Source organism: Podarcis gaigeae, assembly GCF_964106915.1.
Source record: "Podarcis gaigeae genome assembly, chromosome: 14".
Lineage (NCBI taxonomy): Eukaryota > Metazoa > Chordata > Lepidosauria > Squamata > Lacertidae > Podarcis > Podarcis gaigeae.
Window position 1 is genome coordinate 31939511 of NC_139690.1, and position 288358 is coordinate 32227868.

The 288358-nt window shown below is 44.5% G+C and overlaps 7 protein-coding genes and 1 long non-coding RNA gene across 22 annotated transcripts in view; 4 read left to right on the forward strand and 4 right to left on the reverse strand.

The window, feature by feature from the left end:
- The first annotated feature begins 7855 nt into the window (after positions 1-7855).
- SSTR5 (somatostatin receptor 5) lies at positions 7856-19356 on the forward strand. Of its 3 annotated transcripts, none has more exons than XM_083712020.1 (3): positions 7856-7888; positions 9376-10014; positions 16546-19356. In XM_083712020.1, the coding sequence occupies exon 3, from the start codon at positions 16609-16611 to the stop codon at positions 17719-17721; it is 1113 nt and encodes a 370-aa protein (XP_083568146.1). In that variant the 5' UTR covers positions 7856-7888; positions 9376-10014; positions 16546-16608; the 3' UTR covers positions 17722-19356. The 3 variants fall into 3 exon arrangements, with proteins under 3 accessions (XP_083568146.1, XP_083568145.1, XP_083568147.1); XM_083712019.1 differs by lacking the exon at positions 7856-7888 and adding an exon at positions 8163-8237; XM_083712021.1 differs by lacking the exon at positions 7856-7888 and adding an exon at positions 8248-8812.
- Positions 19357-60986: 41630 nt separating this feature from the next.
- Positions 60987-72185, reverse strand: C1QTNF8 (C1q and TNF related 8). 4 transcript variants are annotated; one of them, XM_083711023.1, is made up of 6 exons: positions 71842-72185; positions 67364-67537; positions 67276-67303; positions 65285-65368; positions 63672-63909; positions 60987-61746 (listed from the first exon to the last, which is right to left on the reverse strand). In XM_083711023.1, the coding sequence occupies exons 4-6, from the start codon at positions 65315-65317 to the stop codon at positions 61199-61201; spliced, it is 819 nt and encodes a 272-aa protein (XP_083567149.1). In that variant the 5' UTR covers positions 65318-65368; positions 67276-67303; positions 67364-67537; positions 71842-72185; the 3' UTR covers positions 60987-61198. The 4 variants fall into 4 exon arrangements, with proteins under 4 accessions (XP_083567149.1, XP_083567147.1, XP_083567148.1 ...); XM_083711021.1 differs by having other exon boundaries at positions 65285-65377; positions 71842-72184; XM_083711022.1 differs by having other exon boundaries at positions 65285-65377; positions 67364-67608; positions 71842-72184.
- A 27318-nt stretch (positions 72186-99503) lies between these two features.
- TEKT4 (tektin 4) lies at positions 99504-117331 on the reverse strand. The gene is made up of 7 exons (XM_083710959.1): positions 116762-117331; positions 111357-114110; positions 109871-109941; positions 106490-106633; positions 104939-105161; positions 103227-103381; positions 99504-99859 (listed from the first exon to the last, which is right to left on the reverse strand). Exons 2-7 carry the CDS (start codon positions 111888-111890, stop codon positions 99643-99645), a joined length of 1344 nt encoding a protein of 447 aa, XP_083567085.1. The 5' UTR covers positions 111891-114110; positions 116762-117331; the 3' UTR covers positions 99504-99642.
- LOC310831033 lies at positions 117295-123186 on the forward strand. Its single transcript, XR_014557734.1, has 2 exons — positions 117295-117376; positions 118276-123186. It is a non-coding gene; the product is annotated as an uncharacterized lncRNA (long non-coding RNA).
- On the reverse strand, positions 119750-145043 carry HAPSTR1 (HUWE1 associated protein modifying stress responses). Its single transcript, XM_083711020.1, has 4 exons — positions 144476-145043; positions 142605-142685; positions 133090-133365; positions 119750-123923 (listed from the first exon to the last, which is right to left on the reverse strand). The coding sequence occupies exons 1-4, from the start codon at positions 144735-144737 to the stop codon at positions 123679-123681; spliced, it is 864 nt and encodes a 287-aa protein (XP_083567146.1). The 5' UTR covers positions 144738-145043; the 3' UTR covers positions 119750-123678.
- A 13590-nt stretch (positions 145044-158633) lies between these two features.
- On the forward strand, positions 158634-240458 carry USP7 (ubiquitin specific peptidase 7). 9 transcript variants are annotated; one of them, XM_083710812.1, is made up of 34 exons: positions 158634-158773; positions 161363-161463; positions 196576-196727; positions 202153-202257; positions 207499-207697; positions 209104-209242; positions 209781-209869; positions 210307-210415; positions 215908-216038; positions 217310-217364; positions 218857-218937; positions 219039-219129; positions 219826-219908; positions 220061-220170; positions 222027-222183; positions 223521-223665; positions 223919-224049; positions 225296-225430; positions 225547-225648; positions 226821-226926; positions 227858-227956; positions 228407-228499; positions 228724-228791; positions 229487-229587; positions 230997-231150; positions 231885-231952; positions 233481-233589; positions 233680-233757; positions 234362-234462; positions 235385-235484; positions 236099-236218; positions 236604-236675; positions 238252-238342; positions 238877-240458. In XM_083710812.1, the coding sequence occupies exons 3-34, from the start codon at positions 196694-196696 to the stop codon at positions 238981-238983; spliced, it is 3363 nt and encodes a 1120-aa protein (XP_083566938.1). In that variant the 5' UTR covers positions 158634-158773; positions 161363-161463; positions 196576-196693; the 3' UTR covers positions 238984-240458. The 9 variants fall into 9 exon arrangements, with proteins under 9 accessions (XP_083566938.1, XP_083566935.1, XP_083566942.1 ...); XM_083710809.1 differs by lacking the exon at positions 196576-196727; XM_083710816.1 differs by lacking the exon at positions 227858-227956 and having other exon boundaries at positions 158635-158773.
- A 5266-nt stretch (positions 240459-245724) lies between these two features.
- On the reverse strand, positions 245725-257137 carry LOC310831023 (lipopolysaccharide-induced tumor necrosis factor-alpha factor homolog). Of its 2 annotated transcripts, none has more exons than XM_083711039.1 (5): positions 256951-257137; positions 249447-249638; positions 248924-249019; positions 247839-247998; positions 245725-246912 (listed from the first exon to the last, which is right to left on the reverse strand). In XM_083711039.1, exons 2-5 carry the CDS (start codon positions 249622-249624, stop codon positions 246804-246806), a joined length of 543 nt encoding a protein of 180 aa, XP_083567165.1. In that variant the 5' UTR covers positions 249625-249638; positions 256951-257137; the 3' UTR covers positions 245725-246803. The 2 variants fall into 2 exon arrangements, with proteins under 2 accessions (XP_083567165.1, XP_083567166.1); XM_083711040.1 differs by lacking the exon at positions 256951-257137 and adding an exon at positions 256643-256777.
- A 27667-nt stretch (positions 257138-284804) lies between these two features.
- Positions 284805-288358, forward strand: part of CARHSP1 (calcium regulated heat stable protein 1) — a 20379-nt gene continuing 16825 nt past the window's right edge. Inside the window, exon 1 of the mRNA XM_083711042.1 lies at positions 284805-284948. The gene's annotated coding sequence lies outside the window, so the exon portion shown is untranslated. The remainder of the gene's footprint in view (positions 284949-288358) is intronic.

Sequence of the window (288358 nt, forward strand, 5' to 3'; positions counted from 1 at the left end):
ATGTGAGCAAATGGCTGCAACAGAATACCTGGAAGTGCATGCTAAATGCCTGCTGGAAATCTCAGAAACTCAGAAGCAGATTTGTACTTATGGCTTTGCTAGGTTGGCCCCTGACAAGGGGGTGCAAAAATGGGGGGCTTACGGACTTCTGGGTTAGCGCCATCGATTAATGGCGGATTCCCTCCGAGCTCCTGAGGGAATCGGCTCTGCAGGATCGGGTGTTGCCACTGCGGCGACGCGGGGACCCTTAAAAATCACAGGCGCGGAAGCCTGTGAGCGTGGTGACTCGGCGGGCACCATTTGCGCCCCCCCCCAAACTGTGAAGGAGCCTTTTTTAAAGGCTTTGGAACGGGGACGGGGTGCGGCGCGGTGCTGAGAGTACTGCTTCTTCTGCGGAGTGAAGCCGCAAGCCATTGTTGGAGACTTTTTCCTTTGAACAATTGGACTCTAAAGCAACAACCCGTGAGTAGTACGGAAATTGGAACTTTAAAGGAAAAATTTGCTGAATTAGGAATGAGCGGGGAAGGGTTAAAAAGGAAGTCCGCCCCCCCCCCTTTGTAAATAACTTAAAGCAAAGGACTTGCTAACTAAGGTCGAGAGAATTTTTTCTTTCTTTTTTGTAAAAGACTTTAACTTCACGGTTTGATATTACAAGAATTCTTACTGGAGGATAAAAGATTAATTTTGGGAGCTGAAGTTTCACCACCCCCCCGGACCCGGGAGCGTCCTGTGAGAGAGCCTGTTGATGAAATACTGAAGAGTTTGACAGCTGTCAAGTTAGCTGTCAAGACGGATAAAGAGAACTCTGCTTTTGTTGCTTCTGCTGGTTATATTTGTTACAATTTGTTGAAAATAAGGAAGGGCTGATACAAAATAACTTGATTTTTGGACTTGAGCTGAAAGGAATATTAAGGAACTAAAATCCCCCTAGAGGGGTTTAGTGACATTACAGGAGTGGCTGGAGGAGGGAAAATCCAGGCAGAATTGGACAGAGTATTTGTTCTCTTGGGAAAGTTACAAGGCCAAATCGATGTTTTGGCTACAAATGTCACAACTCTGAACTTAACAGTAAATAACATTGTTGAATCTGATAAGGATTTGAAACAGGAAGCCTATTCAATTGGACAAATAGAGAAACTTGAGAGTTTTGAGAATATGGAGAAGGAGACATATGTTGCCCCTGAAGAAAAGGAAGGAGGAGCTGTAATTTTGCAGATGTTAAAGGAGAGTTGTACTTTGAGGCCTGAAAAATCTGGTGTGGAAAGTCTGGCCTGAATTGGAGAGTGGAGAACTGAGAGATCTCCTTATGTGGAGATCTGAAGACCGAAGGATTATAAATTTGACTAAGATGGAAGTTGGAGCTCTGGGGACATTTGGACTTGAAAGGAGTATGAAAAAGGAGTTGGAGTACCCCATAGGCTCTATTTTTAAATATGGAGGTCTGGCTGGAAGAAACATGGATCCTGTTGGGCCGGAGCATCTCCGAGATTTGGGGTTTAACATTAAGGAAAATCAAAAAGACCGGCAGAGAGGAATTGAGAGAGAATTAAGAGCCTCGGATGTGAGATCTCCAGGCTAAACAGTATATTGAGACTGATGGACATTTGTTGGGGACTGAAACCGGGAAAAGGGTGGGTGGAGCCTGGGAATCCAAAGGGTATATAATTATAATTTGTTCTGTTTTTATTTGATTCTGCTATTTGTACGGAAATTGGGAAAGTCGTGGAAGGGAAATTTTGGTCGACTTTAGGAAAAATATTTAAAAATGAATAATGAGGTATAAGTATTGATGTTGAAGTTTGGATAAGTCAAAACTGGTTTTTAAAAATGGTCTAAATTAAATGAAAATAAGGTTTGCAAAATAAATGGAAGAAATGGAAGAAAGAAGAAAAGTAAAATAACAACATGTTAGAATAAATTATTAAGTTAAAGTGGAGAAATAAGTTAAGGACTTGCTGAGCTGATAATTTAAATTGGAATACAAGAAGGGGAGGTGTGAGGAGGTCTGAGAAAAAAGTTAGAAGAAAATAAGTAATTGAAATCTTATGTGTTTTTAATTGTTTTTAAGTTTTGGATTTTTGGATTTTTGTTAATTTTTGTCTATTTTTGTTTTTGTGTGGTTTTTGAAAATGCTAATAAATATTCATTTAAAAAATGGGGACTTTCCACTCTGGTATGGAGTGGCTAGGAGCCTGCCTGCCTGCCTGCCTGCCTGCCTGCCTGCCTGCCTGCCTGCCTGTCTGCCTGCCTGCCTGCCTGCCTGCCTGCCTGCCTGCCTATCAATCCGCCTGCTCCCTGGGCAACTGCTCCACTGCTCTGAGTGGCCAGGCAAGGCATGTAGGCTCCTCTGAGCACAAATCCGGTCTCTGATGTGGGCTGTGGCAGCAGCCCTGCAGAGCCACCTCCCTGGTTGGCCAGTGGCACTATTTGAACTTTGATTGGAGCACCCAGTGCAGCATGGAGGGCAAGAGACAGAGAGAGTGGGCGAGAGTTGCAGAAGGAGGGGAAAGGAAAGAAGGGAAATGTTAGAAAGGAAAGCAGCAAGTGGAGGGAGGCAGAGCAGAGCAGACCTGACCCTGATGGCTATGGAGGCAGTCACTGGCAGAGCACAGAAGGTGTCAAAAAGCCAACTTTTTGAGTTTCTGGGATGTGGTCTCTCCCAGCTTGGGTGGCAACAATAAATCTCCTTGCCAAGGGCTCACGAGAGCCTAGGTACACCTCTGCTCAAGGGGAGGCCCTGTGCATTTGAAATCATCTATCCATGTGAACTGATTCTGCTGCAGGAGAAGCTGGGTTCTTTGACACAAATCATGCATATTGAGCCCACTGGCATGCTCTTATCTTGCACAATCTGCTCTGAAAGCTTTACCATTTTGCATAATTTATTATAGTTTTGCTAGCCACAAGGAAGCGGAAACATACAATGAAGGAATCTGAACTCTCCTGTACACCCACACACAGGGAATTTTGTGCAGCCACCCCACTGACTACTGAGATTTCAATAAGACCTCCACTGCCTTAAGGTCTAGAAACTTCATTTATTTTATTTTTTTAAAAAGGAAGCACTGATGTTCTTGGGAAGCTGAATTACGCTTGGTGCAACTTTCTGTACCTTCCCAGTGAGGCTGTGGAATGGCAGCTACATGCAGTCCTCTGGCAAGCCTATGTTCAAAGATGGCAATTGGGGAAGAGTGATCACTCAGAGGCATCTATGTTGCATGTTGAAGGTCCCATAAAGAAACTGGGGGACGCCTCTATTTGGAACCCTGGAGGGCCACTGCCAGTCCAAGTAGGCAACATTGAACTAGATGGACCAGCCTTCTGACTTAGTCTAAGACAGCTTCCTATGGTCCTGCATGCAATCACCTGCTGCTTTCTTAGTTTTTCTGGATACTTCTTCCTATGGACCAGACCATGCAAAACCTGAGTTTGAACACACAGTCACAAATTGCACTTGAAGATGACCAGCAGCAAGCAGACTGTTCCACGTGTTTTCCTTGCCATCTCTCACATAAACACACACATGCCCTGACCCTGTGTTAGGCCTCTAATTGCAAACCTGTGGCAGTAAATTAACCTCATCTAAGTCATTATCAAGTACAACACACAGCACGGCTTGGTAAATGAATGAAAGCACAGGGCAGGAAAAACATCGCAAGGTGCAGAACAGCCATTTCCCCCTCCTCTCATCATGCAAAATTCTCAGCTCTCCTTCAAAATAAGGGGGGGGGGGTGAATCAGACAACAGAATTCCTTGCAGCCAGGAAGTGCTGTGCAGATGGGAGCATAGAAAGCTGCCTTATCTAGCTCAATATAATCCAAACCAGGGGTTCCCAAGCTGCAGTCTGTGATCTTCAGTGGTCCACGAGCTTCATTCAGGTGCCTGTAAAAATATAATTAAAAAGCACACAGCTTCTAGAGCATTGCATTAGCCTTGCTATAATAGGCACAAAAATTATTAAGTGGTCCACCAACCCTGCTCCTAAGAGCATGGAATCGTGGAATTGTAGAGCTGGACCACGGGGGTCATCTAGTCCAACCCCCTGCAATACAGGAATCTTTTGCTCAACATAGAGCTCAAACCCATGACCCTGAGTTTTAAGACCCATGAAAAACCTGCTGGTTCAGGCCAAAGGGGCCGTACACCAAATCACCATTGGATCACAGAAGCATCACATGCTGTGGTTGGTATGTGGTGATACATTGAGCATCCTAGATAAGAAACCATTGGGAATTCAAGGAAATTAAGAAAGAATTCTTCAGCACAGCTGGGCAGAGAGAGGGGTGAACTGGGAACAGGGGGTCCAGGTGTGTCACAGAGAAACCAAACAGGACAGTCAAGATGGCAATGGGATTATATGGCTGTGTCTGGACAATTTTTTATTTTATTGTGTGTGTGTGTGTGTGTGTGTGTGTGTGTGTGTGTGTTTCAACATACCATTTTCAACAGTAAATAAACATTTTTTACATCTTATTCAATTTTTTTGACTTCCATCAGTCCTGTCTGAAACTTTTCCAATCTAATCTCTTAGTATACATTTCTTATTTTCCCTGTTACATTTAAAACGCATAACCAATACCTTTATTCTTTATCTACTTTGTAGCACTTCATATATTCCTCCTTACAAAACTTCTTGTAGTCCTACCAGCATAATTTGTTGGTTACAATTGCTTTTCAAATAGTTCATATACTTCTTCCAATCTTCTGTAAATCTCTGGTCCAGCAGGTTTCGAATCCTTCCTGTCATTTTGTCCCCTGGACAATAATAGCCAATTTGGCTTTCATCGGCTTGGCTTGGCTTGTAGCTCCTATTGACTCTTCACTTAGCTGGCTTCAAAAGAGGATTCGACAGATTCATGGAGTACAAGGCTATTAATGGCTGCCAGCCATGATTACTGTACTCTTCCTCCATGGTCAGAGGCCATAATCCTTCTGAATGCCAGTTGCTAGAAACTGCAGGAGGGGAGAGGGCTGTCACGTTCAGATCCTGCTTGCAGGTTTCCCACCTGCATCTGTTTGGCCACTGTGACGAAAGGATGCTGGATTAGACTGGCATCATCCATGAGGCACTTCTTATGCTCTCATATGTACTTAATGCACCTCTTGAAGTTAACTCTCAAGCTACCGGGCGGGGGGGGGGGGGTAGCAGGGCTTTTTGCCCCAGGTAAAAATGTTAGTTTTATTCAGCTCCAACCCTTGAGCTGATATGGCTCATCTTGACTTGAGCCCAGCAGAGTTTAATTCCAGTGTCCGCAAACGAAAGGATGAAGCAGGTATGGTGCTACATTGCTAAGCTTTACTTCTAAGCTGTACCGAGAACAAACAAATGTACATCTTGCCTCTGTGAGAGCAGAAAACAACTCCCAACAAAGAAACAGGAAACCAGTGAACGTCACATCCAGTCTCCCTTTCCCGTGAGAACCCAACAGTAACTGAACTGTGGAATGAAAACATAGTCCCATGAGTTGCAGCTGCTGCTCAGTGAGGGAAACAGAAACTAACAGAAGCCTCTAGAGGCGCACCAGTGAGGCTCCCAGTCTGTGTGTGTGTACACAAATGCATATGGGTCTGTGTGTGCCAAACTGGGTCTTTGAGACCAGGATGAAAGACTAGTTTCACCCCTATGCTGGTAGAAAAGTATACCAAGCAGTTTATATAAAACCACAGTGTAGAGCAGTAGTTAAGAGTGTTGGACTAGGACCTCGGAGACCAGGGTTCAAATCCATATTCAGCTATGAAACTCATTGGGTGACTTCAGGCCAGCTAAACCCACCACACAGGGTTGTTCTGATCATAAACTGGGAAGAGAACCATGTACACCCCCTTAAGCTCCTTGGAGAAAAGCTGGGACTTCAATGCAATAAATGAATCTTGCTATTTTTGTGGGAGATTACCGTAAATTTCGCTCTATAACACGCAGATTTTTTCTCCTAAAAAGGAAGGGGAAATGTCTGTGCGTGTTATAGAGCGAATGTGTGGTCCCTGGAGCCGAAAAATCAAGCAAAAATCAAATCGCGGGGCTGCACGCTGCACAGAGAAGCGAAACTTGAAAAGAGAAAGCGGCTGCTTTCCTGCATTCTGCCTCAGGGTCTTACTGCCCACCCTTCTCTGTTTCCTTGCTGTGTTTGCTGAAACGGAACAAAGAGCAGGGAAAGCCCCTCCCCTCCAGGCAAGCTCCGGTGCTGCTGGGGGAGAGGGAGAGAGAGGGGGGAAGGGAGAGAGAGAGGGGGGGAGGGAGCGAGGGAGGGGGAGAGAGAGAGAGAGAGAGAGAGAGAGAGAGAGAGAGAGATGGCTGGCTGGCTGGCTTGGGTGGGGGAAAACTTTTGCCTTCCTTTCCTCCCTACCCCTCTCCTGCATTCTTAGCCAGCTGCTTCTCTGCACACCCCTCTCCTGCTCCTTGTCCCTTCTGTGTTTTTCCTTCCCTCCCCACTTAAAATGTGGTTACAAAGCATAGATCCTCAGGATCTTTGCATTGGGTCACCCCAAATTCACCATCAGATCACATAGCATGTCCATGGCTACAGCCTGCCCCCCCCAAAATCACGCACCCACTGTTGCCTGGGGCTGCAATGGTGCAAAAATGTGGTTAAAAAGCATGGATCCACATGGATCCTCAGGATCTTTGCATTGGGTCACCCCAAATTCACCATCAGATCACATAGCATGTCCATGGCTACAGCCTGCACCAAAAAAATCACGCACCCACTGTTGCCTGGGGCTGCAATGGTGCAAAAATGTGGTTAAAAAGCATGGATCCACAGGGATTCTCAGGATCCTTGCATTGGGTCACCCCAAATTCACCATCAGATCACATAGCATGTCCATGGCTACAGCCTGCCCCCCCAAAATCACGCACCCACTGTTGCCTGGGGCTGCAATGGTGCAAAAACGTGGTTACAGAGCATGGATCCACAGGGATTCTCAGGATCTTTGCATTGGGTCATCCCAAATTCACCATCAGATCACATGTCTGTGGCCACAGCATGAAGCCCAAAAATGATACATCCACTGTTTCATTCAGAATGTTTTTTCCCTTGTTTTCCTCCTCTAAAAACAATGTGCGTGTTATGGTCAGGTGCGTGTTATAGAGCGAAAAATACGGTACCTATGAAATGAGTGTGCCCATTTTACAAAAACATGGAGTGGGGCTGTGACAGCTCCCTTCCTAAAGGACCACAACTATCCACAACCATAGAAGTCAAATATTAGAGCAGGATCACATCTGATCTGCTTATTTTTATTCTTATTCTGTTTCAGTGGCTTTTTTAATGCAAAAATTCTCCAAAGGACCTGCAGCATATGGAAAACAAACAGCAAACAGCAGCAGACATTATAATGCAAACACATTCGCACGAAGTCACACGCAGTTCATAGAAAACACACAAAGCCACCCCAACCCCTAATAGCAGCAGAAGGCCATCATCCACTGTGAAAGCCAACTTTCTGGTAACTTCAGCAGCTTAAGGACGGGAGAGGGGAAGGGGCTGTCCGACGAAGGGTGCTGTGTAATCATAAAGCTTGCACTTGTTCCCCGCAGGAATCAAAGCTGCCACATTCGAAAATATCGCTCCGACAGTTATATTTTGGCGACGTTCGACAAAAGAGCAAATATGGGGTTCTTCCCCCGACTCCACATGAGGAAATTGCGCGCACCATGATACGGGCGCACGGCTGCAGAGCGCGGCGGGTTCCTTTTGATCTTTCTCTCTCTCGTGCTCTTTTGGGAAGCGTCCGCAACCTTTCCCAACCGAGCACTGCCCGTGCTTTGGATAGAGACGCCCCAGACGTGCCCACCTGCCGCTTCACCAGCCGAGTTCCTCCGGCTCTGGGCTCTTTGCACCTCGGCGCCCAAGATCGCACCGGGAACAGGAGGAGAGGCTCTTGGGGGCAAGTTTCTTTCCCCCGGGGCTTAGAAAAAGGTTTGGCTGTTTACCAAGCAGAAGTGGGGGGGGGAGCGGTGCGGGCAACCTTTTGCAGTTTGCGGGAGGGGTGGATTCCGCGCAAACGCGCCCCTAAATCGGAGTTCTTTTTAGAGAATACGAATTAGTGCGCAAAGGAGACACTTCGGGAAATCCGCTTTACAGGGCGAGGGGGGGCAGCATCCCCCACCCCTCAGGAGACTCCCCCCCCCCCCACCTCACATCGCCAACCCCATTCCTTCAGGCTTGATGCAAAGTAGCCTCGGCAAACGAAGGGCATGGATGAAAGAGACAAGACGCCACTTGAAATTGACGAGGTAAGGCGTCTCGGCTTGGAACTAGCATTCCGGGCTGGCTGGAAAAAGACTCCTCACTCCCAAATGGGAGTGAAGGAAAGAGATTGAATGAGTCAAACGGAAGCCAATCTCTCTCTCTCTCTCTCTCTCTCTCTCTCTCTCTCTCTCTCTCTCTCTGTGTGTGTGTGTGTGTGTGTGTGTGTGTTTTGTGTGCATTCTTACCTGTTGCCATTTCCTCTCCAATTGTTGCGTTCACCACTTTGCGCATCTCCCTTATTATCGAACTGCCCTGGAGACGCTTCTCACTGACGCTTTAATGTTACGGCGGGTTTATTTATATGTATATATAGACGATGGGGGCAGGAGGGAAGCGAGGAAGGGAAGAAATGTGGGTACGACCTCTGGCTGTTCAGCCCTGCTAAAATCCCTCGCTCCCCCCCCCCCCTTAACTTGCTCCTGTGAAGGAGCTCTGCGCAACCCGAAAGCTTGCGTCCTTGACGCACCGCATAGTTTAACCATGGAACTCGCTCCCGCAGGAGGCAGCGATGCCCAACAACTTGGATGGCTCTAAAAGAGGACTGGACCAATTCACGGAGGTGAGGGCTACCAGTGGCGACTAGCCACGATGACTACTCTTCCTTTACAGTCGGAGACTTCTGTACCCCGGTTGCCGGAAACCACAGAAGGGGAGGGTGCTCTTGTGCTTGAGTGCTGCTTGCGGATTTCCTTTGGTTGGCCACTGTGAGAACAGGATGCTGGACTATGATGGGCAATTGGCCTGATCCAGCAGGCTCGTCTTGTGTCCTGCGTTTTGGATCCTAGCCGTCGCAGAGCATTTCGCCTGTAACATTTTCGGGGCAGAGCCCTGCCTTTTGGTTTCTGCATGTTGTTACCTTGCAAAGCTCCCAGCTCCAGACAGAGGGCCTTCTCGGTAGTGGCGCCCACCCTGTGGAACACCCTCCCACCAGATGTGAAGGAAATAAGCAGCTATCCTATCTTTAAAAGACATCCGAAGGCAGCCCTGTTTAGGGAAGTTTTTAATATGTAATGCTGTACTGTTTTTAACATTATTGGGAGGCACCCAGAGTGGCTGGGGAAACTCAGCCAGATGGGCGGGATATAAATAAATTATTATTGTTGTTGTTGTTATTATTATTAGCGCTCATGGTGCAAGCCATAACGTGACATGACTGCAGCTCTTTCGTACTTCGGCGCGCCAGAGGATCCTAAGAAACGGCCGCCTTCCTAAATCCAACCCACGCGCAACTTTTAAGCGTCTGCCTTCTTTCCCCCCTCCTTTCAAAGGAGCTCCCTGGAGCCCTCGGGCGAGATGTTTCCCCGCCCTGCTTGCAAGGCAGGTCTGTTGTCTGCAGGGGGTACTGCAACCCGCTGGCCGCAGCCTATAAAGCGCAACAGGCAAATCCCCTTCCCCCGCGTCCCACCTCCTTCCCCCGCCGTCGACTGTGCTACTTAGAGACCTGGCGCTGGATATTTATTTAGTGAGGCGCTTGAGCAGGGAGAGCGAGGGTTTGGCTTTCCGGAGCCAGGAGCCTGCCGGCTTCAGAGACAGAACTTTGTTGCTGCTGGTGGGGTCAAGGAGAAGACGACGCCTGTCCCAGAAGGACATTGTCCTCCTAGAGAGAAGCAGCTGCGTTTGGCGACCATCAGCAGGACAATCCTACCGGAGGATACAGCAGGAGGGAGGCTGGCTGGACCTGGATTTTGAGGAAAGCTGGAGGGCAAGCTTGGAGCAGGACGGTCCTTGGAAGTGGGGCGGAGAGAGACCAAGCCAAGCCAGGTAAAGCAACAAACATATGGTTGGAAGGAGGGCGGAGAGGTGGGTAGAAGCGAGAGACTTCAAGTCTAGCGGGAAGGCATTGTGGCAAAAACTTTGGGGGATTGGGCTAGAGCCCCACCACCGAGGAGCCACCAGACTCTGGCTTTGGCAAGAGCAGATTAACATGGACACACTCTTCTGGGGTGTGCAGAATGAGTCAATCGTTGGAACAATCTCAAGGTTATTGAACAATTCGTGGCTGCTTAATTCAAGAGGATCAATTTTCTGGCATTGGAGCTCACTTTTTGTGTGTTCGTCACATGTGGGCAACCCACACGTCGTTTTCATCACCAATTAATAAAATACATTTGTATTATTGATAATATTATTAATAGTATTAAATGCCATTAAATATTAATGATATTAAATATTTATTATTTATTATTATTGAGCATTATTATTATTATTATTATTATTATTGGTGTACGCAGAAGGAAGTTGCAAGTAGGGACTTCCCATCATTTGTCACACATTTGTGTGTGAGTTAGCCCAGTGGCATAGCGCGGGTTGTCAGCACCAGGGGCAAGGCAAGTAATTTGTGCCCCCTAACCCGTGGATTTGCACCCCCTAACCCTAACCCCCAGATGTTGCGCCCAGTGCGGCCGGCCCCCCCTGCACCCCCCACGCTACGCCACTGAGTTAGTCCACTTCCTCTTACACTGAAATGACCATTGTGTAGGGAAAAGGGAAGGCTTGGGCTGGTTCACACATGCCTGCCCACCACTTGATTCCTGAACCCCCATTAACTGGCAACTGAATGTGTGAAAAGGTCCACACTTGACTGTCATACAAAGCTAGGTAGCTCAGTTGGTTAGAACATGGAGGTGATAATGCTACGGTTGCAGGATCAACCCCCATACGGTTGCAGGATCAATGCACATTCCTGCATTGAAGGGTGGGCCTGGATGATCCCCAGGGTCCCTTCCATTTTTATGATTCTCTGTTTCTATGATTGGAAGATTGTGATCAGAAGAACCACTGGGTATAGGGCGATATGTAAATCCAATAAATAATAATAAGAAGAAAAGATCTGGCAGGGGTGGGGAGGCTGACCTGCGATGGTGCATTTCACACACGCAGGTCAGTGCATGATCCCAGTCACCTTCAAAGCAGTGGAAGTGCAGGTGTGAAGCAGTCCAAGGAGCACTGGGTGCATCTCAGCTGACTTACACATACACAGATATCACATGTCATTTCATGTACATTTGGGAACTAGCGACTGAGCGTTTGAACTGATTTTGCTGGGCAGCTTTTCGCTCCAGAGATGAAATTTTGTTTGTGACTTGCAAGTGACCCACTCAGGACTGCAAGCCACCCTCTTGGTGTTTCTGTCACTGAGTGATAGGAAAAGGCAGCAGTAGCTCAGTGGTTAAAACAACTGCTTTGCATGTAGAAGGTCCCAAGTTCAATCCCCAGCAACTCCAGGAAGGGCTGAGAATGTCTCCTGCCCAAAACCCTGGAGAGCCACTGCCAGTCAGTGTAGACAATGCTGAGCTAGATAGCCCATAGTTTGGCTTAGCATAAAGCAGTCAGTGCTGAACTAGGTGGAGTATCAGTCAGATTCAGCATGATGTCGACAATGGACCAATGGTCTGACTGTAAGACAGTAAGGCAGCTCCCTATGTTCCTAACATGCAATTTTTAAAAACAAAATGAAATGCTTTCAGACTGCCTTTCCATATACTCAGATGTGTGAATGAGGCCCCTTTCTGTGCAGTGTGGAACAAGCATGCATACATCATGTTAATTAAACCAGAATAAGCATCCAGTATTGAGAATTATTAATGCAATATTCCATTTCCCCGTCTGTGAACTGAGCCTGCATTGAAACAGCGAGAAAGATCCATTCGTTCTCCACCAGAGATTGTGATGGGGCAGATGAAGAGTATTAAGGGCTAAATAAGTTTCATTAAAAGATCTTGCCTGTATACCTTGAGACTACTTTCCTTCTGATGGAGAAATAAGTGGACATAAAGACAAAAATTTAGGGGATGATGAAGGCTGCTTTCTTTTAAAGTGGACCTGCTTTTAGCACATTTTAAAATATGTATCTGTAGTTTGCAAGAGAAATGCATGTGTTCATTCAATAGAATTGATGACTAGAACTTGAATAATCCCCACAGAGGCATTTGAAAGTCAGAAAGAATTGGCTGGATCTGCAGTGAAATTAGGTTGGCGGTGCTGATGACAATATTTTTTTCTGTGGTGGCTCCCATCAGGCAGAACTCCCTCCACCGGGAAACAAATGAGACCCCTTCTTGCTTTTATTCCTCAGAAGATCTGTTAAGACCTTTAAAATGTTTTAAATGATTATAACCCATCCTGGGACCTGACAGTGAAGGACGGGTAATTAATGGAATCATTATCATTATCAATAAACACAAATCCTGAATGTGTTTTGCTTTCCCCTAAGCTGGTGAGTCAGACTGCTTTTCTGCTAGCTTTCATCTCAGTTCTTAAGCTACTAAATATTTTGATTTCCTCTGATGCTTTAAATCACTGGCATTGAACTTCCAGCTTTTCAGATGTTTTTGGTCTCCAAACCTCCAAAGCCAGCTTGTTCAAAGGGCAGTGGATGATGGGAGTTGTAGTTCAGTGACATCTGGAGGGCCGCAGCACCCCCTCGTGCCCTACTTTAAATGAACTTCTAATGTTTTGTTTTATACTGAAGTCTTTGGTATCTTGTTTCTGTCTGTAAGCTGCTTAAGGGTCTGTTTGGAGATGGTGACTCAGTGGAGGCTGGTTCATGGGGCCTCGGTCTGTCCCTGTTTTGAGGTCTTCCTTAAAAAAAGCTCAAGAACCTTTTGAAACCTGGCAACCCATTCCAGAGGTGGCACTGCCTGCCAATTTCCAGCACTGCCTCTGCCTCAATGTTGCCCCTTGAAGAACTCAGCATGGAAGTGGATGGGCACAAAACCATCGTTCGTTGCCTCTGTCATTGGCTCTGGTGCCTCTGTCTTTGGCTCAACTCTTTGGGCTCTCTGCCTACCACCAGTCCCAAGAGGCACAAACCACCACTGCCCTGGCATCAGGGCTAAGGTGAGGTGGCGACAGGAGTGCCAGCTTGGCCCCATGACTGTGGGTGCCATACAGCCCTGGCACCAAACTTTGTGGGTGCCCAGCCCCTTCATAGGGAATTTTGTGGGCGCTCGGGTACCCAGGGCCCTAGGGAGTTGGCACCTATGGCAATTTGATTCGCGGAATTGGTGTGGAGGAAATAATTGCTTTAGTGTAAAACCCAGCAAGCAAACAACCCAAGAGAACCCATTGGAATATCCTTCTTGGGGTGTGTCTTGACCCTGCGCCACTGTGACTCCAGGAGCCCTTCTCTGTGGCCGTGACTGCATCATCTTTAGGTTCTGCATCATAGGTATAATTCGTGCAATGCAGTGGTGAATTAGATGACCCTATGGGTCCCTTCCAATTCTACAATTCTAGATTCTTGTTCTCTGGTACTTAAGAGCCCTGGGAACGCCGGATTACACTTAAAAGCCAGGGCTATATTTTCTAGAGGGAGAGTAAATTTTTTATTTGTTGCTTTGTCCTTGGGATTGGAATTTGAAACCTTATCAGCCCAGCCTGTTTGCAACCAAATTAAGTGGCTGCTTCAACTTCATCCATTTTTCTTATGGCTAAAAAGGCTGAAGACAGGAGATAAGGCAGGTCAAATGGCACACACACACACACACACACACATACTTTTTTTTTTTTTTTGCTTGAGTATTCAACTCCAGGAAGAATTATTTTTAACTCAAAATTATGCATGTAAAGAACTGCAGTTATAAATTGCTCTGAGTCTAAGGAGGATCTGGTGGATTAAAATATCAAAGGGAATAACCTACTAGACCTCAGCAATTCCACCAGAGCCCAGAAAAAGCAAAGAATGTGATGGAAGAGGTAGGATTCAGCACCCTGTGTAGGGAGGAGTGAATCTGTCAGTTTGAGTTGCTCTCAGTTTCTAATTTTTTTCCAGTCTGAAAGTATAGTTCTCCACATTTTTACATTTGTTCATGTTATTTAAATAAATAATAATAATCCTCATGAAAATTCATAAAAATAGCATGAATTTCTTCTAATACACACATTTGTGTATGCAATTTTGCCTAATATGCACATTTTTGTAAAGCATGTTCCTCTTCTATAATACTAATGCTATTTTTTGCTAATATATGCATTTCAATGCACATTTTACACTAGAATGCATGCATCTTTCTGCACATTACTTAACTGAAGAAATGCATTGCAAAAAAAGTCTGGCAAGGCGCAGTTTCCAAAGGATGGCTGTGTATTTCAGTTTGTGTACTGATTCAGGAAGTGCGAATTACATAGGTTTGTTCTAAAATGCAAACATAATTGAATTTATCCTCCATTCCTAATTCTTAGAACCTCATTTTCTGCACTTCTGATAAAGCAAATTTCTAATCCCTCTGGTTGTTCCTGAAAGTATGAGCACAGCAGGGAGCTGATTAAGACATCCATGGGTCAAAAATGTTTTAACTTTTAACAGATAAAGAGTTACAGAAAGGGGAGAGTTTTAAAGAGAGAGCAGCAAACTCATTGGCACAAAGCTCACTGAAGATGAGTACAAACTTCTTGTTACAGGTGTCTTGCAACAATTTGAACTTGCACAAGCTGTTATAAAATGGGTGTTACATTGGCTACTTTAAAGTCCTTAGGTATGTAGGCTGATCTGAAGGACAAGTTACAGATTTTTGTATCAGCAGTTTCACATTTGAGTTCATTGAGAACTCTCGGGAGGATGCCATCTGGGCCGGTGATTTGTCAGTTTTTATTTTTCTATTAAGCCTAGAACTTCATCTCTCATCACCACTGTTTGCCTTATTTCCCCAGACTCACCTTCTGAAAAGGCACTGAGATCTGCCCAATATCTTCCATTGTGAAGGCAGATGCAAATATGGTAGTTCATTCAGTTTCTCCACAATCTCCTTATCCTCCTTTAGCACCCATTTGACTCCCTTGTCATCCAAGAGTCCAATCACCTCCCTAGACAGTTTCCTGCTACTAATATATTTAAAGAACATCTTGTTTATTGTCTTAATGTTTTCAGCAATGTGTTCCTCACATTCTTTTTTAGCACCCCTTATTGTCTGCCTACAATTTCTTTCTTTCTCTTTGCCAAGGTTTTCGCGTTCTTTTTTGTTCTGTTCATTTGGACAAGACTTCAGTTTTGGTGTTGGTGTCCTCTTCACCCTCATAGCACCTTTCCTGATCTGCCATATACACTCCAGTTGATTGTCTAATACTGTGTTTTTAAACAACTCTCAAGCATTTTGGAGTGATTTGAACCTTTTGATTCTGCCTTCCAACTTCCTTTTAAACAATCTTCTCATTCTGAGGAAGTTCCCTTTTTAAAAACCAAATGTGACCATGTGCACTTTCCTTGGCAACTGGCCATTCCCATGTATATTTAATTTAATAGTGCTATGACCACTGTTCCCAATTGGCTTACCCACAATTACATCTTGCACTAGGTCTTGGGTGCCTCTCAAGAATAGGTCTAGGGTGCCACCCCTCTAGTCAGTTCAAGCACTAACTGTTGGCTCACCCTAATAGCCTTGGAAGTTGATGGATCAACACTTGGTCAATATAAATAACTAAAATGTGCATAGATACAGAGGTTCTCCCCATTTACTGCCCCTGAATTCTTTGCAGCGATAACATTCTTCCTTCCATGTCTACATTCTTCCTTCAGTGGTGTAGCATTTTATGTCTCCTGGAAGAAGGACTGTAGATCAGATGCATGCAGAAGGGCCCATATTCAACCCCCAACATCTCTAGATAAGGCTGGGAGGGACCCCTGCCTGAAACCCCAGAGAGATGCTTCCAGTCAGCATAGACAATACAAAGATGGACCATTGCTCTGACTTGGTATAAGGCAGCTTCCTATGTTCCAAACCCTGAGGGTGAAGACTGGGATCAGGTCTGGTGAGTTGCTGGAACAGGAAGCCGCCTGAGTCTGGTACTGAGCTGGATAGACCAAGGTTCTGACTCAGTTTCCTGTGGGGGAAGGGGGCACAGCTCAGGGGTGGAGCACCTTCTTTGCATGCAGAAGGTCCCATGTTCAGTCCCTGGCATCTCCAGGTAAGGCTGGGAGAGACCCTTGTCTGAAATCCTGAAGAGCCACTGCCAACCAGTGTGGACGATACTGAGCTCAATGTCTTGACAAGGCATGAGGCAGCCTTCTCTTTTCCTTTGAGAGAATGATCCAGTAACATCCAAGGCTATTATGGTGAGCTCATTTTGTTCACAGCTCCCATATTCATTTTTATTTGCAGGAGAAGGTTGATGGGAGAAAACAAAACATCTGCTTAATTCCTAAATAATTGCCAGCCAGGGTAGCTAATTATTTTGGTGCATTACAGCAGAATGTGCAAGGCAGCTGTTTCATACATTTTAAACAGGAGAGATTTCTGAACATGCCCACCAATAATCTTTTCTTTTCGTGTTTCTGTTCGTTTTTCTCTCCCCCAGGATGAAAATGCTGAGGGACACTAGGCTTCGTCATTCTTAAGAAACCACACGGAGACAAGGAGCATGGATCCTTTGTTCTTCTCCACTGCTTTCCTCAAAGAAGCCATTCCTCCAGATGATAACTTCTCCTTTTTGGCTAACACAACAAGCAACACAACTGTTGGAGGGTTTTCCATTCCTACCAGCATCCGCTCTGTGCTCATTCCAATCATTTACCTCATGGTTTGTGCCGTTGGGCTGAGCGGGAACACCTTGGTCATTTATGTGGTCCTGCGTTATGCCAAGATGAAGACTGTCACCAACATTTACATTTTAAACTTGGCAATCGCTGACGTACTCTTCATGCTCGGCTTGCCATTCCTGGCTACCCAGAATGCCATCTCCTACTGGCCATTTGGGACTTTCATGTGCAGGCTAGTGACAGCTTTTGATGGCATTAACCAATTCACCAGTATCTTCTGCTTGACAGTCATGAGTCTGGACCGCTACCTTGCCGTGGTTCACCCCATCAAGTCTACCAAGTGGCGTCACCCAAGGTTCGCCAGACTGATCAGCCTGGCAGTCTGGACTTTCTCCTTCCTAGTGGTACTCCCAATGATCATATTCGCTGATGTCCAGGAAACCTTTGACACCTGCAACATGAGCTGGCCTGACCCGGTGCAGATCTGGTCTGCGGTGTTCATCATTTACACCTCCGTCTTGGGGTTCTTTGGACCTCTGCTGGTGATCTGCCTCTGCTACCTGCTGATCATCATCAAAGTCAAGTCCTCGGGAATCCGAGTGGGCTCTACAAGGCGCCGAAGGTCGGAGAGGAAAGTGACCAAGATGGTGGTCATCATTGTGGTTGTTTTTGTTTTCTGTTGGCTTCCCTTCTACATTGTCAACATCATCAACCTGATCTTCATCTTGCCGGAGGAGCCTGTCTTGGTTGGCATCTTCTGTTTTGTGGTGGTTCTCTCCTATGCCAACAGCTGTGCCAACCCCATCCTGTATGGATTTCTTTCCGAAAACTTCAAGCAGAGCTTTCAGAAGGTCCTGTGCCTCCGCAAAGGAAATGGCATTGAAGATGGCGACCCAACCGAACATCGGCAAGAGAAGAGCAGCCGCCTGCAGGAGGCGATGCTACTCCAGAGAAGTGTGGAGTCCAATGGGCACATGCAGACTAGCAAGCTGTAGAAGGGACCTCCATTGCCTTCAAGAGAACTGGAACTTGCTTGGAGCACATTGTGGTGGCAAATGCCATGGGCATGATAAGAATGGACTTTGCCAAATCCTGTTTCCAGGGTGTACAAATATTTGCTTTCTTTCCGCCTTGCACAGAAATTATCTCCTCTTCAACATTACACCACACAAGCAAGACCAGGAAACAGGGGTGGGGCTATGCAGATCAAGGGGGTGGGGCATGCAGATACCAGGAGGCTTGATTCTCAATGGGGAACGCTGTTGCTCCACCTCAACCATTGGCTTCATAAATAGGTGGAAGGGTAAGAAGACCTGGATCTCTCTACCTCACCCCAGCCCATCCAACATGGTAGATATATCTCCATCATGCTTCATGGGCAAGGGAGACATATGCCAGTTCCCAATATTCTACACTGTGGGCTGATGGGAGTTGTAGTCCAAGAAGCTGGAGGACACCAGGTTGACAATGGATACACTAGTGCAATCCATAAACGGAAACCATAACAGGATTGGACAGACTTGATTCTCCGTGGCTAAGTTAAGCTGGTATAAAAGGGATGGAAATTTGTAGTATTGATACATAGAATGCATTGTAAATCCTGCCAACCCTAACACACCATGCGACACTGTCCCCAGATATTTTTCCATCTCTGTTGAGCATGCTACAATTCACCTAGCCATTCCTGGTAAAGCAAAGCATTCTCACATCTTACTTACATGCTTCTAGTGGCCTGCTGTTTTGCAGATTGCTCCCACAGGGGCAGAAGCAACACCACCCACCTCAGCAGCAAACCTGAGCACAGCCAATATGAAGAAAAATGTTCCATTTTGTGCCCTGCTTTCCCAAGGGTTTTTGCCCTGCCATTTTCCCTAAATCTAGCAACAACCATTATCAGCACCACTAGAAAACCATTTGAATTAGGAAGCAGACTTTAAGTGTTGCACACCAATGCTAATTGGGATAATTTGGGTGGTGATTTGGGGAGAGGAGTAAATTAATTAAAGCCAAACCAGAAATATAGAGTTGGAAGGGACCCAAGGGTCATCTAGTCTAACCCCCTGCAATGCAGGAACCTCAGCTAAAACATCTGTGATAGATGGCCACCCAACCTCCGCTTCAAAACCTCTAAGGAAGGAGAGTCCAAAACCTCCCAAAGAAGTCCGTTCCACTGTTAAACAATTCTTACTGTCAGAAAGTTTTTCTGAATGTTTAGTCGGAATCTCCTTTCTTGTAACTTGAAACCATTAGTTCAAGTCCTACCCTCCAGAGCAGGAGAAAACAAGCATTCTCCCTTCTCTATGTGGTAGCCCTTAAGATATTTGAAGATGGCTATCATATCTTCTCTCAGTCTCCTCTTTTCCAGGCTAAACATACCCAGCTCCTTCAAGGCTTAGTTTCCACAACCTTGATCATCTTGGTTGCCTCCTCTGCACACGTTCCAGCTTGTCAACATCCTTCTTAAATTGTGGTGCCCAGAATTGGACACAGTATTCCAGGTGGGGTCTGATCAAGTCTGCAGACCCATGAGTGACAGTGGGGTGCACGGAATCTGAATCAACAAGTATTGCACCAGCTCCTGCAAGTGGCAGTTAAAGCATGGACCAGCAGGGGTGCTGTCCAATAGCGTCAGCAAGCCAGTGTGGTGTAGTGGTTAAGGGCGGTAGATTCATAATCTGGGGAACCGGGTTCGCGTCTCTGCTCCTCCACATGCAGCTGCTGGGTGACCTTGGGCTAGTCACACTTCTCTGAAGTCTCTCGGCTCCACTCACCTCACAGAGTGTTTGTTGTGGGGGAGGAAGGGAAAGGAGAATGTTAGCCACTTTGAGACTCCTTCGGATAGTGATAAAGCAGGATATCAAATCCAAACTGTTCTAATGAAGAGCCATAAACCCTACTTCTGAGCAGGAAGAAGCTGCCCTTCAGGCTGCTGGAACTGGGACCTGGTCCTTGGAGCAGGTTCCCCAGCAGCATCCTGGCCACAACTGCCTCACCTTTCCTAGCGCACGTATCAGGGACCTGATTCAGACCATAGTTGGGGTACCGATACTGAGTAAAGCTCTGACCATCAGACTGGTGCATCAATTCAAGCTTGCTGCTGCCTCTGCTTGTGAGGGCTGAGGGGTTAGTGTGGTGAGTCCATCGCTGGAAAATGTGAGTCCCTTCAATTCTGCAGGGTGGCACAAATTCCTTGCAGTATAGCCTCCAGGGTTCTGTCAGGGTGCCCTGTTTCCCACAATCCTGACTCTGTGACAGAGTTCTCTAATGAGAATGTTTCATCTGAATCTCACTCTGGGAACTGGCAGATTCCCCTTCCCCTCCTCAAAAGCACAAGAACAGGTGTAGGGAGAAGGTCTGGCAGTGGCCACATGTAAGCCATACACTTAAAATGCTATTATGCCACTTTTAACAGTCTCAGCTTCCCCCAAATAATATTGGGAGCTGTCATTCATCAAAAGTGCTGAGAGTTGTTAGGAGACACTTGTATTCCCTTCCCAGAACTACAGTTCCCAGAGTTATCTGGGCAGGGGGGTTGTTAAACCACTCTGGGAATTGTAGTTCTGGGAGGAGGAAAAGGGTCACCTAACAACTCTCTGCACCCTGAACAAACAACAATTCTGGGGGTCCTTTGGGGAAAGGCATGGCTGCTTAAAGTAATATCAAAGCACTTTAAACGTAAGGTGTGGATGTGGTCAGTGTGGCAATTTGCTCTTTTTTTGCAGCTAATTCTGCATCTGCTAAGGTCTGTCCTTAACAACTTGGTACTCCAAAGTGCCAAACTTTTTCTCGCTCATGCACAGCCTGATGTGGTCCAATGCAATCTTGCCTTGTTGATAAGAGGATTTTTAAATGCACACCCCTATAATGTGTTCCTTTGCAGTGTTATCTTTTTTTAAAAAAAGTCATGTCATCTCTCAGCACTTGTTTTCTTGCTTCTGAAAGTGTGTGTTGTCTGCTGCTGTTTTGAAATGCCAGGAACCAGATTTGCTGTAAATAAGGGTCAGGCTGTAGCATCCCAATGTCCTTCAAAATGCTTTAAGAATAAATATACAAGGTGGCTCCAAAGGAGGTGTGATGGGGGCGGGCGGCGGTGTTGTGCCACCAACCTCCATCTCTGTTCTATGTCTCCCTGGTAACATCTAGCAAAAGAAGATGGGAGATGAGATCCTCATTGCATCGAACATTTCGCTGCTTCAACTTCTCTCACTGTCTGCTGCTCTTGGAGGGGGAAGAAATGTCAAGTGTGATGGAAGTGTGTCATGCATTATATTTTTATGGAGAGATGCGGGTAAGAGAAAGGTGACAACCACATCCCCCCCCCCGGCATTTTTTTCTAGGGCTGCAGTTTATATTAGGGTAATCTAATTTTTCTTAAGACTTGATTGTGTTATATATAACCCATTAAAATGAATGCATCTAAATTAGTCGTGCCCATCAATTTCAAAAGGTCTGTGCTTAAGACAAACATTGAACACTACCTATCAAAATGTAAAAGCCTTGGATCTATTCCAAAGGAACTCCACAATTGGGAAGCACTGTGTGTGTGTGTCTATTGTCACCCTGAGGGCCACATTACTTCCCAAGGAACCCCCCAGGGGGCATATACTAACCTAGGCAAATGAACCATCTCCAAATTTCCCATGTCACACCTTATTTGTGAGGATCTGAATTTGCGCAGAAGTAGCCCAGGAAATCCTTTGGGCTCTTGGTTCACTCTGTACATTTCACCTTTCATATGAAGCTGTTTGTTGAATGTGACCTCACTGTTTTTACATCTGAGAATGATTGTGTTGTCCTGGCAAGGTTTTGTGAATTCATGTGCTGGTTTGCTGTCCAAAATATGGCTGAGAATTAAATACTATTTTCAGATATTAAAATGTGAGTCAAATGATGTTCTTGCAAAGTGGTCATGGGTTTATTTATTTTCTTCCTTCCCCCACCTTTGTACACTTCCTTCGGTCACAGAAACCCTGCAATATCAACATGGTATCTCTGGGCTTCTTATCCCAAAGGGAGGCAGGGGAGGACTAACAGGCATTAAGGTTGTAGCAGTGTGCAAGGGGGGAAAGAAAGTCTAGTTACGCCATTCATTTTTGTCACTGAAACTTCCATTCATTTCCAGTGCAATTCCATGCAAACCTACTCAGAAATAAGTCCCCTTAAGTTCAATGGGACCTACACCCAGATAAGTGAGTGTAGGATCACAGCCTTTGTGATTTATTAGTTAGAACTGCATTAATCTCATTGCTGAATCAAAACTAGTTCGTTCCTGAAAGCTAGTTCATTTCATCCCATCCATTTGTGTTTGCCATCAATTTCAATGGGAGTACCTGACAGCCTTCTACTGCCCATAACTTTAGTGTTATCTATCCTATCATACAATTTTCAAGTGTCCTCCTCCTCCTCAAAGGTATCAGACCTGCAAAAAAACATCTATCATCTATCTATCTATCTATCTATCTATCTATCTATCTATGTAATCTCCCTGCTGGACCAGTAACATACTGATGGGAAACAATCCTACATTTTTTATTGCAAAGAAAAGATCACCATAGACTATCCTCACCCATATTTAAACAGTCTGCTTCATTACTTATACAAATATCACACTGACATTTACTTGTTGAATAAGGATTTAACCAATTTCCCCGAAAGGAAATACAGGAAAAACCCAAGGTGGGGGAAGGAGAGTTGCAGAAGTCCTAGGCAACAAATGATCAGAAAGAGAGAGTTATATGAGTTGTCTTCACCAAATGAGTCCGAGGAAGCGGAGGGTTTCTGTATCACATTTTAAGTAGAGGATGTCTTCAAATCCTGCCATACCGGAGGGGCAGGATTCGGAACTGGGGAGAGCAGGAATAAAACCTATATTTTCATATTGCTCAATTGACACTACATAGTTCCTTTCCCAGCATTTTGATCCTACTTATCCTTACTTGGGGAGGAATCCCCCACTGACTTCATGCAGAATCAATTCACAATGAGCCTTGATTTTCAGAATGAAACCAGTTTCTTAAAAAGCACTTTTCAGGCGCCAAAAAATATGTAATAGTAGATCCAGCCTGTGTGTGTGGACTACATAGAAAAAAACAAGCACACGGTCTCTGTTAACGCTAGAATAAAATGTCCTGGGTAGACAGCCTTGATAATAATAATAAAAATAGGACTTTAAAAAACAAAACAAACAAATTCACCTCCTGAACTGTTTGTGGTAAGGAAAGTGATGAGAAATGTACAGAAAGTGTGAGATAATGGTTATTCCCTGGAACCTCTGCAGAAACAATCAGAATGAATGCTCAATAAACATAACAACTGTGGAAAGTCTGTGGAAAGAAATCAGGAGGAATGCTTGGGAAACAGGTTGCCTGGAGGAGCCTGGAGTCATGGTGTGTGCAGGATTTCTGACTCACCCCTTATGGCCTCATCCGTTGATGTTGGGCAGGTTTTTTGGTTTTGCAAAATTGCTCCTCCTAGTTGGTTCTGTTAAAACAGGAGTGCGGAAGCTTTTTCAGCCCAGGGGCCACATTCCCTCCTGGAAAACCTTCTGAAAACCTTATGAAAAGGAGATTAGATACCGTATAAGACTCACTTTTTCCCTCCTAAAAAGTAAGGGGAAATGTGTGTGCGTCTTATGGAGTGAATGCAGGCTGTGCAGCTATCCCAGAAGCCGGAACAGTGAGAAGGATCACTGTGCAGCGATCCCTTTTGTTGTTCTGGCTTCTGAGATTCAGAATATTTTTTTCCTTGTTTTCCTCCTCCAAAAACTAGGTTTGTCTTATAGTGTGGTGCATCTTATAGAGTGAAAAATACAGTAACTGATGAATGAAAATTCCATCCTTAGATCTGGCATGGTTCATGAATTCTTACAAAACAACAACAACAACAACAACCAGTGTGGTTTAGAAATCAGTGGTTAAAATTATAGAAGTTTTGAAGGGTTCAGTCTGCAATCTTGCTTCAAAATGATGTACCATGACATCCAAACATAGACAAAAACCTGATCTCAGGAACCATTATGCAAAATTTGGTGGTGGTAGCTTAAGAGGTGTCAAAATGCAGAGTGAGCAAACAACTTTCTAAAATATATAATGGAGTCTCGAGCTACAAAAACACCACCACTCTAAATAGTAGATACTGGAGACCAATGAAAAGGATTAAAAGCAGGAGTGTAGCACCCTGCTTGTGGTTAACGCTTAGCTGGAATGAAATATTCAACGCAGCAATAGAGAAATTAAAATAATAATTTATTTGTCAGACAAATAAATGAGGGGCACAGTGGTATGGTTACCAAGCTCTGGCCTGGCCTCCTGCCATTCTGGCCAGCACTTATATTTCCTTAATCCAGCCCCCTTGCTCCTCCTGTGGCTGCCTCTGTCCAATCAGCCTGGTTGAAATTCCTATTGGCTGTTTGCTAGAACCAATCACAAAAGATACACCCACTTCCTTCTGTCCTTTTATGGAACACAAAGAGCTATATATTCTTCCATCTATAAATGACAAATAAGTAGTAATATATCTTACATGTGTCTCAACAAGGAATCTTAATTACCAGCTCACCTCTTGCCCTCCTTGCCCTATTGCCTTCCAAAACAGATAGTTAATCTTGAATTTTTATCTTCAACAGATGTCAAGGATCTTGAGTTCACATCAACATTGAAAGATCTCCTTCATTTGAAGGTTTCTAAACAAAAAGCCTGACAACTATATATCAGGAGTGCTCTATGGCGTCTCCTGTCTGGCAGGGGGCTAGGCTGGTGGCTGACTTAATTTCAGGATAGTTAAAACTCTTACAACTATATGAAATAAGAATCTAGCATTTCTTAAATCCTTTGCATAATTACATTTAAGCCAATATATTTAATACATTATCATAGGTAGCCTTTTAAAAGGAATAAGGCCTTTGTAAAGTAAAAAAGGAACTCAGTAAAAAACAGCTTCAAAAGAAGCCTCTTCAGTTTACACCCCTCCTTTCACCCCTCCTTTCCAGCCAGCTGCTTTCCCATTAGCTCTTCCCAACATTTATTGCCCTTTAACTCTCTCAGTTTAAAAAAAAGAAACAGCTTTAAAAGATTTCCTTAAAATGCTCTCTTTTTCTGCCAGCTAGATGCCTCTCCATTGCTCTTGGCCTTTTTAACCTTAGGAAGAAGATATGGCTCATTTTACTGGGAGGCACATGGTATCATTTTATTATTTACTCATTCCTAATTATGTTTATCTCTGCTTTTTTATCTTCTGTAACATGTAGGATCAGTGTCTGCTCTCAGCCTGTAATTTCCCTTTTTACGACTTTGAGAATTGTTTTCTGCTATAAATCAGGGGGGCCCTTGTCTAGGAGGAAAAAACATTGCCAAGGCCTTTTAGGCAGCTGGTCTTTTGCCTGGCATGAAACATTTGAAAATCTTTAAGATACAGGCCCTGATTGAAATATATAAGCTTTGATAAAAAATGCAGGCTTATGATTAGATGCCTCAGGAGGAGATTCATAGCTCCGTGGTAGAACATCTGCATTGCATGCAGAAGGTCCACAGTTCAGTTTCCTGCATCTCTAGGTAGGGCTGGTAGAGACTTCTGTCTGGAGCCCTGAAGAAGCACTGCCAATCAGGGCAGAGAACACTAAGTTGGTTGGGCCAATGTTCTGCATGTTAGATATTCCCTGTAATGAGGAGCCAGAGGTGCGAACAGCTCCTGTAGGACTCAAAACATTTGGCACAAGCTCTCTATGGATTTCCCAAACAGCTTGTTAAATACACCTAGAGCAAATCAGGTTGCAGCTCCAACAGCTGGGAGGTCTAAGACCTTAATACAAACTGAGCCAGAAAGATCCCCAATAGACTATTCATCCTGTTATGATAATTATAAGGCCTAAGATATAATATAAATGTTCATAAATGTACCAGGCAAACACATACATAAATATATAAACCACATGTCTGAAACAATACAGGAAAATAGTCCTAAGGCCATTTTGACTCTTTCAGTCACCTCAAATATTCCTCTGGAGTTTGGATGGAAATAGGAAAAACCTCCCCATTCTCTCTGTGCTCAAAAATGTGCCTTAAGGGCACGTTTGTGTATGAATAGGGTGAGCCTGTGACCTGGACTCAGGAATTAAGTATTTATCATCACAAAAGAATGGCCAGGCTATTCAGCTAAACCCATTAACAGGTCTCCTGCCATACAGGATTCTGCTGTAGACCACCCCTTCTGTGATGTATGTATGATGTATGGAGTGGTGGTCTTGAGCTACATGGCTCTATATAAGGACTTGCACACCATTGTTCTGGGTTCGTCCTCCCTCCTGCATGTGGTTATTTTCTCCTACCGTTGGAGAACCTACATAAGAACTCCATGTGGGCTCTTGGGTACCCCATAAGGGAAAAGGGACAGTTTTTTTTCTTATAACAAGTCTGACAAGTCCCTGCTTCTTCAGCCAAGCTTAGGCCCTGCTCCTTGTCCCTCTCAGCCCTCCCAGGGTTTCAAAACAGGAGCACATCGGACACTGCACATTTAGAGCATCCCACTGCTACCATATGATTAGCAGGCATCCTCCCACCAGCTGTTTAATTAAGAATGAAAATGACACCAACAAATAAGCAGGGAAGGAACTGTGCAAATAATTAATTGCCTAATAAAAGAATGTCCTTTGGGTAAGCAAATGTTTGTGCACTGCACTGCAATTATACACTACCTGACCTTGCAATTCAATGCCATGTCTGCCACTGGGATGAAATACCAAGTTCTCCTAGACCAAAGGTGAGGAACCTTTGGCCCTCCAGATGCTGCTGGACTGTTGGCCACACTGGATGGAGATGATGGGAGTTGGTTGGACACCATTTTGAATCAAGATGGAGGATTGCACCTTTCAAAATTGCCCTGATTTTAACTTCTGATTTTAAAACCACACCAGTTTTGTTTGTTTGTTTCTTAGAATTCCTGAGCAACTCTGCATACAAGGATAGTATTACATTAGTAAACCTATGGAGGTAAATTACAGTTCTTTGGGAAGGGGGATAATGTGCTTTAAAGGTATGGTTGCTACACTGTTTTAATTATTTGCTTGTTTTTATCCTGTATTATATTATGTGAACTGACCTGAGATCTTGTAATGAAGGGCATATTATTATTATTATTATTATTATTATTATTATTATTATTATATTACATGATCCAGCATCCTTGATCATTTTGAAAATGGGCCTTGTATTTCCCCCCTATTGACACTTCATCTTCCCTTTGCCCAATCCAATTTGTTGTCCAGAGGCAACTCTCTGGTGCAACAGCTCTCACAATGCACAAAATCAATACACAAAATGCAGGTTGTGCGGGGTGGAGGCAGCTTATGAAAACAGCATCTGTTGTGTTTATCTTGATGGCTAAGCTTGGAGCCAAGAAGAGTCAAGTAACACAGACTCCATCAATGGCTTTTAGATAGTTGGTTTCTTATCAGATCCCGTGGGCTGATTTTATTGGCTGCAGCCTGGTAATGATTAGCGAATAAATGACACAAAGAGAGAACTTTTAATGCAACAATCTGGTCTGTGAGAAATAAAGATAGCCATTTTATAAAATTATGCAAGAAAAGAAGAATCATCTGAGACAGGCATTTATTCAATGCTGCTTGCAAAGATGTATGTGTGCAAACATATACAAACAGTTCATAGCATTAAAGAACTGGGAGAAATTAGGCAGCGTAGCTACAAAAGATGCATAAATTGGATCTGCTGATAGAGGCACTGACTCATGACTGAAACCATGACCTGGATCCTCATGGTACCTACCCATGTGGTGCTGACACAAAAGCCATGCTAATATATTACGGGGGGGGGGATAAAAAAAATTGTTCCCCACCATGCCTGTTTCCTCCCCTCTGTCTACCCACTTCCCTTCCCCTTGTGATAGGAATTTTATGGTCTTAGATATATGGCAACGTTCATAACCACACGTACATAGATCAGCACAGGAAAGCCAACCTGGAACCATTTTGATTCCTAAACTGAGCAAATGTTTCTCTGCATGGTCAAAATGGAAAAGCTTCCCCATTGTCTCTTCCTTCACAAATCCTGTCTTAATCTGTGTTTGAATAAGGGTGTGAGCCTTATCATTACAAGACTGCCCAGGCTCCCCAAGAAATCCAATCAAGTAACCTGCCAGACAGGAAATAAACAAAGCGACAGGAGATAAACTGTGACAAGAGAAAAACAACATTTAAATTACTGTGATGTTCGTGGGATGTATCTGAGGGGTGGTCTTAGGTTACACCCCTTCTGTGATGTATGCATAATGTTTCTGGGGGTGGTCTTGATCTACAGAAGGGGAATTTCAAAGTCTTTATAAGCCCTTGCACAGCAATTTTGGGGGTCCTCTTCCTCTCCTGAGTGTGAGGGGAGCACCCTGTTGCAACAGATCAATAAAGATCAAGCTTACTAGCTGCTTTGCTTCTCAATATTCTCTGGTTGGCCTCTGTTATTTTCTCCTACCAATAAGGAACCTATGTAAGGACTCTATATGGGCTCTTGTGAGGCACCTAATCATAAGCCTGCATTTTTATCAAAGCTTATATATTGCAATCAAGGCTTGTATTTAAAAATGAGCTTAAAAAAAGGATTTTCAAATGTTTCATGCCAGGCAGAAAGAACCTTGGCAAGAGGTTTTTCTCCTAAGACAAGGGGGGCCCCATTGATTTATAGTAGAAAAACAATTCTCAAAGTCATAAAAAGGGAGAATTACATATGCTGCCCCAAGGCTGAAAAAACACAATTAAGAATGGGTAAATAAGTAAAATAATACCAATGTGCCTCCCAGTAAAATGAGCCAGATCTTCTTTCCAAGGTTGAAAGGCCAAGAGCAGTGAAAAAGGCAACTGGCTTGGCTAGAAGAAAAGAAAGCATTTTTGGGAAATTTTAAAAGCTGTTTCTTTCTTAAACTGAGAGAGTTAAAAAAGGCAATAAATGTTGGGAAGAGCTAATGGGAGAAGCATCTAGCTGGCTGGGAAAGGAGGGGGAAAGGGGGGAGGTGTACACTGAAGAGGCTTCTTTTTAAAAGCTGTGTTTTTTTACTGAGTTCCTTCCTTTTTACTTTGAGAAGCTTTATTCTTTTAAAAGGCTACCTATGATAAATGAATGAAATATATTAGCTTAAATATATTGGCTTAAATGTAATTATGCAAAGGATTTAAGGAATGCTAGATTCTTATTTCATATGGTTGTAAGAGTTGTATTTATCCTGAAATTAAGTCAGCCACCAGCCTAGCCCCCCTGCCAGACAGAAGACGCCATCCAAGCACTCTTGATATATGGTTGTCAGGCATTTGTTTAGAAACTTTCAAATGAAGGAAATCTTTCAATATTGATGTGAAACTCAAGATCCTTGACATCTGTTGAACATAAAAATGTAAGATTAAACATTTGTTTTAGAAGGCAATAGGGCAAGGAGGGCAAGAGGTGAGCTGGTAATTAAGATTCCATGTAAGATATATTATTACTTATTTGTCATATATATAGCTCTTTGTCTCCCTTATAAGGACAGGAGGATATGGGTGTATCTTTTGTGATTGGTTCTAGCAAACAGCCAATAGGAATATTCAACCAGGCTGATTGGACAGAGGCAGCCACAGGAGGAGCAAAGGGGGCTGGATTAAGGGAATATAAGTGCTGGCCAGGATGGCAAGAGGGCAGGCCAGAGCTTGGTAACCATATACCACTGTGCCTCTCATTTATTTGTCTGACAAATAAATTATTATTTTAATTTCTCTATTGCTGCGTTGAATATTTCATTCCAGCTAAGCGTTAACCACAAGCAGGGTGCTACACTTGGATACCCCATAAGGGAAAAGGGCATATTTTTATTTACAATACCCTCCACCCCCAAACTGCACATAACAAAAATGTCTCAAACTGAATGTAACTGACCTGCATGAAGGACTCTATGATTTCAAAACAGAGAAACTGAATGTACAGAACTGTTACTCATGAAAATCTTTTTTAAAAAACATTTTTTAAAAAAAAAACTAGGAGAAGGGGTAAAAACAATTGAAAAGAGGAAAACAGTAGGAGGGAACCAGATAATGTGCATAAATTAAATATATGAGGCGGAAATTAATGGAAGCCAATTGAAACAACTGCAGGCTTCTTGTTTTGCTTGGAGGCAGTTTATAGCTTCCTTTCTCCCAGACTGCTAAATGTTGGGGAAAGCTTCATTGGGTTCATCTAGGCTGATATTGTGTGTTCTGATTCACAACAGCTCCCCAGCGGTGCTGTGGCTTAGAAGCAGTGAAGAGCTTCCGTTCAACATCAACTTCAATTTGTCCCAGCCACAGGGCCAGCCTGGCCATGAGGCAGGCTGAGGCAGCTGCCTTGGGTGCAGAAGTCCAACAGGCAGCCCCCCGTGGATGAACTGAAGAAGGAGCAGGAAGGAAATAATATACGAAGAAGCACACTCTGCATGACAACAAGTATTTACTGAAGAAGGAATCTGCAAAGGAAGAACAGCTTGCCTTCCTGTTGCCCCTCGCACTGGTTCACGAAACTTATTACAAGCATTGCTGCTTGACTCCCAATAATCCTTGCTAGGCCTTTAAGAAGATAAAGTTGGTCAAGAGGCTGTGCTTACACTTAAATGGGGGCAGTGGGTCATTGTAAGAGCTGGGTAACACAATCAGATGTTTATTAAAGACAATTGGCCATTACGCAAAATGCAGCCTGTAAAGTAGTATGTAACATTACAGCTTCAGTAGGAAACATTATTCAATGTGACAAGCTAGCATCTAATAATCCTAGCAGGTCTCAGAGATGTTACAGCATCCAGATATATCGCCACCTGTTCAGTAATAGATTTATTAGACTCCTCAAGGAAGATACTCAAAAGCAGCCTCTAAGGATAGACCAAGAAACCTTCTCATAAGAGGATAAATTATGTGTTCTCTAACCCCTTTGATGAAAAGGAGAAGAAAACTTGACAGACTCTTTCAAGCTCTAAGTGGTTGCAAGGGCAGCACATCTCCTTGAAGGAAACGATGTCAATTCTGCACCGAGGATCTCAGAGGGCAAACTGTTAAAAACTGCTCTTACGTACTTAGTTAGAAAATTTAGATATGGCATATATTTGTCAGGCCCAGTGAGCTTGATAAACATGGCCCATTAGCTGAGGCATGTAACCCTTGTACATCGATATATTTTATTCTCTGTCTAACCACATATTCAGCTTGCATGAGGTAACAAAGTAGTTTCCCCCTTCTATCTCGTTTCCCCATTGCTCGGCAGCATGGAGGTCTCTCTGCAAGTAGGGTGTCAGAGGGGGAGGAAAGCCAGCAGGACTGGGACTGTCCTGCTGTGTAGCAGGGGCAACCTCTGACTTCTCTCTGTCTGAGTCTGTGCTCACACTGTGACTCTCAGCCTCTAACCCTGTCTTGGAAGCTCTTCCTTCTCCCAACCCTTCTTGATCGCTCAACCCCCTTAGCACCTCCCAGCTCATCCCATCCCCAGACTGCTCTTCAGTGTCATCTTCTTTGTCCTCTCTGGGTGGGCTCTTAGGTGGGCGGCTCCCACCACTCCTCCTCATCCAGCCACTCCCTGACAAACAATATACAGCTGGTCCTTATGGGGATCCAACCTGCAACCTTGGCATTGTCAGCACCATGCTCTAACCCAGTGTTTCCCAACCTTGGGCATCCAGCTGTTTTTGGACTACAACTCCCATCATCCCTAGCTAGCAAGACCAGTGGTCAGGGATGATGGGAATTGTAGTTCAAAAACAGCTGGAGGCCCAAGGTTGGGAAACACTGCTCTAACCAACTGAACTATCCTATGTGCAAGGAGGGAAGAACCCTTTCTTTTCTTTTGGGAGGGTGGGAGACCACTTAGAGATGCCACCACACCTTACAGCTGAAATGAAACAGTCCAGGAAAAGCATTACCAATGGATTCTACCACTCATACAAAAAATTGCCTTGTACTGAGTCATCATCATCATCATTTACGATTCATACCCCACCCACATGACTGGGTTTCCCCAGACCATTGGTCCATCTATGTCAGGTGTGCATGTAGGAGCCAGGCCCTGTGACCAATAGGACTTTGCAGGACTGGGGCCTTCCTAAGTTTGTTCTGAAGAGGCAAGGCGTGGCCTCACAGGTGAGGCCGATTGGTAACTCACAGCACCTGGTGGCAAGAGCTGGGAAGGGCTATAAGGTCAGCATTTCCCTTTGGCTCTTTGCCACAGCAACACGCTTCCTGAACCTTGGCTTCTTGACTCGTTGCTTCTTGATCCTCAGACTCCTAGCTTCGTGACTCCTTGGACCCTTGACTTTGTGACTCCTTGCTTCCTGACCGTTGGACCCTTGGCTTCTTGACTCTTGGCTCTCTGACCCTCAGACTCTTGGCTTCCTGACTTCTGGCTTCTGGACCCCTGTTCCTGCTCCCACCCTGCCATCTTGCCCCCAGTCCTGATGTCCCTTGCCGGGACTTCAATCGCCTGTGAACCATGACAATCTAGTCCAGTTTTGTCTACAAGGACTGGCAGTGTGGTTTCAGGCAGGGGATATTCCCAGCACTGTCTGGTAGTGTTGGGGATTGAACCTGGAGCCTTCTACATGCAAAGCAGGTGTCCTGCCACCAGGCTATGATCTTTGCCACCAAACTACAGGATTTCATCTTGCTGGGTCCTTCAAAGACTTCTTGGTCTGTTTGAGTACACACTTTGGATTCTCCTGCAGCTAATTGTCTGTCATCTTCAGCCCCGGCACTGAAGGTGAACTGATCTTCTTGGCTGATCCATTAGTGCTCATTCAGCAGCAGATGGATTGTACTGCGTAAAAAGCATCACATTGAGGGAGGGGAGGCGTGAACACAAAGATGACTTGCGTCAACGGCATCTCCAGTCCTGGCTGGCAACGTGTGCAGCATCCCTCTGAAATAACCTCCCTTGAATGATTCCTTTAATGTTGCATGCTGTAATGCTATGATCTTTACTGGGTCTGTGCCGCATAATAAAATCCATATTGCATTGTATTGTAATTCTATGCTGCTATTGTATCAGTTCATCAGCATTTCTCCTCTCCGTGTGGCACTAGCACATCCAGAGGGAGGAGACATCTTCCATCATGCCCAACACCTGCACATCTGGCAAAGAGACGGAGATGGCAAGTGATCCATTATCGGGGTGGCAGGAAGAAAAATAAAAGATTTATCCGAAAAAGAGAGGATTAATCATATTCTTGGAGGAGAAGGTTATCAGGGGCAACTAGCCACAATAGCTATGCTTTGCCTCATTGGTCAGAGGTAGCAATGCTTCTGAATACCAGTTATTGAATGCCACTTGGTGAGAGAGGGCTCTTGTGCTCAGGTGCTGCTTGCAGATTTCTCAGAGACAGCTGGTTGACCATTGTGAGGATGCAGAGCTAGATGGGCCACTGGCCTGATCAACAGCCTCTTTTTCTGTTTCTAAGTATATCCAATACTTTAAAGGTAAAGGGACCCCTGACCATTAGGTCCAGTCGCGGACGACTCTGGGGTTGCGGCGCTCATCTCACTTTATTGGCTGAGGGAGCCAGCGTACAGCTTCCGGGTCATGTGGCCAGCATGACCAAGCCGCTTCTGACCAACCAGCGCAGCGCATGGAAACACCATTTACCTTCCCGCCAGGGCGGTACCTATTTATCTACTTGCACTTGATGTGCTTTCGATCTGCTAGGTTGGCAGGAGCAGGGACCGAGCAACGGGAGCTCACCCCGACACGGGGATTCAAACTGCCCATCTTCTGATCAGCAAGTCCTAGGCTCTGTGGTTTAACCCACAGTGCCACCCACATCCCTATCCAATACTTTAGGTCCACCCTAAAGCCCCACATCATACAAAACAAGGAATGTGGGAAAGAGAGACAGGTTGAAAAAATATCTCCCTTTCTTAATCTATTTGCACATTGCTAAACTGATTTTCTTAGTCATAAAGACTAGACACTTGGAGTTTGAAAGAAAGAAAGATGATACTGAATTATGTGCTAACACTATGCTAGCAGTGGGGAACCTGTGGCCCTCCAGATGTTGCAGAACTCCAAGTCCCATCATCCCTAAGCATTGGTCATGCTGGCAGGGGCTGATGGAAGTTGGAGTCCAACAACATCTGAGAGCCACAGGTTCCCCATCTCTGTACTATGTGTTTTTGGGAAGAGGAAAAATAGAGCTGTGCCAAAAGGGATTTAAAAATAAAAAATCATCCATTCAGTGGGTGGGTAGGTGCAAAACAAGCCGCTCCCTGGTAAAAAGAAGAATATACCCCCCAAAGGATATAATTGTTGTGTTCCTATTCAGGTGGCCAAAGTTTTGCACATATGCTCCTTGATTTTAAAAATTTTAATTTCAGAGAAATATTTGCCCCTGCCCGAGATAACAACAGAAAATTGGTCCCCATTTTTGTTAGGGAGCTAATATTTTGGGGGAAACTGTGAAGTGGGAAGGCAATGAATTTTGGTCCAGCCTTTTGGCAGAACCCTAAGAACGATGTCTCCACTGGGTGGAAGAATCCTTGATGGGCTCCCACCTGGTCATTATTCCCCTATTTACTCCTGGTGTTTATTTAGAGGTCTTTATACAGCAATAAACTCTTTACTGAGCCTACTGACTCTCTGACTTCTGCATATGATGCATTTCCTTAAGGGCAGAAATATTTACACAGATTACACCTTAATAGCTCCCTACAGATTAGATACCTCCCCACCCCACCCCTAATCGACACTAATTGGCCCCGCAAGAAAACATTTATGACCCTTTTCCATTTCTACCTTTTGCCAGAGGCAGATGTCTCTCATCCGTCTAGACAGTATGTTCCACATACATATTGGACATGATAATCTTTATTCCAGTGTCATCAGATTCTCCCTTTTACTCTACAGTGGAAACAGGCTGGTGCATTTTATCTCAAACACTGACGCCTCCTAGTCAATATTAAATTGCCCTCACATTGCCTGAGAAGCACTGGTGCGTTTATTATGATAAAGAGAACCCCACACTTCAGTTGAAAAACACTTCATGCTCCTTCTCAATTCTTCACCTGCAGACTCCTTTTTTATTCTTAAATATATATGAGGAATGGATAAGCAGACAAGGGACTGGCTTCAGGATGATAACCAAAACAGCAGGAGAGAAAAATCGTGTGAAATGCAGCCACCACAATTTGAATGGAGAACTTGCTTTATCCCAAGTCAGACCACTGGTGCTTCAAGCTCTGGCTGGGTACATGCCATACATTTAAAGCACACTTAAAGCCCCCAACTTTCCCCAGAGAATCTTGAGAACTGCCATTTGTTAAGGGTATTGGGAACTGTAGCTCTGTGGTGGGTAAACTACAGTTCCCAGTATTCTTGTGGGGAGGCCATGTATGGTGTTTACATAGCCTTGGTATTATCTACATAATGTGGTGTAGTGGTTAAGACCAGTGGACTCATAATCTGGTGAACCAGGTTTGATTCCCTGCTCCTCCACATGCAGCTGCTGGGTGACCTTGGGCTAGTCACACTTCTCTGAAGTCTCTCAGCCCCACTCACCTCACAGAGTGTTTGTTGTGGGGGAGGAAGGGAGATTGTTAGCCGCTTTGAGACTCCTTAGGGTAGTGATAAAGTCAGATATCGAATCCAAATTCTTCTTCTTCTACATCAGCTTCCACAACCTTGAGCCATCCTGATGTTACTGGACTACAGTTCCCATCACCCCTGGCTATTGGCCGTGCTGCCTAGGGCTGACGGGGCTTGGAGTTTGGCAAAATCTGGAAGGCCAAAAGCCCTGCATCCTGTGTCTTACTTCCTGTGCTTTGTACAAATGCACCAAAGTTGCTGGCAGACATTGCAAATGGACCATTTTTGCTTCCAAGGCCTGCCTTGTTCATATTACCGTGGTGATTATTGTGACGCACTAAATTTAATTAGGAATTTACGGAAAGCTTTCGATGCCTCAATTATGACCATAGACAAGCAGCAACCTTTTGAGAGGTTTGCTGTCTGGAGTGTATATATAAATATCTTTTTCTAACAGAAATTAGTAGGGGAGGCTGTGGGAGCTGTGGGTGTCTGTGCACGCATTCATGTGTTTTGAAATCTGAATGTTTGAGTCATAGCTCGGTTATGTATTTTTTAAAAATCCCTCTTTTTATAAGACATGGGGAGGCAACCCCAACTAGGCACAGAGGCCAGGATCCAGTTACTTAATCTGCCCACACAATTTTTCTCCTTTTCTTCCTTTGACCTGGAAGACCTCATGCTGTAACACAAACTGCCTTTGGAACTCTCTACAGGATGGAAGAGGAACCTTTGTTCAGCCATGATCACAGGCCATGCTGTTTGGGGCCAGTGGGAGTTGGAGTGTGACCTATACATAATAGTAGGACTGGCCCTGCTGGTATTCTGAAATGGTACAGTCCAGCATACCATGGCAAGACTCCAATATTTCTATCTATTGTATGTGTAGACCAGGGCAGGCAAATCTGACAATTTTTGTTTCTTTCTTTCTATTAATCGTTTTTCAACACTTGAGTTCAGTTCTCCATCAGTTTGCAAATTTTCATTTTAGAAAAACTGTGCGAAAATTCACCAACATTTTGCTACAATTTTCTCCTTAATATACACATTCCAACGTGCACATTTTTGCAAAGCAGTTTCCCCTAATGCAATACTTTTTGTATTCTTCCACCCCACAATATATTCATGCTAATGTACGTTTTGGCCAAGTATATGCATTTTTGTACACATTGCTTGTGCACGGCACTGCAAAATTCGGAGAAGTGCAAATTTTGAAGGGTGGCTGTGACGCAGGTGATGTACTGTTTTGGAAAGGGCAACTTAGGCAGCATGAACTGAATTTCTCCATTGTTCTGAAAACAGACGTGGACCTTGTGAAAGACCCTCTTCCTGTTCTAGGGGAGTCTGAATGACCAGGCGCCATTAAGAGAGGCACAGGAGAAAGAAGAGTCACAGGCTCATATTCACCTCAACAGCCTTGGAAAGAGCTCTGCATATTAATTTGTTCTCCCTCCAGTTCTCGGTGTCATGACATCTGTGTAGTATATCCTGTTAGCATTTGCATCAAAAATCAGCCCTGTTGCTATGAGATGGGTCCTGCTTTGAACTATTCAGCCTTGTCTCCCACTCCTTCCCCCACCCTGCTTTCTCCACTCCATAAACTCAGAGCTTGATGCCACCGCCACCCACCCTCAAGCAAGCATTTAAGCCAGAAGTCCAACCTTTCGATCTAGATTTAGATAACACCCGTACTTTCTTCTGCTAAACACTGTTCGTCGTCCAGATATTTGCAAGGCCGAATATTACCATTTTGCTTAAATTTGAAATCTGGTTCAACCACTATGCCTGGCAGCTGTTTGATGAGCAACGTATTCAGGGCAAAGCGAACCATTGGTGCAAAACAACAGAACAGAACAAGTCAGTCCATCACATCTGTTTCAGTTTGTTATGAGATACAAGGCTATTCTGGGACAAGGTTGCTCTTTCTTTCGAAAGAGTCCTTAGAAAGCTAGGAGCTGGGGAGCAGGATCACAGTTTACATATAGTAATATGGTTTATGCGCAGTTCACCAATCCAGGTTGCATTTGAACATCACCACCTGCAGGAGAGGCAATTTATGCACAATTGAAGGAATTGCTCTACCCCCCCCCCCAATTTCTATGGCGGGGAACCTCAGGTCTGGGGGGGGCATATACGGCTTCCAAGGCCTCTCTGTGTGACCCTCAGAACTCTCCCCAAGCCTGACCTTGTTTTACATAGTTAAACTATGGAACAAGATTTTTGCAATGCAGTTTCCCAACCAACCCATGTTTAGAAAAATGCATATAGGAAGGGAAAGTGTGACAATAACCTACAAAAGAAGCATTATTTTAGGGAAAACATAAATATTAGGAGAAAATCACTTTGTCAATGTTTGTATATTAGGTGGGGGGGGAAATCTGCATATTAGGAGAAATTTGCACTAAGAGGCTGATGAATTTTCACGAGGACTTTAAAAAATGGAAAGCTGTGTGCAAATGTGAAGAACAGAATTTATGATTGTGAAAATGAAACACTGAGAGAACTGAAATTGACAGATCCATCCCTACTGATGCCTTCCTAGGCCCATCGCTTGACTAAGTCTGCTAAATAGTAAGGACATCAGAAGAGCCTGTTGGATGAAGCCAAAGGCCCGTCTGGTCCAGCCTCCTGTTGTCATAGGGGCCTGTGGAGGGAAGCACAAGAGCACTCTCTTCTCCCATAGTCTCCCACATTTGGTATTCAGAAGCATGACTGCCTCCAGCCATGCACATAGTGCTGGATATTAATAGAGGTTCGTGGTGCATGTTGGCACTAATGACGTGGAGGGATGGAACTATGCTGTCTATGTTGTGCATAAAGCTTAGTGGCAAGTTTCCTTCCTCCCTCTCTCTCTCTCTCTCTCTCTCTCTCTCTCTCTCTCTCTCCCCTCTGGGCCTCTCTGCCCTTTTCCTGCATCCCACTCTGTGCCACCTCTCACACCACCAGCCTCCTTCTCACACATACAGCCAGAAATACCACCTGCCAATGCGTGGATGGCTCCTGATCAAAATTAGAGCCTGTGACTCATCCCGCCCTCCTGCCTTCGGCGTCACAAACCTGGGGGGAATTCTCCCTCCACCTGTCCTCCCTGCCCAGTCCCCCTCCAATGTCCTCCAGGGGCGAGGATGCCGAATTCCTTGGCATTGGATCCAGAGGCCACTGCCAACTGCCAAAGGGAGAAAGACCAGGGTTTGGCGTTAATCAAATTAACCGTCAGATTTATACCGCAGTGTTGTCTAGTCTTAAATAGGCACTTAGCAATTCAGCACAGCAGTGGATGCATAAGTGCCTGCCAGCAGGCAGAAAGCAGAATAGTAAGCACAGGTTCTCTACAAACAACCCCAAAAAGATGGCTACAGTCTGGGGAAATAAGGGATTTCCCCAAAGCTTCCCCCCCAAAAGGGCATTGTAGAGTTAGAAAAAGTTCCGGGGGGAAATACAACAAAATAATCACAGGGACAGAGGGAAGAAAAATTGCAGAGTTTGGGACTTTTTAGTTTAGAGAACTGGCAGGTAAGAGGGGAAATGAGAGAAGTGTATACATTTATTCATGGCATGGAGAAAATGGATAGAGAAAAGTTTTTCTCCCTCTCTCATAACACAAGAACTCATGGACAACCAGAGAAGCTGAATGTTGGAATGTTCAGGACAGACAAAAGAAAGTCCCTCCTCAGACACTGCATAGTTGTGGAACTTGCCCCTGCAGGAGGCAGCTGACTTGGATGGCTTGGTGTGATGGCCTGGGAATCTAATTCAGAGGATGAACTGGAGGAGTCCCAGCCTGCACAGGAGTCCCCGCCTCCAGGGCCGGCTGAGCCGGGGCAGGGGCTTGAATCTGAAGGGCCCGCACCTGTGCCGGATCCTCAGGAGCAGACACCAGATGAATCCACTCTGGCTCCAGAGGTGACTGAGGACCCATTGCCTGCAGGTGTGCCTCTCCCAGCCCTGTCAGGGGAAGGGGAAGCTGCCCCTGGGTCCAGTAACCCTCCAGCCTCTCCTGAGCTGCAGCGGCTCAGGGCAGAGAGGCGGAGGGAACTAAGTTCTCTCAGGAGGAGTGCTCGCCTTAAGGCCAGGATAGGTGAGTCACCTGTGGGCCAGGACCGCCCTAGGCCTCAGAGGAGATAAAGGCCAGTCAGCCCAGTCCCCGGTTGCAGGAGCAACATCGTTGGAAACCTGTTTCTGCCAGCACCCAGACCTGTTTTTCCGGAGTTTCCGACCACGCCCGGCTTCTTGCTTTGGACCCCGCTTCGCCCTTGGTGGACAGTCTCCAGACCCTCAACCCAGGACCGGACTCTGACCATGCCTCACGGTAACCCCTCCCGGGACCAGCACACTTTAAAAGAGGATTGGGCAAACTCATGGAGGAGATTAAGGTTGTCAGTGGTTACTCACCATGATGGCTCCACAGCAGCCTCTAGGCTGTAAAATTCTCTCCCATAGAGTGTGTCATGGAATAACAGGGATGAGAAACTGCAGGTCCAGGGGCCACATGTAGTCCTCACAAGCCTCTCCAACTGGCCCTCAGGAATCTCCCCAGGTCACACACCCTTTCCAGGCCACACACTGGTTCTGCTTCATTCCCTCCTTGAATGCTTTGGTCCAGCTCGAAGGTATACCTGAACTCTGATAATACATCCTGTTCACCTGGATGGAGGATTGAGAGGGGGTGGGTGAGGGGGTGTTGAAAGTAGGAACTGGGCTCACTTCATTGCTCTGTACATTTTCTATACATTTTCTAGGCATTATGGGAGTTCAAGGACACATCCCAGCCGGGCAAAAACAATCAGGGTTTGAAGTAGGTCCAGTGAAGGATGTGACATGGGAGAAGAGGACTGGCCAGAGGTGAGTTCTGAGGGCCAGATAGAGAGGATTTGGCGACCAGGAATGAGGGTTCCCATCCCTGCTCTTGAAAATCTGGCAATTTGGCTATTTATCATTTGGAGCTGTGACAACTGGCAGAGGAAGAGGAGTGAGGGGGGAGCGCACCACCCCTGGCAGCACGATCCCAGTAGGGTGCCATTGCGGCTGCCCCCCCACCAGCACTGGGTGCCACACCCCTGCAGGCGGAGTGCCCTGCCCCAGGACATGCATCACACCCCTGCAGGCAGCACACCATGCCCCCGGGACATGTGCCACAGCCCTATGGGTGGCACGCCATGCCCCCGGGACATGTGCCAGCCCCGCCCCCACCTGCAGGGGTTAGGCGCTGCCCTGGGAACCATGTTGCAAGATTCAATCTGTTCAATTTTGCCTTGTTGATGAGATCCAAAGCAAGCCAACACAGCCTCAGCCTTAGCTATGAACATAAAAGTGATGTTCCACCATTCAACCAAGTCTTAGGGAGAAAAAGACCCCGGCCTGTGATCTTTTGCAAAAGCACACCTGCGAATTCTTCGGCAAATTCCATTTCCCAAATGCCACCTCTCAATAACAGCAACGGTAGCAGCAACAAAGAAGCCCTGAACAATCCTCTTGCTCCCCAGCTCCACTTCAGTCCAATCCCAGGAACCAGACACTTTATAATATGACAGTCCCCCAGCTGAAAGTGCCTTGTCAAAAGGGTTCTTGAGCACTGATTCAAAACAGGGAGAAATCAACCACAAAACCGAGAGCTGCTTCTGAAGTGATCCTGCTTTCTTTGCCCTTGGTAATTGACAGAAGATGGAACAGGAGAAGAGGAACATGTTAGAGGTTTCAAATCTTAATAGGGAACCTGCTGCAACAAAAAGAGCTTCTTTTCTTACTCTGGTGGAATAAAATGGCCAGCTGGGGGCAGAGAATAAAGCCAAACTCCTGGTGAAGGAGTTGAGGCAGCCCCACACTGGAAACCAAGGTCCATAGCCTCCAGCATATTGAGGGCAAAAGCCAGGATGCCATCTTCTGCGACACCAGCTTCCTCTTTCTTTCTCATGAGAAGACAGCAGCCATTTTGGGTGCTGCGATCTCACACAATTTCATGTCACAAACCCTCCCCCGCAAAAAAAAAACCCACACTGTTGGGGGAACAGCAAACAAAAATGCACATTTGGGGGTGCCTTGTGAAATCGCAGCCCCAGAAAAGGCACTTAAGAAGGAGGGAATTGCAGGGCAAAATCATGTGAGATAATGGCACCCAAAATGGTCACTGACCTCTTGTGAGGGGGGAAAACGATGTCCCTTTTTTATGGGACACTTGTGGGGTATATGGGTCAGAACCATGAGGTGCAGCCAAAGAACAATCCAAGAATGAGAACTGACATAGGGAGTTGCCGTATACCGAGTCAGACCACTAGTCCATCTAGCTCAGCATTGTCAACATTATGCTGAGTCAGACCGACGTTCTATCTAGCTCAGTATTGTCTGCAATGACTGAGAGCAACTCTCCAGGGTTTTGGACAGGAAGTCTTTCCCAGCCCTCCCTAGAGATGCCAGAGGTTGAAGCTGGGATCTTGCAAAACAGATGCTGTACCCCTGAGTTACAGTTCTGCAAGGAACATGACCATTGTTTGAGCAAAATCCCAGCCTTAGCAATACGTTTTCTGGCCGGGGAGAGACATTGGCCACCTGGCCTGGAAGGGTGGAGGAAACCTTTCATTATCCAGGAAGGCAAGCACATAAGAGCCTGCTGGATCAAGCCAATGGCCCATCTGGTCCAACATCCTGGTCTCACATTAGTCAAGCAGATGCCAATATGCGAAGCAAGGCTTGAGTGCAATGGAGGTAGAACCTGGCCATTGTGATGAGCAGGGCTGTCTTCAGCAGATGTGGCACCAAGGTGCAAATATTTGCCCAGTGCCCCCAAATTACCACGGATAGTGTTGGGGTGGCCATAGCTGTGCACTGCCAGCCATGGGGGGGTGCAACTCTCCCCCATGCGGCAGAGCAATCCCTGCAGAGGCTTGGGAGGGAAGCTGTGCTCCCACCAGCCTTATGGTTGGCGGGGCACAGCTGGCAGGTGTCCAGGGAAAAGGGAGGCCGCCAGCAAAGCTGTGCAGATCCCCCACTTGCTGGGGCACCCCTAAGAGGCTGGTGCCCTGGCGCAACGCACCACTAAGCCCTATGGGAAAGACGGCTCTGGTGGTGAGTAGCCACTGACAGCCTCATTGTCAATGAATTTATTTAACCACCAATCTACAATTTCCAGAATGGTATAACCACCAATTCCCTCTTCCCAGGGAACCCTGGAAATTGTAGATCTGTATGGGGTCTCCTAATAACTCTCAGGACCCTTAACAAACCACAGTTCCCCGGGGGGGGGGGGAGCCGTGACTATTAAAGTGGTACAGGAGTGCTTTAAATGCATGGCCCCATATGTGATCAAAGTGACAGCAATGGATTTAAGAGATTGTCTATATATCCATGAACTCTTAAGAATTTTTTATTGCAACAGTGGAGGGATATATATCTTTCCATAAACGGATAAAAAGCCATATATATTAACCCATGTGATTCAGCAGCAGAATATCTGTCAGGAACTCTTAAGATGTTTTATTGCAAGGGTTGTGGAATATAAATATTTTACTAAATAAATAAATAAATAAATAACTTAACCCAGTGATTTAGCAGCAGTAGATACATACCAAAAACTCTCAAGTCACGAAGACACTTGCCCTGAAAGGCGGGATACAAATCTTTTAATAAAGAATTAAAAGAAATACCTTAAGCCTCCTGATTCAGCAGCCAGCCAGTTGGGAATATATCAATGGTTCCCACACTTGACTAACAGTGATTGCTCAGGCGAATCACTCCCTAGCTTGATATTTAAAAGTTTACTCATTTCTGCTGGCAACCAGTTTTTTAATTACTCATGTTGTCTATAAAGGCAATGTGATAAACTTTTGGCAAGATTTAATACCGGCAGTAATTAATATCTTTCCCGGGAGATTATAAAAGTTTCTTGGAAATGTCCCTTCTGTGTATACAAACTAGGCTAGTAATGGGCATAGATATTTCAGTGTCTCCTAACTGTTGACTTTATTACAATATTAACTTCTGTCCAGGTGGACATCTCATCTCCCATCACTTCACAGCGGAGCCAGTTCCCACTCTGAGTCATCGGATGCTGAGAAATCAAGAGGAATTTTGTGGCAGGATGAGCAGTCCGTCAATGGAACCTGTTGTCAGAGGAGATGCCGATTTCCCCCTTGCTAAGAACATAAGAAGAGCCTCCTTGACCAAGCCAAATGTCCATCTAGTCAAGCATTCAGTGGAAAACCAGATGCTCCAATGGGAAGCCCAAAGCTGGTGGCCATCACTATCTCCTATGGGAGAAAATTCAACAGTTTTGACAAAGTACTTCCCTTTATCTCTCCCAAATCTTAAGAACATAGGAAGAGTCTGGCTGTTGGAATAGGCCCAGCATAGTCCAGCATCCTCACAGTGGCCAAGCAGATACCACCAGGAAGCCTACCAGTAGGGCTGGGGGATATCAGGTTTTCAATATAATGATATATCAACAGCTAAATATTGTGATATAATGATATATCACACTGTCTGAAATAAGGATGGAGCTATGTCAAGACACTGGCTGGCTTCACAGTTTTTCCTGCATCATGATCTTTGCATAGGACACACACATCATGATTCACAATATATTGCCAGGTCAAAAATTATGAAGCCGATATCACAACATGGACTTCAAACCAATTTTGGACGCTATATTGCCCAGCCCTACCTACCAGCAGGACCTGAGTGCAGCAGAACTTTCCCCACTTATAATTCTCAGTGTGTGGTCTTCAGAGGCATACCATCTCCAGTGTTGGAGGTAGAGCATATTCATCATGGCTAGTGGTCTTTGATGACCATCTTCTCCACAAGCTATGGAATGAGCTCCCACAAGAGGCAGTGATGGCCACCAGCTTGGACATCTTTCAAAACATTGGACAAATTCATGGAGGATAGGACTATCAAGAGCTGCTCCCCATGGTTGTTATGGTCTGCCTCCATGGACGGGAACATTATGCTTATGAATACCAGTTTCTGGAAACCACAGGAGATGAGAGTGCTGTTGCACTTGAGTCCTGCTTGTTGACTTCCCACTGGGCCATCTAGTTGACCACTGTTAGGAGAGGGTGCGGGACTAGATAGGATATTGGCCTGATCCAGCAGGCTCTTCTTGTGTTTCTGTTACCAGGGCTCAAAGAGTCAACTATTCAACCTCTGCTCTTGAAGTCCCTTGAAAATGACATTGTTCCAGTTAAGATGAGTCAAGAACACAGCCGCCTCCATCTGCAGCCACTGCTTTCATTGTTAATGTTACAAAGCCAACTGAGAGAAAAAGAGACTCGGTGAGATGAAGTCACAATGGGAAATAATTGATATTTGCCACACTTCACTGGGAAAATGAGTGGGGGAAATCTTTGAAAAGTGATATCCTCCCCAAGAAGCACTCTATCTTCATACATACTCAAGGCAAATTCCCATCTGAACAGTAAATGTGTGATTTTTGAGTCTACAAGTGAAGAGGACATTCTTCCAGCAATTTCAAAAGCATAGAACCACAAGACTGAGGGGGGCGAAAAAAAAGAGAATGGGAAACTGTGGCCCTCCCAGCAGACCCAACAAGAAGGTTATATAACACCAATCCTGTCCCAACTGCATTGGCTGACAATTTAGTTTCCAGGCCCAATTCAAAGTGCTGGTTTTGAGCCATAAAGCCTTAAACAGCTCAGGACCACAGTATCTCAAAGACCACCTCTCCTCTTATGAACCAACTTGGGCACTGCAATCATCATGTGAAGCCCTTCTTCATGTGGCAGCACAAGAACGGGCCTTTTCTGTGATGGCTCACTGTTTGTGGAAAGCTCTCCTCAGGGAGGCTTGCCTGGCACCTTCATTACATATCTATAGGCGCCAGACCTAAACATTCCTCTTCTCCAAGGCCTTTGGCTGATTTAATAATCTATGAGCTTTGAAACTGGGGGATATTTTTCTGCTACTATGTTATGCATTTTTGTGTTTTTGTAAACCACCCTATGATCTTTGGATAAAGGGCTGTGTGGGGGGGGGGTGGGTGGGGGGGTGGACAGTCCCTGTCTGCAGGCTTACAAGATAAAAGGCATGGCACAGAAGAAAATGGAATAGGGAGGGTAGAGGATGAATGCAGACTGAGGCAATAATGGAGATGGTCACAGGTCATCAACTCCCTTGACCAGGCAGATTTGATTGCCAAAGAATTGATGCTTCTGAATTATGGTGCTGGAGGAGACTCTTGAGAGTCCCATGGAATGCAAGAAGATCAAACCTATCCATTCTGAAGGAAATCAGCCCTGAGTGCTCACTGGAAGGACAGATCCTGAAGCTGAGGCTCCAATACTTTGGCCACCTCATGAGAAGAGAAGACTCCCTGGAAAAGACCCTGATGTTGGGAAAGATTGAGGGGACGACAGAGGACAAGATGTTTGGACAGTGTTCTTGAAGCTACCCGCATGAGTTTGACCAAACTGCGGGAGGCAGTAGAAGACAGGAGTGCCTGGTGTGCTCTGGTCCATAAGGTCATGAAGAGTCGGACATGACTAAATGACTAACAACAGCAACAACAAGCACCCTCCCAGTAAGACACAGCAAGACACAGCAACAGCCCATGAGGCAGTGAGTCACTGCTATTCTTCACCACTGTCACCATGCATGGGGAGGAGGGGAGTGCAGGAACATAAGCTTGGAGAAACAGCCTATAGCAGGGGTCAGCAAACTTTTTCAGCAGGGGGCCAGTCCACTGTCCCTCAGATCTTGTGGGGGGCTGGACTATATTTTGGGGAGAGAGAGAAAATGAACAAATTCCTATGCCCCACAAATAACTCAGAGAGGCATTTTAAATAAAAGGGCACATTCTACTCATGTAAAAACACGCTGATTCCTGGACTGTCCATGGGCTGGATTTAGAAGGCGATTGGGCTGGATCCGGCCCCCGGGCCTTAGTTAGCCTACCCATGCCCTATAGAGCTGCAAAGCCAGTGAGAACATGAAGAGAAGCTTGGATGGAGGAGCAGAAAGAGTCATTGTTTCTAAAGTTACGTTGATACATATGAATTAACATATTTACATTTCATGCCCATCTGCATCTCCCTTTCTCCATTTTCTGTGATGTGGAAGGAGCCACCTTAAAGGTTAATCTGCCCAGGCATAGCAACACTGAAACAAGCAGGCAGAGTTTTTCTATTGTTACTCATTCCGCAAATATTGTGGAGCGAGAGACCTCAGAGTGAGAAAGAGCCTCTTTTCATGCCCAGAGAGGACGGCATCTCACCAGGGGTGCATTTGTGGCAATCTGTTCACGATAACATCAAAGATTAAGTGTGCCTTTTTACTTATCTCATGTTTCCCATGCTACTGGTTCATTAGTGTCTTGGCATCCAGCCACCTCCGCTAGGACATTTCCATGCTTCTACAGCGTACATGGAAAGGGAGAGAATTTGTGCGCAGTGAGACACCGAAACCTGGAAACAGGAGGCACAGCTAATGTTGACATTTCTCAATAAGCAATAGAGTCACCTGTTCATTCGGAGAGTGGTCTTCAATATGAGCAAGGTAACTCGCAAATAATAGTCATAATAATCCAATTTATTATCTCATTATTTATTTACTGCATTTATATCTCACTTTCTCTCCAAGAAGAAGAAGAAGAAGAGTTTGGATTTGATATCCCGCTTTATCACTACCCTAAGGAGTCTCAAAGCGGCTAACATTCTCCTTCTCCTTCCTCCCCCACAACAAACACTCTGGCTGAGAGACTTCAGAGAAGTGTGACTGGCCCAAGGTCACCCAGCAGCCGCATGTGGAGGAGCGGAGATGCGAACCCAGGTCACCAGATTACAAGACTACCGCCAAGGAGCTTAAGGTGGCATATGTAGTTCTCCCCCCGCCACTTTGTCCTCACAACAACCCTGTGAGGTAGCTTAGGGTGAGAGTAAACGACTGGCCCAAGATCACCCGGTTAGCTACCTTTGTTATCTTGGAGAACAAAGAATGAGAATGGTCATTCAGATCAAAGACAGAAGGTGGGCTTAATCAAAGTAATTCTTCAAAAGCCTAGGAATGAATGGAGGCAAGAGTTGCCAACTATTCCATTAGCCCTGCTCCTCTGCCTTTGGAAACAGCTGAGCCTATCTTAATGAGGAAGAGCTCTGACTTTTATCCACCTGCTGAGGGCAGCTTTGCCTGCCTTATTTTTGCGAATCAAGCATGCAGTTCAAGGCATATCAAACTAGGCTGGGCCACAGCCTCAAACTCAAGCCCAGAGTCCTTGTCAGAAGCCAACGGTAGAAAGGATACACATTTTTTCCAACACTTAGTTGGACAGGTGTGGGCGGTTACAAAGGCTGCCAGGGAAAGTCTCCTGCTGACTTTCTGAAAGAGGTAAAGGCTGGCATCTGTCCATAGGGGAGGCGCTGGCCACTCTGCAGGCTCCCTGGCAAAAACGGACTGCCAATCTGGTAGATGCCAATAGATAGCACGATTGTTCTCCCACTCGCTCATGGTGGGAAGAGCAGCCAAATGGTGCCAGGCAGGGCAGCTGCTCCAAAGTTGCAGATGACATTGACTAAAGATGCTGAAAGCATCTCATTCTGGCAGAATCAGTGGTGAGGATGTTGAAAGCTGCTTTCTACTGAGGTGAGATTTTCTGTCCATTTCGGACAGTTTTGTTTGCTCCAGGAGCAAACCAACATGGCACAACTTCAGATGTTGTTTGACCCTTGCCCAGGCTGGCTGGGGTTGATGTGAGTTGGGGAGTCCAACAACATCTGGCAGGCCCTATGCCCTCCCTGGGGATGCCCAGGACTGAACAGTGGTGTTCCACCACAGAAGTATGGTTCTTCCCTTGGATCTAATGGAGCAAAGCATCCACTTCAAGAGAATCTCTTCGGTCATGGCATCCCACAATTGCCATGCAAAATTCTCACCCAAATTTTGCAATGCAATTCTCCAGCCGTTTTTAAAAGGCATATACTGTGCACAGAAACGCTTTGTGAAAAACATACATTATATCAGGCTTTGCAAGCGTGTATATTAGGCAAAATGGCATACAAACTTTTTATATTAGGAGAAATTTGCACTAAAATGCTGATGAATTTTCATCAGGATTCTTTATCTAAAATCTGTAAATTCTGGACAGCTCATTTGCCTGGACCTGTTTGATTGGGCTTGTCAGGGGTTCAGAAGGAGAGACACAGGAGGGGGAGCAAATGGAGAGTGAGGAGGAGGAGTACGAGGGGGGCGCAGGCAGTGACAGTGGCCAGAGTTATTCCACAAGCCTCTCTAGCGAATCGGAGGACTCACAGAAGGGAGCGCCGGTGGCCAGAGCAAGGGAGATTCCAAGGGAGAAACCTCAAGAGGGAGGGGCCAGCGGGGAGTCTCTGAACAGCAGCTGGAGATCAGGGCCAGCGTCTCCACCAGAGCGCAGTGGGGAGGGGGAGTCCCAGGAGTCGGGACCAGTGTCCTCACCACCAGAGGGAGGAGAGGAGTCAGGTTTGGCAACACCCACATCAGGAAGCGGGGAAACGATCAGAAGGAAAGTCACCGGCTGGGCGCGCGCGCCAAGTTCAAATGTACAGGAGCGCGGCACAGCGGGGAGCCCGGGAAGGGAGCCAGGTCCTAAAGCCCGCCGGAGGGAGGGGCAAGACTCAGGAGGCTCCGCGTCAGAGGAGTCCAGGAAGGAGGGAACCCCAGAGGGCAGAAGGACCCAACGCAGGAAAGAGCAGCGCAAGAGGTGGAGCCGGGCTAGAATCTTAAACTGGTGTGGGTGGAGCAGTGAGTCAGAGGGGACTTAGCCGGTCTAGCGTTAAGACGTGGGCCTGCGCGCCCAGAGCTTGGAAATGGAAACTAAACTTCAATAAAGACTTTTGTATATAATATCCACTGGGCGTTGGTCCTCTGTGAGCTGGGACCTAGTGGCAGTCCTGACAGTAAGTCCCCTCTCCATTTTCACCAATTTTGCAACCTCGTGGAGTGCAGGAAAGCAGCGAGGGGTGAAGATTGGTGCTTCGCGAGCTCACGAAAAACAGGGAAATGACTACCGAAGAGAGGATAGCGAGTTTGCAAAACGCAGTGACGCAGTTGACTGCAGAAATTGCGGCTTCCAGAAAGAAAGAACAGGAAGCAGCTGCTGCCTGCCAGGATCTGCGAACCAGGTTAGAAGTGCTAAGTACACAGAGGCTACCAGCCACCAGACCAGAAGGGATTGGGCTGGGAAACAGAGGAGGGAGCCTGGTATCTCACTTCAATGGGGACCTGCAGGAGTATCCTAACTTCAGAGCAGATGTGATTTATGCATTGCAGCTGCTTGACAAAGACTTTAAAAATGAGGGAGAGAAAGTGGGATTTATTATTTCGCATTTGCGGGGGGAGGCAAAATCGTGGCTGTGCAATCTATGGAGAGACAAGGATCCAGCCCTCCAAAATGCGGCTGCCTTCATTAAAGTGATGGATGCGTGTTTTTTATCTGAGATTGATGTGGATATCGCTAGGAGGGAGATTCACGGACTAAGACAAGGTAAAGCCACTGTGAGGCAATATCATTCACGTTTTTTCGGATTGGTGAATGTACTAGCCTGGGAGAAAGAATCGCCTGCCGTCAGAGACCTGTTCTGGGAGGGGTTGAGCGGAGCTGTGAAAGATGAGATCGCAAGGGGGGGAAGACCCCAAACCACCAAGGAAGTGGTGGAACGGGCACTCTCCATTGGGGTTCGGTTGGAAGGACGCCCTTGGGGCAGGGAGGAAGGGCATTTGGGACGCACGCCAGCGAGAGGACTGCCTCCCTTCCCCAAGGAGGCGGCGCGCGCTCGATCCATGCCTCCGCTGGGAGGGGGAGAGGAGCCGATGGAGATAGGTGGTGCTAAGGCTCACTCCACAGTCGGAGCCCTAACTCCGGGAGCAGTCAAGATGAAGCCTCCTAGAGGAACCAGGAAGTGCTACATCTGCGACAGTGCTCAGCATATGGCAAAAGAGTGTCCCCAGCGGTTTCACAAGCATACTGCAGCCGCAGCGACAGTAACAGACGCAATTCAGCAGAGGGAGTCGCAGCAGGAAAACTCCACTGTCTGGCTGGAGATGGCGTCTCTGGGGACCAGCCAGACAAGTCAGTGAAGCAATCCCCAGGGATCTTACAGCCCACCGACCCCCTCCCACCCAAACCAGTAGTGCAGCTCACCGCATCCCTTCAGCTCCCCAATGGGCTACTTGTGGAAATTCCCATCACCATCGACTCGGGGAGCAATGCAGATTTTATAGACATGCAGTTCCTCCAGCAACATGGCATAGCCCTTCTGCCAGCGGCGGTACCTCTGAAAGTCGTCACAGTGGACGGCAGGGAGCTACTGGGAGGGCAAGTGCTACAGCAGACGCCGCCAATGGTGATGCGCATTGGAAACCACCGTGAGGTCATCAGCTTCAACGTCACCCGCCTGTCAGACACGCCCATAGTGTTGGGAATGAGTTGGCTGGATAGGCACAGCCCAGCATTAGCTTGGTACCAGCGGCAACTGACCTTCGGCTCCTCTTACTGCGCAGAACACTGCATCCTGGCGGACTTGGAAGATGAGGGGCACGAGGATGGACCACAGCTGAACTTGGGCATGTTGCAAGCGGTGCCTAACAAATACAAGGAGTTTTTGGAGGTCTTCTGCGAGAAAGAGGCGGATAAGCTGCCACCCCACAGACCCTACGACTGCAAGATCGACCTCCTGCCCGGGGCGACGCTCCCGACGGGGAAACTGTACTCCATGTCTGAGGATGAATTGCAAGAGCTCAGGGAGTTCATAGATCACAACCTGAAGCGGGGATTCATCCGGGAGTCCAAGGCGGCAGGAGGCAGTCCCGTGTTCTTTGTAAAGAAGCGGGACACGCCCCAAAAGAGGCTGGTCGTTGATTTCCGCTTCTTGAACCTCAAGACCAAGCCCTCAGCATTCCCTATGCCCAAGATCGATGACCTGCTGGCGACGGTGAGGAAGGGTCGCATCTTTACCAAGTTGGATCTGTGCGGAGCGTACAATCTCATTCGCGTACGGGAAGGCGACGAGTGGAAAACAACCATGTTTACGCCGCTGGGCACTTATGAATACAGAGTTATGCCTTTTGGATTAAAAAATGGTTCCCACTGCTTTCAAGCCTTCATGCATCATGTCTTGGCGGGTCTCCTCTACAAGAAGTGCGTCTGCTTCCTGGATGACATCCTAATCTTCTCGGAATCGCCGGAGGCTCACGAGAGAGATGTTAGGGAAGTTCTGCAGAGGCTGCGGGAGCACAGGCTGTACGCCAAGCTGGAGAAGTGCCAGTTCGACAAGACGGAGGTGGATTTCTTGGGCTACAAACTGTCCGACAAGGGACTGGCTATGGACGGTGCCAAGGTACGTGCAGTACTGGATTGGAAGAGCCCACGCAATAGGAAGGAAGTACAGAGGTTTGTCGGTTTTGCCAACTTTTATCGCAAGTTCATCAAGGGTTTCGCCATGCAGACAGCGGCCATCACCGACACCCTCAGTTCCAAGAAGAAGAGGTTCATCTGGACGGAGCAGGCAGAGCAGTCCTTTCAGAAGCTCAAGCAGCTCTTCGCTTCCGAAGAGAACCTACTGCACGTAAATCCCAGCAGGCCCATGAGAGTGGAGACGGACGCCTCAGACAGGGCCGTGGGAGCCGTTCTGTTGCAGCAAGACCACCAGGGGGACTGGAGGCCGTGCGCTTTCTACTCCAGAAAACTCAGCAAAGCGGAGCAGAACTACACCATTTGGGACAGGGAGTTGCTGGCCATACATGCAGCCTTCAAGGCGTGGCGGCACTTCCTCGTCGGAGCCAAGCACACGGTGCAGGTCCGCACAGACCATAAGAACTTGGAGTACTGGCGCACGGCGAGGTTCCTGAACCAGCGACACATCCGCTGGGCGGAGTTCTTTGCAGATTTCGACTTCAGAATTGAGTACATCCCAGGAAACAGCAACGTCTTGGCGGACGCGCTGTCCAGAAAACCGCAGTATCTGGAGGCAGAGGCACCGGCGGCGGCCAAGCACATTTTCACACCACAGGCGTGGGCATGCGCGTCAGCCACGGTGGACCTGGACGCGATGCGCCGCGCGCTGCAAACGGACTCGTTCGCCCGAGCCAAGATGGAGGAGGTGTGCAGTGGCAAGGCGAGGGGCGACGAATTCCAAGTGCGAGACGGCCTGCTCCTACGCAAGGGAGTCCTCTACGTACCAGGAGACAGCCTCCGCGCGAAGGTCCTGCAACAGCTGCACGACGCGCCCAGCGCGGGGCACTTCGGCAAGGAGAAGACGGTGGACTTAGTAGCCAGAGACTTTTGGTGGCCTAAGATGCGGGGGGATGTCGCGGACTATGTCAATAGGTGCGACACCTGCCAAAGGGCTAAGCCTGTGCACCAGCCGCCGGCGGGCCTGTTGGAACCGCTACAGACACCGTTCGTACCGTGGGAGAGGGTAGCCCTGGACTTTGTCACAGATCTACCCAGCTCAAGGGGCAAGACGGCAGTGCTCGTGGTAGTGGACCTGTTCACCAAGATGGCCCACTTCATTCCGTGCGCTAAGGTGGCCACGGCCGAGCAGACCGCTAAGATGTTCATAGACCACGTGTTCAAGGTGCACGGCCTACCACGGTCTATTTTGTCCGACCGGGGGCGCCATCTCCAACTTCTGGCAAAAGCTGATGGGATTCCTGAACGTCAAGGTCAGCCTGGCGTCGGCGAGACACCCGCAAACTAACGGGCAGGCGGAAAGGGTCAACGCCATCATGCAGCAGTACCTGAGATGCTACGCGAACCAGCAGCCATCGGCCTGGGTGGACTATCTACCGTTGGCCGAGTTTGCCTACAACAACACGAAGCACGGGTCCACGGGGGTGACCCCATTTTTTGCCAACTACGGGAGGCATCCCAGAACCTTCCCGGGTCTGGACACAGTGCGGGAGGGGGAGCCACAGGGAGCAGAGGAAGTGGCAGCGGAGTTGCAGGAGATCCACGAGCAGCTCAGGAGGCAGTTAGAGTTGGCAAAACAGGCTTACAAAGTGCAGGCAGATCGACACAGGAGGGTTGGGGAGGACATCCAGGTGGGAGACTGGGTCTGGTTGGCAGCACAAGCAGTTCCAGCCAGATCGTTAGCCAAGAAGAAACTAGGGCACAAGCAGCTAGGGCCTTACCAAGTAGAGGCGCAGATCAACCCAGTGGCCTTCCGGTTGACACTCCCGGAGGGTTCCAGAATGCACCCGGTCTTTCATAGATCAGTGCTCACGCCCTACAGAGAGCCCCACAGGTTTCAAGCACCGGGGAAGGCGCCAGACCCGCTCAGAGAAGCGCCCAAGAAAGGGGGGTCGCCGAAAGGGGAGCCACTTAATGAAGCCACTGAGATTTTAGACTCAAGGTGGGGGGAGGACGGGATTGAATATCTTCTCGCCACGGAGGACACCCCGGCCAGCGCCAACAGGTGGGTGCCGGATTACGCAGTGGAAGAGCAGTTGCTCAAGGAAGAATTCCACACACTTTTCCCGCACAAGCCTATGCCGGCTGGCTTTTTCGAGGATTGTTTGTTCACACCCACACTCTCGGCCAGCACTTTCCGGGGTTTCTCGTCAGCTGAGGACTCGGCTCCGGGAGGCAGCTCTCCGGAGGGATCACTTTCAGGTTTTGGCACGGGGGGATCTTATTGGTGGGAGGACCAACCCGAAGTGGGCTGGCGCAGAGACATGCCGAAGGGGCCCTGGGAGGTGGACCCCCATCAAACAACAGGGGGAGGAGGGCTCTTGGGTGATTTGGGGTCGAGCGCAGATTTCGAGCACACCGCGCAGGAGATGGAAGCGGAGGAGGTCGTCGTCGACGAGCCCATGGGGGACTTCCCGGACTTATCTCGATGGTTGCAAGCCTCAGGGGACGAGCTGTATCCTGGACTCACCCCTACAACAATGGAGCACCCGGAACCCGCACCGGAAGAGGGGGAGGGGGGAAGGGGGGGCTTCGAGGGGGGGATGGATGTCAGGGGTTCAGAAGGAGAGACACAGGAGGGGGAGCAAATGGAGAGTGAGGAGGAGGAGTACGAGGGGGGCGCAGGCAGTGACAGTGGCCAGAGTTATTCCACAAGCCTCTCTAGCGAATCGGAGGACTCACAGAAGGGAGCGCCGGTGGCCAGAGCAAGGGAGATTCCAAGGGAGAAACCTCAAGAGGGAGGGGCCAGCGGGGAGTCTCTGAACAGCAGCTGGAGATCAGGGCCAGCGTCTCCACCAGAGCGCAGTGGGGAGGGGGAGTCCCAGGAGTCGGGACCAGTGTCCTCACCACCAGAGGGAGGAGAGGAGTCAGGTTTGGCAACACCCACATCAGGAAGCGGGGAAACGGTCAGAAGGAAAGTCACCGGCTGGGCGCGCGCGCCAAGTTCAAATGTACAGGAGCGCGGCACAGCGGGGAGCCCGGGAAGGGAGCCAGGTCCTAAAGCCCGCCGGAGGGAGGGGCAAGACTCAGGAGGCTCCGCGTCAGAGGAGTCCAGGAAGGAGGGAACCCCAGAGGGCAGAAGGACCCAACGCAGGAAAGAGCAGCGCAAGAGGTGGAGCCGGGCTAGAATCTTAAACTGGTGTGGGTGGAGCAGTGAGTCAGAGGGGACTTAGCCGGTCTAGCGTTAAGACGTGGGCCTGCGCGCCCAGAGCTTGGAAATGGAAACTAAACTTCAATAAAGACTTTTGTATATAATATCCACTGGGCGTTGGTCCTCTGTGAGCTGGGACCTAGCGGCAGTCCTGACAGGGCTAATTGATTTCATTTTGTTCACAGAGGCAGATCCTTTAGTTGTTATATTTTAATAAATATAAGCTATTACCCATAATTCTGTTTCTCTCCAGTCTTCTTCTGGTGTGATGGCTGTAAGTGACAGGTAATTACTAGGGTTCTTTCATATTAAGCTCACCGAAAGGACTGAGGTGTGAGTACATTCCTCATTTTATTCCTGGCTATACTCCATGGGAAGGTTGACACTGGTCAGAATAAAATAAAAGCTGACCTGACTTAATGGCTTTTGCTCTGTTTGCTTTTTGGACAGATGCCAAAGAAGCAGAGAGGCTAATGGCTGTTCCCCTCCCCTCCCCTCAACTCACTCACTCTGCTGGGCTTATTATTTAGCTGAATGCCTTACACCAAGAGTAGGCAGAAGAAGGTATATTGGGGTCTAATGATAAATGTCTGGCTGATTTGCAGCAGATTAGCAAGTGTCTCTGACTGCCAATGGATTTCCTCCCCCACCAAAGAAAAAAATATTTATCATCTTATCATCAACAGGCACACCACATTTCTCGTAGAATTTGCAATCAGCAGCTAATCTGACAAAGGGCAAAGTGGGAACAAATATGGGGATCTGTAATTAAGCTGTTAAAATCACAACGATAAATCATGATGCTGCTTTATAGTCAGTTTGCAGTCTCAAATTTATGATTTTTGAATGGAACTACTTCCTTCAAGATGTAATGATGGCCGCCAACTTGGAGGGTTTTAAAAGAGGATTAGATAAATTCATGAAGGAGCATAAAGCTATTGATGACTGGTTGTAGTCACTGGGAATCACAAGTGGGGAGAATATTGTTGCACTCAAGTCTTGCTGACTGGCTTCCCCCTGGGGCACCTAGTTGACGCTTGTGAGAATAGGACGTATTACTTGATGAGCCTGAGATTGGAAGACTCTTGGGAAACTGCAGCTGGCAATGGCCAACCAATTGTTGAGAGGCTTGAAGTGAGCTTATCATATGATGTCTCTTCCTAGCACAACTACCATATTTTGTGCTGTATAAGACTCACTTTTTCCCTCCTAAAAAGTAAGGGGAAATGTGTGTGTGTCTTATGGAATGAATGCAGGCTGCGCAGCTATCCCAGAAGCCAGTACAGCAAGAGGGATTGCTGCTTTCTCTGCGCAGCGATCCCTCTTGCTGTTCTGGCTTCTGAGATTCAGAATATTTTTTTTTCTTTTCCTCCTCCAAAAACTAGGTGCGTCTTGTGGTCTGGTGTGTCTTATAAAGTGAAAAGCACAGTATTTGCATGCTTCTGAGTCATTTAAAAGGGCATGTTCCAAAACAATATGGCAGTCAAAATCACAAAAACCATTCAAAATTTGCACATCTTCAAATTTATGATTTAGCTCCACAACCTCCCCCCCCAAAAAAAATGCATGTATCAAAGGGAAGTGTGTATACAAAAATGAAAATATTACAGAAAATAACATACTTAAAGAATGCATTATATAGCATAAATGCTTGCAAAAAAATGTACAGTGGTCAAAACTGTATTAAAATTTTATTTATTAAGAGAAATCCACACTGCAGTGCTGAATAATTTTCTTGAGGATTTGTTTGAAAACAACTTTGTGAATTGCTGAAGAAATATGGATAACTGAATTTAAGACAGGGGGGAAATGAGAAACTGAGAGAACAAAAATGGATAGATTATTCCCTATGGGAAGGGGAGAAAGCAGAAATGGACTCCTCTGTTTCTGTACGAAGTCCAGTGCTGTGCTTCTGCATGGTATAATTTCCACAGCCACATGACTCAAAGGTGCTTTCTATTTGTTTAACCACTAAGTTATTTCAATGCACTTTAAACCTTGGCGAATAAATGTATCCTGAACATCTTCATTAAGCCTCCATTCAGCTTGCCTTAAAGCCTCTCCATTAACGGGATTGGTTGCCAGGCATCCTTATCAACGGAAATTTTTATCCGGCTGTTCCTGCCCTCAGAAGAGTTTCCTTACTCGTTGAAAAAGGAAAGATAAGACTGAAGGGAAAGAGGGAGGGAGAAAGAATGACAGAAAATTGCAATGAATTTGGAAATCCTCCCAGAAATCACATCAAGTTCTTGTGTCCGTTTTCAGCCTAGAATGGAAATTTGCAAGCAAATATGAATGGTATTTACTGTCGTATTTTTAAAGGCCACACCGTATATTGAAAGCACTATGATGCCACTTCAACTGTCATGGCCTCCCCACAAAGCATCCTGGGAACTGGAGTAGGCTAAGGATGCTGAGAGTTGTGAGGAGACACCTATTCCCCTCACAGTGTTTCCTGGGAAGAGGCTTGATGGTTTAAATCATTCTGGGAACTGGAGTGGACTGGTTGTAGGTAAACATAGGCAGGTAGGTGGAAGCTGGCTGAAGACCAGAGACCAGTTTCATTTTTCCTCCTTCTCACTGGTCCTCGTAACATCTCCACACAGCGCTCCAGAAAGCGTTGCCAAGAGGAAGGTGCCCTGGGATGGCCAGTCCGTCAGTGTTTAACGTCTATTGAAAGACTCGGACGCACTTGGCAAACCCACCCAAGGGGTGGAAGGGGGAGGGCCTGGATACGTACTTTGGCTTGGCTTTTTTTACTGGTGTGATTTATTGATTTGTCTTCTATAAGAAGTTAATCTCACAAAGTGTTCCCGGAGTGCTGAGATACGGTGAAGTGTGTGGGCTGCCCTCGATCACCTCCCAAATTCCTTTCATTTCACCCATGCCAGTTGAAATATGCGTCACCCCCCAATAGGAAGGAGGGAGGGAATTGCAGTGTGACCTGTGCAATTGCACAAAAGAGGAAGCTCTTCCCCAGTTCAAATCTCACCTTGGCCCTAACACCACAAGACCTACACTCCTAAACCCAGGAAGTAAGTGCCATTGAGTTCAATAGGGCTTACTTCTGAATAGACATGGCAGAACTGTGCTGTGAGGCTTCAATTCTAAACCCAGGGAGAAAATCCCAGGGACTATGCAGAGGATTGCCAAGGAAGTTGTCCTTGGCGAGGCACCATCATCACAGCCCACTGCTACACTGAGCCAAATCAGCAAAACGTCATTGTGTCATATTGAATGCAAGAGCCCTGCTGAATGAGGCCAATGGCCCATCTAGGGCAACAGCCTGCTCTCACAGTGGCCAACAGCCTATGGGAAGCCAACAAGCAGGACCTGAGCACAACAGGGCTCTGCCTACTTGTGATTCCTATCAAACTACTGCCACTTCCAGTGGAGACAAAACATAGCCATCAAGGCTAGTAGCCGTTGATAACACTCTTTTTCATGAATCTGTCAAATCATCTTTTAAAGCCATCCAAGTTGGTGGCCATCACTGCTTCCTATGGGACTACAACTCCCATCAGCTCCAGCCAACATGGCCAATGGGACATCTGGTTGTCAGCAGGCAAAGGCTTAGCTAATCCTCTGCCTGATCCAACAGCACCATTTCTCATGTAGTTGCACCAGCCCCATAAGCTTGCATGGCGGTGGCCCAGGAGAGGGCATGTATCTCCCATAGCTGCTGAACTCACTCACAAGGTTGCATCTGGTGCCTTCATTATACAGCTTTGGAGAATGCTGAAGATGCACCTCTTTGAAGAATGCTGAAGATTCACCTCTTTGGAGAATGTTGAAGGTGCACCTCTTTATCCTGGCCTTCAAAACATGAAAGGTATATTTTTAGGACCCACCCTAATGTTGTGACTTTACGTAGTTTTAAACTGTTTTTAATGTGTTTTACATTTTCATGAACCATCATAGGTCATCTTAGGGCAATAAACCAAATAATTATTCTAACTAGTACTAATAATATTTAAACAGCTTGATCCTTTTGCACGAAGGCCTCCTGCGCCCTGCTCATTGCCATGCCAACAGCAATGTGTCAATCAGAAACCTTTCCTCTAAAAGGCTTGCTAGCTCAGGTTTCTGAAAAGAAGGCATCTCAGCTGATGTGCATGTCGATAAAGGTCAGCTTTAGACCCACTTACATAGAACATTTGACTTTGGCCAAGTGCAAACAGCTCATGGAGCCTCTTCAGTTTTATCTGTGGACACTCTGGATTTACAAGGGCTGCTGGAAGCTCCCTGATAAAAGAAGCACATTGGCAGTGCTGGGTGGTTGCTAGCTAGCAAAGCGTGCCTGGGCTTATGTAAAAAACATCTATTAACGGGGGCTAAATGAAGTTGTCTCCAGCCAGATGATGGGAAGATGTAGCTGAGTGAGAGGGCAACTGCCTGTCAGCCCCATATGCCTCCATTTTTCTGGATGGGTCCCTCGTCCTCAGCCCCAGAGAATCCCTGCCAGTCAGTGCAGACTACAGTGGTACCTCGGGTTAAGTATTTAATTCGTTCTGGAATTCCGTTCTTAACCTGAAACTGTTCTTAACCTAAAGCACCACTAATGGGGCCTCCTGCTGCTGCCGTGCCACCGGAGCACGATTTCTGTTCTCATCCTGAAGCAAAGTTATTAACCTGAAGCACTATTTCTGGATTAGCTAAGTCTGTAACCTGAAGCGTATGTATCCAGAAGCATATGTAAACCAAGTTACTACTGTATACTAAGCTAGATGGCCCAAATAGGCTCTTCCAGATGTCCTTTTTATTGCACATTCATGCTGATTTGTGTTCATGATGCTATCAGGGCAGCCATATGCAATCCTGTTCTCAAAACCCTTTGCAGCTGAGAAAGGGTTTGGGCGGTCACACTGCTTCATTTCCACTTCATATTTCATAACTTCCTGATAAAATCCTGCAACAAATGTTCTGGTTTTTGTTTCGTTCCACTTTTGTTGCACCGTAGCCCCTTCTGGACAGTAATTATGTGGAAGAATTGGGGAAGCACCAGAGAGCTTATTAAAGCAGAACAAACCCACTGCTAATGTATCAAGAAAAGACCTGAAGTCCCCCACCTGATCCCTGTACCCTCAAGGAGTGTCTCAATAGCTCTACTGTTCCCTAAACTTAAGGTCCAGTTGTTCCTGTGGCTTCCTTCATTGCAATTCCAAAGGAGTACAGCAAATTTTGGATGTGGTAGAAGTTGGGGAATCTTTTTTCCAGCCCAAGTCACATATTCCTTTGTGGGCAACCTTCCAGGCATTGTGTGCCTGCGGCAGACAGGGCCAGAGGCAAAGTGAGAGGAACCATGGATGTGAATCTTACCTTTTATAAAGAAAAGGCTACCCTGCAGCCACACGACTGCCAGAGGTTTCTTCTTACGCATCTCTCTCTGTCCTCCATGCGGGCAAGCGAGAGGGGCAAGGGTCATGGACATATCCCAGCCAGGATAAGGCCTACAAGAAGGGGGTGGGATAGGACCAGTGTGTGGTGCGGCCTGAGAAGGAGTGTGGGTTGGAGAGGGTGCCAAGGGCCAGGCAGAGAGGCCTGGAGGGCTGCATTCAGACCCCAGAACCTGAGGCTCTCCAGACCTGTCACAGAAGGACCAGTGCCAGCCCCTTACCTCACCCATCCTCTGACTTTTCAGAAACCTTTCCAAAACACTTCTCTTACGTGAGTCAGTGAAGAAGTTCAGTCAGATGCTCACGCATTGTTAATTTATTCTTAAGTGAATGTGCTTAAGCAAGCAGCCTAAACCCTAAAGTTCCCATCATAATCTCATTAAGCACATCTTAAAGGGGGAGATCCTGCAAAACACAACCTCGAATGTCATTTCCCCCACCACTGCATTTAAGGCCCAGAGATCCTGCCCCAGGTCTGTTTATCACAATACTAGGCCCCATCCGCCTTATACATTTAAAGCAGTATCAAAGCACTTTAAACAGCCATGTCTTTCCCCAAAGAATCATGGGACGTATACTTTGATAAATTGGCTGAAAGGTGTTAGGAAGTGCCTATTATTATTATTTTTAAAATTAAGTTTTTACATCAAGTTTAAGGTATATAACACAAACAGAACAGTAACAACAACAAACAAGTGTGGGACAATCAAGTTGAAAAGTCTGGGTGCTGTAGCTAATGGAGGCGAATGGGGTCTCCCAGGATTCCTTGGGAGAAGTCATGGCTGTCTCAAGTGGTTTGATGCTGCTTTACGGTGCAGATGAGGCCCTGGTGGAAACAGCAAGCCTCAAAGCACTTGTTCATGGGTTACCCTTCCAAATTTCTCTTGGACCCCATGTAGGTAAGCAGTTCATGGACATGCCCCCTCGAGAGAACAGGTGGGACCACTTATCCTATGTTAGACGTGGAGCCCGTTACTCGATGGCCGGCTTAATCAAATGGCCATTGAAGGTGATGTAGATGTCCGACTCTTCACTGTAGATGCCGTTCTCCCTCTCCCGCTTGAACATCCGCACCCAAACCTCATCCCCTTCGAGGAGGTCGAGCATGAGGCTCTGGCTCTGCATAATGCTCCGCTCGCTGGGCTGCGAGTAGAGAATGGCCACCTCGTTGTCGTTCTTCATGATGTGGAGATAGGTTTCCTTGTAGTTCCAGGTGTGGACATTGAGGTTGAAGAAGTAGATCCCCGGCACATAGCAGAAGAACTTCCCCGTGAACATGTTGAAGTGTTTGTAGAGGTTGACAAACTCGGTGTCGAAAGTGACATGCTGGTAGTAGTCAGAACTGTGGAGGGGTTTCCGCCGGCCCACAGAAAAGGCCACGTAATGTTGCTTGCAGGAGTTGCCTGGTAGCCCAATGTGGCCCTTTTGCCCTTTCTGGCCGCTATGACCACGAAGGCCTCGTTCACCCGCTTTGCCTTCCGGGCCAGAAATTCCTCGCTCTCCCATTTCACCTTTTTCACCTGAGGGCACAAGGAGAGGGCAGGTTGTGAAAGTGCTTATCTGCCATGTAGTTGTGGGCTGGAGGGTAGGGGTATCTGGCCAGGACAAAAGATTGACTGCATTCCTGAATTGTTGTGTTGGACCATTGGCATCCCTTCCAACTCTATGATTCTATGGAGGCCAGGCAAGAACATAAGAAGAGCCTGCTGGATCAGGCCAATGGCCCATCTAGTCCAACTTCCTGTTCTCAGAGTGGCCAACCAGTTGTCTGTGGGAAACCCACAAGCAGAGCCTGAGCACAAGATCACATTCCCCTCCTGCACTTCTCAGCTACTAGTATTCAGAAGTGTTGCAGGCTTAGCCAAAGGAGGCAGAGTATAGCTGTCAGGGAACTGCCATCGGAGCCAGGAGTGGAGGAAAGGCTCTCCAGCGATGCCGGAGAAGGGCCCAGCAGGGAGAGAGGGAACTCATCCACTGAGGAAGGAATTCAGCGTGACACCAGGAAGAAAGGGGAGCAGGGGAGGGCTTCGGAGAGATGTCTCCAGGACTCTTCCACAGAAACTAGCGGGGAGAGCACAGGTCCTCCGCTGCCCACGCCCACCCTGCGCAGAAGACTTCCACGCAGGGAGGCTAGGCGGAGACTTGGCGTCAAAGAACTTTTATGCTGGAAGAAGTTCAGGAAACGCCCACTGACGGATTCTGCCAGTGACTGACACAGCCACGGAGTAAGGGATGTGCAGCCAGGGAAAGGTTTAACCAGGCAACTTTGCCAAGAGTAGAGGCAACTTATGCACGAGCAACCCCAATTCCTATTACAATAGCCATCATGAATAAGAGTCTCTGATAACCTTCACCTCCACGAATTTGTCTAATCCTTTTTTAAAGCCATCCCAGATGGTGGCCACCACTGCCTCCTGCAGGAGTGAATTCCATAGTTTAACTATGCGCTGAGTGAAGAAGTACCTTCTGAATCTTTTAATATCCAGGAGCCAATTTGCAAAGCTAGAATTCAGTTTTGGCACATGTGAAGTAAGGGGCGATGCCAATAACGAATGGATTTTGAACAAGTGGTATTAAGCATATCTATAGTTTATTTGAAGGGCCACCTTTGCCTGTATACATGCCCTCATGCTGATATTTGCTTCTGGAGTCCTTCTGGGTGCCCACTGCTGAGATGGCTCAAGTTGGCATGCACACACAGTAGATCTCTGCAGGCCTCGTAGTTGAGCTCTGCATATATCCCTCTTCAATGCTATCTTTTACTGAGATTGGAATCAGCCTGAGTGCTACAGAAAAGCTCCTTAAAATATTCTGGATCCAAGCCAGCGTTACTACTATATCTTGATAATTTCTCTTGCTCTTGGCTGTGTATCACTTTGTGAGGGCAAAGCCCTAAAAAGCAACTTAAGGATAATACTTTTAGGTAAATACATAGACGTTCTTCAGCTGGGAGACAGAATTAAGGGATGAAGGTAAAGGTAGCTAAGTCATGAGGACGGCCCCTACAGGAAGGCCCATCCATCACCAGATTAGTCAATTCCACTGAAAAAAGGGTACATTTAAAATGATGTTGAGTGCTTTTCCTTTCCAACTGGTCATTATAAGAACTCTGTAACTAAGAAACAGTGCCTGGGTTTGCTTTCTCCGCCTCCTCCCTCCAAAGCCTTTTTCCTTTTGTGCTGTGTCTTTTCAGTTATAAGACGGAGGGCAAGGACCGTCTTATCATTGACATTCATAAGCCTTTGGTGGGGAGATGGGGGTGTTGAAAAGCAGGTTTTTTAACAAAAGTATGTTGCGAATCAATAAATAATCAATATCTATGGTTTCTGAATGCTGTTCACACACGCTAGCTTCATTGCTGGATGCTGCAGACACTGAGTGATAAATGTGCCCATGTGAAGCGACTCTTGCAGGGAAGAAGGACTAACCTTGGACGGCTGCTTACCTTTCAAGATTGTGATGTTGATGGTGGGCTGGATCCTGGGCATGGCATAGAGGGAGTCGCTGGTCATCCGAGTGTAGCGGGAAGCGGTGATGGAGCTGGGCTGCTCAGCCGGCCCGCAGCATCGCACGCATGATGAAACCCTCCGGGCCTCTCTCTTTGGGAAGGCCTTTTCACCCAGTGGTCTTGTGGCATGCAGAGAAGAAGCCAGGAGCAGGAGAAGGGGCACCCTCATCTTGAACTAGCCAAATGAGAAGGAAGAAATGTTTTCCAGGGAGAGGAAAGGGACTCGGGGCCACCTAACTTACGCTAGCATTGCAGGCATCTTGCTGAATCAGGGCCCCCACCAACAACTGGTGGTGGTGGTGGTTTCTTTCTGGCTGTCCTGAATTTATGGATAATTTTAATTTTTTTTTATGTTGTGCTCCTCTGGCAGCCTTTTTGTATCTCCTTGTCTGCTGCTTAAAAGCCGCAGGGTTATTTTGGTTGCCCTTTTCTGAAGCTTTTCCAACTCAACAAAAAACTGTTGCTTTAACTTAGTGCTGTTTTTCTAAAAAAAAAATGTTTAGGGGTACTCTCATTTTGACTCAAGAAAATCACCATTTTTTATAGCTCAAATTGGGGAAATATAAACAAAGTAAATGGACAAAAGTACAAAGATTCACAAAATGTTCAGGGGTATGTGTACCCCCAGAAAAAAGCACTGCTTTAACTTATTTTCTTCCACAACGCGCCTGATCCTTTTTCAGCTCAGGACTTCTTTTTTTGGAAAAATTGTTTTCTGACACCTTTGCTTCGCATGCAGCTGAAGAAGATCGGTAGGAAAAGAGAAAATGCATCAAATCTATTATTAACTATTTTGCCAGAGAAACATCCACCCCACAGTCTCATTTATCTGCTGCAGCTACCTGTATATAAAATGATGGATGAGTGCAGCGGGCCTGCGGTGTCTGAACATGGCAAAAACCGATCAAAGCCCTATTTGCTCACCATGATGGGTGTTTCAACGATGCGGGGTAGTAAAAAGAGTGAAGGGTGAAAGGAAGCATCCTGGGGTCTGAGACACATATTATGGCTTATTAGGTTGTTGTGGAAAATAAAGACACCTTCTATTAGTCCCAAAGTCACTGTGTTTAGTTTCCCCCACTTCCTCCTTAACAGCAAAGATTTGGAGGATCACCTGCTAAGCAGTCATGGGGCATTAGCAGGAATACGCTAGACACCTGTAGTCAAAGATTTGGCTTGTGAGTTCAAATCATTATGTGGAATTATGTGTGGAGACTGGTCCATGAGGCCAAATAGGGACACTGCCCCACCAGTCTTAGCCTGTCTTCAACCAGTCCCCATCTGCCTGTTTTCTTACCCTTTTTGGGAGGGTCAGTTGATGTTTGATATTGTTTCTTTCCTTGAGAAAGCAGGCCTTGCATCTGCTGAGGTTTAATTTTTTGAGCTTCTGGAGCTCAAGGACATAACACCATACTCACACCGTACCAGAACAAACATTGCTTAGTACAGATAACATCTCAGCTTACTGTGCTTCTCAGTGTCCCCATTATATGCAGATACAGATCCTTCAGAGGTGAAGTGATCGTCATTTTTACTTGCCATGAACTCACCCAGTTTAAGCTCGTTGTTTTCCCCTGTGGCATTACGAACGATCCAAAAGCTTGGCTGTCCTTGCAGTTTTATGAGAGGGTGTCCTAGAGAAACTGAGAAAACATCATCAATTCATATTGGGAGCCTGTTAAGTCCCCCATTCAAATTTCACCTCCAGTAGAAAAAGAAGAAGAGTTTGGATTTGATATCCCACTTTATGACTACCCTACAGAGTCTCAAAGCAACTAACATTCTCCTTTCCCTTCCTCCCCCACAACAAACACTCTGTGAGGTGAGTGGGGCTGAGAGACTTCAGAGAAGTGTGACTGGCCCAAGGTCACCCAGCAGCTGCATGTGGAGGAGCGGAGACACAAACCCGGTTCACCAGATTACGAGTCCACCGCTCTTAACCACTACACCACACTGGCTCTCTAGGTGACCCTGAACCAAGAGTCACCAACATGGCACAAGTGGTCACACTGGCACCCCGATTTATTTTCTGGCACCCATGTTTGAGCAAAACTCACACACTGTCTTCCTGCTTGAGGATGGCTACCTTTTTCTTTCTTGAAAAGTACATAGAGGAGAAAGTTGGGAAAGTGGCCCTCTTTCCCTCTCCCTCTTTCAGCTCTATGTGATTTTCATGTCTCAGATAAATTATAGTGGAAGTTATAAGAGCTGTGTGGCTCTCATGGCACTTGCTCAAAAATCCAAAAGGTTGGTACCCCTTCCCCCCGCTATCTTAAAAAAATCACCCTTTTTTCAGACTCTGCTTCCCGATAAGGAAATAAGAATACTGCACACATGCCCCACAATATTTCATAGCTGAATATAGGGACATAATTGCAACTTCATACTCTTAGGTACTTTTTTCCTGTGGCAGTCCAAGCAAAGCATTGTGGCTGATGTGTTGCTACCATGGGGAAGAGAAGCCCCGAATGTCCTCTTCTCTGTAGTATTTAGCAACAGAGTACATGACAGAACATCTTTCCATTATGAGTTTTCTCACCCCCATCTCTTTTCATTGGTCTGCTACTTTCAGGGCTGGGGAAACTCAGAGTGCAATGGCATCACATCCAAGAGCTCAGTGGTATTATTAATATAATGATTATTTAAATTTGTATACTCAGGGTGGTATACTCAGGGTATACTCAGGGTGGTATACTCAGGGTATACTCAGGGTGGTTTACAACAGAAAAATATAATACAAAAGCACAACATACATGAAAAAAACAAGAGCAAAAAACTCAAACCCATAATACTGAGAAAGAGTGAGGGTCTGACTTGGTATAAGGCAGCTTCCTATGGCAAAAACTGGGGCACCTTTAGGCCTGATCCAGCAAACGAATCCTAAGGTCTCTCTCCCCTTGGCACAAGAAAGAGTCAAAGAAAGGCTTGGAGAGGGAGTTAAAGAGCTAAGCTGATGGCCAGGGGCGGTCTCTGCCTTCCAAAAGGAAAGACCGAGATTACATTTCTCTGGGAGTATTCAAAGCTGATCGTGTTATTGAGAAGAAATCCTTATCTTTGAAGTGGAGGAAAAGGGAACCAGACCAATTGCTGGCTCGAAGATTATGGGAGCTTTTTCATTGCAAAGTCAGGAAACACAGCGGGGGTTGTTCTAAAATCGATAGTGGTGTTAATTTGAAACTGGCAAGTACTTGTCTTTTGTTGTGGTGACTTCTGTTCTTAGGAACAAAGTAATCCACTTTATGCCAGGTAAGGCCACTGGTCCAACTTGCTCAGGATTTCCTACACTGACTGGCAACACCTCTCCAGGGTTTCTGGCAAGGGAATATGCTTCAACAGCCCCAATTTTCCCAGGAAAGCTCCAGAATGTCTAAAGCCATCATGGCTTCTGTTTTGACCCCAAGGGCACCCAATTTCTCCCGGCCAGTGGACAGGGGCAGCAGTGGCATTGGGAAGGAGACATGAGGGCTCCCCGCCTTCCCCCCCAACATGGTGCTCTTCCAGGAACTTCTGAACTACAACGCCCATCGGCCACCCAGGTTACCTTGCTGTGGAATGGGAGATCTGAAGGTTCTTCCTTAGGGCTGATGGGGAGGAAGTGACATCACCGCCACCCCTCCAGAGGAAACAGAGCTGTCTCCTTCACTCCGTCTTCCTCTTGGCTTCAGAGCTTCCCATGGACTGGGGTCGCTTTCCTCTGTGCGTTTGGGCAGACTGGCGTTGGTTCTCTAGCACCGTGTTGCTGGAGCCACGAAAAGGGATGGAGATTTCGGCAAGGAAGCTTTGACTTCAGAAAAGAAGTGCAGCTACAACAATGGTCAAAGTGTTTACAGTGTTTTCTGCTGCTTCTGGGAACATCCTGCTGATATAAGACCCTCTGCCGCCAAATGTTTTTGAGACATTTTGATAGTGTTAGTAGCCAAAACAAGTGGTGGTTCAAGGATTTTTGGGAACTGGTGGCTGCAGCTGCCCATTTTTATTATACGCGCACACACACACAAACACCATGCAACTATTAAGCTCACTATTCACCTTCCCAACTGTATTTCTTCATGCTAAGCTAGGATCATAATGAGGCATTAGAAATCCTCCTGAAAGGGCTCTATAACGACAACCTTGCATATTTAGGTATATATAGGAAGGCATGGAAAAAGAGGGTATAGAAGTGGAAAAGGCACAGATTTCCTGCATTATTGTGACATTATTGTAATGTATAATTATCATTATTTATTAGTCACATTTTTGCACTCAGATGTCTCAAAGTGATTTACGCAATAAAAACAGAAACAGCAGTTCTACACATGCAATGAATGGCCAGGTTTTGCCTGAGGGCCAAATTAAGATGTGACATTAAGCATGCAAAATACTAATAATTAATAATAATAATTAGTCGCCATAGTAGTATGTATTATGATTATTTTCTTATTAATCGCCTTCCACAATGCATCTCAAGGTGATGTACAATAAAAATGATAAAAAAGAACACAAAAAAACAACAGAAATGTGTGTGTGTTGCCCTTATATTCCTGCTCTTTCTCCGTGGGGCTCAAGGTAGAAGACATGATTTCCTCCTCCTCATTTAATCCTCACAACACCCTGTGATGTAGGTTTGGCTGAGAGGCAACAACTGGCCAAAGGCCATCCAGTGAGCTTCCTGGCCGAGTGAGGATTTGAACCATGGTCTCTCAAATCCTAGTCTGACACTCTAACGCTAACCAATACACCACACGACTCAGATAGACAGTCAGATAGACAGACAGGTACCAAAGGATGCCCATGGCAGAGACCCATTCATCCAGCTAGGAAAGCTTGTCAGAACAGAATTAGTAGTAGTAGTAGTAGTAGTAGTAGTAGTACCCTGCCCCAGCCACTCTTCAGTTGTTTCCAGAAAGTGCAGACAGTGGGTGCCTGTTGTATCCCCACAGAACAGGGGCAGCCACACTGGAAACCCTGTTTGCATGAGTTCACAAAGGCTCCAGGGGGCTCAGACCCATTTTGCCCCGTGAACAGACCTCCTTCATAACTGACCAGAAATCAGCAGGTGAATATTAGCATGGCAAGAAAATGAGCATTGTCCCTTGCTAAATGTTTGTTATGTGTATCTGTTTTATTCTCTGCTGGGGCAACAGTGTGAACACCCAGAAAGGGAATATTTCCCCTTCTGAAGATAATGTAAGTTTTCTCCCCTCATCATCAGGCAAGGGAACCTGCACTGCCAACAGTCATAGCACAAGTAGATATCTTCTCCTTGGGGAAAGCTTTGCCTGTTGAATTTCTGTCTGTTATGCAGCTGTGAATAGCACAGGAGCCCTACCAGAAGGCAGGGTGGCAACCCCAAGTGGGCTGTCTTGGGCTGTAACAGAGAGCTGAATCATCATCTCAACACATTATGTTTTTTTTTTAATTCCCGTTGAGTCAGAAGCAGAGCTCTTTCCATTACAGTTATGTTCCTGGCAAAAGGGAAACCTGGGTTTCATACCATTTCCAGCCAAAAGTATTGGCTAGCAATGATCCCTCACTTTTTGTTCTTTTCCTAGTAGGGGAAAGTGGATGCAAAGTCAGATTTAATAATTTGATGCAAAGTCAGATTTAATAATTTGATGCAAAGTCAGATTTGCTTTAATTTTTCTCGAATGTGTGCAAAGTTGCATATATTAGAGGAACGTGTGCATAAGAATGCATACATTAGTGAAAATAGTATATTGTTACAGAAGTTGGGTGCCACCCCCATTCTCTACCGAGCAGAAGCAAGGTTCCAGGAGGTTCCATCCAGGTGCTCACCCAGAGGCGGCTATCATAGCTTTAAGAAATATGGTTTATTCACCTATTTACACCTTCAGTCTGCATGGAGGGAGTCCAGATCTTACAGCATGTTCATTTCCAGCAGACCTTGTCCCCCACAGCAGTGCAGCACTGGAGGCAAAGGCATCTCTCCCAGCCAGCCTTCAGCCTGCCCACCCAAGATGGATCTCTGTCTGTTCTCTCCCTTCTTCTTCCTAACACCCCTTGCTCTAATGCATCTCTTTTCCTGACACCTCAAACACACACCACATCACCATGGCAACCTTTGTCTGCCCAGGCCCAAGAATTCCTTTCTGGTGGGCCATCAACACTTTTTGTCATGTTAATGCATCTATCCCAAGTGAAGCCCTGGCTTGGAAAGCAAGCTTAGCCTGTATTTTTCCACTGGCTTCCAGTCTTCCCTTCTATACTCCAAATAATCAAAATCCTATCATTTATTAATTTCTAGAGTTTAAGCGGGGGTCGCGCCCCCCCATCTATAACAATATTTCTTTTAAATGCATTGTGTTTGGACAAATGTCCTGCAAAAAAAATGTATCTGTTAGTCACAGTAATATGCAAATTATTCCCTATAATGCAGACAACGATTAAGGAACACACACACAAATGCAGAGAACTGGAAAGGAGAGGTTGGAAAAAGGAGAAAGTGAGAAACTGAAATTGACAGATTCCTCCACCTCTGGATTTTCACTGCTTGGAATCAGGCAACCCTATAGCAGAAAGCCATGCATCTAGGACTAGAGGGGACAGGATATTATGACCCTCGGGTAGAAGAACTTCCCCTCCTTCTACCAGAGCGCTATACTACTCTGATATCTGCAACAACAGATTGTTGCTCCTGGCTCGGAGGGTGTTAGGGTGGCACCTGTGGAATCCTTGCCAACAGCAGTTCAGAAGAATTCAGCAGAGAGCCTCCCCTCCCCTCCCTGCCCAGGGCTGCTCTTTTCGTGTGACTGCATTAGCATGGCATTGATCATGAAAGTCGATATCACCACCCGGTGCAAGGCAGCTTGCTGTGACGAGAGCCGCAGACAGACGCAACAGGAACCCAGCACCAGTCTATGCAGCTTTGATGTAATGAGGCAGGAAACCAATTCCATCAATGGTTGCTCAGCTGATCCAGAAAGGCTTTCTGCTGCATGGTAGAGGGTGGGGGAAACCCGGCAGACTTCTCCCTACCTATCTAGGATGCAACCATCCCAAATCCTTCTTGATCCAATCTTGTCTTTGGCAAAGTGGCTGATGTAGTATATAGGGATCAGCAAAAAGAGGCCGCAGGATGGAATCTGCCTTCTTCCTTCACCTCCCACCCTCATTCATGTCAGGAGTAGGAATGGGGGAAGACATTCAGTACAGTTCACATTTAAAGGCAAACCTACATAATCTGCACTCTCCAAAACTAAATGTGAATTGAAACTCAACCATTCTTCAGAATTCTCACTTCTCTCAATTTTGCAGCACAGTTCTTCAGCCAGGCAATGTGTGCAAAAATGCACATTATCAGGGGAAATTGAAAAGAAAAATTGTGATATTAGGGGATTTCATTTCATGTCTTGAAAACATGCTTAACTATTCCATATAGAAAGGAAAATAGCATACCAATGTAATCTTCTATGAATAAATCACCTGGATTATATGCCCATTTTTGCACCTCTGTCCAGATCAGTCTAGGAAAGACATCACCACTGCCACAATTACCCCACTGACAGGTCACAGGGGTGAAAAAATCTGTTCATTTCAGCTTCTCTTGGTTTCTCATTTTTCCAATCTTAAATTCAGCCTCTCCCCCTTTCCACAGCAGTTTGAAAAACCTCTCGTGAAAACTCATCAGCATTTGAGTGCATATTTCTCCTAAAAATACATATTTTTTTCTATCCAGTTTTGACTAAGGCACACTTTGTTGCAGGCAACATCCCCTACTATAATGCGGTTTTGTATGTTATTTTCACCAATATATGCATTTTTAGGCACACTTTCCTCTAATATATGCCTGGCTGTACACATTGTTTGATTGGACCACTACATCACAAAATTTGGATAAAAGTGCATTTCAAAGAATTATATCTTGGTTCGCATATTGGTTCAAGAAGTATGAATTAGCTAGTTTCTCATTGAATTGGGAACAGAGTCAAATTTCTCCCCTGATCCTAGTAACAGATCAATTTGTCCCCCAATCCGTTGTAACACTTCAAACTCAAAAACTTGAGCAACCAAACTGGTGACCTTCTCTTTTTGCCACCCCTATTAATTCCTTGGCATAAGCTTTCATTCTGTTGCATATCACTACTTCGGGTGTCACACAACTTACCTTTGTGACTCAAAAACTCCTTTCTCCTCAGCTTCCTAGCTGCCCTTTGCTCAGCCTGGAGATCTGAGTGCTCCCTTGTTCATTCAGGGATCAGACTTGTGGTTTCTCCCGCCGTTAGAAGCGCCCTTCCTGGTATCCAAATGAAACACTGGGTAGCAAGCCAACTTCTTATGAAACTCTGTGGCCTCACATGGCCAGCGGCTCTCAGAACGATTTTCTTGGAGTTGCTTGCACACACGTCCAATACGATGTTGTGGGTTCAGCTTCTGCATCTTCAGGTTAAAAGAGGAGGCTGAAAACTTAAGCAGACCAACGTCTTCTGCATCCAAATGGACAAGGGGGAGACACGTGGAATTCATTTTCCTTTGAGAACTAGCATCACTTAGAAGGCCACTTTTCCTCCCAAAAGAATTTATTAATGTGATCGACAGATGTTCTTGGCTTTGGCAAGGGAGTGAACTTTCCAACCATGCAACGTGCTTTGGAGTCTCGGATCAGCACTGAGCTGAGAATATACATTCTATGAACTTTAAGTGTAGGATTCAGGTCAGCTGTAGACTTTTGCCCCATGAAGACATCGCTTGCTTTCTCTTGCTCTTCCTTCAGAGCTCCTCCTGCAAACCATCTATTCCATGAAACCTATAGCTTTACCTCTGTGCCTTACCCAGGATGCTTCTGAATGTCTGTGGCTGGAAACCACAGAAAGGGAGAGTGCTGTTGGGCTCAGGTCTTGCTTGCAGATTTCCCATCGGCCTCTAACTGGCCAAGGTACAACAGGATGCTGGACTAGACAGGCCATTGGACTTTTCCAATAGGCTCTTCTTATGTCCTTATGTTGTAGAACAGTGGTTCCAAACTGGTTGTCCATGCACACACGTAACCCACCCAGGGGGTCTGCAGCACCATTCACATAACAAAAACTACCATAGGGATATTAGAATTTTCAAAAGTAAAGGTGGGTCCATGACTTCACTTTTGAAAACTAGGGGCCCCGCAGTACTTATGTTATTGGGAACCACTGCTGTAGAGCATATGCTTTGAATGCAGAAGGTCCCATCTCAATCCTTAACACTTCCAATTTAAAAACAAGGATCTCAAGCATCAAGATTCCTTGAGGAACATCTGCCAGTTACATAGGATACTGGTGTAGGTCACTTCCAGTTGACCTGTTTACTGCACATTCAACCTGATTTATCTGCAAGAAGGTTGTGTGTTGTCAAATCAGTTTATTGTTACCCTACACTGGTTAATGCATTTTGCTGTCACTTTCCTTACAGCAATAAGTTGGAGGGGAGGGGGGAGGTTCAGGAGGGTTCTTGTGCAAAAGCACTGAATATGCTTTAGCGGCACAACCTGAATTTTCTGGGAGGTGATTGAATCCCACACACAAAATAGCAAGAACCTGGAACCAGCCCACGATGAACCAATCAATGGTCTAAGGCATGGGTAGGTAAACTAAGGCCCAGGGGCCAGATCTGGCCCAATCACCTTCTAAATCTGGCCCGCGGACGGTCCGGGAATCAGCATGTTTTTACATGAGTAGTATGTGTCCTTTTATTTTAAATGCATCTCTGGGTTATTTGTGGGGCATAGGAATTCATTCATTCCCCGCCCCCCCCCCCCGCCCCAAAAATATAGTCTGGGCCCCCACAAGGTCTGCAGGAAGTGGACCGGCCCTCTGCTGAAAAAGTTTGCTGGGTCTAAGGATATTGCTGGGTCTAAGGATATTAAAAAGAGCCCGCTGCATCAGACCCCAAACTCGTATGGCCTAGGATTCTGTTCTCAAAGTGGATAACCTCTGGGGAACAACAGCCCATGTATGATTCCCGGCAACTGATATTCAAAGACTTACTGCTTCTGACTGTGGAGAGAGAGCATAGCAATCATGATTAGTAGTCATTAGTAGCCGCCTCCTGCATGAATTTGTCCAGTTCTCTTTTGAAGCCATCCAAGCTGGTGGCAATGACTGCTTCCTGGGGGAGTGAGTTTAACTATGTTTAACTATGCACTGCATGAATAAGTCCTTTCTTTTGTCTGTCCCGAATCTTTCAGCATTCAGCTTCATTCAATGCTCATGAGTTCCATTGTTATGAAAGAAGGAGAAGAACTTTCCTTTCTCCACTTATGTCGTGCATAATTTTTAAACACTTTTATCATTTCTCGTCTAATTTGCCCTTTCTCAATAAAAAGAAATAGATTTATATCTTCACACAAAGACTAAGAATACATAACTGCATTTGCTCACATTTATAACGTCTGCGTCTTCCACTGCTCTCCTTCCTCTGTTGTCCCCTCCCCTGGCAAAATTTTGTGTGAATTAATTTTTTAATGGGTAGTACAATTTATGAGTTTGCACCCATCAGGCCAAAAATCAGCAAAGTCATAACAAAGTCATGTTTTGGTATGCCAGCTCGATTCGAAATGATGCCCACCATCCAAATATCAATGAAGATGTCCACCCCCACCTTAGAAACCCTTTGTGATATCTCCAAAGGTGGAGATGCCAAAGTCATGCCAAAGTCACTTTTCAGTCTGCCATCTTGATTCAAAATGGTGGTCGGCTTCCAAGCATCAACAATCACTGCTCCCTGCAGCTTGGGAACCATCGTACTGAACTTGGCAATGACATATAAAGAGGTGGCCAAACCTATGGAGAACAGATGGATAGATAGACCACTTTTCAACATATATAGCAGATGAAGAACATCCAGCTCTGTTTCATACAGAGCAGCTCAAAACCCAAAACAGAACTTGAAATGGAGAGAACACAGAGTGACTCAGAAGCACACTGAAAAGGGCAAATCTTGGGGTCTGGGTGAAACTGGATTCTAATAATGCCATATTTCAAACAGTGAAAATCTGGACAGAAAAGTTGTTGAGGTTTTTTGTTGTTGTTTTTTGCAAAATTGCTAGTTTTGGGGAAAATTCAGCAAAAATGGCACTGCCAACATGGGTTGCCATACGTCTGGATTTTCCAGTACATTTTCCCGATTTCTGCCCAAACATTGCTGCCAGCTGCAGTGTTCCAGATATGCCCAAGAAAATCTGGATGTATGGCAACCCTATTCTAACTGCCAGAATATTCAGGTCTCACCTCCTCCCTCTCAACTGTTCCCATTCCTTTTCAACTTGGGAAGTCTAGTTCTGCTATCTGGAGCTTTTCATAGCACTTTTGAATAGAAACAGCAGGCGGGATTGCACAGTATCATGGCTACAGTGACAATTACAAGATGAGCACAATCAAGTTGAAATAGAGAGAGGCTATTTTGGGGGAGATCGTGGAGCTTTGCCATCTATTTTTTAGAGAGCGGAAAACGGAGCACTCTCTGACAGGAGAGAAATTGAAGAGGATTTGCAACGTCCAGTCTCCAGCAGCAAGAGAACAACCATAATTTGGTGCATGCCTCCTCCATTCTTCTTCTGATTCATCTCCTCCTGCTGCCGCTACGATGTACAAGCAAATTGATCCATGCACTACATTGAGAAGTTTGCTGTGAACTTTGGAACAAAGAAATGCAGGCAGCAGAGCAAATGAAAGGCCATCCACAGGAAGTGATCTACAACACCTTCTTGGTACAGGGCACTTTGCAAACAGGTTCCACAGGCAACCAGGACCATCAAGGGGATGGAGCAATTCCCCTATGAGAAAAGGCTGCAGCCTTTGGGGCCTCTTCACTTTGAAAAAAGGTGAGAAGTAGCAGCCACTAGGCCCTTGACCACCTTTGAAAACCTTCTCCTGACAGCAGAGGTACCCAGTAAAGGGATGTTATCCACAATATACAAAACACTGCTTCAAAATCCCACAAACACCCTTGACATGATCAAAGAACAATGGGAGCACAACATAGGCTATGAAATTAACCCCACCCAATGAACTAGAACATGATCTAAACCTCCCTTTAAGTCCATATCATCCAAAAGAAGGGACCTCACTCTGAAACTCACCTACATCTGGCACTCAACACCACAGAAACTAGCTTATACACCCAGGAACCTCACCAAGATGTTGGAGAGGCTGCACCTCCAGAGGCACATACCTCCACATGTGGTGGGAATGCCCTAAAACCCAATCCTTCTGGACAGCAGTCCTACAAGATATATGCAGAATAACTAAACAGGTATTAGAACTCACTCCAGAATTGACCCTATTGAACATCTTCCAAGATCATAATGACCACTAACATTATAGAAAGTTTATAACCCACCTCCTCTAAGCAGCCAGACACTGGAGAGACCTGCCAGGAGTAAACATGAACCAATGGTATCAAATTATAAACACTAGAACTCGTGGACATCGAATGAAGTCAATGCAATGTTGGGAGATTTTCATCTAGTCCAACATCCTGTTCTCTCAATAGCCAACCAGATGCTTAGGGGAGCCCTTCAAGCAGGACCTGAGCTCATGAGCACTCTCCCCTCTTGTGGTTCCCAGCAGCTGGTATGCAGAGTCATTACTGCCTCCACCTAATCATCAAGGCCATAGTCATTGATTGCCTTCTCCATTCATTTGTCCAGGCATCTTTCAAAGCCATCCAGCTTGGTGGCCATCCCTGCTTCCTATGGGAGAAAGTTCCATAGTTTAAATCTGTACGGTGTGAAGAAGTCATTTCTTTGATCTGTCTTGAATCTTCCAACATGCAGCTTCACTAGATGCCTATCAGTTCTGGAAACGTTTTTCCACCCACTTTCTGCTCCCCATGCAGTTTTATAATCTTATCTCACCTCCATTTTCTCTAAACTAAAAAGTCTGAAATGCTGCAACCTCTCTTCCTAGTGGAGTCACTGCAACATGGTGCTTTTAGGGTGTTTTGCAGGACAGCCGTGCTCAGCACAAGTCAGAAGGGATCAGGGGATATTCAATTCAGTTCATATTTAAAGCCAAGTCTATCAAATTTGCACTTTCTGAAACAATCTGCAAACTGATGTTATCCTTTGAAACTTTCCCTGATCCTAATTTTGCTATTTCACCAACCAAACATTTACCAAAAAAAAAAATAATGTATATATTAAGGGAAATTGTGCATAAAAAGAATATATTGGTGAAAATGGCAGACAAAAATGCATTGTATTAGAGGAAATTGCAAAATTGTGTACGTGAATCAAAACTGCATAGTTAAATGTGGCTGTTAGGAGAAATTCTGATAATTTTTATAAGGATTTACACACACCCTGCAAATTGTTGCAAAAAGTGGAGAATGGAAGTTAAGATTGGGGAAATGAGAACCCAAGAGAACCAAAACTGACAGATCTTTCCATTCCTAGCTGTCAGTTTCCCATCTGAGCACTACTTAGACCAGTTTCCTCAACCCATTGCCCTCCACTTTGAACCACAGCTCCCATCATCCCCAGCCAGAACAGCCATGTCAGCCACAGCTAATGGCAATTGCAGTCCTAAACATCTGGAGGACTGTGTTACAAAAGGCTGGTCTAGACAAAACTCTTCATTTTTCCACCTTTTAAAAGCTCTTCCTTTTACTTTTTTAAAAATAATATTTTAAAAAATAAAAATCTCTTGGGAGGGGTGGAAGTCTGTTCTAGCCACTTTTGCCATCAAGCCTTCACCTTCCAAATTAAACAGCCATGGCAGAGCCTCAGGCGTCTCAGCAAAAACCCGCAATCATAATCGCCGCATTCAAGGAAGGGAAATGTTTTGGCCTGTGCAGTAGATTTACGAGGCTTGGCTTTCCCCCTTATTGGAAGCCTCTTGGAGGAGGGAGGCCTCAGCAAACACATACATGCTGTCTTTTTCAGCACACAGCAAATTACAAATAAAAAATAAAAAAATCACTTGTTTGCTTTTTAAAAAAGAACCCAAAAGGTACACAGGACTGGAACATTTGCTTTGCCAGCCTAGCCATCTTCCTCCGGAGTCAGGAGGCAAAAGAGCCTCCAAATAGGAATAATAGACTCATCAAATTTTAGCGTTCAAAAAGACCCTGACGGTCATCTATTCCAACCCCCTGCAATGGAGTCCAATTACTGCGGGGATAGCCAGAGTGTTGCCCTCCAAATGCTGTTGGACTACAACATCTCGCACTGCAGACAGCATGGCCAATGGTCAGGGATGATGGGAGATGTGGTTCGACAGGATCAGGATGGCACCCAAGCCCTATTGCATAAACCAGTCTTTGCCAACCTGGCACCCTCCAGCTATTTTGAACTACCCCCAACCGTTGGTCTGGGGCTTTGTCCTGCTGTCAGGGGCTGGTGGGGGTAGAGTCCAAGAACACCTGGAGGGCCACAGCTTCCCCACCCCGGCCCTAACCAAGCATGTACACACAAGCACAAAGACAGACATCACCCAAGAGCATTCAAAACGGCTTTCTTCAAGGGCACACTCATTGTTGGGGTGGAAGTTTCCAACTCTCTGCCAAGGCACCAGCGTCTTGCCTTGTCTTCCAAAACAGCTGACTAAGCCATCGCTGGAGGATAAATATAGACGCCAACCACAGGACCAGCTGAAATGTCTGCTCTGTGAGTTTTCAGCGCCTGATCAGAGCCACACCCTAGCAGAGTGAAGGAGCGGGAAATGGAAAAACTTTGGGCAAAGTCAGTAGAGGCTCCCTGTTGACCAGACCCGGTTCCCTTTTTCCTGTAGCTGCTTGTCTGCTAAATGTTGGCCCTCTTTAAGCCTTTGGGGGACACCCTCAACCCTGTTAAAATTTGGTTATTGTGAGTTGCTACAGTGATCAAGCTTCAGGGTTCATCTCCCTTCCTAGGCTCTGAAGATGGGAGTGGTTGATTTTTTTTGTGTGTGTTGTGGGTAAATCCATACACATGGACCCTAAGACACCATTTAGGAGCGTTTCGTGTAGTATTCTCAATAATTCAATACAAAGCCATGATGTTTTTCCAAGAAATCTTTACACAGAGACCTCCAACTGTTTGAGGCAACAATGCCTTTGAATACTAGCTGATGGAAACGCAAAAGAATTGTAGAATTGCAGAGTTGGAAGGGACCCATGAGGGTCTTCTAGTCCAGTCCCCTCAAATGCAGAAATCTTTTTGCTCAACGTGGAGCTCAAACCCACAACCCTATGATTAAGAGTCTCATGTTCTACGAGTTGGGAGAGTGCTCTATGTCGCCCAAAAAAGTTGAACAACGTTTCTGTCCAGATTTTCACTGCTTGAAATATGGCAACCCTAGCTGATGATGGTAATTCAACAGCTCATCATGACAGCTCCCTCTATCTATGCCAAAAGGCAATCAGCTTTATTGATCCATGATTGCACACACGCCAAGGAGCAATGTTTGATTAAAGCTCCCCCTGTTTTAAAGACTAACAAGCTATTTATGTGCCTGTGTACTAAGGACAGATCTGTGTGACATGACCTCTTGAAACACTCCAGCTAACTTACGGGGACAATACTAAGAAACAGAGGAAGTGCCTTTATATCGAGTTAGAGCAATGGTCCATGCAGCTCAGTATTGGCTCCACTTACTGCCAGCAACTCTCCAAATTAACAAGTGTCTCCCAGCCATACCTTGAGATGTTGGATTGGAACCTGAGACCTGAGAGCCAGTGTGGTGTAGTGGTTAAGAGCAGTGGACTTGTAATCTGGTGAACTGGGTTCGATTCCCCGCTCCTCCACATGCAGCTGCTGGGTGACCTTGGGCCAGTCACACTGCTCTGAAGTCTCTCAGCCCCACTCACCTCACAGAGTGTTTGTTGTGGGGGAGGAAGGGAAAAGGAGATGGTTAGCCGCTTTGAGACTCCTTGGGGTAGTGAAAAAGCAGGATATCAAATCCAAACTCTTCTTCTTCTTCTGCAGACAAAGCAGGTGCTCCAACACTGAGCTATGGAACACAAGAAGGAACACAGGAAGTCATACCATCTAGCTCAGTATTGATGACACTGACTGGCAGTGGTTCTCAGGGGTCCAGGCAGGAGGTTTCTCCCAGCCCTACCTTGAGATGTTGGGGACTCAACCTGGCACCTTCTGCAGGCAAAGCAGATGCTCAACCACTGAGCTACCTTTACAGCCTGAGGAAACAAAAAGTGCATTAGGAGGATTTTTGTGGGAGAATTCAGATGCAAGCAAGGTCCTTGGCAATGAGGACAGACTTTAAATTGGCATGGGTTTTGAAAAGGTTATCTGTACCTATTAGGGCTTTGTCTGAATACTAAGTGCTAGCCACTATGCCTGTTGCCTTTACCCTTTTCCATTAAATTGAGCAGGATCAAAATGTCTGTGCTCCTTGCTTTCCTCTTTTATTTTTATTTTTGCATTAGAAGTCTCATTTCGGTTATTTGCACTGACCTTCTGCACACCTCTCTTGATGGGTTTGTTGTTGAGCAGCTGCTTGGTGATTCTCTAATCGCATCAAGAGCTCCTTGCCATGAAGCAGTCAAGAATCAGAACAGTTGGGAAATGAGCAGTGCCAGGAGAGGGAGGCAATTAATAGATCCGACGACGGTTCACTTTTTCAGGTAATGCTTTCTCCCAAAAAGAGGGCCGGCCATCCAAACCAGAATGAAGCACACCATGACTGGCAATTGCTTTGTCCACATTTGCTGGTGACTCTCAGACAAATCCATTTGCCATGCTCAAGCAGAAAACATGAGCACTGTTTATTGTAGCAGTGGGAGGGCATCAAGGGCCACATTCCCTTTCAGGGGCCACATGCCAGTGTTGGGTGGGGCCAGAGGCAAAAGTGGGCGGAGCAACAAATGCAGTTTTCACCCTGTCAAGTAGACTGGTTTCTGCACACACTAACACATCTCTTCGCCTTGCAGGGAAGTAAGAGGCATCATCAGAGTTTAAACACACATTACAGCCAAGGGGAAATGCTCAGGGTGTGAAACATAGCCAGGGAGGAGTGTGGCCTGAGAAGAGTTCTGAGAGCTAAATATCCAGAGGGTCACAAACCCCACTGTTAATCTATAAGAGGAACACGAGAAATGGGTTTCCTGTTCCACTTTTGAATGTGAAGCTCATTAAAAGGAATGATGTGCAGGCAGTGACCCTACCCTTCTTCCGAAAAGAGAAGTCTCCCAGAGGTACCTAAGATGTAGTCTAAAAAGACATGTCATGAAAGGAAAAGCTGTTAGGAGGGAAGAAGAATTAAGCAAGCTCTTTGTTACAAGTTCACCTGAGTGGGAAAGTTCAAGCAGATGAAGAGCCAAAAGTTGCTGATCTTTTAGTGGCGCTGCGCTGCCTCCCTTCTCAGACCTTTTTCTACAGCCTAATGTAAGCTAATGATTGGCAGATGAGTTAAGGAAGCTCATTTAACGGACAGCTATGTCAAAGAAGCTCATTATTTACTATGAGGATGATGACTACAGTAAGAAGGAAGGGAGCCTAAATGATATGTGAAGCCAGAGCCAATGACAGGGTGAACCAAATAATTCTAGTTTTCTTCCCCTCTTCCTTCTCCCTGATGAGGTCTACAAGGAGAAACACTGAAATGGAGGGGGAGGATGCTTCAGTGACCCCCCCCCCCGGAGTGGTTGTAAGTTAGAAGCCAAGCAGGCAGGCCTGAGTGCAGACTGAGGTGGTGGGGCAGCACCCCACACTCCCTACTGGACCAGCCTCCACTACCCTTTCCAAGCGGCCGGTTGTTCTGGCAACACAAGCAATAATCCCAAGTCATCCAGAAGAGAGAGTTCATCTCTCCAGCCCACAATATTGAGTGAGTCACTGCTGGCTGGTAATTAATTACATACTTGACAAGGCAACCTCTTGACTGACAAAAATCACAGCAACCTCTAGACGGGAGCCCCTGCCATGCACAGCTTGCTGCTTTCCCCTGTCTGCATGGTGGCATAGGAAAGGATGCTCTTTCTCTGTGGCACCGTCAACAGCAAATCCCAGTGGAGAGCATCATTCATGTATTATTATACAAATTATACACACACACAGTAGAGACTGCTGCCCTGGCTCACTCTGCCCGCCAACCCCCTTTCCCAACCCCCTTTCCTCTACACCTGATCAACCCCTCCTCACTTGATTGCTGCACCCATGTTTGATGGAAGAGGGAGGGAGGCCTTAAAAAAGAGAGGTTTGGTAGACTGCTCTCTGAAGCAGCTCCCCACTTCATTAAACAGCTCACCAGGGCCACCTGCCACACATACTACTTGCCTGCCTTTGTGTCATCAGCCAGGCGGCTAGTGTGGTCATCAACAGCCAGCCACATGAACTGCAGCATGACGATAGCCATAGATAGATAGATAGATAGATAGATAGATAGATAGATAGATGATAGATAGATGATAGATAGGATAGATAGATAGATGATAGATAGATAGATAGATAGATAGATAGATAGATAGATAGATAGATAGAGATAGATAGATAGATAGATAGATAGATAGATAGATAGATAGATAGATATAGATAGATAGAGATAGAGATAGATAGATAGATAGATAGATAGATAGATAGATGATAGATAGAAAGATAGATAGACAGATGATGATAGAGAGAGAGAGAGAGAGAGAGAGAGAGAGAGAGAGAGAGATGATAGATGGATAGATGATAGATAGATAGATAGATAGATGATAGATAGATATAGATAGATGATAGATAGATAGATAGATAGATAGATAGATAGATAGATAGATAGATAGATGATAGATGATAGATGATAGATGATAGATAGAGCTGCACCCCTGCTCATGCCACTCGCCAACCCACCCATCTTCACCTCCTACCTAGAGCCCCCCTTCCCACCCCATGCAACTTGCTTTTCACCTTTCCCAACCCCATTTCTGAAGCCACTTCTCTCTTCTCTTCTGCAGCCCTGCTTTGCACATTCACACCTGTGTCCATGTCTACTCGCTGCTTTTGTGCCCACAAACTACCCCCCATGATAACCTCCTGCATCTTCCTCCTCCCACACATTGCAACAACTAAGCATCCTTCTCACTTTCTGCCCAGCTAAGAAGCCTCCATCCCTTCCTCTTCCTCAGACCCTTTCATGCCTCAGCTTTCATCTTCAACCCCATTCCCATGCCTCCTGCTCCCTCCCTTTTTGCAACCTCCTTTGCACCCCCATTTTCATATTCACTCCCCTTTTCTCCCTGCCCTCCTCCTTACTTTTCCTCAACTCTCCCTTGCACCCAGATCACACCCCATTCCCATGCCTCCTGCTCTTTCCTGCAAGCCCCTTTGCGTGCACATACCCCACGAGGATATCCATTCCTGTATCTTTAAGGTGAGTGGACTTTTAAGAGCAAGCCTGTCCATAAGCTTGCTCATTTAGAGAAGGTTAAGTCCATTTGATGGATAGGGTACATATTATCACTACTGAATTACTACACTGGATCTGGAACTTCAGGTTGAAGACAGCACATGGTACCAGAAGTGAAATGCATGATTATGGGAAAGTATTATGGAATAGTTGAAACTAACACAACAAAGCCTTTCCCACCTCTTTTCTTGCTGTATTCAAACCTTGTTTTAGACTGTGACATCCCCAGCTCAGTGACTCTTCCTACTCATTCTACTCACACCTGTGCCATTCCTTAAATCACACTTTTTATCTCTATTTCCTTTATTTGAACCTCTGCTATTTTTTAAAAAAACACCATTTAAAAACCTGCCTCCTCTCTTTTGCTCCATTGCCTTGCCCCAAAATCATGACAATCCAGGATTGTGATGAGACCCTACGAATCTTCCAATGGGGGCTGTGCAATGACAACCTTACATTTATAAATATATAGGAAGATAGCTGTGGGATTAATAGAACATTGTCCCATGACCCAGTTTGTCATCCTGTATGGAACACCCTGCAAATGTGGACCCAAACCAAGCCTTTCTTAAATCTGCACCCACACCCCTTCCTCCAACAAGACCCCTCTCCTTTCATCAATTCATAAGCCAAGATGGGCACCCATTATAGCAAATTGCAACAAAAAGGTGGGGTAGAGAAGCTAGCAGCCTAAGCGACAAAGAAAATATATGCCATTATGTGCACTGAAATAGCTCCTTGGCTCCCCTCATCATGGCTTAGTGGCTGCAATTCATCTCTAGAGCACTTTCCCTGTGTTATCCTATGCAAAAACAGCTGCATTTCTGACCTCTGTGGATGAGAGCTCATTACATCTTGTTTTGACAGGAGCCATTTCAGTCTCTTGTAAAGAACATCCATGCATCAAAATAAGGGAATATGTATAGTAGCTATTAATATATTCCTATGGCATTTGTTAGTGCAAAGATGGGGAACCTCAGACTTCGGGGGCCAAATACAGCCCTCGGGGATCTCTCAATCTAGCCCTTGAGACTTTCTGTGGATCATGTCTCTCTGTGGGCCCTGTCGTGCACCCTCCTCAAGTATTTTTGCCAGGCTTGAATATGTCAATGAACTGCATCCTCCATAGGTTTCCATGTGTTACAGCTGTCCTACACCCCAACACCCACCCCCAAAGCCAGGACCTGACAATGTGCTAGGAGAAATTGCAATGTGTTTCCTACATCTGTCTCAGCCATTGCCAACCTGGTGCCCTCCAGATGTTTTGGATTACAACATCCATCCGCCTCAGCCAGTGCAGATAAAAGTTGTATCCCAAAAGATCTGAAGGGCATCGTTGGTGTAGCTGAACTACAGCTTGATAATTCTGATCCTAATTTGTTTGATGCACTCTCTCTCTCTCTCTCTCTCTCTCTCTCTCTCTCTCTCACACACACACACACAGAGAGAGAGAGAGAGAGAGAGAGAGAGAGAGAGAGAGAGAGAGTCTGATTTAAGGGGGAAATACTTTGAAATAAAATTGTTATTAGAACCCAATGCAAGTCCCCGTTTCCCTAAACTATTTAATCTTTTGGAAGGAAATAAATGGAGCGCTCTGTTTCTGGAACAGGATTATGATCGCAGAAGTCAGCAGATATGCATTGAAAAATGAGCTAATAAGTTCTATGACGTCGGCTCCCCGTTCCTTTCAGATTCCCATTTCTTGACTGCTGCCAGAAGTGGCTGGGCCAGGCAGAAGAGGAGAGAAGCCGAATAAAGAAAAGTCTGTGGGAAGAACATATTCTGCCTTCTGGTCTTCAACCCAAAAGAGCTTCATCTGTGCATTTAGATCCATGGAGGATGTTGTACCATTAATGAACACAGCAAGGGAGGGAAGCCTTCTGCAATTCTCCCAAGCAAAAAAGAAGAGGACTCAGGGGTACACACCACACATTGAAAGCACATTTGAGGCACACAGTAGTATACGAACTGCAACTCCCAGCACCCTTAACAAACTACAGTTCCCAGAGCTCTTTAGAAGCAGTCACGTGCTTTAAATATGTGGTGCATACTCAGCCATTGCTATCAGTCAGGAAACACCAGGGTAAACAGAAAGGTCTAACTCTCTGAGAAACCACACCTTTGTGGGTGCTTAACCCCACAGGGAGATCATACCATAAAATGGGAACCATAACAGAAAATATCCTCATTCATATCCCAGGCAACCAAGCATTAAGTCAGTGGTTTTCAACCAGTGTGCTGTGGAACCCAAGGGTGCCTTTAATGATAGTCAGGGGTGCCATGGGCAACACTGGCCTCTGTCCCTCTTTCCTTCCCTCCCTCCTCTGATGCCCTCTTGCATCTCTGCCTCCCAAAGGCTTGCACAGCCGTTCGTTGCAGCAGCAGCCCTGGCTACACGTTCCACAGGCGAATGGGGCCTCAGGGGCTGGCCAAGGGGTGCTGGTTGCCAGGAGCTGAAGCAGCTTCGGAGTAAGAAAGTAAATGGGCAAAGGAGCCCAGCCAGCCAGTCTGCCAGCCCTTGCTGTTGGGAATGGACAGACAAGTCCCAGGCCCCTGTGGGGCAGTGTGAGGAGACACCTTTCTTTGGGGCGGGGCGGGGGGAGCTCAGAGACCAGGGGTGGCAGCAGTGGCTGCCCAGAGGACTCCCAGGGACGGAAGGCTGAGGGAACACTCCACAAGGGAGGGTGTTCAAAAAAGGGTGAGAGGCTGCCAGCTCTGAAGGCAAGAGGTGACATAACTGGGCTCCTGAGCCCCACAGGGGTGCTGCAGAAAGAAGGTAGTTGGTCAAGGGAGCCACTTCTGCATTTAGTCAAAGAAGCCTTCCTGTGGTGTAATGGGTCGCTGTGTCTGGCTGTTAAGCAGAAGGTTGGTGGTTCAAGCCCACCCAAGGACAGCTGTGGGCAGGATTCCTGCACGGCAGGGGGTTGGACTAGATGACCCTCAGGATCCCTTCCAACTCTGCAATGCTATGATCCTATGATCGACAACCACAGATTGCAGTAACCTGGGCAGTTTCAGAGACCTGCTTCCAAGCTGTTTAGGATTTTAAAGGGCAAGACCAACACGTAAAATTTGGCTCAGTAGTTAACTGGCAGTCAGTGCTGATTCCTCTGCATCAGTGATATATTTGCATGGTAGGATGCACAACAGAGCAGCCTGGCTGCAGCATTCAGCACTGGCTGCTGATTCTGGACAACCTCCAAGGGTTGCCCCAGATAGAGCATGTTACAGTAATCCAACCATGTGGTTACCTGTGCATGGACCACAGTAGCTAGGCTACCCCTGTACAGGAATGGTGGTATTTAGCACACCAGACTGAGATGGCAGCTTCTTGCCACTAAGGTTGCTCAGATGTCCAAGATTCCAGCAGAAACAGAAATGGGAGTGGAAGTTGCTGTTGTTCACTTCTTCGCCCTAGCAAATTGGTATTCCCTTTTGTTGCTTCTTTCAGTCCACAAACAATATGTAGTTGATAATGTACTCTCCTCTGCCCCTCATTTGCATTGTGCTTCCCGTGCATTGAAAGGAATGGGTTGGAGGAACATAATGATAATGTAATTTATACAATTATTTAAATTATGAAAGCTGCATAAATTCTCCACAGTGGGTAGCAAGATGAATAATGTTGTTTTGGAGTGGAAGATGAATTGCAGTGGAATGCAAACAGCACTGCAGGAGACAACCATGGGGCAGAACAGAAAATGGTGCCTTCTTCCATACCTTGCCTCCAGTGACAGAGATGGTTCCAACAATGGCCCCCTAAATGACACCCATGCCCTTTCAGAGAGAGCGTAGCACCGTCTAGAGTATGGAGAGAGAAAGGTGTGCTTGAGGAGGGGGAAGAAGAAGAGAATATTGGGGCCGATTTGAACACCCACCTTTTTAAGAGCCTTATTGGAGCTAAATCTGACCATCGAGAACCCAGCTGTCCTCAGAATGTCCTTGATTTATCCCAGGCAAGCTAGAAAAGGTGCGTGATTCTCCATTCATTCCTCCACTCCAATGTGCTCACCTCCAGTCTTGGCTCTTCAGTCCCCTCTCATTGCAATCATTCCTCCCATAGCAAAATCTCCTGGCTCACAAGAGAGCTGTATCCTCAGTTGGTTGCCCTGTTTTGCATAATCCCTATGCAGCTCAGAGTCAGCATACCTCTCCGAGCCTGAAGGACATCCTGGTTTTGCGTTATGATTCAGCAATTAACCTTTCCATGTGAATTGCTTGATTATGATTCTTATCAGTCCTATCCGCTCCATTCTTGGATTCCCACCAGAAGACCATATCCCACTAAGGCAAAGAGTTAGGGTCAGCTTGGAACGGAGAGTTCTTGTTGTACATGAAGATGCATACTTTGTGGATCACACTAGATCGGGGTAGCCAAAATGGTGCCCTCCAGATGTTGCTTGACTACAACTCTCATCAGACCCAACCAGCATGGCCAATAGTTAAAGATGGGCATGAGTGGGTGGGGGGAATCTGTGGGGTATTTACAATGCAGTCAAACCACAATGCATATTTGCTAGATAGGCTGAAGCTCACAGAGTTCTCCTGTAAATTTGCTAGAGTGAACACCAAGGGCCACTGTAACTGTACCCTTGACATGGGGAGGTCATAGCCACACACACTCTCCTCATCTGGCTGGGCACTTCCACTTTCCTCTTTACCTTATTTCAGCAATGTAGAACATATGCTAAGATTGAGCCACAGTTCAGACTCCATTTTAAACTACACTAAAGTATGTCTTTGTAACTGGATTACTATTTCAAGTCTGCCTGAACAAAGCTGCTGTTATTTGTTACTCTTCAACAAGTATTATGAATGAGTAAATGTTATTTTTACCGTTTACAAGTCAGTTTGTATAATTATTGTTTTTTTGGGGGGAGGGGGGAAATACCAGGAGAATCCAGTCTGCCTTAAAGCATCATCATCATCATCATTTTATTATTTGTACCCTGCCCATCTGACAGGGCTGGCCCAGCCACTCTGGGCGGCTTCCAGCATATACAGAAACGTAAAAAAACATCAAACATTAAAAACTTCCCTTTAGATGCTTTCTAAAGGTTATATAGTTACTTATCTCCTTGACACCTGATGAGAAGGTGTTCCACAGGGTGGGTGCCACTACCGAGAAGGCCTTCTGCCATGATGTTGAAAAATAGCTAAAGAAGCTGAAAACCAAGACCAAATAAACCAAATGAAGACAAATGAAGGGAAAGCATGCCTCAATTTTGCTTGTCTGCTCTCCTTTTAATTCACTTCTCCCTTTATTCCCCTTCTTCGAATCCTTTCTTTACTTTTTCTTTCTTCTCTGCACTGCCCATTACTCTATTTCCTGAATTTACCCTATCTCTATTTTTAATAATTGTATCCAAGTATTCTTTTGTAATTGTAAGCGTGTTTTTATATATGATTGTATCCAGGTAATTTTAAATTTTATGTAGTTCCTCCCCTTTTGTAATTGTGTCTTTACTACTTGTAAGTGTGAATTCTTACTGTGACCCTTATGCAATTGTTACATTTGGCATCTTTGCAAATGGAATCAACCCCTTTGAATACTTGAGCCTTTATCAGCGTTTGTTCAACTTCTCAATGATTGCAACTACTTTCAGGAAAATAAGAATTGGAACCCATATATTCAAATCTAGAGAAACCGGATTAACATATCATTTGCCATCTCTCCCTGGTTTTCAAAGTATTACCTTACTTATGCAGACAGGATTTGCACCCCACCTTGTATCTTGCACCCGAACCTCCTTTCTGCACCCTGCTCCCAGATATCTCCCCCTTACCTTGTAAATTGATGAACCTGTGGCGAAAAAGACCACCCACAATTGTGGCTGCATAAAATTCTGAACTTTCCCTTGGGCAGGTAAGTTAATACCTTTTGTCACCTTTGCATAGGGAACCCGGCTGCAACCAAATAAAGCATCTTTGCTTTTAAAACGCTGCTTGCTTCTTTCTCTCCTTGGTTGGACATTACCCATCTTCTCTGACCGTAGCGAACCCCTTTGGGGCCCCAGACGAAAATTCTAAGTGTTTTACATCAGCCTGATTCCCTGTACAGTGGTACCTTGGTTTAAGAACAGCCCTGTTCACGAACTATTCGGTATACGAACTCCGCAAAACCGGAAGTAATGTTCCGGTTGGCAAACTTTACCTCAGTCTATGAACGGAAGCCTAATGGTGGAAGGGCACCGGCAGTGGGAGGCCCCATTAGGGAAAGCATGCCTCAGTTTAAGAACAGCTTTGGTTTAAGAACGGACTTCCGGAACGGATTAAGTTCATAAACCGAGGTACCACTGTATTCCCTGTATTAAGTAATTACTTAAACTAGAAGGCTAAAACTACATGCGGTTTATTTATTGTTGTAAGTCGCTTTCAGTTACGGTACTTTCGTTTAAGGAGTGACTAGTAAGTTTAATAAATAATCATCATCACTAGCAGCAAAAAGGAATAAAATGTTCTTAACTTATTAGATGGCTAGGCTTTAATTATGTTGTGGTTGTTCTTGCCTTTTTATGCTACTTTGAATATACTTTTTCTACGTAAAGAATACAGATACACTTTTAAAATAACTGCAATTCTTACGACATCCAGTTAAACCCCAGTGATGGCTTGTTCAATTTGCAAATTATGAGTTTAACACAATTTGCCTGCTGGATAGGGGGTAGGTGGAGAGGAAGAAAATCTGGGTTTTGATTTGTGGTATATCAAGCTTCCGAATCCAATGTTACTAGGTATACTGCCCCAATAATGCTAATTAATGCTGGTTTGTTTTCCCGAAAATCTCATTAACTCACTGTAGCGGACATATTAATTAGCAACTACATCCTGCTTCTTAAAAACAACAACGCACAAAACCAAATCCATAAACATTCCCTAAAAGAGTCAATTATATCATTAACATAATGGCTCTCAAAAGAGTCTAAATACAAACCCAGCAAACGAACTAATCCCCTAACAAGCCCAGGAGAGATCCTGAAACCAACTTAATAAAGAAATTATATAGGCAGTGAATAGATATCAGTGTTCATATACCTGGTTGCTAAAGGGCAGAGATGTGACTCTTCCTGCAACTGGTTGAATTATCCAACTGAGGAGCGCAATGAAATCACAGGGTCAGGGAAGCAATGCCAGAGGCATAGGCATAGGCATAGGCATAGGCAAACTCCAGCCCTCCAGATGTTTGGGACTACAATTCCCATCATCCCTAGCTAACAGGACCAGTGGTCAGGGATGATGGGAATTGTAGTCCCAAACATCTGGAGGGCCGGAGTTTGCCTCTGCCTGCTCTAGAAAGTTGAGAGGTCATGATGGGGCAGGGCATTGCAGGACTCATAAGAACCATAGGAGAATATAGGAACAGAAGATGATCTTGGATGCTGAATCAGGCCAGTGGTCCATCTAGTCCAGCATCCTATTCTCACATTGGCCACCCAGTCCATAAGCAGGACTTGAGGCTGTCCCTTGAGTCCGCTAGATGACATCGCAAGGGATCGTTGCCTTAGGAGAGTGAGAAAAATTCTCAGGGATGACTCACACCCTGGCCATCCCCTCTTTAATCTTCTACCCTTGGGCAGGAGATACAGAAGTATAATCAGCTGTATCAACAGGCTAAAAAATAGCTTCTATCTGTGGGCTGTTAGGCTGTTGAACGGAAAATAACATAGTGAAATTGACTTGTGAGGTGATGTGTTGTTCGATAAGAGATTGAGTGTTGGGGGGAGGCTCATTTAATTTCATTGTACACAGGTTATACAATGACAATAAAGGTATTATTATTATTATTATTATTATTATTATTATTATTACAGCATTCTCCCCACTTGTGACTCTCAGCAATTGGGATGGGGGGGGACAATTCACTAACCACTTTCTCTGCCCTGTGCACCATTTTATGCACTTCTATCACATCAGAACCTTTTCTCTAAACTAAAAAGCCCCAAATGCTGCTATCGTTCCTCATAGGGGAGTCTTTCCCTCCTTTGATCAACATTTGAGTCACCCTTTTCCGAGCCTTTTCCAACTCTGCAATATCCTTTTGGAACTGAGTTGACCAGAACCGTACGCCATACTCCTAATGGAGGCTTTCTTCAAGGTCAAGGGGTTCTTCAATATGTCTGACTTAGTGGAAAGACGAGAAACTAAAACTGACATTCAGCTATCCCGAATTGTCAGGAAAGGTTTCATCCTGCAAAAGTCAGAAAGGATGAGAGAAAAGCCAAGAGAGTTGTGGGTAAGCCAAACATAATCGACAGCAAAGATGATCATGTTAGAAAGACGCTTTTAAGCGTTGCTATAGAAACAGCAGCATGCATCAACGGCCGAATGATCAAATGGAATTTACCAGTTTTACTGTGGAGAAATCATTGCCTCTTTATTCAGAGTGCTGGTTGTTGCCAAGGTTGATTGCTTGGATTTAGCAAGAGCTGCATCAAGATGTGTCAGCTCATGAAAATTGGTTTCCTCTTCATCAACAACTTAACTATTCCAAGGTTGGTGTAAGGTTGTTTTGTTTTTTGTTTTGCAAATGGAATAGAATCTATGATCAACTAGTGTTTTATCACAGTCTGGCTGACAGAATGGCTGTCAGACTTAAATGAGTCTGCTACCCCCCCAAAAAAAAAAACACAACACACCACACGCTGTAGCATTAGACCAGGGATCAGCAACCGTTTTCAGCCATGGACTGGTCCACCATCCCTGAGACCATGTGGTGGGCCGGACTATATTTTTTGGGGGGGAGAGAAATGAACGAATTCCTATGCCCCACAAATAACCCAGAGATGCATTTTAAATAAAAGGACACATTCTACTCATGTAAAAACATGCTGATTCCCGGACCATCCGCAGGCTGGATTGAGAAGGTGATTGGGCCGCATCCGGCCCCCGGGCCTTAGGTTGCCTACTCCTGCATTAGACTAACCAAAAATAGTATACCAGCTAGTGACCATTGACCATAAGCTGCCAGAAGGAAGATCTAAAAACAATTCAGTGGTGTTTCTCTGAGGCTGCATTAAGGGGGGGGAGCACAAAGCAGAGCCCAGTTCATTCTGAAAGCCTTCTGATCTCCTTTTCCACATCTTTCAAAAGCCTTAATAAAATAGCTATCGAATGCCAAGGTACTCTACAGCTCATTATTTCGACAAGAAATACATGGCCGGTACAGATTTCTGGCAATGTTCTTGAGCAAGTCTCCCAGATGTGTAAAATCCACTCCCAATTCTTTATTACCACCTTCATCTTGGCCGAATTGTCAAGAGCTTAGTTCTGAAGACACTGCAATGGTTTTATTAAAAAATCTAACTGTCTTTTATTACTATTACTATTATTAAATTTATATCCTACCTCCAAGGAGCTCAAGCTGGTGTACATAGTTTACTCCCCACCATTATATAATCCATTTAATCCCCACAATAACCCGGTTAGGTAGGTTAAGCTGAGAGTCTGTGACTGGCCCAAGCTTCAGGGTTGTGTAGGGACTAGAACCCTGCTCTCCCAGGTCTTAGTCCAGAACTCTACTACACCACACTGGATCTCCTTTTCATCATTCTGTCAGCAGACCTTCTCTGTTGTGGACTCCAGGCTCCAGAACACCCTTTTCTCAGAAGTCCAGTGGTAGAGACTCTGATAATTTCCCAACCATGAGCTCCTTTTTTCAACAAGCCTTCTAAGTGGGAATTTTGATTCCTATCAGTACGTATATGAATTTGTTTCAAATTGTTTCATACATGCAGTTCTTTTTATGCAAAACTAAGCTGGAGCACTTGATGGACCTGGGTATGGTTAGTTTGGAAAAGAGGAAACTGAGAGGAGATTGTTGCTTAGTCGTTTAGTCATGTCTGACTCTTTGTGACCCCATGGACCAGAGCACGCCAGGCACTCCTGTCTTCCACTGCCTCCCGCAGTTTGGTCAAACTCATGTTCATAGCTTCGAGAACACTGTCCAGCCATCTTGTCCTCTGTCGTCCCCTTCTCCTTGTGCCCTCAATCTTTCCCAACATCACGGTCTTTTCCAGGGAGTCTTCTCTTCTCATGAGGTGGCCAAAGTATTGGAGCCTCAGCTTCACGATCTGTCCTTCCAGTGAGCACTCTGGGCTGATTTCCTTAAGAATGGATAGGTTTGATCTTCTTGCAGTCCATGGGACTCTCAAGAGTCTCCTCCAGTGCCATAATTCAAAAGAGGAGATATGATAGCCATTTACAAATATCTTAAAGGCTGTCACATGGAAGAGGGAACAAGTTTGTTTTCTCCTGCTCTGGAGAGTAGGAAACAAACCAATAGCTTCAGGTAACAAGAAAAGAGATTCTGACTAAACTTTCTGACAGTATGAGCTACTCAAACGTAGAACAGTCTCCCTCCAGAGGTTGTGGACTCTCCTTCTTTGGAGGTTTTTAAGCAGAGATTTGATGGCCATCTGTCGTGGAGATTCCTGCATTGCAGGGGTTTGGACTAGATGACCCTTTGGTCCCTTCCAACTCTAAGATTCTAAGATTCTAATTAATTTAATTATGAAATGCCAACAGATCCAGCAATGCTTGCGAAAAAGGAGAATTTTCAGAGGTGAACGTTGGACACATTAACATTGCATGTCGTCAGCCTGGAGAGCCTTTCTCAACCTTGCGTCTGCATATGTTGTTGGACTACAACTCTCATCATTCCTGCCAACTGGTCTCACTAGCTAGGGATTATGGGAGTTGTAGTCCAAAAACAGCTGGAGACCAAAGTTTGAGAAACACTGACCTAGAGGACACTACCAGCATTGCTTCACTTCAGCAAATGAAGCCCTTCTGAGCACCCCATCCTCAAAGCTCTAGAATGGTCACCTTGGAAACAGCATCATTTTTTATCAGGGCAACTGATGGAGGCAGAAGTCAAGATGCTTTAAGGATTTTTTAAAAATTCCATTTTGCTAATTACTGCAACAAATATATGGTCTTCTTAGTGATTAACTGCATCTTGCCAGGACACAGAACAAACTTGCTTCAAGTGTTGTTTGATGCTTCCATTACTATATACTGTGGTTTTTATTGTAGTGTGAAATTGCTGTGATATGCTTCATGGAAATATGCTTCACAAATGAAATAAATAATGATACTCCTGTCCTCACAGGCTTTTGCAGTAAAGTAGTAATCATTTTTGTTTGGTTTTTGTCCTAACGCTGTCGCTTGTTTTTATTAATTTGGATTGTTTTTCATAATCATAACTATGATGCCTGTGTTTTCCCTCTACTGCCAGAGGCAGTAAATGCCTCTGTCTACCAGCTGCTACGAATACTGTTGCACTCAGGCCCTGCTTGTGAGCTCCTCATAAGGATCTGGTTGACCACTGTGAGAACAGGATGCTGGACTAGCTGGGACCCCGTTGGCATGATCTCCTCTTTTGCTTCCCCATCAGTTGCTCCAGAAGAAAAAGGAGTTGGGGAGGTAAACTTCTGTCCCATCATTTATTTAGCCTCTTTGCCACAGAGGCTTCTGATGTACTTCAAAGCAAACACAGGACTCCCAAGTCAGTGCTCTGCATACGTTACCATCCCTTAGATCAGTCCTCGGCAACTGAATACCAGTCACATGGGAGTGAAGAATGGTGGGAGAGGGACAATGCACACAAGTCCTGCATATTGGCTTCCAATAGGCACTTGGCTGGCCACTCTGAGGACAGAATGCTGGACTAGATGGTCCATTGGCCTGATTCAGCTGCAGGGCTCTTCTTAGGTTCTTACTGTGTCTGTTTGTGTGTGTGTGTGTTTGTATTTTAGTCATTGTTGGAAACCGCCCTGGGATGCAATGATGGGTTGCCTGTAAATGACATATTTTATATACAGTGATACCTCAGGTTAAGAACTTAATTCATTCTGGAGGTCTGTTCTTAACCTGAAACTGTTTTTAACCTGAAGCACCACTTTAGCTAATGGGGCCTCCCGCTGCTGCTGCACCACCGCTGCATGCTTTCTGTTCTCATCCTGAAGCAAAGTTCTTAACCCGAGGTACTATTTCTGGGTTAGCGGAGTCTGTAACCTGAAGCTTCTGTAACCCAAGGTACAACTGTAAATGATTTGCATAGGAGGGTTTTTTTAATGTTATCACACAGCCCCCAATGGAGTGCTGCATCACAATCTCAGATTTGGATGAAGTCAGGTTTGTTTGGTCAGGGTGTGCGACGGGGAGCAAAGGAAAAGGCCGGTTTTTAAATTGCAGTTCCAAACAACAGCAGGGGTTTGAATAAAGCAGGGATGGAGCGACACAGAGGAGCTGTGAGGGGATGGAGATTTGGGTGAGGTTTAAAGGGAGGAGGGAGGGGTAGGCAGGGTTGGTGAGCAATAGGAACAGGGACAGCAGCCCCTCGCGTCTCCTTATCTGATCGATAGTTACTTGTGTGTGCGGGTTTCAAATTTTGCTGAATTTCACATTCATGCACATTTCATTTCAGTTCTAGGGCACGAAAACAATGCAAGCCATGTAAACCAGACGCCATCCCATTGTGGTCCCCTTTTATAAGCTCATGTCTAGACTTGCATCCTTAGGTTTTGTTTCATTCTAGCTTTGTCCCCCTGTGGTCCTGATAACAAGCTTCACTGCTTTCTATATAGGTGTGCCTCCTTGTCGCAGAATTGCAGAGTTGTTCTTTCTCTTTCACTTAATCTACTGGTGCAATATTGAGGGGAAATGATAAAATGCTGAAATTCCAGGAGTAGCGATGCACATAAATAACTGCACACCCTGAAGCGCTTGGAATCTTTACCAGGAAAAAAGGAGTCTGTTAACAAAAGATTATGGTATGAGACAATGGAAGGGACTTCTGAATATTCAGAAGCAAATTTTAAATTAGCAATTACTAAAGCACAGCAGTGTGAAATATGCAGCACCAACCCCCTAGCAAAGGCTCTCTGGAACAGAGCCATGCATTAGCCTCTTTCCTGACAGAGAGGGGTGGGTGCCAGGGCAGACCCCCCCTGGAAGAAAGCTCCATCGGGTAGGGGCCTCCACTAACTTGGCAACCTGTTCCATTTAGGCCCCACCTGCACTACCCATTTAAAAGACTATGACACCACTGTAACCAGTCACAGCTTTCCCCCAAAGAATTCTGGGAACTATAGTTTGCTAAGGATACTGCACGTTGCTAAGAGACCCCTCCCAGAGCTACAGTTGCCAGAGCACTTTAACAATCAATCCCTCTTCCCAGGGAACTCTGAGAATTGTAGTTCTGTGAGGGGGAATCAGGGTCTCCTAACAACTCCCAGGACCCTTAACAAACTACAGTTCCTGGGATTCTTTGTCGGAAGTGATATGATACAGCTTGAAATGTATGGTGCATAAGGGGCCTCAGAGACAGGTGGCATCACAAGGACAAAAGTACTGGAAGGCCTCAGATGATGACCTAGGCAAGCCTTCCCTGACCGAGTGCCTTCAAGATGAACCAAAATTTCCATCAGTCCCAGGACTCTATGGCCACATGGTCTACTCTTGGCACATCTGTGTGGGTTTTGTATTCCAAACATCTGAAGGGCCCCAGGTTGGCAAAGGCTGACCTAAGCAATCAGATGCTTCTATTTGGGAAATGTGTAATTACTAGGGATTTTAAAAGAGCGCTAATTGTACTTATTTCTCTGGGTGATGATTCACAGGTAGATATTGTTGAATGTCATGCTTATCAATCATGGATCATTAGAACTAAGGATCTCCCCTGCAATTACTCCGCAATATTTATTTTTTAAGAGAAAAAAATACAACAAAGTTTCATAACTGCATTAATCTCCCAGCAGGCGATAATCGCCTTCAATGGCATTTCAGCATTTAACTGACATTGCCTTCAGATCTCGCACTGAAAATGCAAGCGCTTCCGCAGCAGCCCGGCTGGATGTTTCTATGGCATGGACCAGGACGACACGAAGGGATCAATACTTGCAAAGATGCTATTACAAGGTCTTTTAGAGCCTGTGAAAAGATCCAGAGCTCAGACAGTTCTGATCGGTTCTTTTTTCAGCCGGCCTATTGATATTAGTAGCTCATCACCAACATTCAAACGATTCTGCGATTAACCGTCTTTTGTCCAAAGATCAATCTCTCTCTAACACCCCCACACACACACACACACAACCCATCTCTCCTGCAAGCAGCACATTCCGCTTCTCGATAATGCCTTGTTTACAAATATTTATCAAGCCTTGTGCCTGAATTCAGCCTCAAAGAAAGATGGGAAGGCATGCTGTGTCCAGAAGCCGCCTTTGGGCTTCAGGGAGCGCTGAAGTCAGAACGCAGGAACGAACATAGAGAGCTGGATTAAACCATTGATCCACTGGCAGCAGTGGCTCTCTAGGGTTTCAAACAGGGAGTCTGTGTGATTCTGTAGCAGGAGACCGTGTGGTAGTGCCACTCAAGGCTGTGGAAAACCGTTGCTTGCGGATGCATGCAAAGCAGATCAGGAAAACAATGCAGCTTATACATGTTTGGTGAACCTGTGAAAAAATCAAAAGCTTCTGGAACATAGTATATGACGAGCTTTAAAAAATGTTTAAGTATAACTTTATAAAAAATACCGAAGCTTTTCTACTAGGGATAACAGACACAGGTATAGCAAGAGAAGATCAGAAAATATTCCTCTATGCTACAGGAGTGGCAAGGATCCTAATTGCTAAAAACTGGAAAAAAGAAATTATGCCGACAAAAACGGAATGGCAAGACAAACTGTTAGAGTATATTGAACTGGCTATATTAACAGAGGCAATTAGAGATCATACTAGACAATAATTTCAAAAAGCATGGGGAAAATGCAGAGAATACTTCACAAAACAGTGCCCTAAAATTCATACCTGGACTTGTTTCGATTAATGTCTGCAGGAGACTTTGTGGATATTTAAGTTATAATTAGAAAAATCTTAATAATTAGTCATAAAAGAAACAGCTAATAAGAAGTAAATAAGGATGCCAGAAACAGGATAAAGGAAGTCTTTTATTTGGTTGTTTGTATTGTTGTAAATTGTGCTTGTTGTTTGTTATGTTTGTGTCTGATGGGGGTGGATTTCTGTGTTGGGGGTGGGGGGCTGTGTTATGTTGTAAATAAAATTTCCAATAAAAAATTATTTTTTAAAAAAAGGAAAACAATACAGCTCTGAAGAACAGGGCAGGGCATCTTGGGCCTCATTAGAACAAAGCAGCGACTTTTCTTGAGTAGGGCTGGGCGATATATCAACATATCATCCACAGCAGTGGCAAATATGCCTGTGCTGTCCAGGGTGGGCATGCTTCCAAGGGGGGTGGGGCATGGGGCGCACTCCCAAGGTGGGGGGGCGCACTCCCAGGGGGCAGGGTGCAGAGGATGCCCTCCCACGTGCCACAGTTCAGGGTAGGAGAGGGGCAGGGAAGCTGCTGCTCACTTTCCTCCAGCTCTCCACATCTGGGTCAGACATGACCCGGCAACGGAGCTGCTGCGGCAAGATGCCCCTCGCCACAGCTGAGGAGGGCTGCTGTCTGCCGCTGGGTCAGAAGAGCTGTTGCCGCCAGGCGCGAGGTGTGCCGCCCACTCACCTGCCATTTTGTCACCCCCCTCAGTCATTACACCTGGGGCGGACCGCACCCACCTCACCCCTTCCTACACCTCTGATGGTCCAAAACCAGTTTGAAGTCCATATTGTAATACCGGTATCAGGTTTTGACCTGGCAAGATATCATGAATCATGATGTGTGTTAGGGCTGGGCAATATATTATCCCAAACCCAGTTTCAAGTCCATCTCATGATATTGGTTTCGTAATTTTTGACCTGGCAATATATTGCGAACCGGGGTGTGTGCGGTGCAAAAATCACAATGTGGTGAAAACCATGAAATCAGCCCATGCCTCTACATAGCTCCATCCTTATTTCAGACATTACATCGGTATATTGTGATGTTTAGCTGGTGATATATCGCAATGTTGAAAACCACAGGTATCACCCGGCCCTATTCCTGAGCTCTCCCTTCCTCCAGGCCAGGAACAGACAATGAGTCAATTGCTCCTAAAATAGGTCAGTCAGGGCCCTCTTAAAGGCATTCAGTTCACCCAGGTCTTCGCTGCTCCAGCTGCTTCAGGTTCCTTTGTGCTTCCTCCACAGAAAGGAGGACCAGCACTCACTGGCCACCGGGTCAGTTTGTGACCAAGATGAGATGGGAACACCAGAACATACCGGTAATAGGAAGCTGCCTTCTTGTCAGACTTCTTGGTCCACCTAGCTCAGCACTGTCCACACTGATTGACAGCAGCTCCTCAGGATCTCAGGCAGGCAGCTTCTCCTGCGTGGAAGTGCCAGAGACCAAAACTGGGACCTCCTGCATGCAAACAGATACTCTACCCTTCTCTTAAGGACATAGCAGCTTGCACTCTTTGCCACGACACCGTGTTTTGAGGACACCACCATCCCTCCCCACACTGGCATTTATAAACCACCAAGTCTCCCAGATAAAAGGCTCCAGTCTCCAGCAGACAACAGACAACAACTCCTGGCAAAAATGCCTTCATTTTATTTAAACACAAACCAAAAACTGGGGGAGGGAAGAGAGGTTCACATTCCTATGCAACTGAATTTCTCGTCAGTCAAGGCAAGTGGGTCACTCTCCTCTACCGGAGGCAGCAATGGCTACTGATAGCCTGCTAGTCTAAGGATGGTAGGGTATCGCGACCGATGCGCCATGCATTTCTGCCTGTCAATAAAGATGCTGTTGGCCTTCACGGCAATCTCCTTCTCGAGATGCATCCGAGAGTCTTCGAGGTTGCGCAGAGCCTGCTCTGACTCCAGAAGCTTCTTCTTGAGAGCCTCGATGGACGCTGTCAGTTCTTCGATTTCACTGACCAGCCTGGATAGTGTGAAACAGAGCAAAGGATGTCAGAGGTGCAGGGATTAATTTTCTTTTAAAGAAAAAAGTTTGGGCTGGAGGAGCAGGTGGTCGAGCCTGCCTAGAAACCACACCATCCAACATTTATTTCACAAAATTTATATGCTGCTTGACTGCAATAAAACCACGATGCAGTTTTCAGAAAAAGTAGAACAAAAAATTACAGTGAAGGTATCTGCCTGATGTCCATAGGCAGGAAGTTCTAAAGTGAAGACGCTGCCACAGTAAAAAAATAAAAAAATCTATTTCCTACAAGTGCATAATGAGTATTATGTGGTGCCTGTAACAGCGTCAGTTTCACAGAAGCAGCTAAGTGGGAATATATGTGAATAAGGCAATCTCTTTTTCTTTTCTTTTTTCCAGAGCTGTTAATAATGCTTCTTCTTTAAAAAAAAAAATTCACATTTACACATCAAACAAAAAAAGAAAACAACTATCCATCACCACAAAGAGAAAGTAGAGGGGGGGAAAGGAAAGAAAACTTGATACATCAACTAATATTCTCCTAATATTGAAATAATTATCATCTTTTTCTGTCGACCAGACTTTCCATCTACTCCCCACCTCAAATTCTCATTGTTTATACACTGCCAAAAGTTCTATTAAAGTTTGATCATCTTTGATCTGTCTTATCTTTTACATCATACTTAAAACTACTGCTGAAATTATTCGAAGGCTGCAACTGACCTTCAACTACAATTGTTATTTTTCAAATAAGTTGTAAAGACTTCCCAACTTGAAGTAAATACCTGTTTTGGTTTGTTTTTTTATTTTCTCTGACAAGCTATCTAGTTCCGCATATTCGGCCAATTTTTGAGTCCATTCTTATCTCAACGGAACTTTGTCACTCTTCCAATTTGTCGCAATCTCACAGGTAAACTGACCCCAAGTTGTTAAGGGCTTTATATAGCAATAACAACAACTTGGACAGATAGTAAATGCCTGTCTCTATGCTAACAGGGTCTCACTCCTGTCAGCAATTTGTGCCATAGCATTCTAGGCTAGCTATAGTTTCTGGATCAAGTGCAAGGGACACCCCACATAAAAGTGCATTGGAGTAATCCAATCTCACATGAAAGAGGAATCCTCTTCATCCAAAGCAGGAGCTTCAGATCTAGACTGGTCAGCAGTTCTCCTTGCCTTCATTTGCATTTGCCTCTGGACTAAAACCAGCCTATATTGTTTATGGCTCACACAAAATCAATTTAGTAAGACAGGGAATGAGAATTGTGAGTCATTTTTGCATGTCTAGCAAACATCTTCTAAGTCTCTCCTTAGAGCCGTTCCATGCCCGTTTCTAATTTAGAAGACCAACAGCTAAAAAGGCATCAAGCAATTTCAGCCTTTTCTTCTCCCTTTTTTCCCCTCTCGCGTGTTTGTTTTGTACAAACATGTTGGTGACGGGAAACAACGGTGTTGACAGTCCCCCTTCCCCACCGTCAAACATGTTTGCAAGGTGATAAATGCCCACTTTGTTACTTCTGCACTCAAGAGTTGTAGATAACCTTTCTGCTGTAATGACAGGCCACAATTAGAAGCGTTGCGGTGAAAAGATCGTGTATGTGTGTAGGTTTTTAAAGGATGTATTAGTAATATGTTGCAACTTGGAATCAATCTGTTCTGTACAATCCTGTACCCTAAGTACAGTGTACAGTCTGTCCCCTCGTCCCTCAAGTACCTTTCTGCAAGTGAGTCTGCTAACCGGAACTTAAGAGAAACGGTTAGAATTCTGTCTCACTCACACAAAACTACCACAAAGCACTTGTCTAAACACAGAGATAGGCCCATGCAGATCAGTTTCCTGGTAGCATCTATGCTGCTTATATAACCAGGTGTAGTGTGTATGTATCAAAGACCTGTTACTATTTCTTCAGCAGGGTCCCAAGAAGATCCCTGTCTCCAGTATCCTAGAACCACTCAACCAGCATGAAAGGGGAGCTTTTTCATCCGCAAGAAGATGACTTTCCGCCCTTTGTGCTGACAAGAGCCAATCAGAGTAAAGGAGGTGAGTCAGCCTCTGAGGATTGGCTCCTAGGGTCCTTCTGGAGAAGATGCGGAGGAAGAACACCAAAGGGTTGTTATTCTGTAGGCTCCAAAGCTAAGCGTTTAGGAACACTGGCAACAAAAGGGGCTCCAGTTTCAAGGGACTGGTGTTCAGGTTCTGTTACGTACAATGGAACTTCAAGGAAAATTAAGTCATTCCAAAAGGATGTATTGGAGCACTCCGAATCATTTGCCCACGTATAGGCACAGAAACTAGTAGATCTAGATGAAGGGCAACACATGGAGATCTGAATAGAACATTGCAATGCCTTCCAAGTTCTTACCATTGTATATTTTTAATATTAATATGAATTCTGAGAAGGGGCTGTGAGGATGAGTGGCTGCGATGATCATGAAGGGATCCCGTATTCTTAATTTGCCGCTACACCATTCCATGTAACATCTGAATCAAGCTGGATAGTGAGTGGCCCATCCTTGGACCTGATCTTCTTGGGCAGTTTGAGAGCCAAACTGCGCATCGCTTTAGAGTTTCCCGATCAGATCTGCTGGTGCATTTTGTTCCATCAAACGACACCCAAAGGAGGCCATGGTTTGATTTAAGGTAGAGCTGCCATACATTGCAGGGATGTTAAAGGCGGAATTGATATCCAAGGAGGATTTCTGAAAGGTGGTGCTTTTGGTGTTTTTGTAATAAATTTTTAAAACTTTTTAAAAAACGGGGTCACCCCACTCTGCAACTCCAGCCCAGTCCTCCCCTTCAGAGCTGCTATTCGCCATGGCTGGCCAGCAAAGCAAAAGTGCTTGAAATGAAATCAAATGAATCTGTTTCTGGCCTCTTCCATATTTTTACCCATATTTCCATTCTGCCCTATATCCACAATAACCTATGAATTATTTTAAACCTATCAGCATATTTTTTTGAAAAATAGTCAAAATATGTGTTCGTGTATTTTCTTTCGAAATGAGCTTTTACTATTCTCTCTCTAAAAGAAGTGTTTTTAATGGGCTCCCCCCCCCCTCCTGATGTGTATTTAAAGGCATTTTTCCAGAATTCATGTTTAAATGCATATTTTCTCTGAAAATGGGACTTAAAAGTCGTATCTCTCCCATATACGTATTTTTCTTGCAAAAAGGAATATTAAAGTTGCTGAGAATCATGTTACCACCTTCAGAGAAGTGCAAGATCTGCTGGATAATTCTATTCCAACGTGCATAGTAGGTTAGTGAAAATTAGGTTATTTCACAGGAAAAACTAGCATAGATTTTTTTTATTTTAAAAAAATCCCTCAAGCCCCACCCCCACCCTGACTGGAACAACACTTACCTAAACTGGGCAGCGTCTCTGCAGAGATCCACATTGGGCCTGAATGAACGGTCATAGAGCCTCGTCTGAGCTACTTTGAGTGGCGTTTCCTTGTCTTTAATAGCTTGCTTGAGAGCTTCAATGTTGTGCTCTTGATCTCCAATTTCCTTAAGAGTCTGTTTTAGAATAATTAAAATAAATAATAATCATTTTATTATTTATACACCACCCATCTGGCTGCGTTTCCCCAGCTACCCCTGGAGGCTTCCAGCACATATGCAAAAAGGGGAGGACGACGCTTTAGAAATACTTTGGGGCATGTTTAGATTCCAAGTCTTTTATACACAAAGTACCGTATTTTTCCGTGTATAACATGCCCCCGTGTATAAGACGACCCCAATTTTTTGGGACTCCAAATCAAGGAAATGGGGGGGGGGGATTGCCAAGAGTTGTTGAGCTTTTGGGGGGGATTGCAGACAATCGCTCACTTGTCTGACTGGCGCTGCCAATTGCACACCTGGCCAATCACCCGCCCAAGCGCCACTGACAATCTCCTGCTTGTGGCAGACACCAATTGCCCATCCCCCCTCTGCACTATCCGTGTGTAAGACGACCCCCTCGTCTTAAACACGGAAAAGTACGGTAAATCTGCTTGCAGTATCCTGTTATGCAAAGGGTGGTGTTGGTGATAAGTCAATGCTGGAGACAGAGTCAACGCTTCAATTAGAGAAGCTGTTCTGAAAACAAAGAGGATACCGCAACACTTCAAATGGAAACTAATTTGCAGGTGTAAAGTGCACTGGCTGTAGCTTTGTCAGCGGCCTGGTTGTCACCTAACACTAAACCAGAGGTTGCCAACGTGCCCACTACTGCCTCCTATGGTGCCCACTGGGGACCCCTACCTCCCAGGAAAAATTTTGCTCAACTTGCCCCAACACTTATTTTCTTCCCTCCAATCTCCTGCGTTTCTCCTCATTTGAATCTCCCTAGAGGTGAATACTGGATGGAGAGCAGGGGGCAAGTCAGCTCTACCAGAGAACAATATGCTCCTGGCCGGATAGCAAGACAAAGGGGGGTGGAGCAATAAATATCAATTTTACCTTTGTACAGTAGGCTAGTTTCCACACACACACTCTCCATTCTCCATCAAAGCAAACAAGGGGCATTATGGGAGTTCAACGACACACATTCCAGCCAAGCAAAAACACTCAGGGAGGATGTGAAGCAGGCCCAGTGAGGGCCTGTGGCCTAGGGACAGTTCTACGGGCCACATTGAGGCCTTAGGTTTCCTAGCCCTGCTTTACGGCATGCCTGGCCTGGTGTCAAAGGCCAGCCGAGTCAGGTATCTGTCAAGCTGCCACTGTCAATGTCATACCCTCCAACATGTTGAGTCCCCAAACCAAAACACACATCTTCCTGTATATGTTACTGTGCGAGATCACAGAGCCCACGCTTTTTCTAGGACTCAAAAACTCGTGTTCTTAACACGAGATCGGGGGGTGCTAAATTGTGTGAGATCATGGCGCCCAAAATGGCTGTGCTCTCACGGGGGAAACAGGATGTACTCGTTTTTCCCCGGGACACTTGTAGGGCATGTCTACCCCTGAAGAAGTAGATTCACTGAGGGAAGCCGCCTTGCTCAGGCAACGCCCCCCCAACCCAGTGCTGATATTTGGGGTGGACCAATCCAGGAAGCTTCTCCCGCTCTGGGCTGTAGCAAATGGGCCGCGTACTTTCTTCAGGTGGTGCTCCAGTTTGTGCTTGGCATCCTCCAGCACCTCCAACTGCTGGGCAAAGGCGTCGTTCACCCGGTTGCACTGCATGCGGAGGTCCTCAGCCGTGTCGCGGAGGATGTTGTCGATCAGGGCACGGAGATTGATGGACGCCAGCTTCTCTCGCTCGGCCCGGTAGATGTTGTCGTGGCTGTGCTTGGCCCACGTCTCGGGCGTGGAAGCGCTGTGGCGTGGGCCCCAGGGAGGAGCGGCGAGAGCAGCAGGAGATGGGAAACAAAACAGTGAGCATCACAAAGTCCGCCATCTCCAAACGGGGCTAGGGGATGTTTTGTCAGACTGAGGGCCATGTTTCCTTCTTGTGGGGAGCAGGAATGCCACATGGCAGTGGTGGGCGGGGCCCAAAGCAAACGTGGGCAGAGGAAAAGATGAAAACATTGCTCATGTATAGTAGGCTAGCTTCTACACAGATGCAAACAGTGCTGTCTCTGCTCAGGTATCCTCAAGGTTCAAGGACACATTCCAGCCTGGCAAAAATCAAGGAGGCCTGAGGAGATTTCCAAGGGCCAGACAGAGAAGTTCAGAGGGTGGCATTTGGGCCCCACTCCTGGACTGCAAGTAAAAGATAAAAAAGGTAAAGGAGCCCTGGACAGTTAAGTCCAGTCAAAGGTGACTATGGGGTTGTGGCACTCATCTCGCTTTCAGGCCGAGGGAGCTGGCATTTGTCCACAGACAGCTTTCTGGGTCATGTGGCCAGCAGAACTAAACTGCTTCTGGAGCAACGGAACACCGTGACGGAAGCCAGAGTGCATAGAAACGCCATTTACCTTCCCGCCACAGCGGTACCTATTTATCTACTTGCACTGACATGTTTTCGAACTGCTAGGTTAGCAGGAGCTGGGACGGAGCAATGGGAGCTCACCCCATCACGGGGATTCGAACCGCCAACCTTCTGATCAGCAAGCCCAAGAGGCTCAGTGGTTTAGACCACAGCGCCACCTGAGTCCCATCTTTGGGACTGCATCTATCTGGACTGCATCTATGGGGGATTCATATTTAAAATACTATGTATGGTTCTGCTCACCTCACCAGGGATGGAGACGATGTGTTGGGTAAATTGTTGGACTTTGGGGAGACCCAGGTTCTAATCTCTACTCAAGCTGTGAAGGTCACTGGGCGGCCTTCATCCTGTGGAGCTTAGTCCATTGGGATGAGTGGGCCCAGCAACCTCAACCTGCCTTTAGCCAGCCCTGCCCCCACCTTTCTTACTTGCAACCAGTTCAGTGGGGCAGCCCTCCCTATCAGCTTCCTCTTTAGCTTTGTACAACTCAACAGAGGGGATAGTTACAAAACAAGAATTAGTTGGCTCTGCCTGTCATCAGCTTTGGAGCCACCTGCTGTTGGTCTCCTGGCCTTCCCTCCTACCAGTGGGCTCCAGCGGCCAATGCAAGTATCTCTCAAACATACAAATGGTGACACCAAAGGGTGGATACAATGGGTTCCTTACTCTGTGCCGCCTTCCTTCCCAGGTGTAGGTGATCCAGAGGTTCTCACCTGTCCTCGAACCTCGATGTGCTTGGATGGAACTGGATGTTCGTGCTCTGGTTATTGTACCTCCCACATTTCTCGTCAATGTTGTAAGTTTCAACTTTGTCAGACCAGTCCATTTCACAGATCTCCTTGTGATCTCGATTTAATCTGCAGAATCAAACACCGCAAACCTCAGAACGGAGGGGGGCCTTGAAAGCACTCTCCTTCCCCACCATTCACCTTTGTTTTGTGGGCAAAATGCAACCTTCACACCCAATTTTAGCCAGCCCAAGAAAACCTTGTGAGGTTCAGTTCCTCAGAGATTTGTGTTTCAGAGAGCAGCCTGTCTAAATAGGTACTGAATGTCTAACAGCAGCCTTGCCCAGCCTAGCATCTCTCCAGATGTTTCGGACTACAGATCCCATCAGCCCCAGACAGTGCTGCCATGTTTTGGGTTACAACTCCCATCAGCCCCAGCCAGCATGGCTGAGCTTCCAGAATTGTATTCCCATACCCTCCAATAACAGACTCAGAATTACGAAAGCCAATCCGATAGCTTTGATCCCCTGCCTCCAAGTTCAGGGAGGCAGATGTGCTGGCCATTGTCCCAGATGGCAGTGGCAGATGCAAGGGAGCATCCTGAAGTCTCTCCGTGGCTGCTGCTGCTGCTGCCACCCTCCTCCCTTGGGCAGCTTGTAGTTGTTGCTGAAGAGCGGGTGAGGAGGAGAAGAGGCTGCTGTCGCCAAGGCCCAAACCTACATGATGCGTTGGCTCTGAGGGGCAGGCAGAGGGGCAGGACCACCCTAGGTAGGAAGAAAGGTGGAGCAGAGCAGAGTGCAAGGAGTCTTGATTTTTTTATTTTTTAAAAAATGTGCACCCGCATTTAATCTTGCCCCTTTCTAAAATGTATTTCTTGGTGTGTGATCTTCTTTTTGCAACTCTACCAAAGAATTAAATAAGATAAAATGGAGATGAAGAGGTTTTCTCAGTATGGTGGATGACATATGTGCTGTGTCCCATTGGTGTTGCGTGCTGGTGGCCCTCACCCATCTTCTGATAAGAAATGCTCAGAGGGAGAACACAAAATGGAGGAGTTTGGATTTGATATCCCGCTTTATCACTACCCTAAGGACTCTCATAGCGGCTAACAGTCTCCTTTCCCTTCCTCCACCACAACAAACACTCTGTGAGGTGAGTGAGGCTGAGAGAATTCAGAGAAGTGTGACTAGCCCAAGGTCTGCATGTGGAGGAGCAGAGACACGAACCCGGTTCCCCAGATTACAAGTCCACTGCTCTTAACCACTACACCATACCGGCTGGTCAGTTGGGGAGAGAGTAAGAAATGCCCTTATTTTCATTTAAGGGATGTATTCCCCAAGGCCTCTGCAGGACACCAGAATGGTGAAGGCTACCTAACAGCCTGAAAATTTTGGAGAGGCCTGAGATTTGCCTTCATACAGTACCTTATTTCAGGAGCAAATGGTTCGACACCTCAATAAAAAGACCAATTCTAGGAAAAACCCTTCCATTTAGATCCCCATGGGAAAATTTGCTATTCACAGATAGATTTGACTGTTGGATTCGAATCCCAGTGAATATTCAGAAAAGGCCCTTTCCATCCATCTCTTCATATGACACCTGGTGGCAGTTCCAACCGAGAAGTATGAGCCATCAGCCTTAACATTACGTTATGCAATGCTGAGAACATTTCAGACTGAAACGCTCATCCAAGAGCAAAATCCATCCTTGACACACGCTCAAGTGAGTGCAATTAAAAGTAATTAGAACATAATTTGAGAAAGGCAAATCAAGTAATTCAGGGTGCACATCAAGATCTCACTTTATATAAAAATTAGAGACAGTCGTATTTGCCAAGAATGTTAGAAATGTTAAAAAAGGTGTATGGCAAAAGCCAGGCAGGCAGGTGCAAAATGAGGCAGAGTTTTTTTATTCTGCCAACAAGGGGAACCTGTGACCCTCCTGGTGGCTAGACTGCATCTCCCATCATCCCCAATCATTGGCCAGGCTAGCTGCAGCTGATGGGAGCTGTAGTCCAACAACATCGGGAGGGCCACAGGTTCCCTGCAGACTTATTTGCAAGGCAAACCCAGACATTTGTGCTATGGGACAAAGGCATTATGCCGCTTAGGAGACCAGAAACCACCAATTCTGCTTCAAGTTTCTAGTTCTTTGCATTTTTCCAGGATGCCCAAAGGGGGAGCTGTGTTCTTTCCTCCTGCAGTGCTACACACAAGCTTCATATATTTTACTGCAGTGGGAGAGGGACACAGGCTCTTCCGTGGATGTTACAAACAAGTAGGGGGACAGGAAGCTTCAGTCATGGATGATATTCTTCCCCGAAACCATTCCTTTCCATATTATCCAAAGCAGTTCTGCAGCTTGCTGTGTATTCTTGTTTCTTAGTTCATAGTGCCATCTGGTGGCAACTATAAGAACACATTTTCCCTGTAAAAAGATATACAGTATTTATTATAAAGGAAATCGAACATTAGGATGGGGCTAGTTTTGACTCAGTTTGGTAGCCAGCTAAAACTATGCTCTTACCATGAACTTATCCACAGCTCCAGAAGAAGACAAGGTCATCAGGCATTACACTAAGCTGAAGACCCCGGGGACGTAGGAACACAGCCAGCTCAGAAGGACCTGGGCTTTGTACACTTGATACCAGCATCCTTTAATTGTGAAATAACCCAGTATTTCACAGGCAGCCAAAGGGGATATGATTCTCCTTTCACTGCTCTGTACAACAGCCAGGCACCTGCATTCTGCATTCTACCAGGCTGCTACCAAGGGAAGCTCCATGAAGACTAGATTGCAGCATTCTAGACAGGAGGCTTATTTATGCATGAATCCCTGAGGCAAGTCTACTGTAGTCCACTAAAAAGTCTCATGCCAATCAATGATGCAATGAACTATTAATCTCCTAGGACTCTGGTGACATGCAGATACATTTGTCTTGTTATTATCATTGTTTTATCATCACAATCACAACAATTTGCAAAGCAGTTCGCACTTATTAGTTAATTAGTTCAATTCTACGCCCACCTTGCTTCTATCATGAATTGAAAGGCAGTGTGTGTGTGTGTGTGTGTGTGTGTGTGTGTGTGTCTGTCTGTCTGTCTGTCTGTCTGTCTGTCTCCCATTTGGTCTCCCATCTAGACAGTGACCAGACTCAGAGCTGCTTAGCTTCAGAATGCTGGCTGGGCTTTGCATCACCAGGCTCTGCACATGATACCAAAGTTGCAAGACATCAGTTCACACATACCACCCTCTGCAGAGCACAATGCTTTGATTTTCCTCCCGATCGATCACATGTTACACCAGGACTAGGTTCAAGAGTTAGTTAGAACACCAGCAACCCGCAACAGTGGAAAGGGATCTTACTGTATCTGATTAATAGCTTGCTTCAGAGTTCGCTTCAGTAGCTCCTGGATGTTTCTGATGAGCTCAGCTTCCTAGATAAAAGCAGTAGAGAGATTAGCAGCTGGCTGGGGCTGCTGGGAGTTGTAGTCCAAATCAACTGGAAGGCACCAGGTCGGGGGAGGCTCTCTTATAGGAACTGCCCAATCTTCAAAGGAGGTTCTTCTCTGGGTGCCTCAAACTTCCAAAGGTTATGCAAAAGCCTTTCCAGTTTGGGCATTCAGTGCCCTCCTCCCAATCAGGCACCAACATGAGTGTCTTTTAGATATCATATTAAGGTTATTATATTCTCCAAAGCTGAACCGTGCTCCTTCTGTTTTTCACTTGATTTTGTATGGAGAAATAAGGTGCATTCAGCCACAGGAAATAATTGCATTAGTTTTCCTGATTACAGTGGTACCTCAGGTTAAGTATTTAATTCGTTCCGGGGGTCCGTACTTAACCTGAAACTGTTCTTAACCTGAAGCACCACTTTAGCTAATGGGGCCTCCTGCTGCCGCCGCGCCGCTGGAACACGATTTCTGTTCTCATCCTGAAGCAAAGTTCTTAACCTGAAGCACTATTTCTGGGTTAGCGGAGTCTGTAACCTGAAGCGTATGTAACCTGAAGCATATGTAACCTGAGGTACCACTGTATAACGCTAGCGCTTCTGTCCCATTTCCTAATGTTCCTTCCACACTGCAGTGACTGCTGTGTGGTGGAACTGTGGCTTTTTGACCAATATGCCAGCATTTTGCACCAATTTTCATTCACACCAGTGGGCGTGGTGTGGCACAACAATAAATGTCATTGGCGAGATTGCCCCACCTTTTCTGCACATGCCTCCATCTCTCCCCGCCCCCCCCCCAGAGGACAAAAGCACTTCAGGAGTGGCAACAGGGCCTGCCCTAAACCACAACCCTTGTGACATGCCCCCCCCCAAGCCATGGACCAACCTGGCAGTGGGCCAGATAACATGCGGATCTGGGAATGGGGGGGGGGTCACTTCTCTTCCAGACACAGGGCTTCCCATGGGCAGGTTTTAAATGCATGCAAATATATACACTGGTTTCTATTTGACTGGCAGCATCTCTCTAGGGTTTCAGGCAGAGAATCCTCTCCCAGCCTCACCTAGAGATGCCAAGGACTGAACCTGGGACTTTTTAAAGCTTTGGCTGCTTCCTGTTAGGGACATGGGATATATAACCTTCCATGGAGTCAGACCATCAGTCCATCTAGCTTAGTGTTGTTTCCACTGACCGGTAGCAGTTCTCCAGGGGTTCAGACAGGAAGCCTACCTTCTTGAAGATGCAAAGCAGGTGCTCTTCAACTGAGCTGTGATGCTTCCCCAAAAGAAATGAGGCCACAACAGCACTGCCCCTTGAGAGCCAGTGTGGTGTAGTGAGTGATCACACGGGCCAGATCGGGGGGAAGCGGTCCTGAGCCAAGAATGAATAAGGAAATGTCCTACCTTGAGCAACTCCACCTCCACCTGGTCCCTCACCAGATCGGGAGGCTGCCGGCGCTCACGGCACTGCAGGTTGTCTGTGGCGATGCTGTACGGAATCTCAGTAGCGTCGAGGGCCCTCTCCAAGCGCAGCTTCTGGGCTGCCAGCAGGTTCGTCTCCTCCGTGAGGTCCTCAATCTCCCTCTGGAGCTCTGACTTCCAGAAGTGGATGTCCTGGAGGCGTTCGCCTACCTTAACGGTGGAGTCCTCCTGGGTGCGCTGGGCCAGCTCCGCCGTGAAGGCAGCCACATTCTGGGACTCGAGGCGGACTCGCTCCGAGTGGTCGCGGTCAGCAAAGGCTTCATGGTACCGGGTGTAGTTGTGCTGGTGCCATTCCTCTGGCAGGTACTTGGCCGTGCGGAAGCCAGCGGTGGCCAAACCACTGGAGGAATCGGGGCCGGTGTTCAGCGCCGGCTCGTAGACCTTCATGGGCAGTTCGCAAACGGGGATGGTCTGAGGAGCTGGCTCCTTGGTCAGGAGGATACCAGGGTGAGACATGGTGCCAGTAACTCTTCAGGCCAACCACGGGTCCAAGAGAACTCCACAAAGAGGATTCCCCCCAGCCAGGAAAGTCCCCAGGCTCACTGGGGATGCTCACCTACTACGAGAAAACTGCAAAGCCTTGCTGAGGCTCCGTGTTGTCCTGTTGCCCCTGGTGACGCCTGGAGCCAATGAGCCATGTGGGGAATGTTCCATTAAGCCTGACACGGCCTCTTGTCGCCTAGGGAGACTGCAGCGAGCCAATGGGGCGACAGGGCTGGGAATATCATTTGCAAAAGGAAGGATTCTGGAGCTGAGCCCCCAGTGCACTAATCAATGTGGCTACAAATTGCCCTGTTAGTAAAATCAAAAATATAGCAGCATCATAATTATTTCAGCTTTGTTTATCCTTGTGCTGCAATTACAATGGGGCTTCCCACTGTTGTCCTCAATTGCTTTGCAATTGTTTTAGTCAATTTTTTGTTCTTGCTTAATTTCATTTTACAAAACCCTCCCCCTGGAATTAATTTTAATCTAAGGGCAGTATTTTAAAAAATAGATCTTGTCTCAAGGTTCTGAACTCACAGGAGATCTTAGGCAAGCAGTGGGGGAACTTTCTCAACCTAGACCCTTCTGAGGGCCACGTGTCCATGGCAAAAAAAAGGTGAAGCATCAACTCATAGAATCAGAGCTGGACATCAAGTGAGCAGCAGCTGTAGCTCATGATGAAACTGAGGTGGGGAAAACAAAGCTGTCATAGTTTACAGCTATCTCAGGGCCTAGAAACATCAAGCCCAGGGTCAGATGTGTTCCTCCAGGCCCCTTTATCTGTCTCCTGGAAGGTATAGGCCACACCCCTCATGGCTTTGCCTGGCTGCACTATGCCACTGAAATGTAAGGAAACCCTTGCTTGCATGCATCGAATGATGCATTTGCGGGAGATGGGGATGTAACATGCCACACACAAAGGATAAGAGTTGCCCCCACTTTTAGCTCCAGCCACCACCTCCACTGCCATGTGGCTCCCACCACAAGGGAATGTTGATTTGGGGCTGGAAACGGTCCCCCATCTCTATTGTAGTATAACTGATGGAGGCACCTCTGTTCGTTTCCACTGCTGTCACTTGAAAAGCACATGAATTTACAAAACGTGTACCAATTATCTGTACAGGATCCTAGTCAACCCTCAAAATTGGATTTATGGGTTGGGGGGGGGAGGACACTTGAAACAGAAAATTCATCAAGGGAGAACAACCTAAGCATCAAATGTCACTAAATCCAATATTGCACAACTTTCAAAAACAGACACATCCATTAAATTGGAAACTTACTGGTAGTTATTGAAATATATTAAGTGCTTTCCTGTGCAAAGCAAAATAGTTTGTTCAGGGATCTGCTGGAGGCACAGCAATCTTCAAGCAGTCCAAGGAAAGTTTAAAAATGGAGACTTGCTGGTCTATATCAGACCAGCTTTCCAGGGAACAGGTCTTCTTTGTTTTAGACCAGCATTTAGCTGGAAATGCAAGGGACTGGACAGGAGACCTGCCTGCAGTGCAGGTGGCTCTACCACTGATTGATGAGACCATTGCAGTCAGAGCACTGGTCCAAACTCAGTGCTATCTAGTGTGAGTTGTTCTCCAGGATTTCCAGCGGAGGTCCTTCACAGCCCTCTCTGGAGATGCCATGGGTTAAACCAGGGACCTTCTGCTTGCAAAGTAGGGACGCTACCAAGATAAGGCTCTTCTCCAGGGAACAAGTTTGGTATTTTTGTTTTAATGCAAAGGGTTTTGTTTAGTCACAACTTCCATTTCAAGCAGCAAATGAAACAACTTGTTGCACCATACCAAGTACTTCCAGCTAACATTTGTAGGATAAATAGTATCAGAAGAGCCCTAGTTAATGTATTATGACAGCTGCCCACAAGGTGGTGCTTGAAGTACAAATTCTATCAACATAAATGGCTGCTTTTTGGACTTTTTGCTCCCATCAGTCCCAGTATGCACAGCAGCATATTCCTCCGGCTGATGGGAGTTGTAGTAAACCATCTTGGAGAATACAAGTCCCTTTTTTGGACAGTCTGCAGGTAAACACAGTTGTCTAGCCAATCGGTGAGAATTTGCAGGCTAGTTTGGGATTTCTAAATAGGGGTGAAGATAGTTATTTCCACCCCTACTTGGAGATGCCTGTCAAGGATTACTCATGTCAGCTTAGCTGACAACTCTTTAACACCCCCTACAGCTTTTTGTTTTTTAAATGATATTTTATTAAATTTCACAAAAATTAACAACAGTAAAAACAACCCAAATCACAAAAAACCAACAAACACATACAACAAAAAATACCAACAAAAGACAAAAAAGCGACAATAAAAAAACATAACAAAGAAAATTCAAGATTAAAAACAAACTCTGTTTCGAATTAATAACCTTCCAGATCTTATTTTCCTTGCTTCCACCCGCTTTCCTTTCATGTATTCCAATTTAAAATTAGTTCAGCAATTATCATATTATTCAAATTCATTTTTTATCTTTACCTTTATACTCTTATTTATCTTAATCACTGGAACCCCTTCATTTCATTTACAATGCCCTTAACATTCATAGATTTTACAATGTTTTTGTAGATAAACTTTAAACTTCTTCCAGTCCTCTTCCACCTGCTCTTCTCCTTGATCTCGGATTCTGCCGGTCATTTCTGCCAGTTCCATATAGTCTATAACTTGCATCTGCCATTCTTCCAGAGTGGGTAAATCTTGTGTCTTCCAGTGCTTTGCGATGAGTATTCTTGCTGCTGCTGTGGCATACATAAAAAAAGTTCTATCCTTCTTTGGCACCAATTGGCCAACCATGCCCAGGAGAAAGGCCTCTGGTTTCTTCAGGAAAGTATACCTAAATACTTTTTTCAGTTCATTATAAATCATTTCCCAGAAAGCCTTAATCCTTGGGCAGGCCCACCAAAGGTGAAAGAATGTTCCTTCTGTTTCTTTACATTTCCAACATTTATTATCGTGCAAGTGGTAAATTTTTGCTAGCTTGACTGGGGTCATGTACCACCTGTAAATCATTTTCAGAATATTTTCTCTTAAAGCATTACATGCTGTAAATTTCATACCGGTGGTCCATAACCGTTCCCAGTCAGCAAACATAATGTTATGACCAATATCTTGTGCCCATTTTATCATAGCAGATTTAACCATTTCATCCTCAGTATTCCATTTCAACAGCAGGTTATACATTCTCGACAATATCTTAGTACTGGGTTCTAACAATTCTGTTTCCAACTTTGATTTTTCCACCTGGAAGCCAATTTTCCTGTCCGAGTTATAGGCCTCTCTTACTTGAAAATAGTGTAACCAATCCTGCACCTTATCTTTAAGTTTCTCATAGCTCTGCAATTTCAATTTGTCACCATCCTGTTCCAAAATTTCCCAATATTTTGGCCAATTCGATCTCATGTTAAGTTTTTTCAAGGCCTTAGCCTCCATTGGTGAAAGCCACCTTGGGGTTTTATTCTCCAAAATATCTTTATATCTGACCCAGATATTGAACAATGCTTTCCTGACAATATGGTTTTTAAATGCCTTATGTGCTTTGTCCTTACCGTACCACAAGTATGCATGCCATCCAAAAACGTTATCATGTCCTTCCAAATCAAGAATGTCTGTATTCTCAAGAAGTAGCCATTCCTTTAACCAGCAAAAGGCTGCCGCCTCGTAGTATAGTTTAAAGTCCGGCAGGGCAAACCCCCCTCTATCCTTTGCATCAGTAAGAATTTTATATTTAATTCTGGGCTTTTTGCCCTGCCAGACAAATCTAGAAATTTCTTTTTGCCACTTCTTGAAACAGTCCATCTTGTCAATTATTTGTAAGGTTTGAAACAAAAACAACAATTTTGGCAATACTTCATTTTAATAACTGCAATTCTACCCAGTAAGGAAAGCTTTAGGTTTGTCCAAATTTCAAGATCTTTTTTCACTTCAGACCAACACTTTTCATAATTGTCTTTAAATAAGTTAGCATTCGTCGAAGTCATGTTCACCGCTAGGTATTTTACTTTTTTCGTTACTATTAGACCTGTTTCTCCCTGAAACCTTTCCTTCTCTATTGGTGTCAAGTTTTTTTCCAGAACCGTAGTTTTTAATTTTTTAAGTTTAAACCCTGCCACCTGACCAAATTCTTGTATTATTTCCAAAGCTCTTCTAGTACTAGGGATTGGCTCCTGTAGTGTCAAAACTAGGTCATCTGCATAGGCTTTCAATTTGTAATGTTTGGCTCCGACCTGTATACCTTGAATCTGTTGGTCCCTTCTAATCATGTTCAGCAAGACCTCCAGGACTGAAATAAAAAGCAGAGGGGAAATTGGGCAGCCTTGTCGTGTCCCTTTCTCTATCTTAAATTCTTCTGTAACTGCGTTATTCACTATCAATTTTGCCTTTTGTTCTGAATAAATCGCCCCTATACCGTTTCCAAACCTTTCTCCCACCCCCATCCCTTGCAGGTTTTTCTTCATAAAACTCCAAGAAATATTGTCAAAGGCTTTCTCTGCGTCGATGAATATCAATACTGCTTTTGTGTTAATATCAACTTGTAATTTTTCCAAGATGTCAATTAAGTTCCTTGTGTTGTTTTTCATATGTCTGCCTGGGAGAAAGCCTGCTTGGTCTTTATGTATGATTCCTGCTAGGACTTTTTTTAATCTTTTAGCTAAAATGTCAGCAAAAATTTTATAATCCACATTAAGTAGGGATATGGGGCGGTAGTTCTTAAGTTGTGTCTTTTCTGACTCATTTTTCGGTATAAGCGTGATATAAGCATCTTTCCACGACTCTGGCGCTCTTTTCCCCTCCATAATTTCATTGCAGACCTCCATTAATGGCTGAATCCCCCTACAGCTTTTTGAGTTCTACAACTCTACTGGCACAATAGCTGGTGGCAACTGGGAGGATTGGAATGGATTATTACAATGTGCTCTCGGTGGAGCTGGCCTTGCAAAAGATGTGAAAACTTCCAAGTGGTTCAAAAGACAGCTACCACAAATATAACCCATTTAAAACAGCTGCATTGCTTGCCAGTTCATTTCCGGGTCAAATTCAAGGTGCTCAGGTTAGTGTTTAAAGCCGTAAAAGTCTTAGGCCTCAACTACCTGAAAGACTACCTCCTTCCCAACGGACTACTACAGGTGTTAAGATCATCAGGGTGGGAGGCTAGTTTCACCACCTCCAGAGTGCCTTCTCTGTGGCAGCCCCTAAATTGTGCAACTCCCTCCCTACATAGATGCATCTAGCAACATCACGACAGCTTTCAGCCAATGCTGACAGCAAGTCTCTTTACCTTGGCCTTTGCCACCCAAGATGTAAGCCTACCTTTATGTGACTGCATGTTTTGTAATTGCCAATTTTTAAAGATGTTTTAAGGTTGTATTGTAAATGTAACCCACCCTGGGATCTTAAGGGTAAAGTGCAGGTGATTCATGGATTTTCTCTTGCATACATTTGCATTGAACCAGTGAATGAGTGATTAAGATTAGAAGCAGTTGCTGACCCAGAAATATTACTTTAGGACATAATCCACACTTCGGCCAAATACAAGGCTAGTGATATGTAATACTTGCCCAGAAACAGAGAATATGTTTACTCGGCATGAACACAGGACCCCCAGCAGCTGGGCTTAATCTTTAATAAAAAGTTTTTTTAAAAAAAAATTCCCTTGCGAAGGCATTCTTAAAATCATGCAACCAATGGCAGCAGGTCTTGGTAACCAGAGAAGTGGCCGTCCAAGTAAGTCTGGTAGGAGCATGGGGTCAGGACTAGAGCACAACATGTATTCTTAGTGCAGAAATACCTTTTCTTGGTGCAGAAATATCTTCAGCATAGAGGCTACCTAGTGCTGATGACCTTGCTGTAATTTGGTGGAAGGAAATGGAGGTCCGTGTGCAACTGTGTCAAGAGCGATTCTGAATTCCACACCCATGTACTATAATGCCACACGTGGCCTAGCAAAACCTGGGTTCAAATTCCTAGTCCTCAAATTCACCCAGAGGCCATGGGCATGTCAGCTCTTGCTCCAAACCTCAAAGGGTAGCTTCGAGGAAAAAGCCACCACATACACAGGCCTGGGCTGAGAGAGAAGTTTACAACTTGATCAGAGAAGTCTATAACCAAGTGTGAGAACTGTCACAATCAATTATCAAGAACAAAAGGTTACCCATTTTAGAAGGAATCCCCTCCCCACACACACACTGGATCAGAGTTGACAGGGACTCTGTTTCCCCTCCATTCTGCCTATTTTATGGCTTGGGCCAATGGCACTGCCTGTACTGTTACCTAAGTTGACCTGTTTGTGCATCCTACAAGTGAGATGAACTCTCTATCAGGGATGGAGAATCTCCAGTCCGCACTCTGCAGGCGAATGTTGGCCCACAAGCCCGTTTCCCCCCCAAACTACAACCACCTGTCAATCAGCCATCACTAAGTGAAGCAGTTCCCTCCCCTCACAGTGGGTGGGACTAACCATCGCACTCGCCTATCATCATTATGCCATATTACTGACAGGTGGGTAGCTCTGCACACTGGTAAAAGTTGACCTGTAGGGTGAGAACACAGATCTGGCAGTCTGGGCCTGAAAGGCTTCCTTCTCCAGGGACTTTTACACCTGTGCATCTCCAACTATCTGATGTGGCAGTGGCACTCCCCACCAATCAATGTGCCAGATTTTGTCCTTGAAGTGTCCCACCCAACTGCGTTGTGGTGGAGTCACTGTGGACCAGCAGCGGGTGGCTCATGGTCTGTGAACCCACTGCTTCTGGGAAGCAGTGTTTTTGCTCAGCCCTTTATAGCTCACTTTCTTCTCATTCCATGAAACTTCTGCTACTTCTACCAAGCAGGGAAAGGATGCACCGTTACAAAGCAATTCAATCCCAGCCTCTGGGCAGGCAGCTTCAGGACTGCTGCTATTATATTCACAGCCTCAGCGCACAAACACACGTCTGAAAACAGGCAGTAACTGTCCTGCATAACATACACACAGTATGTTAAAACAATGGTGGCAATAATGTTAATAAAAATGTAATATAAAGTTGGATCATTTGGTCCATCTAGTGTGGGGCGGGTGGAGAACATTATCCACGTTAGCATTACGGTAATAACTAACATGGGTAAAGTTAGTTAATCCAGCCCTGGGACCACTTTCCTTATGGGCTGTCTTCCAGGAGCCACAGGCCAGTGGTGGGTGGGCCAGAGGCCAAACTTTTACCTTTGTACAATAAGCTAGTTTCTACAGACATACCTACCTTTCTTTTTCTCTTCCATCCAGCCAAGCAAAGATCATTATCAGAATCCAAGGACAGATTCCAGTCAGGTAAGCACACGGGTACTAAATAATGCCAGTGGAGATTGTGGCCTGATCTTACATCAAGACCAAGATGGAGAGGACCACATTTGGTCCCTGGGGCCCATTGATCTGATGGCAGCAACTCTCCAGCATTTTGGGCAAGAATCTTTGTTAGCCTTACCTGAAGGGCTTGAACTGGGGACCTTCTGCATGCAAAGCATATGCTCTACTACAGAGTTATGGCTGTTCTCCCAATGTATGTGAAGAACTATATAAACATTCTCATGTTCTACATCCAAAACAATACAAATTAGAGCTTTACATTCAGTCACAGCACAGCTAAACACACTCAGAAGTCTCCAGGACACTGAGAAAACTGAACTACCGGTAATCATTTTCTTCTTCTTACAAGCAGGATTAGTCCTCCATAAATGTGAGATTTTAAACAGGCTATGTTTGACCTCGTTTGAGTTTGGAGATACTTCCCACCCTCTTTTCTGGATGCCTAGAGAAAGTGAAGAGAAGTATTAAAAAACCAAACGAGCTAGGTTGGTTTATTTTGAATTTTATTAGGGTTTTAAAAAGGTATCTATTTCTCCAGCAGGGTAAGTCACATTTGAGGATTGCAGGAGTTCAGTTTCAGACAAAGGAAGAAGAAAAAAATCAGCTTTGCATTACTTCATTATAGCTCATGTGTTTTAATATTTAAATTGAACTTTTAGTAATATGCAAGCCAAGCTCAGCTTCAATGCAGGATACACTATTATGTAAAATCTGCCCCACATTCATGTTAAGTTTGGTTTACATGGGGAAAGAGATGAGACAAACGTCACTGGAAGGCATTCAAATTGAACCAGGTAAAAATGCGGAACTGCAATCGACTAATTTCCCACCACATCCCAAAGCGCTAAACATGTCTGTTTTACAATAGTCTTATTCTTCCAGAAGTCACAACCAATGGAAATAATCCACACTGGATATTTAAGTTAATTCGTTACACACCCATTTCCCAGATGAGGCCATCATGCAGTCTAGCTTTTTTGTTTGTTTTGGCAGGAGGCTGAATATTTCAACAGTAAATACAAGGGTTTCAAAAAGTAGTAAAAATAAAGTTTGTCGAAAGACTTACAAGCACACACACTATTAGTGCAGCTAGATTATCAAAGCCAGCTTTTCTTTTACCAAAAAGGAAAAAAATGGCACCAGAAATGTAAAAAAAAAAAAAAAACGCTTGACAAATTTTGTTCAGAGGAGCTAGACTGATAGCAAAGCTTCAAAGCATTAGTGAACAGAGGAATTATTATATTCTATCTGATAGGGGTTGAGGGAAGAAGAACTCCACACATCAAGATCCACATTTCAATCTTTTCAAACTCATTAAGCGATAAAATAAACGTATCGTATCCTGCTCCAACTAGCATTATGGGCTGGCCCTCACTTAACTACTTTGGAGAAAACATACCACTGATCAGAAAAACCCAGTGTTTAGTGAAGCCCTAGAAAAACCTTCCTCTACTAGTTCTGTACACCTATGAACTAAATCAATTTAGGAGTGAGGGGGTTGGGGAGCATAGCAGTGGCAGACGTTATTATGCGACGTTTGTCCATTCCAGGCTGACTGCTACCAAAAATACAAGACACTGCCCAGTGTTCTGGGCTTCTCAATTAAACAGTATCCTCCTATGTTTCACTTTTTTTGGCAGAAAAAGCTGGTGGGTAGTCAGGTTTTTTGCACTGTGGTCTTAAGCCACTACGGCACATACCAGTGTGAATTCTCACGATGGAAGCTAGTTCTAGACCACATGCAAATTACAAATGTCACACAGAAGCCGTGGTGCACTTTTTTTAGGTCAACAATAGTGAACTAGCTGTACATACATTGGCAACCTTTAGAAAGTGTCGTCTCTGGGTTTGTTTTAAAATTCACGCATAGTATCATGAACTACAAACCTGTAGCCACAAACACCACGTAACTTTAAAAAAAAATATTTGTTTAGCAACTCCCCCAAGCTGTTTGTATTTTAGCAATACTTAAAAGCTCTACAAAAGCAAAAAAGCAACATGCTTCTTGCAATGCAGGTTCCTGGCCTCAGGAAGTTATACAAGTACCCTGTGGTTCAAAGCAGACTTCTTCTAAATGGTGACAAAAGGGCACCTGTGCCAGGACACCTCAAGGCTGAAAAGGCAGAAAAATTCAAGAGCTACTTGTGACTCAGTACCAGCCAACTAGTCATGCTGTTGCATCCCATGATCCAACAGAGTTCCCTGTAGGGATTCGAAGCATAAACAGATTCCCCCTCCCCTGCCATTTGCAGGGTGCTTACAGCCAGGAAGATCCACATGCATTTTGAGCTCTCCATCCTGTTAAGTGAAATGCGGAAGTGACCATGGGGGTGGAGACCTGGGTTTGCATATGCATTATACAGTGTAGAGAGGGTCCTGATGCCGCCTAGCTGGTCAGGCCAAGAAGTTTAAATTGAATTACTTGCAGGCTAGGCTGCTTAAAAAAGCCCCCAGTTATGGAAGCAGAAAGTAGGCAAGACATCATTCCACTCACCACTTGATTAAGACTGGGAAGATCTCAGGAACTAGGCATGGGTGGGGCCTTCTGCAACAACTGCCTCAGTTCACACATAACAGTAGCTAAACTATGGCTTAAGTGTGAATAGTTTGAACAAGTGGTGCAAGGGTCCCTGGACTGAAAACAGCAGCCACAGCCCCCTGCCCAAGGTGCCCCGCTAGCCAGAGTTAAGCCATAGCTTGGCTTAGCATTGCATCCAAATCAGGCCTGTGGTTTTGTCTCTCCCAAAATGAGAAACCAAGAACCAACCATGGCTACAGTTCATGGCTTGTCTGCCCACTGCAAGCCCAGGTTCGGGTGCACCACTAAACCAACCATGTCTAACTTCATTGGGCAAAGAGAGTAACAGCTGCAATCTTGGGCACAGGAACCAACCAGCCCACTTCCTCAGTTGTGCTAAGCCACTGTTTTGACTTACCGTTACATGCAAACTGGGTCACTGTCACCTGTTTCTTTCCCACACAGGCAGAGGAGAATAGCCCTTACATGCTGGTCCTCTTCTAAGCCTCCCTTCAACATTCTCCAAGGTTCACTTAGCTGATTAAACACACCACATGACTGACATTGAGAAAACATGGTACAGCCAGAAACCTGCTTCACATAGGATGCCACAGGGTGGCTAGAACTTGGCTATTAGCTCACATTCAAGGCCAGGTCAGCTTAAACCCAAGACTTTTCTTTCAGTTTGCATCTGCTGCATATTGCACTGAAGCCACTGGAAACATTTCAGGATTATTTCCTAGAGAAATTTATTTCATGGGACTTTGAAAACAGTCACATCTTGCCCCTGTCGGAAGACCTGCACTGGCTGACTTTGGTGATTTAAGTCATGTCTCCTTAAGCAGCTTGGAAGTCAAACACAACATAGTGGGAAAACATCCAATATCCTTTAAAAAAACAGAAACAAAAACTAGTCCCATTCATCCATTTCCTCATCATTCCACAATGATAATTTCTTCACAGGAAGCACACAATACAAGTCATGTAGTACCCAAGCCACCTGTTCGCCAGTGACAGAACATGTTCCTCTGTGGCAATTAATGAAGAATTATGCTGATTGCTTACAAGGGAATACTCAAGTAATAATGGGCAATCAGCTGAAAGACTTCCAATTAAAAGTTCTTGGGCCAGGAGGGTGTGGGAGGTGAGACTGGTGCAGCAATGTCAGAGTTCTCACACACACAAAGCAAATCCAATGAAGATCCTTTTTAGCACTGATTTAGTTTCCATTGCAGAACCATCGTAGAACCTCTTTACATTACCACACGGCCACCATCAACTGCTTTGGGAACTTAAAAAAGGGTACAGGCCAATACTTAATTATAAATTTGCACACTTAACTATATAGAAATTAATGCGCCCAGTAGAACTTTTAAGAAGAAAATATTTATATATATATATATATATATATTCAAAAAAAGAAGCCTGCAGGTCTTACATGCCAAGTCATGTTTTTGACATTGTTGTCAAAATGGCAGTACTGTTGAAGCAAGTATTTAAACACAGCAAGAAAAAAAAGGACAGAAAAGCATTTCTATAACCAAATAAATGTCTGATATTTCCTTTTTCCCTTTAAGAGTACAAGTAAGGTCACTTTTTAGCCTTGGAACGGATGCATGTTCTGCCTGTGATGAGCTTGCTAGCTACTACACAACATTGGAAGTCCTCTGCTAAAGAAATCTAAATTTGAAGAAAGCTGTAGTTACGAGAGAAGAATCTACTGTCAGTACGTAAGCTTTCCTTTATGGCAATTATTGAATCTGTGTGACTTGGGAGGAGAGCGCCTCAGGTTTGTTTCCCCAGCAGTAGGTACGCTGTGGATCGAGTGCCTTTAAAGCAGCATGGGGAGGGGGAAATGAGGAAGAGGGAGAGGTGGGGGGTCAAAAGGTTTTGCCATTTAGATCATACGATTGCGTTTATGGGTTGGGGAGTCCGTAATGCCATCACCACACTGGGCTGAGGTACGCTTTCTAGTTCCACCATTGTCCAAGTGGAGTGCCATTTCTTCGGATATGAAAGTGTTCAAGTCAACGTCATGGAGTCCATTTCTCCTTCGACTACTGTTGGAGCCGCTGCTCACATGAGTGGGTGAGCCCGGGGTACTCGAACGAACACTTATGCTAGCCATTGCACCACTAAGACCTGAAGGAAGGAAGGAGAAAGCAGAAATTAGAAGAGTCAGCATCCAAAAAAAGTCCCATCAGCCCAACTCCAAAGTTAGACAGCATTTGTCTTAAGGACCGTTCTCAACCCTCATGACCTAAAGATCAGCTCAAAATAGGAAGTCTCCTCCTGCAAAACAGCCTGCAACATGACTGGCAGAATCAGAAACCACAAGTCACACAGAGCAATGTAGTGTATTTCAATTTATTAACTGAGGCCTAGGGATCTTCAGGTGCTTTATGACTTTTGAGGATCTCCAAAGAGCAGCCCAGTGGGCATAATCAAATCAGTTAGGAACATTAGAAGAGTCCACATACTTTCCACATGCAAGAAGTTCAGAACAAGTTGGGACAAGTTTATGTAAAGTACTTCCTGTGGCCACAAGATCAAGGTCAAAGATTGAATTGGAATTTTTCCCCCCTTGAAATTTCTCTTATGCAGATTAGGGTAACTTACACTGGAAAATTCTCTTGTGCCCTAATTTAGTATGTTGACATAACAACAGACCTGTTGGATCAGGACAAAGTCCATCTAGGCTCAACACCCAGTTCTCACAGTAGTCAACCAGATATGCCTCTGAGAAGCCTGAAAACAGGGCCCAAGTCTACTTGCATTTATCAAAGACCAAAACTGCAGAGCCTGCCAAATATTGTACTTACAATGGCCATTCATTGTTATTAATGAATGTATCAAGCAGAAAACCTTCTTCACACATAAAAAAGTAATGTAATTTTGGGAAATGGGGATTTTCTGCCCCACAACACTGATCACAACCAATGTCCTAGTCCAGCCTTGCGCCCCCAGATATTGTTGGACTACAACTCCCATCAGCCACCTGAGGACTCAATATTAGAGAAGGCCACCCTAGCCCTCTTGAGGCTTGCACAGATGTGTTCTGCTTCAACCAGCATCTAATGGAAGGTACCATTTCCTGGCCCCCTTTTCCCTTCCCATGTAGAGCGCCAATTCAGGCAAGACTGGGAAGGCGGCCAGGTTCTTGGTTGCCTTGGTAACCCACAATGTTATACAAGGGGTTGGGAATTCAAAACATTTTTCCAACTCTGCGTTCTGGTCACTTGCTTAAGCCACAGTACAAGAATTTCTGAATTGGGGGCAGCTGCTTGTTGTCTTTCTGTGGTACTTTTGTTACTTGTCAGAGTTAGTGGTAGGTTCAACAAGGGTGATCTGGGTAGGTTTATGGTGATCTGGGTAGGTTTATGAGATAGTCACATTAAACTTGGGTAACACCAAAGTCAGTCATTGCAAAAGCCACAGCTTGTCTACCTAACATCTAAGCCAGGCATGGCCAAACTTGGCCCTCCAGCTGTTTTGGGACTACAACTCTCATCACCCCTAGCTAACAGGACCAGTCTAACAGGACCAGTGGTCAGGGGTGATGGGAACTGTAGTCCCAAAACAGCTGGAGGGCCAGGTTTGGCCATGCCTGGTCTAAACCATGGTTATGCTTGCTAGGTATTAATGCTGCAACATCCTCATCAGGCCATACAAACTTCTGGGGAAATATAGTTACCAACTATACTGAAAGATACATAGTTTGGGGAGGGAGGGCTGTTCTAGGAGAATATCATTTTATCTGTATATCTCCAAGAAGCACGTCAAGACTACAAGGGGAAAGAATTTCAAAATTCCATTGTCTGACAGCAGAAGGGAGCCTAAAGCACTATTCCCAAGCAAGTACATGACAGAATGAGATGCCCCTTTTAAGGAACTTAGAAGCAGCCTGCTGGAACAGCATGCATTTAACTAGCTACTGGGCTTGTTGTCCAGTCACAGCTTCTACCTAAGAACCTAGAAGCCTGCTGGTTCAGGCCAAAGGCCCATCTAGCCTAACATATCCTGTCCTCTTGTGCTGTTGCTCAATGGTGCATGCATTCAGAGGCATATTGAAGTAGTACAACGGCACATTTGAAGTAAAATGTTTTAGTTGGTGCTAAGTTTCAATTCACCTTGGCAGATAAGGTTTCACATGTTTATAGTATTAACAATGTCATGCTAAACAGGTATTTCTAGCACAGGCTTTATAGATATGGTCTGGAGTTCTCCAAATAGTCTGTGGCCCACCCAAGCCCCATCAGCCTTATAACCATACACACAGACAGACAAGGTTGTAAGGAGGTAACATGCAGATTTATGCCTTGTAGCAGTCAGTGGAACAATTTTTAGGGCCAGGCTGTTAACCTACACTGGCACATAGCTCTAGTCAAGAATCTGGTTGATCAGTTACCACAAGGCGAGTGATCAATTAGGTTTAAAGTTGCATATTTCAAGACCCTTAATATAGGTGCTACCAAAACCTTAAAAGGTGGTGGTGGTAATACCCTGCCCCTCTGACAGGATTGTCCCAGCCAGTCTGGGCCGCTTTCTAAAGTTCTAAAATTCACAGAATTTATTCCTGAAGAGCACAGATTTGACGGCAATGATTTACAAAATTCAACAGTGCTCCCTGATTCAAGAGCACAAGGTTCAAATCACATCCATGTTGATACCCACTATACACCTCTGAAATACTTGTTTCATTGAACAGTCAAATTGTTATGGCCAAATGCTGCACAATAAAACTGAATGTGCACCGACAGTATGTAGTTTCCAAAGGCAGGCCCTTGCAAACCAGCAGTCAAAAAACATACTGACAGGCCCCTGAACGATACTGGATCAGAATCCAGAAGAGTAGCATCAGCCTTCTGCAACAGCAACAACAAAAACTTGTGGCACTTTTAACAGAATGTAGCAGATGCATCTGACATAGGGAATTGCCTGAAGAAGCCTTTGTTAACGAACACATTGTTTAGTAATGTGCACCAGGGTTCTTACGTTTGCATCTCCCTGCTTTCAGATCTGACAAAAAACAGTTGTCCTTACCAGTCACCAAAGAATCAGTCACATGAGAAAAACACCTTTTGCCTAACCTCCAGTCTCGGAAATATTTCCAGATAGTGTCACATGAGCAAGTGTCCTTCCCTGCAGGAAGCCTCAGAGGTGGGGCTGGCTTATTTCCAATGAGCACCAGCTCCGTCAATTTAATTCCTAAACCTCAACCAGTCCCAAATAAACTTTTCTTAAAAAAACAAAGGGACACCTCCAAATCCAACATTCTGCTACAGAAGATTCCCAGAGGAAGGAGGAAAGATTATCTGACCAAGTCACACATTCAGAAGACTAGCAAACATACAGTGGTGCCCTGCAAGACGAACGCCTCGCAAGACGAAAAACCCGCTAGACGAAAGGGTTTTCCGTTTTGGAGGCGCTTCGCAAAACGAATTCCCCTATGGGGTTGCTTCGCAAGACGAAAAAAATCTTGCATCCCCCCTGCAGGGTTTTTCCGCTTTTTTCGCCCTTTTCTTAAGCCGCTAAGCCGCTTATCAGCTGTTCTGCTGATAAGCCGCTTAACAGCTGTAGCGCTAATCCGCTAAGCTGTAAATGGGCTTGCTATACGAAGAGCCTCACGGAACGGATTAATTTCGTCTTGCGAGGCACCACTGTATATACCTTTGAGTTTCATGAATTTACACACTAAATTGGGCAAATCTACCAACTCAATTGGGAGGCCATGTGGTGCCCTCTAGACATCACTCCCATCTTCCCAACCAGTGGCCATTTCAGCTGGAGAATTATTATCCAACAACAGTATCTGAATATTAAGATTTTAGACTTGCTCCAGGCTTAATTCCATGTAACCTACGCAGCAATCTGAACTTGAGAACAAAGAACTTCTTAGAGAAGTCGACAAATTCATTCACTGATGGCCATCACTTCTCTCCCCTAAGCAGCAACTCTCAACCAGTGTCCCTCTGTTCCCTTATAGGAGGCTGTCTTACAGAGAGTCAAGATTATTGGTTCATCTAGCTCTGGAACATCTACATTGACTGGCACCATCTTTCCAATGTTTGGCAGAAGTCTCTCCCAGACCTATCCAGAAAAGCCATCCAACCAATCCAGTGAGTTGCTGAGAGAGACGTGACACTGGGCTTTTAAGAAGTAATTTCTACTTATTCCAACATCCAATGCAAAGTGAGACAAAGTCCCCATCCTACCACCATATTCTGTACACATGGAAGACACCTGGGAGAGGAGGGGGAGAAGGTATCACTAATAATGACTGGCAACAAAGCCAAGCCAGAAAATTGTGGACAAGTCTAAAGATAGTCTGCTGCTACATTCTGACCGAAATAAATACTGTTCAGTATAGAAATCGCTTAACAAAACAGTTAACAGAATGGAAGACTGAGGCTCAAGTACCTGAAAAAAGTATCTTCTCTAGTACTGCTCTGCCCATCTATTAATATCTGTTCTACTTGTTAATCTGACTTCAACTTCTGTTGGGCAGGAGATGAAATGGCCCCACTCCCCCTAAAATTACAGAATTCCTTCCCAAATGATATTTGATTGTCCCTCATGCTGGCCTCATTGAGGCGCAAGGCAAAAACTTTTATTTACTCAGGCCTTTGGTATGTAATTGACCCTTCTGCTGCCATTGCTCTTCTGCACACTCTGTTATGATGTTAACATTTTTGTTGCTGTGACGTGTGTACAATAGTGTTATCGTTAGCCACTCTGTGCTTCCATCGGGAAGGGCAGGATATGAGTATGGGGAAATGAATTAGTATTCAAATTAACCCTACTCTTGATCTCTCCCAGCTGCCAGAATGTCACTGGAGAATAGACAGACTCCAGGCCACTCAAAGTTGCTCACAACAATATGGGAGACAAAAGCCAGGGCCTAAACTGCATAACCAGTTCTCTGTGTCTGAGCAGGTAGCCACACCAGTAGCTGCAAGCCCTTATCCTGCCAAGTAGCAAGCCACTTTGACAGGGAAAAGACTTTTGAAAGCTGTTTGCAAGATGGCAGGAAAGCCCCATTGTTCAGAGAGGAATACAAATAGGGAACAGGGCACATCAAGCCCATCTGGGATATGACCCAAAGTAGCTTCTCCTGCTGCAGCCAGTGTGTCAACAGTGCACCAGAGAAACATCAGATGCAGGTGCCATTGGCCCTACAGGCCTCTCCATAGGTTACACACCCTGTCAAGAAACATCCCTTCTCCCTACCAGTCTTCAACAGTCCTGCTTTGCACCCTCCTTGGAGTTAAATGTGTTCTTGAACTCCAATAATGCTTGTTTGGCTGCATTATACCTGAATCTGGAATGTGAATGTGAGGTATGGGCACAAGAACATGCATGCCATGCTCCTCTCTGAACTTTCCTGCATTGAATGGGAAAGCCTGAAGGGGCCTTCTAAGTGTGTTTGGGCAACTGGAGATCCCAATTCTGGATCAACTGAATTTGCTTAGAAGCCCCTTTCAGACCTCCCTACTCAATGAAGAAAGATCAGTGAGGGCATGTGGAGAGGCCAGTGTGCACACCCACTATTTGTTTTCCGAATCCCCATTCAAGCACAATGCCTGAACAGGGCCCAATCTGCTGATGGAGTGGTTCGCAGAAAGCACAGCTTTTCTAGGCAACAGCTGTCAAAAGAGGCAAGGCAGAGATGAAATCCTCCATGTTCAGGGCAGAACTTTAGAACTGAAGTTGCTAAAGTCAATGAGAGTAGGAAACCCGAGAAAAGGGGCTCAGTAACACTAAGCTTTTCTATCTAGGTTTTTTTGACCCAAGTTCAGAAGCACAACTGACAATATGTTGCCATGACTGGCCTGGTGCTTGCTGACCCCAATGACCCTGGTTGAGATTCAGACAAACATGTCCTGAAGATTCTTGTTAGGAAAAGGTTTAGATCATCTTGCCAAATAAAACAAAACAACCTGAGGGTTTAGACTATACACTTAACCGTGTTTGTCACCTAAGTAGTGTAATTTCAGATGACTGTGGGGACCTCCACTGTGTGCACAAGCTGGAAATAACCAGAGTGAAAGACCTCAAGGAAGGAAAAACCCACAGCAACCCCTTGTGGACTAAACATGCTACATGGCAGGAAATGCTACGCAAGGCAATGTAGCACAGCAGTTATGAGTACCAACCTAGGACTTGTGGGGACAGCATTCAAAAACCCGTAAGCCATTCTGCTTCACTGGGTAAGCTTGGGACAGTTATTTCTCAGTCTAACCTACTTCACCAAATTGTTGTGAGGATAAAATGGGGAGTGGGGGAACCACTGAGCTCCTTGGGAAAAGATCTGATCTAAATGTAAGAATAAGACTGTAGGGATAAAAATGGAAAGCCAGGGAAGGAATAATGGAATGGAGTATCCTACCGGGGGAGGGGTGGCATGGACGGCACCCTAAACAGAAGCATTCCAAACTGCAATAACTTACCACAACCTGAAAGAGTTTCTATTCTAAAGCGACCAAAAAAGGACAGAGATTTCCTCAGTTCTATCTTCCAGACCCAGCATATAGCCAATTAGCACCTCCACCAATGCAGAAACATGTCCTAATCCTGGTCAATGGTAGCTTTCAATTCAATACTGGAACTTCAGGTTGTTTCTGAAGTCTTATTCCCAAGCACAAAACCCCATGACATTACTAAGCAGCAAGGCAAACACGAAAAACAAGAAGCCAAAACAGCTCTACCTTGTTCCAAGTCATAGCACAGCTATGCCTACCTAGCGCTGCATTGTGCTCTCTGACTGACAGTAGCTCTTCAGTATCTTGAACCCTGTTTCAGGGATCATTTAATTGGAGATGTGGGGAACTGAACCTTGTGCTAAGATGTAAGTCATTATTCTCAATCCCAGACACAGCCAAATAGATGCACAAATACGTACGTAACAGAAAGCCTGAGAAGGTAGAACATATTCCTCAGCCATGTTGGCCATGTTAGTAAAGAGGCAAATATTCATTTTATAGTTAGCAGGCATTTCTTGCAACTACAACTATATTTGGTATTCATCCAGAAGGAAGAGAAAGCTTGCAATTACAGCCACAAAGGCTAGGCATCAGTTTGCAACCTAGTAACAGAAGTACTTCCCATTTCCATCTTGCTTTGAAAACACTGGAAGACCAGTGTGTTTATGGGAGGGGGGGTTTCAACAAAAGGCTCTGCCAAGATACACCTGTCTCTAATTCCAGTCTAGGCCAGTGGTTTGCATAATTTGAAGATAAAATAGTAACCCAACTACAATCCATGCTATTATCTCAACAACTCACTATTTATATTAGCTTACCAAATGAGGACTTGAAGCCAAGAACACCTGCACAATTACAACCCAAACCACTAATGCATGGTATTTAGTCACCACTAAACAAGCATGCACTTCAGCTCTCTTACTACTATAGGATGATTAGTGGGACCTGTGGGAAATGCTATCAGTGATCCAAACAACGCAACCCACAAGTCTCCCAAGGCACACTACTGAATGTTTCCCTTAAAAATACGCAGTACTCTATTAACACTGGGATTCTCAAAGTCTTTTCTCAGGCTGAAGGCCACATTCCCTTCCGGTCAACCTATTGGGATTGAGATTGGAGAGTGACGCAAGAGACAACAATTTTACCTTTGTACGGTTTCTACATACACACACATGAACACACACACCCCTCCATTTTCAACCCAGGCAAGCAAGTCATTATTAGAGTTCAAGGACATATTTCAAGAATTTTAGCAAGCCAGGCAACAAGTGAAGCAGGTCCAGGGAGGGGTGTTGCCTGAGCAAGGGAAAGAGGGGGCTGGAGGGCAGCATTCAGCACTAGAGCCTGAAATTTCCATTCCTGGTTATGCGTTGCACCAAAACTTTTTGTAAAAAAAATCTTGCCTTGCTGTGTTTATCCAAATCTAGGCAACTTTTAGAAGGGCATCATAGCTTATGCCTCTAAAAATAAAAAAATCAAACATTAAAATGTGTTTCTTTCCCTCAAAGCAATGCAAGTTAAATGTCACCTCTATAGTATGTGAAGTTAAGCAAGTGTGGGTCTGATCAGTGACAGGATGGGAACTCAAATAAACTATTCTGGAAGATCAGGTCAACTTGTTCTTCAAACATCCATTATTGAAATACCCACACCTCTGAAAGCTTACAACCCTGGCGTCTTCCATCTTCTCGAAACTGAGTCATCAGTAGTAATTTATAAGAGAGCTTGCAATCATTCTAAATCAAGCCTCCTCCCCCATACATGCAGGTGACTTCGAATGGTTTTCTATTTCAGTTGCATCAGCCTGCACTTCAATTTGAGCATGTCTGCACCACTGGGATCTTTTCATAGGCATGCACTCAAGTGGTAAGTTTAGCACTGTGAAACAAGTAGAGAATAGCATTTCAGCAGGAAGCATGTTCTTTTCTTGCAAGGATGAAGGTGTCCAAACAAGCTAGTAATGTTTTAAATTCCTCCATGCCGCAAGAAAGCTTTCAAAGTAATAAGTACACATTCATTTGACTGCTGGCCAGCTACAGATTCCAAATTCATGTACACTTAGCCAAAAACAATCATGCATCACATTAACAAATAGAGAGCATGGATGCAAGCCTCATCTCATGATTTACAAGAAGGTGTCAGCCAGTGTACCCAAGTGAAAAGTCTACAAAGCTGGAACTACTTTCACCTAAATTGCACCTTAGACTTTATGATTCTTGCTCAAGTCCCTGGGAAGACAAAATGGCTGAAAGCATGGCTTAAAGAGCCACAGGAGCAAGGCTGTCCCATGGACAAACAAAAAACCGCTTAGCAGTTTTCTATCATCAAGCAGCATATCCATTTTGTTAAATAAAAATAATCAATTAAACTCCAAAACTTAACATTTTTGAAGTGCCCCCTTTTCCCTCTGCTAGAAGAGGGAAATGAAGAAAGGTTTCTTCTTTTTCCCAACATATGTTTCTTAAGCCCTGCTCAACTATGTTCATAACAAACAAGTGGTTTTTTAGTGTGTTTGGAGCTTGCAGAGTTAAGGAACAGTGATTCAGAGCTATACAACCCTTTGATACCAACATGGAATATTCACTAGAAAGTGCACTAAGCAGTTTCCAGGGCAAGAAACAACAAATTACTCTACAGCTAGATGCAACTGCAGAAAATGCAAATGAGGTGTCAAGCTACTGAGAGCCAGTCCAACTGTGCCTTTACTCTTGATGTTAGCTGCAGTAACACCTCACGGTCATTAAAGAAGTTAAAAGAGTGTAGAGGCGTGAGCTTTGAACACCCATTCCTATGAAAAGCATTGAAAAAGCCAGAACCATTACCATGGAGAGCTATGGCTTCTCGGAAGGGCTGCAAGTCCGTCTCCACAGAGGAGCTAGTTTCTGTCGAAGTAGCTCGGTTAGGGGATACTACAGTTAGTCTTGGGGGAGCTCTAGAGTTTCGTGGAGGAGGCGCTTTCCCACACAGGAAGCTGATTAAGTCTTCTCTGCGAATAGTTCTTCTGCGCTTTTTAACCCAAGCCAACACATCCTTGTTACGACGCTGATAGCCAATATGGATTCCTACATCGAAACTCCGCTGATGGGCATCCACGCTTTCTGGAAAAAGAGACAAGAATTTTAGGAGGTGCATTAGATACACAGTTAAAATCTGCTTCTGGAGTCAAATATTGACTTCATGTGACTCACTTAAAACACTTTTGAGCCTCTTTGTGCAACCTGTGAAATGTAGCACTAAATGTTTCTTTGCTTCCCTCCACCACTTCCCATGGAGTTGCACACATTTGAAACTGGTTTTTGTTTTAAAACATCTTTTTAATGTGTGAAGTTTCTCTAAACATACAGGTGTCCTTTTAAATGTTGTGCTTTGCTGGATGCAGCATGAAGGCAAAAACCGCTCTGGTTTGCTGAACTTGCAGGGGGGTGAGGGGAGAAGAAGCAATGCAAGTTCAGTCAAAAGAAGCATAGAAGTTAAAGAAAAGGAGCATACAAAACAAGCTGCCAGATGTCCTGGCTTTGCTCTCTGAGAATGTTTTGTGTCCCAGGGTGAGGAGATAATAAAAATAAAGGCGAAACGGGAAGCATTTATTTCACGATTATGATCATAGTTAGAAAGATTGGTCTGTTTCCTGTATCCATCTCCTCGTTGTCTCACTCCAATGGGATTAAAATGTGATTTAATCCTATTAAATTTCTGTCTAATTAAAAAAAATCTTTTGCCAACCTGATGCCCTCCAGATGTTTTGAAGAACAGCTTTCATGAGTCCCAAACTTATGGCAAAGTTTGGCTTAAAAGGTTAAGCACATAAACCACATACCTAGTAACTGTATAGTAATGATTGTAGCAAAGTATTATTTGAATATTTTAAGCTGACAAAATCTTTTTGGGGGCAACACTGACTAAAGTTCTTGCCACACATTCAAGAGCATTGTCTTGTGCTGCTAAGAGGCATGCAATGTGTAAAAACAGTGGCACACTCTTACGAGGGCTCCATGTGAACCCTGATGCATAGTGGTGCTCGTTCAAATTGGGAGGCTGAGCACAGTAATATTTAACACAGAAAAGTGTAACCTACAGATAGTGTCAATGCTCATTAACTCAAGGGGAAGATTTGAATTGAGCATTTTTGAGCACACATGTAATTTTACCCCAGGAGTTCTGTAATATCCCAAGGTAAACAGACTCTTGACATCAGACAGAAGCATTAGGAATAAGTTTAGGAGTCAATTACAACTTTATTAATCCTCCAAAAGGGTTACCAACATCACATCTGGCAAACTATTCATGCACGCTACCTAGAACAAGCTATTTCAAATTTCAAAGTGGCATGAAATTTTTGAGGAGAAATCATTTATACAGAAATACTCCTCAAGCACTGCAAACTGAACTGCTCATTTTACAAACATGAACAAACAGGAAATCATAAGACTTGCCTAGCCAACACATGGAATACAGCAGCTGATTCCAACTGTCTCAACCCAAGCCAAATGGTATCCATGGTAGATCATTCTAGCTCTTGCAACCGGCAACAGGCAACAGACTACAGTTTACACATTCATGCTTTCACATTTGATGAAAACAGCACCCAACAGTGGCCTACATGTATGATCAAGACACGCTAGATCATTCTCCTATCAGTTCAGCTCAAACAGAATGTTTTTCAACCAAGTCAGTTTGCATATTCAGCAGTGAGACCATCAGGTGTTGAGTAACCATGCACAACAATGTGACCCAGCCCTTGAGCTGCAAACAGTGTAGAATATCCATTTATTCCCAGGAGAATGCCTAACCCTAGCCCTGCAATCTGAGTAAAGCCAGAAATGAGAACAGCCATAAGTTGTATGAAAACTACTCTGGCAGTTTGAAACTGCACGCATGCCTTAAAACTCAATTTAAAAATTGTTCCATTCTTCCAATTCAAGAGAAAACTATATATGATGAATTCTGAAATAATATCAGAACTTTTGGCATATGCAAGAGGCTTGCTTCACTTAACCATTGTGCTTCACACAACTCCACCCATTCTATTACTGGATGAGTATCCATTCTTAACAAGACAATTTAAGCCATTTAGCATACTGTACCAAACCCCTTTTCACTGCTAGATGTTGGGGGGGGGGATCTACACCTATGAAAATGCTCTAGAACAACTATTCGATTTTCACACTATATGGCAATTGCATTTCCAAATTCATTCACAAGTCAGCCAGAGCCCACTATTAAGGATATCCACAACTGATATCATATCAATAGGTTATCAAGATGAGTGGCTGTTCGCATGGGGTTCAGAATTGAACTACAGTCATTCTGCTGCTGACCCAGCAACTTATAATGCAGAACTATGACTACTAGGAAGAAAAAACTCCACAACCCGAAAGCATTTGTATTAGGAGAATATTATGCCTTTCAGTTTCTTCTATGAAGTCTCATTAAGAACCCTTTGGTAGAGTTACAAAATGCCTTGAAGTAACTGTTTACTGCTGATTTATTGCTGTTAACCACTGCAGGAGGTGCTCCATGGCTGTAGCATTTGCTCATGGCCAGTGGTAGTTTGGTGTTAAGTGATGGCTACAAGCACCAGGAATAATTTACAGGAACTACAATAAATTACAGTAATCCCTACCCTCCTGCAACCAACACAGCTTTTAAAGAATTGTGTTTATTGTATTTCATATACAGTATCACTTTTATTGTTGGACACCTTGATGCTTAGGGGAAGTAGATGTTTAAAGCAAATGAACTCAGTCAAGAGAGCCCTGAGTCACTTCCTCCTCTCTGGGTCAACTAAAGCTGCCAGGGGTCAGTAACAGACAGATGACAGCCAAAATAAGCCAGACAAACAGATCACAGAGGAGGATAATGGGGGTAGGCAATAAAAAGAAACAGGTGCAATCTGACAGCCACCTTTATGCTTCTTGAGAGGGAGGGTGAGGGTAAAACATCTGCTATTTAGTCCAGGCAGCACCATACTGCCACATTGTACAAGGGTTTCAATTACAGGCAACTTTTAAAGGCAATGTTGTAAGGCAGCAATTGAGGTGAGCACCACCATCAGTTATTAATCTGAAGTGCCATGGTGTTTAGGCCCATTACCACCATATTAACTTTCATTTATGAAACTTTGTTTCAATACACTTGTCTTGTTTGTATCGGTGAATTAGGAGATTATCGGTGAATTAGGAGAGTAGACTGAGCAGTTTCATCAATTTGATCCCAATCTAAACAAAGATTGTTTCCCATGGGAAACAAGCAAGTCTAAAAGTCTCCTTACCTAAGTTTTTTTTTTAAATGGAATTGCATGCATAGAACTAATGTTAAAAGATGCTTCCACAAAACAGAAATTGCCAAGGAAGCAAAAGCAAATTTCTCTATCTATATACTAATGCTAATTACATTCAAGTTATATAAAAAGCATACTGAGCTGCTTTTCAACAGTAAATACATATCTGCAAAGGTGAGACAGAGCAGTATGAGAAGTTACACAACTCATTTAACATGTTTAAGTCTACTTTCTATGACTGCACACTGACAACCATCTACACTTGTATCTGCCCTCTACACAGATACTTCAGCTAGCATCCAGAATAGACACACTCAAGTTGTATGACACCACATTCCAGAGTTGCAATGACAAGAAAAGCTTATGATCTTCATACCAGCCAAGTAGTCACATGTCATTTCAAGCTGAAGGAACTGAAAACAAGCCTTCAGCTTTGTTTTTAACAGACCTTATAGGGAGATTTCAAAACATTAGCACTACTAACAAAAAAAATGGTAAAACTATCATGCTTTTATTGGGCATCTTCAACCACTAGCAAACTACACAATTTGGCAACTATTTACACCAGCACTGGACCTATATATTAGAAACACTCCTAAAATTTGCTTGACTTGCAAAATCCTCAGCACAAGTTTTTACCTGCTAAAATGTGTTGCAAGTTTACTGAGTTAGGAAATACATGCATTCCACTTTGTCCTTGGCAACTTTGTAAATTGCACTGTGATTTATCAAAAGCAATATATCAGAGTGAGAACTACAGTCTTAGACTGACACTCCTTGTTTTTACACATCTTCCTATTCTGCCTGGTGCCATTACGCTTGGCATGATTGTCAACAATTTCCTTACTTGGGGTTAACAGACTGACCTCCCACTGAGCAATTAGAACTACCACATTGTATTGACTGGGTGACCAAAGCCAGTCCAGAAAGCAACTTGTTTTACCTTGAAAGGCCACCGTCAGTAGGATCCAAATGAAGAAACAGTTGTTTACTTGATGTATTATGAGTAATTGAACGATGGTGGATGGACATTTTTGAAGGACTGCTAACACATATACATGTGAAATCATCTGTGTGCACAGTGTACCTGTGTCCATTCTTGGAGTGGAAATAGCAGTAGAAAAGTCTGGCAGTAAATAATAAAATTGACACCTTTTTCCTAGTCAGATTCATACATTTGGAATAGTGTTCATTACTCAAGGAGCTGTACCAGTTTTGAAAAGATTAAAGCAGATTTGCTACCTTGATTCTAAGCGCCCTTTGCAGATCCAACTGGAATTAATGTTGCCATATGAGCAGAACATACACACATAGATCCAGCTACTGAGGTTGAGGTGGCAAACTCAGTAAGAACAGGGCTATCTGCAAGACAATGTGAATCCATGGCAAAAGCCAAGCAGTTGCCTCTATCTTAAAATTATCGATGTGTCAATATGGATTCAATCCTGAACTCTGTTAAAAATCACTGGGTGGCCTTGACCCAGTCACTCTGAGCCAAACCTACATCACAGTATTACTGAGAGAATAAAATGTGAAGGACAAGGACACATGCTACCCCAGTGTAAGAAGAGGAAGAGCAGGAAGCAAACAGCATTTATATACAATTTTTGCTGTACTATATAACCCTTATAAATTACATGTACAGATAGGTCAGTACTAACTTCAGTTACAGATGGAGGGTGTAAAGAGAGAGCCATCTACACAAGACTGCCTAATGAGTCCATAGCCAATACATCTACTAGAGATTTCACAGTTCGCCTTTTTACAGTACAGGGCTGGGCAATAACTGGTTTTCAATATCACAGTAGATCACCAACTAAACATCATAATACATCGCAATATCTGAAATAAGTATGGAACTATGTAGAAGCATTGGCTAGCTTCATGGTTTCTCTTGCATTGTGATTTCACAATATATTGCCAGGTCAAAAATTATGACTCCGGTAACACAAAATGGATTTCAAACTGGTTTTGGACAATTTGTCTACCTATTTGTGTAGGGAAGAGCTGTAGCGCAGTTGAAGAGCACATGTTCTCCATGCTTAAAAGGAGCCAGTACCTGAAGCTGTGGAGAGCCACTGCTGGTTGGTGTCAACAGTGCTACTGAAGTCATGCTCACTATAAGGCAGCTTTCTGTGTTCCCATGTTCTATTTTATGTTCTTATATGAGAAGATGGGATTTCATGAGAACCTCGGCTCAAGAACTAGTGCTGCTGCATTAGCACTGGCACACTTTCCTGCAGTATCCTGCAATTTAAGTGGGCTGGGCCACCAGACGTGGTAAACATCCTGTCCCAACTCCACCTACAGTCAACTTTCCACAGCTTTGAGCAATGCTCCTGCACTGTCCTAAGCTGCCCTGTAGTACTCAGTGCACCTGTTCCTACCCACTTTCTGCCTTGCGCAGTTACAAGACTAGCGTAGCACACAGGTCTTTTGACTCCACATGGCAAATTAACGCTTCACTCTTTACAACCCAATTCCATGGGTTTTTATTTTTATTTTCAACAGGTACACGCATAAGGCAAGTCACTGCTATGACACAGATGTCTTCCCTTACCAAGCAATAAACAAGCAAAATGGAAGCTGGCTGCATAAATAAGGAAAAACCGCACTGACTAATACTATTGGCTGAGTTGGCAAAGACCTCCCTTGATGACTAAGAGCTTGCCATTTTGAGTGTTGCATCCCATTCAAACCACTACACACTGGAAGCTACACCATCTAATTACACCTATTGCTCTATAGCAAGTTACTCACATGATTGCAGAAAAAGTTAAGTCTGACTAAACTATTGTTACCCCACCATATTGGGTCAAACGTATCAAAAGGGTAACCTGTGGTTTACTGAAACTGAAACCATTTTGTCAGATGGCCAGTTACTTCTTGAAGAGTCTCCTTATAGACAATGGGAGCAACTTCAGACACAGTCAGTAGTCCTGTCTTCAGTTTTCCACCATGAGTGGATGGAAGAGAACATGTGAACCTTATGGAGGATGTACCAGTAGCTGGCAAGCTATTCTAGTCTCAGTGTGCTAAGATTCCTGTGCTGGTCTGCAGTTCATAAATCAGAAAAAACCCCAACCCACAAAAACCCATAATCACATTCTTGCCCCCTTCTCATATAAGACAAAGCAAACACAAACTGATCCATTTAAGTCTAGCAGCACAGCACAGCTCACTCATTTGAGGGATGAACTGTTGCTATTTAGTTATATTCCGCTTTCCCCCACCCCATTGGTACTCAAGGCGACTTACTGTTAAAAATACAAATATGCAGATAAAACAGAAAAAGCTACAAACATAGGAATGATAATCATTAAAAGTAAAAAGAGTAATATTAATATCCTAGCAGTCAGTATGCACGCTGTCTTCTGGGACTGCGAGAAGGAACTAGATGCTTTGTCATCTACATTCTGGATGCCAACTGATTTGCAATTCACTCAGTGTCACTAAGATTTAAGGTTTTTTAGAAGACAGTATAAATAGCACCAGACTACTACTAGATCAGTTCTCTCCAATGTCAGCTACTACACAGCCAAAGTGTAGAATCACTTTGTTCCTATGGGAAACTATGCTATAATGTCAAGCTGGAAACTATTCTAGGAGTCAGCCTCCCCAATTCAAGGCTGTCTGCTTGTAACATAACTTAAGGGTAGAGATTTAACCACTTCTAGACTTCCTTGTAGACTCCAGAAATTCCTCTTCCAAGTGTGCAAATCAACTTTCTCATGATTCCTACAAGAATGGAGGCCTCAGGGCACTGAGTCACAAAGCAACTTTTCATCCAGTAATGTGCTAGGTGACTCAAGACCCCCATTTCGAACTGTTCAGAAATTAGCCTGAACCACACCTAGGTTTCTTAGCTGAATAATACCTGTACTCCATATCCAAGGGCCAGGTGTACTACAATAGGTGAGACAGAAGCATTCTGCCACTTGACAGACAGACCAAGGTAATTCTGTCTGTGTTGTGATAATGAAGAACCTAGAAAGCTCTTAGTCATTCCTATGAGGCAGAGGGTCAGAATGAAGGGAATGAAGACACAGATGACATCCTGGGGCACCTCAACATTCCTGTTCTAGGGATAGGAAAACTGGTGCTCTAGGTACTGTGGGACTCCCAATTTGTATCAGCACTGACCATTGGTCATACTGGCTTGGGGTGATGGGAATCCAACACCTGAAGGACCATGGGTTCCCCACCACCATTCTATTCTATCACAGTTAGGTCTCAAGGCTTACACCACCAATTCCACACTCTATAACTAAATCCACCAAGGAAAAGGTGGCTCTCAGACTGCCTTATGCACAAATGTTCAGCAATACCTAGGTGTTCTTAACTTACAAGGCTCTTTTGGTCAAAACATAGTTTGAGAAAGGCTTCTGTCAAAACATAGTTTGAGAAAGGCTTATTATCTCAGCGCATTTGTTCCTAAAAGGCATTCGGACCCAGGTAGACCTAACAGACTGCTGGTAATGCAGGTCAAGGACAATGCAGCACAAAAATGGCTGACATTCAAGATAGGGAAAGGAATGGACAGGTAGGCTCCAAACACTGGAGCAGATAAACTGATTCATTTCTTCTTCCAAGAACTTTGGCAACTGTCACATCAGAGTACATTTGGCTCTGTCATTCTGGCCAAAGACTCCTTACAACGAAGATTTTGTCACTCACTCACAATTCACAATGCATCTCCAAGAACAGTGAAGGGCATGATTCAGTAGCTTCTATCTATACGATGGAAGCAGAAGGCACTCAATACTGAGTTATTTAGATGCAGGCACCTCAACACATTATAATTAACAATTATTAACACTGAAAATATCATGGCACCATACTCCAGAAGTGTTCTATTTTCTAGAATGGAAACAGTTCTCTCTACAGTGTGCAGCAGTATTCTGGGAAAGGGTGGAGTAGGCCTTATTCTACAACATACAGCACTGATTTCCAGACCTCAGCATTCTCAAATTTATCATTTATGAATCACTCCTCTCTTCCCAGAAGTCTACCATACATGTCTCTAGTCTGGGAAATACCCAGCTACACACTGCAAGTCACTACTTGAAGGCCAGTGTTCTTCAACCTTGTAGTCCCAAGAGCACCTGGACTACTGACTCCCCAGCCAGTTTAGCCAATGGTAAGCAATAATGGGAGCAGTAGTGCAGCACCTGGAGACTCAAAGTGCTAGACCATTTATAAAGAACTATACCCCTGCTACCCTCCTAATCAAATATGCAACTCCGCAACATTGCATTTTTGCCAAGCTATCTGTAACCACCAGCACCCTATTTCCATATTTATTGTCACAAATATACAACTGCACTGTCCAGCAATGCTCACTAATTGTGTGGGAAGGCAAGAGGGGAAACCTGGCTGACCAGCCTAACTTTGAAAGTGGCAAGTTATTCTGCTATTTGTAACTGCAGTACCACAGTCAGGTAAAGCACAGCAAACCTTTAGCAGACTGAAGAACCATGTGGCCACAATTTGTGCAACTACCACAACAGAAACAGAGAGGGAGGGAGCAGGAAACTGCAAAACAGTCAGTGTGATGTAGCGGATAGTGTTGGGCTAGCTCCTGGGAGACCAGGTTTTAAATCCCCACTTGGCCATGAAGTTCACTAGGTAGACAGTCGCTGTCTCACAGTTTGGCCGACCTCACATGATGGCTGCAGGATAAAATGGGGAGGGAGGGTTGAACTATGTATGCCACCTTAAGCTCCTTGGAGAAAAGATGGACTATAAATGCAATAATAAAAATAAATGAACAAACTAACATTTCCTAGCAAACACATTCCCCTGGCCCTGGTGGAGCAGAAATGCCCAAGAATATGAAGTGAAGACCAGTATGCATTTATTAACAAGACTATGATTTGAAGGAGGTAAGAGATGAAGATGCACAGCATGACTGTCAAACCACACACACACACACACACACACACACAAAATAACTCAGTTATTCCTCTATTGAAGTCCATTTCCTACTTGTCCTCTTCAGGCCCCATTCATCCTGCCACCCTCCCCACAACCCACTACCAACCTGAAATCTCTCACCTTTGTACAGATTGGTGACAGCAGTGGCTGCATTCTGGAATGGGACCCACAAGGAGAGGCCCGGCTGCTGACACACACGGTCTGTGCGGGGGGGGGGGGGGGTGCCAGGAGGAAGAACAAAAGAACAAAAACGAGAAAATGAAGAGAGAGAAAACCACCCAACTCGCTTTTATCTCTTTCTTAGGCTCTGCTTATGATCTGTCACTCAGACCCTCCCTCGGCCATGTTGGGCTTCGCCATTTTGTTCAGTTGCCTGGACGGAGGAGGGAGGGGGAAATGGGATACCTTTTTTGAAGGAGGGGGACAAAAAAAGATTGAAAAATCAGGATATGAAGAATCCTGGAATCAACCAAGTCTTCATGGAAGGGGGCGAGAGACTACTGGAACCAACCACATGTGAATGGAGGGGGGAGTAAAACAGCTTCCCCTCACGTTGGGGAGAGACTGGAAGCAGGAGGAGGGAAAGGCAAACACCATTAAAAGGAAGGGGGAAAGGGAAGCCTACAATAACTCGCTTTTTTCACGTCGTCTCCTCTCTCTCCTCCTGCCACAGGCCCCTCCCAACCCGAGCCTCCCTCTCGCCATTTTGTCGGTGGGAAGGGCCGACGACGGGAAGCTGAAGGGAGGGGCCGGGACGAACCCACTTGCCAACTGCGCGGGGGGGAGAGAGAGAGACGGAGAAAAGAACGAAGGAGAAACCAGCATGTCTTTCTCCCCCTCCGCCCCCCACCCTCCTTATATTTATTTCGTGAGGGGAAAGAAAATGGGGCGCGAGGCGAGAAAAGGAGGGCGGAGGGATCCGCCTCACGCCATTTTGTGTGCGCGCCCGCCGTGTCTGTGTCACGGCGGCCGACTGGAAAGGCCGTGACGGGCGGGCGAGGCCTGGGAGGAAGGAAGGCCGGCCGGCCGGAGGGCCCCCTGACAGGCGCTTCCCGCTCTCCGCCCGCGGCCACTTCCTCCTCGCCTCCCCCTGCAGGCCCCGTTACCACGAAAGAGAGGGGGCAAAGGAAGCGAAGCAGACACGTCGCCGCCTCTGCCCCTCACACACGTATCAATGAACAGACATCGCACGTGTGTACGTACACGCGTCAATGCCCAGGCACACGAGAAGCGCGGAAGCAGGAACGTGTAAGGCATACAGGCACACGCGACTGCGCACGTATGAACGTGCCGTGTGTTAACTACACGCATTAGCGCGTACATAGGCTTCTCATTTCTCGGCCTATCCCAGGATACTCAACTGCCCCAGGTAGAGGCAGAGGAAACCCCCTTCTCCTATTAAGCTGCCCATGGAGACCCGTTTGTTCTTCGACCTGCTCCAAACCCGCCAGAATCCTCGTCTTCTCTAACTGTGCCTCCTTAATAGGGGGGGTCCCCCTTCCCCAGCTCCATGCCAATTGGCTTCCCCACCCCGTCTCCATGAATAGGGCACCTTCTACGGATCCCAATCTTCCTCCAAAAGCTCTTCGACCTACCCCGAGAACCTCTCCAGGGTCTCCTGAATGGGGGTCCCCCATACCCCTACATGAATAGGGGTGCCCTTCCACAAACCACGCCTCTATACAAGGAGGCCCCCACTAACCACAAGCTATTCGACGTGCCTCCAAATCTCCCCCATAAATGGAGGTCCCTATCTCTCTGCTCCCCCCACCCCCAACATAATTAGGGGACCCGCTTCCCCTCCCCCATGAACTGGAGATACCTCCTAAAACCTCAGCCTCTCCTCCCCCAAAAGAAACCCCTCCCCCACGGCCCTGGCACTTCCTCTATGCCTCCTCCCTCCCTCCCAGCCATCTTGAGAGGGAGCGCTCCCCGTTCCCTCCCCTCCCCCCCTTCCGTCCCTCGGGGTCTCCCCCTCCCTTCCTCCTCACCCTTGTAGAGCTGCGCCACGGCCGTGGCCGAGTTCTGGAAGAGGTGCCAGAGCTTCTGCTGCTTGTGCTCGGGCTGCGGGGTGGCGGCGGCGGCAGCTGCGGCGGCGGCCTCGTCGTCGTCCTGCAGCTCGGGCGGCAGCGCCCCGTCGTCCTGCTCGGCCTCCGCCAGGCACTGCCGCTCCCACTTGCTGAACCAGTGCTCAGGCCCGTGCAGCTCTTGGATCTCGGCGTCGCCTTCCTCCTTGGCCGCCTTCTCCTCCATCTTGCCTCTCCCGTTTCTGTCGTGCGCCGCCGCTCAGCTACCTAAAGCGGGCGCCTCTCGACGGGGACGGGGACGCCATTAGCGGCCCCATAACGACGACGACGACAACAACAAGGCCGGGGAGCGTCCGGCCCCTCCGTCGCCTCCGACCACACTGAGCCCGAGACGCCGCCCCGAGCGCACCAAAAGGTGTCACCCGAACATGCTGGCTGGGTGATTGGTTGGCTGCGGCCAAAAAAAAAAAAGGAGTGAAAAGAAAGGCTGAAAATCCCGCCTTCTCTACCTTCGCTACGCCACTGCCGATCGTCCCTTTGGACGCCTCCGCAAGCCTATTGGGCGTCTGACGTGTCCATCAATGTCATAAAGGAGACGGAAACGAGTCGGGTCTTTTTTCTCTCTCTCGCTTTCCTTCCCCCGAAACATATTATGAGCATTAAGGTTGGTTGCACCGACAAAATGGAAAGGAGGGAGAGAAAATAGGAGTGGAGGGGCTAGTCTGCGCAAGCGCGGGGTGGATGTGAGGGAGTTCGGAGTTCTCTAACTCCCTCGCTCGCCCTCTGGTATATGCTTGCGCGCAGGCGCAGCTGCTTTCTGTCTCTTAGCGTGTTGTTCTGAGTTGTGACCCTCCCCTAAGAGGCGGGTTGGGGGAGGGGAGCAGAAATGTCCAGAGAGTTCTCTTGTCATTGCAGAATAATTAATATTTTTATGATTTCTGCAGATTTATCAAAGATTGATTGCAAGTCTTCCTTCGTCCTTGACTCCACGAGGCCCAATTAATAAATGTTGATGAACCTATGGCCGCGGAGGTGTCATTTATTTTATTAGGCGTATGTATAAATTGGAACTCATTTTAAAAAAAGCATAAAAACTTTTATAACATTTATGGTTTAAGATTGTGTAGATCGTCTGTGCACATCCTAACTGCCTTATGAACACAAATGTATCATAAATGTGCAATAAGAAATGGCATCTTTATTACACCTCCACCCATCGGATGGCAGTTAGGGCATTCCAAATTTAAGTAGCTATTATGAAGCAAGCCAATTTAGCCATATGGTGGAAATCATGTAATTCAATAAGAGAACCTAGTGACCAATACTGGAGGATATGGAAATTGATGGTGTTCCTATGGGGTACTAGTATTAATGAAAAATCAGCTTTGATTGTTGGGTTGGCTTCCTCTTCCCAACACATTTGTGTCATTTAGAATATAGAAAGAAATGGGCAAAAGTTTATTTCAAAATAAAAGCAGATTATATAATGTGAAGCCATGGAAAGAGCACAATTTATATTTGAAAGATTACTATACAAAAAGTCAACCTCTTACAGTTGCAGAGATTTAAGGACATTTAGAAAATAACCAAATTTTATAGCTGCTGGATATCAATTGGGATCATTTCTTACAAATATACAAATTAAAAATGAAGCAACAAGGAAAGTAAGAGAATGTGAAAAGAAAGTAGTAAAATACAGCTCAATGGATAAGAGATTAGTTTACCTTTTATACAAAACTCATATTGAGAATCAATTTTGCTCTCCCCCAAATAAAAAAAGCTGGTGGGAATTAAATTGGGATATAATACAGTGCTTTTTTTTTGGTGGTACCCAAGGGTACGCAGTATCAGCACCTTTTTTCTAGAATAAAAGCACTGGTTAAAAGTGTGGCACTTATTGTAGCAACTTCATGGTGAGTCCTGGCACATTTTTTCTAGTAGAAAAGCACGGGATATAAACATTGAAGAGAACAATGAAACATATTATGGGCAAAAGCAGCATGTAAATTTCTGTCAGCAACTACTGTACTAGGGAACGTTCACTAAAAATTGTTTATGGATGATACAGTATTTAACACTGAGGTGCCTATCTTATATATAGCCCAACAGCTCTCTCTTCTGTTGGAGAGGATGCCAAATTTAGGTACATAGCAACATATGTGGTGGGACTGTCCACAAATAGGCCAATTTTGGAGGGACATTTGTAAAGAGATATCTCAGATTACAGCTCAGACAAACGCAATAACCCCAGCATTATTAGCCTTACTTAATTTATGTACTGTACTTCAGATATGGACCAATTAAGGAGTAAGGAATTAATAACACATATATTAACAGCAGCTAAAACAGTAATTGGGACGCAGGTGGCGCTGTGGGTTAAACCACAGATAAACAGGCGCCGATCTGGCAGGAAGGTAAATGGCATTTCCGTGCGCTGCTCTGGTTCACCAGAAGCGGCTTAGTCATGCTGGCCACATGACCCGGAAGCGGTACGCTGGCTCCCTCGACCAATAAAGCGAGATGAGCGCCGAAATCCCAGAGTCGTCTGTGACTGGACCTAATGGTCAGGGGTCCCTTTACCTTTACCTAAAACAGTAATAGCTAGAGCTTGGAAAACCTTGCAATTAATGAATATTGATCAGTGGTATAATATAGTCTGACAAACAGCCACAATGGAAAAGCTGTCACCAAGGTGGCAAGGGGAAAGGAAAAAAACAAGATAATTTTTGCACTTTTTGGTGTGATTTTATTAAATAATCAAATGAAACAACACACGGATGAGAACTACCTACAACATATATTGCAATATGGCCTAGATAAGCAGGCACTGCTCTTTAGCTCACTCCTATTACTCTGTTATTTCCAAGTTGATTTATTGACAAAATCATTTTACTGGCTTACTGTAATCACCACATTATATTGCATTGTAAATATGTTTAGTATTTTACCCTCCTATTGACCCATTTTTTTGTTAGTCATACCATGTCTGATTATTTAAGTGTGTAGAATTGGTAACAATATTTATTTATTTTTAAAGACATCTAATATGAAATGTGCTTTCATCGTGCATTATTTTAAAAATGGCAGCAGATTCCCAATGGACCACCATCGGCAACTTATACAACCCCAAAGGCATATGGGAATTTTTCAGTCTTTTTTAATATCCTGAGACATCCTTTTTCTAAGACATTTCCTCAGGGGTGCAAAAAGAAATAAACTTCACAGATGGCACAGTGTGAGAGTTGGAACAGTTTTAAGTAAGAAACGGCAATTGTGACACTAAATTTATTGCAGTGTGTGCACACCTAACACCAGCCTTCTCCATCCTGAGGTTGCAGGCTGATGGGAGCTGCAGCCATCGTGCAAAATTTGGTTACGATCTCTTAAGAAACGTCCAAATGCATAGCAAACAGACTGACAACATTCTGAAATCTTATTCATTAACACCATTTCTATAACGCTGATAATAACAAAATCTCTAAGCACTGCACAGAAAACTGAAGTAGCAACAGACAACTGACAAGATTACAAAATTACAAAAATGCAAAAATACAGAGTTGACATATAAACATGTGGCATTGATACAGAATTACTAATAAATATCAAATATTTTGCCTTTGGAGAGATTGCTTAAGACACCCTCCCTCTCCACCTCCTGGCTCTCACCCAGTACTCCACCCATCCACCCTTCCAGGCTCTCACTGAGTCTTAAGCAATCTCTCAGCTCACCCACAAAAATCTCACAGCAAGAACGGTTGTTGCTGACATCACTCTAGTCTCTCACCTTAGGGCACTGAGTGGCCACCATTTTCCATTTTCCAGAACACTCCAGGGCTTTACGGTGAAATAAAAATGGTGGCTTGCAGCTGCCCTTCAAACAATACCCTTTCCTTCATTGCATTGTGGGGGGGGGGTGTTGCAGTAGACAATGAATAAACTTGGCGCTTCCCGCAGTTACATTTCCTTCAAGTGTTTTATCCGACCCTTCAACTGACGCGTCTGCCAGTGCTAAGGCTGTCCGTGACCTCAGACTTATGATTTAAAAGATATGGCACAAAAGGAAAATGGATGAGGAGGGAGGAAAAAGCAAACTCAAGCGCTATATCTTAGCTACAAGACCAGCTGTAACAAGCCAATTTGGGAAGAGAGTAGAGGGAGCCAAGACTTCCTGGTCTTTCAGCAGAGCAGAAGGAGCAGCTCTCCGTTTCCATCTCTTCCTTCTCTGGCAGCCTGATGGAAAACCTGCTGTAGTTGACAGTTGAGGGAAGATACAGTTGAGAGAAGTGCATGGCTTCTCCCAAACAAACATGGGAACTGTGGTTTGTTAAGGGTGCTGAAAAATGTAGGTCTGTGAGGAGTAAACAAAAGTTCATGGGATTCTTTGGAGGAAACCATGACCGTTGTATATTATCTTAATTCTACTAGTGTTTGATTACATTTTAATCATTGTCTTTTTATGTCTTTAGTTTGTTCTGGGGGAAAGGTGAGTAGTAATAATAATAATATTAATAATAATGATGATGATGATGATGATGATGATGCACCCCTTCTGGAGAGTACCATCACTTAGTTGTAGCTATGGCAACCTAGCTCATTCTTTGAGATGCTGTTGAGAACACTTCTATGGCCAGCTAAGGCCATTGTCTCACAAAGAAACTTGTCTGAGCAGTTCAGCAGCCTCTTCTGCTAGATCCAGGACCAAAGATACCATCCAAACTGACCTTCCAAACTAATAATAATAATAATAATAATAATAATAATAATAATAATAATAATAATTTTATTTATATCCTGCCCTCCCCAGCTGAAGCCGGGCTCAGAGTGGCCAACAACAATAAAAGGAACACAGTTCACATAAATTCACAATCTGTTGAAATGCATTCTAAAATCAATTCATGCTAAAATCAATTCAAAATCAAATTAATGGCAACCATTGGGTTAGAGTTCTGTGAGGATTAACAATATCTTTTCCCCGCAAGTCGTCACCATGTTTGTTTATTACAAACCAAGAGCACCCGTCACAACACAGTTCTTGTTTCCTCTTCCTCTGCAAGCATAGAGATACCACGGTCTCCCACAGCAGGTGAACTTCCAAACAAATTCTCCTTGGCACTTCACAAGGCAAGTCCGGCAAAGGGTTACCTGTGCGCATAATAATTTCCCTTTCCACCAACAAGAGTGTTCAAGGCACAGCACATGCACCACCTCATTGTAACCCATTACAACAACCCTGTAATGTAGATCTGCATTAATATCCCCATATTGCATTTTGGGGGGAGAAGTGGGGGGGACTGAGAAACAAGTGATTTGTCTCAAGCAACTGATGAAACCCATTGCAAGTTCTAACTCAGTACTTCCTGGGTCACACTGTGATCTCTTAGACACTGGCACCCCAGCTCCCATTGGCAGCACTAATTTTTGGAGTGTGCATGGTTACATAGGAAACTGACTTATCCAGACCATTGTTCTATCAAACTCAGAACTGTCTACACTGACGGGCAGCTGCTCTGGAGGGTTGCAGCTGAGGAATGATCCTATACTTGAAGAGGGCAGGGATTGAAGTTGGGACCTTTGCATGTAAATCAGACAGGCTACTAACAGAGCTGGAGCCCTCACTTGGCATGGGAAAGGTCCTTCAGTGGCTCCCCCTTAATCCAGAAGATGCAGGGCTTGGAACTGAGAATTCTGCTGCTCTGCCTTTGACCTCACTGGGTGCCTCTGGCAAAGTAAGAACAGAAGTGTTAAGGCAGGGGATTTGTGCATGGGTCAGCAAACCTTTTTAGCAGGGGGCCGGTCCACTGTTCCTCAGACCTTGTGGGGGGCTGGACTATATTTTGAGGGGGAAATGAACGAATTCCTAAGCCCCACAAACAACCCAGAGATGCATTTTAAACAAAAGGACACATTCTACTCATGTAAAAACATGGTGATTCCTGGACCGTCCACAGGCCAAATTTAGAAGGCGATTGGGCCTGATCCCCACCCCCCGGGCCTTAGTTTGCCTACCCATGGTTTAGGGTGTGTTTCCACCTTCTGCATCCATACCTTGGCAGACTTACCAAGAGGTAAAGTGCAAAGTGCAAGCAAATCCTTAAAATGGAAATAGGCAAAAGGAAGAGGGAGGTTCTGCCCTATAGTATCCACCAGAGGGCATCCTTATATCCCCAAGCAAAAACTGCAGTGGCAAATCACAAATTGTTAAAAATTGTTATAGGTGCTGGCAGGCTGGGGACGGGTGGGGGTGCAAAACGCATTTCATGTGTCACTCACCTTGAACACATGTGCATGCATTTGGGGGCCATAAAGTCGGAGTGCTGAGCTGCTTCTGACATCTAATGCAACTTGTGCATACAGTTACATGTAGGTAGCCGTGTTGGTCTGCTGTAGTCAAAACAAAATTAAAAAAATTCCTTCCAGTAGCACCTTAGAGACCAACTAAGTTAGTTATTGGTATGGGCTTTCGTGTGCATGCACACTTCTTCAGAGGTATCTTCAGAGGTATCTGAAGACGTGTGCATACACACTAAAGCTCTTACCAATAACTAACTCTCTAAGGTGCTACTGGAAGGAATTTTTTTTATTTTGTTTGTGAATACAGGTAAGAGATTCAGTATATCATACCCTCCAACATTATTATTCCATAATAATAATATTAACAATTTTACTGTTTATACCCTGCCCATCTGACTGGGTTGCCCCAGCAACTCCGGGTGGCTTTCAACATATATAAAAACATAATAAAACATTCAATTTTTTTTTTTAAAAAACCCTTCCCTATAAAGGGCTGCCTTCAAAGGTCTTCTAAAGGTTCTATAGTTACTTATCTCCTTGGTTCGGGGGCCACATAACTCCATACCTTCCAACATTTCTCTGATGAAAATAGGGACATCTTAAAGAAAAGTGGGACATTCCGGGATCAAATCAGAAACCGGGGTGGCTCCTGTAAATCTGGAACTGTCCCTGGAAAATAAGGATACTTGAAGGGTCTGGTATATTTCTGGGGGCAAGGAATGTTTTTAGGCAGAGGGAAACATTCCCTGACAGGCAGTTTTTTGGACTGTGTGGCAGTGGTGTGTGTCCAGTGGTAAAGGTGGGTGGGGCAACTTTTACTTTTTAAAAAAAACAATGGGCTACATTTCAGTTGCTTAAAAGCCATGGATTTCTACATCCACCCAATCCTCACACCCATCCAGGGAAGCAAGAGGCATTATTACAGTTCAATGACAAATTCCAGTCAGGCAAAAGCACTTGCGAAGGATGAGGAGCAGGGCTTGTGAGGGGCACGGCCTAAAAGTGTATCAGGGGCCAGATAGAGTCCGCAAGGGCCACATTCAGCCCACAAGAGCAAACTGTACACTCTTCATTAGAAGCGAGGGATTTCCAAATACAGAGAAAATTATGCATATTTTTATTTCATAAAATTTATGTATGGCTTAATTGTTTTTTTTATATTAAAAAAAACCTCCAAGTAGTTTAAAAAACAAACAAATAATGAAATCATCAGTTTAAAAATGGTTTAAAATGTGAAAGATTTATACGATCTGAAGAGAAACCAGGAGGCAGAGTTGTGGGAAGTCCTAAAGAAATAAGATATCAATTCTTGAGTTTTTATACAGAATTATATCAAGGGAAATGAGGTAATTTAGATGAAATGCAAAAATATGTAGAGGACAGTGAACTATCTGATATACCAATAGATAAAATGACAATTTTGAATGCACCAGTGACAACAATGGAATTACAGCAAGCAATTTCACAGGCAAAACTTTTGAAAGTACCAGGACTTGATGGCCTTTCAGCAATATATTATAAGAAGTTGCAGGATTATTTAATACAACCATTAAAGGACATTATGAATATGATTTTAAATACAAGTGAGCTGCCAGAATCCTGGAACACTGCTTATATAACTTTGTTTTCTAAACAAGACAGGGATCCTGAGCAGCTAAAAAATTATCAACCTATATCTTTGTTGAACAATGATAATAAACTTTTTGCAAACATATTAGCAAATAAGTTGAAACTGGTATTAAAAGAGGTAATCTGCTATGACCAGGCCAGATTTTTGCCAAGAAGACAAATGAAAGATAATATTAGAAATGTAATTGAGATATTAGAATACTTACAAGTGAGAAATGAAAAACAAGCGGCTTTAATGTTTTTAGACACTGAAAAAGCATTTGATAATGTGGGATTTTTTATTTACAGTTTTAGAATATATGAGTTGTGGAGACACCTTTATAAAAGGAGTCAAGGCAACATATGCTGATCAGTCAGCTAAATTGATAGCAAATAATATTCTGGTTGAGAATTGTAAAATAACTAAAGGAACAATATAAGGCTGTCCATTGTCACCTTTGTTTATAATAGTTTTAGAAGTATTGGTGCAAAGAATAATATGTAATCAAGATATTAAAGGCATATGAGTGGGACAAAGACAATATAAATTAAAAGCATTTGGAGACAACGTGGTGATATCTGTGGAAGAACCAGTAGAGTCCATTCCAAAAGTATTACAAGATATAAAGGTAGCAGGTCTTAAGTTTAGTAAATATAAAACCAAACTCTTGGTTAAAAATATAAATGATGAGAGTAAACATAAATTTCAAGATGTATCTGCATTAACGATCAAAGGAAAGGTTAAGTATTTAGCTGTATGGGTAACTACAAACAATATAAATTTGTATAAAGATAACTATTTAAAAAACATGGGAAGATATTAAAGGAAATTTGGAACAGAATGAATTGACTATAAAACAGAGTATCGACTATAAAAATGAATGCATTACCAAGAATATTATTTCTGTTTCCATCAATTCCGTTGATTGGCAAGGCAGATTGTTTAAACATATGGCAGGCAAAAATATATTTCTAAATATATTTGGTAAGGGGGGAAAACAAATATAAAATATAAAATATTGATAGCTGCAAAAGAGAGAGGAGGTTTTCCCCTACCAGATATGAGACTATATTATGAGGCATCCTATTTTGTCGGTTGAAGGATGACATTAGAGAATTCACATATAGTGGACGCTCGGGTTGCGAATGTAATCCATGCGGGAGGCACGTTCACAACCCACAGCGTTCGCAACCCGCAGCACCGTGTCTGTGCATGCATGGGTCGTGATTCGACACTTCTGTGTCTGCACAAAGTGCGATTTAGCACTTATGCGCATGTGCCGAAACCCGGAAGTAACCCGTTCCGGTACTTCCAGGTTCGGCGTGGTGCACAAGCCGAAAACGCACCACCTGAAGCATCTGTAACCCGAGGTATGACTGTATTCTAGACTCAGACGGTCATGATAATATTTTTCGTTGACACGTTTATTGGTTGTATGAAAAGGTAAAAGTACATAAAGGATTTACCAATCATATAATTAGGAAAAAATTGTATAGAGTATGGGATAAATAAATAAAAAGTTAGAGATAAAAACATCACTTTGGCTCTCATCGTTGGAAGCTATAGCAGTAAAGAAAAAGTATATGATAGAATATTAATAGGATAGTATGTGGTAGTATATGATAGAATAAGTATATGATAGAACTTATAGAAATTTGTTAAACAAGAGAGAGGAGAGTATAAATTAGAAGAATTTAAGTAATTATCACTAAAATTAACAACATGGATACAATATCATCATTTGAATGATTTAAGAAAGATAGGATACGAGGGTTTGGGGTAAAAGTGCTGTCTAAAATGTATAAAATATTATTGGAATCAGAGACAAAGGATGAGCAAGTTAGATCCTCAATGATACATTGGGCAATAGATATGGGTCATAATATAGACATGGAAGCATGGGAACGATTGTGGAATATGGATATATATATTTTAAAAAATAATATTTATTACTTTTAAAGATTACAAAAAAGGGGGGGGAAAGAAAAGGAGACAAGAGAGAAAAAACAAAAGAGAGAGAAAATAATACAATACAATACAATATACAGACCATACAAAACACAACCTAAACACAATAAACTAAACACATTAAACTAAACTAAACAAAACCCAATCCCTAACCCTAACCCTAAATAAAACAAAAACAATTTAAAAACATACATCACGCCTTTTCCATCTTTCATTCCCTTGTTTCCTCAACCTCCTCTCACCTCCCTTTTTGTATTCCACTTCTGTTAATTGTTTCAGCAAATCCTTTCCATTTTTTAACCTTATTTTCCATTAAAACTAAAATACTTATATATGCTTAACTCCTTATAACATTTCTGCTAAGGCCATAAAATATCATTCCACCATTTTTCTATCACTCATTAATTTTACAGTATTTCTATATATAAACTTTAAATTTTCCAATCTTCTTCCACCATCTCCTCCCCCTGGTTTCGGATTCTGCCAGTCCTTTCCGTCAATTCCATATAGTCCATCAACCTGGAGATCTTATGTCCGAGGCTCTTGACTCTTTTCCAGGTCCCTTCTGCAGGTCTTCTTCATATTCTTTAATGCTAAAGAGCAAATCTTGGGAAGACTCCAACCTAACAATACTTTTATTCCTTCTGGGCAGGTCAGCCAAATTTCCATAGTTGAAGCTAAGATCCATAAAGTGTTTCAGGACATGTTTCAAAATTCCTCCAAATCCAAAGGCCCCCAGAACTTCAGTCTCCTCCAGACCCAAGTCCATGTCCCAGAAGTCAGTTAATCCCTGCATTGAGGGATCTTTCCAACTTTCCTTCTTCAATCCAAGCCGGGATCCGATCCTCAAAATCTGACTTTTTCTAGATTCAATCATAAAGGCTTCAATTTGTAGTCCTCAATTTGCTTCTGTAAGACTAAGGGTCCCGCTTGTATTACTTTAAGTTCAACAACAACAGCTTTCTCTTTCTCCTCCACAATTTGTCCTGCCAAAGTAGATTCCTGTACCAAGTCCTGAATTATTTCTGTGTTGGTGCTCACTTTTTGTCTCAAATTAATCACTTTTTGTTCCAAGTTATCAATTTTAAAAGTCATGTCATACGTCTTCTTATGAAGCTGCTCCAGCGAATAGCTTATCTTACATAATACAGTTACTATGGCTTCTCCTGTCAACATTTTTAAATGGTCCAAGGTCCAAGGTCAATCTCTGGTTCTCACAATTCCTTATCTTGCAGCTGGCGATTCCCCAGTTACACTCCTGTAACACTTTCAAAAGCTCCCTCTAGAGGGAAACAGTCTCCACTTGTATCAATCCTTTCAAACACAACTCAAACCATAAAAATAGTTTCAATTTTCAGTTACTTTTCCTCCTTTTTAAACGCAGAAGAGGACAATGGAAACAGTATCTTTCTCTTATTTAGCTAGCTGTTAAATACATTCTGTTCGCAGTTAATGAACTCTTTCTGGCAGCCCATTTCCAGGTTCAGAGCAGTGGTAATTTGATTTTTCACTCTCTCCCGCAGGCTTGCTAGGTCCAAAATCCCCCCCCCCCTCTTCTCCTGCTTCCAAGGGGGGTTTTGTAATTTTAACCGATGGAAATCTAATCCTTTGCCAAAAGCTTTCAAATACTTTAGCTTGTAACGTCTTTGCTTCAATCTGTTTACAAAAGAGGAAGGCGGACTTCCTGTTTAAGCCCTTCCCGTTTCGATGCCAAATTAAGGTATTTAAAGATCCAATTTTCCGTTCTACTCACGGGTAGTTGTTTAAAGTCCAATTGTCCACAGGAAAAAGTCAGCGCTCTCTGGCAACAGCAATGCGGCTTCACTCCGTGAAAGAAGCAGTCAATTCGAAGCACCGCGCCACTCACCCCACGTCGCTCCGGATCCCCAAAACAGGGTTTCCCCGCAAGTAGGGGAGGCGCAAAAGGTGCCAGCCGAATCCCAGGTTCACAAGCTTCTCCCGCTTGTGATTTCAGTGGGTTTCTGCCTTTGCCGTGGCGGTCAGACCCTGCTTTCCATGGAGCAAGTTCCTCCCGATTGGAGGAACACCGCCATTGCCGGAGGCACCAACCCGGAAGTCTAAAATTTACAGCATGTTATGATCTAAGAGAAAATTGCAGCATATGAAAATGATATATCGATGGTATCTAACACTGAGTAAATTAGCAAAAATGTATTAATCTAAAACAAGTAAGTGTTGGAAAGAAGGTTCTTTTTATCATATGTGGTGGTCTTATAGTAAGGTTAGATCTTACTGGGAAATGATATATAAGGAATTGAAAAGGATGTTTACAATAATGTTTGTAAAAAAAACCTCAGAAGCTTTCCTTTTTGGAATTATACAATTATAGAACTACCCAAATTGTACAGAAACTTATTCATGTATGCTACTACAGCAGCAAGAATGTTACTTGCCCCAAAATGGAAAGAAGTAGAAGTCCCAGCAAAGGAAGAATGGATACAAAAACTTGTGGAATATGGGAAAAACTGGAAAAGTGACTTGAAGTTTACAGCATGTTATTCTTTGAAGGAGAACTACCTAAAATAATTCACAGATGGTATTAAGATGTATAAGACTGAATCAGATAAGTGCTGGAAATGCAAAGAGGTGGAGGGAACATTCTTTCATATGTGACGGGCTTTTAAAAGGGTAAAAGAGTATTGGGAATGCATAATGAGTTGGGAAAAATGCTTAAAAGTACCGGTACTTTCCCAAAAAAACTCAGAGTCCTTTCTGCTGGGTATAATCTGGACTGAAATTCCCAGGGGTCAGAAAAGGTTATTTATGTATGATACTACTGCGGCCCGTGTTTCATTAGCCCCAAAGTGGAAAACAAGTGAGGTCCCAACCAAAGAAAAATGGTAACTTAAGTTGACAGAATATGCACAACTTGCAGACATAACATATAGAATAAGAGAACAAGAAGAACATACATTTAAAGAAGATTGTAAAACGTTTATTGAATATATTGGAAATAATTGTGTACAGCTGAAAATGCTGACAGCATTAAGATAAATTCAACAGTGTAAATAAGTTTTGATGGATGCAATAATGGAATACTGAATGGTATAGTTTTTGTAAAATATGCAGGAATTTATGACATGTAAAATGGACCATGGAAAGAGAAGAAGCGAAGTCATTGATATCTTAAGGACATAAAATCAGTGATAAGTTAAAATCAAATTAAAACATGTCAGCAATCTACATATCTAGATAGGCTTGCGGAAACAAAAATGTTTCAGGCAACAAAAAAAGTACAGGGAAAGCACCTGCCTGATGTTATTAGGCAGGGAGTTATAAAGTGTGGGTGCTGCCACACTAAGAGATAAACTCCATGTCCATAAACTCTACGGACATTGTTAAACAGAACGTGTGGAGGTTGGAATTGGAAATAGAAAGTGTGGTCCTGTTCTCGCTGTCCCCATCCAGTACAAAGTTCAATATTACAAAACTATGTAGTTCCTACTTCTTTGGACTTTACAAACACACATACTGTATGTAAGTAATAAAAATACCTAAAATGCAGATTCATAATAAAGCAGCAATCAAAATTGTCCCCTTTAACCCTGTAACAAATGTTGGCAAATGTCTTTCCAAAAATTGCCAGAATTTTAGCATTTCAAGTCCTATTCCCATCACAGAGCTACAATTACTTGAGTGGTTCAACAGTGAATACCTCCTCAAAGACCTGTGGGAACTGTAGTTCTCTGAGTGGGATGGGGTGCCCTAACAACTCTCAGCACCCTCAGCAAAACTACAGTTCCCAAGGACTCTTTGGGGAAAGTTCTGGCTGTTTATAGTGGTATGATACTGCTTTAAGCGTACAGTGCCGATGCGACCTAGGACTCAACAGCCAGTCTGGCTGGATTCCACATGCAGAATCTGGGGATGCCACTTTAATCCTTCATTTCAGGCAGCAAAATGTGCTGGAGTGGCCCCATAAATGTATGTTGGACACAGGGCAAGTATTCAGTGAATAATAGCTGGGAAATATCTAGCAAATTTTAGACTTCACAGTTTGCAAGGGAGAATTCTAAGGAGGAAGGTTTCACGTACCATTTCTTACTATTCTGACCCCCTTGAAGCTACAGTACATGCATGCTTTCACACACAAACACACACACACACACACACACACACACACACACACACACTATTGTCTGTTGCCATGCTCAGCATTCTGTTTACCACACTTTCCCTTTCTTAGCTGTGCCACAGCCAATGGGGAGGCAGGGCTGTGCGCTGAACGTTCCGCCACATTTGTGCAGATTCCAATTTCAGAACACTGGTGGCTCACTCACCTGGGTACCTTTTCCAACTCGCTTCAGCCAGCTCCAAGACAGCAGTTGTAAAGGATCCTTGGCCCCACAGCCTCCCAAGTCTTTATATTCCAGGTACATGTAGACCATCAAATCAAGGCCCTAGGGCAGGGATGGGAAACTCCATCTCCCATCAGTCCCAGCAAGAATGGTCCATGGTCTGGGATGGTGGGAATTGTAGTCCAACAGCGATTGGAGGCTAAGCATCCAGGCATTAAACAAATTGAAATGTACAGGGCTGAGGAGCCTTTTTTTTTAGCATGAAGGCCACATTATCTTCTGAGCAGCCTTCTGGGGGCCACATGCCCGCAATGGATGTAAAATTTTACTTTTGTTCAGTAGGCTAGTTTATATGCATTACACATCCCTCTCTACCCTTCATCCAGTTTCAGTGGAGGCTGGTCCATTAATAATATAATAATAATAATTTCTAATTTGTACCCCACCCATCTGGCTGGGCTTCCCCAGCCACTCTGAGTGGCTTCCAACAAAGATTGTTGGAATGTCACACATTAAAAACTTCCCTGAACAGGGCTTCCTTCAGATGTCTTCTAAATGTCAGGTACGGTAGTTGTTTATCTCTTTGACATCTGGTGGGAGGGCGTTCCACAGGGCGGGTGCCACTGCCCAAAAGGCCCTGTGCCTGGTTCCCTGTAGCTTTGCTTCTCGCAGTGAGGGAACCACCAGAAGGCCCTTGGCGCTGGACCTCAGTGTCCAGGCAGAATGATGGGGGGTGGAGACGCTCCTTCAGGTATACTGGGCCGAGGCCATTTAGGGCTTTAAAGGTCAACACCAACACTTTGAATTGTGCTCGGAAACATACTGGGAGCCAATGTAGGTCTTTCAGGACCAGTGTTATATTGTCTCGGTGGCTGCCCCTAGTCACCAGTCTAGCTGCCGCATTCTGGACTAGTTGTAGTTTCCGGGTCACCTTCAAAGGTAGCCCCATGTCAAGCACATTGAAGTCCAAGCGGGAGATAACCAGAGCATGCATTAGGGTAAACTGGGCACAGGAGGAACAGCCTGCCTTCAGCCCTCACCTTTCTTCTTGCTCACAATTAGCCCCAGGAGTGGCACTGCCAGTGTCAGCTTCCTCCTCCTTACAATTCCTCTACACCATACATTTAAAGCAATATCATACCACTTTAAACAGTCACAACTTTCCTCAAAGATTCCTGGGAACTGTAATTTGGTCAGGGTACTGAGAGTCGCTAGGGGATCGCCTATTCTCTGCACAGAATTTCCAGAGTGCTTTAACTGTCAATTCCTCTCTTTCAAGGAACTCTGGGAATTGTAACTCTGTGGGTGGAATAGGGGTCTCCTAAAGACGATCTGCCCTGAAAATACTACAGTGTCTGGCATTCTTTACAAGAAGCCATGACTTCCTGAAGTTGAATGATTCTGTTCTAAATGCATAGTGCAGATGAGGCCTTAGTCTCAGTGCCATCCTGATAGAATTGAGCAGGGAGGAAGATGGGGACAAAGCTAGAATTAGCTGGTCCTGCTTGCAATTGGCTCTGGGACTACTTGCTGTTGGGTTCCTTGCCTTCGGCCCCACCAGCTGCAACTGTCAAGTTTAGCAATTTTATGCCAGTGTCCCCTTTTAAAGATGCTGTCTGATCAAAGGACAGTAGAAACAAGAGCATATTTCTGAACATAAATGCTTTTAACACCATAACACCATGTGACGTCAACCCAGAAAGATAACATCTATCGCTGATAACACTCAACTACATATTCCATCCTCAGTGTTCTGTAACTACCACCTTGGCTAGAATGCCCTTTGATTCACATCCACATGGCTGAATAAGGCAAAAGCCAAAACATTTTACTTTAAGACTTTAATCTTTTTCTTAATTTATTTTATTTAATTGTAAACTTTGAGGGACAACCTAAAAGCCAAAAGCAAACCAACAAAGCGCTCCAAAGCTGGAGCCAGCTTGGTTACTATTCCTTCGGCCTTTTTTTTTAAATGGTTTCTCAAACATGTATTAAATATAAAATTTCAGCTTTCAAATACTGAAGACCCTAAAGATTGGCTGTAGCTTATTGGCATGCAGAAGGTCTGTGTTCTATCCCTGGAATCTCCAGGCGGGACTGGAAAAGCCTCCTGAAAGTCCATGTCAGTCTGTGTAGACCAGGCATAGGCAAACTCGGCCCTCCAGATGTTTTGGGACTACAGTTCCCATCATCCCTGACCACTGGTCCTGCTAGCTAGGGATCATGGGAGTTATAGGCCAAAAACATCTAGAGGGCCGAGTTTGCCTATGCCTAGTGTAGACAATATTGAGCTAGATGGACTGACTCAGTTGAAGGTAGCTTCCTATGTATCTACTTTAGGGAATATGTGGATGCTCTGACACCTGAGGCCACTCTGATAGAAAAGTATCATTTGTTTCATATCATGCCTTTCCTCCCAAAGGAGCCCAGGGCAGCAGTATTTGGTACTGGATTATCAGGTTTATCAAATCTGAAATATTCTATCAACATCAGAAAGGTACATTGCAAACACCACCATCTCCTCCTCCTCATGCTCTGCAAAGCATCACGGACATCAAAGGTGCTATATGATTAAGACCTTCACAGTAATTCATACCGGGGAAAATTGAGAAAAAGGAACTCCATTTTAGTACATGTTCTGTATTTTGTTTTTAAATATTGCAGGGGAATTTGTGGACGACAAGGTTATTACATACTCATGTTTGGGAAGTTAATCCATTCAGCCCTTTCTGCAGACGACTGGGACCTTAGGAGGCTATTCTCAAGTAAGTCATGCATGATGAAAGACTTCCACAAAGAATCCTGGGAACTGTAGTTTGGTGAGGGAATTAGAGATCACTAGGCTCCCATACCAAAATAAGGAAAGAGAAGCAATGACTGTTAAACCAGTTCAGTTATTATTGTTATTGTTTATTATATAGCTTAAATCTACAAAATAGAGATATACCCTCACCGTCCAAGAAATTAAGAAAATGAAGACTGGTTACCAAGACCCACTGCTTTTTCTTTCTTAAAAAAATGTTTAGGGGTACTCTCATTTTCCTACTCATAGATTCACAAAATGTTTTGGAGTATGCGTCCGCCTGCGTCCCCCCAGAAAAAAGCACTGCCAAGACCCATGAGGGAAAAGCAAGATTTTGAAGGTTTATAAAACATTCATTCCATCCCTCTGGTTCTATTGTGTTACGATAATAAGCAAGGTGTAAATTTATTTCTGTTTAAACAATTTCATTAAAAAAACAGAATAGTAATAAACAAAACCCCTTGAGTACTAGATTAGCTTAGAAATATGCTATGACTAGGTTGCCCACAAAGGCAAAAAATTTCAGGCGACATATTTATGGTGACATCAAGTGAGGCAAATTGCACTTTTGGCTTCACAAGAGCTATCAGTGAAATAATGTAACATCTGCCTTTCAATCAAGTATAATATAAACAAATCTGCATACTGACAAAACCAAAGCATAGCCAGCTTTTTAAGATACTGAGGACTGTAGAATTCAATCTACAGTTACCACATATATTTTTTGAAAGATAAATATATTAAGTACTGTATGCAATGACACACCAGAATCAGTGCAATTTCGCTCCTTGAAACTGATCACCAGTTACTCAGTTACAGAGCAATCCTTACACACAGTTACTTGAAAGTTACTCACATTGAACTCAGTAAAACACTTTCCAGCAATCCCAGTTAGGATCGGATTGATTAATCTACCAGTTAACACTTGCAGCCCTAATCCTCACGACAATAAAAAGGAGCAGGAATATGCTAAAGTGCTCTTTTTAAATGACATTTTTCCCATGAGTTGAAAAAAATTGTCATTAAGTAATCCAAAAACATAGATTTGCCTATATCTTGGATAATTCCAGGTTGATTTTAGGGAGAAATTTTACTGGTTTCAAAAAGTGTAAATTTTAGGTGCAAAATTATGTAAGAATTTGAGAGTCCATCTTAACAACTCATATTTCAGAAGTTGTTCCTTGCTGTGACTATTCTGTATTAATGGATTTTAATGCAACACATCAGGATTGTAAAATTCGAATTCTAGTAAAAAGAAAAATAATTTTGAAGGTCTTTGGGTTCTGGACAATTAATATTTTCAGAATGCACAATGTTGGCTGCCCTTGTAAATCTTTGCAATGAAACTGAAATTCTGGAATAATCTGCCATCTGTTTATCAATGTGAATAAGGTATTTATAACAGAATGTGATGGAAGTCCTCAAAGGCTATATTTGTAGAGGAAAATGGGGGGTCAAAACCAGAATAACTGGGGGGAAATCACTTTAGACCAAACAGCATTCTTTGGGGAACAGGAGGCACTAGAATCAGGAAGCAGCAGCCCCAAGCCTTGTTATTTCCAGCAAGTGGAAGGCACAAGAGAAAGACCTTATATACAGTGGCCTTCTAGACCAAACCCTAACCACAACCTGCAGAAGTGAAGGAGTTTCAGGGATTGCTTACTCATCAGCTGCACAATGTGTCTAGTGGGATGTAGAATCATACTATGTTGTTGCTCTTTGGTCTGGACCCAGATTTTTGGGTGCCATTGTTTATACTAGTACTGGAGGGCACTGCTTGTTCCTCAAGGTCCTTGACCTGGTGTGTGTGTGTGTGTGTCTGGTTCATCCTCTGTGGACTCCTGTGTATGGTACGAGGTCAGGACTAGGGCATGCCAAACATCCCCATTAAACCCTTGATAAATATTTGCATTAAAACAAAAAATACCTTTGTTAAGATTATCTTTGTTAAGCTTAATCTCAAATGATGCCTTGCTAGGAACAATCAGACTTCAGATGCAAACAGCTAGCCAGAAGAATGGGGTTGGATCCAGTGTTAAGTCATACCCAGAGTAGACGCCTTGAAATTAGTAGATATGAATAACCTATTCTTATCAATGTCAGTGGGTTTACTTTTGAGTAAAACTTAGTTGGATATGTCCTACTGGGAGTATCCAAGTAGATGCATAAAGGCCCCAATCCACTTTCTCCTCTGTGGATCTGTCAAGTGAGAGCTGTGTGTTCCCAAAATTCAGAAGTAAGGTGTGTGGCTACCACAGAATCTTTTCAGAGAGGCATGAACTATTTAACTCTTTTCTTGGGAATATTTACTGACTCTTACATTGCTATCCTTTAGGCACCAGGAATTGTCCCCAACCAATTTCTACTCAGAGCCCATAGAAACTACTAGGCTTAAATTAGCCATGTCCATTAATTTAAATGGGTCTTCTTTGAGTAGAACTTAGCTGGAGACAACTTCATGTAAAGTCTAGAATGTCTGCATTTAAAAATAATAATTCTTGGTTCTAGGTGTTGTTTTAAGCTTGCTGCTGCTTGTTTTGCCTCTTGTAGTTTTTACTGTATTCTAGTGTTTATTCTGCTTTTGCTATGTAAACTGGGGGTACTTGTCAAAAAGCTTGACAAATAATCTTGTAAATAAGAGAAGCATTAAAGCTGGAGTGCCACCACCAAGAAGGATCTCCCCAGAGCTGCTGCTGATCAAGCCTCAAAGGCAAGAAAGTCTCCCTGGCTGATGCTAATGGGTGGACTTGTCTATAGCAGCGTAGGTGTCCTCTTAGGTGATCAGACCCCAAGCTGTTTAGGCTTTGTACAGCAGTACAAGTACCTTGAGACGGCCCCCAATAATCACCTACCTGCAGCATTTTGTGCTAGCTGCAGCTTCCACACCTACCAATGTTGTTCAGGTGTGGGGCATCTTTGGCCCTCCAGATGTTGCTGAACTACAGCCCCATAAGCTGCACCACACATGGTCAATGGCCAGGGGTGATGGGAGCCGTAGTTCAGCAGTATCTGGAGCCTTGATTAATCCAACACAGAATGTCTTATGCAGAGGTATATACTCAGAATCACTTAATTGAGATTAGTTGACTGTTAAGAGATCCTGAGTATGCATTATTGCTTTGTAAACTGAAGACACATCAGTATGCTATGGGGATTCTAATAAAATGAGAGAACTGATTCTACAAGGCTGAAGGCACAATCTCAGTTCAAGTGGTACCCTACCATAGTCCCCAGAAGTATATTCAATGCATAAGCAGGCTGATGCCAACTAAGATTCCTTCTCTATGGCAATGTCCTCTCTTCTGATATATGGATGACGCCAACATTTATTAGTTTCTATTGCCAACCAAAGACCTATTTATTTGACATTCCCAATAGCTGGTTTTTCCAATTTTGTCATTGCTGTACCAGTTGCTGTTGTGTTACTGCCCTTGCTTTACAGTATTACCGTTGAATGTTGTTGATAAGATTTAGATTGCTTTACCCCATCCTGAGAGCACTTGCATTGAAAGGCAGGCTAAAAATATCTGTAAATAAAAATAAATTCACCGAAGGCAGTAAGAAAAAATGACAATTTGGAAATGGCTCTTGGTGTTTAACCTCAAACTCAAGCATTTTAATTCATTAGCTCATTTAGTGTCTATTCCATGACCTTCAAGGTTTACAGGAGCAGCTGTAAAGGTGCTGTAAATTAAAAAAAAATGAAAACAGGGAGGAGGGTATGCTGGAAGCTATGGGTTAGAAACGGCAACTTTCTGCAGCTGTTCCTTTGCCCAAGATCATCAACGTCACCTTCTCACAAGCACTGGCTGTTTGCCACAGGGTTCTTTCAGATTTTAGCAAAGCTATCACTTTGGGGGGTTTTGTGTGTGAGGGGTTGCACAACCTTTCATGACACAGAAGTCTGCGGCTTTTTCTCCATCAAATCTATAGTAAAACGTATGCATGGATGCTAGGGGTCCACAAATCTTAGCTCAACTTGGTAACCAGCCAAATTTGTTTGTGCCATGATCCTACCCTCCCTTTCAAGAAGGAGAGAACGGGAGTCTTCTGCCATTCCCCTGAGCTCAGGACCCAGCACAACTGTCAATAGCAAGCTCCTTTCCTTCTTTCGCAAAAAAAGAGGAGGGGAATCCCCATAGGGCCAAAGCTCAGATATTCAAAGTGAAGCATGAAGTCTTCCGACAGCTCTCCAAGTAACTCTGAGATTCAGCGCAGCATCAGGGGAAAGGTCCTTGCATTTCTCTTGTACTTCTGAAGCCAGCCTGGTATCTCAAAGTTCTCACGTTCTTCCAGGCCTAAGAGGGCAGGGGCTCTCCTTGAAGTGGGATGTGGTAGGGTTGGCCTGTGGTCTAAGGCACTAGATTTAAGCTCATCATTCTGACTGCATATGGATGGCGTCCGTGGTAGAAAACATGCTCTACACGCATTAAAGTCCCAGGTTCAATGCCTGGTGTCTCCACAGAAGGCTGGAAAAGACTCCTGTCTGAAATCCTGACAAGCTGTTGCCAGCTAGTATAGACAATAGATGGACAAATGGTCTGACTCTCTATAAAGCAGCTTCTTTTCTATTTGTGCAAAAATTGTCCTCACCAGCAGTGACGTGGCAAGTGTATCTGTGAATCCTTGCTAAAGGATTAGGGCTACTTCTTCCCATGAGCTCTCTGGAACTGCATCAGATGTTAAATTCTGTTGTGAGATTTCTGAGACCTGTTCCACAGAATTATGAAGCTGAAGATTATAATTTATCTGTGGCACTTTTATAGCGCATATCAACTCAGAAGGAAGCTGGGGCTTACCTAACAGTTAAGCCTCATTCAACCAGTGCAGGTTTCTTCTGAGTTGGAATGCAAACCATTGCATTGTTAAAATGAGCTGTCATCTCTGCCTGCTGCAGTCCCTATCTATAATATCTCATTTTGTTCAACCTCTCTTTTTCCTTACTTCCCCAGTTCTCCTTACTCTTCCCTGTTCTACCTGATAAAAAAAAATAGGGGGCAGCACATGTGCTGTTTTTTCATATGTTTCTTAGTCTTGAGCACCATAAAGATCAACAAATTTATAATGACATCAGTTTCCCCATCCAGAATTCACTCCGTCCACTGGTGTGAGGGCCCAGGAAGGTTTTCAGTGGTGGCTCTTTGCATGTGGAATTCTCTTCCTATTGAGGTGCAACAAACTCATCTCTTTATAGCTTCAGGCAAATAGTCATGATGCATCTTAGAAAGAGGAAAGGCTGCTGCTATTAGTAATTGTGATTCAGTGATTTGTGTTTTTTAATGCTGCTTTTATTGTTGTTATGCATTCTTATCTCCCTGGTTTTATTGCAAACTGCCGTGTGGCTAGTTCAAAGGGTGATAAATAAATTATCCCTCCCCCCAAAAAAATCCCTGGAGTTGAAGGGACTCCCACAACATCAGCAGGGAAGCAGATTCCCAATTTTAAGATGCTAGAGGCCTCTGAGATGTTTTTGCTGCAGCAGAGGGACTTGGCTTGCTCTCTGGAAACAGCACTTAAGAGCAACATCTTAGAGAAAGCACTCCCCTGCTGTGAAAGAGACTCCAAGATAAATCTCTGGTGTGACTGGGAAAGATCCATCTGAAACTCTGGACAGCTTCTTGGAGTAATGCTCTGACTTCTATGTTCTTCCTTCTCTGCATCATACCTTGCCACCACAAGCCATCGCCCACCCCCTTCTCTTCAAAGAGGACCTTGGGACTATTGTCCTGCTCTTCACATATCCCACAAAGTTTTCCTTAATTTTTATCTCTCATATAATATCCCTACCCATCTTCAGTTTCTTTCATTACAACCTCCTTAAATCTCCTGATGGTGGCGCTCTCTTCCCATCTCCCCAACACTATCCTCTCTATGCTCTTTCCCACACTAGAGTCTCATAGTCCCCCTTCTTAACTCCTGAATCAACTTCCCCAGTCCCTGTTAACACCACTCCACTATTCCTGGTCCCTCCACCAGCCCCCAGCTTCCTTTTTTACATCTCCTTCCACTTGATTCTCCTTATCAAGATTGCCCTAAGTGGGCGAAGGCCGCATTCACACCATACATTTAAAGCGCTATAATACCACTTTAAACAGTCATGGCCTTCCCCCCAAAGAATTCTGGGAGCTGTGGTTTGTTAAGGGCAGTGTTTCATGTGATTGATTGTTAAACCACTCTGAAAAGTGTAGCCCCATCTGGAGAATACTCACTCTCAGCACTCTTAACAAACTACAGCTCCTAGAATTATTTGGGGGGGGGGGGGGACGACCATGACTGTTTAAAGTGGTATTATTGAGCTTTAAATGTATGGTGTGAATGTGACCTACCTCCTCCAAACAGGAAGACCTTCCTCTTATACCTCTCCCACAACTGACTTCCCCTCCTTTCACATTCCAAACATTTTATCAGTCTTACACTGCTTCAACAGAACCCCCACGTTACCATTCTTCTCTATCCTCTGGCATGCTTTTCTGCCCTGGCCATCTTCCACATCCCTCCAGCTCCTCACACCTGACTGTTGCCCCTTTCTTCAAGGGTCTCTCATTTGCATCTCTCTGTACTCCATTTTTCTCACATCCCCCCACCCAGCCACTTCCCATTCTTCCGCTCCCTCAGGTACTCCCCCACCAGTCCTCCCTGCTCTCCCCACCCTTATCTCCCATTTCAATTTTGCCCACAGCCAGGCACCCCTGCCCCCAACCCTCCAAATAAACCCCAATTCCTTCCTGCTCTCCTTCATTCCTCCAAGACACCCACACCTCCCTCCCCTCCCTGCTGTTCCCATTGCCATCTCCTCACCCCCCCAACTAAGCACCCCCCAAGTACATCCCTAATGCCCCGTCGTAATGTTTCCGGGGTCCCCTTTGTTTACATCTTACACCTCCCCAACTTTTCGCATCCCCTCCCCTCCCTCTCCGAATTACACCCTACCTACTCCCCTCCCCCCGCCGTAGGACCCTCTGCCTTTCATCTTTCTCTCTTTTAACCCAACTTTCACATTCCCTCCATCTCTTCCAGTCTCACCCACCGCCAGCACCCTCTAAGTGCACCTCTCTTCCTTCCCACCTTCCCTAGTTTACCTCTACCCCCCTTGTTCCCACCCCTCTTTCAATCTCACCCACAACCACGCACCCCTCCTTTCCCCATACACCCCTCTTCCTTCCCAATCTCTCCGCCCTCCCCCATATTCTGCTCTCACTCTTTCCTTCCGTCCCTCCCCCCGGGACAGCGTGTGGGTCTGTGCGTGTGTTGGGGGGGGTGGCGTTCCGCGCCCCGGCCGGCCGGCCTTCGTCTCAGTGGCTCCTCCTCCTCCTCTTCCCTTTCGCTGTGGCGGCGCTGGCTGCTATTCCCGGGGCTGCCGCGGCGCTGCTCTCTCTCTCTCCCTCCCGCTTCCTTCTTTCCTTCCTTCCTTCCGTCGTCCTGAGCTCGTCCCTCGCTCCCTCCCACTCTCTCGCTCACTCTCCTCCTCCTCCTCCTCCCGGCCGTTGCAGGCCGAGCTGAAGCAGGCGAGGCGGAGCATCTCGTCCTCCGCTGCTGCTGTTGCCGCCGCCGCGGCCACCTCCTCCTCCTCTTGCCCTCCCTGGCTAGCTCGCCAGCCACCCGGCCGGCCTTCTCTCTCTCCCTCCTCACGCCGCCGCGACACTCCGGCGGAGCCCCCATCCTCCATGCGGATGTGACATTTCGCGGCCGCCATTTTGAGAGGCAGCGAAGGCGGCGGAGGAGGAGCAGGCCCGACTCGCTCCCAACGCCGCCTGTCGCCGTCGAAGGAGCCCGCCCGCCTTGGCGCTGCCCGCGCCGCCGGGCCTCCCTCCTCACCGGAGCCGGCCCAGCCCGGGGGGAGGAGGAGGAGACCCAGCAGCAGCAGCAGCAGGGCCTAGACGTCGCCCTCCTCCTCCGCAGCCGCCGCCGGACCGGGACTTTGCCTCAGCCTGCACCCGCTCTGAGGCGAGCTCGGCCCTCCATCCTCCTCCTTCCTCACTCCTCCTCCCACTCCCACCCCCGCCGCCATTGGGCGAATAGCCAGTAAATACGTGCGCGTCTCGCTGCCTCCCCCGGCGGCCGCCCGCTCCCTGCCCGCCGCCGGAGTCCAGCAGCAGCAGCCCGAAGCTCAGCAACAGCAGCAATTGCAGCCTCACCAGCTCCAGGCCGCGGAGCCGCCCCGCCGCCAGCCGACTCAGCCCCAGTCTCTGCCTCAGCAGCTCCTGCCTTTCCAGCGCTCATCGCCGCTCGACGCGGGGCCTCCGCAGCAGCAGCTCCTGCCGCCGCCGCCTCCTCGCCCTCCTCCCTCAGCCGAGGCCCAGGCCGCCGAGCCTGAGCTCCCGCAGCCCGACATGAACCACCACCAGCAACAGCAACAACAACAGCAGCAGAAGCCCGGGGAGCAGCAGCTGAGCGAGCCCGAGGACATGGAGATGGAAGGTAAGGGGCAGGGGGTTTTGCGCTGTGTGTGTGTGGGGGGGGGGGGAGGCTGCAGCCTCCCCTGCTTCGCAGATTGCAGTCTGCATTTACTCCACCTCCCACACTTTCTTTCTGCACCCCCATTTCTCCCTCCTTTCAGCATCCTCCCCCCACCCCCTCATCTCAAGTGTCTTTTGCAATCCATTCCCACTCTCCTCCCTCCCCCCAGGACGGTGACTCCTCTGATTTGGTTCTGCAGTTCCTCCACAGACACATACACCCGCCCCCTCGACATCCTTGATGGCACTGGACAGTGGTAGTCCCTCTCCCCTCCTCTTGTTTTTTAAACCTTTGAAATAAATAATGAGCATACACCCCTGTTCTTCCCCTTATGATTTCTCCTTCTCCAACTATGTTCCCATCCTGGCACTTATTGCCTCCTGCACCCCTACTGCAGTCCCTCCCGCATGTTATATCTAGCTTTCTTTTACTTCTCCTGCTGACCTTAGGGGCCTCACACTTTTTCTCAGCTTCTGTATCTTCTATTTTAAGTTTCTCTGCTTTCTTCAGCATCTTCCCCCACACACCCTCTTCTCATACACTTAGATCCATGACCTCATGACCAAAGCCCCCAGATTCTGTGTTTTCCCCATACATTCACTTTTCCCAAACACTTGACCCTCTAACTTGGCATACCTTGACTCTCTTCCTTATTTTCTTCTCCCTTGGCCCCTAATACTATGTAGGCTTTTGATTTCCTAACTTTATAGTACCCCCTCCCACAGTTTTCCCCTTCCTGGCATTATCTCAACTTTGTGGGAACTCCAGTCACTTTATCTTTCAAGCCTGCAGCTATCTCATCACTTTACTCTGCATGTGCCTCCACACAGTCTAACAAGATACTCCTGCAGCACCATATCCATGTTCTTATCCATGCCATATCCATGTAGTCATATTTTGATTCCTTTCAACTCTGTGCCTAAACTGCGCCTTCAGATCTTGCTTTCCAATTTCTCTTCCTTAGGCATATAAAAAAGCTTATATCTCTCTCTTCCAACTCAGTAGAATGCTGAAAGAGACACATAATGCACTCAGTCTCATCTCTGTATTCCATCGTTCTGCACCCATTTTACCCACCAACCTTTGGATTGCCTTGACCTTTACAGGTCTCCTGGTTCTGTGCTATCTCCATTCTCAGTAATCCCTGCAGGATCTCCCTGCACAAGGCACTGCTTGGTCTTCTGGAAATACACCCTTAATTCCTCTCTATTCCTCATCCACTACAGGGACACGTATCTTAGTTCTGTGGCCAGCATCCTTTCCCTGTAGCCTTCCTTCCCCTTTAGGGCTGGGGCCTCCTTTTTGCCTCCTGCCCCACCGGCCATGCCTGCTTTTCCTTGAAGATACCGGGCAGATAAGGCTGCTGCTCCAGGTCCTATCCCACCAGCCAACTTGGAAAGACCTTTGGGAAATATAAGGGTTGGCTTTCTCCAGATCGGAGAGCCGTCTTTCATTTGACTCTGTGAGGCCGAAGGTGAAAAGTTTTAGGAAGCTGGCGAAGAAGTGGGGGTGGTGGCTCTGCTTGTTTTCCAGGCTGGGGAACGGGGTGCGCGCGCCTCTGTGTATGCGAGCTGGTTTGGCGCTCTTGGGGCGGGGCGCGGCTGGTGGGGCCGGGGCGGTGTCCCGGAGGCTTGTAAATTGGGGGTGGGGAGAGAGAGAAAAGAGGTGTTTCCCATAGAGAGAAAAACGGGGGGGGGGGGAGTTTGTCCCTGACTTTCGTGGAAGTTGGGAGTTCACTTCTTGTGGAGAGCTCTGGCGTGAACATTATGAGCAAAGCATTATTCTCTAGATGCAAAGCTTGAGAAAGCGGCGGACACTTCGGGTGCCCCAGTATTGCTTCTTTGCAGGGCTCCGAGATCGGTTGACCTCGAGCAGGATGTGCTTCTTTGCAGTGTATTTTGGGGGTCGCGGGGTGGAGAAGGAACGGTGTCGAACTGGCTCTGGCAATGGGGGGCCTCGGTGATATCCCTTTTCTTCTTGGGACAGATCGCTGTGCTCAGGAATGCTGCTTTCTCCCCAATCTCCCCCTCCCCCTGACTGTTGATTCCGGCAGCCGCTCGGCGTTTGGGTTTTTTTCTTTCTTTCTAAAAGCTTCCAGCCCCCTTCTATTGTATCCTGCACACAGCCAGCCACGCGAGATGCTCGCCATTTTTAATTGGGCCACTGCTCTGCTCGTACTAGGGGTTATTTACAGAAAATGCATTGGGATGGGGAAGGGCTCTCGATGCGGGACGAATCCTCTCTCTGGGTAATGCTCTTAAATATGTAGTCATAGGGCACTGACCCTGCTCAGTCATCCCAGGGTGGGGGAAGGAAGAAAACACTCCCAGGGATCATGCTCCAGGTCTTAAAGGTGCAGTCCTGTACCGCTCTACTTGGGGCTCACTCCCATGTAATTGTGTATAAGATTGTAGCCATAGTGGTTTAAAATAAGGAAGGCTTCATCATATTTAGATATAAAAACAACAAAAAAGTTTTCTTTTCTTCTATGCAGAAAGTGCTGATGACTTCTTAGAAACAGTATTAAAACCCACCTATTTTCTCTATATCTTGATCAGTAACAAGATTAAAGACTTTGGGGATCAGAAAATCAAAAGCATCCCTGCAGAAAGGTGATCAAGATGTTGCTATCCTTAAGAATAATAAAAATATTCAGACTGGCTTCGGTGTTAGCCTAAAAGGTGATTAAACCATAAAAGTGCAGGGCGATTAGTTAAAATAGAGCTAAAATGTTGTCACTTTTGCTACTTATGGTAGAATTAAGATGGGATTGCCATGGGCACTGTGAAAAGAGCATGCTGAATTAGATGGGCCTTTGCGCTGATCCAGCTGGGTCTTCTGATATTAATGTACATGAAAACAAATATGTGATATGATTGTGTATGTGTGATTTTTGTGTTTCATATGCAGGAACTTCTTATTACTGTATCTTGAGAGACTTCACCTAATATCTGAAATGGTACAACCCACCTAGAGGTTTACCAATAGAGTGAGAACTAGTCATGTGTTACTTTGTGGCAAGTTAAGAGACATGTACAAATTTATTGTTGAAAGAGCTGTTTCTGTATCTGCTTGGTATCAAGGCACAGGCTCAGAGTATGTATTCTAGTTCCCTACATTAACCAGAGCATTAGCTGAACTTTAATGGGTCATTCTCCTCCCCTTTCAGTGGGACTTAAGGGCTGAGTATCTTGAAATGTACTGGTTAACCTTTTGCTAGCTGAAAAGTACAGAGCATCTTGCAAATTCAGGTCTGGACCTTGGTTACAATGGCCAATTTGATCTTGCTTCATGCTTGAAGGTCCTGTGTCCTCTACGTACTTAGTTTTGACATTGTTGTAAAGTAAAACACCACTTTATTCATTTATTTGCCAAAATTTTACATTGCCAACATTAAAAAAAAATCTTTGTTATTTACAACTAAGTTTGACCCCTCCCACATCAGTATGTATGAACTTAGACCTTTTTCACTTGAGCTCCATTACTGATATTTGAAAGATTTCTGATAACTTTCCAAGGAATCCTGGAGTATTCCACCACAATGCAGTTGCTCTTATGAACATTTTCTGTTTGTAAAAGAGAAGAGGGCTGCATCTCTTTACCACAGTCAAGCTGCAGAAGAGAAGAGGAGAAAAGGCACTTGACCATATGGGGATGAAGAGAGAACGTTTTGGGTTAAAAAGGTTGAACTGCCATCCACATAAACGTGGTGCTCAAATCCATATGAGGTGATCCACAAATGAGGAGCCCCAGACCGGAGAAGGAAAACACGGGAAGGACTTCCCCAAATGGGAATACTGAAATGAAACTTAGAAAACTAGGAAGAGAACCAACTGAAGAAAAGAACCACAGAGAAAGAGGGTCAAAAGAGAGCCAGTGTGGTGTAGTGGTTAAGAGCGGTAGTCTCATAATCTGGGGAACCGGGTTCGCGTCTCCGCTCCTCCACATGCAGCTGCTGGGTGACCTTGGGCTAGTCACACTTCTCTGAGGTCTCTCAGCCCCACTAACCTCACAGAGTGTTTGTTGTGGGGGAGGAAGGGAAAGGAGAATGTTAGCCACTTTGAGACTCCTTAAAGGGAGTGAAAGGCGGGATATCAAATGCAAACTCCTCTTCTTCTTCAAACAAGAGAGGGTTTTCCACTTAGCCAAGTCAGCAGGGATGTCTTGGGCTGTGTAAGGAGACCTTTGGACTTGACATGAGATCTTGGTTTCTATACCTTACTAAGGATGCTTCTCCAAGTAATAATCAGTACTGATTATATATGGGGATGGGGTCCTAGACAAAGGTTGTGAATACATTGTCTTGATATTTACATAAAGCTTTACAGTAAGCAAGAATGCTGACATTTTCTTAGAATGTTCTAAAGCTGATGCAGACCTATTCTCTTTCTCCTCTTAACTTCTGGAAATACTCCTAATATTTTTCTTAGAATTATTCAGAAGCTTTCTCTTTTATTGCAGCAAACATGTTTTTCTTTTTGTTGTTAATGCTCTTGTGTTTAGACTCTGATATTGCCTTCAAGTCATTTATAAGTCAATTCTTTTATTGCTTCCATTGTTCTTAATTACTTTCCCTTTGTCAGTAATATCCAGTTTAAAAAACTCCAATCAATGTGTTGTTGATTTTGCAATTTGATTTTACAGCACTGCAAAATAGCACACCACCACAAAAGATTATCTGTATACAGAAGAAATGTGATCAAATGCTGAACTTGTAACATCAGGCAATAGCTTATAACAAAGCTTCAGATTTTTCATTTTTTACCATACTTATTTGAGGCAGAATAAAAACAGTGAATTCAGTTCACTGTGAAGAATTTAGTAAAAATTGTTGTTGCAACAGGAGCAGTTTTCATCTGCAAAGCAGTTTACAGTACTGTAGAGTGGATGCTGTTTCTGCCTTTTGGGTTGTTATTTACTATTAGCATAATTAATTTATTAATCAGCTTCTACACAGTTGTCTCAAGACAATGTACAATAATGCTGCCAGCAGCTCAGAGACATGTATAAGAGAGTCCACAGGCCTCTAATTGTACTGTGAGGGGATCAAAAACTTCTAGCTGTTTGCGAACATTAAGATATCCTAGCTCAGTTTAGGAGAAAGGAGTTTCCCCTTCTTTTAGAAGAAGCATTTCACATGACTATTTCAACTCACTTTTGGTATTTGGCTGGGTGAATGCTCCAAAATGAATCCACTGACTACCTGGATCTTGGCTTGGTGAACCTGTATATGTCTGGGAGATGTCCAACCCTTCGCAAGTCTTGTGCCATAAAAATAAAATCCTAGTCTACCTTTGAAGCAAAATGCACTTGGTTTTGCTTGTGCTGCTGTTGCTTGTTTTAAACATGCTTTTAAGCAAGGTGGCTTTTGATGTTGTATGCTGCTTTGATTGCCTTGTGGCAGAAATTCAGTTAACATATTTTATAAATATTTGAATATAAATTATATTTAAAGAATCAGAAACTTTTGTCTCAGACTTCTCTATAGTTTTAAGGCTTGAGAGGATGACATAGAAATGTAGGAGGACGGGGAAAGGAAGACATCCATTTATACCAAAGGGTCAATGCAAAGCTTTCTCCCTTTCCTTTATCTTTTGAAACACTTCTTTATGCCATTAGTGCTTCTAGTAAATGCTGGACCTATATAGCACTTGAGAACCAGAAGTGCTGTAAACTTTCAGGAGGGAGGTTGGTGGAAAGAGGTAAATGGTAAGCTGGCATCACTTTGGTCTTTGACAGACACACAATTTAATAGATAACAGCAATTTTATATTAAATTGTATTAGAATACGATAATAAATCTGATGTCAAACCAAATCAGTCTTGTTAACTGACTAGGTATGCTTCATACATACTAGTTATGATGTTGGTCATTATAGTGATGCATAAGGTTTCTAGGATTAATACTTTGGACTAGCATATTGATAAATCTCATTTCCAAGGGGAATAGTTGTCAAAATTGCTACTGTTATCATTGCCCCTTTGTCAGTGTGGTAAATATACATTGGATTGTATTCAAAGTTACTCATACTCAGAGTAGACCCTCTGAAATGAACTGACATGATTACTTGGGATCATTAATTTCAGACCTGAGTAAAACTTAGTTGGATATAACCCATTGCTTGATCTTTAAAGAATGGTGGTGTGCACTTGAGGACACAGTAAATAAAAATATCACGTATAGCTTAGAAATGCATGCTGAAGTCCATAGGGATGTTTGCCTGTTTCATGCATATTGCTAAACCAAAATTTAGTATTCCGTAGATGCGGGAGCCTTGCATTCATGTGCTGTTTTTTTTCCTGTGTGACCAGAAGGAGATTAGAAGGCTCCTCCTGCTCAACTGGTTTGCTGTGTCTGAACCTGGATAAAGTGAAGTTTGTGTTAACTATGGGTTATTGAAATTAGCCAGCTTCAAACCATTGTTAATGATCTGGAACCTAGGAGTTGTCATTGGACATAATTATGACTTGTGAAGCCTCAGTTGCTTGTTCTGTCAGGAAGAGTCACTAAAAGTGTCTTGCTGCATATGTAGTTCATCAGGAAGCACCCAGGCTTTTCTTAGGTGATCATATACTTTCATTTGCAGAACTGAAACACTTGTTAAGCATATTTCCACCAATTGTCTATTGCTAGACATATCCTGGCTTCTGTTGATTTTGCTCATGCCCAGTGGCAGTTTGATGTTTAATTGGAAGACCAAGCAGTAATTTCTTGCTGCTTCTTTGTATACACCCCTCCCCCAAACCAGGCTACAGTGGTGCCCCGCAAGACGAAGGCCTCGCAAGACGAAAAACCCGCTAGACGAAAGGGTTTTCCGTTTTGGAGGCGCTTCGCAAAATGAATTTCCCTATGGGCTTGCTTCGCAAGAAGAAAGCCCATAGGGAAATCTCCGGGGACCTCTTTTAAATGCTAGCGGTGGGGAGCAAAGCCTTTCCCCCCCCTCCGGCCTTCAGAAGAGGTCCAGGAAGGCCGGCGGGGGCCGAAAGGCTTTGCTCCCCACCGCCAGCATTTTAAAAGCAGTCCGGGATAGCAGGGAAGCGCTTCCCGCTATACCGGATGGCTTTTGAAGGCAGGCGGAGGGGGGGGAGCAAAGACTTTCGCCCCCCGCCCGCCTTTAGAAGAGGTCCAGGACCTCTTCTGAAGGCCGGTGGGGGGCGAAAGTCTTTGTCCCCCCTGCCTGCCTTCCCGGGGGCTTTTAAATCGCCCCGGGACAGCGGATAATTCCTCCACTGTCCCGGGGCGATTTTAAAATGCTGGCGGGCAGCAGCGCTGCCGCCCGCCAGCATTTTAAGATCACCCCAGACAGCGGAGAAGTCCTCCGCTGTTCCGGGGTTTTTAAAATGCTGGTGGGCGGCAGCGAAGGCTTCGCGGGCAGCAGCGCTGCCGCCCGCCAGCATTTTAAAATCGCCCCGGGAGCGGAGAAGTCTCCGCTGTCTGGGGTGATTTTAAAATGCTGGCGGGCGGCAGCGCTGCTGCCCGCGAAGCCTTCGCTGCCGCCCACCAGCATTTAAAAAACCCCGGGACAGCGGAGGACTTCTCCGCTGTCTGGGGTGATCTTAAAATGCTGGCGGGCGGCAGCGCTGCTGCCCGCCAGCATTTTAAAATCACCCCGGGAAGTCTCCGCTGTCCCAGGGGCTTTTAAAATGCTGGGGGACGGCAGCAAAGGCTTCGCTGCCGCCCGCCAGCATTTTAAGACCGCCCCGGGACAGCAGAGAAGTCTCCGCTGTCCTGGGAAGGCAGGGGGGGGGGAGCAAAGACTTTCGCCCCCCACCGGCCTTCAGAAGAGGTCGGGGGACAGACTGTCCCCGGACCTGGTCTGAAGGCGGTTTCCATAGGAACGCATTAATTGATTTTTAATGCATTCCTATGGAAAACCGTGCTTCGCAAGACGAAAAACTCGCAAGACGAAAAGACTTGCGGAACGAATTAATTTCGTCTTGCGAGGCACCACTGTACTTTGGAGCAGAATATTTGATTTTGGCCTTTCACTTTCTGTTCTCAAGTTGGCATCTTCCATAGGCTTTACTAAGTATAAAGGAGTATAGGATAGCTACTAACTTTCTTAGCAAAACTGCTGATGCTATGTGTGTATATGTATCTACCTATCTGTTTTATCATGTTGTGTAGCACTTTGAGACTTTTTTTTTAAATTTAAGCAAACTATAAAGGTGGTATCCCATGAAATGCTTCCACTAGTGTAAGGACTTCTGGCTTTGTGGTGGAACGTCTCCTTCCTTTGCCTACCTGTGTCCTAAATCTGTTCTGGATTTCCCCCCAACCTTCTGGAGCATATTTGAGAAGGGAGAGAGGAAGCTCCAATGCACAAGAGGAAATCCTTGCAGTAGTAGAAGCACTTCAGTGAATACCACACCTCCCTAAGGGATTTCTAAAAATATATGTGTGTGTGGAGTGTGTGATGGGGGGTGGAAACCCCACACATAAGTTTGGGAAAGGCAGGACCATGGCAGAAAGTCCGAAGTTACATTCTCCTCTCATTTCACTGGAAAATATTGTGAGTGTGACTTAAACTTAGCTATATACTGTTATGACTCGGGGAGGGGGGCAAAGCTGTATTTCTAAACTGCTATAACCCACCCTTGGACCTTGTAGTGAAGGGAAGATAAGAAATCATGTTATATTGAAGAAGAATAATGGTGATTATAAATAAAAAAAATTGTCCAGTAGCACCTTAAAAGGTAAAGGTAAAGGACCCCTGACAGTTAAATCCAGTTGCGAACGACTCTGCGGTTGCGGCGCTCATCTCGCTGTACTGGCTGAGGGAGCCGACATTTGTCCGCAGACAGTTTTTCTGGGTCATGTGGCTAGCATGACTAAGCCGCTTCTGGCGAAACCAGAGCAGTGCACGGAAACGCTGTTTACCTACCTGCCGGAGCGGTACCTGTTTATCTACTTGCACTTTGACGTACCCAGAACAAACTTAGTTGGTCTCTAAGGTGCTACTGGACAATTTTTTGATTTATTTCGACTGCATCAGACCAACACGGCCACCTACCTGAACAGTGATTATGTTGCTGTTTGGTCCAACAGGTCAGCCTGTACACAGTAATAATAATAATAATTAATAATAATGTATTATTTGTACCCCGCCCATCTGGCTGGGTTTCCCCAGCCACTCTGGGCGGCTTCCACAGAGATCAAAAATACATTAAAATTTCACACATTAAAAACTTCCCTGAACAGGGCTGCCTTAAGATGTCTTCTGAATGTCAGGTAGTTGTTTATCACTTTGACATCTGATAGGGCATTCCACAGGGCGGGCGCCACTACCGAGAAGGCCCTCTGCCTGGTTCCCTGTAGCTTTGCTTCTCGCAATGAGGGAACTGCCAGTAGAAAATGGCACATCATGGCAAACATTCTGAAGCTGTGTTTATAGTTAAAAAAAATTAAAAAGCACCAAATTTCTCCAGAGCCTTCAAGGCATCTTGAAAGAGTGACAGCAAAACAGGAATTTAACTTTGTTTAATTTTTTTTGTTTAAACAGATTTTGACACTTAAGATCATGTAAGTTCATTTAAACATGAATACACTGTTCTATTTGGAAAATTAAGAAATACAATTACATAGTGTTGTGAGTTTGGTTGGGGTGGGGATGGAAGGATGTATGCCCGAGTCCCTTCCAGTTCCTGGATCCAACAGGGATTCAATTGCTGCAATAGCTAGACATGTTTCTTTGTAATGGTCCCCTAAGTATGAATTGTTAAGGTAACAAAGGAAGTGGCTGTGTGCCAGAGGACAAATGACTGTGCCCCCTCCCTCAACTGTCTGGTAGTTAGAAATACAAAAAGCCAGAGTCAGGTGTGTTAGCTGAGGCAGCTGAGAGACAGAGCCATGCCTGATTTCATCTGGAATACAAGGCTATGGCTATGGGAGAAGCAAGACCTTCCTGCTTTTGGGGTGCTAATGCTATAAGCCCCTCTATCATATGCTCAGGGTGTGTGAAAATAAATCATATACCATAAATACACCACAGTCTCTGCTACCCCGCATTTTGAGAAAATCAAACCCTGGGTAAGTGCCTGGAACCCCTGCAATCTCGCACTGCTATGAGATTGGGGTGGCATGCAACAATAATGTTTCTAAATGGTTCCTATAGCGGCTTAGTAACTTAGTTCATTTGTATATTGTGTGTACTGGGAACACACATTACTTTATTGTAAAATAAAGTTCTTCTTGAGACTGGCTTAACTTAGTACAGGTAATTAATTTACTCAAGTGAAATTGTGCTGTGCATCTAAACTGAAGCAGTTAAAGCAGTCTAGCCAGTAACTTAAATGACACAACAGGGTGTTTGGAATTGGCAGTGAAGGTGCAGAGGCAGGAGTAGACTGGTGATGAGCTGCAACTTGCCCCAACTCTCTCAAAGAGTTATTTATTAATATGCATTATTACTAGAAAAACTGGAACAATGACAGCAGTGTTCTGAAGTCCTGCAGATTGTATGTGGATGCAAAATATGTCTTGTAGAATAGAATCAAAGGATGGAACCAAATCATCCTCTTTCTCTTTCCCCAAGGAAGATCTCTTTCCTTGTTATAACATTTGCAGATTAATTCAATTTTTTACCGAGCAGAGTTAATTCTTAACATTTGTATTTATTCTTTGTATACAGTTAACCAATGTGTATTTGTATCAACCTTGCAAATAAATTCACAGCTGTTGCTAACTTGCTCGTCTGCACACTGCTACGTTAGTCATTTGTGGCACGTTGACAGTCTTGAGGAAACAACTCTTATCCAGTTTATGAAAAATGTTTAATCACCTGGGGGTGACTGTATCCAGCAAGTGGATACAGTGGTACCTCGGGTTACATACGCTTCAGGTTACAGACTCCGCTAACCCAGAAATATTACCTCGGGTTAAGAACTTTGCTTCAGGATGAGAACAGAAATCGTGCTCTGGCGGCAGCAGGACGCCCCATTGGCTAAAGTGGTGCTTCAGGTTAAGAACAGTTTCAGGTTAAGAACGGACCTCCGGAACGAATTAAGTACTTAACCTGAGGTACCACTGTATTTACAACCTCACATGCACACATGTAAATGAGGCTTGCATCCTGCAAGTAGAGCATATCTTGGGTCTGGTTCAGAAACTCCAGCTGGTGCAGAATGCTGCAGCCAGATTGCTGATGGGAGCTTCTGGTCAAAAAATGTGACACAGCTGCACTGGCTGCTCATCTACTACTGAACCAGGTTCAAGGTTCTTGTATTGATTTACAAAGCCTTGAACAACCAGGGTCAAGGATATCCCAGAGATAACCTGAACCCTTATATTCCAACCTGATCACTGAGATCATTTGCAGGAGTGTCTTTGTTCATTCCCCAAGTTGGTGAGGTTCCACAGACAACAATGAGAGATCACCAGTCCTGTCCTATGGAACATTCTGCCAATAGAGATTCAGCAGCCCCCTTCTGTGCCAGTCTTTAAAAGCATGCTGAAAACTTTTATTCTGCCAGGCCTATGCAGACAATTAAGAATACATCCCCCACAATGGTCTGTTGAGGTTTGTTTTTAATTTATTTTTGCTTTCAACTTGTTTTTAACTTTTTATGATGTTTGGTTTTTTGTGGTATATGAATATTTTTTTCCTAAATAATTATTACATATGTTTTATTGGCTGCTACTGGAAGTCTAGTTACTCCCTCCCAAATCAAGCTTGAAAAGCAATGACATTCCACCCCATGTACTAACACAACACCCTGTACAGTGCTACTCTATACAGTATACAGTTTGACTTGCTCTGTTATGAGGTAAATTGTAAAGTGTAATTAAAAAAACCCATCCTGTTTAAGTCATATGGTGCTCATGATTATTATTACTGTTGTTACTAATTATCCTCCCTTCACACTAAGGTGCTGGGTGGGTTACACAGTTTAAAATACAGCATTTAAAACAGTTTTAAAGCCTTCTAATTACTGTACAATAAATCTCCTGCAATCACAAAACATAGGGTGACTCCAGGGATCAAATGCATTGTGCAACTGTGATAGAATACATCTCATTGTTTTTAAGTTGGAAATTAAATTCATTCCCTCCCCCCTTTTTAAAAAATAAACAACCTAGTTTTAAAGGAAACCTGAATTTATTGCAAACATACAATTTCTTAAACTGAATTACGGTATTTTATCAAACACATTGTGTCAGAAGCTGCCTTTCTATGTGAGAGAATATATTACATCAAACTTAGAAGCTTTAAGTGTTATAAAGTCTGTTGTGTATTGCGTATTTATTATGGTAACAACATTGATGTCCATGAAGATTTTAGATAAGCAGATGATTAGAAAGGACCGTGAACAGTAAGACCCTTGCACAAGGTTGATTGTAAATGTGCTCCAAGGACAGAGGCTGGTTGTGAATGTCCTTCATCATGACTTCCTGAATGTTCATTTGAGACCATTAATCAGCATCTTAATAATCTTTATAGAAGGGAGATGGAGCAAGATTCAGATCCAGCGCTTTACTGCTGTGTAGCAGGCTACCATGCAGTACTTTTACTCTTTATTGACCATAAGGCCAGGAGGCATGGAAGCTGGTGGGGAAATTGTGTCTTTCTGTGAGCTTGCAGCAGGTCCTGGGAGTTATGAGCTGCTATGCAGTCTGTGTGTTTCAACCAAATTCATGCTACAACACTCCCTATCCATGTGCGTAAGAAACTGAATATACAGTAAATGGTTCAGAGCAGATCTGACCTGGAAGCAGAGGTGGCTTCAATGTGTTCCCAGCCCCTGTGCAAATTTTGTGACAGCAAAAGTGATGACAACATCTTAAGCCAGCTGGGTTTCTTCATAAAATCTTACTCACCATGCAAAGGGCCATAATAATTTTTGGGCTGTATCTTCCTCCTCCTGCTGCTTAATACTTAGCACAAATAGCATGTTAGCCACTGTTAATGTGATAAATTTAACACATTGTGTAGGACCATTGTGCTGTGAAGCATAAAATGTTGATTTTAATACAATCCTGTCAATTTTTGTAAATGCTTTTCCTATAAAACAGCCTTCACCAGCCTGGTGCCCTCCAGATGTTTTGGATTGCCAATGGTTGTGCTGGCCAATGGTGGTGGGAGTTGTTGACAAAAACATCTAGCGGGTATAAGTTTTGCAATGGTTGCTGTTAAGTTCTTCTTACTGCTATATAGTTTTTTGTGCTGTCTCACCATGTAAACTGAAATGAAGACTCTTCCATAATGGAGATAGCAAGTAGAGAGTTGTGAAATATATGCATGATATAAAAGGCTGTATAGATATATATGTGGGTTAACTTGCTTCTTTTCTAGAAAGTGACTGTTCCAGGACCTAACGGTCTACATACTCTAATCAATGCACGTGTAGAAAAGAAAATATTTAAACTTCAGAATAATATACTGTGATTATTGGATCAACAGAATTACAGTGAAAATATTTATCTAATGAATTGGCCTCTTTGAAGTTTTTCTCTGCCCTCTATTTTTTGTCAGCAAGAGATCCAGGTCTGTAAACAAACTCATTTGGAATTAATGTGGTAATCGATTAATTGGTGCAGTTAACCAGTTAAAAGTTCGATTGCCATCTTAAAATAGAACACAAATTGGAGTCATGCCTCTAGAGATTATTCTATATCTCATTTGCAACACAGTTCTTTGTGTTCTGCCTCTGCCCCCTCCCCATTTTCTTGCTACTCCGTAGGAGTCCTTGGAGTAGTTAGCAAGTGGGATCTGGGCAAAGTCATGAAAGAAATTTTGCAGAGCAGTTTTCCTTCCTTTCCTTCAGGGACTTATTCAATGGCAAAAGAGAAAGGAGCAGCCCTAGGTATATTATGTGGGGTGTAGCTCATGTAAAATAGGGGCTTGCTAATACATTTGCAACTCAGTGAAGTATCTACACTGAAAAAGGTTGGTTTAAGTGTCATCTTGTAGTTATATGAGCATTGAAGGACAGCCATGACAGCAGTTACAGTGCATAAAAATAAAACTAATTTGTAGGTAAGGTCTGCATGTCAGTTAAGGGCATGAGCACCTCTGAGATTCCTGATCTAGTTCTAGGATCTGGGAAGGAATTTTTCCAGATCCATAGACTGTTATGAGTGATGTTATGAGTGATGGCTGGAGTTCCTAGTTTCTTCACAGCAAAGCAAATATAACACAAGGGTAGCCAACGTGGTACTCTCCAATTTTTCCCCAACTACATATCCTGTTTTTCCTGGCTGATGGAGCTGAGGGGAGTTTTAGTCCAATAACATCTATAGCAGGCATGTCCAATAGGTAGATTACTGGACGTCTGCGGTAGTTCACAGGTAGATCATTGGCTCCCCCCAAAGAAGCTGAACTGTGGCTCCCCTAAAAAAAGCTCAGCATTTTGCCTCCTCCCTGAAAAAACTCAACAACTTTGACCCGAACCCCCCAAAAGGGGGTAGATCACTGCCAGTTTTTAACTCTGTGAGTAGATCACAGTCTCTTGGGAGTTGGCCACCCCTCATCTATAGGATACCATGTTGACTATCCCTTATGTAAAGCGTTGCTTTGCTGTTCTCAAAAGTGTACAACTGGGCTTCAGACAGAGACAACTTTTTTGGGGGAGTATGTAGGGATCGACTCCTCACAGGCCCTCATAGATGATGGCACTTAAAGGACCTCAGAGGTTACGGGCACAAAGCAGTCTGAAATACAGCACCCCAAGTTATTGCCTGTGCACAGAATAGTGTTTGAATCATATGCTGTCTTGGGCTACCTTACAGTTTGTCCTGAGGGTGGGCTGAGTAGTTGGCCTGTCAGCCACTATGCTTCTGCTGCTTTACGCCGAAGTCTACAGAAGCTGTATGTAATAAAACTGTGACCTTTTACAACCCAGCTCTGTTTTTGTTGTCTTCCTTTCTACCCCTGCTTGCCACTGCTGCAAACTCAACCTTTGATCTCAGACACTAGTGTTCTCCTGCAAGTACCCTCTGCACTCTGCATCAATTGTGGATGCATAAACCAACTCTGTCTATAGTATCACTAAAGAGGAACAAGCAGCTTCTTGACATTTGTAAAAAGTTTTGTCGGTTTTCAGTGTATAAACACAATTACAGAAATTCCCTCCCCATGCCAACTTGACCCCTGCAGGACAGATCAGTCCATTAAGTTTTGCCCCAGTCCAGTTTGTGATTCCAGTGGATGCTATTCTTCAGGATTATCATTTGACTATTTTATCAGAGGATAGCAAATTTCAGTAAAGTCATCTGCATCTCTTGTATTGTTCAATGTGTGCAGTCTCTTTGTTAATTTTTTCTGATAAAGCAATTACCCTTACACTCTGTTTCCAGCAAGGTGTTTGCAAATATTCCATTCCTTTCTAGTTCTGTACTACTATTATGTGTGCTGCCACCAGAAGAAAAATGGTTACTGTAATTCTTTTTAATAGAGGTCAAGCTGCTCTTCTCTTAAAATGGTTAGCAGCCCCAAATTTGGGGTACTTTCCACATGTTGACCTGCAGTGTGGTTTATTTCCATAAATGGACTCTGCCAGAAAGGCTGTACGTAATCACACAACCCAACATGTGGAATGTTGTACCTATCCTGTTGCAGCCTCTCCAGCAGAGGTGGGAGTATTTTTTTTATATATAGCTACATGCCATCGATGTAGTGATTTAAGAAGAAGAGTTTGGATTTGATATCCCGCCTTTCACTCCCTTTAAGGAGTCTCAAAGTGGCTAACATTCTCCTTTCCCTTCCTCCCCCACAACAAACACTCTGTGAGGTGAGTGGGGCTGAGAGACTTCAAAGAAGTGTGACTGGCCCAAGGTCACCCAGCAGCTGCATGTGGAGGAGCGGAGACGCGAACCCGGTTCCCCAGATTAGGAGTCTACCGCTCTTAGCCACTACACCACACTGGCTCTCTAAATGTTTAAATGTTTCTTAGCCCACAAATTATTCCAGTCCACCTCCTTAATTTTGATACCTGTGTCAGATTTCCATTGTTGTTATAAAGAATTGCATCGTCTAATTGTTAACTCATTATTTTTTCTATAAAGCATAGATAGAAGGTGGGGTTTTTTTGCATGTCTGTTTGTGTGTAAAATTAAATTTTCAAATGGTGTCAGAGGTCTTGTGGAATGTGCATTAATTTCTGAATTTGATATAAAGTGCATTATTTGATGAACACATAGCCAGTTTACATTCTGCATTCCAAATTTTTGGAAACAAGCTGCTTATGCACCATAAGGCCACTGATACTTTGAGGTTGAGGTACTTAGTCACTAAAAGTGACTAAGAGAAGCTGGTTTTGATCAGAAAGTTCAATGCTGTTGGGATTTTGTGGAATTTAAGAAGTAGGAGGGGGGGTTGAGCAATAGCTTTCAGTGTGCTGTAACCATTGAATCCACAGGGTAATTTCTAACTCTTTTTGATAGTATTAAGCCAACTGGAGAATGATTGGAATTAAGGAATTTTTGTATCTTGATAACTCAAAGCATAAACAGGCCGTTAACTCGCCCCTACCTCCCGGCCTTGGATTAGTCTTCCTTATTGTATTAAATAATTCAGACACTAGACAAGGAAGTCAGTGCACTGTCATACCAGGTCCCCTTCACAGGACGACAAATTATTTGAACTGAGCTGCTCATTTTTATTTTGTCAGCAATTCCTTCTCCAAGTGCATTATGGCAATGGATTTGCACTTGCCATGATCTGGGAGAGATTGCGATAAAGAGTGCTCAGCTCCCACTCTTCTCTACTTGGAAAGGATTGTGAGATCCACCTTAAAGCAAGTGCAATGGATTTTGTCAGGTGGGTGGGCATTATATTCTTGACAGGTGGATTCTTCTACCCAGATGTTAAAGTTAGCCTGGGAGTGGGGACAGATAAAATTTCCCCACTTGTTTAAGTTATTTCCAGCAATCCTCCTCTGGTGGGAGATTCAACATTTGCACAGTTACATTTTCAGGCTCTTCAGTATTCTGAAAGGTAGTAGCTCATGGTGTTTGTGTCCAGCATTTTTATGCTGTAACTGTATTGCCGTAGCTGGTGATGGAGTGTAGCCTTTAAATATGTATATTTACTGGATACAAGCTTAAGAATAGATAGGATCTCCTTAGCCCATGTTCAGTGTTCTAACTAAATTCTCAGGACTGCATTCAGATTGGGATGGGGATAGAATAAGCATGGATTGTATGCCATCATAAGCTCTTTGGAGGAAAGGCAAGGTACAAATATGACCAAAAAGAAAGATGGGAAAATGCCATCGACTGGAAAAGATCTTCTGTAGCTTTTCTGATCAATAATGGTGTTGGATTTATAGCTGTCACTTTTCTTCCTGATGAATTATGCTGGTTTAGCATTCATTTCAGAGTGTACTGTATAAAGAAGGACCATAACTCTGTGGCAGAACATCTGTGTTGCATGCAGAGTGCCCCAAGTTCAACCTTTGGCATTTCCAGGTAAGGTTGCAAGAGATGGTTGTCTGAAATCCCAGAAAGCTGCTGTCAGCCAGACTCAATATAAGGCAGCTTTCTATGTTCCTATAGTTTTGACCTGTTATTTTGGTGAGCAGACTAGATTTCTGTCTTCAGTTGATGTTTTCAGTTGCTACATTTGGGGTGAATTCCAGCGGAATTCAGTACTTTTCAATATTTTACAGCCAAAATTAGTCTTACTAGTCTTTAAGAGGCCACAAATGTATTTCAGGATAAACTTTCTTAGGCAGTAAGCCATTTGGTAATATGAAAGAAGTAGTCATCTGTAAGCATTTACTAGACTTGAAGGTGCCATGAAACAATTAAGATGAACATATATGGTCATCCAAAGCTGTCTTGTTTTGAGTCAGACCTTTCATCTGTGTAGGTCAGTATGTCTTCAGTGGATCTCCAGATTTCAGACAGCTGCTTTTCACAGCCCTGCCTGCAGATACCTTCTGGTCTTTGCTCTCCAACTTCACAAAACTTCACAAAATACAACGTGTCATTTAAGTGGGGCAAGCACTCCCTAGGACAAAGATCTCAATTCACATACAGACCACAACCATCTATCCAACAAGAAACAATTGATAGACACACTGAACCAAGCTTATATCGAAAAGGGTACCGGTCAAGTGATCTTATATATAATGATAGCACTAGCAGCAATGCAGTGCCCCCATACATAACCTACCCCAATAACATTCCTGTACGTAGGGAGAGACAAGGGCGACAAGAAAAAATTCTCTGTAGGGATGATATCTTTAACCCCTCACCGCTCCCAAAACCCTATGGCAGGAACTTCCATCCAAGATGGAATAAGTCTTCACCTAGGGAAGGGAAATTGACATTTAACCATTCCCATAAGAACCCACCATAAAAAAACTATGCATCCTCAAGACCAAATGCTGGTGATATAGCCAGCCATACTGGAGCTGGTGGTACAGAGAGACCACCTGAGAGCTCTCATTTCTGACTTAGTAGACCTCAGAAAGATCTTAATATCCTCACCTGGAATTTGGCATGGTGGGACAACAAGAAAGGAGATAAAGATTTAACTATGTTCCTGCAGAATGGGGGACTGATCACCTTTACCTCACTGGATCTGGCTGGGGAAATTAGTGTTGTGGAGTTGGATCTCCTTTATGAATATTTCTTGCCACTACAGTTTAATGCAGTGGCAGGAGGCCCATTTTTCTGTATTAACACTTACCTCCCACCAGCACACACCCCTAGTTACAAAGAGTAGGTTTGTATTCAGTGACCAGTTGTGAAAGCAAACAGCCAAGTACAGTAGTTCACTATAATTCACCTTTGCAAGATGTAAAATTATGGTTCGGAGACAGCAACTCTGTCCAAGACCTTGCACTGAAGTCATATCAAAGATGGGAATTAGAACCAAGCAGGAGCTATTGGGGAGATGCAGCTGCATTTACCTGGCCGCCTGGCACCAGCATCACTGCACATGAGTTGGAGGAGCAAGATGGTGAGAAGGTTAGTGCAGAGCAGGCACCTTAGCAGAGCCAATTGAGCACTCCTGCCAATGTATTATACAGTGGTTCCGCTTCTTCCTCCTGGGCCGTGTCCAGAAAGTGGTGTTGGGGGATGAGTGTTCAGACCCCTGGGCTCTCACTTGTGGGGTACCTCAGGGTTCCATCATCTCCCCCATGCTTTTTAACATCTACATGAAGCCACTGGGAGAGATCATCAGGGTGTTTGGGCTGGGTATTCATCAGTATTCGGATGATAACCATCTCTACCTCCTTTGGAACCAGTGAAGGCGGTGAAGGTACTGTATGAGTGAGAGCCTGGAGGTGGTTGGAGGATAGATGGCAGCTAACGGGTTGAGGCTGAATCTTGACAAGACAGAAGTACTGTTTTGGGGGGACAGGAGGTGGGTGGGTGTGGAGGATTCCCTGGTCCTGAATGGGGTAACTGTGCCCCTGAAGGACCAGGTGTGCAGCCTGGGAGTCATTTTGGACTCACAACTGTCCGTGGAGGTGCAGGTCAATTCTGTGTCCAGGGCAGCTGTCTACCAGCTCCATCTGATACACAGGCTGAGGCCCTATCTGCCCGCGGACTGTCTCGCAGGAGTAGTGCATGCTCTGGCTATCTCCCACTTGGACTACTGCATTGCACTCTACGTGGGGCAACCTTTGAAGGTGACCTGGAAACTACAGCTAATCCAGAATGCGGCAGCTAGACTGGTGACTGGGAGCGGTCACCAAGACCACATAACACCAGTCTTGAAAGACCTACATTGGCTCCCAGTACGTTTCTGAGCACAATTCAAAGTGTTGGTGTTGACCTTTAAACCTCTATTAAAAGGCCTTGGCCCAGTGTACCTGAAGGAGCGTCTCCACCCCCATTGTCCAACCCGGACACTGGGGTACAGTGCTGAGGGCCTTCTGGCCGTTCCCTCACTACAAGAAGCGAAGTTACAGGGAACGAGGCAGAGGCCCTTCTCAGTATTGGTACCCATCCTGTGGAACACCCTCCCATCAGATGTCAAAGAGATAAACAACTACCTGATGTTTAGAAGATATCTGAATGCAGCCCTGTTTATGGAAGTTTTTAATGACTAATGTTTTAATGTATTTTTAATCTTTGTTGGAAGCCTCCCAGAGTCGCTGGGGAAACCCAGCCAGATGGGTGTGGTATAAATAATAAATTATTACGATTATGATTATGATTATTAACCAAGATAATCAAGAGTCTGGAAACTAAGCCTTGAAGGAGCTGGGCATGCTTAGCCTGGAAAAGAGGAGATATGATCGCCATCTTCAAATATCTTAAGGGCTGTCACATGGAAGAGGGAGCATGCTTGTTTTCTCCTGCTCTGGAGGGTAGGACTCAAACCATTGGTTCAAGCTGCAAGAAAGGAGATTCTAGTTAAACATTTGGAAAAAACTTTCTGGCAGTAAGAGCTGTTCAGCAGTGGAACAAATTCCCACGAGAGGTGGTGGACTCTTCTTCCTTGGAGGGTTTTAAGCAGAGGTTGGATGGCCATCTGTCATGGATGCTTTCGCTGAGATTCCTTCATTGCAGGGAGTTGGACTAGAGGACCCTTGGGGTCACTTCCAACTCTAAGATTCTTTGATTCTATGATTCTTGTCAGGAGGGCTTATGTAATAAGAGCTATAGCAGTGATGATTATGGGAGGTGCAGTGACTGTAATGGACTGTAATGTATGAAAGAGGTTGGTAGATTGTTGGTAGCGTTGACAGCAGTGCTTAGAGATCACCAATTGCCGCCTGTGCTACAGTGTTATTGGCATTATCTCTGGGCAAAAGAGAGCACACAGAGTGCCTCTCAATTGTTGCATGCTAAGGCTGCCAGCCAACGTAATACAGTACTGTATTTCTTTCGTCTGATTTTGAAAATTTAAGCACATGTTGCAAAACCTCATTAAGGGTGGCTTTTTGAGGAGCTCAAAGGAAGGCTCTCAGTCCTTCTTCTTCTTCTTCTTCTTCTTCTTCTTCTTCTTCTTCTACTACTACTACTACTACTAAATTTTTATTTACCGGTATATCCCGCTCTCCCCAGCCGAAGCCTATCTCAGGGCGGCTATAATCAAATGTTAAGCAAAAGCTTTCAGTTATACTTTGAACAAGGAGTGGGAGGTTCTTGCTGTGGATGTTTATGGGCAAAGATTCATATCACCCAGGTGAGAACCTGGGTGAGGAGGACAGAGGGGGGTGAAAGGTGTTAAATTGCTCAAAGGCCACTGAATGAGACAGTCTGTTGTCACAAAGTAGGGCCTGGGGTGTTCTTTTTGCAAGAAACAGAGGGAAAGTGAGTGGGCTGTCAAAGGTAAAAAATGAGGTGGGAAGTGCTGCTAAGACCCATGGTAGTTTAAAGTCCTTATTTTTACTAGTGTTTTTTTTATAAAAAACCCCTCTTATCCTGTTTATTAAAGAAATCAATGAGAGCAGACTAAATTTCATAAAATGAATATTTCCTTTTGTTGTCTTTATGCCCAAACTTTACTAGTTTAATTTTTTTGCCAGCATAATTGTCTATACTTTATTATGCCATGCTTCTAACAATAGATGGTTCAAGTTCTTCCAGCATTTTGCAACTGTAAATGCACCCCTACAAAGAATAATATTAAGATTTACCTTATCTCTGGGATGTCAACATTTTGCTCACTATTTTTTTTAAAAAATCCATCTGTGTTTCCTTTTACCATAAGACTATATTGTTTTCTTTTTATTTGTATTGCTTTGTTCCACTGTGAATAAAATAAATAAGATGAAAAGCCATCTTTTAATGTTTCCTTCATCATCAATAGTAGAGAAATAATATGGAGTGTTCTGTTATTTCCTAAAACAGTAGTCTTCAGCTTTTCAGACCTGCGATCCACCTTTAACCCAAACATGCATTTGGGGAACCCATTTCTTACCATATGTTTATATGGTGGTAGTGCTGCTGTTATTATCCACCTTAGATCAGGCCTTTGACCTGGTAATGGATCCTGACCTATCAGGTGTAGACCAGTGTGCTAATACATTGGAACTAAAATAAGTTCAAGTCCATCCATCAGTCCTGTGGAAGATCCAGGTTTAAAAGACAGAATAATGTTTATTTCAGTTATTGTGAATCAATTGATTAAATTGATTGATGCTTGTAGACTTAGATACAACTTAAGCTGCACTGAGGGGAGAGTCATTGAAAGTTCATCTTCATTAATAGTTTATATTTGTGTACTTTTAGTGTTTGAGTTTGAAGATACAGCATCTTGGTTATAACCATATGAATGAAAGTCATGTATGAATGAATGAATGAATGAGGGAGGGAGCGAGGGAGCGAGCTGCATCTAACTTAATTGCTCCAAAGCACCTTGAACAAAGTTCTAACTGCAAATGACAAAATTAGGAACTGCAAATGAAAGAATACAACAAATAAGTTGTTTTGTCTAGAGGCAGGACTAGGTGGGGTTGAGGCAGACTGTAAATGCATCTCTAATGTATCATAGGGTGTGTGTGCTTAAAGCAGCCATATACTTAAGCACTCACCTGGTAGCCATTGGTGGCAAGGAATCTCATCTGATAGGTGAGAGGGAGGCAGCAGTTTGGTCCCAGTGTGAAGCACATTTCGTGTTCTCCATAATAAAGTTAGGGGAGAATGGAATTGATTATAAAAAATAGTTATTTCAGTGTGATGGGTTTGTGGGTTTGTTTGTTTGTTTGTTTGTTTGTTCATTTAGATACTTACCATGATTTCCTTTTTAAAAAAATAATAGCTTGCAACAGTTATATATACACAATATAAACACATAATAATTAAGATTGCATTGGTGTTCCAAGGTTTTTGGCAGACCTTGGCTCCTTTTTTTGTTAATAGATGTACAATTTCTCACAGCCGAATTCTGTGGTACTAGTACTATATTCAGAAAGTTCAGTTTTCTACCATTGTTACTGCCAAGAGAGCACCACATAGTGCTCCATGTAGTGGAGAGAAATGTATTTTGAGATAGGGAGACAGGCCACAGAAAATACAATGTGTGCTTTGGCTGATCTGATTACAATTATAATTTTGTATAACTTTTTGTCAGTCCCTCTTTTTTTCTTAAAATTGAATTCAGACTTTTAATTCCAATTTCACTTTACAGTAGGACTAATTTTCCCAGAATGGTCAACAAGGACAATATCATTTAATGCAGAAAATTACCCAGTAACCATGTTGTTTTGCTCACAAAAGGTTGTTAAAAGTAACCAAGTGATTTCCTTCCCTCTTCCAATATACACTTATGAATCAAGTGAGGATTCTTATCCAGGTTAGCAATTATGAGGCGGTGTCTTAATTCTGGATTAATTATTGTGGGATATAATTTCCAGTTGTGTTGGAAGGGTGATTGGCAAAGCATCTCATTTTGTCTCAGCCCTATTGAACCACCACCCTAGCATGCTGACTTGTATCCAAAGAATCTGCATTGGCAGGATCCAGAACTGGTTGGAGCAGCTCTGCTTCTGCCTCTGGATGAGTTTCAGTAAAATAGATGCAGGTATTAAAGCCATGATGTAGGTCACAAGCCTTTCCTGTATTCTGTATAGTACATAAAACAATGTTACTTCATGCTCACTGCCTCCCTCACAAGAAAATGTTTTTACAGGAAAACTGTGTTGCTTTCGAATAAGGTGATTCCAAAGCACCTTGAGTGAATGTAGTGTGAGGTGAAAGCTTCCTTTCCAGGGAATTTGATAGCTATGGATTCTTCCCTTTATTGGCACCAAGTTCTGCTTGCTTTTCCCAGCAACCAAGCTAGATCATACTAGAATCCGATGTCTCTTACATTTTGACGCAATGCAAAACAGCATTTCCTTTTTTCACAAGCATTGCATCATTGTAGCTGTTACTACTTTATCCAGGCTCATGAGGCAATTTCAGCACCCATAGTTCATGCAGCTCATCAAAATGTGGGATAAAGGGGAGGAAATTTGTTTTGTTTTAAGCAAGTAACAATAGTAAATATTTAGCTCATGTTTTATCTGCAGAGTGTAATTACATCTGATATATAGTTTAACAACATTGTTACATTGCTTAATAGACAGAATAGTTTCTTTTTATCAGTTTCTCTGTTCCACAGTTTCATGGATTTACTAATTTTGGCTTGGGTTGGAGTCCTATTTTTTCAGCACCAAAACAAATCCCTATTTAGGGTGGTAAAAATGGAATTTACCCCTAACTCTTCAGTCTTGGAACTGAGTCTACAAGTTGGCCTCATTGCTGAAAGGTCAGCCTGAGTTTGTACTGTTCTCTCCTCTTTCTCCCCAAACCCTGCTTGTGTTACATCTTGACTGATTAATAGCTCTGGAGAACTCAGAAGCTTCCCACACCTTTGTGGCATTTTGGGTGAGCTCCCATTGCCCAGTCCCTGCTCCTGCCAACCTAGCAGTTCGAAAGCACATCAAAATGCAAGTAGATAAATAGGTACCGCTCTGGCGGGAAGGTAAATGGAGTTTCCGTGTGCTGCTCTGGTTTCACCAGAAGCTGCTTAGTCATGCTGGCCACAGGACCCGGAAGCTGTACGCCGGCTCCCTCGGCCAATAAAGCGAGATGAGCATTGCAACCCCAGAGTCGGTCACAATTGGACCTAATGGTCAGGGGTCCCTTTAACTTTAATAAAGGTATTACTCAACTTTTAGGAGCGTTTTTCTTATGGACCAATGCAGCTGCATTTGCTAGATCTATCTTATCTATCTATCTATCTATCTATCTATCTATCTATCTATCTATCTATCATCTATCTACTGTATTAGCAGTTGTAAGACACATACATGATCATTAACTCAGACTGGAACCTTCATTGCTTACATTCACACATTATAAAAACTATGTTTGTGGGGGGGGGATCCACTCTGATTGTGCATACATTAAAGAGATTAGATTATTTTTATAAGAAAGTATTATATATTAAGTAAGCATAGAAACATGCTTTTGTGGGCATTCAGAATTTCATTCCTGCTTGGAGGTGGGGTTTGTTGGTATTTTTTATGTGTGAAGTAAATACCACTTTTTGGTGTACTAATTAGTTTGACCTCATTCAGCCCTTTGCTTTAATTTACCGAGTTTTCCTGTCATTCAAACTCTGTTTATTTCTCTGAGCCTTGCAGTAAAAATCCGTTGCACAGCTGCTGATTTGTTAGGTTGCACTCCTTCTCTCTTAAGAATGTCCTTTTTGGCTGCAATCCTATATCTTTTCCTTGGAATGATCCCTATCAGATACAGCTGAACTTCCAAGTAAACATGTATAGGATTGTACAGCAAATGCACTGCTTCTTTGGTTTGTTTTCCATCTGGTATAGTCTGGACTTTATGGTGTGCATTTCCCTTAGAAAGTAAATGCTATGTTTAAAACACTGTCGAAGTTAGAAATATTCAGTGCTTACTCTGAAGGTAGATGATGAGATAGTAATTCAGATTAGTTTTCCCATTAGTGTTTTGTTTCTTTGATTTGGTATGTTTTCTTACTTGTAAATTTCATTTCCATGTCTCCTGCCCTAGAGCTTTTTTGAAATTTAGCTTCCAGCCAGTGGCTGAACCAGGGACAGCAACTGTCACGGAACTCTTGGGTCCAGCATTCTGACTTACCTGCTTAAGGAATAGTAGAGCAACTACCAGTTTTCTCCATTACTCTCCAGTATTCGAAAAACCAGTTGTGCTTAGCAGAGCAAGTGATTTATAAACTTTATGGTTACTGAGCCTTATCAAATCAAATTTTCCTGAACGACAATGTGCAGCCAACACCTTTGAGAAAGTGAGCCTCCCCCCGTTCCTCCATCATCAAAATTGTCTTGAGCAGCACTGGCTTGATTGATTTGGGTGCAGTAAAACTTTGGCTATCTCCATTTAGCATACTTTTCTCTCATGTTAGTTGTTTGAATTGTTCAGAGTTTTATGGAAGCTCTTTTGCAATTATTACAGTCCCCAAATTTGGTGATTATTTTCCTAGGTGGGTGAAAAGATGCAGGCCCTGTTTCTCCTAACAGCAGTAATATGCTGTTGTGTAAATGTATTGGATATAACCACTGAGGCTCTTATAGTGGTAAAAGCATGCATTTTCTTTTAAGAGCGAAAAACAAGTGAGTCTTAACTCATCTGAGTAATACGGATTCCTCCCCCCATTAAAAAAATAACTCATGTTCCTTGATTTGGTTGATTCCATCTTTGTAGAAAAGCCATACAAATTAGCAGTCATCTGGTTATCTGAAGGTAGTGATAGCTACTTCTGGGTGCTAGGAACATACCAACTGGCAGTAGAACAGCATTTGCAGCCACTTAAACAGAACAGCAGTGTTATAGAGGCTGCTTACAGGGCTTTCTTAGTTGGGCTACAGACTACTGGCCCCTGACTAGCATAGGAGAATGAGCCAAGCATGCAGAAAATTTTATAGCACTTACCATGTTAGTGGACAGTGCCTTGGATTAAAAGGGAATGGGAGTACCTTGGATTAAAAGGGAGACTGAGTAAGCCCCTCCTTGAAGCTTCCATAACTAGCTACAGTAGCACTCCCTGCTATACACATTTAGAAGAGGGCACACTACATTGGTTTGACCCAACTTAGCTGAGAGCTATTGGGAAGGAGTTTGTATAATTTCAGAAGCTGTTCCTGATTAGGGAACTTTATCTTGTATCTTGGGAACCACGGACGTTGTCTGGGTGGGTTAATCGCTTCTCTTGCAACTCTCTAGGTGATGTAGCTGATCATCAAGCTGGTTGGACACAATAGATAGATGTTAGGCCACTCTTTACCACTACATTTCTGCACTGGTAGGAACGATCTCCACCTGCCGTCACTTTTAAATCATCATGAGCCTACTCGAACTCTATGTCTTCAACTCAGGTGAGATCTTAATATCTGGCTTAAGCTTTGCAGAACTTTTGTTTGCAAAAGTACATAGAAAACCACATTAAGATGCTTTAGTCCTCCAATGCGATATTTGCAAACTGTGTAACTCCTGATGCCAGAGATAATTCTGATCAATTTTTATGCAACAGATACACCCTCTCATGAGGGGGAAAATGCCCTCCCTTCTTTTGAAGTAGAGGAGCAGCAGATTTCTTTTGGAGAAACTGAATAAAAATGCAATACTACTTTTTTAGCACTCTTTTAGATGTTGAAAGCCACACTGTTACTCTAAGAATATTAAGTGCATTATGTATCACTTGGTTTACCATAAAGTTATCATGTCTGATATTTTTGAAATACAGCTTATTCAGACAGTACTTACAGATTTAATTTATTAAGGTTTTGTTACACCTGGATGTAGAAGCTGCTACACTGTAAGGAACCTAGCATCCCTTTGGTTTTGCCAGTTTATGAGGACAAGGCAAAAACAATAAGAATAGAAAGCTTCAACGTTATAGTAAAACAAATTGTTGTGTCTCCTCCAGTCCTCCTGTCAAGCAGGTAGAAAGCATGCATTTCCATAAAAAGATCTGGGGGAAAGAGGGGAAGGGAAACAAAAATCAATGAACACTACATGATATTTAGTCTTTTTCTAATCTATCACTATCAGTTTCTCTTTTCTCATATTTGTCATCCTATTTATCATGGACTTTGAAAAACTGAAAATTTGCCCAGATCGAAACAAGCTTCTACCCTTTCATATGCCAGTTTATTTCTTGACTTGGTGCATTTCCAACATAGATCAATTTCTTTCACATGCTGCAGAAGATGGAGGAATTTGAAGTAGGTAAGAAGCAAGAGGAGTCAGAGACAGGAGGGATGTGCTTGGCAGAATCCCAGACTGCATCTGTTGGCCAAATACCTGAATATGTTCTGTATTCTGCAACATCTGAAAGTACCTTTCCAATATCAAGCCCTCAGTATGCTGCTTGCTTTGTAATCCACTCAAAATGCAGAAGCAGTGCTATTATAACTTCAACTTTGAGAGTTATACACTTATTGTACAGCTCAAGACCTACTTGTCCTCAATGTACAGGAATTGTCTTCCTGTTGCACAGTTTTGGAAATCATTTTGAGTGAGCAAATATCTGAACATCTTGTGTTAAATATTTAATAATCCAATTATTCTCAATTTATTCCAATTTTTCAGAAAAACAAAAAAGGCTTTAACAAAAATGGGAATCCCCCCCCCCCCGCCGGGCCCTCACATCTCTAGGTGAAAATGTTAATTTTAAAATGATTTGCTGTACTTCACTTGAGTATATATCTGGAGGATATATTTTTATTCCCATGACAGACATTTAAATGTAAGTGACAAGACTTTGGCACACCATTGTGAAGCTAAGAAAATCCTTAAGTGTCCTAGGGGATGCGAGTGCACATTTTGCTGTAGATGGGCTGCTATGGTGGGAAAGGGGTTGGTAGAAATGGATATATTGGGATGAGAGGTTTTAAGTAACTGGCCTCTAGGGAGCTCTTGGCCACCATCTGGGTCTAGTTGCATGCCTATAGCTTTTGGATGAGGATCCTTTTGAAGACTCTTGTCCCCTCCCCCTTTCTGCCACACCAAAAGCTCTGTTGGTAATGCATTGGTTCATTTTCACCCTATTTACATGTGAATCTCTATTGGACTGGTTGCAGGAGAAACTCCTGTGGCAACCATCATGTTTATAAAACTTATTTTTCAATAACAAGCTTTTCTTTTAGTTAAGTAGGATGACTTGTATCTCAATATAACTAATTTCCAGCCCTGGAAATACAGTTCAGATTTCTAAATGATCTTGAGAGTCACATATAAGCAGGTGCTTGGGATTTTACTTGAATTCCAGTGCCTTCTTTCAATTACAGTGGTACCTCGGGTTAAGAACTTAATTCGTTCCGGAGGTCCGTTCTTAACCTGAAACTGTTCTTAACCTGAGGTACCACTTTAGCTAATGGAGCCTCCCGCTGCTGCGCCGCCACCACACAATTTCTGTTCTCATCCTGAAGCAAAGTTCTTAACCCGAGGTACTATTTCTGGGTTATTGGAGTCTGTAACCTGAAGCGTCTGTAACCTGAAGCATCTGTAACCCGAGGTACCACTGTATTCCTGTTACATTGCTATCCCACCTTTCCTCCAAGGAGCTTGAAGTGGTATGTACCGTATTGGCCAGAACAAGGAAGGGGAAAGGTCACTGGCAACACAGCGTGCCCCCCCCCCCCAGTATGCAGCCAGGAGCAGCGAGGAATGGAGTGGCTTATATTCGGGTATTTCCCCCCCTCCATTTTTAAAGGTGTGGCTTGTATTCTGATGCAGCTTATTTTCGGGCCAATATGGTACATGGATAACAGTGGGGGGGGGGGTGATAGAGAAAAGTCAAAGCAAATTTATATACAAGTGTTCACAAAAAAAATTGTTGTTTGGGCCAGGCATAGCTTTGTTTAGCACTGACTGTAAACATTTATTTGACTATATATAGTTTTCCTTTGCAGTCTGAGTTTGAACCTGTTATGTAGAATGCTTCAAAAGAAGGAAGATCAGGGACAGATCCAGACCAAACACTCAAAACACATCCAATTCGCGTTTAAAGCACATGACGCCTACCAAATAATCCACATGTGTTTTTCCACATTACAAATTCCCAGCACGCTTAACAAATTAGTTTCCATGATCCTTGGGAAGGGTGTGAAAGTCATGTGCTTTAAATGTGCATTGCACATCCTTTAAATATATGGTGTGGATCTGCCCCGAGTTGACAATCCACATTTGCAGGCTGGCCTGGAGAATTTAGCACTTCCACAGCCATAGACATTTGGTTTCAGTGTTGGTTTTATTACGTTAGTATAGATTTGAACTTTAAAAAACTCATCTTTTTTGCTTTGCTCTGCAACAACTTGAATCTGGATGAAGAATGTAGACAGTGTCTGTGTGGTCAGAGAATGCATGTAACAGATCTACATTATTGAAATCTACATTATTGAAATCTCTTAAAGCGAATCATTGGACTTGAACAACTCACCCCCAACTCCCACTGGTGTTTTGAGGGGCATGCATCAGTCTATTGAAAGGGACAATTGTTCTGGCCTGCCACTGAATGCGATAGTGCACACATGTTCACTACCATAATTTTGTTGCATCACACTTGGATGGTAAATGCCAGTTTGGCCTTCCACTCCACTTGATTCCCATCTCTGCAAAGTGTCTTGGTCTTGCATATCATAAAATGGCTTATTCAGAGCTCTGTGCTAGAACAGTATTTGGTTTGGGTCAGGGGCAGGAGATGTTTTAAATGGGAAAGTGCCTCTGGGATATGTGAGCTTAACTATCCCCCACTTCTTTCCCAAGTCTTGTTATTTAGGCTTCTGTGCTCTCTTGATGTTTCAGGGATTTATGGTGGATCTTTATTAAATTGTTGCTTTCAAAGAGTTTTCAAATTCCTTTTTTTTCCTCACAGCTATGCTGTGAGGAAGGTGGAGCTGTAGACATTATTGGCATTTTGTATAGGTTTGGATGCTGAAGCTGCTGACGGCTCATGTTGTGACCCAGAAGCCAAGCTTTTTATGGATTGAAGCACAGAAAACATGCTCAGTCTATGTATTTTAAACTGGTTCCATTTGCAGGGTACACAAATCAGGTGAATACCTCTAGTTATCTAACCAAATGTTGAGTTTCTAGGTGTTGTTTTACGGGGAGCACATCCTCTTAAAATGAAGGTGCATGCTAAGTCATTGCAGGGTATTAAACCTGGGCAGAAGAAGAGAGGAAAGTAATCTGTCTAATTGTGACAGCAACAATAAATGTTCTCTCACAGGCAGAACCCAGCAACACCCATTCTGTGAGGAAATATTTCTTAAGAGTATAGATCTTTGAGTTGTGCTACCAGAGAAAAACTGACTTGAAGTGGACGCTCTTAGGAAGTAAGCTTTTAGAATTGCAGACTAACCTGGAAGCCTTTCCAGAGCAGGAAGATGCAGCAGGTGGATTGTGTAATGAGTGAGGTCTAGAGCTGGTGAAGACTTAAGTGCCAGACTACCATTCATGTTAAGCATGCATTTTTAAAAGCTGTTCACAGAAGCTGCCTTCTCTTCAGAAAAAACAGCTGTATTGGGACTGTAGCATGAATGCAGTAGAACTTTTACCCTTTCATCCTGTACCATTTTATCGCTAAAAATAGCCATCCCAAGGACAAACCACTCTTGATGTGTTCTGGATGTAGATCAGAGGCCTCTTTGGCTGCTTTTTCCTAAAAGCCACCTATTTAAGCATACTTAAAGGGGGAGGCAAGCACCAATGCATCTTGTTTTAAAACAACAACACCTCCCTCCCCCCCCCCTCTCTCTCTCTCTCATATTCAGGCATACAAGTTACAACAAACAGTTCATGAAAAGGAAATTGTCACAGTCCATAATTAATACAGCCTTAAAGGTTTTTAAATGTGTCCTTAGCACTGTGTGAATGTTGTCTCTAAGACTTTGTGAGAGTGCTGAAGTCAGCCTTCCTTTAATCTTGAAAATCTTTACTTGAACAGGCTTTCTCTTGTGTTAGCACTGAAGGCACCATCATTGTACCATAGACCAGTCTTAACTTTGTATAGCTCTGTCCTGGGTGCTGAATAGGCTTTGAAGGCTAAATGTGTAATGTGAACTGGTGAAATGCAGCTTTTGAGACTTGTTCTGCATTTGTTGCTGGATTCCATTGCTGCAAGGAAGGAAGGAAATAATAAAAATGGAACTTGACTTTAACAGTGATTCTTGATAAAATATGGAAACATTTTTGCATAAAGTTAGATAACTTTTAGTAGCATAGTATAAACAAAGTAATGGAGTCAGAAGCCTGCTAAAGGCTAGTTCTGACAGTGTTGTGGGCACAGAAGGTTGTATCTAAATAAGCTTTATTTAAAGTAGACCCATTGAGTTTAAGGGATTTAAATTAGTTACGTTCATTTGTTTCAGTGGGGCTACTCAGAATATGGTTCACATTTGATACAACCAAATGTGAAGAACCCAAAGTAAGATCTTAATTTATTTTAGAAGAAATATTAGCTTTTTACTGTATTGCATAATTTTGCTATGTTTTAGATCTGCATACAGTGGTACCTCAGGTTAAGTACTTAATTCGTTCTGGAGGTCCGTTCTTAACCTGAAGCTGTTCTTAACCTGAAGACCACTTTAGCTAATGGGGTCTCCAGCTGCCGCCGTGCTGCCGGAGCACAATTTCTGTTCTCATCCTGAAGCAAAGTTCTTAACCCGAGGTAATGTTTCTGGGTTAGCGGAGTCTGTAACCTGAAGCGTATGTAACCCAAGGTACCACTGTAATTTGTCAGTACTACTGTCAAGATCCAGGTTACTGATCTATTTCTGTTTTCCGTATCCCAATAAGCTGGAGATGCTGATGATCCACCAAGAATTACTCAAAACCCAGTCATCAATGGGAATGTAGCAATGGCTGATGGTCACAACAACACAGAAGAAGACATGGAAGATGGTGAGTCATCCCTTCTACTTGCTCTGATGCGGGTGGGGAGCTTGCTTGTTTTTTGCAGTGAGTAGTATATCCATTTGATGGACCTGAAAGGCTTTTGCATCCTCATATATGTATTTGGGAGACATGGTAGAAGTTTGCAAATCAACGTATTGTGTAGAAATAATGGATATGGAGTTTTTCCTTCCTCTCTTGTAAGACAATAACTCAGGTCATCTAATGAAACAGGACAAATGAAAGATTTTCTGCACACTGTTCATTATTTTTTATGGAACTCATTGCCACAGGATGTGCTGCTGATGGCTAGTGGGTAAGCCCACTTAAATTATGGCAGATTCATGGAGGAGAAAAAGGCTGTCTCTGTGGTTTTGCCTGATGATGGCTACATGGGACCCCTGTGTTTAGAGGAAGCATGCTTTTGAATACCAGTTTCTGGGGAGCAGCGGCAGGGGTGTGTTTCTGTGTGTGGCCTTCCTGAAGACTCAGATTGGCCAGTGTGGGAACTGGGGTGCTGGACTAAATGGACATTTGCTGTGATCCAACTCACTTTATGGCCTGTTCATTCACAAGTTGTTAAAAGTATTGCTCTTTTTGCCTAAGATAGGCAAAAGGGCTTTGCCTTCCAGTAAAGTATGGCTCACTGGGCGGGGCGGGGCGGGGCGGGGCGGGGTTAACTAGCCGTGGCTTATTGTCTGTTTTGTGGGCCTTAATCATGTGAGCAATACAATGCAGGGAGCCATAGCTCTGTCAATACTTTAAGCATCTGCGGGAATCTCCAGATGCCTTCCTAGATTACTTTGCAACTGCACCTATGTTTTAACTGTAACCCAGTACCATAGGAATAAATCAGTACAGTGGTCAGACTGTCTTTTGCACCATTCAAATGAACGTATAATAACAAAGCTTCCTGTTTTCGGAAGCATTCCTTGTGGGCTGGGCCTGCCATGTATGCTCTTTGTAGTCTGCATTTATTATATATATTTTGTATTAAATTTAATATTTCATTTAGCAAGAATCTGAAGTGGTTAATAGGTGGCTACATCAGTCTTGTATTAAAGCCTTTGTCTGGTAGTCATAGGTGACAAAGAATTGTATGCAGGTGAGCACACAAAATTATATGCAGGTGAGTGAGCAGGTTAGTGTAGAAACTTAGTGGGCTGCCAGAGGACAAGGCATAGGAGCTCTCTGATCATTTTCTTTGAGTCCCCAGTGAAGTTACCAATGTATGGGCAACCATGGCACGGCTATCCTTGTCTGGCACACCAGGTGAGGTTAGTAAAGGTCACTGAGGCTTCTTGTGACAGCAGTGGATCTAGGAGTATCCCCAAACTGTCCACCAGCTCCTTCAGATGGAGTGCAACTCCATCCAGAGGTGGTTCAAAACCCAGTTCCCAGATCTGGGAATCACCCATCCATAGGGTTTCCATCTTGTGGGGATTCAGACACATTTTTAGTCCACTTTGAACTACGTGCAGTGCAATTTTGTTCATTCCTGGCCATCCCAGCATTCAGCTTAATTGAATGTCTCTAGGCTCTAGTTTTATGTGAGATGTTGCTTCTTCAAAGCATCAGACCTCTACAAGGCTTTAAATGGGACCCTTCTAGGCTGCCTGGCTGAGAAAGTGGTCTTGATTATGTTGTTGCATGCCACCCCAATCCCCAAGAGGTGCAAGGTTCCAGGAGCACCTATGGTTTGTTTTATTTGTAATGAGGGACAGCAGAGGCTGTGGTAGCTTTAGGATATATAATTTAATTACACATGGTATATACATGAACCTATGATGGAGGGACTCACAGCATTAAGACCCCAAGAAGTTATTGCCCCCCTCCCCTCCCCTCCCCTCCCCTCTGGCTTTTGTCTTTCTAAAAGACAGTTGAGGAAGGGGCCCCACCTATTTGCCCTCTGGCACAGAGCCACTTCCTTTTGCCTTAACAACCCCTACTTAGGGGGCTATTAGCAAGAAAATTGTCTGGCTATTCCAGCAGTTGAATTCCTCTTGGATCTAGGAATTGGAAGGAACTCCAGCATACAGCCTGTCCCCTCTCCCCACAAAAAACTTGCTAAGATGATGTTTAGTTGTTCTTTTTTTATATTCCAGATAGAACAATGTATTCATATTTAAATGAATTCACATGAAATTAAGTACCAAAATCTGCTTTAAAAAAACCTTATAACCAATTTAAATTCTTGCTTTACTGCCCTTCCTTCAAGTTGTCTTGAAGGCTCTATGGAGAAATTTGGTGTGGGTTTTTTATTATGATAAATGCAACTTCAGGAAGTTTGCCTCTAAAGCCCGGGCTCATTGCTTGTGGTGTACAGTTTCCTAACATGGACCAGATAGCATCATAATCATTATTATTCAGTATAACTTGATTTCTTATCTTCCCTTCACCACAAGGTCCAAGGGTGGGTTACAGCAATTTTAAAATGCAATTTTAAAATCAGTTTAAAACAAATTACAATCAACAGAATAGGAGGATTATTATTATGGGGTCAATAACATATTAAGTGGATGGGCTGTGCCCTTCCTTGAGGTCCCTCTCACTGCTATGCATAGTGAATGAAAGTGAATCATATAGAGTTAAAATGATCACTAACAATCCTGGGTGAGGTATGTGCCCTTCCCCATCACTTGTGACTTGGCTTAATTTACTTGGGTCACTTGGAATGATTAGCTGCATGGGAGCTTTCAGCAAGTTCATTTCAGTTCATTCCTTGTGAAGCACATAAATAGGTTGGTCTAGACTCTAGAGCTAGTGGAACTGGGATGTATGGACTTCAACTGTTTGGCCTTTAAAATCTCCTTCTGGTTGTTATAATTTGATAACTTTTAAAATGGCTATTGCTGCTTAATCAGAGGTTAAGCCACCATACTGAGGACAGCCATCACAAATGCCAGGTGTGAATGGGCCATTACTCCCTCTGAAATAACTTATGTGAGGCTTGAGAGTACTCCTTGATCCACCACTGTGGAGGGCACTTTGCTAGTGTTGGCTGGTATACCAGCTACAACTACTCCAGTGTTGATCACTGTGAGAACAGAATGCTGGATTAGATTCTGGGCCATTGGCCTGATCTAGCAGGCTCTTCTTAAGTTCTTATATGGTTCTGGACCAGGGTTTTATCAAAAGCCACCTCTCCCATTTCACCCTGGCCACTTTGATCTATGAATGAAGGTTGATTGATGGTGCCACACACCTCCGTGTCAAGCCTTATGATTCAAATGCATGCTTTCAGTGTTGTGGCACCTGTTCTCTGAAGTTCTTTTCCTTAGCAGTGAAGGAAGCCCCAACGAACATTATGTTTTTGACATTAGATGAAAACATTTATTTTTCCCCAAGCCTTCCAAGATCAGTCCATTTTAAAACTTCCATTTTTGATTCATGTTGACTTCCAAGTTTTTTTTTTTTTAAAAAAACATTGGTTTATCATTTGTATTACATGTTATAAACTGTTTTTGTGCAATGCTCAGGTATTTTTTGAATGTAGAGCTTTTTATAGATTCTGAAATAAATTTTAAAAATTGGAATACTTCGGCATTTTGAGAGGGAGGCTTTCAGAAGACGTTCATGGTCGTATAACAGCTTTGGTTTCACAAGCAAAAATCTGGCCTGGGGGAGTAACTGTGCCCTTACTAATTGAAATTCATTTGGGAATGTGTGTGTGTGTGTGTGTGAGAGAGAGAGAGAGAGAGAGAGAGAGAGAGAGAGAGAGAGAGAGAGAGACCCCAGAGGCAGGGAGGAAGAGCGAGATTGAAAAGCTATGTAACAAAAGCTTGTCATTTGAAATACTTCTATTTGACTGCTTTGTTTTTCTGTGGCAAAAGACCATAATGGAATGCTGAGTTGGCTGTTGAAAATGCAAAAATGCACATTGATTTCATTTTGTGGCTGCTTATTGCATTTTTTTCAAATAACTTGAAACGAAGCTTCTTCTTTTAATGTGAAATGCCATTCAGTTCACCTCCAAACTGAACTCTGTCAAGAATGGATCAATGTTTACATTAAAAAGATAGAGCTGTGTTTATTTTATTATCAGGGGATCTGTGTCTTTACATTTTGATGTTTTGAATCTGAAAATGAAGATCCCTCCCCCTGACTTTTTAGCAGCTTCTTTGTGTGAGAAGAATAAATGTTGCACAGTTTTTCATCACTGAACATACACAATACAGTGGTACCTCGGGTTACTGTATTCTCCTTGCAGGTGCTGTCAGCTACTATTAGGTACTGATTATCTAGTAACAGTAGTTATGCGGGTTCCTCTTTATGCTGTTTTTTAAAAAAATATTTTGTACCAGAGGTTTCCCCATATCTTATTATGTCACAGTTTAAAACCTTATGCATCCTGTATTTTATGCCCCCTTATGCTTTGTTGCATAATTGCACTGATGATGGGTTTTTGTTTTGTTTTGCATGGGTTGTATATATTTCATTGGGCTATTTCAAGCCACATTTGGCTTACAGCTCAATCGTTATAAGCAAAGAAGTAGTGAAGTGTGTGGGGCGTTTTTTGGTGTGTTTTTTTGCAGGGGGCGTTATATGCACAGTCCAACCATAAACTTGATATGTAGACTTGTTAATATAAAGCATTCCATAGCAGGGGGAGGCACATTTCCCATGGCAGGAAGTTTCAGAGTCTGGGTCCCGCACTACAAAGAAGTCCCTCTTTTGTATCTACAGCAACTGATGGTGGTGGGGAATTAATGAGAATCTTAGTGGGCAGACAACTCACACAGGGAGGAGATGAACTACTAGCATTTGAACTTGGAACCAGCCTGTAAGCCACTGAGAGTGGCATGATGACAGAGGTGCATGATTCAAGTATCTGGCCCTGGTGAAAAGTGCAGTTGGTACAAATTCCTGCAACTAAAATTTTCAGCTTTCAAAGGAAGCTGGTGGTACAGTGTACTTTTTCTACTGATTCCTTAGAATAGGATGTTGGAAAGGGGACAAAGAAAGTTAGGTGTCAACTGCACACTGGTACAGTGCTCTCCAAATCTCTGCACAATAAATTCCCATTATAACTAAAAATCAGAAATAAAATATACAGTCTGTTGAAGACTTTATCCTTGCTCTGCAGTGTTCTTACTGTTTCTACATCTGACTTGTTCAATGCATATGGGGTGTTTTGCTGCTCAGATGAAATGCCACACGGTGAGTGGAGGCCGAGCACCTTTGGCCTTGCATGGGGACTAAAAATCAGGCTGATTAATTTGCATTTAATTGATCTTTGGTATTTTGCAGACACAAGCTGGCGGTCGGAAGCAACTTTCCAGTTCACTGTTGAACGTTTCAACAGGCTGAATGAATCAGTCCTAAGTCCCCCCTGCTTTGTACGGAATCTGCCATGGAAGATTATGGTGATGCCACGACTCTACCCAGACAGGCCGCACCAAAAAAGTGTAGGATTCTTTCTTCAGTGCAATGCTGAGTCTGATTCCACGTAAGATATTTTATACACTATGCATTTCTGTATAGCACCATCTTAACCTATTGCATTTTCTGACTATAACTTCTGCGTCGATAGGTAGGACAGCATGAGGAATGGGGTTTCAGCATTCAGGAAGGGTGTATAGGGGCATGTGCTTAGATGTGGAGGAAAGAGGCAGAAAGTCCCATTAGAGGGGCCTGATCAGTCTGATGTAGTCTTCCTTGTTGTCTGCTGTATATTGGGTATAGTATGTTGAGTTTGACATAACTTAATTTGGGATGAATGTAATGTATGTTCGTTCTCAGATATATATTGACCAAATTAATAAGCTATTCAGGCTGGTATTTAATAGTTTTGAATAGTTAATAGGTTAATTACCAAATACATGAACCAGATGAGGATGCAGACTATTTGACCTTTCCCAACAAGAAGAAGGCAGCTCAGTGAATCTATATACAGAGCTGATTTATTGAAGCATAAATTGGCTGCACTGTTGCATACTTACTGCTGCTTCCTTCTGGTGAGGTGCTGCCTGTTTGAATTCCCTCATGCATGAGTACAAAATGATCTGAGCATGTTGGAATGCTCAGTTGCTGCTATTTTGTTTTGTTTTTTGGTAAACAAAAAAGCGCTAAATAGAGAAAGGCCTCCCGTAGGAAAAGACTAGAGCCTGTCAGTTGAGTTAAAAAAAAAGGGTAAATCAGCTAATTTTAATTAATAAACTTGAATATTACCAAACCTGCTAAGCAGGGGTCCATTTGAAAAAGTGAGCACAGGTTGAGAATTGTATGTTTTTTAAAAGTTGGTTTTAGCATCTAAAGCTGATGTTGGCTGACTCAGTTTACGTTGTTAAAAATCAAAGCTTACAGCCTTAACAAAACAGGAAATAAAAGTAAGGTGGCTACAGCAGAATTTTGTATACATGGCATTGGAGCACATCACTAAGAACTAGAAGCCACAATCTTGGCTGAGTGGGAGGCACAGTGGACTTCATGTGTAACCTTTTGAAGGAGTCTCCTAACCCTCAGGTTGAGAATGCAAGCAAATAAACATTCAGAGAACAGAAGCATCTCCATTTGCTGTTTCTTAACCTGTAGTAGCAGAAGTCTTTTTAAAGTATTCCTACCTGCTTTAGAGGAGTTGTAGCATTCTTAGATAGCTATAGAAGAAAATGCACCAAGCTGGAAAAATTCCATGGTGAGTGAACACATAAAAACAGCTCTGTGAGAAACTGAGCCTCTACTCAAACGCTTTCCGTGATGTTAATAGTTTGTAATGGCTCTGAGAGCATTGAAGCAAAGTTTTTTTTTATCCAGAGGTGGCAAGAAGTAAGGTAGGCTTGTTCAGTAAAGCACAGTTTATTAGCATCTTTTTTCTGTAGCTCAGCATGTCAACTGTTATCTCTTTAATTGTTGCAGGTCATGGTCTTGTCATGCACAAGCAGTGCTCAAGATAATAAATTACAAAGATGATGAGAAATCATTCAGTCGCCGAATCAGCCACTTGTTCTTTCATAAGGAAAATGACTGGGGCTTTTCTAACTTTATGTCATGGAGTGTAAGTAACAGCATGCAGCAGCGCAAGAGCCAGTGTGATGGTTATGAATACGTTTTGGACTAGAAAATCCATGTTCAAATCCTCACTTAGCCATGAGGCTCACCAAATGATTCTGAGCAAGTCTCCTTCCTCCTTCTTTTATTTCTTCCTCTTAGCCTAGCCTACCTCACTGGGTTGTGAGAATAAAACAGGTTCATAGGTTGGAGAGAACTGTGAATACCTCCTTGAAATCATTTGAGGAAGGGTGGGATAAAGAATACAACGCAGTGTAATTGACATTATGAGAAAGAAGTCCCATGTTAAGCTCTCAACTGGTGGTCCTGCTCACATAAATTGTGACGAGCAGTGATCTTCCTCTCTGATTAGCAGGAGACATTCCTGTATCATTCAGACTCACTGTTGAAAGTTAGTGTGCATTTATAGACTTCAGGTTTTAAGAAAAGAGCTTTCAAGATTGCCAGTCAGCAAAGTGAAGTTAGTTTGGCCTTATATGTGATTTGCTTTTTAATGTTCTTGTTGTCAATTTTACTTTTTGTAGGAAGTTACTGATCCAGATAAAGGCTATATAGAAGATGACAAAGTAACTTTTGAAGTGTACGTTCAAGCTGATGCTCCACATGGCGTGGCGTAAGTAGCTTATGATCCTTTGACTGGAACAAGTGGTTGGATTGTGGGTCAGTAACCAAGTTTCTTAACAATCTTTGATATCCATTGTGAATTTGGTAAGTGTCTTGTGTTCAGTGTTCAACAAATCACTTCACATTACTGTCAACTGCTAAGCAGCACCTGCTCATTTTGTGGTTTAGAAATCAGTCCGCTGTGCAATCTTTCTTCAGAAGGTCTTTGAAGAGCATACTCAAAAGGATAACATTTATAAACAGATTTCTGAATCCATGGATCAAAATTCTAAATATTCCACGATGGATATATCGCCTTAATGACCAGCAAGGTTGTGTTGGTGGATACAGCTTGGTTCCACAATAATTGTCCATTGTATTCACACACTGGAAATAGATTAATTTGTGTGTGTGTGGTTCTCGTAACCCAATTCATGGTTTTTATAGGTGGGATTCCAAGAAGCATACAGGATATGTAGGACTGAAGAACCAGGGAGCAACCTGCTATATGAACAGCTTATTACAGACATTATTTTTCACAAATCAGCTACGAAAGGTAAACCAAAGTTTTTGTGACTTCTTTGTTTATGTGCTGCTGAATTGCTATGGGGATATTAGGAGCGACCCTCCATAGCTGTGCAGCCTAACATTATTGCACTGGAGATGTGCAGGATGCTATAGGCAATAATCCATGTTATGAATGCAGCTGGTAAATTATTCTGTAGTAGCTGCTTGTCTTGCTCTGCATCTACAACTTGCTGCCTGAACCACAACCACACCAAGGAAACAGCACCACAGAGCTATTCCAGGTGCTGGGAAGCAGCCTTGGCAGCAGAGAAGATGATAGAGATGGCAGGCCAGTGGAAGGAAGAGGTAGAGTAGCTTGATCTCTTAGTTGGCGGTAGTTGCCACAGAGTTCATCCTTGTGGCAGAGGAAACCTTTGAGCTAGCAAATGCCAGTTGCCGTTTTGAAGTTCAGAGCAGCCTCAATTTTAAGCATTCTCTAATTGTAAATCCATCTGGTAGGTCACCTGCATTCTGTTTCTTTGTAACCTGTGCCTTTGGACTCAGTATTTCTTCTGCATGCCCTACCCTAGCTGATACCTACCCATCTGAACATTATTACGGTATTCTACCCAATGGTTAAGTGTGCATGAGACATGAGATTTTACCAAAAGGTAATAGTCACTAGCTATTTCCATTGCTGTTGCGAACAGCTGCTTCTTGTGTGCAAAACCTGCCTGAGGTACCACTGATCCTTTTGGCAATGAAGAGACACTCAAAGGGTTTTGTTCTAGAACCCCAGCAGTCCTTGAAGAAGAGGAGAAAACTTGCTGCTGCTTACTGTGGCTTATAGGAATTAAATGAAGCCATGTTCTCATTAAATGTACAGTGGAGGCCTGATGCAAGAGTGGATCAAATGCCCCATTGAAATACACCAGGTTGTATACAGCTAAGTTAGTTATACCCATTAATTTAAGTGGGTCTACTTTGAGTAGAACTAGCACTGGATACAGCTCCTTGTCTGTGCCCATTATCTCTCTTTTTCTTCCTTCTGCCTACAAAAAAGGGCCCTGCTGGATCAGAATAAGGCCTATCTTGTCCAGTGTTTTGTTCTATGGGGCAGCCCCCCACTCTGGGGTTATGCATGCAACTGATTCTAACAAATTACTACTGTCTATGGTGTCTAGGAGATGAATGGTTCATTCTGGAGGTAGCACTGTCTGCTATGATCCTTCAGGAGTGCAGCGAGCATAGTGTTTGGCCTTTCGCTTGACCTGATTGCTCAATTCATAGTCTTGCAATAAGCTTAATTTTTTTAAAAGTAACTTCCCCACCACCCAGCTATTCAACTTCCTTGTCACAGTGTTTTAGTTGAGCAATGAATGTGCTTTTCTTAGGCTTTTATGCAAACAACCACCACCTGTTACTGCAAAGAGTGGTATCTTTTGTCTCTTCCTGTCTTTCTGGTTCTTTTATGGTCATTCCCTAAGGGAGGCTTCTTTGATATTAATACATTCCTGATTATGATTTCCTTTTAGGTTGGTCAAAGAAAAGAACTCTTGCTTTCTCACTTTTGCTTCTCCTTGCCACTCTCAATTTGTATCAGGCTCTACTTTGTGTACCCATGTTTAGGGTTCTGCAGGGTGTGAATGAATGAATGAATGAATCTTTATTTGCGTCAACCATCGGCCATAGCCATAAAGCAACAATATGATATACAAATAATAGAAATAATTATATAAAATACATTTTAGGGTTTTGAACCAATAGTCAAATCATGGATCTTATTCTGATGGCCTAGGTAAAAACATTGCAGCCTTTTCTGTCACCTGCTCATCTTGATCTGCCAAGAGAAAGGACACTGTAGCCTTTCTCAGAATGGACAATAAAAGAGGTGATATTCTCATTCCTCTAGTCTTTATAAAGAGTGCAATCCAGAAGGGCATGCACCACCGATATCAGTACTGCCATCTCCACAGGCACATAAGTGTTTTTCATGTGGAATCTGTTGGAATCGTCCCTCAAGTACAGTCAAGGACAATACATATGCATTCTGTGTTTTGCCCCCCTGAACCGATATAAAATTGTGAATGACATACAGTCCAAGTTGCCTAGAGAAGTTGCAGATTCAGAACCTCCTTTTCTGACAACCCTGCCAAATAAATTATTTTGTTACTTTGCATTTATACAGTGACTTCAGTTGCTTTTGTCCCCCAACCCCAAATCCTTTCTTTGTACCATGCTAAATTCAGTCACCTACTTGGTATTGTTTAGGATTTCCATTCATAATCTGCTAGTTATAGAAGCAGATTTGTTTTATCACCTGAACCAGCTCCTAAAGTTTTTCAACTGTTAACTCCCCAGCTTCTCTCTACTTCAGTGGTTTAATTTCGCTATGTAGCAAGTGGGTCAGAACTACTCTTCATCTCCCTCCTCTTCCTATGGCCTCCTTTGTCTCTATTGATACCAGCCATTAAAAAAAAACTTGCTCAACTTTCTACCATTGATGTGGTCTTGTTGACTAGGTGTGCCCCTTCCCCTTTTTCCCTAGGCATATCAGCCTGGCATGTTACTTTGCCCACTGAAATATCAGCAGGCTCTGTACTGAGGTATTGAGGTGGAACCACAGCTTAGTGGTAGAGTGTTTTGCTTGCAGATGATCCCAGGTTGAATCCTCACCATCTCTAGGTAGGACTGGGAATGTTCCCAGTATGAAATCCTGGAAAGCCACTGCTAGTAAGTGTAGACAACACATAGCTAGATATACCAGTGATCCTGGCCCCTAAGTTTCCTATTTGTTTCCCTTTTATTGGCTGCTTGTCTTCATTCTTCAAGGATGTATTTCTATTTTTTTTTCTTTTACGTGCTTCTAATATGCCTTGCTATTCCTGTTCTTAGTCTCTCCTCATCCTAATCTTGTATTAATCCCCCAGAGTTCTACTTTCCTTTCTTGTGGTCTACTCATTTGTCACTAGCAGCCTTTAACCCAGTGTTGTTTGTAATTCTAAGAAACCAAAGAGACTGTGCAGTTTTCGAGTCAGTGGTTAAAATCAGGATAGTTTTGAAAGGTTAATTTTGCCACCTTGAGTGGCCAACCCTGCTTCTTGATCTCAGAAACCTTCATGCAAACTTTGGTTAAAACAGGTAAAGGTAAAGGTACCCCTGCCCGTACAGGCCAGTCTTGACAGACTCTAGGGTTGTGCGCTCATCTCACTCTAGAGGCCGGGAGCCAGCGCTGTCCGCAGACACTTCCGGGTCACGTGGCCAGCGTGACGAAGCTGCTCTGGCGAGCCAGAGCAGCACACGGAAACGCCGTTTACCTTCCCGCTAGTAAGCGGTCCCTATTTATCTACTTGCACTTTTGACGTGCTTTCGAACTGCTAGGTTGGCAGGCGCTGGGACCGAGCAACGGGAGCGCACCCCGCCGCGGGGATTAGAACCGCCGACCATGCGATCGGCAAGTCCTAGGCGCTGAGGTTTTACCCACAGCGCCACCCGCTTCCCTGTTTGGGTCCAAATGCATATCAAACACACATTTCTAAAATACATAGTAGAGTCTGTAGCCATTAAGTGTACTATTTATTTATTGCAGTTAATTCTTTTGGGATGCAATCCTTCCAAGGGAGTTTAGCAGCATAACATGGCCCTTGTGATGTCAACATTTTCTGCACAGCCTTGGATTGCATTAGTCTCCTTTTCAGACTTTTCTACACAAGCTGCTCTCCTAATTCCCTCTCTTGTGCGTTCTGTGTTTTTAGTTTTCTCCCTCACTCCTGTGTCACCAGTGAATAGTTGGAACTATTCCCCTGCTCTTCGATTAAGTCACCCACACAATGCAGCCTTTTGCCATGTCACATTTTAATCCCTTTAGGGCCCTTTGTCTAAATTCACTGGTGTTCTCAGTCCTTCCCAGTTGAATGTAATCTGAGAATTGAATTGGTGTATGTTTCCTCCCTCTTTCTGGCGATTAACAGCTAAGTAAAACCCATCTGACCCCTTTCTTGCATGCTTTTAAATGGGCATACTGTCAGTCATGTAGGAAGCTGCCTCTTACCAGCTCAGATCATTTAACTTAGCATGGCCAACACTAGCTGGCAGTGGCTCTCCAGGATTTGAGGCAGTTTTCCCCAGTTCTTCCTGGAGATGCCGAGGATTGAACCTGCAACCTTCTATGTGCAAAGCAGGCGCTCCATTACTGAGCCACAGCCCTTCCCTTCAGGAACATAGGAAGCTGCCTTGTACTGAGCCAGGTGAGAATGTCCCCTCAATGACTAGAAGATTGTATCTGTTTTCTGCAATGTGAAAATACCTAGTCTTGAAATTGAATTATGCATTCTCCTAGCTAAGAGCGATTCAGTATTATCTATGGCAAATGTTTCCCTAGATTTATATAGTCCGATATGTAGCTGGATCCTCGGGTACTTGAACCACTGCATCATTGAGAGCTGGAATATTTCCCTGGTGTAGGGAAATGCCCAAGATGTTGGATCTGTGTATTGAATTGAGGCAATACAGCGATAAAAATGGTGCTGTTGTGCATAATTCCAGTTCTGCAAGGTGCTGAACGTGATTTAAAGGAAACTTTACTGTGTTGTGTGTCTGGTGGCAGATTGATTAGAGTCAGGCAGGACAGGACCTAGGACAGTTCCCATTACATGCTCCCACTCTCACTGTAAAGTGCTCTGATAAGGGTCTGAACTGAGATGGACACAAAAATAGTAAAGCCGTCCTGCCGAGTGCTGACCAAGACCAGCCTACCCTTAGCTGCTCAGCTTGGTGCCTTGCACTCCAGCATCACTGATGGTCTTCAGTTAAACTTCCTCTCCTCTCCTCAGAACTTTACAGGTGAGGGTTGACCTGTGGAGACATGATGAGGCTGTGCATTCTGGTTCCTTGTTTGAGAGGTCTGAACTCACCTCTAATTTTCAGAGGGTTAATCTGGTGCCAAGATTAATTCTTCCTGCAGATTGTTCTTCTTCAGGCTAGCTTGGGGTCCATGCCATCGCTGAGGGAGAGTTGTGCTGTATAGTGGTCGCCTCTGTATCAGAATTGCTCTCTGAAACATCTGGAGTTCTGGGCATAACGAATTTCAGATATGTTTGGAAAGGATGGGGGGGGGGGGAGAAGAGAATACTAAGGACAGCCTTTTTTAGGGACACCCCTCCCTCCAAATAAATAATCTGGTGCAATGTCATAATGGAAGGTTCGTTTAAATAAGCATCAAATGTCAAGGCCCAAACAGAATGTAAATGGCAGTTAGCTTGCTGTGATGCAGCAATAGTTTGGGCATCTTGAAAATTAAGCTGTCAGTCTGATTTGAGCAACTGTTCCACTGTAAGCAATATGATGAAACTGCTGGATATTGCAGGGCCTTCCGCTCTCCTTTAGTGTCAGCAGAGTACATGGGCAGATTATTCAAATAGGTTTTACTGATGTTGGCTTGTCTGACAGATTTTTGATCACGATGAAATGGATTAATAAGTACAACCATGTGAGCTATGAGACCCTTTTCTGTAGTCCTAATTAAATTGGTTTCTTTTTTAGGCTGTGTACATGATGCCCACAGAAGGAGATGACTCATCAAAAAGTGTTCCTTTAGCATTGCAGAGGGTGTTCTATGAGCTTCAGCATAGCGACAAACCAGTAGGAACTAAGAAGCTGACAAAATCCTTTGGGTAAGTGCTGCCAAGATATCAGATGGCTCTTCATGGCTGGCCAGTTTCTTAACCAAAGATTCTCAGCCTACTTCTTCTCAGAAGTGGCTTTCACCATCTGTTAAATGAACCAAGACTGAGTATGTTAATTGTGGTGAAGCCGTCCGTTCCTGACAGGCTCTTGCTGAAGGGGATCCTGCCATTGTTTGCATGCCCCGACAGATCCTTTTAGCATAGCAAACCCTTCCATGTGCATTTTGCCCACCATTTTGTCAGGAATCTATGGGGAGGGATCATAGCCCAGTGGTAGAACACTGAAGCCCTCAAGTTCTGCCCTTGGCATCTGCAGTTAAAAGTATCTCAAGAGGTGGTTCATATTCTTTATATGCTGCCCAGTAACAGAAGATCTTTAGCCAACTTAGAGTTTAGGAAAACCACTGTAATTGAGAAGACTCTCTGACTGACACCCTGGAGAGGTGCTCCCTATTGGGGTGGACCAGGCAGGAGTGGGGAACTGGATCTGGCTGGCATGCCAGATCCATGAGCCTCCTCCACACCCAAGGTCAAGTTTATGACAACTGGGTGGGAACACCCACCCACCTGTCAGTCTGCTGATGTCATAATGATGTCAGGCGATAAACAACTTTTGAAGTTTGAAGTAGATTACTAGGCAGTTACAGCAACCTCCTTTGAAGGTGCGCCCCCAGTACCAGTCAGTGGGAGTGTGCCTTCAAAGGGGATTGCCCCATTAGCGCAAAACAGTTTGCATTGAAACCCCTTGCTACAATGGGTGGTGGTGGTGGTGCAGAAGGGAGAGCCCCGGTTTCAATGCATACCTCTAATGGCGCAAGCCTGTTTGGAAGTGCTCTCCCACCAACAGTCAGGTGATTTTTCACAGGGAAATCAGGATCAATTTTTCTTTGAAAGAAAAGTTTGTGCCAGTTGTGCTAAGCCTTTAAGCCCAAGGGCTGCATTAGCTATTAGGCAATCTTCCCACTGCAGTGCTGTGCTTGCTTGAGATATATGCAGATGCACTACGCACACACACAAGCAAGATATGGAGTGGCAGGCCATTTGAAATGGTAGTCGTGATCTAGGTCGCAGGTTTTCTGCCCGTGCTTCATGCACTTACGTGAAAAGAATGGTTGATTCTGGGATTTCATAAGTTGCACAGTCTTTCTTAGCTGGGATTTTTGATGGTGTACAGCATAAGGTATTTTTTAAAATAACTTCACAATTGTTTTCAAATGTGGCCATTTTATAAGTGCCTTTTTCCCCACTATTTAATAAAGATGGGAGACGTTAGACAGCTTCATGCAACATGACGTTCAGGAACTATGTCGAGTGGTATGTATTTCCCCTTTTTCTGTTCAAGATTAGCATACAGTTTTGTTGCAGTTACGCATATCATGTCACTCACAGGGTAATCCAGAGGGAGGCTGTTCCACACAAGCCCCACTGAAATGAACAGAAGTTGCAGAATATCTCCTGGTTTGATTAGACTGTGCAAAAGTGCTTCTTGCTAGATTGCACCCTAAATATTTTTTTACTTATACTCCAGGTTTAGTTAGAGCCAGTGATCAAATTTAATTTAATTGTTGAAGTCTCAGCCCTGGAATTTGTGTAGACATTATTAGTGTCCTGCCCTAAATGTGCAGAGTTGTGTTTCGTGCACATAGAGGAGGAATATCTGATGGGGAAAACCTTACATTTTAGAAGTCCTCTAAGTAGGGTCTCTTTATATTTCTGTGTTAAGAAAGTGCCACCCTGAGGCATTCAGGACCTTTAGCTAGAATTAAAACTAAACAAATAATTTTCTATTAAGAAAGCAGAAGTAGCTTGAAGAGTTGAGAGGGTGATCTGAAAGCACTGTAGTTTGGAGGCAGTAATGGCCTGGATGAGGACCAATAAACTGAAGTTGAAATCCCACTTGGGTAACACTGTGAATTGGTGGTTCCTCCAGTCTTGGAATTAAGTGGATACCCTGTCTTGGGTGGGATTCTTCTCCCTTTGAAGGTAAAGGTTCATAGCTTGGGGGCACTCTTGGCTCTAGTTCTGCCTTTGGCTTCAGTGGCATAGAGACCCTATATTGGGATACAGTTGTTGCTGGCTAGAACAGCTCTGGATGACGGCAGTGAGGTTTACCTAAGGCTACCATTGAAGACTGTTTGGAAGCTACAGTTAGAGCATAATATGGCTGCCAGAATTTTGACTGGCATAGCCAGCAGGTATCTCATAATACCAATTCTGACATATTTGCATTTGTTGCCTGTATGCTACAGATCACAATTCAGTGTGTTTGTATATAAAGATTTAAATGACTTAGGATCCCAAGTACCTGAAGGAACACTTCTCCCTATTGCAACCAGCCTGTGTTAAGATCTGTAGCAGAGGTCCATCCCATCTCTGGGTGAAATACACGGTGCCACAAATGCCAGTGCTGTTGACCTTTCAGCACCAGTTAAAGGTGTACCCAGAATTTTTAAGGATTTTGTTTTACTCTCAGCTAGCTGTATCTGAGTTATTAACTTGCTGCTCTTTGAACAAGTCAGTTGGATTTTAATTCATGTTTTAATTGCTATATTTGTATTATTTTTGTATGTCATGGTGTTTTTTGGTGGTGTTGTAACCTGCCCTGGGAGTCATGACCTGATGGATGGATGGAACAGAAATGGAACAAAATAAAATAAATGTTGCAGTGTTGCTGGAACTGAGGGGAGGTGGGCCAGATCTGGATGGGAGAGCAATTGGAGCCCCCATGCCCCACCCAGCTTATTTTAAAGGGTGCATAAATTAAATAGATGTGTGTTTCCAATACAAGCTTTCTGCTTTCTTTCAGTTGCTTGATAATGTTGAAAATAAAATGAAAGGCACCTGTGTAGAAGGCACTATCCCTAAATTATTCAGGGGGAAAATGGTGGTATGTATTTGGTTTAAAAGCTAACTTTGAGACACTGTTTGTGTGTGTTACTTTTGTTATTGGTATGCACTGATATCTCTCTACCCTATTTTTGTCTGCAGTCTTATATCCAGTGCAAACATGTAGACTATCGTTCTGAACGAATAGAGGATTATTACGACATTCAGCTAAGTATAAAGGGAAAGAAAAGCAGTAAGTATATGGTTTATAAATCCATGTGGTTTAGATAAGCCCTTTTCTTCCTGAGATATTCAGTACCTGCTATATGTTGTCTTCTTGAGAATCAACCCTAACCCACCCCACAAAAGCATCAAGTTCAAAGAACCTGAGGGGCATTCCCCTTCCCTCTGGGCTTTTGGCTTGATTGAATCTATTGCCCTACAAGCACCTTTTGTGCTGGTGCACCTAGCCTCTGCTGTGAGGCATGGGACTGGACAGTGGCATCTGGGTAACTTCTAAATATCTGATTCTCTAGAACTTTTCAACCTGACAAGCGTGTTTCCTATGCTCATTTTTCCTTGGGGATATGTTGACACCTGAACCAGGTTGTACCAATTCAGTTAATGCAGTCTTTCTCTTGCCCATGTTAATAGTCTCCCCACATGAGCAGGGTATGAGTCTGCAACCAAGGCTCCTGGCTGAGATTTCTCTCCAGTTACTAATGCCTGAATAGGTCTAGCTTCCACTGGCTGATTGTGGCAGATACAGAGTTGAGCAGGGCTGTTCATCCTGGATCTTCATTTTCTTTGACCCGCACTAGTGTCACCGCACAACTAGGGTCTGGGGACTGTGCTGGGTGCTTGAATGTGGTATTTCTCTCTTCTGCACATGGAGCCACTGTGTGTGATTGGTAACACCTCCTTTCTTCATACCCCTTCTCTTTTTCAGTATTTGAGTCCTTCATTGATTATGTTGCTGTGGAACAGCTGGATGGGGATAATAAATATGATGCAGGAGAACATGGTTTGCAGGTATGCTACTCCTTATGGAGGTCTGTGTGATAACAAACGTTTTCAGGATAGTCCTGCATGCTGGTGACCTCAATTCTGTAAGTAAAACTATTGTTCCAGAGGGTGATGTCAATTCCACCATTAATGCAGATGTTTCTTCCTTTAACATGCAGGAGGCAGAAAAAGGTGTAAAGTTCTTAACGCTGCCACCCGTGTTGCATCTACAACTCATGAGGTTCATGTATGATCCCCAGACCGACCAGAACATCAAGATAAATGATAGGTAATCAATATTGTGTTGTATTAAAGCCAAAAATTAGATACCTGGAAATGCTAAATCCTTATCAGAATTCTAGCTTGCCACATTTAAAATTTATTCTGAAAAGCCAAAGAACAGCAGCTACACACAGCCCAAGGTAACGGTGATTCCAGAACTTTGACTTAATTTTGCAGTCTTGTTATTCATTGTTTGTAATCTAATCATTGTGTGTAAAAGGATTTATCTTCAGGAAGCATGGAGATAAATCCTTTTTGCCCAGCATTTTGTCCAAATTCCTGTTGTGTACAACACTTAGACACATGGAAATTAGTGGACATGACTAACTGAGGCCCATGAATGTAAACTGGTCTACTTTGAGGAGAACTTAAATCAAGAACAATGCATAAGTACAACACATAGATGTTATATAGTGCACAGTGATATTTGCACTGATGTTATGAAACTACAGGTTTCAGATGGAATATGTCAGCTGCAATTCTGTGCATAGTTAAAGGTAAAGGTAAAGGTACCCCTGCCCGTACGGGCCAGTCTTGACAGACTCTGGGGTTGTGCGCCCATCTCACTTAAGAGGCCAGGGGCCAGCGCTGTCCGGAGACACTTCCGGGTCACGTGGCCAGCGTGACATCGCTGCTCTGGCGAGCCAGAGCCGCACACGGAAACGCCGTTTACCTTCCCGCTGGTAAGCGGTCCCTATTTATCTACTTGCACCCGGAGGTGCTTTCGAACTGCTAGGTTGGCAGGCGCTGGGACCGAGCAACGGGAGTGCACCCCGCCGCAGGGATTCGAACCGCCGACCTTTCGATCGGCAAGTCCTAGGCGCTGAGGCTTTAACCCACAGCGCCACCTGCGTCCCCTCTGTGCATAGTTACACATACATATATAGGTCTAGAATGCGTTGAGGACTCCCAGTGCTGGCACAAGGCGTGTCTTGCCATCTTGTGCCCCTCCATGTTTTATGAAGAGAGGTAGCTGAATGGCAGCATACATGTTTTGCATGCTGAGGGCTCAAAGCTCAATCCTTGGCATTTCTAGGTAGGGCTGGAAAGCTCCTTTGTCTGAAACCTTAAAGAGCTGCTGCAAGTCACTATATACCAGGGTTGGGGAACCTGTGAGCCTCCAAATGTTGCTTGACTCCCAGCTCACATCATCCCCTGCTAGCTACTGGGAATTGGAATCCAACCTCATCTGGAGGGCCACAACTTAGACAACTCTTCCCCCCCCCCCCCCCGTATGTAATAGTGAACTTGATGGACTTGCTTGTTTTGGTATAAAGCATCTTCCTACACCTGTCTTTCTCACCTTTGTCAAATGTGGCAAAGATATTCAGCTTCACTCTGTCTGCATGCCTTCTGCAGGTTGCTGCTTTAGCTGTTGCAACGCTAGCAGAAGCTAATGCAGTAGCAGCTAAAGGTTGGGATGGGGCAAAAATCAGCACCAATGGACACGGAATTAGAGCCACTGTGGGGAAACATCCCTGCAGCATTGTCTCTATGCATTTTTGCAACGTTTGATAAAAAGTCATTCATCTGTTCTTGGTTCTCCACTGTATCTTTGCCTGCAGTTATTGGAAACAAGAGTGTAGTCTCAGAGCCTATGAAACTACTCCTTGAACCATGACCTTTGGCAACACCCCATAGGATTCTTCCTTTGATTGCAGAAAGTTTTATGCCAGTGAAACGTAGTACCTATGAGCCCAATCAGTGCAATTGATGTCAGAGACGATGTGCTTACAATTTTTCAACCTTTTCTTGTTCCAAGAGTTGTTTGTCAGCATTAATTCGCAAAAATAGTTCTTTTTAAAAATAAAAAAAGCCACATGTAACACACTCTTTTTTTCCCCTTTCAAAAACGGAAAACAGGTTTGAATTTCCAGATCAGCTGCCTCTTGATGAATTTTTGCAAAAAACAGACCCTAAGGATGCTGCAAACTACATACTTCATGCAGTTCTAGTTCACAGTGGAGATAACCATGGTGGACATTATGTCGTTTACTTGAACCCTAAAGGGGATGGGAAAGTAAGTAATGGAAAAACAGCCAACCTTTTAAGTATAGCTCCATGAAGATATTGTAGTATCCTTTCAAAGGCCTTCTGAAAAATCCTTTAATAGAGCAACTTTGAAACTTTAGCTTAAGGTTTTTGTTACAATATAGGGTTCTTAGAAGGAGAGTCTGCTCCAAAGAAAATGTACAGGCCAAGTTCCACAAATACATGGCATGGTTGGCTCACCTTTACTTCTGCTAGTGGCCCCTCCTGCCTCATAGTGTGTTACTCTGGAGGGCCCCTTATATTTGGGCAGCGAGGGTGCACTGTCAGAGAAAGTGGGAACCTGCAAAATCTCTGTGTATGCCTGAGCATTTTGCTTCCACACTTACTGCTCTCCAGAAAATACTGCTTACTGCATTTTGTATTCTGATACGGCCTATCACTAATAAAGAAATAAGATTGATCTGGAGCTTTAGGGCAGGAATGGGGAACCTACTTCTCTCCAGATACAACTGGACTCCAACTTCCATCATCCCTGATAACTGAAGCTTATAGGAGTTGGAGTCCAACAATATCTGGAGCCACAAGTCCCCCCATTTCCTCTTTTAACTGCACATTGGTAGCATTAGAATACAGTAAGCTGAGAGGAGGACCAGGGTTATGCTTGTTGTGATATGAAGTTAATCTTGAAGGCATGTTTATATACCAGCAAGTCAGCTAAAGGAAGCCCAGCCTAGCATTTTTTAGACTTCACATCACCCACCTGCGTTCTGTGTATCAGCTGAAGAACCACAGTGAAAGAAACGCTACTTAAATTTGTGTTTTTAGAATCTCAAGTTATATTTCTCTTCTGCTTCATTAAATTCAACTTAAAGCTATGCTTCTGGGGGTGGTTTGGGGGAAATTGCAGCTTAGTGCTTTGGAGAAAACAATGATGGCTTTTGATGTAAGATGGCACACTAACTTATATTTCTCATTTAAAGAAAACTTTAACTGTTTTGGTTTTCCATTTGACCAGTTCTGTGAGGTATGCCACATTTACCATTTTTAAAATGGGAAACTTAAGCTAGGAAGGAGACTTTACTTCCCGACAGAAGCAAGGCCAGCTCTCTTGACTGTACCACATCACATATAAGCTGATTTCTCTTAATTAAGACTTAAGGTTGACTGAGGTTTCATGAAAGTTTTGTTATTTGAATGACTATTTGAATAGTTCATTTTTTGTACTGTCAGTTTTTAATATTGCATCCAAACCAATATCATCTTCTTCCAAGGAGACAGATACGCAATTTTTAAAGACATTTTAGGTTAGATTATACATATGACGCTTAACTCTGTCAAATGTTGTTTGTTTGTTTTCCTTTACAGTGGTGTAAATTTGATGATGACGTTGTATCTAGATGTACAAAAGAAGAAGCAATTGAGCATAACTATGGAGGCCACGATGATGACCTATCTGTACGGCACTGTACCAATGCATATATGTTGGTTTATATCAGGGAGTCAAAATTAAGTACGTATCTTTTCTTCAGTTCTGGGTAGCACTAGGGATCATCTTTCAAAACATACAGCAGACATTCACAATGAAACTCCCAAGTCTGTATGCATGCAAACCAATGATGATTGGTTGAGCTGGGGTGCAGGAAGGATTGTGTTTGCATGAATATTACATATCAAAAAATCAGGGTTTTCATCATGCTTGCTGCTTTTGTTTGGATGACAGTATTTGAAAAGGCACAATAATTGTCGCACTTCATATGTTCTAGGTGAGGTTTTGCAAGCAGTCACTGATCATGATATTCCTCAGCAACTAGTAGAACGGCTGCAAGAAGAAAAAAGAATAGAGGCTCAAAAGAGAAAGGAGAGGCAAGAAGCCCACCTCTACATGCAAGTACAGGTAAGCTTTGCCACCCCAGGATCCTTTGCCTGGAAATACATACCAGTTCATTTTGCATTATTTGTTGATAATGAGTTAGGTTAGTCTGAACGAGAGCAGCCCAAGGTCAGCTTCATGGTGTTTAAACTCTGACCTCTCCAGTCAAAGTCCAGCACTCAGCTACCTGGTGTCTTGTGCTGATAACCACTTAGAATCCTATTTTGGCATTAAGTGCTTTATAATTAACAAGAAACTGTGTCCAACTAAGTTATACTCAAAGAGTAGAACCATTGAAATGAATGAACCTAAGTTAGTCTTGTCCATTAATTTCAGTGGCTACGCTCTGAGTAGGACTAGCAATGAATGCCACCTTTTGCTCCAAACTGACCAGTGTTGTTGGGTTTAAATTGTGGCATGGCCAAGAACATCACCTGTTTTGTGTACTTGCCATTTATATTGACTAATTGTACATGACACTCTTTTTCCAAGTTCCCAAAACAATGTGTATAGGTTCCCTCTCAATTCCTTGTGATAATTTTTATTAATATAAGTTAACATTATTACTCCATCTTACGTATGTGGAGCTGCAGCTGAAAGAGAGTGACTTGCCTATAAAAGCTTAGATGTCAGCCAGGGACCTCTAGGTCACAGTTAATGCTTCGAACCAAAGTAGTACCCCAGTTTTCACTGCAGATGTTTGTACACTATCTTGCACTGTTAACAACTGTAGGATGTCTGAAAATTTCAACAGAACTGCCTTGGCAGGGAATCCTTATGTTTGCTACAAGAAATAACCACTTTGTGGGCTGGCCTTCACCGCATACATCCATAGGATTGTTAAGACTGCAGGATATTCTTACTGAGCAGTGTAGGGGCCCCTTGCTTGAGCCTTTGAAAGCAGAAGTCATTGAAAACACATGAGCACAGCTGTGATGCTGGAACCCAAACTGGGTATTAATGTTGGCACAGGGAAACCTGGTCCTTTTGTGCCACTGCTAGGATCCTCACACTGGGATTTACATGGGTCGGGAGCATGCCATGACCCTATAATTCAGGTGTGGAGAAACTTTGGCCCTCCAAATGTTCAACTCTGCAACTCCCATCAGCCTCAGTAAGGGATGATAGGACTTGTAGCTGAGCTACATCTGGAGCGCCAAAAGGTTCCTCAATCCTGTGGCATGGTAAGGCCTTACGGAAAACAGCTTCAGTTGTGAACTACTGCAATTCCTTGGCGATTTCAATAACAAATCAAGTTTTGTAATTTCAGATAGTAACAGAGGACCAGTTCTGTGGCCATCAAGGCAACGACATGTATGATGAAGAAAAAGTGAAATACACTGTGTTCAAAGTGCTGAAAAATTCAACACTAGCAGAATTCGTTCAAAACCTGTCTCAAACAATGGTGAGCTTTCTGTGAGAGATCTTAGCCAATCAGTTGTGTTACTTTTTATGGAACCATTTGTAATTCTGTAATGACTGACCTCTTTCTAAATGTCACCCCCCACATCACCTTTGTAGGGCTTTCCACAAGATCAAATACGGTTGTGGCCAATGCAAGCCCGAAGTAATGGGACAAAAAGGCCAGCCATGTTAGACAACGAAGCTGATGGCAATAAAACTGTGAGTGTGCCGTGGTAGAGGGAATATTAGTTCTAAATTTTGTTGTAGCACTTATGCATTGAGCAGTAAAACATGCACCAGCGAAATAAGAGATTCTTTTTTTTTAATACATGTCAGTGAAGTCCTGGTTGAATGTTTAATTCTTTTGTAACTCAGGTCCTCCAAAAAGCTAATAATCATTTTATAGCCTCTTGATAATAGGGCAGCATTTCCAGAACTTCAGTAGAAGTGGGATGTAAGGAATTGTCTCATCTGGAGGTTGGCAAGATTGCTGTTCAGATGCCAGAAAGGCATGGCTTGTTTTGAAATGTTAGAACACCTATCCTTGCCTCAGTGCATTCTGATATAGGGGTGAGGGTAGAGGTGGATATGCAACAGAATCTAAACAGAGCCAAAACATGGATCTCATTGTAGAGATGTACTTCACTAGGAAAATACTTTATCACTGCCCCTTTAGATGGATGTAGTGAAAGGCGACAACTTCTATAGCTTTAAAAGGGGGTTAGATAACTTCACAGATTAAAAGTTACTAGCCACATTGACTTTGTTCTATCTCCACTGCGGGAGGCAATATGCCTGTGAATACAGGCAGGGCCTCCCCTCTTGTGTGTGATCAGCACGCACACTCCCGCTGACAGACGCACCATCTTTAAAGCCAAAAAGGGGCGGGGGTGGAACAGGGGAATCCCTACTCATGCACATCCCGGTATAGAACCTCCACATAAGTGGGGATTCCCCTGTACCAGTTGCTGGGGATGTTAGTTGAAAGAGTGTTGTGGCATGAGAAGGGGTGTGCGATTGCACGCTTCCCATAGGTTGGCCACTGTGAGACCAAGGTGGTAGGCTAGATGGGCCATTGGCCTGATCCAGCAGCCAGGCTCTTGTTATGTCCTGTCACATCTCTATATTTCAGGGCACCTTGATCAATGACTCCGGCAGCCTATTTGTCCAAAAGAGATTATTATTTTCTCTAAGTAGCTGTGGGGCTGATGTAGGCATGCTTGTTTGTCATCTTTTTATCTCGCCCCTCCTCTAAGTAGTCCACAGCAGTATTTCACACTTTCAAACAACCTGATGCCACCATAACAAATATATACTGAATAAAGCATTTCTTCACAGTGTGACCTCTTCCCCTCCCCACCCCAATCTGGTGTTTTTCCTTAACTTCACAGATGATTGAGCTCAGTGACAATGAAAATCCATGGACAATATTCCTAGAAACTGTAGATCCAGAAATGGCTGCCACAGGAGCAACATTACCCAAGTTTGACAAAGACCGTAAGCATACGTTTAAGATGTTGACCTGATTCCTAAGATCCTTGTGGCTACCTTCCCATATATCCAAGTTATTTTTTGTGTATTTGTTATCACCGATAAAATCACTCCCCTCTCCCCGCAAAATAGCAGTTCCCTGTACCACATGGCAAGCTTCTTTTAAACCTGAGGGAAGTTTCACATATAGTGTCCATTATGCTCTGGGAATCTTCCATTCAAGGCAAAGATGTCAAAAATTCCACTAGGTATATCCAAGCCATTTGGATCCCAGCCATTGGAATGTACAGAAGCTTATGACTTTTGTATCCATTTTGCTTGGAAGTGGAGTGTACAAGTTTTCAGGTGGCACAAAGTTGTTCTGAGAGTGAATAAATAGCTGTCACTTTGAAATTACAGCACAGACTCCAAATTTGCATTTTAGAAATCCCTTTAGGTAGATAAGAGCCTGATAATAAAAACTCTTTAATACTTAGGATAGTGTTCAATGAAGTAGTTCTATTATCTCAAGGACTTCTGGCTGTGCAACAGAACTGCCCATCCTCCCAACCCTCTCAACATCCTGTGCCCCTTTCTAAATCTGTTTTGTGGTTCTCCCCAACCCTCCAGAACAGATTTGGTAGGGCATGGAGAGAGGAAAGGGAAGAGTTCTGTTGCACTAAGGCAAGGATGTGGAACCTTTTTTTCAGTCTGAGGACCACATTCCCTTCTGGACAACCTTCTGAGGGCCATGGTTGGCATGTGTCTGTTTCTGGAGACAACGGAGGAGTGCACCTTTGCGGGGTGAAGTCAAACTGTTGGAAAGTTACAGTGCCTCCTGTGGCTGTAGACACTGATATGGGAGAGACATGTTTTGTTGCAGCTGGGGCATGTGAAGGTGTCCGGTTGTGCTGCTGCAGAAGTACCATGGCGTTTCTTCTCTCTGCTCTCCTCCTAGTGGTCATTCCTCCTGTGGTCACTGGTACGGATGCACGAACTGTCTGTCTGTCTCCAGGCACTGTCTGCAGTCATCTCCAAGGGATTCCCACACGGCAGGGTAGATATTGCCAGCCTTCATGTCATATTTGCAGACGTCTTTGTAACGCAGAATCGGTCTGCCAATGGGCCTGGTGCAACTGGGTGGAAGAGTGAATGTAAATTTTACCTTTGTGTACAGTAGGTTCATTTCTGCAGGTACACACCCCTCTCTATCGTCCATTCAGAGAAAAACGGTATTATCAGAGTTTAAGGACTCATTCCAACTGGGCAAACCATTTTGGCTGAAAAGTAAAACCAGTGAGGGGTGGGGCCTGAAGGACCATATTTGGCCCTTGGGCTAGAGGTTGTCCACCCCTGTGCTAATGGAACTACTTCATTGGATAACGAAGTATCCATACCATTTCCCCTCTTCTTGATTTAAAGAAAGTGTTCCTTAACCTGTACAAAAGTAACTTGTCCTCAAATGGAGGCTTTCTTCTGCTACAAACTTTTGTTTTTCAATTTGTAGATGATGTAATGCTGTTCCTGAAGATGTATGATCCAAAGACACGGAGTTTGAATTATTGTGGACATATCTACACACCTATATCCTGCAAAATACGTAAGTCCGCAAGGTTATAGTTCAAAAAATGCTGTGAAACTGCATATGTTAGTGCTACAGCCTACCTGAACTCAGCTGGTTGAGTAGCTTCATCATTTTATCTTTGTTGTGTTATAAACTTGAAGATGGAATGTTTAAAAAGCAGGATGTTGTAAGAAATGTCTGTCCCCTCCCAAATTTGGAGTAGTAAATGGTAAATACTCTTTCTTTTCTTTTCCTTAAAGGTGACTTGCTGCCGGTTATGTGTGAAAGAGCAGGATTTCCCCAAGAATCTAATCTTATCCTCTATGAGGTTTGGATCACTTACTATTCCTTAAGCTAGGTCACAATGTTATGGCTGTTCGTTTAGAAACTTTTGCTGAAGTACTGTGTATCATTACAACAAAGGAGTCTCAAAATTCCATGATTGCAAGATAGACACAATGCAACCTGAACTAAGGAATTTCTTGAAAAATTGGAATTTCTGTAAAATTACTTTCTTTAAAATGAAAAGCTCACATCTAACAAAAACTACACAGTTTCAGACTTTACAAAATTGTTCCCTGGTGTCAATAATGTGATTATACCCCCCCCCCCTTTTAAAATATACCATTTGAATAATAAATTTCACCCAGCTTAAAAATACTTTGTGGAATCCAGTGTTGCTCTATTATAAACATCATTAGGTGAATTCCGCCTTCTGCTCAGAATAGACCCATTGAAATTAATGAACCTTCCTGGTTTGCTTCTTTTCTTGTGTAAAAGGGCTGTGTGTAATCAAAATGATGGTTCATGTTTTGGCTTATGAAGCTGAGATGTCATTGTCTGCATTTTGTCTTTGGATTGTTTGGTGTGTGTACTATTGATACCTCCCCTTGTGGCTGCTGTCACAGTGCACTGTGTATGTATGAATGGAAACAACACAACATTAATTTTGGATTGGAAGGAAATTTGTTCCTCCTTGATGATAACTGTCTTGTGATATCTCTTCTTTTCTTTTTGCCTCAGGAAGTTAAGCCGAATTTAACGGAGAGAATTCAGGACTATGATGTTTCCCTAGACAAAGCTCTTGATGAACTCATGGATGGTGACATCATTGTGTTTCAAAAGTAGGTTATCACTGAGGCTTACTGCAATCATTCACCACACAAGCTTTGCAGTGCTTTTTAAAAAATAGAAACGGTATAGAAGTCTGCTTGATAGCTTGAACCAGTGGTCAGGAACTATCAACCCCTCCTTGTCCCTGCACCCACCTGTCCTAGTTAGGCTAAAGTGGAGAAATCTCCCAGGCAAATTTGATTATTGTTGTGTTCAGGGCAGGGGAGCGTGGCTTTGGTGGGTTTGGGGTCAGCTGGAAGAAAGATGGAAGAGAATAAAGTGGGGAGAGAAACAGGTAGCAAAAAAGGAAAATATGTGGCTCACCATCAGCTCCAGTACTGCCCACTTCTGATTCTGGCCTCACTCACCCTGGTTTGTGGAATGCAATCCTTGACATAAGGTTCCCAATGCTGGTTTCAACCTACAAAGACTCTGTTTTCATTTCCCACATAGATGATGTGATTTTCACCATAAATGGTTGATTTGGAGGGAGCACTGTGTCAACCCCCTGTTTCCTAAAGGAACAGGCTCGTGTATGTTCATATAGATCAGTGGTTCCCAAAGTGGGCAGGTCTTTCCCCAGGCAGGCGGTGGGATTACCTCAGGGGGGCACTAAGAGTCATGGGGGGCAACAGGGGGTGTTAAAGTTGGGCCCCTCCAAGTGTGTGGATTGATTATTTATGATGGACCAGTCTAGAGCCTAGAGCAAACAGCTTCCTTGCTTCATGTTTAAACTTGCTGCTCTTAATCACTTTCAAAATGATTTCCTTTGGTCATGTTTGTTTGTTTGTTTGCATTTATTATTCTGAGTTGTCACAAGTCACAAGATGGCCAATTATTGGCAATAGCTATTGATTTTCCTATAAATTAGTTACAGTAGGTGGAGGTTTGTGCATATTTGGTAAGAGGTTATATATAAATATTTTAAGCTAATTTTCTTCACACTTATGTTTTCATTAGTAAGACTGTGTAAAGATGCTTTTCATGCAATATCATCTCTGAATCAAGTTCATAAATTTTGTTGAATTAATTAAACTAAATAGTTTCAAACTGGATTTTTAATAAATGTGCAATTCATTGTTATGGGTTTGAATTTTATTGTGTTATTATCTTCCTTAGTGGGTTGTGCAAACAGCTATTCTGAATAATGCTTTTTTATAGGGTAATGGACACTGGGGATGAGTTTATGGAACCCCAGGCAGGGCTGGGGAATGGCCCAAAAAGTCTGGGAACCACTGATCTAGACCTGTCTGTGCTTTGTTTAGAAACTCCCTTTATGCAGCACAGATCTATGCAGCTGCTTTGGATTATTTCTGAAGGCTGCGCAAAAAGCTTCAAGGTTTTAAAGACTTCCTGCGTCATCTGAGCTTTTAAACAACCTTTGTGTAGTTAAACCAGCTGCGATCTTTTCTGTTAACAGGGATGACCCTGAGAACGATAGCAGTGAGCTACCAACAGCAAAAGAGTACTTCAGAGACCTTTACCACCGAGTTGATGTCATCTTCTGTGACAAGACCATCCCCAATGATCCCGGTTTTGTTGTCACATTATCCAACAGAATGAATTATTTTCAGGTACAGTAAGCCCTCAACTTACACAGGGGTTATCTTTGGGGAACTTGCCTAAAGCTAAAACAGTGTATAGTCAAAAAACATTGGGTTCCCTAGTGGGTGGGATTGCCAAAGCCTTTTTTCCTGGATGCCTGTTTCCTTTTTGCCTCTTTTCTGCCATACACACACACACTTTTTTTTTTTTTGCCGAGTGCATAAAGCTGAATGTGCATAAGTGAAATGTGCGTAAGTTGCGGGTTTCCTGTATTAAATATACTCCCTTACATTTCCATCAATGAAATTAGGTGCAAAACCATCAGATTGGCGAACGTCTTTGAAAATAATGCCCCTTTATTCCAGATTGTGGTAGTCACATAAAATATTTCTGGAATGAGACATATGAAACTTGCCTTAAACCAGGCCAGACCATTGCTTCATTTAGCTCAGTGTACCTGGTGGGGTATTCTGACAGTGCACCACCCTTCTCCAACTTGACATGTTATAGTCACCTCTTCCACTTTGTTCTCTCCTGCATGTGTACGGTAAATTTGTTCTTACTTAAAATTAAAGCAAACCATGAGCCCCGTCATGTACTAAAAGGGCTCCAATGCTCATTAGCAGCAAGTATCTTTCAGACAAAAGTGAGAAAACCTAAGCATTGTGGACTGTTCCCAGTGCAATCTCAAATTCACTGTCTTACCTTTACCAAATACTGGGCTTCTTTCTATTCTGATTTTTAAAAACATTTATTTTCCTAGGTTGCAAAGACAGTCGCCCAAAGGCTGAATACAGACCCTATGCTACTACAGTTTTTCAAGTCCCAAGGGTAAGAAGCAATCATCTGAATTAATATTTCAGCTGTAGTGCCTTTTATGCAGTTTTAGCACAGTACAGTGGTACCTCTGGATACGAACGGGATCCGTTCCGGAGCCCCCTTACCTGCCACATGCATTTTCTTGGAGCTGTCCTGGTTTGTTTCCAGTGTAAGAGGGCAATTGCTGAAGCTCCAGTTTTTGACCACTGCTTGTAGCTGCCACCAGTGCTGTGCTAGTTGGCAGTCTGGGCGTGACTCTACAAGGCGCGGGGTTCAATCCACCCCGGTGCCTAGTAGATCAGGGCCTTTGGATGCTGCTGAGGGGTGCAGGGCCTGTCGGCAGCATCTGCTTGGTTCTGCAAGGCACGGGGTGAAATCCACCCCAGCGCTTAGCCAAGCAGGGTCGTCTGGTACTGCTGACTTGCATCTAGTAAGTAACTAAGAGCCTACTCAGAAGAAAGGGACGTAGGTGGCGCTGTGGGTTAAACCACAGAGCCTAGGACTTGCTGATCAGAAGATTGTGGTTCGAATCCCTGCGACAAGGTGGGCTCCCGTTGCTTGGTCCCTGCTCCTGCCAACCTAGAAGTTCGAAAGCAAGTCAAGGTGCAAGTAGATAAATAGGTACCACTCTGGCGGGAAGGTAAATGGCATTTCCATGTGCTGCTCTGGTTCGCCAGAAGCGGCTTAGTCATGCTGGCCACATGACCCGGAAGCTATATGCCAGCTCCCTCAGCCAATAAAGTGAGATGAGCGCCACAACCCCAGAGTCAGCCACGATTGGACCTAATGGTCAGGGTTCCCTTTTTACTCAGAAGAAAGCTGCACTGAGTTCAGTGGGCCTTACTCCCAGGTAAAGGAGCCAGGGCTCTTCCAGATGACAAGATCATTTTGCACTAGGTCAGTGAGGACCACTTGCCTTTTAAAATTCTCCCATATATACAGAAATCCCTGTGCGCCTTTTTCAGACCCTCCAAGTGTTTCTATTTTCCAGGGACAGCCCCTTTCTGGTAGGGTGGGGGGGCACAGGAAGGAAAAAAGTGCAGAAGGGGGCCATGGTTGAGAAAAGTTTGGGAAACGCTGCCCTAGATTAACCTGGTTCTGTGCCCTCTCCCCCAAATCTCCCAGTTTTGTCATATATAGAAAGAACACAATGAGAGAGAACCTTGCACAGACTAAAAGCTTGGGACAAAGCACAGTATCATAATTGCATCAATTAAAACACAAAACAGTGATGCAGCTTTTGACTCTTCCTCAAGTTTTATAGTCAATATGGTAAAAGTTATAGTATAGCAGCACTGACAGTAATATGTCAATCTTAAGATGATGGTCCAAGAAACTCTTGCAGATGAATATGAGCCTGCCTAAGCCCTTCGTTTCTCATTGGAGGCCCTCTTCTGGGCCTTATGGCTATCTAAAGTTTAGTGGATAGTGACTGGGGTAGGGTCGGGGTTTTCTCAGTTGTGTCGCCCAACTGTACAGATTGTGAGCACTGAACTAACTTTGTGTTTCAAAAACCTTCTCTCCTGGTTTTCTTGTTCAGTTATAGAGATGGCCCAGGTAACCCTCTTAGACATAATTATGATGGAACTTTAAGAGATCTCCTGCAGTTCTTCAAGCCTAGACAGCCCAAGAAACTTTACTATCAGCAGGTAGGAGACTTTCTTGTGCATATATGGAGGAAGATTCTTTGGTTCATCTGTATAATGACAACATTTCATTTTCCCCTCTCTCCTCCCTAGCTTAAAATGAAAATCACAGACTTTGAAAACAGGAGAAGTTTTAAGTGCATATGGTTAAACAGCCAGTTTAGAGAAGAGGTAAGTTGTTTTTCCTTGAAAATATCGAACCTAGCCTGCAATCAAAGAAGTAGGATTGGACGATTAGTTTAAATGCATTCGCAGATTAAAATTTGCCCCACAATTGTTTTCCTGAGGCAGTGATTGCAAAATATTGGTTAGTTATAAAATTCAAATTCTGATATCCCTTTTTCTCATAGTGCAAAAATACAATGCCTTGATATTTCCAAAACTGAGAATGAGTTTTTTCTGTCTAAAGTATTGGTCTTTCATGTCATTACTCAGTGCCATAAAATTGTGGTTTCCCTATGCGAACTTCTACCTGAGTAATTGCACAACAGGGTTCCAATTTGTCCAATTATGTGTCACATAAAGGGTGTAATTAATAGACAAGCTGTACGTGTTTTGGAGGGAAGTTGCCTATGTTGCAAGCCCCATGTTGAAAGTCACGGAAACAGATGTGCTCATTCATTTCGGTGCAGGGGAGTCCATGGGCAGGTCTTGGCCCTTGCCTATAGCAACAAGAACTTTTTATATTCTATGCTTCATTTCCTCGTGTTTCCCATAGCATTTTATTTCTTGACTGATTCCCTTCTCTCTCCCCCCCCCCTTAATGTTTGTTTAGGAAATAACACTATATCCAGACAAGCATGGGTGTGTACGGGACTTATTAGACGAATGTAAAAAAGCTGTAGAACTTGCTGAGAGAGGTTCAGGGAAATTAAGGCAAGTGTTTGTTCATTTACTTTCATATCACTTCTTGAGAGGGCTGTGTGGGTAGCCCTTATTGCATGTCACTCTCATGAAGGTAGTTCCATAAAGAAGCTACACTTCTCAGCCTGCTCCAAACAGATCGCTGCACTAGTCCTGCCTTGGACACCAGTTCCCTGCTTGTGCATATAGGGAGTTCTTTGGACGAGGGGAGGGCAGGAACAGCACAGGGTTGCAATGTATGGTCTGGGTGAAAAGGCCAGCCATAATCCCTTTTCCCTTTGCGACTGCTGTACACGTAAGTAAGACATATGTGTGTACCTCAGTGCTTTTTTCTGGGGGGGGGGGGATGCAGGGGTACGCATACCCCTAAACATTTTGTGAATCTAAGTTTGGCCTCATTGAGGGACATTATTTCAATATGAGTAGGGAAATGAGAGTACTCCTAAACATTTTTTTTTAGAAAAGAGCACTGGTGTACCTAAACATCTTTACAAAACAGAATCTTTATTTTGTTGTAAACCTGGAAGGCTTTCCCATATTCTTGAATGAATTCTTCCACAGTTCACCTAATAACATTCCAAATGTCAAATAAAGTATCTCCAGCATCAGACATTAACCAAAACTCCCTAAAGAAGTGGGAAACTTTTGGTCCTCCATATGTTGTTGGACTACAACTCCCATCGGTCTAGAGACCGAAGCTGGCAGGGGTTGATAGGAGATGTTGTTTAGCAACATCTGGAGGGCCAAATAATTAGCTCAGCAGAACTCGATGTCTACTCCACTTAAGACATTGGGTACCACCTGTTGGGAGCTGCTTTTGCACAAGCCCAGCCAGTGCAAAAGAAAATTTGCCCCATGACACTGTTGGTTTATATAGACCATTAATCCTAATACTTAGTGTTCTTACATAATCTATTTCTCTTCCTTTGTTAAGGCTGCTAGAAATTGTAAGTTACAAAATAATTGGTGTCCATCAGGAAGATGAATTGTTAGAGTGTTTATCACCAGCAACAAGTCGAACGTTTCGAATAGAGGTCAGTATGGTGTGGTGTGAAATGTGAATATTTAAACTGTCATAGTTACCAGCTCAGACTTTCAGTTATTGAGGCCATTGGCAGACATAATGTGTCTAGAGCAGGATTCTAGGTTAGTTTAGTTAACTATGTCCATTTTTAAATTTCTGCTCCATTTTCTCGCTCTCTGTATGTGTTTTAATTTTTATTTTATTATATCTGAGTTTTGTGCCCAATTTCATTATGTTAACACCATGTTTGGTTAAGCAATTTATAAATCTTTCTAAATAAAAAACCCCACAAATATATAAAATAGCAACAATGGATGGTGGCCATTCTACCTCATTAGCATTTGCAGCAACCTTTCCCAGCTAAGTTGCAGGTGGGTGGGTGGGGCTTACTTCTTCCTACCCCAATGAAGAGTAACCAGGAAGTCTTCTTATCGGGGCCCAATTCATTTCTAGACACACAGAGAATATTGAAGAAGTTGTGCTGCTGCTGTGGCTTTCATTATTTCATGAGTTTCATTTTTAAAAAACTCAGTTTCCATTACTGGTGTTTCTGCCTGTGTCTTCTTTTGTTTCTGGTGGTACATCTGCCTGATGCGCAATGTGTGCTGCTGTCTTTGAATGCAGGAAATCCCCCTGGACCAGGTAGATCTAGATAAGGAGAATGAGATGCTCATCACAGTGGCTCATTTCCAGAAAGAGGTTTTTGGGACGTTTGGCACTCCTTTCTTGCTAAGGATACACCAGGTGAGAGTCCTATGTACTATTGCAACACAGGTGGTTTATGGTAGCCTTCACCAATGCTGTGCCATCCTGGTTTGCTGCAGGGCACCACATTGGAGAAGACTGGTGTTGCTAGAAGGGAAAGTTTGTTGCAATAAATGCTGGATTATCCAGGAGTAGCAATAGTCTTGTTTCTTGTATGCATATTTTATTCAGCTTCTGTGATTTGGGTGGCCTTACATAAATTGGTCATTTAGTTCCTTTTGTTTGTGTTTAGAGGTTCGCTGATACCCAAGTTTGGCTAAGTACCTTTTAGTACATGTTCAGTGGCATCTTTAGCCACATAGATTTCAGAACTTTGGTTGGCATTAATTTTTTTGCACGGCTGGGGTTGTGCTTTTCTGCCTAGGGTGAACACTTTCGAGAGGTGATGAAGAGGATTCAGACAGTGCTGGACATCCAGGAGAAGGAATTTGAAAAGGTATTGCCTCAGAAGATCGCTCAGGAAGATGTTGCTCAGCATAACATAGCTTCTGAAGGGACCTGCGTCTTTTACCCTGGAGTTAGCCCTGCCAACATGAATGTGTCTTGTAATTCTGCAAGTGCTCCTCTTCCCCCTGCACCCCCACACAGGAAGTCACTCTCTGCATATTTTGATGCTCTGTGATTTGAGGGTGGGATTTTAGGAAGTCCTGCCCGGACTGGCATCAGCATCTGTATATCAGAACCACCTGTGTGGAAGTTGTTAATGTTTGACGTTTTATTATGTTTTTATATTGTGCTGGAAGCCACCCAGAGTGACTGGGGAAACCTAGCCAGATGGGCAGGGTATTATTATTATTATTATTATTATTATTATTATTATTGTCGTACCTTGGTTTTCGAATGGCTTAGTTCTCAAACGTTTTGGCTCCCAAACACCGCAAACTCAGAAGTGAGTGTTCTGGTTTGCAAACTATTTTTGGAAGCCAAATGTCCATTGGGGCTTCCGATTGGCTGTAGGAGCGTCCTGCAGCCAATCAGAAACCGAGTTTGGTTTCCAAACACTTTGGAAGTTAAACGGACTTCTGGAATGACTCCATTCGACTTCCAAGGTACGATTGTAGCATCATCATCATTATTGCAATATCTTGCATATATCGACAGCTGGTAGAGCCCGGCCTCCCCACCCCTTGCCAGTCCCTGCACAGATGGTGAGAACCACTGAGCGAGCCCCCTCCAAAATTAACCCCACCAAACACTTCCCATCAGGCCTGTATCACCTCTATCTTAATTCCCCATAATTCTGCCGGGGGGGCTCCACGGCATTGTATTATGGGACATTAAAGATAGTGAATGCCTCAATCCAAGCAGCCACTGGGCTCCACTAGGAAACGCAGTGGCACTGCGAGGTAAGGTAAAGTGTGAGTCAGTTGACAGCCACCTCAGTCATGGTGGCACAAGGAGGGGCAACACCAGGGGGCCATCTCCCCTGGTGCTAGAATAGTGGGATCCTGCTTGTAATGTAATAGGAAATCAAATTTTACTGTCCTGGCAATGGGAAAGGCAAGAAGCCCAGCACAGCTGAACCCCCTGTGCCCTCCAGATGTTGTTGGATTCCAGCTGCTGTCAGCCCCAGCTGCCAGCATGGCTAGTGGAGGTCGCCAAGTTGCCCACCTTGGGAATTGGCACTCGTCTATGGTGTGTGTGTGGGGGGGAGGTGCTGATAGTAAACAACTAAATGGGAACACTAGCTTTGGCCTGTTTCCATGCTGTTGGTTAGAATCACAAATTTCGAAGGGACTCAAGTGTTGGATTCTAGTCCAACCCCCTGCAATGCAGGAATCTCTGCTAAAGCATCCATGACGGAGGGCCACCAACCTCTGCTTAAAAACCTCCAATGAAAGAGAGTCCACCACCTTCCAAGGGAGGCTGGGTTGAGAGATGAGAGCCAAGAAAATGCAAGCATAAGACTGGGAGGCTTTGAAGTCTACGAAAATAATTTTCTTAACAATACTCCTTGAGGAATTAGCATTTGAGCTCTGACGTTTTTATTTATTTATTTGTTCTTTCTGAAGTTTAAGTTTGCCATTGTAATGATGGGTCGACACCAGTATCTAAATGAAGATGAATATGAAGTGAACTTGAAAGATTTTGAGCCCCAACCTGGTGAGTGTCCATTTATTTACTTTGTTTCTAGGAGGGGTTTGTGGGTTTTTTTGGCTCCTTGAAGATCAATGGGGCAGACTTCCATGTGTGGCATTTATTCTCTCACCCGCTCAGTGTCTTGCTCTCCAAGGTGAACACAGCCCACCAGCTCCATATATTTGCATACGTTTTGTCATAGAAGCCTATGTTAGAGTGACAACTTTACTCAGTGCAGCATCCAATGAAGTTGTTCCATTAGTGCTAGGACTTGGCTGTGCAACAGAACTTCCTCTCTTTCTCTTCTTCCCATCGGCCCCCTAAATCTATTTGGGGGTTCCCCCGTTGCTGGCAGAGCTGAATCAGGGAGGACACACACAGGGAGAGGGGACAGGGAGGGGAAGTTCTTTTGCACTGACAGAACCACGTCACTGAATGCCACCCTCAGTTCTTGACATTCTAAATTTTGTACAAAACAATCTGAAAGTGTGTTCATTCTGTCTCTCCCTCTCCCTCTTTCTCGCTTCTTTCTTCTTTGTTCTTCTTCTTCCCTTCCAGGCAACATGTCTCATCCCAGGCCATGGCTAGGGCTTGACCATTTCAACAAAGCCCCAAAGAGAAGTCGCTACACGTACCTTGAAAAAGCTATTAAAATCCATAACTGACTTACCCTCTCCAGTTTGTTCGAGGCAAAAGGGGCAACAATGTGTGTGTGCGTGTGTGTGTGTGCGTGTGTGTGTGTGCGCACCTTTTTAACAACTGTAGGACTTTTGGTACACGTGCACTCGATCGGAAGTCTCCAGCAAGAGGATTTGCTGCTGATTTATTAATTTTATTTTGAGGCTGTTCAGTTTGGCTTCTCTGTATCTATTATTGACTGCCCTTTCTTTTTTTCTTTTTGAGCAAAAATGAAGGTGTTTTATAAAAGCTTGGGTGCCAATGAGAGTTTTTATGGGAAATGTAAACAAAGCGAGATTGTCAGCATAAGAAGGAAAGGGTTGAGTTAGAGCAGTTGACATTGGCGAAATATTGTCTGTAGTACGTTAACTGGACAGCCTTTTCTGGCTGACCTCCCCCTCCCTTGCCCTCCCCTCCTTCCTCCCCCACTTCCTAAATGCGTGGTACCTGCCATCACTGCAGCTAGTTGGCGCTATGGTTAGGCTCACGCCCAATTTATTTCCTTCAGTTATATACTTTAAATGACATTTTTGTGCATTTGTAAATGCAAAGAGAAACTCACATCATCAATAAATAGCAATCTCTACTTCATTGTGTACACTGTTGGCACTTATTCGAGGGGGGGGAGATTTTGTCTCTTCAATCAGCCTAGAATTTCTCTTTTTATTATTATAATATTATTATTATTATTATTATAAATAAATGGATTTTGAGTCAAAATTGTTTTTCTCACATCACCTTTTGCCAAGGAAGAAGTTGGGGAACCCCCCCGAAGGAGGTGCAGTGTATTTGTATCCCTTTAGAAACGGTTTGAGAGTAAAATCCCTTGGTTGCAGTGAGATTTACAAGCATAGTACCAACTTCCCAGAGAATTTGAAGAAGGAAAAGGCATCTGTTTTATAATTAATTTAGTTAATCTGGGAAGACATAGGAAGACAAAACAAAATAGCCTTTTAGCACTGAGGGCATGTTCACTAGCATTTAGTAAGCTGTTGACTTTGTAAAAAATGCGGGGGTGGGGCTTGGGAGGGGGAAGAAAACAAATTGTATATTTAACAGAGGAACATGTACAATTTAACATTTGGGGTTCCTTTGGGGGGGCGGCTGGGGGGCAGGGTGAGTCTGCAAGTGAATTTCACAGATGTCAATATTCATTGTGTGTAGTTTTATTTCAGTCCCCAGACTGCTTTTCCATTTTAGTCTGGAGCTACAAGCAGCCCCATGTGTCTCTCCTAAGTTTTTGAGTGCGGTAAAAATATAGAAGCAGCAATTTACACTCCCCCGCCCAACATTATTTCTCATTCTTTCTCTTCTTCCCCCCTCCTCCATTCCCTTCTGCCAATATTTTATTTTGTTTCTGTAGCTGCGGTGTGCATCAATTCTTCCTGTATATTGCCTTTTTTTTCTTTTTTTGCTGGAAAAAAATGTTGTATGTTGAATAAAAATTTTCTATAAAATTTTACTTCAGTGAGTGATGGCCTGGACGTTGAAGAAGATTTCCACTCTCCTTGCAAGTTTTCTGAAGATTTTGTTTAGACAGAATCTTCTGTTTTTATTTTGCCAGTTATCCACATTTGAAATCTGGCTTTAATTTAGGGATAAGGGTAAGTGTCATCCATTCATCATATTTGAACTTTGAGCAGCATCAGTTAGCTAATCCTCAAAATGAAAGGCACTGCTCCAGAGGCATTGCTGTATCTGGGTTCATACTGGTAGGCAATAAAACGACTATGCAGAGCTGTGTCTGTAGCACAAAAGAGATGCGGTGGTGAAATTCATAGAGGACTGTCAAACCTCTGCAGCCAAAAAGTTCAAACTGCACTTGGGTAAATTCCAGAAACTCGGTGGGAACACTGGTCAGTTGACCACATTCATACTGAGAACTTAATCCTGTTGTGGTGCCATTTCCACTGATTCCACCTGCTTTCTTTGCCCTCTAAACACATTTCCACGGTGGCTCATAGAATTGTACAGTTGGAAGGGACACCAGGGGTCATCTATTACAGCTCCCTGCAATGCAGGAATCACAGCTGATTGCCAGGCAGCACTCACAGACAGCATCAACTAGTAGACCTGCTTCCCAGTTTGAGAGGATGCCCAAGCTACCCTCCACTCTCTGGGCTTCTGTCCCCATTTCCACAAACTGGCCAGCCCTGCAGGGGTGCCCCTCTACACCTCTCTTTCTCCCCTAAAGATCTGGATCAGAGGAGGCACTCCCACACTAGTTTATGCACTATCAACTCGTAATTCCTTTTCTCAGGACCGCCTTCCTGCCAGCACACATCGAAAGGAACTTCCTTCTGCCTTGCCTTCTGTCTGCTTTGATAGTTCAATGGTTTTGGAGTGGGAGCGGCATATGGAATGCTTTCCACTGCCCAAGTCTTACAGCAGGAGTGGTGGGGAGCCTTTTTTCCACTCTAGGGGCCAGATCCTTTTTGGTCCCCACCTCTGTGAGCCAATTTTGACAAGCAGGTGGTACAATACAGCTACCAGTCATTTTATGGCAGGTGGACTAGGTGCCTGGGATCCACAGTGCAAAGGGACTTTTCGAGCCCTGTGCTGGGGGCTTCCAGACATCAAGCATGGAACTCCGTTGGGAAACTCAGTTACACAGTCAATCCCTGCAGAAAGCAGCTTTTCCAACCCCATTCCAGATGTCACATATTATGACAAGCGAATGCCATTTGGGGTAAATTGCATTGTGGGCCACATTGGCCAGATGTTCTCCATTTCTGCATCACTAGTTTGCACCATTATTTATGTGGTATAATTTCTGAGCACCTCTTTTTCTTTTGCAATTCTCCCACCCACATATGATTTATGCCATGTGAAGGGCTTGACTTCTTTATCACATCTCTGTGCCCCTGGCCATGGATTTGAAAACTGGTATTTCTGGGGTACTTTTCTTTTGTTCTGTATTTCTTTTCAAGAGGCTCTCTTATTTCCCTGCTCTTTTTTAAAAAAGAAGAATAAAAGGAAGAAAGTTCCCTCTCCGTTCCCATGTACATGTTGGGAGCTTCATGTATATGTAGCACTATGTGCAGTTCAGACCTATCCAGTCCTCTTCAGGGACAGCGGAAGACCTGTGTCCATGCTATGCCTCAACTGACACCACTCCCTGGGCTGTGAGAGTCTTGAAACGGTCTTGGCAGAACAGGGGGGTGGGGAACTATTTTCCATTCACCTCTTGCTGGTGGCGGATGGAGCAATAGGTTTGATTTAAACTTTGTACATAGCCTAGGGCTTGCCGATCAGAAGGTCGGCGGTTCGAATCCCTGTGACTGGGTGAGCTCCCGTTTCTCAGTCCTTGCTCCTGCCAACTTAGCAGTTCGAAGGCATGTCAAAGAGCAAGTAGATAAATAGGTACCACTCTGGCGGGAAGGTAAACGGCGTTTCCATGCACTGCTTTGGTTCACCAGAAGCAGCTTAGTCATGCTGGCCACATGACCCAAAAAACTGCGGACAAACGGCGGCTCCCTTGGTCAGTAAAGCGAGATGAGCGCCGCAACCCCAGAGTTGTCTGTGACTGGACTTAACGGTCAGGGGTACCTTTACCTTTACAGTAAGCTACCTTCCAGCCATGCAAAAGCCATGTTTCTAACACACAAAGAGAATCTCTTTCATCTCATCCCTCCATCAAAGTAATAAAGAGCCATTATCACAGGCCAAAGCCCATTCTAGTGAGGTTTGTGACGGGGGGGGGGGGGGTATGAGAAGCTCAGAAGGCTGCTTTTTGCCTGAGATTCCCCATCCCTGTGGTTAGAGTTCCAAGTAACAACATTTTGGAGCTTTTCAAAGTTGTGTGTTTCCACATTAGATGATGTTTAATTGTGACAAAGATATTCCACATATCAAAAACATCTCAAGCACAGAGACTTTGTGCCTTCCTTGCAACGTTGTCCTTCTGTTCATAACCAGTTGTTTAAAATTCAAGCTTCTGCAATATGAATTTAATAGAAGTGCCCATAGGTGCACTTGTGGAAACATGTAAATTTGTATTGGTTCAGAATTTAGTTATCCCAAGATAAATCAGGTTTCTAGCCCTTAAGGTTGTAAAATAGGCTTGGAAGTGTGTGTGGACAGCACCTGTGAAATCTCCAAAGCGTCTCCTAAGGAGGGGAACACCTGACCACAAGCACTGCTTAGAACATGAATTTTGGAATATTAACATGGTCTTAATCTCAGAGTACAGGCAGCCCTGTAGGCCAACTTTTACAAGGCCTTTCTTCTTTGGTCTTTCTGTGGTTATTTCCAGAACCATAAAGAAACCCCTTGTGTGTGTTAATACCCCCTTTTATTACCAGATGAAGCATCCATAAAACTGCCCTTTTCATTTGCCACGAATTAAAACATTTTGCCATCAGCGTTCAGTTTAGTATTTGACTCTTTGCAGGTGTGTTCCAAAGCAGTTGTGTTTAAAGAGATTTGAGCACTTTATCAAAAATCAAGATCTGCCTATATGAACTTTTTTTTGAACCCCACCCCACTCACCCCAAAAATCCAGCCAGGCAGTCCTAACCTAGGAAGAAGTATCAAATTCATATTTAGAAAGGAATAATGGGATATTTCGACGCAGGTGGAACAGTATACTGTATTAGGAATTGCTATAACACACCCTGTTTGGGGACACTTGTTCAAAACTAGATTAGGGTGGAGGAGTGGACACTGGTGTTAAAAGATTCTCTTTTATACATTGAGCCAACCAAAATGAAAAATGCAGCATGCAGAGATTTAATATGGGGTAGGATTTTTGCAACAGATAAGAACATAAGCTGAACTTTCTGAATTGGGCAAGTGGTGCATTTAATCCACAATTCTGCTCTCACAGTAGCCAACTGGATGTCTCTGGGAAGCCTGCAAAGGACATGAGCACAGCAGTACCTCTCTCCTTTGGGCTGGAGGAAATGGTATTCAGTAGCATTGCTGCCTCTGACTGTGGATGCAGAGCATAGCCATCATGACTAGTAGCTGTAGGTGGCCTTCCATTTCATGAATTTGTCCAATCTTCCTTTAAAGCAGGCTTCCTCAGCCTCAGCCCTCCAGATGTTTTTGGCCTACAACTCCCATGATCCCTAGCTAGCAGGACCAGTGATCGGGGATGATGGGAATTATAGTCTCAAAACACCTGGAAGGCTGAGGTTGAGGAAGCCGGCTTTAAAGTCATCAAGCTTGGTGGCCATCACTGCCTTTTTGGGGAGAGAGTTCGATATTTTAACTGCACTGCATGAGGAAGGGCTTCCTTTTATCTGTCCTGAAGAACCACACGTGGTCGGGTGCCATTTTGAGCAACTCATAATCCAGGCATAGGCAAACTCAGCCCTCCAGAGGTCCTGTTAGCTAGGGATGATAGGAGTTGTAGTCCCAAAACATCTGGAGGGCCGAGTTTGCCTATGCCTGTGACATCATCTCTCCCTCCCTAACCCACCCTGAACTGCAGGGTTCCACCTCTTGAGCACCTAAAATTTATCTGCTGGTAACAGACTGGCTGCAAAAATATAAATGTAGCAAAACGAAAAGAAAAAGTGGGCATCTTCGGAATCGTACTCAAGAGTTACACACGCACACACAAATGAACTAGAAAAATAATTGAGTTAACCACAGAATCGGAATTGGAAGGGACCAAGAAGGCAATCTTGTCCAACCCTCCTGCAATACAGGAATATCTTGCTCAGTGTGGGGCTCTAACCCATGACCCTGAGGTTAAGAGTCCCATGCTCTACCGGCTGAGCCATCTCAGCTGAAACTGAATGATTTTTAAAACATCCGATTAGAATTTAGGAAATTTCATGAATAATTTATCCCAGTCAAGATGGGCTACCTCTATTAGAATTCCTGAAATACCGGCTTTAGCTGACTGTTCAGTGATGCTTTCGCCCCCAAATTAAGCTTGCAATATTGTCAATTGTGCTGCAAAAATCCAGTACGCACTGTACTAAAAATAATGAGGTGTATTGAAAACTGAAGCCTGTGGCATTGCCACTAGATGGCGCACACTCTCTTGTTCAATGACGTTCAGCAGGAAATTGGTGGGATTTGATGTCTCTCACAAAGGTACAGGAGTTGATGGTTTGGGTGTGCTAATTTATTAGCTAGCTGATGCTAAAAAGTAGCCAACTCAATCACTTGGACCAAGAATCTTGCCCTAGTTTGTACCCCTGCGAATAAGGTAAGTACTGTAGACCCACAGCCTGTTAATCAGATCTCTGAACTATTTTCCTGTTTTTTATCATATGAGATGAACAGGTAGGGGCAAGTTGTTCTGTAGTAGACCGTGCTTTGCAGTGGAGAGCTTGTGTCATATTCAAAAGAGATTTGGCATGGAAAGTCTGGTTAGCTGGTTGCTCTGCTTTTTCTTTTTTTTATAATGTTTCCAGTTTTGGCTCCTGCCAGACTAACAACAACAACAACAACATACTTTACTTTGCATGTCAAAACAAGTCCTGTTGCTATAAAGTCTTCGCACAGTTTTGTTGGGAAGTGTTGTATAGTTAAAAATGTCGGCAAGTTCAGATTTATGCAAAGTTAATTTCTGCTGCTTCTAACTTTGCAGTTGTACATTGTTTTAGGCTTTTTCAAGGCATGTCATGAATGGTATCAGTAATCTGCACCACAGACCAGCAGAGCAGGTCCTGCATAACAATCCCTATATTTCAGGAAGGGTGAGGCATTAAGACAAAGCTGCTTTGTCAAGTTTGAGCTACAGAGGAAAGCTCCATTACCACCACTGATTTTAACAACATACCAATTTTTTTTTAATGGTTTCTTAGAATTTCTGAATAATGCGAAGGCTGCACACAGGAAAATAAAATGCCACGGAGGTACAAAAGATGATCCAGAAACATTTCTTTTTTTTTCTAAACAATGTAATATTTCTCCTGTATAAATTACACAAAGGTCTAAAGCTTTGGTGTGCCTCAAAGTAAGGAGCTCTATAAATAGTCACAACTTCTTGTAAACTTCCTAAAACCTTTCACCATCCATTTCCAATATGCAAACAGTCTGGGAGAGAAGGAAAGAAAAGTGATTCGCTATGCTCAGACCCTTTTCAGCCGAAGGCCCACATTCCTTCTGAGACAACCTCGAAAGGGCCACATGGCAGCAGTGGCTAGGACCAGAGGCAAAACTGGCAGATCAACAAGTGTAACCTAATTTTTATAAACCCACACCCCTCTCTGATCCATTCAGGCAAATAAATATAGGATTTCAAGGACATATTCCAGCCAGGCAAAAAACCCAAAACAAAACGGGAATGAAGCAATGCTGGTGAAAGGTGTGGTCTGGGGAGAGTCTCGGAGGGCAGATGAAAAGACCTGGAGGGCTGCAAAACAACTTATAGTCACAGAAATAGGTGTGTTCTAAAAGGAACCTTGGAAAAACGGGTGCAAAAGGTTCTTGTGCAATTTCTGAATTGGGAGTTTGTGCATGATCAACCAGGCCACAGGCTGAGAATGGCTGTGCTTGGTTCAGGGAATAAGGCTAACAAGGATGCGAGGCAAGTATGAATTCAAGGGGTGCCCGATTCCAAAGCCCAGGCAAAAAGCAAAGAGGTTCTGCACACAAGCTGTTGATCAACCTACCAACAGCCTCTTCCTGCTTCATCCTTCTGGGGTCAGCAGGGGCAAAGAGACTGCAGCAACCACATTCCAGGCAAGCTTAACTGAAAAGTTGGCAGGAGTGGGAAATTGCTGAGCAATTCTGCACCCTCAACAGTCCCAAGAGTCAATGCATGAATTCACCGAAGGAAAGGAGATTCTCTTCCAGCTTGATTTCCTGCGTGTTGGCCTCAAATGGCTTTTCTTCCAGGCGTCTATAGTCTCTTGTATCGGTAGATGTGGTACCTGCATTTAGGGCAGTAATGGTCTACGTCCTTGCAACAATTCGTCATGAAAGGTATGAGGCAGCAGCCCATGCAGCCTCTGGGAGAGAGGGCAGAAAGTTTTAAATAGGTTTGTTTTTATCCCTTCATCAAAAATTTGATTTCAGGACAGTTTGCAATAGTTTGACCATTTTAAAAATATAACCCCAATAACACTAATAAAACACAAGAGAAAATCTCAGCGATAGAATGCTCTTTAAAAGACTTGGTGCCTACAAGATAACTAGGTGGATACCAGGCAAGACTCACTAGGATCTGAAAAGGCCCTCTTAAGAACAGAGGAAGCAGCCTTTTGAGTCAAACCATTGGTCAATCTATGTTAATATTGTCTACACTAACTGGCAGTGGCTTTCCAGAATTTCAGGTGGTGCTACTTGGGAGATGCTTGGGATTGAACCTAAGACCTTCTGCATGCAAAGTAGGTGCTTTACCTGTAGTCCTTCCCTTTAGGAAGTTAGGATGCTGTCTTATACAGAGACAGAAACTTTCATCTCCCCTTTTTGATATCTGCCTTGCCTCTGAAGGAGGAGGCACTCTTCTGTGTGTGTTGCATGTGCATGCATTTTCCAAGGAACGAAATCTCACAAAGCTTCAAATTCAAGCAAGATTACTTATGTTTTCCCAAATACTGCCAAATGTCAAATGTGGAGTGTATTCTTTAGCATTCAAGAGCATCCATCCATTTGGACCATGAGGGACGAGCTCTTCCCTGCTTTCAATGAGAGAAATATGTATCTGCATTCCCAGACAGACTGTGCCTAGTGTCAAAAGGGCATTGTCTTTCCAGGAGGACAACCAAGGACTCCCAGTGTGTTGCAGTTGTTTGCCCATGCCCACCCCTATTTGCTGGCACCAGGCAAGCTTCTCTGCAGGGCAAGAGGACATTCACGTTTCATCTAGCACTGGCTTTAATTGTGGAATTACATTCTGTCTACGTACATCTCTTTGTATAGAAAAAGCACTCACCCCATCACACACACAGCACTGCAAGCTATGTATGTCAGAGTTCCCACACGATAGACGACCTCCGTCGTAATGATCTGGCGGCAGCAAGGGCAGATGGTGGACGCTGGCTTGCTCGAGAAGATTCCCGCAACCACCACCGGAGGACCAGAGTCCATTTCAACTAGGAGTTGCAAAAACGAAATTGTTCTGTCTGAGCATTTACCTTTGTTCACTTCCCAGCTGCAGCCCATCCATTGAGAATACCTCCCCACGGCGTTTGTGATATAGCAGCCACTCGGAGTTGTTGGGCTAGAAGGGTTTAATTCTTTCCTTCACATCAAGCTCACTGGGCCAGTTACTGTCTCTCAGCCAAACCTACTTCACTGGGTGGGTGTGAGGATATAACGAGGACAGTTGGGGGACAGTTTATGCTACCTTGATTTGCTTGGAGAAAAATAATAACTTCAAAAAACCCTCCTATTGGCACCCATATGATGTGGATGTTTTCAAGTCTAAACATGGTGCTGGGTAGAGGCTTTGGCAAGGGAAAGAAGCTGTGGGGTAGGTGTGGATCCCTATACTGCCCACAGACCAGCAGTTACTCACCTCTGGGCAGAAGGTCATTAAAACAACTGGAATATAAATGTCAACACACCGGTCTGGGTAGGTTTGCCTACCCAGGTTTTAATCTGTTACTGAAAAGAGGACAGTGATGGTACCTGCCTAATGCCAATGGGCAGAGAGTTCCAGCTGCCAAAGATCAATTTCCTACAAGTGATGCTTTAAAAGGAAATCCCAGCTCCACAGGTTATAATGGTTGAGTGGGCATCTATGGTACAAGGTGAGCCTTCAAGTTAACTGATCTCAAGCAGTTACAGGTGTGTTTTTTAAAAATATATACTAACACCTTGAATCTTGCTCAGTAAAAAATTGACAGCCAGTGCAGATGACTGAGCCAGGAGTGTTATATTCTAATGGGGTCTTGATCTGGCCAGCAACTGTGCTGCAGCATTTTGCACTAACTGCAGTTTCCGGATCATGCACATGGAAATTCCCACACACAGCACATCGCAGTAATCCAATCTCTATAGGTTTCTAACACATACTTGGTCCTACTTGATCACAAGGGACATCTTGACATGAATATGGTGGTGGAGATGGACAATCGTAGCCATCGCCGCTTTTCCCATAGCCATAGTCACCTGCACCAAAAGAAAAAACAAGCAGAAGAACCTTTAGTTGCTTCAGCTGAGAACATATGAAGAGCCTTGCTAAATAATTGCAATATAACCCATCTGTTGTTGTTGGCATCTGTTTCAAGAGACAATGGAATGCATCTTCAGTGAAGTCACCTCCCCTGCTCAGCCTCGCTGATGTGGTCCATAGGAAAGCAGAGCAATATGTTTGGCGCCAGCTTGGCTGCTGGAGTTGCCAGAAGGAGGCATACAAGGGAATAACCCATCTAGTGCCTGGGATAGAGTGTGGGTCATAGCTTCTGTTAGTAGTATTGAACGTGGGGCTGGCAAGTGACCAACCTTCCTAATTTAGTTTGGACTAAAGCTGCCCACTTGTGAGTGTGTTTCTGTGCATCCTATAACATTTGCCACTTGTGCATTTATGGCTGCCTACCTGATGAAGTAGAAGGTTCTGGCCAGAATGGATCTGGTGCATAGGGTTCCTGGGCGTAAGGTTCCGGATTATATGATGACTGTTGTGGGTATGGTGATGAATATCCTGGTGCAAATGGTTCCGGCTGCTGTGCCAGGGGAATCATGGGGATCGAGACGGTCTTTTTTTGTTGCTCCATTTCTGGTGGTTTGTCTGCAAGTGATACAGCAAAGGCAAGGTAAGGGGTGGAGGCTAATATTTCACTGAATTAGGGAGAGAGGCAACATACACATTGGTTTCTACCAAGGAGATCAGGTGCAAAATCAGGACATCACCAATGTCAGATTACCCAGTGTGAACATCTTTGAAACTATTGTGGTGGTTCCACAAAGTACTTCTGAAATGACACATAGGAAGTTGCTTTGTGCCAAATGTGACCATTGGTTCATCTAGCTACAGTGACTGGCAGTGGCTCTCTCCAAGATTTCCATCTGGAGTCTGATGGGAGTTGAAGTCCAACATCTGGAGAGTTGCAGGTTTTCTATCCCTCCCCTAGAGCAGCCAATGCTTGGGTCCCCGGACGTTTTTGGACTACAACTCCCATCATTCATAGCAAGCAGGACCAGTGGCTGGTCTAGGGTGTGCAGCCTCAGGCATCTGACTTCCACGATGTCTGGGTACCCCATCATTATCTGTTCCAGAGCAGATAATCCTCCCACCCTCTACACCAACATACAATGTAGCAAAAAATCAAAGACTCTTGTGGCATCCTAATGACATGGTTGTTGGACAATGCAACTCATTTGCAGTGCTGATGCAACTGAGAACAAGCTGCAGCTCAAGAAGCCTGTGGTTTGGACCTTGCATCTGTCCTGAATGCACTATGTAGCCTTGCACCTGAGCTAAATCACCTATGTGTGATGCAATTGTTTCTTCATGCCAGCAATCTCTAAGTTAATCTATGCATGCTTATGTAGCAACTTGACGATGGAGATTGTCAATACCAGGGAAGGTCCTAGGATGGAAGAAGGGACCTTCTATATGCAGAGCAGATGCTCTGCCGCAGCTACATCCAGTGCTCCATCTAGCTCAGTATTGTCAACATCACTGGTCTTCAGCATCACTGGCTATGGCATGATACAAGGTGGGTCACAACAGGAGTACTACCACAGTGCAAATATATGGTAAAGGTTTAAGAAATATGCAGTGAAAGGTTAAGCCTGGGAGCTGCAGCCCTTCCTCAGTATGTAGGTCGATGAATCTAAAGCTGAATGTAAGAACATTACAAAGATCTCTGCTGGATCAGGTCAGTGGCCCATCTAGTCCAGTATGCCCTGTTCTCACAGTGGTCAAACAACGTCCCAGCAGGAACCCCACAGGCAGGACCTGAGTGCTCCACATATAGAGACAGCCTAGTTCTTGAACATTTTGGCTCCTGAACAATCGAAACCCAGGAGTGACTTCCGGTTTTTGAATGTTCTTTTGGAAGCCAAACATCCGATGGGGCTTCCACAGCTTCCAATTGGCTGCAAGAACTTCCTGCAGCCAATCAGAAGCTGTGCTTTGGTTTATGAAAGCTTTGGAAGTCGAACAGATGTCCGGAACGGATTCTGTTTGACTTCCAAGGTATGACTGTAGCTTGCTTTTACGTAACTGGGGCTTCTCTATAGGACTTATATATTGATCGCTTGCCAATATTGGCTTGCCCAAGGCTTACATGGAGTTTAATAATAATAATAATAATAATAATAATAATAATAATATATTATTTATACCCCGCCCATCTGGCTGGTTTTCCCCAGCCGCTCTGGGCGGCTTCTAACAAAGAATTAAAATACAGTTGAGATTATGAGCCTCTCCCAACATCCTTTTTATTGCACATTCGGCAAGGTTTATGCTCATGATGTTATCGCGGTGGTTGCACAAGATCATGCATTCAATACCATTTGTACCTACAAAAGTTTTGGGGCTCCCACACTACTTCGTTTGCAAAAGATGCGTGTCCTGCTAAATTCCTGTAGCTTTTCAAACCACAAATATTTGTGGGGTGGGCAAGGGCCTTTTAGATGGCAATAATGCAGGAACAGTGAGGAAGAATCACAGAACCACTAATGTGCTGTGATTAAGGCAATCATATGTTGCAGAAGGCAAGGCATTATTGAACATTCATTCTGATTTCTTTGTGGGATGGTTATAAAACAGTAGGCGATTGCCCCAAGTTCCTCACAGGCTGTTTATGCAAGTCTTCATCTTATTCATTTTTTCAATACATTTCCCTGTCACTTTCTTAACCACTTCTAAGTGCAGATTTGTTGTGCTAGGATATGGCAGGATGCATAAATTTGTTGAATGTTTTCTTTAAATACTAAGGTTCATTATTGTTTCACAAGATGTGTATCTCTTTAAAGGCCAGAGCAAATATTATGACCTAGTTTTACAGCTGTAAAGCAGTATAGCAGGTGCTGTTAAGTTGTGTTAATTAAGCTGTGTCAGCAATTGGGTACAGTATGTAAAAAGCAGCATGTGCCTCTCTCAGTACCCTGGTGAATGGATTGATGGATGGGTCATATGTATAGATGTCATGTAATTTAATGTAAGAGGAGTTTTTGTTTTTGTAATTAAAGCCAAGCAAAAGTTATATTTGTGTTTCTTTGTTGTTTCCTGAATGTGTGGTCTCCCCAGCACGCTTTCCGCAGTGCAAGTAATCTGCTAAATACGCAACAAAATTTAGCAAAACCTAAATTTTCCCTGATATGCTTGAATTCCACTCAGAGAAATGCTGACAGTCTGGAGACAGCCCACTTAAAGAGAACTTAGTGAGTAATTATTCATTTAAGAGAAATACCTCCAGCTAGATCAGGCTAAAGGTAATGGGAAAGGGACCCGTGACCATTAGGTCCAGTCGTGGCCGACTGGGGTTGCGGCACTCATCTTGCTTTATTGGCCAAGGGAGCCAGCGTACAGCTTCCGGGTCATGTGGCCAGCATGACTAAGCTGCTTCTGGCAAACCAGAGCAGCGCACAGAAATGCCATTTACCTTCCCGCCGGAGCGGTACCCATTTATCTACTTGCACTTTGATGTGCTTTCGAACTGCTAGGTTGGCAGGAGCAGGGACAGAGCAATGGGAGCTCACCCCGTTGCGGGGATTTGAACCGCCGACCTTCTAATCGGCAAGTCCTAGGCTCTGTGGTTTAACCCACAGCACCACCCACGTCCCTCTAGATCAGGCTAGCTAGAGGCTTATCTAACCCAGCGTGCTCTTTCCAAAATGACCAACTGGATCGCACTGGGAAGTACAAAAACAAGACTGAAGGAGCTTTTCCATCACTTATGGTTCACAGCAAGCAGTATTTAGAAGTATACCACCTCTGATCCTGAAGGTTCTATACAGCCACTATGGACATAAGAAGAGCCTTGTTGGAGCAAGCCTATCCGGTCTGGAATCCTGCCCCCCCCCCAATGGCCAACCAGATGATCCTAAAGCAAAGCCAACAGGCAGGACATGCGTGAAACAGTAGCTCTCCCACTTGGGATTCCCAGGAAGTGGTCTTCAAAGGCACCATCATAATCATTAATACAGGGGGAAATAATTCTACATAACCTCAACGCAGAGCAAATGCATGCTGCACTGGTTCACATTCCTTTCCCCCTGCCCCTGTGAGGAAACAAGCTAAGGTCCCCAATGGCCTAGGGCAGGCTTCCTCAACCTTGCCCCTCCAGATGTTTTTGGCCTACAACTCCCATGATCCCTAGCTAGCAGGACTAGTGGTCAGGGATGATGGGAACTGTAGTCTCAAAACATCTGGAGGGCTGAGGTTGAGGAAGCCTGGCCTAGGGCTACCTACCTAGATGAAAGGGGAGGGGCAGGACAGAGAGGCAAGAGGCTCTGAGCCCAGCTTCGGCTGGGGAGAGCGGGATATAAATAAAATTTTATTATTTAATATTATATTGCCCCATGAGATCACTATGTGCAATGAAGCCAGAAATAGACTTGCCTGTCATTACAGATACCTCTCCTCCTCCAGTGGGAGGAGAACATCACTCAGGCCCCATATGCACTATGCATTAAAAGCAATATCATACCACTTTGAACCGTCACGGCTTCTGCCCAATTATACCAATTATACCACTGTAGGTGCTGAAAAGTGTTGATGCCCATTCTCCCAGAGCTTCAGTTTCCGGAATGGTTTAGCAATCAATCCATCTTCCCAGGAAACTCTGGGAAATGGAGCTAGCTGCCTGAAGGGAACAGGAATCCTCTAGCAACTTTCAGCATCCTAAGCAAACTACAGTTCTGAAGATTCTTTGAGGAAGCCATGATAGTTTAAAGTGGTACAATGATGCTTTAAATGTAAAGCTCAGATGGGGCCTTAGTGGAAGGGGTATGTGCTTTGCACAGGCATGAACCTTGTTCTGTCCTGTCTTCTCCAGTTAAGGAACCCGTAGCAGCAAAGAGATGGGGTGAAACCTCTGTGGGAGGTCTTGGAGAGTCATTTTCAGTTAGGGTGGACAATTCTGAGCTGGATGGACTAAGGCATGACTCTGCAGATGGCAGCTTGTGTCAAATCATTCCTGCAACTAGGGATGTGAGGAGTAGCAGCTATTCTCATCCCATCAAGTGTTCACCGCTATTAGCACTGCTTCCGTTTCACTGCAGTTTGTTTCTGCTAAAAGTAGTCTGCTAGCCTCACAATTGGCTATGGCCAAAGCTGGCATAATTAATAATTTGTGTAATCAATTTCAGTGCAATTCAGTGGAATGTATTGTCAATGCAGACAACGACACACAATTATTTACATAACATTTGTGGACTTAAAAAAGCAGTAGCAGCAAATACCATTTGTATTTGCTTGCATGATTTCCATTCCTGACCTCCAAACATGGAACCTGTAGCAATTTCTACTCCTCTTTCCGCCTCTAATGGAGTTCTCCAATAGTCTTACCTCCAACCCACCAATCAGGGTGCCCTTTCACTTCTCCTCTCTCTCTATTGGATGACTACCAGTTTCTAGTGTTTCCAGATGGAGAAAAATATTTCTTTGTCAAATTTCTCAGATTTGATACACCTTTTGTCATGTCCTTCTTTCCTGTCTTTTTTCCAAACTGAAAAGCCCCAAACGCTGTCCAACTTTCTTCATACGAAAGATGCGCCAACCCCCTGGTAAATTTGGTTGCTTTTTTGGAAACTTTTCCATCTATTTTTTTCCAAGGAGCTCAAAGCGCTACATGGTTCTCCCTCTCCTCATTTAATCCCCACAGTCCTGTGAGGTAAATTAGGCTGAGAGGCATTGACTAGTCCTAGGTCACCCATTGAGCTTCATGGCCAAGTGATGATTTGAATCCTGGTCTCCCAGGCCTAGTCCATACCCCAACTCAGACCTTTCCAAACTGTCTTGACACATTAGTGTGCCGGCTGCCGTATGTAGGTGTGTTGCGCAAATTCTCCGTGTGCTCCTCCCAGGGCTGGAAAGGGATTAATTAACCTCTGGTTTGCTAGTAAAATTGAATTAAAAAGGTAAAGGTACCCCTGCCCGTACGGGCCAGTCGTGCCCAACTCTGGGGTTGTGCGCTCATCTCACTTAAGAGGCTGGGGGCCAGCGCTGTCCGGAGACACTTCCGGGTCATGTGGCCAGCGTGACAAAGCTGCTCTGGCGAGCCAGCACCAGCGCAGCACACGGAAACGCCGTTAACTTCCCCTATAAAGCGGTACCTATTTATCTACTTGCAATTTGGGGTGATTTCGAACTGCTAGGTGGGCAGGAGCTGGGACCGAAAGACAGGAGCTCAACCCGCAGCGGGGATTCGAACCACCGACCTTACGATTGGCAAGTCCTAGGCACTGTGGTTTTACCCACAGCGCCACCCTAGTAAATTGAATTACTGTGTCACAAAATGATGCATGTCTAAAAGGTGTCACCAGCATGAAAAGTTTGTAGCTCTAAACACTACAACACCACTTTTGAGGAGAGGCATCCACAACTGTCCCTTGTTATTCCAAGTGTGGCTGCACCATAGATTCATATCAGAAGTTAAAAGCCAAGTTTAAGAATTCCCATTAATCCTCCACCATCTGTTCCAGTTTTAAGTCTTTTCAAATTTGACTTTACAAGCTGGTAAAGCTGGCAACTTTTTCTTTTCTTAAGAAAGACTTAAGCTTAAGTCTTCATGACAATTTAAGCTAGGGTTGCCATACTTCAAAAAGTGAAATCCCCCCATATTTCCACCCGGACACTGTTTCAGATGGACAATGGCTGGCTATGTCCAGAAAATTACAGACGTATCGCAACCCTAAATTAAGCCATTATGGAGCTGGTTGAATCACCATGTCTCAGCTTTGTAAGATATGAATGAACCTTTTCCCTGCACAGGCAGACTCTTCTCTCTTTGTGTGAGGCACAATTTAATCAGGAAAGCCTTTAATAAATCGTAGTTTTCAGTTTCATCCAAACCGGGAAGTTCTGGTTACCAGCTTTGGAACAAGTCAGGCTATTAAACCAACTTCAACTTTTGGCTTTAACATCCTGACTTGTTTTGAAGCTGGTAACCAAAGTTTCCCCATTTGGGCAAAATGGGGAAAACTTTGTTTAATTGACAACTTTCTTGGTTCTCCGAAAGGTGGGTGCACAGGAACTGCAGGCAGGCATAGAAAAGTCTTGTACATACCTTGGCTGAATAAACTGAGATATGGTCATCCAAACATAGCTTGGGAATAAAATCCCATCCTAGCAAAGTCTTGCACTGCTGCTGTTAGCCCACACGTCATAAACCAAGGATGGGGAACCCTGTGTCCCTCTTCTCCCAGTATGGCCAGTGCTCATAGGAGCTGCAGCCCAAGACCTTCTCTTGGGAATTCCAGTGTGAACCACCTGGAGTTTCATCACAGAACATTATTCAGCCAAGATCTGAATGAGAAATTTTCTCACGCATACACCCCTATGTGGCAGGAGCAAAGAAGCCAGGAAGCTGCCAGTTAAACAGTTTTTCCCATTTCACCCAAACTGGGAAACTATGATTGCCAGTTTCGGAGCAAGCCAGGATGTAAAGCCATAAGCTGAAGTTGGTTTAATATCCTGACTTGTTCTAGATCTGTTGACCATAGTTTCCCAGTTTGGATGAAACTGCAAACTATGGCTTATTAGAAGCTTTTCTGATTAAATATATTAAAATAAACAAAACACAGCCCTAATATATACAGATATAAAGAACTAACATTTACCCTCATCCAGTATTTAGAAGAGACTCATCTATGATTTGCTTAGGAATCTCTGCCAAGTGGCCGATCTGTTGATGGTGTTGTATCAATTTTGACAAACCTCACACCTTGGGAGGATTGTATCCAATGCTAGTCCTATTCAGAGTAGACCCACTGAAATGAATGGACAAGGTTAGCTTTGCTCCATTCCTTTCAGTGGGTCTACTCAGAGTAAAACATAGTTAACTATTGCTTTCATTGCTGCACCTTCTGTTTCATTTCCCCACCAACTCAATGGAACACCAAACTTAACTACCAAGGAAATTCCATACCTCAGTAGACTGTGAACAAGATGAGACGACCAGTTTCCCCTCCCAAAATTTCCAATCACTTTATCCTCAGGTTGGATGCTGTCGTTGTCCCAGGGAAGGGGAAGAGCATGGTGTTGCCCTTGTAGAGATGAGGATGCTGACAGATGGCTTATCCCAGTTTAAAATGACAGGAAGGGACTGTTGGCAGGTAGGTAGGCAGGTAGCATTTAATTACCCCCCCAGGTTAGCCAAGTGCTCCAGCCTCCTCCTCCATACACTTGGCTTGTTGCAAACATCCAATTAAGGAATGTCGGGGAACGAGTTTGCTGGGAGGGCTAGGATGTGGCTCATTCATCCCATGCCAGATATTTGGGTTCATGCTTGACATGGAAGGTAATTGAAGATAATCCCCGGAGCATTTGCTCAAGGCTTTCTTTAAACAGAAGAACCACAACACGGAAAGGTGTTCACTATTATTAGATCAACACAGGCACAAGTCCAAGGCCTGACCCGCTTGCCCTTCCACCCTCCTGGGCAAATTCCATTTCAAAGTGCACTCACGCAGAAAGCATCTTCTTTAGCTTAAAGAGTGGCCAGGGCTCCTCAAAACTTAGAAACAGAACACCCAGTGGAGAACGGGTTTTCTTTTTTAATGACATCTCGTGATACAACCTAGGTAAAGGTAAAGGGACCCCTGACCATTAGATCCAGTCGTGGCCGACTCTGGGGTTGCGGCGCTCATCTTGCTTTACTGGCTGAGAGAGCCAGTGTACAGCTTCCGGGTCAAGTGGCCAGCATAACTAAGCCGCTTCTGGCAAACCAGAGCAGTGCACGGAAACGCCGTTTACCTTCCCCCCAGAGGAAGGTATCTACTTGCACTTTGACGTGCTGTCGAACTGCTAGGTTGGCAGGAGCAGGGACCGAGCAACGGGAGCTCCCCCCATCACGGGGATTTGAACCACTGACCTTCCGATCGGCAAGTCCTAGGCTCTGCGGTTTAACCCACAGCGCCACCCTACAGAGGTGTAAATGTGTCACTTGATTGGTTTTACAGTTTTGAAGTTAACTTTTTATGGCCCTGACACACAAATGGCTTACTTTCAAAGTCCCCCTCCCCCCAAGGGATATTCCCCCCCCCCCCCGTGGAAAAGCTGTCAACCAATTCAGATTCTGTGCAATGGAAGCTGCTGAAATCTGCCAGGACCACAGTCAGCTCAGTGCTCAGTTATATAAAAAGAGAGGCACAAATACAAGATTGGTGACACCTGGCTTGAGAGCAGTACATGTGAAAAGGATCTAGGAGTCTTGGTTGACCACAAACTTGACATGAGCCAACAGTGTGACGCGGCAGCTAAAAAAGCCAATGCAATTCTGGGCTGCATCAATAGGAGTATAGCACCTAGATCAAGGGAAGTAATAGTGCCACTGTATTCTGCATTGGTCAGACCTCACCTGGAGTACTGTGTCCAGTTCTGGGCACCACAGTTCAAGAAGGACATTGACAAACTGGAACGTGTCCAGAGGAGGGCAACCAAAATGGTCAAAGGTCTGGAAACGATGCCTTATGAGGAACGGCTAAGGGAGCTGGGCATGTTTAGCCTGGAGAAGAGGAGGTTAAGGGGTGATATGATAGCCATGTTCAAATATATAAAAGGATGTCACATAGAGGAGGGAGAAAGGTTGTTTTCTGCTGCTCCAGAGAAGCGGACACGGAGCAATGGATCCAAACTACAAGAAAGAAGATTCCACCTAAACATTAGGAAGAACTTCCTGACAGTAAGAGCTGTTTGACAGTGGAATTTGCTGCCAAGGAGTGTGGTGGAGTCTCCTTCTTTGGAGGTCTTTAAGCAGAGGCTTGACAACCATATGTCAGGAGTGCTCTGATGGTGTTTCCTGCTTGGCAGGGGGTTAGACTCGATGGCCCTTGTGGTCTCTTCCAACTCTATGATTCTATGATTCTATGAAAAACATAGAACTGTAGATCTGGAAGGGACTCAATGGGCTATGAAGATCTCTATTTGCAACTCTTTTCACTGCAAGAAAATCCAGACCCACCAAGTGTCCCTATTTTTCAGGGACAGTTCTGGATTTACAGAAGCTATCCGAGTTTCTGATTTGATCCTGGAATGTCCCGCTTTTCCTTAGGATGTCCCTATTTTCATTGGAGAAATGTTGGAGGTTATGGAAAATCATGTTTTGTATGCAGGGTTGCCTTGCTGTCCTTTACAGAGGACTGTCCTCTATTTGAAGGAATCCTTTAAAGGGCTCTCTCATCACAAGGCTATTCCTTCCCTATACATATAAAACAGGATACAATGCAGTCTTTAATGTATAGTGCAGATGCGGCACAAATCTGATTTTAAGGTTAAGAACTATAAGAAGCAAGCACTCTGAAGCTGGAGGAGTGGGGAGGGCTTGAAGTTGCCCATCGACAGTTTTAGCACCTTGACAGCTGACTGAGCAGGAATACTAGTCACCTCCGCCACATTGACAGGAAACATTTAAAACACTTTGATAACTTTAAACAGCCATGGCTTCCCCTAATGAATTCTGGGAAGTGTAGTTTTTTAAGGGTGCTTGGAGTTCTTAGGAGACCCGCTATTCCCCTCCAAGAACTACTATTTCCAGAGTGGTTCAGCAGTCACTCCCTCTTCTCACAAAACCCTGGGAATTGTGAGAGGGGAGCAGAGGTCTCCTAACCATTCTCAGCACCCTTTAACAAACTACAGATCCCATTTTTTGGAGGGGAGGGAAACTGTGACTGCTAAAAGTGGTGTTGCAGTGCATTAAATGCCTTGTTCCTCACTCTGCTGAAGTGCATTATCTTTCCATTCAAATAATAGTAATTGAGATGGATCATATTGAGTCATATGCAGAAGAGACTCATTAAAATGTATGGACATGGATGACTTAGATCTGTTAATGGGCTTATTCTAAGTAGAACTTAGCTGAATGCAACCTATTATTAGGGTTAGGGTTAGGATTTGGACAAAATACAAACCAAATCAGCTTGATTCAGGCAGAACAGGACTTTTGTCGAGTTGGGTTAAGAAAGCTACAGGTCGCGTCAGGTTGCTCAGAGTAATCCAAAGCTGTCAAGGGACAGGGTCTTGGGTGTGAGGTGAGAAGAAGATGGAGCATAGAATAATAGAATTGTAAGGGACCCTGAGGGTCGTCTAGTCCAGCCCCCTGAAATGAAGGAATCTTTTTGCCGAACGTGGAGCTTGAACTCCTGACCTTGAGATTACGAGTCTCGTTCTCTACTGATTGAGCTATCCCAAATGTGCAGAAGCAGGTTGAGTCCTGCTCTCATCAGTGAGGACATGGGGATGCAGCCTCCCCTTCTTTACTCTCTCAGCCACATAGTTAATTAGACTTAAAAAAAAATACTAATGAAACATTAGCTTCAGCCCCTGAATCAATCTGGGACTGGATATGAGTCAAGTAAGCTCCAGATTGTGTGTGCTTGTGTGTTTGGAGGGCAGGGTTGAATTTCCAAACACTTTTCAGCCACAACTGGTGCTATGGGATTCATACAAGGTTGGGGAATCCAAGCTATCATTCCCACAGAGGAGCCTGATTAAAGCTCATCTATGGGACGCGGGTGGCGCTGTGGGTTAAAGCCTCAGCGCCTAGGACTTGCCGATCGAAAGGTCGGAGGTTCGAATCCCTGCGGCGGGGTGCGCTCCCGCTGCTCGGTCCCAGCGCCTGCCAACCTAGCAGTTCGAAAGCACCTCCGGGTGCAAGTAGATAAATAGGGACCGCTTACCAGCGGGAAGGTAAACAGCGTTTCCGTGTGCGGCTCTGGCTCGCCAGAGCAGCGATGTCACGCTGGCCACGTGACCCGGAAGTGTCTCCGGACAGCGCTGGCCCCTGGCCTCTTAAGTGAGATGGGCGCACAACCCCAGAGTCTGTCAAGACTGGCCCTTACGGGCAGGGGTGCCTTTACCTTTTACTATGGGTGTAGGAGTCCAATACGTTCAGGTGGAAGCAAAGTCCCAGGAAACCGATGAGCTTTTGTTGGGAGAGCAACTCCCAATAAAGAAATGACAGAACAAAGAAACAGGAAACCAGTGAACATCACATCCAGTCTCCCTTTCCCGTGGGAATCCAACAGTAACTGAACTGTGGAATGAAAACATAGTCCCATGACTTGCAGCTGCTGCTCAGTGAGGGAAACAGAAACCAACATTCTCAACTGGGCTTCCAGCTCCCAAAGCAAATCCTAACTCCTGGCAAACCGTTAAGACTTCATCCTCACTGGATATGAGATAAAGAAGGGATTAAGATCTCCAGTTTCTATCTTATTAATCAATGAAAGCCAGTGTGGCTTAGTGGTTAAAGTGTCAGATTAGGGCCTGGGAAAGACCAGGGTTCAAATCCTCACTCGGCCATGAAGTTCACTGGGTGGCCTTGGCCCATTCGCTGCCTCTCAGCCTAACAGGGTTGTTGTGGGGACTAAATGAGGATGGAGAGAATCGCGTACGCCATCTTGAGCTCTTTGGAGGAAAACAGTGGGCTATAAAGGCAATAAAATAAATAAATGGCCGCAAATATCATTTCTGTCAGAATGCTCATGAGCCACTGCCTGTTCATGTAAAAGCGCTAAACTGGCAATAATGGACAAACTGACACTTGCAGCTTTGAAGAGACAGGGCTGGACTAGATGATTCCTTCGTTCCCTTCTGTGATTAGGAAACAATATATTTTCAGGGAGATGTTTTGTGGGCTATTAGAATGAGCCATATGGAAACTAAAGACTGGAGAGACTATTTAGCAAACAATTACTTCACTTTTGTTCACTATTGTATTATATGTTTTTGAGCAAATATGATTATGATTGTGATTATTTATTGAATATATGTACCACCCTATACACAGAGGGGGATCTTTCCTCCATAATGAATCCTAGACTCATAGAATCATCAAGTTTTTTTCACAGCCTGCTCACTGTGGCTTGTTGCTCACCCGCAACAACTTGCCAGGAATGTTCCAGAAAGCTTCCTCGTTCCTGACTCCTGTTGCTCAGATGTGTTTGTATCACAAATGATGGTTTTATGGGAGGTTGTATTTGCTCAAACTCACCCATCCAGAGGCAGGCTATGCCTTTACTGTAGTAGCTTGATTATATCCAGGCTTGGAAAGTTTTGGCTGTCTTTAATTAATGTGGGTTTTCTGATGGCTTTGAAAGGAACAACCTGAGTTTCACCCTCTCAGGTACACGCACCTTTGTGGGAAACCCTGTTTTGTTTTTTACTTGTTGGGAGTTTTCAACACCAAGACGTCATCTGTTATCTTTTGGCTGGGGCTCGTATCAAGAAGGGCTTGCATGGGCTTTGGTGTGGGTCCTTGCTTCTTATCTCATGGGCTGCAAAAGGATTTATTATTCAAGCAATTATGTGGTTGCAACACTGCTGTCTGTCCTGCTTACAGACCAATAAAAAGGCTTAAAGAAAGCTTACGCCCATTGTGGAAAAACAAAGCAGGTGGAAGCCCTCTACATCATGGATAGGCAAACTAAGGCCTGGGGGCCAGATCCGGCCCAATTGCATTCTAAATCCAGCCCACAGACGGTCTGGGAATCAGCGTGTTTTTACGAGTAGAATGTGTCCTTTTATTTAAAATGCATCTCTGGGTTATTTGTGGGGCATAGGAATTTGTTCATTTCTCCCCCCTTCAAAATATAGTCTGGCCCCCCACAAGGTCTGAGGGACAGTGGACCGGCCCTCTGCTGAAAATTTTGCTGACCCCTGCCTACATGTTTAAAGGCACATCTGTGTGTACATTTATTTATTTTTTTAAGCATTTGTTATGGTAAGTTTGGATCTTGGGACCTATGCTAATATGGCAGATTTTGTAATGGGGAAGCTCAGTCATAGGACATCTGCTTTGCATGCAGAAGGTCCCTGGTTCAATCACCAACATCTCTTGGTAGAGGTGGGAAGAAGTTCTGCCTGAAACTGTAGAGGGCTGCTGCCAGCCAGGGTAGACATTACTGAACTAAATGGTCTGACAGCTTTCAGTGTTTTTAACTCCAAATCCACCTCTCTGTATCCCATACTAGTCCTGCTCAGAGTAGGCCCACTTAATGGACATAGCTAACTTAGGTCCATTAATTTCAATGGGGTTTCTCTGAGTAGAACTTAGTTGGCTGCACCCCATCATTTATCAGGTCTGGGAAAAGCACAACTCAAAGGTGAAGTGTTGTGAAAACTATGTGGATCTTCAGATGCCATAATTCCTGACCTTTAGCCATGCTGGCTGCCTGTATCTGGGATCCAGTGACACCTGAAGGGACACGGATGTTCTCCACTCCTGACAAAAAGCTACTTGGTTAAGAGGGCAAAGCACCCATCAGTACTCATGCTGCATAATGTCAGCCACAGTTTTCTCCTTGCTGAAGGAAGGTCAACAAAAGCCAGGCATTGCTGTTCCATTGGGCCACCTTGGGTGAGTTTATGAATCAGCTGGAAGATCACAGATTGATTTATTGTGCTTTTCCCCTTCCTGGAACCATGCTTGGACTTCTTGAAAATTGTTATTGGAATCAGTTCTCCCAACCGGTCTAAAAAGAAATCAATATAAAGTTCTGAAGCAACAGCAGGTAAACAAATTGGGCTGTAATTATTGCTCATGAGGATTATTGTCCTTTTCCAATTTTATCATCCCTCTGGAATCTTTACTGCGGGTGCTTGCACAAGATGGCCATTTCACGTCCACGAGAGCTCACCAATCCGTGCCTCATTCAAGAATGGGAGGCAGAGACCATCTCACCTTTTGCCCCAGCCAGCAGCAAACCATGTTAGGAAAGCTTTGCTAGGGTGAGGTTCAGATCACCCTCCAAGAGTGTTGAAATTTTAAGCCCTAGAGCTGAAATTCGAGCTTCAGGTAGCTGTGCATTGTATATTAATGTTGTGTATCTATAACATCAACAAGTTGTCGGGTCATGTAGGGATTATACTTCTCACAAATAGTTACTGGGGCCAACCCAACCCTACCATTTAGATGACGTGGAATGAGGTGAGCGGCAGCAACCTGGCTGTTTATTAAGGACATCAGAAGAGCATGGCTGCTGGATCAGGCCAATGGTCCATCGAGTTCACAGGTGCACCTGTGATTAGTAGTTATTGATATGCTTCATCAAAGTGCTCTAATTCTCACTTAATGCCACCCAGGTTGGTGGCCGTCACTTCCTCTTGTGGTATTGAATTCCATAGTTTGGTTATGCATTGTGCAAAGGACCACCCTGAAGGACCATGCAGTGCTTAGTTTCATTGGATGACCCTGTTAGGTTCTAGGCCTGTGAGAGAGGGAGAAAAAATGGTGGGATGGCTTGGTCAATAGAGCATGAGACTCTTCATCTCATGGTCATGTGTTCGAGCCCAATGTTGGGCAAAAAAAGATTCCTGCATTGCACTAGATTGTTAGATTTCTGTTATGCCACTGTGCAGTTTTTGGAGTCACAAGATTCTGTTGACATTCCAGACTGTTGGAAGCCTCACGGGAGACGGATGTTGATGTTACTGGTTTCCTGTTTCTTTGTTTCCTGTTGTTCTCTGTCTCTCACAGAGAGCAGATGCATATTCTTTTCTGTCCTGAGTAGTTAGAAATAAACGTAGCAATGTAGCACACATTTCTCACTCTTCTGCTGCTGTTCGGGTACTCTGCGGAATGGGGAGCGTGCCTGAAGCCTCATTAAGGGCTTAGGTCATTAATCACCATCGGAGCAGAGGTCGATGGATTCCAAAGATACGACAAGGAGGAGAGCCATTACAGCTCGGTCGTACGGAAGTATAGATGACACTCAAGATCCCTCCCAACTCTACAGTTCTATGATTCTATGATTCTAACTTCTCTCTCTCTGTCTGTCTCTCTGTTTTTCTTCACGCATGTAACTGCAAAAGCACAGTTTAAACATCTCCCCATTCTTTTGGAAAAGCTCTTGAGCCCCACCCAGCCATTCCCAACTGCTGGAAGATAGAGCCAATCTGGCTACCGTATTTAGCTTGTCCACCCCCAACCCTATTCCCCCCAAAACTAGCTTTCTGTTTTGGATCCAGAGGAGGATTCTGTCCCCTTGCCAGTGTTGGAATCAGATTCATCTGCCCATCTGAATGGGGAAGGGGGACCATTTTGTTTTTCTGCTAGGCAGAATAATGCCATAAGCCAATCCTGAAAACCTTTGACAGCTGGGAAAGAGCGACCCCTCATTGGCTCTCACATGCGGCCAAAAAACCCTGTTCCTGTGCATCCTTCTTATGTGATATCAAATGCCTTACAGGATTGTTGGCATGGTCCTATAATAATAATAATAATAATAATAATAATAATAATAATAATAATATATTATTTGTACCCCGCCCATCTGGTTGGGTTTCCCCAGCCACTCTGGGCGGCTTCCAACAAAGATAAAAGATACACTGAAATGTCACATATTAAAAACTTCCCTGAACAGGGCTGCCTTCAGATGTCTTCTGAATGTCAGGTAGATGTTTATCGCTTTGACATCTGATGGGAGGGCGTTCCACAGGGCGGGCGCCACTACCGAGAAGGCCCTCTGCCTGGTTCCCTGTAACCTGGCCTCTCGCAGTGAAGGAACCGCCAGAAGGCCCTCGGAGCTGGACCTCAGCGTCCGGGCAGAATGATGGGGGAGGAGACACTCCTTCAGATATACTGGACTGAGGCCGTTTAGGGCTTTAAAGGTCAGCACCAACACTTTGAATTGTGCTCGGAAACGTACTGGGAGCCAATGTAGGTCTTTCAAGACCGGTGTTATATGGTCTCGGCGGCCGCTCCCAGTCACCAGTCTAGCTGCCGCATTCTGGATTAGTTGTAGTTTCCGGGTCACCTTCAAAGGTAGCCCCACATAGAGCGCATTGCAGTAGTCCAAGCGGGAGATAACCAGAGCATGTACCACTCTGGCGAGACAGTCTGCAGGCAGATAGGGTCTCAGCCCATGTACCAGATGGAGCTGGTACACAGCTGCCCTGGATACAGATTTGACCTGTGCCTCGATGGACAGCTGTGAGTCCAAAATGACTCCCAGGCTGTGCACCTGGTCCTTCAGGGGCACAGTTACCCCATTCAGGACCAGGGAACCCTCCACACCTGCCCGCCTCCTGTCCCCCAAAAACAGTACTTCTGTCTTGTCAGGATTCAACCTCAATCTGTTAGCTGCCATCCATCCTCCAACCGCCTCCAGACACTCACACAGGACCTTCACTGCCCTCACTGGTTCTGATTTAAAAGAGAGGTAGAGCTGGGCATCATCTGCATACTGATGAACACCCAGCCCAAACCTCCTGATGATCTCTCCCAGTGGCTGCATGTAAATGTTGAAAAGCATGGGGGAGAGGACAGAACCCTGAGGCACCCCACAAGTGAGAGCCCAGGGGTCTGAACACTCATCCCCCACCACCACTTTCTGAACACAGCCCAGGAGGAAGGAGCGGAACCACTGTAGGACAGTGCCCCCAGCTCCCAGCCCCTCAAGACGGTCCAGAAGGATGTTATGGTCGATGGTATCAAACGCCGCTGAGAGATCCAGCAGAACTAGGAAACAGCTCTCACCTTTGTCCCTAGCCCGCCGGAGATCATCAACCAGTGCGACCAAGGCAGTTTCAGTCCCATGATGAGGCCTGAATCCCGACTTGAAGGGATTCAAATGGTCCACTTCTTCCAGGCGTGCCTGGAGTTGTTCAGCAACCACTCGCTCAATCACCTTGCCCAAGAATGGAAGGTTTGAGACTGGGCGATAATTGGCCATCGTGGCCGCATCTAAAGATGTTTTTTTAAGAAGTGGTTTAATAACCGCCTCTTTCAGCGGGTCTGGGAAGGCTCCCTCACGGAGGGAAGCATTCACCACCCCACGAAGCCCATTGCCCAGTCCTTCCCGGCTAGCTTTTATAAGCCAGGATGGGCAAGGATCCAGGAGACAGGTGGTTGGCTTCACTTGTCCAAGCAGCCTGTCCACATCCTCGGAGGTAACAGATTGGAATTGATCCCACACAACTTGACTAGACAGGACTCTAGCACTCTCCCGCCCCGGCCCTGCTCCCACGGTGGAGTCTACTTCTTCCCGAATCTGAGCAATTTTATCTGCAAAAAACTTTGCAAAATCATTGCAGGAGAACGTACTGGGCCCTGATGTTGCAGGTGGTTCCACTAAATTGTGAACCACCTGAAAAAGTCTCCTGCTGCTGTTTTCTGCAGATGCAATAGAGGTGGTGAAGAAAGTCTTCTTCGCCGTCGCTATCGCCACTTGGTAGGCTCGACGTTGAGCTCTAACCTGTGTCCGGTCAGATTCGGAATGAGTTATCCGCCACTGGCGCTCTAGCCGTCTCAACGATTGTTTCATTGCCCTCAGATCCGTGGAAAACCACGGGGCTCTCCGGGCTCCATGCAATCGGAGAGGGCGCTTCAGAGCCAAACAGTCAATAGCCCTGGTTAACTCCACATTCCAGCGGGCCACCAGGGAATCGGCTGAAAGGCCATCAACATGGGATAAAGCATCCCCTACCACTCTCTGGAAACCATTTGGATCCATTAAGTGGCGGGGGCGGACCATCCGAATTGGTCCCACCTCCCTGCAGAGGGGATGGGTCGCAGAGAAGTCCAGTTGCACCAGGAAGTGATCTGACCATGGCACTTCTTTCATTTCGCTTTTACTTAGTGTCAGATCACCAACATCCATAGAGGTAAACACCAGGTCCAAGGCATGTCCGCGGCTATGGGTTGGGCCAGACTTATTCAGGGACAGCCCCATGGAGGCCATGCTTTCCACGAAGTTCCGAGCGGCCCCTTGTAAGGTCGTGTCGGCATGGATGTTAAAATCCCCTAGGACAACCAAGCTAGGTGTCTCCAGGAGAACATCTGCCACGACCTGAAGCAGCTCGGGCAAGGAATCCTTGGTGCAGCGGGGAGGTCGGTACACCAAAAGAAATCCTGTACTGCCCCTATTGCCCAACTTCCAGAACATGCACTCGGAAAACCGTGTCTTCCCAATAGGACGCCTGGTGCAAACTAATGACTTCCTAAAAATCACTGCAATCCCCCCTCCCCGCCCACATGACCTGGGTTGCTGTGCGTAAGAGAAACCTGGTGGACAAGCAGCGGCAAGGACAGGCCCATCTGCTTCATCCAGCCAAGTCTCTGTTACACATGCCAGGTCAAGTCCTCCATCCATGATCAAGTCATGGATGGCAGTGGTCTTATGAATCATTGACCTGGCATTGCACAGCAACACTTTCAGGTCATGTGGGTATCCCTTGCTGATTCTAGTATCCATCCGGCCAGGACCAGACCCGCATTCTAGTGGGAATGCCCGCTGGCAATTTTGGACTGACATTTTTGAGGAATATATATATATTTTTAAATTAAATGCCCCATTCCAGCCTCCCCACAACTTGCTGTTTTTGAACTTACGGGATGATCAAACAGTAATTTTCTGATCTAAGGAACTTATCATGTGGGTGCTGGCTGCAGCGAGATCTTCTTTGCAATAGAAAACACTGCAGAACTTAAATTTTCTGTAGTACAAGAATGTGTGGACTCTGGCTATTGCAGATAAAATAACTCACCAATGATGCATTTCTAAGGTTAAGGAAGATCCAGAACATTCCTACGCCATTTGGTGGGATTTCATTTCTTACGTGTCGGATTCAGATATCCACATATCTCTTCCCCCACCAATGGATTTAATGATGAGTCTTGCTGCTTTTATTTTCCTACATAATCTGCTGTCTATTTATTTGTACGGATCCTACGTTTTGTAGCTTTGATTATGCTATTTTTGTTCATCTCTATTTCTCAATTTACATTACTAAAAAAAGAAAAAATAAACTTTAAAGAAAGTTTTACAAAATGATTACGCTTTCTCCTTCCACCACCTCTGCCTAAAATGGTGCTAATGATTACTTTCTGACGGTGTGTGGTGTGTAATGGTTGCACTTTAGGAATCTGCCGCAAGAAGCAATCCCTTCCCTCCATGGAATCATGGAATTGTGGAGAAGGAAGGAACCGAAAGGGTCATGAAGCCCCTGCAATGCAGGAATCACAGCATGATAAATGCCAGCCTAGCTGTAGCTGAGATTTGAAGCAGAAGCCTGCAAGCTGGAAGCTCTGATAATGCTTGGACCCTGGCTCCTCTCTGTTCAGAGTGTTTTCCCTGGTAATAGGATGAGTGCATCTACTTCTGAAGTCCTCGTTTTACTAGCAGATGGTGGGGAGGTCACCCTGGATGGAAATAATGAACAAATTGGTGGGTCAGATTTAATCCAGGCCTCCTCTAGACTGTCATTAATTTGTGTGAGTGATTCACGTGCGTACCGGAAATATAGGTCTCTGCAACTGCAGTAGATTGCAGTTTGTGTTACTTTAGTGCAACAAAACCCCTCCTAAAAGGAAATGGATTTTTTGTTTGTGTGTGGTTAGGAAAATGACAGAAGAATGCACTGGAAAGTATGGGAATATGTAGAAATCTGGGTAAATGCTGATTGTTGCATCACCTCCCCACAAACAAATCAAAATAAATGCTCAATAAATACTGGACAGAGTCTATAACCAGATAAGTTCTGAGCGAGACCATCAGGATGGATGGTCAATAAGCAGAGCATTTGGAAGATTCCCCAGGAAATAACCACTGTAGGGCATCTGCATTGATTGAAGGTCCTGAGACTTTTGACTTTGTATATATATATTTAACATGAATCCTAAATAATATTAATAGTAATATTAATATATTATTTATACCCTGCCCATCTGGCTGGGTTTACCCAGCCACTCTGGGCGGCTCCCAACAGAATATTAAAAACACAATAAAACATCAAACATTAAAAGCTTCCCTAAACAGGGCTGCCTTCAGATGTCTTCTAAAAGTCAGATAGTGGTTTATTTCCTTGACATCTGATGGGAGGGCGTTCCACAGGGAGGGTGCCACTACTGAGAAGGCCCTCTGCCTGGTTCCCTGTAGCCTCACTTCTCACAATTCTGAACCTCAGTGTCCAGGCTAAATGATGGGGGTCCAGCTCAGTTCAGTCACTCCAACACCCATCATCCTGCAGTGATTTTCTGTCCTGGTGACTCAAGCAGTGGATGTTGATATGCACACACTAGCCTGCTGTGCCGGCACAGGTCCCCAAACAGGTTCGGTCATCATCACTTCTGGCTAAAACACAATTCTATGCTTGGTGTTATCTCCTTCAGGTGTTGCTGGACTCCAGCTCCCATCAACCCTAGAAATCCTAGCCCAATGAGCAGGCATGATGGGAGTTGTGGTCCAGCAGACTCCCCATCCCTGCCTTGGAATACTGCCTCATTAGCATGTACTAAGTCTCAGCAAGACATCAGGAACCCAAAAAAGGATGGTGGATGTAAATACACCTGGGTGTTCGTAATATGACAGGCTGCAACCTAGCTTGCCCTGGGCTCTCCTCTGCGGAGTACTTAGATGAACGCTTAATCTAACTTAAACACAGCTGAAGCAAACCACACATAACAACCACCTGTTTCAATTGTGACTCTCTTCAGATCTTTTAATCTTCCATCTTAGAACAACGCATCTTGTTTTCTTGCCACTTTGCTGTATAATGCAGTTGCCAGCAACTAATTCATACAATTATAGGTCTGCAACCACTTTGAAGACTAACTGGTCCAGATCTTTGTCTTGACGTGGTGGATGCTGCAGTTGCCAAAGTAGCCTACGTAATTATGCAGATTATTACAGACAATGTACGCTGAGAAGTTAAGTAGAGCCAAAGTCCCATCTAGTCCAGAACTCTGTTACCTAAGAAATCCCCCCCTCCTGTCCTTTCCAGCAATTGGTATTCGGGGGGCCTCAACCTGTGAAATCAGTACATATCAGTACATGTTCCCCATGAGTTTGCCTAATCCTGTTTCAAAGCCATTCAAGTTGTGTCCATCATTACTTATTGGAGCAGTGAATTCCATAGTTTAACTATGTGCTGTGTGAAGAAGGGCTTGCTGTCCTGAATCTTAAGAACATAAGAAGGGTCAGGCTGCTGTGACAGACGAAGCGGAGATTTTGCTAGCATTAAAACATAAGAATAGTCCTGCCAGTGGCTCCTCTCGTCCAGCATCCTGCTCTCAAAGTGATTTCACCAGATGCCCCAATGGAAAGCCCAAAAGCCAACAATTGGCATTCTGTAGCATTACTACTTCCAACCTTGGAGGCTGAGCATAGCCACTGTGGGTAGTATTGGTAGCCGCTGGTAGCCTTTGTCTCCATGAATTTGTCTAATTCTCTTTTAATTTCTCAAATCCTGGTGTCAGAGTGGTCAGCCAGTTTCCCACTGGAAGCAGGACATGATTGTAGGACTTGAGTACATTATGGCATCCTCATCATGTTAGATTTAGGATAGCACAACCTGGGCAAAAACACACGTGTGGATACTCTTTGGTCTTTGCAAGCCACTCTTTCTCAGCCTCATCCACCCCATACATTGATCAAAGTGTTGTGGGTGCCGGCACAAAATGGCTGCCAAGGGCAGTGTCATGGACTGGCTGAACGCAGAGGAGCGGGGGAGGGGGAACCCCAAAGGGAGGAAGACTCAGAGCCAGGGTATTGGTGGTGGGGTGATGAGGAGTCGTCAGAGGGAGAAGAGGGGGTAGACTGGGGGTAGAAGGTGTCAGAAGCTGAAGGGGCATCAAGGTTTAGGGAGCAGGAATAGGCTGGTCCAGAAGCAGAGGGGGTCAGAAGGCTGAGTGAAGACAGTCTGCTGAAGAATCCAGGGAGTTCCCCCTTCCTGCAGCAACCAACACCCAGGGGTGTAGCTAGGGGGATGCGGTAGGTGTGTTCTGCCCCGGGTGTCCCCACTGAGGAGGGTGACAAAATGGCGGGAAGCACTCACCATGGAGCCTGCAGAGTGCCTGAGCCACTCATCTCCGGCACCAGCAGGCTCCACGCTGTCTGCCCGCTGCCTCCCCCCCCCCCCAGCTGTGGGGTGCCCTATGGGTGCCATGTGCCCCGTCCCATCCCTCCCTAAGGGCGCTGTTGCCCCGCCCCTATGGGTGGTTTGCCCTGCCCTGCCCCTATGGGTGGTTTGCCCCGCCCCTGGGCATGCCATCCCAGGTGCCCTAGAGGCTTCCTCCACCGATGCCAACACCCCTCCCCCTTGGTCTCCCAGAACATGCAGAGAAATGCAAAGAGCAGAGGAGAGATTGGCTGTACACTGGTGCAGTCTCTGATTGCTTGGGGAAAACCCTGCAGAGGAGGGTACCTTCAGTCCTTGCAACTACCTGATTGGGGCAAGACCTACTGGGATCACTAGGCCTGCACTGTTTTTGTTTCTTTGACTAAAGAGTTAACTTCACTGACACTGGTGTGTTTCTTATTGCTGACTTTCACCTGACTCAGGCTTCTGGCAGGCAGCAAACAAAGCAGTGGCAGCACTCCATACTGGCATAGGAAGCTGTCTTATACTGTCAGACCATTGTTCTATCTAGCTCAGTTTTGCCTACACAGACTGGCAGAGACACTCTAGACTCTTGGAGATGCCACTGGGGATTGAACCTGGGACCTTCTGCATGTGAAGCAGTTGCTCTGCCACTGAACTACAATGACAACTAAAGGTTACTCTCATAACTTTCTACCAGGTACAGGAACCCAACAAATGGAAGGGACTCAGGCATCATGCTGACCGAGCCCCCAAAACATATAACAATACATTTTATTTACTGATAATTATTTTATATTTATATCCTGCTGCTCCTTTGTCAAAGCAACACCGACCTTGGTCAGACCACACTTGGAGTACAGTTGTACCTCGGAAGTCGAACGGAATCTGTTCCGGAAGTTCATTCAATTTCCAAAACGTTCAGAAACCAAGGCACGGCTTCCAATAGGCAGCAGGAAGCTCCTGCTGCCAATCAGAAGCTGTGGAAACCACCTTGGATGTTCGGGTTCCAAAGAACGTTCACAAACCGGAACACTCACTTCCGGGTTTCCGGCGTTCAGGAGCCAAAACGTTCGACTCGCAAAGAGTTCAGGATCCAAGGTATGACTGTACTGTGTCCAGTTCTGGGCACCATTTAAGAAGCAGGCTTAGAGCTAGGGTTGGTAAGCAATACAAACAGGGGCAGCAACCCAACCCCTAGCAGAGTGCATGTAATAGAGGACGGTCGTCTTCTCATTATTATCTCTATTGAGATAGGGAAAAACTAGTGCCACAGAATTCCAGCTGCCTTTTGCAAAACACAAGAAGCTGCTAACACTCCTCTATCTCTGTGTTGACTTGCCCTGTTGGCGTGACTTTGGGTGGACCTACACACAGCTGTGTTCTGTTGGTGATCAGCCTACAGTCCATTGTCTTGCAAGTCCTGTTCTTCTTATCTTTATGACTGGAATACCCAGTATAAGTAAGAGCAGAAGTCTAGCTGTAGCTTAGTGGTAGAACATTTCCTTTGTGTGCAAAAGGTCCCAGGTTCAATCCTTGACATCTCCAGGTAAGGCTGGGAAAGACCACTTTGTAATCCTGGGAAGCCGCTGGAATTCTGATGTGGCTGCACCAAGGGTCTCATATATGAGGCAGCTTCCCATGTTCTCTATAAGAGCTATAAAGAAGACAGGCAACCCCTTGCAGATCTGTCCTGGTGTTTACACCTAATTTAACCTATCTTTCTATGTGCAAGGTAAAGGTAAAGGTACCCCTGCCCGTACGGGCCAGTCTTGCCAGACTCTAGGGTTGTGCGCTCATCTCACTCTAGAGACTGGGAGCCAGCGCTGTCCGCAGACACTTCCGGGTCACGTGGCCAGCGTGACATCGCTGCATCTGGCGAGCCAGCGCAGCACACGGAACGCCGTTTACCTTCCCGCTAGCAAGCAGTCCCTATTTACCTACTTGCACCATAGGGTGTTTTTGAACTGCTAGGTTGGCAAGCGCTGGGACCGAGCAATGGGAGCGCACCCCGCCACGGGGATTCGAACCGCCGACCTTTCGATCGGTAAGTCCTAGGCGCTGAGGCTTTTACCCACAGCGCCACCCACGTCCCCCCTTTCTATGTGCAAAGTCACAGCCAAAGTTTAGGAAGCTTGCTAGAATGCATAGTAGATTACAGCAGATTCCTAATATACAAGGCTAGATCAGTCTTCCCCAACTGGGTGCCCTCCAGATGTTGTTAGACTCCGAGAGCTTGTGTGAAGGGCCAGGGCAATGTGGTGGCTAGGATCTGAGAGAGACCAGGGTTCAAGTCCTCACTTGGCCGTGAAGCTCGCTGGGTGACGTTGAACCAGTCCCTGCCTCATCCCACTCTCTTGCTTCCACTTCTGCTTCTGAGTCTGGAGTGCTGTCTGCCACAGACTCTTCCTGCTCACTCAGCCCTGTTACCTCTGTTTCCAACACCTCCTTCTCCCAGTCTTCTCCCCCTTCTCCTTCTGACCGTTCATCATCATCCCACCACCAATCCCCATGCTTTGAACCTTCTCCTCCTGAGAGTTCCCGAGCTGGTTCCTACCACCATTCCTCTGCTTCCAGCCATCCAGAGGTTGTTAGACTGCAACTCCCAGCAGACAGTGAATGGGAGTTGTAGTCCAATACATTTCTAGGGCACCAGGTTGACTGCCCCATAGTTTGAAGGTACACAGGCACTGATCTGTGGTGTAATTCAGAGAGTCAAGAGAGAAAGAAAGCCCGACAACCCTTTACTGAGGAAACTGAACAAAACACAAGAAGGAGAAAGGAACAGAGAGGGTTTATCTTTCTGACAGTCAGGCCTTGTACACAGCAGGGAGACATTCAAACAAACATACAAAGGAGAAAAAAACTCTCTTAGAACTACACTGCTGAGAGACTTACTGATAACGGAATGAAATCTTAAGTTGCAAACTGAATGATCCCTGCTGTTGGGGCTTCCAACATTCCATGTGAGCAGTGTGAATAAAGGATTGTGTGAGGGACAGCAAAGGGGAATGAGCATAGTCAGACGCAGAATCAGGCAAACACCTCTGGCAATTTATGTGGGACTCCACCCAGATAGATTAATTGCTTTGCTACTCATCAAAGGCACAAGCACATAAATTAAACTAAAGGAGAGGAGTTGTCCCTGTGCGGCTTTGCCTCATACGGAGATATCTTGAGTAAGTGCTCATACTCTCCCACACACCCCAACACAATACAACAGGGGTGGGGAATCTTTTTCAGTCTGAGGGCCACATTCCCTTTGTGGGGAAACTTCCAGGGACCGTATACCGTCGGTGGACAAGGCCAGAGACAAGAGTGGGCAGTGCAATAAACATGGTTCTTACCTGTGTGCAGCAGCTGCTCACACACCTGTCCACACAAACCTGCACACATTGTGCACCTTTCAGCCAGGCAAAAGCGCTCAAGGAAGGTGTGAAGCAGAGTGATGACAGGTCAGAACCTTGAAAGTGCCTGGACAAAGACAAACCTGGGAAAACAACAACCAGAACAGCAACAACAATGCCCCCTCATAATCCACATCTGGTTTACCACAAAGGCCAGTTGTCTGAGGGGATTTGTATGCATCGTTCATTTAAATCAGGGGTCAGCAAACTTTTTCAGCAGGGGGCTGGTCCACTGTCCCTCAGACCTTGAGGAGGGTCAGACTATATTTTGAAAAATAATAATGAATGAATTCCTATGTCCCACAAATAACCCAGAGATGCATTTTAAATAAAGTCACACATTCTACTCATGTAAAAACACCAGGCAGGCCCCACAAATAACCCAGAGATGCATTTTGAATAAAAGGACATATTCTACTCATGTAAAAACACACTGGTTCCCAGATTGTCCGCAGGCCAGGTTAAGAAGGCGATTGGGCCATATCCGGCCCCCGGGTCTTAGTTTGCCTACCCATCAGTGCCTGAATCAGCTAAACTGCCCAATGTTTATGAAGAGGCATCAGTCCTACTTGTTTGCTTATGGTTGGCATCTGCTCTGAGGGAAAAAAGGGGGGAGGGGACACTGAAATAATCCTGATGACGAAGATTTCCATCTCAGGCAGTGACTCGGTCTGGATTGTCAAGTCCCAGAATGGAGATGCTGGCCTGGAGCATACCTGCGTAGCAGGTTCATCCCAAGTGCCATGATTCAGATCTGTTTGGGAAAGCTGTGAGTCACAAGGTCCTTATTCACTCCTGAGCAACATGACTGGTTACCTGGTGCTTCAGAGAAGTGCTCTGCCCCAAAGAGCCTGCTGGTCGACTTTTCCACAATGTGGTGGAAATGTGGGCAGGAAGGGAGAGGTGTGAATACCAATTAGCACCCATTTACCTTCTGGACAGTTACTGAGGTCGGATGATGACCCTGATTAGTTCCTGGAATGGCTTCTGGATATCCTCTCTCCATTTTCAGGAGGTGGATCCGAGGGAGGATCCCGTCAGAGACTGAAGCTCTTTCCCAACAGATGTGGAGAGGATGTCTAAGAGTGTTTTGGAGCAAGGCCAGAAAAAATGAGCATCATTTTTCTGGCATGGTACCAATACAATGGCCGTGTGCAGGTTTGTTTTGCTGCTTTGATCTGAAGAACAGGCACCATTCTAGGTGTCATATTATACTCATTCTGCATTTGTAAGGAATCAATCTTTCAGGGCGTCACCAGAACCTACATTTGGGAACTCCTACCTGTTGACACCAGACAGGTGCCTTCGCTGTTCCCTTTCTGCCACCTGCTTAAAACATTTAGGCAAGCCTGTCCAGACATGTGGAATGTGTTTTAACCTCTTTTTAGCTTACTGTTGATTTTAATTCTCTTTTGAATGATTTTAAATACTTGTTTTAGCTGACTTTTATTGATAATTGTAATGTTGCTGCTCTTTTTCTAAACCGCTTAGAAGTTTTATTACAATCTAGCAGTACATAAATTCTGTTGGGGAAAATAAAATAAATGCAGCCTACTTTTCACTCAGGACTGGCCCTACTAGTAGACAGAATGAGGCAACTGCCTCAGGAGGCAAGTGCCCTGCAGTGGTTGTAGTGATCTTCCCCCATATTGCCTTGAGGAGTCGATGGAAACATGGCTGGAAGGTGTGATCCTGCCTGCCCGCACCCCCCAATTTGTGAATGCTTGAGCATGTTAGTAGCTTCGAGAACACTGTCCAACCATCTCATCCTCTGTTATCCCCTTCTCCTTGTGCCCTCAATCTTTCCCAACATCAAGGGCTTTTCTAGGAAGTCTTCTCTTCTCATGAGGAGGCCAAAGTATGGGAGCCTCAGCTTCAGGATCTGTCCTTCCAGTGAGCACCCAGGGCTGATTTCCTTAAGAATGCAGTCTATGGGACTTTCAAGAGTCTCCTCCAGCACCATAATTCAAAAGCATCAATTCTCCGGTGATCAGCCTTCTTTATGGTCCAGCTCTCACCTCCATACATCACGATTGGGAAAACCATAGCTTTAACTATACGGACCTTTGTCAGCAAGGTGATGTCTCTGCTTTTTCAGATGCTGTCTAGGTTTGTCATCGCTTTTCTCCCAAGAAGCAGGTGTCTTTTAATTTTGTGACTGCTGTCACTATCTGCAGTGATCATGGAGCCCAAGAAAGTAAAATCTCTCACTGTCTCCATTTCTTCCCTTTCTATTTGCCAGGAGGTGATGGGCCCAGTGGCCATGATCTTAGTTTTTTTTTTTATGTTGAGCTTCAGACTATATTTTGCGCTCTCCTCTTTCACTCTCATTAAGAGGTTCTTTAATTCAGGATCAGCCTACAAATAAAATCAGCAAAGCAGGTCATGTTTCTATGGGTCCATATGGGCTTGCGCAGAATTCCCAATCATATATCAGTCTCCTAAAAAGTAATTATAATGATGGGGTTACACTATGCGGGAATACAGAGGATTTATTTTCATTTTATCTTATAGTGCAGCAGATCAATACAGCTATTGGTCTGGAAAGCAAGTTAACTAAACACGCACAAAATTGAGCCCTTCCAGACAGTCAGGTGAACATCTTATTTTCCTTCAAGCAATATAGTTGTAAGTTTTTTAAAAAACAAAGCAAAAGCACAGCAATTTATTTTGTGGCTGGGGCAAGCAACCCAGCCAGATGGGTGGCTATAAATAATAAAATCATCATCATCATCATCAACATCAAATAAAACACTATCCCTTTTGATTGTTCTAAATACATAGAAACAAGGAAACATTTCCTAGCATGGCATGGATAAGGTAGTTATTGGCTTGTTAATCAGTCTTGTAGAGGCCACCTCTGGGGATTCATGGGAAAGCACTCTGCACGTATTCAGAGGCCACCTTCGTACCTTGGCACTGGGAACTGGTTTGATTGCATTTCCCCATTTCAGTGGAACCGCTCTTAATTTAGGTTGTGCTAGACACTTTGCTGCCACCTGGAGGTTTGGTGAGGTATTATGTTGATTGTGTGTTTTCAGCTTGTTTTCACTGGAAGGAAAAACAACAGACGCCATCCACGGCAGCCTCCCACGGAAAGAGTAAGCTCTAAACTCCACCACCACTGAAATTTTAAGGAAATTCCAAAGTCTTCTGAGAAGGAGGCATAAGAAAAGGAAGCGCCTTCGGTAGGGAAAGGCACGTTTCGCAACAGACCAAGGACCAGAGGAAGAAGTCAGTGACGCAGGGCACAGGAGCACTCTGCCTGGAAAATAAAGACCATTAAGTCCAGGGATTAAAATGACCTTCCACATGTGAAGCTGTGTGTCTTTATATGGGTGAGGCCGGTTCGGTCTGAGCCTTTCCACCCCAGCCTCTGAGATACCTTGGCCTAGCCTTCATTCAAAATGATCCACAGCTTGTGACCATCATCTGTTGTCCAGCAACCTGTTGCTTGGGGGTGAGGGCTAGATGGCTTTGTCAGCAAAACTGGCACAATGGGGGCACTGCAACGAATGGGCGAGATTTATCCCCGCTCGTTGCTTCTGCCGGTGTGTGGTGAAAGCAAAGCGGTTCTTGAATTTTGCTGACCATCAGTTTCAGGATGGGTTAAAAGACCTTCATTCTCCCTGCCCTGTGTCATGAGGGGAGATTTTATTCATACTTGCTCTTTCATCTGCAGATTTTATAAACTGCGTCTCAGGGCCGGCCCAATACATTTTGGCACCTGAGGCAAACCTCAAAATGGTGTCTCCCTGTCCATAGCTGTCAACTTTTCCCTTTTCTTGAGAGGAATCCTATTTGGAATAAGGGAATTTCCCTTAAAAAAAGGGAAAAGTTAACAGCTATGCCCTGTCCCCCCCCCCCGAAGGAGGGAGTGAAGATCTACAACCCCAACAAATGGGGAATAAAGATCTACAATGGGATCTGCTGTCCAAGGCTTTTTTTTTCTCATCTGGAACTCGCTGGAACTCAGTTCTGGCACCTCTCAGGCAGGTGCCATTGCCATTATAAGAGACAAGGGAGGAGTTTGTGGTGAGTTCCGGCACTTCTTTTCCTAGAAAAATAGCAGTGCTGTAGATCCTGCCACCTGAGGCAATCACCTCACCTTGTCTCATGGATGGGATGGCCCAAAGTGGTGTATCATAAGATAATATGCAAATGATTAAATGATCAATAAAGCTAAAATGATCATGACACCCCATAGAAATTGTGTCTTAAAGAGTTTAATTGTGATGTCCAAAGCATATTGGACTGGTAGTTTCTAAATCTGAAAGCACAAACACAGGCTTAAGCTGTGTAAGCAAAGCGAAATCTGACATATTTAGGCTTAGAGAGCAGTGGGATGCAAACTTTCCGCAGGGAGGGAGTGAGCACTTTTGCTGCAAGGCAGCCTGTCTCCCATAATCAAGAATGTGTGATTAAGCATTGCCAGAAGCCATTAAGGCATGAAGCTGAGCAATTTGCGTTTGGATCCTGTGAATGACAGGCGGGCATTGACTCAGAAGCTTCAGCTAGGCAGGGGCGTTGTTACTAGGGATCTATAAATCTACAAATGTAGCTTTCTCTCAGTTTTTCAGTTTCTTCAGTTCTACACATTTCCACATCAGTTTGCTAAACATTTTTTTTAAGAACTCCTGAAAATTCACCAGCAGTTTAATGCAACTTATCACACACATTTTTGTATGCATTTTTGCATAATATATACATTTTTGCAACATACTGCATTTGTTAAGCCTATATTTACTCACATATGGAATTATAGGCATATTTTACCCTAATGTAGGCATTTTGTATACATTACCTAGAGAACCCCACTGCACATTATCAAATTTTGAAGGAGGGCTGCATTTCGGTTTTGTTTTTTTGTTCCAGAAAGTGTGGATTAGGTAAACTTGCCTTTAACTGCAATGAGACTCAGAGCTGCTATTTCTTCAAAAGTCTTGAGGCACAAGCCCTTGAAACGGTGGGATAACCAGTCTCATATAACCAACATGCTTATGCCTAATTATTGCGTGAAGGGGTTAATACCATAGAGCAGTGGTTTTCAACCAGTGTGCCGTGGCACCCTGGGGTGACTTGAGGAACATTCAGGGGTGCCCCCCCTCTTTCGTTAACTTGCATCCCATTATCTTCCTGCATATATACATATCTCCCCAGGGGCAGAATGGGGGAATTCCTACTAACAGTGTGTCCTGTAACGGAACCCCAGTGTAATGCTGTAGAAAGAATATGGTTGGCTAAGGGAGACATGGACTCAAAAAGGTTGAAAACTGCTTTCCCTCACCTTGGAAAGAACTAAAACTTGTGATTGCTGTTAAACTCCCACCCCTGTCCATCTGAGCAGCTCAGCATGTGAAGAGATTTGAGTTGGTTGCTCCAGCTCAGACCACATGGCTCTCACAAGCCACTTTTGAGTGCCTACAAGAGTGGCAAGCATAGTTCTCCCCCATTCCCATTTAATCCCCACAACAACCCTGTGAGGTAGGTTAAGCTCAGAGTGAGTGAGTGACTGGACCAAGGCTACTCGGTGAGCTACATAGCTGAGTGGGGATTTGAAACCTGGTCTCCTGGGTCCTAACACACTCCCCCCCCCCTCAGCCAAACTTTCAGAATAAAAATTTGCTTGCACCACACCGAATATTTTTTATTGATAAGAAATACATAGGAAAACAAAAAGAAACGGCTCCTAGCAGTGCTTGGTTTTGAAAAGATACCTATCCACATTCTGCAAAGAAAAACAATATTTGGATACTATACTGTACTGAAATATTTTCTCTGAGTGTCCTTGAATCTTCCTGCCACACTTGCCGTCTTTTCATGCCACACCAGTGTGGAGTGTTGCATCCTTTGAGAGACACTGCTCTAGCTGCTACATCTTCTGCTGCCTCACTTCAAAAGGTGTTTCCTGCAACACTCTGCCTAAAACCCCTCTGAACATTTCATCCTATTTTTTGCTGTTGAACAGAAGCAACACTAATTTCACGCGACCTTCTTTTTCTGCCCTGCAGACAAAAGGCGCTGTGTACCACCGCAGCTCAGGACGACACTGTGTTCTGGCTCTTTCAAAAATAAAGGGCTTCTTTGTTTGGCTGGCCAGGCTGGGTGCAGGCTTTGGGTGAGCCTGGGCTTCTCCTGAAAATGGGTTCAGGGGAGGAAACAGCCCCCTTCAGAATTCCAGGCCCAGATTTCCAAAACAGCTTATTGGAACGGAAAGTCCTTCAACATGGAGGTATACAAAGAAACAAAATATATCAATACAAAATGCAAGGGGAAAACATTCCACTGCCTAATATGTTAGATAATACAGTGGTACCTCAGGTTAAGAACTTAATTCGTTCTGAAGGCCCATTCTTAACCTGAAACTGTTCTTAACCTGAGGTTAAAAATGGGGCCTCCTGCGCGATTTCTGTTCTCATTCTGAAGCAAAGTTCTTAACCCGAGGTACTATTTCTGGGTTAGCGGGTAACCTGAAGAGTTTGTAACCTGAAGAGTCTGTAACCCGAGGTACCACTGTACATGTCATGAGAAATCTGTGTTCAGTGACCACATCTTCAACAAGTGTAGTACTGCTGCTCAAAAGATGTTTACTATTATTATTAAATCTTGGTCTTCCTCCCCAAGGAGCCTAGGGTAAATAGATACATGATTTAAAAACAAACCAGAAGCAGTTGAAACATTCCAAAAAATAAATAAATTACAATTAAAAACAGCTAGTTCCAAACATCAATTTGCAGAAAACCCAGTCAATGTTTGCTCTGATTCAGCTGTAAAGATTGGGTTTCCTCAAGGTGAAGCGTCAAGTCTAGCTGAGCCCAAAGTGCTTTTTTAAAATTAACAAGCGTTCTTCATCCTGCTTTTTGTTGCACAAGTGGGTCACTCCTGACATCAATACAGCGTTAGTTGGGGAAGCATCCCAGTCAGGGCTCGGCCCGCCCATGAAGTAGACTGAGGCAGCTGCCTCAGGCAGCAGAAGTCCAAGGAACAGTGACTCTGTGGAGAAACTGTACCAGCTGCAGCAGCGGTGTCTTCTGGTGAGATCTTGCGAGATCTCATCAAAATCTCACGAGATCTTGCAGAGCACACAAAATGATGTGCAGTACACAAGATCTCACCAGAACCCGCCGTTGCTACCACTGCTTTGCAGGAGCTACTGTGCAACGCAGGTAAGAGAGAGGCTTTGGTGGGGGCCTGTTTTGCATCAATGGCAAGTTTAGTATTTGCTTATTGCATTTGTATCCCACCTTTCCCCTCCAAGGGATAGATAGAATCTTTATTTGCATCAACCACAAGCCCTAGCAATAAACAAAACCTCCAAGGAAACTCAAGGTTGATTGACTGATTAATTTCTATAGCACTAGTCACTTTAAACATTAAAAAATACCGGTATTTCGGTTTCGGAGATTGAAATACAGACACCTAATCCCCCTTCAAAAATAAAAAATAGACCACTTTAATTTTGTATGTCTATGGTATAAGTTTTTCTCGTATGTTAACTCATCCACTAAACCTCCTGCTCCACAGGTAAATATGTGGACAAGTTTTATTGAAAACTATTGACTCACCTTTTTCGTCTGTGATAATTGTATGCAGAACTGCGCTCTCATTTACTTCTTAGTTTCCCCCTCCCTTCTGTACTGTCTTTTTATTTATTTTTATTTGTTACATTCAATATACTTACTGCATTCTGTATGTACTTGTCAGGGGTTCAGGAGCAGAGGCACAGGAGTGGGCGGAGATGGAGAGCGAGGAGGAGGAATCCGAGGGGGGTGGAGGCAGTGACAGCGGTCAGAGGGATTCCACGAGCCTCTCCAGCGAATCGGAAGATTCACAGAAAGGAGCGCCGATGGCCAGGGCAAGGGTGGTGCCAAGGGGGAAACCCCAGAAGGAAGGGGCCAGCGGGGACTCCCAGAGCAGCAGTTGGAAATCAGGACCAGCTTCCCTACCAGAGCGCAGTGGGGGGGGGAAGGAGTCCCAGGAATCGGGACCAGTGTTCTCACTACCAGCGAGAGGAGAGGAGTCAGGATTGACCACGCCTCCATCGGAGAGCGGGGAAACGGTCAGGAGGAAGGTTACCGGCTGGGCGCGCGCGCCAAGTTCAAATGTACAGGCGAGCGGCACAGCAGGTAGCCCGGATAGGGAGCCAGGTCCTAAAGCCCGCCGGAAGGAGGGGCAAGACTCAGGGGGGTCAGCGTCAGAAGAGTCCAGAAAGGAGGAAACCCCAGGGGGCAGGAGGACCCAGAGGAGGAAAGAACAACGGAAGAGGTGGAGTAGGGCTAGGATCTTAAACTGGTGCGGAAGGGGTGATGAGTCAGACGGGACTTCGCCGATCTAAGGTTAAGACATAGGGCTGCACGCTCTGGCGTTGGAATGGAAACCAAACTTCAATAAAGACTTTTGTACATTACATCAACCTGGCGTTGGTCCTCTGTGAGCTGGGACCTAGAGGCAGCCCTGACAGTACTTATGTCAATAACCATTCTGTATGAATAATAATAATAATAATAATAATAATAATGATGATGATGATGACACTATGATGGCCATTCAAAGCACATAAATGTAATTGTCCCAAATTTTAACCCTGAAAAAGAGGACAAGTCCTGGAGAAAGAGGACACATGGCAACCCTATATCCGGCTCTCTAGCTGCGATTCCTATATTGCAGCTGGCTGGTCTAGATGACTCTTTAGTTTCCTTCCAATTCGGCAATTCTATGATTCTGAACTCCCTGTAAACCAACAAGCCACCAATCTCTACCCCAAGCCTTGGGCAAACCACCTTATCTTCGTTCCTCGTTTTCTTCCGCGTTCTCCAGTTTGCAAGCTCCCTCGGGGCAGAGACCTGTCCTCTTGGGGCGAAGCCCCGGTACCCCGAGAACCCTCCGGCATAGCTGTCAAGTGTCCCTTATTTGAAGGGACAGTCCCGTATTCCAGCGCCATGTCCCGCTGCTGTCCCTTATTGATGGATGTTCCTTAAATGATGTCCCTCAAATTTCAAAGGAAGCAGCTCCTCTCCCTCCCTGCCTACCGGCCAGGGAGGAGGGAGGCTCCAACTGTGTTGCTTGGCTGTGTTGCTCACCCAATAAGAAGCCTAAGAACGACTGGGGGGTGGAGCTTGCATGCCTTGTGTGTGGCTAGTTAATGCAAGCTGAGGGGTTTTTTGAATGCTGGATGCCATTTTGTTGCACGTGCTTGCAAACTTTGCAGTGCAGAGCCATCTTAAGTTGAGGCTGCATAGGCCTTGTGGTGCATGCGATTCAGATTCTATTCAGTTGAACCTTTGGTTACAAAGTTGGTTGGACAGTGTTCTCGAAGCTACCAGCATGAGTTTAACCAGACTGCAGGAGGACAGGAAGACTAGAGTGCCTGGAACAGGTGCGGCTGCAGGTCCCTTATTTTGACTGCTGGTCCCTTATTTTCAAGGCTGCTGGTCCCTTATTTTCAAATTTATAAGTTGACAGCTATGCCCTCCGCGCTTAGACCATGCAGCCAGCCAGCTTCGTAAACGCGCCTCCTGCAGCGGCGCAGGAGTCCCCGCCCCGAGGGGCCTCCCTAGCCGGGGGCTGGCCTTCCCGGAGCCGCTCCACCTCCCGACTGGGGCCCGGGGAAGCGCAGAGGCGCGCGCACTCAACAGCAGCAAGTAAGCAAAGGTGGCAGCAGCTTCTGGCAGCCCCGGAACCTCTTCGCAGGGGAAGATAGGTAATGTGGGGGTTTTTTTGGATTTTATTTTTGTTATTTTATTTTTTGCGCGAAGGGAGGCTGCAAAGTTGATGGATGCGTGTGCAACTTTGAAAAAAAAAGAGGAAGTAGCGCGCGGGTTTACTCGGAAGTAAGCCCCGCTCCTTTAAACGGGGCTTTACTCCATGGAAAGCGTGCCCGGGGTCGGGATCGTAGCCTCAGCTGGGCGCTTGGAGGATGGAGTGAAACTTGCAAGCCGTGGGGGTCGAGAATGTGGGGACGAGTTGAGAGTAAGGGTGGATCTATTGAAGTTTGCAACAAAGAGAAAAGGGGGATGCAACAGCCCTGGGGGACTGCAGGGGGGCAAGATGGGGGCAGAGACCCCAACTGCGCCCCCGAATATAATCTCCAGATCCCCAGCTTCCATTTGTTTGAAAAGAGCAAGTTTCTAGCATTTGTAGAACCTGAGATATGGGGCGAAATGTGTAAACGCTGTTCTTCTCGCTTTGGGGAGGTGGAGGAAGTGGCCTCGGTGCTTTACTCCTCTCCCCCCCCCCCAAACACCCCGGGAAAAATCCTGCAAGTTCCCCGCCCGCCCCCCGGGACAATCCCACCAAAGGACACAACGAAAATTGTAAGGTAAGAGAAGCAGTCACCAATGGGAAATGATACCAGACGTTGAAACTTGGGGATTCACTCATGTTGTGTGCGTGTGTGAAGTTACTTGTGAGTTGCATGCCCCCCCCCTCATTTTTATGGGGTGGTGCAGACAAAGGGTAAAGGCTTTCATTGATTTGGGGGGGGGGGCGTGTATGGAGAGGTGCAGGACTTCCCAAACTAATTTAACCCTGGAAGAGTTGATATAAGGGTGGGGAGATGGTCCCTTTGTTTGTGGGGCGATGTTGGAAGATATAAAAAAGTGTATTTTTAATCAAAGCAACCTTGTGGCACCTTAAAAAATTCAAGGTGTGTTCTCCTTTCTGAACATTAAAAGGTCCCACCCCCACCTTCAAGGGGAGGAGGGAATGAAAGCCTTTTTTTTTAAAGGGACATACTAAAGCTGATGGGGTAAAACAGGTTCACTTAGAATAGCAGTGCTACCCTAACTGTGTCTACTCAGAAGTAAGCCCCATTGAACTCAATGGGAGTTGCTCCCTAGTAAGTGGGGTTTAGGATTGCTGCCTCTCTGTTAAAATGGGAGTTTTTATTCCATAGTCATGGGACAACTCCATGCATGTTTGCAGACAGATAAGTCCTGCTGCGTTGGATGAGGCCTGATCTTTTGTAAATACAGTTTAGGATTGCTGAATCTGCAAAAACCCTAATGCCGCTTACTGGAGAGTAAGCCCCACTGAATTCCACAGGGCCTACTTCTGAGAAGACATGGTTAGGATCGCAACAGTATTTGGGTTCAGGGAAAAACATGTTTGATGGGCAGGGGAGCAATAACACAAAGCTGGTATGTTGCATTTTTAAAATGTAGTATTTTGTGTGGGTGTGTAACCTCTTTGCCACTTCAGTTGTGGGGAGTGTGAGAGAACCTGACTTGCAATGGGCAGCAGTTTTCCAGGAAGGAGCTTGGCATCCGGTCTGGGGTTCCAGAAACAATTGGCCAGCCTGATTGTGCAAGTCCAAGGAAGAAGAGGCAAGCCTGCTATTTCCTCCCAGCCCTACTCCCAAGAGAATTGCTACTTACATTTTCTTTTCTCTTGTGGGGCTTTGCCTTTCAACAGCTGCCTAGCAGGCAGGAATTCTATGATTCACTATTCCTTCAAGCAAGGGGACTGCACCTGTTGAGTTTCTGGCTACAGTCTGCATCTCTTGAGTGCATTCAAAAGATAATGGTTTCTTCTCCTTGTACTGTATCCAGTCCTTCCTCCCAAAGAGCTTCCATGTGTCCCCACCCACATAACAAAAACAATAATATGAAGCAGGTTAGGTTGCACCGTAGTTCAGTTGCAATAATTGAGGGTGGATTTGAACTCTGATCTCCTTGGTCAAAAAGTCTTCTGCATGCTGCCAACTCTGTTTTATAATCATTCACATTTAAAGTTGTGGATTTCAAGTTTTCAAAACGGCTTCACCCACATTAGCTTGGCAATTTGGGCAAAAGCCCTGTAATATTGACCATTCCTGTATATGCAGAGTGTGATGAGAGAGAGAAATATAACATACCCAGAACCAGTGAGTTAGTGACTGATGTGAAATTTGAACTGGAGGTTTATTTTACACTTTATTGCATTTATGCCCATCTCCCCAGTGTCCTGCATCCATTTTATCGTTGCAACAACCCTGTGAGTTAGGCCTAGGCAGATTACAGCCCAGTGTGTACACTGTTATGTAGCCTTATGATGTGTAGTTTCAAGAAGTAGAGACTTAAGTTGCTCTTTTAGATCAACAAAAAATACTAATCATTTATGCCAGGGATGGGCAGACGAGACCAGGGGCAGGTGTCAAACGTGGCCCTCTAGAACTCTCTTTCTGGCCCTCAGAACCGTCACCAGGCCACACACTCCTACATACCCTACAACATTTCTCAATGAAAATAGGGACATCCCATTCCATAATGATAATCTTACTATTTATACCCCACACATCTTACTAGGTTGCCCCAGCCACTCTGGGAGGCTTCCAGCATATATAAAAACATAATAAAACATTAAACAAACCTCCCTATACACGATTGCCTTCAGATGGCTTGGGGGTGGGATAACTCCATACCCTCCAACATAGGGACGTCCTAAGGAAAAGTGGGACATTCTAGGATCAAATCAGAAACCGATCAGGGATGTCCCTGGAAAATAGAGAAACTACAGTGGTGCCCCGCAAGACGAATGCCTCGCAAGACGAAAAACTCGCTAGACGAAAGAGTTTTCCGTTTTTGAGGTGCTTCGCAAGACGAATTTCCCTATGGGCTTGCTTCGCAAGACGAAAACGTCTTGCGAGTTCTTGTGAGTTTTTTCCCTTCCCCCCTTTTTCTAAGCCGCTAATGGCCGTGCTTCGCAAGACAAAAAAACCGCTAGACGAAGAGACTCGCGGAACGAATTATTTTCGTCTTGCGAGGCACCACTGTATTTCTGCTCCTACAGGCCTTGCTTTGCACTCTCCTTGAGTGTTTTTTCCGTGGCTGGAAGGTGTACCTGAACTCTTATCTTGCCTTTTGTTTGTGTGTATGGAAAGATAGGGAGAGCTCTCTGTGTGTGCATGGGTACAAACCAGTTTATTGCACTGGAGTTAGTCTCAGCAGATACCTAAGCATGTCTGTTCAGAAGTAAATCCTATTGAAATCAGTGGGGCTTAATCCCAGGTTAGTAGGGGGTTAGGATTGCAGCCTTCATTAAGGACTTATTTACAAGCCTCCTTTGGGAGATAGCTCAAGCAGGGGAAGGTTTTGTCTCATGAAAGCACAATACAGTGGTACCTTGGAAGTC

Coding starts and splice junctions, on each gene's coding strand:
- SSTR5 (XM_083712020.1), top strand. CDS start 16,609: ATGGATCCTTTGTTCTTCTCCACTGCTTTCCTCAAAGAAGCCATTCCT.
- C1QTNF8 (XM_083711024.1), bottom strand. CDS start 65,317: ATGCCACAGGGGAAAACAACGAGCTTAAACTGG. Junction 63,910..65,284: donor AAACAACGAGCTTAAACTGG/GTGAGTTCATGG, acceptor TCATTTGGCTAG/TTCAAGATGAGGGTGCCCCT. Junction 61,747..63,671: donor CAACATCACAATCTTGAAAG/GTAAGCAGCCGT, acceptor TTGTGCCCTCAG/GTGAAAAAGGTGAAATGGGA.
- TEKT4 (XM_083710959.1), bottom strand. CDS start 111,890: ATGTCTCACCCTGGTATCCTCCTGACCAAGGAGCCAGCTCCTCAGACC. Junction 109,942..111,356: donor TGGAGGTGGAGTTGCTCAAG/GTAGGACATTTC, acceptor GCTTTTATCTAG/GAAGCTGAGCTCATCAGAAA. Junction 103,382..104,938: donor TGGAGCACCACCTGAAGAAA/GTACGCGGCCCA, acceptor ATTCTAAAACAG/ACTCTTAAGGAAATTGGAGA.
- HAPSTR1 (XM_083711020.1), bottom strand. CDS start 144,737: ATGGAGGAGAAGGCGGCCAAGGAGGAAGGCGACGCCGAGATCCAAGAG. Junction 142,686..144,475: donor CGTGGCGCAGCTCTACAAGG/GTGAGGAGGAAG, acceptor CCCCCCGCACAG/ACCGTGTGTGTCAGCAGCCG. Junction 123,924..133,089: donor AGAAGCCATAGCTCTCCATG/GTAATGGTTCTG, acceptor TCCTTCCTTCAG/GTCTTAGTGGTGCAATGGCT.
- USP7 (XM_083710811.1), top strand. CDS start 169,832: ATGAACCACCACCAGCAACAGCAACAACAACAGCAGCAGAAGCCCGGG. Junction 216,039..217,309: donor AAGCTGACAAAATCCTTTGG/GTAAGTGCTGCC, acceptor TATTTAATAAAG/ATGGGAGACGTTAGACAGCT. Junction 220,171..222,026: donor AACATCAAGATAAATGATAG/GTAATCAATATT, acceptor AACGGAAAACAG/GTTTGAATTTCCAGATCAGC.
- LOC310831023 (XM_083711039.1), bottom strand. CDS start 249,624: ATGGAGCAACAAAAAAAGACCGTCTCGATCCCCATGATTCCCCTGGCA. Junction 249,020..249,446: donor AGAACCTTCTACTTCATCAG/GTAGGCAGCCAT, acceptor CTTTTGGTGCAG/GTGACTATGGCTATGGGAAA. Junction 247,999..248,923: donor TTGTGATCAAGTAGGACCAA/GTATGTGTTAGA, acceptor TGCAACTCCTAG/TTGAAATGGACTCTGGTCCT.